Source organism: Marmota monax, unplaced genomic scaffold, assembly GCF_021218885.2.
Source record: "Marmota monax isolate L192 unplaced genomic scaffold, Marmota_monax_Labrador192_F-V1.1 WCK01_AAM20220418_F8-fsc00168, whole genome shotgun sequence".
In the NCBI taxonomy this organism is placed as follows: domain Eukaryota; kingdom Metazoa; phylum Chordata; class Mammalia; order Rodentia; family Sciuridae; genus Marmota; species Marmota monax.
Window position 1 is genome coordinate 631714 of NW_026692492.1, and position 288358 is coordinate 920071.

Here is a 288358-nt window from a genome sequence, read left to right on the forward strand (position 1 = left end):
TGTGTGTGTGTGTGTGCACATGCACATCTACCCAGTGTCTTGTGATTGTGTTTAGATGCAGGGATCTCAACTGTACTTCTTACAAGAAAGTAGCTGGTGTTTGGTTTGCATTCATTCCTTGGAAGACAAGAATGCTGAACTACCTACACCCGGGGGTTCAGCCTCAGGCTGTAGATCACAAAGGAGACCGTGCTGCTGCAAACAGATACAGGAGGAAGCAGGTTCAAGAGCAGCTTCGGAGAAGGTGTGAAGTTCTCCTGTGCGGAGGCAGCATTTGTGCACGAATGACCTTGAAAATCACTCTTGATTTGATAATGTTACCTTGGGCAGCCTGCAAAACAAACTAACATTATACAAGGAAAAAAAAAATAAGACCTAACTTAAGGTGTTGATTGGAATTCACCGCCCACCCTTCTGCACTGTGAATATGCACATGATGTTTAGGAACAGCTGAGGCTGGATTTTTTAAAATGACAACTTACACCCCCCCCCCCCCCCCCCCCCCCCGTTAGCCAAGCCCGCTCCCCAGATAAAAGCAGGACGGAATCCCCATCCCACAAATGGGTCCCCACGCGACGGTTAAGCCAGTCTTCCAGGGTTGGCAGAAGCCAACTTAGATTCACCATAGATCAAGACAGACAGTGAAACCAAAATAAATCACCAGAATTACTAGAGAAAAGAAAGAAAAATGGCCCCTTGGCAAAGAAGGAACCCATTTCACTTAAAAATTTTGAAGGGTTGAATTTTAAAGTTTGCTTCTGAATCTGGATGGAAAATGGTCTTTGTCTCCACTATGCAGATAGAGGGAGAGGAAGAGCATCAGCAACGGCTCGCATCTATATCCAATCCTGCACAGTGACATTTCAGCCAACAAGAGACCACCTCTACATCACTGAGCACCATCGTAGCCGCCGCAGTTGGTGTGAGTACATTCTGGGGTTCACACAGCCTGCAACACATCTCTCACACTGCATCCCCGTCATGAAGGGACCCGTGACGTACCACGTCAGTAACTGCAGAAGAGAAAAAAAACAGAAACAGGGATCAAAACCCTCAACTGTGTACCCCCTTCTACTCAGCGATTCCACTTTGGAAATGTATCCCAGGAAGCAACGCAGGCAGGTGTGCGAATGCAAGCTTCACATTTTGGCTAAAAATAGTGAAACTGGATGATCTTCATCTGTCAATCAAGTTGGGTCAAAAATTAAATTGCAATGAAACATAAAGGAGTTATTTAAAATGATGCTAGATAGAGGCAGACTACCTGCACTATTGATTATCGGCAGCGGTGACAGAGATGAAGGGTAATCGAGGTTTGCATTCATGCATTCACTAGCACTGATCATGATCTCTGTCCTGTGCTGGGAGGTAAACCTCTGCGTTGAATCCCAGTAACCACAGATGAGTGAAATAGTATTATTGCTAACATGTTGCAAATGTGTATGCTATAAAGATGGGAAGGAGCACCATGCTCCTCATAATGGCTAGACCAAGTATTTCAGCAAAGAGCATCATGAGCAAGGTAGCGATTCAAGTGGGCTCTTGCTTCATGGGGAAAGAAGTCCTTAACTTCTTACCTATTTGGATAGATAAGTGTTTGGAGTGACAGGTCACCTCTCATTCCTTAGGAACTCAGGAGAAGCAGAATTCTGGTTGGTCTTTGGAATCATCTGGTTAATAGGTGGATCTGAGCTCCCTGAGACAAGTCCCCTTTTATTGGGGTGGAGGGTACCAGGGACCGAACTCAGAGGCACTTGACCCCTGAGCCCCATCCCCAGCCCTATTTTGTATTTTTATTTAGGAACAGGATCTCTCTGAATTGCTTAGCACCTCGCTTTTTGCTGAGGCTGGCTTTGAATTCATGATCCTCCTGCCTCAGGCTCCCGAGCTTCTGGGATTCCAGGTGTGAACCTCTGCACCCAGCAACAAGCCCCCTTTTAAATCCTGCTTCCTTCTCCCCGCCCCCTATGACTGGTTTGCATGTCATGCGGCTCAGACGATTGCATGACATCAAACCCCAGAGATAAACCCAAGGAGCATGATTTCGGAGAAACCGTCCTCATCTCTTGTAACAACTAAAGGTGAGTTGAGGTCGAATTCATTAGATTCAAAAATAAAAGAGTGACACTCATGCAAGGTGACACAAAAATGTACCCGGGAGCAGCCTGGGTCGTTTCCCTGCAGGATGAGTTAGAAAGGCCTCACTCAATATTCTCTTTCAAGTGAGGCTCCCTTTCTTTTCCTTTTGGTGAACAGATGGAGAGAATCATGAATTTTTCCTTAGAATGTCAAATTGTGTTCCTCCAACCTTTATGCAACTTGCTGCCTGGGAGTCTTTATTAGACGATTTTGCAGTGAGACCAGGTGCATGAGATGCACAGAATGAAATAGCTCAAAGGGACTGTGAATTCAACGATCACTGCCCCCGGCAAAACCTAAGGAAGGTGGTTGAAGGCTAGGGATGTCTGAATGCTGAACTCCTCCAAGGATGCTTGGATCCCTAACTTAGGAAAAGTAGCGAAACCAGACAAAAAAACAAAAACATAACGAAACAAAACAAAAACCACGCTCATGTCAGAAAGGATAAGTTTTATTATCACAGTAAGAGTTGTCTAAAATGACCCCTACTTAATTATCTCATCAGGTGAATCAAGAGTGCATTCTTTTTCCAAATATTTTGGCCGATTCTCTGAATTCTTGTGAAAAACACCGGAACATCTAGGCTGCCCGTACCATCTGCTTCCACGCAGAGTTATTTGCCCAAGATAAACCCTTTGCTTTGATCCCACACCTGTTCATTCTACCTGAACTTATTATTGGAATTCTGAGATTTAATTAGCCATTTATGGGACTTCATAGCACTTCAATGCATCAAGAAAGAGAGGTATTTTTAAAGGGGGAGCAGGGGATCAAATTCAGGGACACTCGGACACTGAGCCACATCCCCAGCCCTATGTTGTATTCTATTTAGAGACAGGGTCTCCCTGAGTTGCTTAGGGCCTTGCTTATTTGAAGCTGGCTTTGAACTTGCAATCCTCCTGCCTCAGCCTCCCGAGCCTCTGACATGACAGGCGTGTGCCACCCCCCACCCCAGCAAGAAAAATAGTTATTATTTTTAAGATTCCAGGGGAAAAACACGTGAAAGAGAAGTAAATATCTCCGTTAAATTAGATGTGGCCAATATAACTATAAATCCTTTTACAAAATCATAGAAACATAGGATTCTACACTGAGATCACATGTGTTGTAATTTCTGCCTCTGCTTGGAAGAAATCAATATTACCAATGTTATGTGATCAATTACCTATTTATTAGAGGTTAACTGATCACCGATAAACCTAGTAGCTCAAGAATACACATTTATTGGTTTCGGTTTTCTATGGGTTAAGAATCTGGCCCTCAGTTAGCTAGCTGCTGTCTGTCAGTGCCTGTCTCTCAGCTAAAACTAAGGTGTCACCCAGGGCTGAGGTTTCATCTGAAGGCTCGACCGAGGTTAACCCACTTCCAGGGTCTAGAGGATTAACACTAGGGCCATCTTACTGTCAGCCAGCCACTTGGACATAATGGATACAAACAAAGGACTCCACTGAACACATACTTAAAGACTTGCTCATTTTTCAAAAGGCTGATACAATGAATGAATACAGATGTATAGATAGAGCCAACCATTCTACTTAAGGCACGCATGACTGGTTTTATATGATTATCCACTTTATCAGGCTGTTTATGAACCGAGGGATTATAAACCCAGATCTCTGACTAAACAAGCTCATGTGAATCCTAAGAAAAAAATGTCCCAAGAAATATTTTCCTTCTGGGAAAATATCCTTGCGGTGGTAAATCTCAGCTGTGTAGTAATGACTAAATTCGTTCCTATGTCTGTGGGCCTTACTATGTGTTCAAATCCAGAGCATAAAACTATGATTCATCAAATAACATGGTTTGCATCTAAATTGTTTTAGCTGGGGGTTCTCCAGAGCAACATCATCAACAGGAAGTATGGTATAGAAAGGGGATTTGTTAGAGTGGTTTACACCACCAGGAGCTGGACAGTCCACACTGGCTGTCTGCAGGATGGAGAGCTGGAGGAGCAGGTAGATGCACACTCCCAAAGTCTGAAGTCTCAGAATAAGAGGGACCAGCAATGCTACCCAGTCTGAGATGGAAGGTTCTGGAAACTCCCTGGAGAATCACTGGCAGCGTCCACTTTGGAAGAGTGAAGAAGCCAGTGTCTGAGGTCCTCAGAGGATCCCAGCAGCAATCAAGAACCCCTTTAAGAAGAACAGGTTCTTCCCATTTTTATTCCATCCAAGCCGCCATCCTATTGGACCGGGCTGCCCACGCTTAGGGAGGGTCTCCACTTCGGTTGGCTAATTCGCATGCCCATCATTCCTGGACACACCCTCATGGACACGCCCATGAGCCCTTTAATCCACAGCATCTCTTCATGCAATCAAGTTAACAATTCAGATTAACCTTTACATGAATGAACCTAGCATGACTTCTACAAATCCCAAAGAATCTTGGGGAAAAAAACCAAAAAACATAGTAGGTTTAGATATAAACTCCATGTTTTTAAACAGTTTCTCCCTGATATCAATTTTCAACTCTAAAAAGAAATTAAAGAATTCACTTTCATGGGAGAAAACTCAATATGTCGAATACCAGATGTCCCAGGAAATACTGCAGTAAGACTCTGTGTACCCTAGAACCTACTGGTATTGATAAGTATCCTAAGAAGTGTCTTTGTGGGGTTATTTCTCAATGAATCCAATGGTTTCATTCACCAAACTCTTCAAATTGATTCGTTTGGTGAGCGAGAGTTCCCTCTTTCAGATTCTGGTCTCCATTCCATGATGCATTATTTTGCACAATCCATCCCAGAATGAGATTCCTGATTCCCTCGTGGGGCCAATGTATTGTAGGGACGGAGAGTGACAGGGACCCGCTAGCCCTCTCTCTCTCCTACCTTGAACCTGCCTTAGACCTGCCACTGTAACACATTCCACTTTGCACCTCAGATACAGAAGCGCAACCCACTCAGCTATGGATTTGCTGAAAATATTGTGTTTACATTAAAGACAATTTCCCCCTTCGGATATTTAGTGTGAGATCAATAATTAGCCAATTCCAGTGCCGTGCACGTCGGGCCTCATAACCACACTTCCTGAACTCCAGGCAGAAATGCGAAATCTAGAAATGTACACCCTCCACCTGCAGCTGGTACCCACAGTTTGACTTTTAAAAAGTCATCTCAGCTTCTACGTCTGCATCTTCAAGCTGCATCTTCCCCACGGCAGGAACACACCGTCCTCATGGCAGAGAAGAATGACCAACCAAAGCAACCTGGGTGTGGTGGCGTGACTGGCAAGGGTCAGGGAATCCTTGACGTTCTTTTGGGGGGTCCGTTTTTTTCTTTCTTAGGTGTCTCGCAAAGGAAGAGGAAGTGGATTTGTATTCTGAGCAGGAGGAGCAAGCTGGTGGCTTTAAACCAATCCGACGGCTGCCTCCCTTCTTCATTGGAAATGAATGAGCTTTCTGGTGCAGGCTTGTGCAGGGCGGAATTTCAGCAGGGCGCGAGGTCCTCCTTGGTTAAGACGACTGCAAAGAAAAATTGGCCCTTTTTTTTATTATTCTAATGTATCTTCAGCTTACCAACATTCTCCTTTGATATTTCACAGTCATTGCGTTCTCACTAAACATCAGGAGCTCTGCAGAATGCCCACTAAACCTGAACATCCCTCTAACCTTTGCAGTATTTCCCCGGGGCTGGGGTGGGGTGGGGGGCAGCTCCTATCATGCAGCTACTTGCTCTTTCCAAGCTGGACACTTGTATCCTGGGGCGGGGCTGGAGGCAGCTTTCGGTTCTGAGTCACTCTGAAAACAGGTTGAGTGCCCCTGATGGGGAACGCTGGGGACCGGAAGGAGATCAGAATGCTTTGAATTCTGGATGAGTTGCATATTCACAACGAGAGACGTGACCCAACTGTAAATTAGAACTTATTTATGTGTCCCGGGCATCTGTTCCAGTTTGGCTCCTAGTTGTGTCTCCCAGAGGTCCCTACTGGTAAAGAAAGCCTTGATTATGGTGCTTTTGGGAGCTGGCGGAGCCATTAAGAAGTCAGACCTAATGGGAGGTCCACAAACCACTGGACGCAGGTCCTTGCAGGGACAGTAGAACCCCCACCTCTTCTTCTCTTTCTCCTTCTAACCACTCCCTCTCACTTCCCTCTGTGATGTGCTGTCTCAACTCCAGCCCCAAAGCAACACGGCCAATCCTCCGGGGACAGGAACTCCCCAAACTATGAGCTCCAAAGAAACTTTTTTTCTCTTTCTAAGGTCATCATCTGAAGTCTCTGTTACAGTAACCAAACACTGACTATCAGCAGATCACACACACATGCCCCTAAACCTTCAAGGGTCAAAAATCCCACGGCACTTGGGATTTTCTTCAGGCAGCGATTTTTAGGGGCCCGGGGTTCTGTGCAATACCGCCAGGCCCAGGCCGAAGGCACCAGGGTAAGACAAAGCGTGAGCTACTCCAGATCGCCTCCCTCATCAACTCAAGGTTTCTCCTCCACTTTGGCACAACATACACCTAGCCTAGATCTCTCTTTGCTACAGAGCTAGCTGATAACACTAGCAGCATCCCTGGGCTCTAGCCACTGGATGCCAGCCCCTGCCCACTTCCAATGTGACAATCAAAAATGGCTCCAGATAATGCCAAGAACATGCTTAGAAAATCAGTGAACTGGTGCCCGCTCCAGAATACCCCTCTGTTAGTCAGCAAAATACCCAACAAGAACAATGTAGGGAAGTAAAAACTTCTTTTGGTTCATGGTGTCCAAGGTTCATTCCATGGTGGGCCGACTCCATGGCTCTGGCCCAAGGGGAGGCAGAACAAGATGGCGGCAGGGCCTGGAGGAGGAGAGCAGCTCAGGACAGGGCACCAGGGAGCAGAGAGAGCTCTGCTCACCAGGGACAGGACAGAGACCCCCTCCTCCAGCCACACCCCACCTGCTGCAGTCACCACCCAGTGAGTCCATTCAAACCAGGGTGGACTGACCAGGTTACAGCGCTCATGATCTAATCACTTCACATTCTGCACTGACCCAGAAGCGTTTGGGGACCACCTTCCATTTCAGCCATAAGAATCCCCTTGGTAAATAACTTTGGTAAAACCTCTGAAGACTCTGGTAGTGCAAATAAAATCAGCTTTCATTTGCTAAATGCATTTAGACCTTTGCTAGAGGACACGCAAAACCATGTCACCCAGCCAGCCTTGAGCAGAAGGAAGTCACCGAACTCTACTTCCAAAAGAGCTGTTTATTGACCCTATTTTAAGAACATGAGGATAGCACCTGACCCAACGTAGACACTTATGAAAATAGAACCTGTAATCAAATGTCTATTAAAAGCCTTCTTATTATTTACTAATGAATATTAATGTCTGCCTAATAGACACATTTGTAATGGAGATTACTGCTCCAAAATTACTTCAATTACTTTGTGATTCATCATTATTAGCATATTTATTTTATACCTACCTACCTATATATATATATATATATATATATATATATTTTTTTTTTTTTTTCTGGTAACAGGAAGCATGTCCCAACAATAGCGCCTTATTTTACCCTTTGCCACGTAAGTTATATATTATTGGCTTAATGACTTATTTGCCCACACACCTTAATGCTTCTAATTCATTTGGCTCTGGATGATGTTTATATAGGTGACACACTGGATGGACCCTTGAAGTCAGCTGTCTCTCCAACACTCTTCTTTCCCTACTCAGCACAGCGGTGGTACTAGAGAAACGTCTCCAGCATCCTGAGGGAAGAAGACTAACATGGAATTCAGAAAATTTTTTTTTGCCATGCCTTTAGGAGAATATGTAAAATTTTCTTAGCACTGAGGATGCTTATTAGTCGTGGATTTATATGCAAGATACAACCCGACTGCTAACAATTAAGGAGAAAGTAGCTTCTCTGAGATTTTTTTGCAAGGATGTAGACTTTTAAATTTTGATTTTTTATTAAAGAAGGTGCTACAGTTTGGATCTTGAATGTACCCCAAAGACCCCTGTGGTAATAGCTTGGTATGGGGGAACATGATTTTTATCTTATAAGAGGTGGAACCTACTAGGAGGTGTTCAGGTCATTTGGGGATATGCCCTTGATAAAGGACTATGGGAGCCCAGTCTCTTGCTCTTTCACATTTGTTTTCTGGCTATGACATGAGGAATTTGGCTCTGTCATGTGTTTCCACTAAGATTTGCAGCCACACCACAGGGACAACAAGCTCCAAAATGGCAAATCCCAAAGAAACCTTTTTTCTTTATAACTTGACGGTCATGGGTATTCATTATAGTAACAGAAAGCTGATCAACACAGAAAGTACTTAAATGCTTATTGTCACAATGTATAAATGTCCAAAGTAATTAAGAAAATAAATGGCAGTTTATCTGTTGCTTTATTACCTGGAGATACATCATCATTTAGATCTGGAGGTGTTTCACCTTTTTTTCCCCTGTTTTTGAACACACTTATTGAAATTATTAGACAATAGAACACACTGCCTCTCCTGAGATCCATTCTGACATTATGTGCTCTCTTAGGACGTTGAATGTGCTGCTCACTGTCACATGAGTCATATGATTTTCCTGTAAAGCAGATGAAGGAGGAAAGAGAGACTGTGGGTTTTGGAATGCACCCATACCCTAACAGAGAGGAAAGCAAATTTTCCCTTCACAGAGCCACGGATGAGACATGGATGAATGGCTATGTTTGCATTCCAATGAATCTTTATTTACAATAAAAAAAAAATGAAGGGCAGGTTTCAGCCTGTGGATTGGAATTTGGACTTCCTGTCTGTCCTACTTGGTCCAATATTGCCAGACAATGGACGAGTGACAAACTCCAGACACAGATCAGCACTTGCAGCTAGGTGCTAGAGTAGTCCTAGTTCTGTTGAAAAAAGGCCGAGACGGAGGAGGAGATCAAGGGAAAAATTATTATTAAACTATCAAACATGTAAGCAAATAAACATTCATCACCACTTTTCATCAGGGAGAACAGTGTACCTCTGAATTCTTTTCAGACTTAAAATGTTGCATGGGCTTTTGGAGCAGGCTTCACGGACCAGAGCTTCTCTCTGCAGGGGCAACCTGTTCGAGGGAGTATTGATCCAGCCATAATCCCTCCGGCTCCGCTTTATCTGGCTGCTGTCCAAGTTAGAACCATTTCTGCCACTACATAAATCTCTTCAATAATTTCCCCCGAATTAAGTCCCCCTCTGTCTTCTCTGATCAACCCATTTCCCTCCCACGAACTCGAGATTCGATTAGCCACACATGGCTGACAGAATCTATTTTTAAAAGGACATTTTGTGATTAGGCAGTTTTCTGTAAGGATGATTGCTGGGAAAAGAATAACCCACCAACAATGATGCTATTCGCCTTGCAAGAAATGCATTGGAGGTGGAGATGGATTTCTGTTTTCTCCTTTCTTTTTTAAAAGTCTCCCATTTGCCACAGACTGAACCCCTACAGAGTTTATAGGTAAATGCATTTCCAGTTCCACAAACACAATGTGCCCACTGAAGCCAAATTTGGAAGAGTTTTGTCAAATTCCCAGAAAATCGTTTGTACCGTTTTCTGGGTGCCAAGCGCTCACCTCTTCAGGGCTTTCTCCCGGCACTTTATCAGGGCACCCGTTGGCGCTAGAGGACCGGAGCGTGGAGAAAGGGTAGCAGCCAGTGTTCCTATGTCACTCCGCATCTCCATCCTGTGACCGCACCAAGCCCCAAAGTGCGGCCAGTGTGCAGAGCAATGGAGAGTGAGGGTGGTGAGGATGGGGAAGGTCTCTTGCTTGCAGGGGAGGAGGAAGGGGAGATGGAGGAGGAAGAGAGTAGGAACAGGAAGAGGAGGAGATAATGAAGAAGGAAGAGAAGGAGGAGGCGGAGGAGGAGATGGAGGAAGAGGAGGAGGAGGAGATGGAGGAGGAGGAGGAAGAGGAGGAGGAGGAGGAGGAGGAGGAGGAGGAGGAGCAGGAGGAGGAGACAGAGAAGGAGAAGGAGAAAGAGGAGATGGAGGAGGAGGAAATTGCCACAGTCCGGCTGCAGCAAAATAACCAGGTGGTGACGAGCAACTTGTGTAGATTGGTACAGCAGGAGTGGGAGCCATTTATTGCAGGACAGGAGGGGTATAGAGACATAACTGAATACACAGCTTAACTTAATTAACATGAAGTAGATACAGCAGTCAACCAATAAGGAGTCAGCATCTTAATGATTACACACAGCTTGACCCAATTGACATGATCTAGACACAGCAGTCAGTCATTAAGGAATCTCTATCATCTTAATGGCTCGCTGGCGTTACTTCTCAAACCACTCCCTCTGCGAAAATGCCAGGTGCCATCTTGACTTGGTTGTGGTCCTCATCGGGAAATGGAGAAGGAGGAAGAGGAGATGGAGGGGGAGGAGGAGGAGATGGAGAAGGAGGAGGAGGAGATGGAGGAGGAGGAGATGAAGAAGGAGGAGGAGATGGAGAAGGAAGAGGAGATGGAGGAGGAAGAGGAGGAGATGGAGGAGGAGGAGGAGGAGGAGGAGATGAAGAAGGAGGAGGAGATGGAGAAGGAAGAGGAGATGGAGGAGGAAGAGGAGGAGAAGGAGGAGGAGGAGATGGAGGAGGAGGAGGAGATGGAGGAGGAGGAGGAGGAGATGGAGGAGGAGGAGGAGGAGGAGGAGATGGAGAAGGAGGAAGAGGAGATGGAGGAGGAGGAGGAGGAGGAGGAGGAAGAGGAGGAGGTGGAGGAGGTGATGAAGGAGGAGGACGAGGAGGAGATGAAGGAGGAGGAGGAGATGAAGAAGGAGGAGGAGATGGAGAAGGAAGAGGAGATGGAGGAGGAAGAGGAGGAGAAGGAGGAGGAGGAGATGGAGGAGGAGGAGGAAATGGAGGAGGAGGAGGAGATGGAGGAGGAGGAGGAGGAGATGGAGGAGGAGGAGGAGGAGGAGGAGGAGGAGATGGAGAAGGAGGAAGAGGAGATGGAGGAGGAGGAGGAGGAGGAGGAAGAGGAGGAGGTGGAGGAGGTGATGAAGGAGGAGGACGAGGAGGAGATGAAGAAGGAGGAGGAGATGGAGAAGGAAGAGGAGATGGAGGAGGAAGAGGAGGAGAAGGAGGAGGAGGAGATGGAGGAGGAGGAGGAGATGGAGGAGGAGGAGGAGGAGGAAGAGGAGGAGGTGGAGGAGGAGGAGGAGGAGATGGAGAAGGAGGAAGAGGAGATGGAGGAGGAGGAGGAGGAGGAGGAAGAGGAGGAGGTGGAGGAGGTGATGAAGGAGGAGGACGAGGAGGAGATGAAGGAGGAGGAGGAGGAGAACAGCCATGGTAACTGGGGAGAGGAGGAGAAAGAGGAGGTGGAAGAGTCCTGGAAGCCACTGTTTAACCTCCGTGTTCCCAGGGATGAGGGTAAGCGTGGGCCTGGGCAGCCCCCAGACGCCCACTCCCCCTCCGTCCTGTCGTGCTCCTTGCTGGACCCCGCCCTGGGCTGCTCAGAACCATCCTGTACAATCTGTCCCTCAGGACTGGGACCTAGGTCCCCGGCTGTGGCGGGCAGTGGGCTAGCTGCCCAGAGCTTTGTATCACCTCCAGGTTCTGCCTGTCCCTGCCGTCCCAGCGAGGACACCATGACCTCACGTGGACATCTGAGTCCATGCACCAAGCACCTATAGGTGAGAGCCGCGGGTCGTGCATGGGACAAAGTGGGTCTGTCCTTATTTATCTTCTCAGGGCTTCCAAAACGGGGTTCCGGCCATCCATGGGGCGGCCAAGGGGTTAGTCAGGGTCCAGAGACTCGGACAAGTGAGTGGAATAATTCAACATGAACCTAAGCCTAAGAATGTGCCTCCAAGTTCAAGGCAGAAGATGACGAAGTCCCTCCTTCCTCTGATCCTGTTTATTGAGGTCCTCCATGGATAGGGTGAAATCCCCCCTATAGGGAGGGCCACGCGTCTTACAGAGACTCTGCGGATCCCAGCGCCCTCTCCACCTTCACATGTGCACCCCAAAATAAGGGTGCCACCAGATTTGTGGGCATCTCCGGACCCAGCGAGTCAGACACGTGCAATCAACTACCACAGGAATCGCGGGTCTCTTACCATGCACCGTGAGGGTCGTCTGGGCTCCTAACGCAAATGTCTTTCAACCCCACGATCCTCACATCCAGGTTGGCCAGGGTATCCAGATGGCCAAAAGGGGACAGCTGCCATCGACCGACCGCTGCCATCGACCGCTGCCGTCACCTCCGGTCTCCGATCAATGCGGTCAGGACTGACCCGAAAATCCCATTTTTTAATCTATTTACCCACATTGATCCGGATCTGGAAATGGATTAAATGGATGGCGATCTGGAATAATACATGAAGCAAAAACGCCAGTTTTTTATAATAGCTACGAAAACAGAAATGGAGCTTGGGTAGGGGGGGTGCTGGCGTATGGGTCAGCTCATCTGGGCCAGGGAGCCCATGCCTGGGAAACGGCGGTCACTTCCATCTGAATTAAAGGGAAGTGGCACAGGCAGACCTCAGCTGGACCTCAGCAGAAGCAGGCTGAACCCTAAACAGCATTCAGAACCAGTCCACAGCTGCCTGCCGTGGACGGCCACTTGCAACATGGTGGGTATGGATAGCCACAGGACAGACTTGTGGAAGGCACTCCCGGTGGTGTGCACAATGTGTCACAATCAAACTGGGGCCTTTACCTGCCAAGACGTCCATTCATTTATAATTTCCCTGTGGTAGAAACATTCAAAGTCTTCTAGCTATTTTGAAACACTCAACATAATCTTTTTTTTTTTTTTTTTGGTAGGGATTGAACTCAGTGCATTCCACCCCTGAGCCCCGTCCCCAGCCCTATTTTGCATTTTATCGAGAGACAGGGTCTCCCTGAGTTGCTTAGGGCCTCGCTTTGGCTGAGGCTGCCTTTGACTTCGCGATCCTCCTGCCTCAGCCTCCCAAACAGCTGGGATTACCGCGTGCACCTCTGCACCCAGATCAACATACTCTTTTGGACATACAATTATGGAACTATGCAACAGAACACTATTTCTACCCAACTACAGCCATATTAGCAAGCAAAAATCTTGACAGGGGAAATGATAAATACCACAAAGTCATGCACAATATGACAGAATTTGTGTAAAGTTTTCAACCATGAAAATATTCAAGTGTATGCCCTCTGAGTACCTACTACATAGTGACAATTTTAAAACCCATGTTACAATTTTAAAACCCCCAAATAAATGCCAAATCCGGGGATTGCGCAAGGAGAAGATAAGATACTAGTCAGAAATCAAAGGGTAAAAAAGCATTCAAGTGGGTTGGAAATTTTCCATTATTAACGATAGGTAGAGGGATAGATAGTCACAGAGATACATAGATACAAAGTATCATTCAGTTAATTCCAATTTTCTACAACAGCTAGGCAATGGTTTGCAGAGCGTCATTATGTAAAATTCCGTGCCAGGCATTATTTATTTAGTGGAAATAATAAAGCCACTTTCTCGCAGGCAGATAGTAGGTATCTGAGACCAGCCAAGTGTGCCCTGGAGATCTGGATTAGAGCCAAAGAACCTTCCCTGGGTTCTGCTCCACTTCTGCCAAATTGGGCATGTTCTTGAGAGTCAAAAACTAATTTCAGGCCACTTTAGGCTTGTCATAGCTGATAAGTTGATTGTCTTTCTAGAGTTAAGAATAAAATACTAGCTGGGCTCAGTGGCACACACCTGCAATCCTAGTGACTCAGGAGGCTGAGGTGGGAGGATTGCAAGTTGGAGGCCAGCCTCAGCAACTTGGTGAGCCCCTAAGCAAATTAGCAAAACCCTTTCCCAAAATAAAAAAAAAAGGGGTGGGGATGTGGCTCCGTGGTTAAGCACCCCTGGGTTCAATCCCTGGTACAAAAATATATATATATTTAATTAATTAATAATACAAACAAAGAAGATACTAATGAACCCAGAGCCAACATCTTTGTCTTACTCTCTGTTAACATGGCAATCTCCTCACAAGGATCAATTCCAGAGAATGAAGGGTTTCAATTAGAATTCAACTTCTGGGAATTTATTTTCATACACTTGATTGGCGGTCTGGAGAATGTCATTGAAAGTTTGGCCAGAATTCTGTTGCATTTTTTTTTTTATTCACAAGGTCATGTTGAGGAACTAAAATCCCATCGTGCTCCTCCTGAAGGAAATCCAAACTCAAAGAATCTTCATTCAGAGAAATACGTGGAAGAGAGATTTTTTTTCAAAAGAAAGAAGCAATTAGCTTTCCTCTCTGTGCAAATTATTTCCGGGAACCGCTCTGAAAAGGTCAGTGAGCTCTCTGGATTTAGAGAAAGACAGTCCCTGTCATATTTAACTTTCATAAATCTCACAAACACTCCTAGACTTATTAATTGGGTAGTAAATATCCCAGATTTTTTTTTTTTTTGTACCGGGGATTGAACCCAGGGGCGTTCAACCCCTGAGCCCCATCCCCAGCGCTAGTTTGTGTTTTATTTAGAGACAGGGTCTCCCTGGGTTGCTTAGCACCTCGCTTTTTCTGAGGCTGCCTTTGAACTTGCCATCCTCCTGCCTCAGATTTTTAACGAAAATTATTTTTGAATGTGCCCTTGACAAATTTTTGACAAAGGAGCCTGGGATAAGGCTATACCAGGTACTGGAAGGATACACGGGCCTGGAAGAGTGTGCTCTCTGTTCTCAAAGGAGGGGGCCAAGGTGATGCCCAGGAGGCTACGCATTAGCAATAGGTTTACATAAGCACCTCATCCCAGGCCCAAGGGCAACTGGGCGGAGGGACCATGCATGGAAACCTCTGAAGCATGAGCCCCAATTAACCTTTCCTCTTTATAAGTTGACTATATAAAGAGTATTTGTTACAGTGTCGGAAAACTAACCAACACACATCTGAAATCCAAGAGTGTGTACATCTCATCTAGGCATTGAACAACCAGTTGCACGGGTACCTGCACAATGCATGTGACCTCAGAGAGTGTACCCTTCTGTGTCCGTGCCCAATGGGTAAGGGCAGTAGAAACCTGCTAAAATATTGGCTGCGTCAACACTGTTACTGTAACATAGAGCCCAAACCAGGGGGCCGTAAAGACGCTGTGGTCTTCCTCCAAGAAGGGTGCTGCTCAGTTTTTGTAAAACGCCAAACTAAAAGTAGCTCATTTTGTGTATCTCAATTTATTTTTAATGCAATTTTAAAATCGGAAGGCTCTATCGATTTTAATTTACTGCTTATGAATGGCCCTTTGTACATAATACTTTTATGGAGTCTTTTGTGCGTAACTTGAACAGCACAGGTGAGATAAAAGGATTTTTTTTTTTTTTGGTCACATCTGTTAACAAATTTAAATTCAAAAAATCTTCTGAGAAGCAAATCCCGGCAGTAATTTTTTCTTTAGCTTTGCAAGTATCCTTTTTTTTTTTTTTTTAGTTAGGTGCCCCTATTTCTTTTAATGCTCCCGTGTTAAAGACAGGAGAAAATTATAGGAGAAAAAAGAATCAATAACCGTGTGATGTTCCATTATGTAAGTGACGGATGGTGAACTTTAGAAACATGAATTAGGGAACATATAGACTTTTGAAGGCCGCAGGGCCCATCTGCAGTATTATTGTAGATTAAATGTGGTAGCAACGGCTCTTGGTAGAGACCAATTACGGGTAAAATGTAAACACTCTCTCTTCTTAAAAGCAAACCTGATCTGGTGTATATCTGAGAATCTGATTCTGGGAAGGAGCCCGGGTTCTTCCCCTCCAGCCGCCTGGCAGATCCTAAACCTCTCAGTTAAGCACCAAAGGGTTGAAGAATTTGGCCGGGACACTGGAAGTGCAGTTTGAGACCCCTATGCAAAGCCAGGATTCTCAAGTAAGGGCGACCTCAGGGCAAGCTGACCTCCTGAAAGTAGACCCCCTGCGTAGCCACGTCACCGCATCTTCACCCCATAAAGCGTGCATAAGTGTGTGAGCAAGCCGTGCAGGGTTGAAGCAAGCAAGACGTGGAGAGATCATTTAAAACACAGACACCAAGGGACTTTTGCAGATCAAGTCCCACAGAACGCCAGCACTTATTCGCTTTCCCTCTCCCTCTCTATCCAATGCACACACAAATCTTGGCACGCACAAGGGATCATGAGCGAATCCATCACTTCTGACAGCTTAAAAAAAAAAAAGGAGAAGATGGTACTGAAATTTAGACAGACTCAAAGGACCCAGCACAGCCAAGGATTCTGGAAGATAAAAATTTAAAAGGCTGCCCTTTTTACATGACCGCGTTTTGAGATGCAGTTGGGTGTGTCTCATGGAGGGTGAACAATCTAACTCTGAGAGGCTCAGGGTTCTATTTTCCTATATAATCTGGACACCGTTGGTTGATCTTCCGTCCCTCAATATGTCACTACGATAATGAAGGTGATGGAGTCGTGGCTCACAAATCGACCAGCAGAACACCCAAAGACCGTCGAGAAAAATCTCCCCCTTGACGTAGGTCCAAGCTAGCCCTGTGATCTCATCTGGGAGGAGAGGTTAGCTTTTTTTCAATAAATGGCGCGTTTAGCTTTTCCTAGGGAAAAATACCAGGCAGGGATTCACTGGGGACTTTAATAAGCAGAATGTGCATATTAAAAGAATAAATCCAGAGTTTATGATTTCCAATGGTATAGAGAGATAAGGTAACGCAAGGGGAGAATATTAAACCCAGGGCATTGTATAAATGGCTTTTCGGAGCTATATTCTTTGTTTTCTCCTGGGTATCAGTGAGGGTAAAATTCATGTTAAAACAAAACTCTAGGACATGCGGGTTAATGAACTAAATTTAATTATTAGGTGCACCAAATAACAATAGCAATTGCTAGGGTAATGAAATGGCCTGTATTTTTAAAGACAGAGCAATAAAGGAGTGTTCAATGCATGAATAGACTCACAACTTGCAGTCTCCAAGAGGGTTCTCCCAAGTTGTAATGTCACAGTGGGTTTGTTTTCAACCAGATCTGCTGCATGAGCAGGAGGTGGCTGGGGAGCACCTGGGGCTCCCCTGTTGAGTTTCAGTGTTTTAAAGGTTGCAAATATTTGCTCGCAGATGCATGAGTTAATGGTGTGGTTACTGTAGTGCCTTTCCCCGTTATTATTTCCCCAAAGCTTCTGTAGCGGATTGCAGGCGCAACTGCAGAGCAGAACCTCACCAAAGAAATATTGCCCCGACTGTGTTGTATATGATGCACAGGAAAGAACCAGGTAGAACCCCTGAAAGGGTGGATTAAAAAGAAAGTGTCCATTTACCAGCAAATGCCATGATTTCATTCTTCATGGCTGAGTAATACTCCATTGTGTATCTGTACCACATTTCCTTCATCCATCATCTATGACAGGCACCAGGGCTGGTTGCATAAAGTGGCTATTGTGAATTATGCCGCTATAAATATTGATGTGACTTGGTCACTACAGGGTGCTGATTTTAGACCTCTTGGATAAATATGGAGAAAGAGAGCTGTTTCATATGGTGGTTCCCTTCCTAGTCTTGTGAGGAATCTCCATGATGCTTTTCAAAGTGATCGCACTGATTTTCAGCCCCACCAGCAACAATGCGTCCAAAGTGCCATTTCCCCCCACATTTCAATGGATGGGACTGAGAACATCATGCTGGAGGGAAATCAGCCAGACTGGGAAAGTCAAGGGTTGAATGTCCTCTGTCCTATGCACAAGTTGGACAGCATCCCTTCCATTCCTTTACGCATGCAAAGTCTCTGGGAGTAGGTCCCCACGGTAAGGGAAAAACCTTCGGACCCAGGGCAAACATGACTGTGCCTTGCTCACCTGCTGCAGGCTGCGCAGAGCAGAGGGAGGGAGATCTGGCCACCAGAACTTCCCGTTAAAACGTGTCCAGGCATCCGCGGCAGAAGCGCAGAGAACCGCCTGGAAATGCTGTCGGGAAATTTAATTGAAAACCAAAGATCTTGTAGCACAGAAGACTTCTTCCCGCAGCAAGTGGAGGGATAAAAATAAAATAGAATAAAAGTAATTTTACGAGCGCATAAGCCTTCGTTTGGAACACCATGCTCATCTCAGGGAACCGACTGAGGACTTCCAAAGAGTGAAATCCAAGCCAAGCAGACACAGCCCATTCCGTATACGGGCTCAAGGCGGACAATAAGCAGCCCCCAAGTAAGAGAGCTGTGTGACATTATTTAGGACAGTCACCAGAGCCACCTTGTTCATAATTGAGGTGGACACGGATGTTAGATAATTCATTTTATATGAAGGAAAAAATAAATTTATCTACAAGAAGGGAGGTTTGGCAAGTGGTAGCCCCTCCAAAATCACCCACGAGAGATGCCACATCTCTTGATGTTTCTGCTTCAAAGAGATGGCCCCAGGTCCTCAGGAAGACATTCTTGGTCCTGAATCTGCTAAAAGACTTCTTTAGCTTTTGAAGGAACTTACATATAATTCAAAGGAACTTATATTTCAAAGAACAGAGAGATTTTTAATATAAATGGTTCAAGAAAAGGGATGGATGTCTCTGCTTTTCATTTTTTAACTTTTTTGGGGGGACGGGGGACATACTGGGATTGAACTCAGGGGCTCTCGACCCCTGAGCCCCGTCCCCAGCCCTATTTTGCATTTTATTTAGAGACAGGGTCTCCCTGAGTTGCTCATGGCCTCGCTTTGGCTGAGGCTGGCTTTGAACTCACGATCCTCCTGCCTCAGCCTCCCAAGCCGCTGGGATGACAGGTGTGTGCCACGGCACCCGGTTCGGTGCACGTTCACTAGCTTTTAATGATCACTTAGTAATTGCACATATTCACTGAATACGCTGTCATGTATACTCAAGTGGAAGTGCACGAGGTGCATTGACCAAAATGAGATACTTAGCTCTTCCATAATTGTCACATTTGCCATTTCTCGGTGGTGACAACTTTCAAACCCTCTGTCCTAGCTACTTTGAAATGCAGGATATAATACCGTCAACTGTCCTGCGCAATAGCACGTCAGAACTCACTCCACATGGAACTGCGACTGTGCACCTATTAATCCATTTTTCTGCTCCACCCTCCTTTTCTACCTCTCTCCCGGTCTCTTTAACACACTCATTTCCTTTCCTTTAGATAAACACCCAGCAGCGGCACAGCCGGATCTTAGAGTAGTTCTGCTTTGGATTTTTTTTTTGAAGACCCTGCATCCCATCATGCCTACCCTCAATCTCCTTCTGTTTTTAACAGGGAGAGTCAAGCATCTTATTTCTGATTTTTCTTGGCCGTTCGTTCCAGTGCCTGCTGGATTAGCACGGGCCTCAGAGGAGGCTGCTCCGGGGAGGCCCACACCGTCCAACTTTACCTGCCACGTCTGTCCTCATATTTCCCCAAACGAATCCCGTCGTGCCAGGTGCTGAGACACTCTTTGAAAACATAATTGGAGAACAGAGGAGGAGAAAAAATATATTTCTTGAGGCTTTACTAACCGAAGTGGCCATTACCGAGAAAAATGGCCTCTTCTTGGGCCCTGTTCCTGGTCACCTCGGATGAGGTGCCGCCGCAGGGCCAACTGGGGTCGAGGGTAAATGTGTATATCTGTATCCACCGTCTTCAAGGTTTGGAGGCATGACACGGTTCTCCAAACTCGGGCCCCGAGAGGATTAAAAGAAAATCAAAGAAGTGCATGTTCCTGTCCCTCGCCCTCCATTCCTCCCCGGTCACATCAAATGTGTGTCATCTTGTCACAAATATTCATCGGCTCAACCTGCACATCAGAATCATCCTCGCAGCCAAATCCCCCGCCGAGAAGGGGGGTCAGAGGCTCTCAGGTGGCCACCCGCTTACTAGAAATTCATCATAAGGGGGTGAACCACGCCGGCTCGTCGGGATCCCGCGACCACAGAGCCAGCGGAGGCCAGGGAGCCTCTTCATGCCCGTGCTGCTGACCGCTCCGAGGACTTGGCTTTGTTTTGGGGGTTCTCATTAGAGTCACAGGACGTGCAGGGCCAGATCTAGCTCCCTGGGACCTGTGTCCTGTACAAAGGAAAAAGTTCTGCTTCTACCTGACCAGGTCCTTGACCCGGGCCCCTTGACAAAAGGCAGATTAGCCAAGGAGAGCGATCAGAAGCTTATTAATGTGCAAGATTGTCCTCCCTTGGAAGTGGGGTAGGGTTCCAGGACCCCCCAAGGGTCTGAAGCCACCCCTCGTCTGAAGCCCTAGGTATGCTCCGTCATTACCTGTAAAGGAAAAGTCTGTCCACTCCTGAGTCCCCGTTAAGAGATCCACAGCAATAACCAACAATAAGAATGAACCATTGTCCGCCATGCACTATAAGGAGAGTCGTTCAAAACCTGGGAGTCGCTTTTGTTCTTGAATTTCCCACTTGGTGTTTTCAGACCAAGGCGGCTGTAGATGAGTGAAATCCTGCAGAGGGACTCCCACCCCCCCACCCCACCCCCCCGGCTGCACTTTGAAAAGACGAAGATGAAAGGTTCAAAACACGGTTTCTCGAGAAGGCGTATCACTCTGCACGGTGAGGTGCCACAAGTCAAATGTCACATGTGGGTGATGGTGTGCAGTTCCTTCATGAGGAGCAAGCGTTGACGGGGCTGGGGGTGTATGACGGGGCTGGGGGTGTAGCTCAGGTGGTAGAGCACTTGCCTGGATGTGCAGAGCCCTGGGTTCAATCCCAGGACCACCAAAATAAAACAAAATAAAATAGAGCAGCTATTGCAAATCTTTCACATGACCCTGGGTGATGCCGTATGCAGGACTTACTGTTTTCTTGCCCAATAGTGATGAAGAAGGGTGAACAAGGTGTGCATTTGGTCGCTGGCTCTGTTTTCCAGCGGCAGAGCCTCTCTGACCCTCTTGCGTGGGTACTCATAAATAACTGCTGCAAAACACATACATCTTCCATCACACGTTAGCAGATGGCGCTCAACACAGACTCATCCGGTGACCACAGATTTGTGGAAGGCATTGCTTCCCAATTACCAAGACAATCCTTTTCCCAAAAGCTCTGCTGCGCACCCACACATCTGTAATATAAGGAATCACCGAATACATTTTCGAGGGGGCAGGATACCAGGGATTGAACTCAGGGACAACCGACCCCTGAGCCCCGTCCCCAGCCCTATTTTGCATTTTATTTAGAGACAGGGTCTCCCTGAGCTGCTTGGCGCCTTGCTAAGTGCCTGAGGCTGGCTTTGAACTTGCAGCCCTCCTGTCTCAGCCTCGTGAGACGCTGGGATCACAGGTGTGCGCCCCCGGGTGCAGCCACAGAGTACATTTTTAAAGAGACCCACAAACAAGACACTTTGGCTTTTCACGGTGGAGCGCATTTCCTCCAGGCCGTGGATGTACAAGAGCGTTCTGTGGGGAAGACTTCTAAGGAAACAGCAGCAGATAACACATATTGCCACTGGAAATAGCACTTAAAAGCCAAGTTCTTCAACTACCAATGCACACTCTGGCTCCAAAGTCTAAGGTTTTGTGTATGGTGCAAAGCGATATTGCTCAAGGCTATTTGTCCTCAGTCATTCCACAAAAGCATCGGATGGACACCCTCAGGCACACACCCCGAATCAGCTTCTGAGGTGGAGACTGAAGACAGCCCAGGCAGCCAGCAGGTATGCAAAGGTCCATTAGTCACTCAGCCAGCCTCCTGAGCAGGGACAAAAAAGGTCTTGGGAGTGCAAGAGAGAGACACTCGGTTTTCATGGTGGTCAAGGAGTGAGGCTGAAGGCAGACCTCCTGAGCCCAGTCTGGGACTGGCACTTTGCACATCTTGCTGTGGGCAGAGGCTGGTGCACGGAGGTCTTTCCACCATCCACCTTAGATGTGACCCAGAAGGGGAAAAGGAGTCCTCTGCTTGAATGCTGGCCGCTGGCAAACATCAGGAAAGGGCTCACATTTGGGGGAAGAGGGTGCGGGGAGTGTACCAAGGATTGAACCCAGGGACACTCAACCCCTGAGCCATGTCCCCAGCCCTATTTTGTATTTTATTTAGAGACAGGGTCTCCCTGAGTCGCTTAGGGCCTCGTTTTTGCGGAGGCTGACTTTGAATTCACAATCCTCCAGCCTCAGCCTCCGCAGTCCCTGGAATTACAGGTGTGCGCCACCGTGCCTGGCCACGTTTTCTTTATGCATATTAAACCATTATCGCAAGGTGCCATCTGTTTGCCCAGGGTCACCTGCCGAGGCAAAAACCCAGAAACAAACCAGGATCCAGGGTTTTCTTTAACTCTCAATGTTACACTTTCAACTTAGGTCTGCTCTCTATTCAGAGCAGAGAAAGAGAAGGGTAAAATAGCTTCCTCTTCACGTCGGGGAACTAGAATTGATCGGAACCAAGAAAAGACGATGCAGTCACTTTAGATCTGCAAATATGCAACCAGCAAGATCATTTTTAATCTTACAAAAGAACATTTTACAATAACACCCATCGTCGATCCTTTTGAATAGAAAAATGTATGCAAAGAAAAAACAACAACAACAACAAAAAAACCAAGCCTGACTGAAAGACATAAACATATTTCCTCTTCACGGGGTCTCTTGAAATGAATTTTGAACAGCAAAAAAACACTTGACTCTACTTGCTCTATCAGAGACGGAGAATTCATTCTACAGATGAAGAAACGGCAAGTCTGAGGATAAGTTTACAAGACCCACACCTCATTTTCAATCCGTGTGGCCATTACCCTTAAATTAAACCCAAATATTTCATAAAAGGATTTCTTTTAAAAAATGGTATTTTTATTCCAGTCTGTGAATTCCACATTTCCAAAGGATCCAATGCAAGGCTTTTTATTTTTGCAAAGTCGTTATTCAATAAACCATAATCGGCATCACCTCTTGCTCTTCCGAGGGCTTGCTTTCTCAGCAGAGGATAGTGGAGGTCCCCAGAGATGAGTGTCCCCCCGGCCCAGGTCCTCGTAGAAGGCACAAACAGAGGTCAAGGACATTAGCCAAGGGCTTCGCTATCCAGGGAGCCTCTTGCTGCTGGTGAACAAAGCTTCTCAGTATGAAGATGAGAGACCTTCGGTTCTCATTCTCCAAAATCCATTCATCTTTTCTGAGTAGCCAAATCCAATTAGCCAAGCCTAAGATGGAACACAACCCACGTTCTCTCTTATAATTAAATCTCCTTTGAAAGTTTTTAAGTGACCCTTGAAGTAAACCTCCAAGGAGGGGCAGAAGAGCAGGCAATGATCCCAGAGCCCAAAGAGTTGTTTTAATTCATTTTATTTCCAAAGGACGTGCACTTAGGAAGTTCAGCAGGCATCTCTTCTGTGCTGGGTGCTGGGTTAGCTTTGGGAGATTTATCAGTGAAAATACAGAAAGATACACAAATCCCCGGGGTGCCAGGGGCGTGTTATGTCAACCGCATGTGCACCTGTTTACGTGAGCCAAAGCCAATGTAGACCTGATGGAGAATCAAATTCCACTTCTCTTTCAATACTCATCCCAATACCCATCTTTAAAAAAAAAAAAGAGAGAGAGAGAGAGAAAGAAAAAATTTAATATTTATTTTTCAGTTTTTGGTGGGCACAACATCTTTATTTTATTTTATGTGGTGCTGAGGATTGAACCCAGCACCCCGCGCTTGAGCCACATCCCCAGCCCCAGTGAAGGCGGATTTCAAAGGTGGAACAATGGTCTCACACTATGGTTTCAATTATGCTTATTGGCTTTTTCAAGGGCTATTTCGGCTCATCTTTCTTTTCCATTTTTTTTCCACTTTTTTACTATTTTTTATTGGCACATGTGATTATACACAACCCTGGGATTCACTGCACTTTATTCACACATGCACATACCATAATTTGATCAATTGTGCATTTTGCATATTGGTTTTTAGGCATTCTTTACATATTCAGGATGTAAGTCTCCTTTTCAAATATGTTTAGTGATGACTTTCTCCGATCCACAAACTGGCCTTTCTGTTTCTTCAGGGCACACATTGATGAAGAGAAGTCATGTGCATTTTTATTTGTAAGCGTGCTACATTTCCCTGATGAATCAACCCTCTATCAGTGACCACTAAAATGTCATTCATTGTCCTCAGAGTTTATTGAATACATCCGTGGTGCTTTTCGCCAAACGGAGTTTTCACGGATTTGAATACACAGAACATGAACCCCACACAACAGGACTGGCTTCATCATAAGAAGAGCTTAGTTGACTCCTGGCTACTATCTTTATAAATGTAAGGATTTAAGCAATACCAATATGTAAAAACACAATAACAAAACAACAACAATAACAAAAACACAGGCAGTTTACAATATTTAAAATCGTAGGATAATTGCATATCAAATGAATATTTCAATGAAGGTGTTGTTCAATAGGCAAATCCCAAACCTACCTGGATTAACCCCGTCTGACTGTCTTGTCGAGGGGCGGTCAATTTGGTTTCCTTTGGGTATCTATCCGGGATTGACTCTAGAATAATTAGTCATATGTGCTCTCTTCAAAGTCTGGATCAAGGCAACGTTTTTGCTTGATCTCTCTTCAGACAAGGTGCTTGAAAAACTAGCTGCTAGGTCACCGGACTTTTGATCACAATAGAGAATAGCGAGAAAATTAAAACGCAGCGCCAAGAAATCCAAGCCAATATCCTCTTGCGTGGAATGAGAACAGAGACTGAGAATGCTGTGTCTGCCAAAATCAAGGACAGGGTCCAAAATGCATGATAAAGAATTTGATGGGGAGCCGCCGGGGGCATTGTAGCTCACACCTGCAACCTCAGTGACTTGGGAGGCTGAGGCAAGAGGATGGCAAGTTTGAGGCCAGCCTCAGCAATTTAGCAAGACCCTATGTTGGAATAAAAATAAAAAGGGCTGGGGATGTGGCTCAGTGGCCAAGCACCTTTGGGTTCAATCCCCAGTACCAAAAAAAAAAAAAAAAAAAAAATCCCCAGGAACAGTTGTCAAAAAAAAAAAAAGTGATGTTTTAGGATTTAAAGAATCTCCCAAATTAGAGAATTGGGTTCAGAGGATAACAGGCATCATCTGCTGGAAAAAGGCAGACAGAGTCAAGGATTTGAAGAGCAGGACAGTGTGCAGGAGGCAGCTTCATAAATATCAGATGGTCCCCGATTTCTGATCTTGGAGTGGCTCCTGCAAATCAGCAGCTGGCCTGTCCTGCCGGGCGAGCCGTCGCGGAGAAGAGACCGAAATGGAAAAGACCATGATTTCGGCTACTGTCACGTTGGTCCCAGGCATGTCCCTGTGCACATTACCTTAACAGAATAGCGTCCATCAGGGACAGACCACAGGAATCACGCCTAGCGAAAAGGCTCCGGATCAACCAAGAGCAGAAATCATTGCATGCACCCGCTCCTCCGTGGTAGAGCTCTGAGGTTTATTTCATTGAGATCACCATGGAAACCTCTCAGGATGTCTCCAAAGAGAGGAAAAACACTTCCTCACCTCAGCTGGATCTCAATGCGTTGCCGAAAACTCGCTCCCTGTCCCCAATGCCAATCCGATCACGAGAACACAGTTTTGAGAAAAAGGAAAAAGAAGGCTAATTGCTTTGGTAGCAAAGGAGACTCCTATCCCCGAGGCTGGGACTCGGCCCCTCAGCGGGAACAGGGGACTCTTCAAGAGGTGACTCAAAGTCGGCGTTCTGTTGGAGTTGCCAGTCGCTTGTTACTTGGGAGACAGTCGTTTCCGAGACCTTCTGGTACCATCCCCGAAGGCTGACGACAGGCGAAATCATGGTCTTTTCAATTTCAGGGGGGAGTCATACTATGACGTCTATTAGGCAGAGAGGAAGAGAAAGAAACAGGTCCATTTTAAAAGCCAGACCAGCAAGGGCTACCTTCGAAGAGCTAAAAATGTGGACACTGTTAAAAACGGACAGAGGTATCCATGAAATGTGGGCCCACTGATCCACAATTCTGATTCGAGAGAGTTCTGGGTGTAGACTACAGAGAGGGTCTTTGCCATAAATAAAAATCCACTGAACCTCAGGGCTTCATAATAGGTCTGCAAAAGACTCAGAATGGCTCTTCAATTGTAGAGCTCTGCCCATGTCTTTGAGAAGTGGGCGATTTTTCCTTGAGTTATTCTCTGATGTCAGATTATAGGACATGCAAAGCGATTCCTTGGAACCGGCCAGGGAGAAAGCACAGGAACAAAGGTAGGTACTTAAAATAAAATTTAAAAAAAAAAATCTAAAAAAGGAGAGAAACTCACTCTCAAGTATTCAAATGCAAAGTCCAGGTAGCAACCATCAATTGTGTGCAGGTGTGTTTTGTCAACAAGGGGTGCATTTGCGTAATTGCACCTCGGTGGGTTTTAGGCTGATTTCCTTCCAATAATGGGGCTGCTGAGGCCCCACAGGCAGGGAGAGGAGTCTGCGCACTTTCCCTTGGAGTGGGATCCCGTTGGCATGATGATACATCCATCCACGCTGCAGCCTCTCGGGGGAACTCTGCTGTCTGTTTAAAGACCAATGCACAACTCACAGGTCAGGGGCACTTGACTGGTGACATTGCACGAGAGCTCTTCACCAGCTGTTGAGCCCTCCAACGACCCGAGAATGTGCCCTTCCCGTTGCAAACGTAGCCATGGCCCTCCAAACACACCGGGGACAGCAGGAGCCACTTCTGAATGTTGTGTGGCTGAGTGCGGGGTAGCTGTGGTCGACACTGGATTGGAGATTTCAAAATAGCCAGGAGGGCGGATTTTCAATCCCGACTTTGCACGCATCCTAAAAAGATATCAGAGCAGCAGGCAAGAGTTTATTAGAAAGGATCGGGGAGGAGGAGAGAGGGGTCTTCTCAGGACAGGGACAGCGTGCCCCTCCTGCATCCAGTTTTACTGGGGTCCCGGGGGAATTTCCAGAGAGCCCCGCCCAGGTCCACCTCGTGACTTCTGACGGACAGCAGGGTGACATCGGTCTTTCCAGTCCCCAGGGCCATGGCCACTCTGGGTCACCCGGACCCCTGCTGACTGGTTCTCCTTGGAACCTGTTCTTGCAGATTTTAGGGTTGAAGGAAGGATCCTCGTTCCCCTGAGTTCTGGGATCTGGTCGGTGTCAGGGTCACAGACGTCTCCCATTCTGGGTCACTTAGGTCCCTCTTAGCAGCGTTTAGGGCCTGGGTTTCTCCTGCAGAGAACAGGGAGTCTGTTGCGGAATGTAACCCAGCCTGCCGGCTTCAGGACTTTGGAACTGGGTCGCTTTGGTCTAGATGGTTAATGCTTGTAGCTTCCCAGGATGCTCACTGAAACTGCTTCCCCAAAGCCCAAACATGGTCTTTTTATGAAGATCAAGGAAGACAATGGGAACTGGGGGCTTCAAGAACTGACTGTTAAGGTGGTCCTTGAAGTACTCGGAATCCACCTTGCGTCCAAGTGAGTCAGAAGCCATCGTGTGCTCCTGTTGGTTAAGTAAAGCACTTTGAGATGACTTCTGAGCATCGTGCACCACTCAGATCCGACACAGGTCAGCTGCAGGGTCACTGTAGGCAGGTGGCTGTGGCTGCAGGAAGTAGGTCACTGGAGGCGTGACTTGGAGGACTATACCCTGTCCCTGGCCCCTCCCTGTCTCTCTCTGGATCGGCTTCCCAGTCGTCAGCATCCCGTCCGCCATGATGTTCTGCCTCACCTTGGGCCCAGAGCAAGGGCGTTGGCCAACCACGGACTGGGACCTCTGAGACTGTGAGCCAGGTGTCCTGTCAAGCCTACGCAATGGGAAGGCTGACACATCGCATCAGAGAGAAGACTCAGTGACCCCGAAGGAGCAGAGTGTTTGTGCAAGTAGACATTTGTCACCTTGTCCCCATCCTGGTACAAAGAAGAAAATTCGGTTGAACTTTCATGAAAAAAAATTTTTTTTGATTCATGTAAACAATTTTTTTTTTTTGCAAACACCATGCAAATAACTCAAGCAATTGCAACCATTATTTCTGTTCAAAGAGGCAAACAACTTCCTTTGTATAAAAATCAGATGTCTTGAAAGAGAAAGCCAGGTTCATTGTCCACGCCAAACAATTCCGACTGATCTCTCTCTCTCTCTCTTCCCCCCCCCCTTTTGTAATTACTATTATTTTACTTTTAAATTAGATGGGGACAACACAGGGCTTGGAGAATAGATCCTGTCAGTGGGTTTTACGGTCACAAATCAGGAACAGGAACAAAAGTGGATTGTGAAACCTGCAGCTTGCTTAAAAAGAGGAGACAAAAATAGTAGCAAGGCTTACGTTGCTCCTTTCTGGGTGTTTTGTGGAAAGAGGATTTTAGCCACCCCAACTCTGTAGCTCGAGCCTTTTTCTATTGTGTCTGATGTCAGATTTTTATCAACGAGGTTTCTTAAAAGTGAAAAGAGGATTTGATTGCCTTTATAATTGTACCTATAAATATATTGGTTCAAGGTTCTTTTTTTAAAAAAAAAATTTCTCCCCTTGGGGTTTAAAAATAAAGCAACTCTTGGAATATATGCACTGCAAAAAAATTCAGTTTCCTTCTAATTTCATCTGAGAACCTTGCTTCTCTCTGTCTTTTAATTTTTTTCTCCAGTGGTCAGGATTTCAGTGTTACCGAGCCGAGCCTTCGGCACACACACTCTCAAGTGACAGATGTTTAAAATTATTGGCATTTAACGTGTCAAAACAGCTTCACTCCAAAAAGATGACATTTCCGAATATTGACTTTGGATTGTCATTTCGGAGTGCCATTTAGTCTTAATTTCGAGAGTCAGGAGTGTTTGTGAACACTCAAAATGTTTCTATAGTTCCTCTTGCTCAGACCAAAAAAAAAACAAGAGCAATATGCCATTCCAAAGACCTTGACCTGTTCTTATAATTTGGATCCAAAATGTTTCCCAAAGCTTATGTGTTGAGGGCTTGGTTCCCAATGGATCGGTGATGAGACAAAAACCCACAGATCCAGATGACCATCAGCTGAAAAATAAATCTTTCTTCCTCTAAATTGTTTTTCTAAGTTTTGTCCCAGAAACGCAAACATGACTCACAGACCCATCTCTTAGGCAGAGAAGGGAAGGGTTCATCTACTTCAGAGCTCATGACGTGAAGAGGTTCGATCATCTCCCAAGAAAAGATCTTTGCATATATGATTTGTAAAGCCAGGAGACGTGCACCCATGATCCCAGATACTCAGGAGGCTGAGGATGGAGGATGGCAATTTCGAGGCCAGCCTGAGCAAATTAGCCAGAGTCTATCTCACAATAAAAAGTAAAAAGGTCTGGGGATATACAGCTCAGGGGTAGAGCTCTTGCCTAACATGCATGATCTCCAGATTTCAGTCCCCAGTACTTGGGGGGAGAAAGATTGCCAAATAGGTGGGAATTCCAAGGACCAGAGGTGTTTTGGATTCTTTTTTGAGGGTGGAATATGGCTACTTTTACCTTCTAAATATTAAGCAGGTAAGCATTGGCTCAAAATTCATGACCAACAAAAAGCATTATTGAGAATACCTGCTTTCCCCAGAAGATGACTTTTGGTCAGAATAAGCCAGTTAATCACAATTTCTAAGCACTCTGAAATCTTATTGGCTGAAAACAACACAGGTTCATTTCCCGCTTAAATCCAATGTGGTTGCACTAGACATCCTTATCCCTAAAGTACTGACATGTCTAATGCAGAATCTACCATCTTGGATGTCTACTGAGGTTTCAGGCTTTGCAGAGACATGGAAAATCACCCCTGGAGAGTCAAGCGCGGATGCTCTTTTGGTCCATGTCAAAATGCAGAAGGGATTGTTGTAGAGTACGGTTACCCGACTGGGCTCTGCAACCCAAGAGGTACCTCCTTCTCGGTGACTGGATTTCATTATCCATTATCCACCCTGTCTCTAACCCCTTGCCCTCTGGTGGGTGATCCCTACTCTCCTCTCCACTTCTGTGAGATCAGTTGTTTAGCTTCTGCCCATGAGTGACAACATGTGACATTGGTCTTTCTGTGTCTGCCTCAGTTAATTAAACATCAGTCACTCAATGACTCCACGTGACGTGCAGAGATATATTGGGTGGCACCCTGCAAAACACACAGGGTGGAATATTGATGGATGCATAGCGTTCAGCACAATAGCGTTCATGCAATGCTGTAAATGTGTCCAAAATGGGGCTCTGGGGAGATAACTGGGTCACGAGCTGTCTGACCTCATCAGTGGACTAACCCATGGGTAGCTCATTAGATGCATTATTGGCAACTGGTGGAAATTGTAGGAGGTGGGACCTACTTTGGAGGGAGACAGTCTTTGGGGGTCATGCCCTTGGGGGACTATGGCTCTTCTTTCCCTAGAATAAGGATTCTGCTCATGGGAAGGTGGGTGCAAGCCATGCTTTGGCACACCTGTAGTCCCTTTTGAAGGGACACACCAGAAGACCCTCATCCCTGATCTTCTCACCGCACAGTGGGTTTATATCTATTTGTTTCCAGGAAAAAAAAAATATGGTCCCAGGAAATGGAGGGGAAGGAGAAGCAAAGTGTGGCTGATTCTCTTACAATCTCCTTTGTTTCTTTCCAGCTCAACTCTTCTCCCTCAACGGGACTTCCACCCGTGGGAGAGCAAATTGCATCCCTCTTGTTTCACAAGGAAAAATCTGATCCCAGTAGGATGTTTTTTTTTTTTTTTTCCTGTGCAATTGGGTGGAGATTGGCTGTGGAAGTGAGGGACCCAATTATTCTCACAGGATACAGATTTGGACACCTTCCCTCCAGGCGAAAATAGATCCCAATTGGGGCACAGATTACAGGATCTGTGGGCAACAGAGAAACTGCGTCTTGACCATCAAGGTCAAGGTCACAGACTCCTCTATTGAAAGCACAGTGCCAAATATTTGCAGAGGTGTTTCAGATTACAATAACAATTACACTTTTTTTTTTCATGCACCACCTACTCTATCGTTGTTGCTAAAACAGAAAGAATTTTAAAAAAGCAAGAAATCCGAAAGGAAAAATTAGCCCAGGATGTTAAGCAAACGTCTGGTTTGACTATTCTGAATGCTAACATTCTGAGATGGAGATGTCGGCATTCAGACGCGGTCCCCGTTCCCATTCTGAGAGTTAACATTCTGAGATGAAAACGTTGGTATTCCAACAGAGTCCCCTCTGCATGGGTCAGGACATGCCGACCACACGATGCAAATTAGATGGTGCCCGCTAATCCTGCAAGCAAGTGTGCATAATCCTGCCTTCCCACATCTTCCTCCGTGGGGCTGGAAGGCTGAATGTCCAAAGTGGTGTTCTCCACGGACGGACGTGTGGCAGGTTTACATGCCGCAGCGCAAATCCCCAAAGAAGCCCAGATCCGTAAGCTCATTATGCAGGATCCTCGCCCTAAGTGAGGTGTGCAGCTGTGGTTACCAAGTAGGTAGCTGTGAGGATGTTAAGGCGAAGAAACAGCAGAAAAAATATATACATATATGGAAAGAAAAAGAACATGACTCCGGTTATTTCCATTGTCCATATCAGAAAAAAAATGTGCATGATTGTTGGATTCCATCTCGGATTCCTTACCTTCCTCTGCTTATAAAGTGAATGCTTTGCAGATGGGTGGGGATTTCAAGGTCTATTCTCATTTAATTAATTCTGTCTGTCAAAAACGACTACTACTTTTTTTTATTATTATTATCTGGAAGTGCTAGTGTTTGAACCCAGGGACACTCTACCACTGAGCTACACCCCCAGCCTTTTTTTAGACATTTTTTTTTTCTGAGACTGGTTCTCTCTAAGTGGCCCAGGTTTGCCTAGAATTTGCAATCCTGCCGCCTCAGCCTCCCCAGGACCTGGGATTACAGGTAAGTGCCCCTGTGCCCAGCTCCGGGTGTTATTTTTATCTGCAAACATTAAGCAGAGAAAACAGCCACTGACCCTAACCCTAACACAAGTCATTAACTCGGAACACTTTTCAGTGCATTTTAGACAATGCCCACATCTCCTTGGGATCTGGTTGAACAAATCCACGCCCCTTACCGACTCACACCACTGGACTGTGTTTCTACTCTTTCTCCTTTTTTTCTTTTTTTTTGCAGAGATAGAATCCATAAATATACTAGGAAAGGCAAACAGAAGACACTTTCCAACAAACTTTTTTATTTTTCTTCACTTTCACCCTTTGGTGTCAAAGAATCATCAGCTTTTGAGACATTTCTCTAACCCCCAGTCTCTTTTCGGTCAAGATGTTGAAAACTTTGGTTCATCTTTGATTTTCTTTTCCGGAATTGCATGCATTTCTGAGTACATGGGATCAATGATGCATGCGAGTCGGACATACCCTTTTCTACGTTTAAAGAGCAATCTTTCTGATTGAATAAGCCAACATAAAGGGTCTCCGTGACGCTTTCTTAGTTGGGATCAATTTTTGTTGCCTGGCCATTTTGGAAGCTTTTATTTCTCCTTGTAGTTTTTCGATAGCTGCGATGAGTGGATGGGTCCTGTCTTCGTGGCAATATGGGAGCCGGGAGAGAGAAACCTAGCTCAGGTCACCATTCTAAATAAAAGTGGCATCAACAAAACATGGTTGATCTTCTCCTCTGTTTTGATATAGACAAGTCTAAAAAAATACCCAGTTATTCTCACAATCCTTGTACCCAACATCGTGTAAAATTTGACATCTAACAGTGATACTCATTCAAGGGGGGGATGGATTATTTGATTTGAAACCTACGATTGGTAAAAGATGTTGCATAATTCCACCTAACGGATGAATCCAATTTTTCTTGGAGGAAATACACAAAACGCACAAGAACACACAAGAGCATGCACCTTAGCCCATACAGATGGTGTTTGGGTTCTGATATGCAACGACCCCCAAAGTCTTGAAGGCTTTGTCCCCATGCAACAGGGCTCAGAAGTGGGACTTTTGGAAAGCGACTAGATCATGAGGGTCTACCCGCATCAATGGATTAATCCATTGAAGGATTCATAGCTGAATGCACGGGTGGAAGGTGGTAGACAGTGTAGGACGTAAGAATCTATTTGTAGGGAGTGAATCCTTGGGGACTGGACTTTGGGGACGATATCATGTCCCTGGCTCCTTCCTATTTCTGTGCTCCCCAGCTCCCATGAACTGCATGGGTCTTCTCCGCCATGTTCTTCTGCCCTGACGATTCCCCAAGTCACGGCCAAACCAATGGATCTAGCAGACCATGGACTGAAACCAGGAGACAGAATAGCCCTGTCCACCTCTAAGTCGTTTTATTTGGGTGTTAGAGTCACCGCAACAAAAAGCTGACTAATGCAGATGCCTATCACAAAATGCAATAAATTGGGCGGCTTGTAAACAGAAATGTATCTGTCACTGTTCTCGAGTATGGAAGTCCAAGGTCACGGTATCAGCAGATTTGGGGTCTGGGGAGGTCCCCACATCCTGGCTCATACATGGCAACTCCTTGCTTGGTCCTCACATGGTGGGAAGGGCTGGGAGCACTCTGGGGTCTTGTTTATGAGGATCCTCATCCCCATTCGTGAGGTGACACTCTCATGGCCTTGGCCCCCACCTCCCAACAATATCTCCTGAGGGACAAGAACTTGGAGATGACATTTGTGATTCAGGCCACAGCAGCACATGTGTCAGGGTAAACTCGTGGAGCACAGGGTAGAAAGGTTTATGTTATTTTCTTCTGGGACTCATGGTGTCACCAGGACCCTAGGCTGGGTGACCAATAAATTCATTCTCTGTACCACAAATATTTTCGAGTGTCTACGCTGAACTTGGCACTCTTTTACCTACTGAGAACATGACCAATGTCTGGCTGTCGCCTCTCCATATTTAATCTCTGGCGAAAGAAAAATGATCGCTAAGCTGGGATTTGGAAAAGCCATTTTGTAGGACAATTAAGGAAAGCATCTGCCAGACGGGAATTTGGGAGAAATGAATTGCAGGACCAAGAAGGACCCAGCAACCCATCTCTCCGTCCACGTGGAGGGGAAAAATGAACTCAAAATCTCTGGCTGTGATTGGCATGAACTTTTGCTCATGGCTGAAAGCAGAAAGAAATCGGGAAAATCGCAACCAAAAAAAAAAAAAAGAATTTAAAAAGGCTAAGTCTTATTCCAGAGTATCGGGAGCAAAGGAATCCAGATGCACATTGTTCAATGCATCAATTTAATTGCTCGAGGACTGTTACGCAAGACCTAAAGGACGAATGAGAAATCAGCCCGACAAGTGAACGAGGCTGCCATTTAACTTCTGCATGGAAATACAGCTAAGGACCCAAGACCAGAAGCCAGCTGTCTGCCTCGATCTCACCCGGTGCCTCCTCTGCTGTCTGCATCTTTCTGCAAAGCCCACTCGGCAGAATTCTTTCTTCAAGTCCACGTTCAGATGGGTGCGTCTCTCCTTGTCAAGAAAAATAAAAATAAAAATAAAAAAGAAAGTACTCTTTTGTCTTGCTTCTCCTCTTTCCCTGGCCTCTTAACACCATCCCGCGGGGAGACGAGATGTGTCCTGTCGATGCCTGGGTATTGTCACAAGCCACCTCTGACGTAATAGCTTTGCCTTGAAATCATAGCCTCCTTCTCTCGACTCAGTCTTACGCAGTGGTGCAGATACCTCCCACGTCTTCGTCAGGAATGGTGTGTGTCAGGTGGTCATCGCCGTGCCCGAAACACAGGATAGGAGCAACTCGTCGGAGGAAAGGTCTACTCTGGGCTCACTGTCTCAGAGGCTTGGTCCATGGCCGGAGGACCCCATTGCTATGGACCTAAGGTCAGGCAGAATATCATGGTGTAATAAATGCAAAGCCCATGCCCACACCCTGATCTACTGAATCCAAATCTAACATAGCCCTCCGCTGATGTGTGAGCAAGAAATATGAAAATGCACTCCCTGTTAGGTTTGGAAAATCCCCTTCACATCTTCAGTGTTTTGCAAGGAAGTTTTGATGCCAAAAATGGACCAAACATTCCGATTGCTTAACTCTGTTTGATGGGTTTGGACATCCTATCTCCTGTGTCTATTAGATAGGAGCAGGTGTTGCTGCTACCATCTTTCTCCTATCAGTCCCTACCCAAAGTCTCACACTCTGATTTAATCAAACACAGTTGTACTAGTGAGAACAGATTTCCATCACTATAACAAAATGCCTGAAGAAATGCACTTATTAAGAGAAAAGGTTTGTTTTGGCTGGTGCTTGTGGGGGTCCTACTCCAGGACAGAGTGTCTCCATTCCTTTCTGGTGAAGCAGCACATTATGGTGGTAATAATAAGTGGTGAAGCCAATAGCTTCCATCATCAGCAAGGGAGGGACCAGGGTGTCACAGTCCCCATTCAGGACAGGTCCCCAATGACATAAACACCTCTCACCAGGCTCCGTCTCTCTGTTCCTTTTAGGAACCGCAAATATACGTGAACCAAGCCAAACAACGGATCTGTGTGTGCTGCTTCTTCCTCTGGCTTCCATGATTTATGCGGATCTTCATGAATTCACAGCAGCCACATCGTTATCCTCAGATGGATTACTAACCTGCTTTAAATAAATATTTGTTACTGCGGCTTGATATTAATTGTTCCAGGTACAATTGAATTGGATCCCTCCTTCATTTTTATAAGGCTGGGGTGAGAAAGAAGTATGATCTCACCATATATCTCCTGGTGGGTGGAATCTAACACGGATCTTACTTGTAAGTAGTTTATAGTGATGAACAATATGCCATTAAATGGTTGTCATTCCTTGTGTTCCATGTCCCTTATTTATTTTTTTAAAAATGAGATTTAATTGCAAATGCCTGGAATTATTATAGAAATCACGTTCTATCATTGTCTTTAGCTGATTAATTTTTAAGGGATTAACATTATTTTTTTTTTCTTTTCTTAGAAGCTAGCATCAATTCAGACTCTAATTTCCATGAAACGATGCATGTTCTTATAACCACTAATTAAACAGCATTTGTTAATGTAAGACATTTGAAGTACGATCCCGGTGTTAAAAATGCACGGTCGCTAATATCACTTCCAAATATAGAAAGCAACTATAACAATATAGAGTGACAAAAAAAATGAATCAATCAATAAATGCACAGATGTTATCTCGATTCTATATCTCCCAAGCAGCAAATTCTTCTCCACGATTGGGGACTCTTTTATTTCCGTCCACAGCATGCACTGCATTTGGAACTATGATACTGTCATAAAGAAAGGGATAAACAAGACCTGCAACCCATTTAAAATATTGCAGTAAAATTGCAAAGCAGACTCGGTGATTTTCATCACTATAACAAAATGCCTGAAGAAATTCACTTATTAAGAGAAAAGGTTACAAAGTAGAGTAAGTGACAAAGAGTAACTCTGGAAAAGTTACAAAGCAGAATAAGTTACAAAGAGTAACTCAGCACATGCAGGTTGGTGGTGGGGGGGACCTCACAGTAGATACAAATGGTTTATGTCTCCAAGTAGAACCAGAATTGGAATAAATGAAGGAGGAGGACATGGAGATAAAACCTGATTGACGGGTGTGTGTGTGTGTGTGTGTGTGTGTGTGTGTGTGTGTGGCTTTATAAAGAAAACACCCGGAACCCAGAATCTGTGTGAGTGGTACCCAAAGACCTGATCTTAATTCCAGATAACCAAGATGGGAGGCGGGTGAGGAGATAGGAGGTTGAAATGAGAGAACAGGCTACCTCTAATAACAACCCTTGGATCTGGTGCTTAAACTCTAGAATGCTTATAAAGCAGTGCATACCTACATAATGCAAACCAGCCATGCATACTACGTCATCCGCCGACATAAAACTAGAGCATTTCTAATTGTGCAATGAAAAGATCATTGTTCGTTGCTATGGGATATTCTCCTTGGCTCTGAATTCATTATTTTAGTATTTCGGCACTTTTTTTTTGGGGGGGGGGAAAGACATAGCAAACTCCCTTTCCAAGGTTTTCAATCGTCGCAGAAGTTTGGTGGAGAACAAAGTTTGTTTGCTCACTTTGTCTTTGGAGTTTTGCGCAAGCGGAAAACATTCTCTATAGGGGCCCTAGAGATTCCCCTGATCCACAGTGGCTCGTCGATCTCGGGTGTTCATTATCTCTCGCAACCTGGGTCTTTTCACAAATGAGTAACTGGTGCATTTTCCCATCCCTGGACCAACTGGTGCAATAGATACGACTTGGGAGACCTCGCGGAAGGCTGGGTCTGCCTGGACCAGGGGCAGGCACATGCAAAGAGAGCTGATATTTCCTTCTCTTGGACTTCTCTGGGTTGCCTTTCTCAACATCTGAGCCAGGATGATAGTTTTTGTACATTTCTGCCAGTCTCCCCAGAGGATAAACAAACACAGCTTTTGCGCAGACTTTGCTTAGCAAGCATGTACGGCTGTAAACGGAAGCACTCAGCCAGGTCCAGAGGTGCACACCTGTGAATTCTAGCAACTTGGGAGGCTGAGGCAGGAGGATCACACGTTCAAGGCCAGCCTCAGCAACTTAGCGAGACCCTGCCTCAAAATAAAAAATAAAAAGGGCTGAGGATGTGGCTCAGCGGTAAAGTGCCCCTGGGTTCAATCCCCAGCATCACACACACACACACACACAGACACAGACACACAGACACACACAGACACACAGACACACAGACTCACAAATTATGAAGAATTATGATACATGAATTTTGACCGAAGAAGATAGGATGTAAAACTAACTTACTAGAAATATATGGAAAAAAAAAATAAAACGAAGAAAAGTTGTAGGAAAAATAAATATCTTCAAACTAGAAATATACGAAAAGAGAGTGAAGAAAAAGTATAGGGAAAAAAATGAATAAATATTTACTACCTTATCCACAAAGTCGGTTTCGATTTTCTCATCTCGCCCGGCAATGAAATGTGTTAGGAAACCCATGCGCACGGAATACAAAGAGCTCTCTGTGACAGGAATTCAGAACTCAGGGGACCCCGGGGAGAGAGGAGGAGAGACCTAGAGGAGTGATATTGGTCAAATGATATTGATATTCTGTGTGCATGCACGGATACATAACAACACATCCATCATCGTGTACGCCTCTAATGCACTAATAAAAAATACAGAGGAAAGCACTCTGGTTGCACAAGGGTCTGTTTATGTAATTTAAGGCCATATCAATGTCGGTACTTTCCAGTATCTGAACTTTTATTTATCTTTTTATTTTTAATTATTATTTTGGTACCAGGAATTGAACCCAGGAGCACTCGACCCCTGAGCCCCAGCCCCAGCCCTGTCTTGTATTTTATTTCCAGACAGGGTCTTGCTAAGGGGCTTAGGGCCTCGCTAAGTTGCTGAGGCTGGCTTTGAACTTGCGATCCTCCTTCCTCAGCCTCCCGAGGTGCTGAAATTTTTTTTCTTAGACTCTTTTTGCCAGTTGACTTAAACACTGAGACCCTGGGTTCCAGCCTTAGCCCCACAAAACAAATAAAAATTAAAAATCATCCCAAGCAGCTTCCCTTGAGAGTCACACTGTACCCAACGGCTCTCAGAGCTTTTAAAATTCAAGGACAATACAGTCGCACATGGCAACATAAGGCCAAAATGATTTCCACACAGAGACCCAAACAGACATATCTCTAAAATGTGTTTTTTTTCTGTTATCGCGTGGTATTTGCAATATTTTATTCTGGACTCATATATCCTTCTCAAGCCGCTGTGCCGAACTCACTCTGTCTTTGGTGCCCATAAACAGACTTAGCAATGGCTTCTATTTCTCTGGGATGCACAGCTTCAAGGAGCCTAAAACATTTTATCTATACTTTTCCAATTTTTCTGGGACTTTATCTGTGCTCTCCCACACGGGAGACGAAAGTATCATGAAATGAACCAGAACATGGCTCTTTTTTTTCCCACCGCGTAGGTTGGACGTCTAGGAAAATGTCCGACACCCCCGTGTCCTAAGATAGTTCTCCTTGGCTCCCCGAATTTTCTCCCTGTGTCTGGGAGCCGCTCTGCCTCCCATTTCCTCTTTGAAGTCGAGGACAATTAAGCAGCCATTGCAGTTCTCTCTGTGCAATGTCACCACATAAATTAAGCCTTGTTAGTGTTGGAGAGTCACAATGTGACCCAAGCTCTCCGGAGCTGTCACTTGATCTGCAATGCAAATGTCACTTGTGCGAACAGGTCTCCTTCAGCGTCCATCTCTCATTTGAAACACGAGGAATCGGGGGGCGAGAATCTTGAAAATATATGCCTTGTTATTAAAGCGGCAGCTTAGAGGTCGTCTTTACTATGGGAACATACGTCGATACCTAAGACCCATGTTTTCTAAAGGACGCATCCGGGAAGTCTGTATTTGACATGTTAGGAGTTGAGTAGCTGGTTTCATTGCATTAATTATGAGGAGGTGCCTTATTAATAGTTTTATTTGGTGACAAAGTTTGTGCAGACAAGGACATTTTTTTGTTTGTTTGTTTCTTAAGTAGAAAAGATCGAGGTCAGAGTGATTGTAGCCAAAGGGGAGTCCAAGGGAGCCTTCTGGACATCTGCCCTCTCACCCTCTCTGTTGAACTGGCCGCCAGGCACCGTGGCTCTGCTTACCGGCAGAAAATCAGGCTGCAATAAAATATTAGTTGGTGTGACCAAGTCCCAAGGCCCAGTAGGTACAATGGTCCCATGAAAACCTTTGCAGGAGGAGGTCCAGGGTCTAGTGGGAATGGAAAAGTCCCACCTGGTGTGGGAGCACCAAAGAAGGTAGGCAACCATCTGCAGACACAGTGGGTGGATAATTAGGGAAAGTGTTTCATGAACTTTTTCACCCCTCGGACCCAAAGACCTGACAAGAGCAATTGGAGGAGGAAGAGTTTATTTGGGCTCCTGGCCGACTCCATGGCTCTGTCCCAAGGGGAGGCAGAACAAGATGGCGGCAGGGCCTGGAGGAGGAGAGCAGCTCAGGACAGGGCACCAGGGAGCAGAGAGAGCTCTGCTCACCAGGGACAGGACAGAGACCCCAAAGGCACAGCCCAGGGACCCCCTCCTCCAGCCACACCCCCACCTGCTGCAGTCACCACCCAGTGAGTCCATCCAAGTGGATTAATCCACTGATTCGGTTAAGACTGTCATAACCCAATCATTTCATTCTTGCCTTGAACATTTTGGGGGGATACCTTGCACCTTAATTATAAAAGAAAAAAGTCTTAACAAGAAGAATGACAAGTGAGAACAAACCCAGGTGCACACTTGTGTGGAAATTGGAGCTCTTCAACCTGGTGTGGGTGGACGGAGGTGAAGAGGGACACTCACAATGTCCCTAGTTGAAGGCAAGGTCACGGGCAACTCCAAGGAAATTCTGAATAAGTCCTACTTGATTTTAAGCAGACTGACAACTGGTCTTGCTTTTTGGCCATGACTCTTTGGGCCTAGAGTGAAGGGGGGGAGGTAAAACTGTAACCAACGCCTAGGACAAAATCAACCCTCACGTAGACGATTTCCAGAGTCATTATTTTTCAACACGGGTTGCCACAGACCACGCATCCCTTAACAGGCACCTGAGAGATGAGATTTCGCAGGAGGGACGTGATAAAATTCGCGACAATAACGTGCAACGGTTCTGCACCTTGAGTTTAGGTTCCAGTAACAAAAACTCCGTGGGTGATTATTTCGGGTTTCCAAACTCAGCTTCTATTGTGCCTTACATGGGCTCACAAGGTGGGACCCTCCTCCATAATATCAGAACCTCCCCTGTGCCCTAAGGACCCCTGAAAGGGCACCTGTTGTCACTGAATAGCAGGGAGGACGGGATTGCTGAGTGGCAGGTGCCACCCTGGGAAGCCAAAGAGATACCACTGCTATAGTCCTCACAGACCTTATGGGACGAGAGAGGCTTCCAACACCGAAGAATATGACTATGACTTCAAATTGTGACTGTGGCAAAGAAAAGTTTGTTTTTTTTTAAAGACAATGAGAATGGGGAGAGGGACCTTATTGGGCTTTGGGCATGAAAAAAAAATCCTAAAAATTGATTATTGAAAGCTGGGCCTTCCGATGGCTTTAAAGAGAACTGTGACATGATCTGACTTATTTTTTTTTACTCGATCTGATTAGTTCTACATGACGGTAGAATGCATTTTGGCACATCCTACATAAATGGAGTACAACTTCTCATTCTTCTAGTTGTACATGATGTGGGGTGAGATAATGTCTGACTCTACTGTCCTTCCTACGCCATGATTCCCCAATCCCTTCACTCCCCTCTGCCTAATCCAAAGTACCTCCATTCTTCCCTAGATCCCCACCTTATGGTGCGTTAACATCTGCATACCCTAGAGAGAACACTCAATTCTTGTGCTTTGGGGGATTGGCTTATTCCACTTAGCATGATAGTCTCCTGCTCCATCCATTCACCTGCAAATGCCATCATTCCATTCCTCTTTAGTGCCAAGTAATATTCCCTTGTGTGTATATGTACCACATTTTCCTTATCCATTCATCGGTTGAAGGGCACCCAGGTTAGTTCCATAGTCTGACTTAACCACTGAGCCTCATCCTCAACCCTCTCTCTCGGGCAGCCCTGGGCATGCTAGGACGTCCACCATTACCCCCAGTCTTTATCCACTAGATACCAGTTCTCACAACCAGAGTCTCTCCAGAAATTGCCAGGGGTTCCCTGACCAGTGGAAGAGGCGGTTGATATTTATTGTTCTAAAGCAATCTAAACACGCACACCACTTGCTCACGGATCATGAACATGATTTTCAGATGCAAAGGACAGTTGAAGGTCATACAGATAGGAAGACATGAAAAAAAATTCAGAAGGCATCAAAATGTTCAGGAAAAACTTTTGAAAATCAGCTCCCATAAATGAACACGTTCACCTGCCGCCATCTTGTTCTGCCTCCCCTTGGGCCAGAGCCATGGAGTCGGGCAACCATGGACCGAACCTCGGACACCATGAGCCCCAGATGAACTTCTCCTCCTCTACGTGGTTCCTGGTGGGTTTCGGGGTGACGGGGAGGAAACGCTAACTGACACAGTCATCTTCAAATTGCCGGAGATTTCTCTCTTGAAACAAGGCGCGAGGGACCCAATCTTATTCCACCACAAAAATCCATTTTCCCAACATTTTAAGTCCTATTTCGAGATCATAAATCCCTCCACTTTCTGGAAACTTCTTAAAGGTAAGCACACTTTATACTCCCAGTCTTTGCTGTAAGAAATGAAAAGTACATTTTTCTCTAGGTTATGATTGTCGTACACTGAAACCAAAAATTGATGGTAGTGTTTTCTGCCCAGGTACACAGAACTTTCTGAACTGGCTTTAGTTTGTACCAAGAGTCTCTTTCAAGACTCCTTAGTTACATGGTATTTTAAAATATTCATAACAGCACCGTGACGCATGCCTATAATCCCAGTGGCTCGGGAGGCTGAGGCAGGAGGATCGTGAGTTCAAAGCCAGCCTCCGCCAAAGTGAGGCCCTAAGCAACTCAGTGAGACCCTGTCTCTAAATAAAATACAAAATAGGGCTGGGGGGTGGGGCTCAGTGACCAAGTGCCCCTGAGTTCAATTCCCAGTAACCCCCCCCCAAAAAAAAAGTCTATTGATTGAATTATATGAGTCTTTAAATACATGCAAACATATCGAAACCCTCTTGAGCAATGTTCGTTAAACCACAGAATGCACTTTTTAAAATGGGGACAGTGGAAAAATGTAAGTAAATACTTATTACAGAACGTGCATATTTTTGCCATGGCAACCAAAAGCCAATCTTAAGGGAAAACCTGAATATTGTAAACTTAATAGAAGTGTCCGCTAACGGATGAGATAATATAAGTTATTAAGATAAGGCGGTATACGTTATTATGTTTCACTATGTGCACACAGTGGAGTTTAATTGAGATTGAGCTGATTATCCCCTCCTCCCATGCTCTGGGCTTGGGATGCTGAGGGTATATATATAGTAATTTATATAGTAACAATATTACTATATTTATATTATTTTATTTTAATCTACTATATTTTTATTTTTATATATGATATTATATAATATAATAATGGGATTCTCAACTTGATGGATATTATGATATTATATAATATATGATGTCATATAATATTATATAATATAATAACATATATATATATATATATATATATGTATATATATATATATCCTACAAAACTGAAAGTTGGTTCTTCAAAAAAAATCTAACAAAATGTACAAATCAGCAAGACCTACCAATGGGTTAGGAAGGACAGAAGAAAGATATAATCAACACCAGAAATTTAAAAAAAAAAAAAGTCCACCCAGGTCTTATCCACTAAAAAGACAATGGGGAAATCTCAAACGCAATACATCCCTGCGAAGATGTCACTTCCAAACTGAGAGAAGAAAGAGAAAAGTATCACGTCCCACCATGGACTCATTAATAAAATTGAATTTCCAGCTCAAATATTTCCGGCTTCATCAATGAGTTGTATGAAGCATTCAAGGAACAAATGATTCCAATTTCATTCAGACTCTTACGGGGAACTGAGAAAGGAACGTTCAATAAATCATTTTTTTTTTGTTACCAGCATATGATCTTCATTCTAGTAGCTGACAAGTGCACATAAGAAAGAATACTTCTGAGCCAACCCCCTCAACTGGCATAAAAGGAAGAACAGAAAAGAACAAGAGAATTTTAACAAACACATCCAACAGGATATGAAAAAAAACATGATACTACATCAGAACCATGTGGCTTTTTTCCCAGGACCACAAGTGCCGAAAATTCTGTGTACGCAGACGTCCAATGTTCTTTTTCTTTCTTTTTTTATCTCTACAAAGCACACCATTGATGCAAATGTATTTCTCTAATAACTCCCCTGGTTGGGTGGTCTTATCCTTGATCACTGCCATTGGCTATGTTGGGCTGACCAACAATTTATTCATAGATTTTAGGGAGATGTGAAATGTAGTTGCTTTAGTCAGCATTTTTTTTTCCTGCTGTGACCTGAGAAGAACAATGACAAAAGGAAAAGTTCATCTGGGGGCTCATGGTTTCTGAGGTTCAGTGCGTGGTTGGCCGACTCCATGGCTCTGGCCCAAGGGGAGGCAGAACAAGATGGCGGCAGGGCCTGGAGGAGGAGAGCAGCTCAGGACAGGGCACCAGGGAGCAGAGAGAGCTCTGCTCACCAGGGACAGGACAGAGACCCCAAAGGCACAGCCCAGGGACCCCCTCCTGCAGCCACACCCCACCTGCTGCAGTCAGCACCCAGTGAGTCCATCCAAGTGGATTAATCCACTGAGTAGGTTTCACTTGTTAAAACCCACTGTTCTTACCCCCTCCTCCAGCCACACCCCACCTGCTGCAGTCCCCACCCAGTGAGTCCCTATGCAGAGAGCAAGGCGTTGATTAGGCGGAGACTCTCATACACCAGTCATTCCACCTTTAAACTTTCTTGCATTTTCTCACACATGAGCTTTTGGGGACATCTCCTATCTGAACCATCGCAGTGGTTGAACTCTGCTCAACATGATTGGAAGACTTCTAGTTGTTTGGGGTAGGGGGACGACTTATTCTCACTACGGCCATTTTGATTTTTCACTCTGGAGTGTGGGGCGCTTGGGATTCTCAACTTGATGGAGCAAGTAGTTCTACCAGACCCTGAGGATCCTGGGCTTTACCCATGTGCTGCAGTTTTGCTTTTGTTATTGTTTGTTTTTGTTTTGCAGAGGGAGGTACCAGGGATTGAACTCAGGGTCCCTCGACCCCTGAGCCCCGTCCCCAGCCCTATTTTGCATTTTATTCAGAGACAGGGTCTCTGGTGTCTCCAAACTTCCTCCGCCCATCCATTCTTCATATCCTCAGTGGTTGCTCCACCCTCCAATGGTCCCCCTTAAAAACATTTTCTCTGGAGCTGTTTATGCAGTTCTCTGCGACTCTAAACATCATCAACAAGAAATGCAATTTCCGTGCAGCAGCCCCTTGGACTCCCTGCTCTTGAATTAGTCATGCCCTGCTTTGGCCACTGATATGGACATGACATTCCGCGTCTAAAATCCTCATTACAGTTGAGAAAACAATACAGTGGGCCTCGCCCTAGAGAGTGTCTCTCCCCTCCTTTTCTAGCTAACGGTGCTTTACCCTCCGTAACCACAAGCTGATGTTTTCTCAACTTCCCAAAGTACATTTTACCTGCCAGTTTCTGCATCCCATTCTCCCTTGGTTAGAAGAATCCGAGGGGGAAAGAAGCTGTAATTTTGCTTAGCGTCCCTCGACCTCACCCCAGGCACCTTCTCTGACATGCATCAGGGACAGACACCGCGATCATGAGAACCTGTCAAAGGTGGACACTCCTCGGCAGTCGTGTGGGGAAGAAGCGCGACGAATGGTTCATGGCTGTGAAATACCACTCACAGGCATCCTCTTTGACAGCCGCTGTCCGCGGACAGATGGTAGAAAAGAAGACTGCACAAATTCCCAAAGGACCCTGCCCTGCCTCTCCCTGGGGCCCAGGGAGTGGATCACTCATCACCCAGGGAACCCAGGGGGCGAGCTACCGTGATCTCCTGCCAAACGGAGCTGAACCTTCTTGCGGGTGAATCAGTTACCCGAGAAAAGGGAAAGAAACCTTGACTTCACCGCAGGATGGGATTCGGGACACGGTCATCTCGAAGCTCAGTCTGTGCAGGTGACCGAGAACCTGCTTCCCTTGAACCAGGTCCCATTGAGACCACCCTTCCTATATCTCCCACTTGGGTTCCCTCCCAACCTCCATTCCCCTTCCTGTCTGGGACTAAGGAGCTGGCTTGGAGTGTCCCACAGGAGTCCCAAGGTCTTTCCCATTTGAAAAAGGATTGGCGTGCCCCTGAGGATTAACACCCCCGTATGCTCTCTGCCTTTGAAAACACCTTAATTGTGGCCCATTGCCTGACCATTTCTAATGAGATCTTTTTTCTCATCAGATTCTTAAAAAATATCTTTGATTTTATTTTTTTAAATACACGACGACAGTGGAATGCATTACAATCCTTATTATTCACACAGAGCACAGTTTTTCGAATCTCCGCATATACAGTATGCCAATTTGTGCCATTGTACGTGTACTGTTTCTGCATCACAATTTTTAATACACATGTGTACCACGATTTTTCATATCCCTGTATATAAGGGATGTTGACACCCAATTCAAGTCTTCATACTTTGTGTAATGATGACCATCACATTCCACCATCCTTGCTAATCCCCTTCCCCCACCCCTCTTCCCTATCTAGAATTAATCAACCTAGATGTCCTTCAGTGAATGAATGGATAAAAAAAAAGGTGGCATTTATACACAATGGAATATTACTCAGCATTAAAAAAGAACAAAACCGTGGCATTTGCAGGTAAATGGATGGCATTGGAGAAGATAATGCTTAGTGAAGTCAGCCAATCCCCCAAAACAATGGTGACTCATAGTGGGTAGGGAGGGGGAGCATGGGAGGGTTAGATCAATTCCAGCTTCCTAACTATATATTCTTACAGCTTTTATGGGGTTAGGGGAAATTAGCCTTGTCTCCCTGAATTCTGGGATCTGGTCTTTGTCAAGGTCACAAGGTAACTCGGCTTCCTCTTATTGATGGTATCTTGGTTTTCCTGGAGATAACAGGTGGTTGTGAAAACTTGGTCTCCTTTAGATAAACTGCTGGTCCTAATTTCATGAGCGAGGGTAGACATCTGTGGAAGGCAGACGTCTACCATGCCCACCCCGCCCCAGGGATCCGCAGGTCTTGAATTCGAATCTTCTTGTGATTCCCCTCTCCTCCCATATGGCTGGAACTCCAGGACTCACCTTTACAAGAATATTGCAAAAGTCATGCATGGTACTTCCCGATTAGCTTGTAAGAAGTGCGACGTCCATCTTGCTAATGGATTCTCTCTCTTTCTCTTTCTGAATCACATCTTTATTTATTTTTGAGATTCACCCCGAGAAGGTACGTACTCAAAGAACACGAAAAAGGTAATTTTTCTCAAGAGATGGAGGTTCATTTTATCAAAGCCTTTCCGTGTCTGGACAGGCTTAAAACACTTATTGTGATAGGATTTTAATAGCATTCTACAACTGTAATAACTTGAGGCAAATAAAACTAGCCAGCGAGAGAATTGAAGAGCAGAGGTCATGTTTTATTTGTCCTCTGATCCTGGGAACTCAGCATCTCAGCATGATGCGTGTCTGAGACCTACTAGGTGCTTACCCTAACGTTTTCTGAACCACTGAATACATGAATTATAGCAAGATGGAGAAAAGCCTTCATTTTCTATTTTATTATTTAGTTTTTTTTGTCTTTTTATTCATTTATTTTTTTGGTACCAGGGATTGAAATCAGGGGCACTCAACCCCTGAGCCCCACCCCCAGCCCTATTTTATATTTTATTTAGAGACAGGGTCTCCCTGAGTTGCTTAGGGCCTCCCTTTGGTTGAGGCTGGCTTTGAACTCGCGATCCTCCTGCCTCAGCCTCTCGAGCCGCTGGGATGACAGGCGTGTGCCAGCACCGTACCCGGCTTTTTGGTCCTTTCGTACAATTTTTAAGTGGTGTGTTTTATTAATGCTTTTATTAGTGCAATATAGTCGTACATAACAGTTGGTTTCATTTTGACATAATCGTACCAAGCCAAGGCCTGAGCGGACAGGCCACCCAAGCCAACGCCTGCGCGTAGCCCGTGAAGGACTGACCCTGAGACAGCCACCCAGCAGGGGGGGACCTTCGACCTGGGAAACTGGGATGATAAATGTGCGTCGTTTTAAGCCACTGAGATATTTTCAGCTCTAGAAATCTCTACTGCAGATCCAAGGCACTTACAGGGAACTCCTGAAGATTCTCGGTCTTCTCCAACCCTTCCTACTTCCTCCTCTTGGGAGGGGGCATACGGTTATCATGATGGTGGAATGTGATGATCATTATTATCCAAAGTGCAGGTACGAAGACACGAATCGGTGTGACTATAAAACTATGTACACAACCAGAGATATGGAAAAATTGTGCTCTCTGTGTAATAAGAATTGCCATTCATTCCGCTGTCACGTATAGATAACAAAAAAGAGAATAAGATACATTCCACGCTTGTATAAATATGTCAAAAAAATCAAAGATGTCTTGATTATATAGTATATATCTATTATTTCCAAAATTTATTGACTGCTCACATAATATCCCACACTATTTATGGAAATTTTCTTTAAAACCCCAACTCATTCTAATACAAGGTGACACATGTTATGGTTGGAATATGCCCCCAAGAAGTTTAGGGGTTGGAGACTTAAACCTCAAATTCATGTGTAAATGCCGTTTGAAGGTGGGGATTTGAGGAGGTAATTAAGATTAGATGACATCATGAAGGTAGGGCCCCCGTGAAGGCATTAGTGGCTTTAGAAGAAGAGGAAGAGAGACCCCTGTTTGCACACGTGCTCTACCACGTGATAACACACCAGGAAGACCTACCACCCCCAATACCAGCACCGTGTTCCTGAACTGGGAGCCAGGTAACTTCCATTCTTCATAAATTACCTGGTCTGTGGTGTTTTGTTACAGTCACAGAAAACCAACGGAGACCCTTTGTCAGAATATATTAAAAGAAGACTCCATCTCAGGGGTTTGATGACATGGCATATCACTATGGCTGGGGGCGGGGGGGGAGAAGGAGAAAGACCCATTACAGGAACTGCAAAATGCATAAACTATGGTTCCAAGTCGTGGCGCTGGGTATCTGGGCCTGCAGACGAGAATGTTAGAACTAGTGGGCTATTGTACAAAGTAAACTCCATCGTCAGCATGTGTACGGGAGGAAAAAAAAATAGAATGCATAAAGTTGGGTGCAAACCATGGTTTCTAACAACCGTTGGGGGCTCTTGGACTATGTCTCCCTTGCATATATAATGGGGGGGCTATTTGACAGGGTGGGAGAGGAAGCAGAGAGATTAAGGAAAGTTGGTCAAAATATCAATTATTGGCAAATCCGGTTCCAGGGTTTATTGGAGTTCGACAAACTATTCGTGCAATTTTTTTTTCTGTTAATTTGAGGTTGTAGCAACATTTAAAAGTGGCCAAAGAAATCCTTCAGAAGAGCACATTAGGGACAAACTCTTCTTTACTAAATAATTCATGTGCAACGTGCTCTGCCCAGCCTCTCTGATTTCATTGATATCCCCTGTCCCCCAAACAAAGAGGGAATGGCTCAAAGTCACCAGGAACGGGTCCAGCCCCGGATTCTCACCTCCTACGGGACGGGGAACACTTTTAAACTGCTATCGAGTTTGCAAAAGCAGAAAGTATAGCCCATTTGTGAAAATCAAAAATCCTTTGGCCACGGCAAAACCCTGAGCCGTCCTAAAATTTGGATTGAGTAACAAGGATTCCATGTTCCTGTTATTCTGTGCGTTCAAGGAGAATCCACTCTCACGATCAGCATTATTGTAATTAATAGCATCTCCCCCCCCCCATCCAGGATAGTCAATTGACTATGCACATTGGCGATAATTGCATTTCTGATGTGCGGATGGTTCTGGAAATCATTAAAAGACCATTGTAGTCTGGAGTACTCTGTGTGCTGCACATTCCATCAAGGGCCTGATAGGATTGGCGTGAACTGATCATTTATATCCCTTTAGGGGGAGCAGACTCTCATCAAGCTCACGAGCCATCCATTGAATGCATTAGCAATGACTAGTTATTAATCTTATAACCTTTTCTAATTAACAGAATAAACGGCAAAATGAAGACAAATTGAACGTGTTCAAGGGCAAATCGCATCCGACCACTCGACACCAGCGTCCCCCAGAAAAACCCTCTCCCGGTGATGCACTCCAGGGGAAAGCCGCCCCGTACATATTTATAGGCAGAACACAAAGATGCAAAGTAACTGCTTCTGCCATTTATTTCTCTGTCTCCTTTCAAGACGAGGCTCTTGAAATTGCCAGAGATAAGTACTGTAAACATCGTCATTATTCTTATTTATTTTGTACCGCACCCCTCAGAAGTATCCCAGAGCCACAGAATAGATAGCAAAACACAGAGAAATAACAAACAACAATAAACAAATTTGTAGCAGCAAAACATTTACCCACAGGGGAAGAAAGCATAAAGAAGTAGGAGGCGAGAATTACAAAAAATGAATTGGAGTAAGTGCTTCAGCCATCCGCAGTGAATATTTATATCCACTGAATATCTGAAGAATAAAAAAAGGCACGTTCTTTCCCATTTCTTTTTTCTTTAAAAGCAAAGTTTGAATAATAGAGTGTAAATAAGTATAGGATTGGTACAGAATTTCTCAACTGCCATCGATATTGGCACTAAGGACATTTTGGGTCGGATGATCCGTAGCTGTGAGGGTTGTCCTGTGCATTCTAGGATGTAGAGCAGCATCTCTGGTCTCTACCCACGAGATGCCAATACCAAACTGAGTGGTAACATTGGTTCATAAGTGACCATAGAGGTTGTAGACAGACCTATCAAGGTTCAAAATACCTTTTCGGCTATCTGACCTTGAGGGTCCTGGGTCATACTTATAAAACACCAGCTTCCCTCATCTGTAAGAGGGAAATATAAAAAGAAATATTTCCTCAGCATGTTGACAAGACACCTGAACGCCCACGTGAAATGCAGCACTACTTACAACATCCAGCTATGGAATCAAAATTAATGTCTACTGACAGACGAATGGATCAAGAAGATGGGGTATATCCAACACAGTTGACCTCACAGAAATGGAGACTTGGTCAAGATGGATGGATCAAGGAGATGGGGTATATGCAACACAGTTGACCTCACAGAAATGGAGACTTGGTCAAGATGGATGGATCAAGGAGATGGGGTATATCCAACACAATTGACCTCACAGAAATGGAGACTGGGTCAAGATGGATGGATCAAGGAGATGGTGTATATCCAACACAGTTGACCTCACAGAAATGGAGACTGGGTCAAGATGGATGGATCAAGAAGATGGGGTATATCCAACACAACTGACCTCACAGAAATGGAGACTGGGTCAAGATGGATGGATCAAGGAGATGGGGTATATCCAACACAATAGACCTCACAGAAATGGAGACTGGGTCAAGATGGATGGATCAAGAAGATGGGGTATATCCAACACAACTGACCTCACAGAAATGGAGACTGGGTCAAGATGGATGGATCAAGGAGACAGTATATTCAATCCATTGGGTCCCCTGGGAAGGTTGAGGGATGGGTCAAGATGGATGGATCAAGCAGATGTGGTGTATCTAATACAGTTGACCTCACAGAATCTGATAGCATTGGTGAAGATCAAGAAGATGGGGTCTATCCAACACAGTTGACCTCACAGAAGTTGAGAGAAGAACAGTGGTTATCAGGAACAGGGGGAAATAAATAGGTTCAATGCTATTGATTAACAGGAAAAATCAGTTGGGTGATTCATGTCCCAGCAGGGTGAATAATTGACCATATTGAACTCTGTTCTCAAAATAGTTGGGCAAGAGGAATTTGAATGTACTCATAATAAACAAATGATAAAAATTAAGAAGATGGATATGGCTGATTATCCTGTTGATCATTACCCAATGTATACGGGAATTAAAACATAACATTGTGCCTCCTAAATATGTACAAATATCATGTGTACATAGACTATTTTTAAATAAAAATTTAAAACACAGTTATGTTTCATGGTGAAAGTGAACTGGTTTTGCAGGTGTAGTCGAGGTTCTCCTTATCAATTGACTTGGAGTTCATCAATATGGAGCGCAGTTTGGGTGAGCCTGACCTAATCAGGTGAGCCTTTTAAAACAGGGTTTGGAGGTCAGAATCTCCAAGCAACAGAATATCTCTCGGCAAATGAGAGTTCAACTCAGCCAACCCCACACCTGCAGGGCAGAGGACACAGCTGCTACTCCCAGAGTCCTCCCCCATGACAAATTGGGTGTTGACACACTGGTAAACATCCGGGGATTTGCGATTCAGTGTTAATATGCTGTCGGTTTGCTCTGCTTTTGCACAAACCCTCTTTTTCTCAGGAATCTGATTCTTCAAATACCACCCTGGCTGCTCTATTAAAAAGCACTAATTCATAGTCAAGCTCCGTAGCCAAAAACGGGGAAATTGAATAGCTTCATAAAGAATGGAGACTTTTCTCTGCTGTGCTAATGATAAGAGAGAAAGTATGTAAATTCCATCTCTTCTACACATTAATATAAATTATTTATTAGGCCCCCTCCACCAAGAGCCAAAGATAGTCTTACATTTATGAGTTCCTTGGCTTTTAAATTGTGCTCAGATTCTCTTTTTGTGCAAAGGGCGATCCAACCAATGCTGTGGATGTAGCTGGAGTCTTTGCTCATGCAAGATGAGAGGCTAAGCAAGCGTCTTCTGCCCACGTAGACTTTCATACGCGGTATCTTCTGCATTTAGCTCCTTCCAGTAAAATCTCTTATGATACTTGTGGTGAATTTGAAATAGAGGATCCAGTTTTTAATCTAAATGTTGCATCACGTGTTGAAATACAATTGGAGAATATCAGAGCTACAGTCCCCAAAGCATTTCTCACCACCCAGGCAGCCTCAATAAATATTGAACAGCGCACACACACACACACACACACAAATATGTACATGTCTATCAGAGGCTCCGTGCTGGGATGGATGGATGATTTTTCAAATACCTGTTTGCATTTGTCTATTCATTTTCTTCAGCCCCGGGAGATTTTTTTTCTCCTACCACCTTTACTGGATTTATTTGAATGCTCCTGACTTTGAGGTAAAGACACACATTGCCAGAAATAAACAAAGGGTCCGAGGTTTACATAGGGGCTAATTCAGAATGTCTAGAAGCAACGATAATCCGATAGGATGGACGTGAATATGGTGGTTGCCGTGGTGTTTGAAAAGCAGTGAAGTCGTGTGCAAAGATTTCCCTACAGTTGCTGGGAGAAATTAAAGAATGTCCACCCCACCCCACCCCCATTTCATTTATCTAAAAGTTTGAAGTCCTGGATTAAACAGCAAACCCAAAGTCAGGCGTTTGCTCTATCAGCAAGACCAAATTCACAAGTTACCGTTGCAAATCAGAATTAAGGGTAGCATCGGAGTATGGAGAGGAAGAGGGTGCGCATGGGTAGATGTTGATGGATGGGTTCTGGGTTACAGTAAGATAGGAGCCAGGGGCTTGGGCATTGCAGGGTGGGGAGATAACAGACACGTTCCAAAAACCTACAAGAAAAGGCTTCCAAAAGTTTACACCATGAAGAAATGATACCTGTTGAAGGAGATGAATGTTTAACCATTATAAAATAATGCATTAAAATATAATATGGTACCCTATCAATGTGCACATTTTGTTTTTAATGCAGCAGTGAAAAAGTGAATATTTTAAAAATTGTCATGTTCAAAACACGTGTGATCATGCAGGTCGTAACAAGCCTGTCAGTATGCATTTAGTATGTGCAAGAGCCCCCTCTTGACCTGCAGGGGACACATTCCAAGACCCTCAGTGGATGCCTGGTCCCCACAGATAGCAATAAATGGAATTCAGAATTCATTTCTTTAATCTAAATATTGCATCGCGTGTTGAAATACAATTGGGGAATATCAGGGCTACGGTCCCCAAAGCATTTCTCACCACCTAGGCAGCCTCAATAAATACTGAACAGCACACACAAAAAAATATGTACTCACCTATCAGATGCCTGACCCCACAGATAGCAATAAATCCTAAATATATTTTATTTCTTCTGATGTATATATACATATACATATATATACATACATATATCAGAAAATGTATACCTCCGGTGAAATTTATAATTTAGGTACAACTAAGTATCAACACCAATAACTAATAATAAAACTGAAAAACGGTAACAATGTACCTTAAAGACAGTCACGTGAATGTGACCTCTTTCTCAAAATACCTTACTGTGCTATGCTCACCCTTTTTCTTGTGATGATGTGAGATGATCCCGAGATTATGTGATGAGATGAAGGGAGATAAATGATGTGGACCTTATGGTGTAGCATTAGCCTACTAAGTAAGGGTAACTTGAACACAGCACCTCGATACCACCGTAACAGTGGATCTGAAAACCAAGGTGGTAACGAAGACGTGGGTAGTATATACAGTGTGGATACATTGGACCGAGAGATGACTCATGTCCCAGGTGAAACAGAGAGGGAAAAACAAAAGATTTTTATCATTGTCATGGATCTTGTATTTCTGTCATCTCCCATTTAGTCTTTTGGACTGTGGTTAACCTCGGGTAACTGGTGCGCTAATTAAAAACGCACGCAGGGAGATCATCAGCCATGTAGGGGTCACAGGGCTCACAGCAATGGTGCTACCTAGACCTTCTTCTTGGGAAGGGCAGGGCTCCTGGCACTTGGAATAAGGGCCATTTATCTATAGCAACCCACGTTAAGTAGACACTGGGTGACTCCTCCGTCAAGGTCTTTGCAGCCCTGAGAGTCCCCAGGACTGGGATCTTCACCCACATTAGAGGACAATCCCATGACAGGATGCAGTACCCACAGATGCCACTAGGCCGCTCCACTCCATTGACGGAGGTCACTTTTTTTTTTTTTTTTAAAGTTCTGAGTGTTTATTATCTTATATTTCTTTATTTTCGATTTACATATGATAGCTGGACACATTCATGGGGTACAGGATGACGATTCAAGACATGTGCACATGGTAAGATGGAAACCGGCATAATTAGCATTCCCATTGAACGCGAGTCATTTCTTCATATGGGAAACCTTCACCCTTGGCTCTGCTAGTTCTCTATGACATGCATCCTGAGACTCCTGTTGATCCAGTCTTTAGTGCACAACCCACATCACTTACAGGCAGATTGCACACCCACCCTAGGATTGGACATGGGCAAGGAAAATCAGGACCCAGCGTCTCTATTCCGAGATCCACCCTGCAAATCACTGTTTTTCTCTCTCCTCACCGAAAGTCATTGTAATTAGCAAAACTATACCAGCTCTTGCCCTCTGAATGACAAAGCAGATTTGCCTCTCGTGAGCTTTTCCTATTGAACAGATTAGTTCAAACATCCTATCGCTATCAAGGGACCTCTCAGCCCAAGAGCTCATCGTCCATGGGGATTTCCCTACAACTGCATAGTTCACCCCATTGGCTTGGTGGAGTCTCCCTTTTTAAGTCTTTAAATCGGATCAATAGAACTTTTGAACACATAGAAATCAGCTCAACTAGTTTCATCATGTGGATATTTGCTAAATCTATCACTCTATCTTTTTTAATCATTATTTTTCCCCCATACAGATTGCAGAAATTTTAAAGAGTGGGATAACGTGAATTTTAGCCATATCCATGCTCTCACATCAGCCAGAATGGGCAAAATTTCTGTGTGGGCTTGGAAAACAGGGATTCTGCTAGATCAAAACTCGCCCGTTCGTTCATCTCGGCTGGGCTTTAAAGTGAGTTTCAAGATAAGACTGTCTGGATTTGGGGGTTTGATTTGTGCCCCAGGATCAGGAAGTTTGAACTGCAGTCTCTCTGTGTCTCTGATTGCCTTCTATCAGAAGTCCCCGTTTCAAATCAGGGTCAGCTCCAGCGTGTGCAGGGCTGGATTAGAGCGAAGGGGAGAGAAATGCCCACCCCCTTTATGTTAAATTCGGGGGCACAGCTGGAACTCCCTCATTGCACAGAAATCCAAAGCATCTCTGATGTTTTCCACGGCCAAACAAAGAATGTAGCTGCATATGCATGATTTAAAATTAAAACAAAATAAAGTAAAACCCGAAGCATGGAACCCTCGTATCCCCAGGAATCCTTGAAGGTCATACATGAATCCTTGAAGGTCGTACACTGATGGCGGGATTTTTATCCGACTCAGAAATGTCATAATTATTGACGACGATGGAACAGAGTCATCTTTCAACACGGACACTGAAAAAAAAGACGGGACGGTAGACGCGGTTCCTTTGGCATCAGTGTCTTTTATGTTTCTGCAGAAACGATTCATGGGTTTCTGTGGGAAAAGAGGAAGGTGAAGCCGGGTGAGCCCAGGAAACACACACCAGGGCAGAGAGGCGCTCCGGGTTCGACGCCGGCTCTTTTGAAGTCTGGTCGAGATGCCTTTCCGAGGTACCACTTCTGGCAAAAGGGCGCTCCAAATTCCCAGAATGACCACCGACAAATAGGGCCCCTTTCTTGGGACCTGAAACCTGATGGATGTCCTTTTGGGCGGGGAAAGGAGTTTGACTATAGAATCTATGTCCCAGTGCAACCAGAGGCACAGAATCAAGTGTGCATTTGGCTCAAAGGGTCAGGTGACCTTGGGCATCTTAAATGTCTCCAACAGCCCTCTGCTGGGGCTCTGTCCTTGAGGGTCAGTAGAGAGCATCTAATGCCCTCAGGATTCCAAGTCTTCTTTATTGTGTGCAGTAAAAGGCATTCAAGCAAAGAAAAGAATCTCAGGAGATGAGCTCATTGTGTTAACACCCTTCTGTTGCTCAACTAATTACTGCAAACTCATGGCTTCGAACAGTGCACCTTTATTATAAAGTTCTCTTGTGCAAGTCCTAAATCCAAAGAGGGTCTCAGAGGGCTAATGTCAGGGGGTGACCGGCCTGCATTCTTTCTGGGGACTCCAGGGAACGGTCCATTAATTTCTCATTGCCACACTTCCAAGCATAGCTTCTTAGACATGCATTCATTCATTCAGCAAGTATTTATTCACATGATCCTTACCCACCAGTCTTACCCACCAGTCAGACTAGCCCTGCTGGCTCACATGATCCTTACCCGCCAATCAGACTAGCCCTGCTGGCTCACATGATCCTTACCCGCCAATCAGACTAGCCCTGCTGGCTCACATGATCCTTACCCATCAATCAGACTAGCCCTGCTGGCTCACTGATCCTCACCCACCAATCAGACTAGCCCTGCTGGCTCACATGATCCTTACCCGCCAATCAGACTAGCCCTGCTGGCTCACATGATCCTTACCCACCAATCAGAGCCCTGCTGGCTCACCTGATCCTACCCACCAATCAGACTAGCCCTGCTGGCTCACTGATCCTTACCCACCAATCAGACTAGCCCTGCTGGCTCACCTGATCCTTACCCACCAATCAAAAAGCACCCCATGCCAACTGTCAAACCACCCCAGCTCTATAAATATGCAGACCTGTTCCTCAATAAATGGGCATTTTCTCTGACGGCAAGCCTTGATCCTTCTTTCAGTCATGATTTAGATCTGGAATGTCTCCCCCAAAGCGATGGTGTTGAAATCATTGTCCGTCCGTAAGGCAGCAGGGGCCAGAGGTAGAGCTTTGAGGCAATGATTTAATCATGAGAACTCTAACCCCATTAGTGGATTAATCCACCTGATGGCTTAATGATTTGAAAAGCTATAGGTGGTAACTCTGGCGAGGTGGGTATGGCTGGAGGAAGTAGGTCATGGGGTGGATGCCCTTGAGGACTCTACCTCGTCCCTGGACTTCTCATTACTGTCCCTTTCTCTTTCACCATTGGCTGCCATGACCTGAGCATCCCCGTCCACCATGATGTCCTGGCCCAGCTAAATTACAGAACAATGGAGTCACATGATCATGGACTAGGAACTCTGAAACCATGAGCCCAAATACACTTTTCTCTTGCTAAGCTGTTCTCTTCAGGTGTCTTTGTTACAGCAAGGAAAGCTAACCAACATGGAATCATGTAGTCTGTGCAAATTGATGGGTACCTACCTCCTAACATGGGCTGGATGTGTATTAGACATCATCGTTATCATTGCAAATAATAAGGCCAAATGTTTTCTCTGATGAGTGGGTGCTGATCATAATGGGGGTGGAGGGGATCACGGGGGAATTTAGATAGGGCAAAGGAAGGGGAGGGCAGGGGCATGGGGGTAACAAAGATGGCGGAATGAGATGGACATCATCACCTTGGGTACACGTATGATCACATGAATGGTGCGACTGTACGTCGTGTAAAACCAGAGAAATGAAAAGCTGTGCTCCATTTGTGTACGATGAATTGAAATGCATCCCTGCTGTCATGTACAACTAATCAGAACAAATAAAAAAGAAAATAAGGCACTCTCTTTTTTTATTTAATTGGATTTTGATTAAAAAACTGACTCGTGATTACTCAAAATTAGAGGGGATTTCACAGAGAGTGGAAAAGGGAGAGGGAGTATGGACATAAGACAGAATTCTTAGATGCAGAATAGAACTGTAATTTTTCATCACTGAATTGCTCTTCACAGAGAGGAGACTCCCCAGCGGACACATCAAAGTAGCCTCCTTACTATCTCCGACTAAGATGAGCTAGAAACATCTAGCTCGGCTTGAGATTGCCTTTCTCCAAGATCTTATTTAATATTTAAAATCCACTCTGGCTCTGACTTCTCTGTTAGACCTCATGCTAGCTAGCTCCGTTAAGGACACCCAAGGTCAGGGGTATGCAGCGTGTCCACGTGTCCCGTGTGTGAGTTTACACTGATCAGGATGTAAACAAACAAACAAAAAATTGGTCTGTGTAGCATCCTCAGCTAGAGAATTTAGCAATTTCTTGGACGGAGAGGAATGAGAACTAAAATGGATTAAAAACAGAGGGGATTGGTCCATGTCCTTCCACTCCCCAACTGACCTTTATCAGGGCGTAATAATAGCAGGTGGATCGACAAAGTCTATCCATGGCATATTTTCCACGGACTTCAATGGAGTATGTTGAAACACAAGATGTATCTCCGACCTCCAGGAGGGGCTCACCATAGCAGCAGGACAAGAATTCAGCCATGTAAAGACTTTGCAAGAAAAAGAGACTGTAGTTTTTTTTTTTGTGTGTGTGGCTTCTGGTGGAAACCAAGACTCCTTAAGGTATGCAGAATAATGAAGAAATGCAATTTGAAAATGCTCTTCCAGGTTCACCAGTGACTCCGTGCCCGCCTGCTGGGTTGAGGAGCAAGCTTAGGAGGAGCCCAGCATAGACGGATCTATTTGTTTTCTGCTAAAGAAAAACTCTTGGACGTTGCTTTCTCATTTCTCCATCTCCTCTCCTCTCTTATCCTCCTCCCAACCTCCCTCTCTCTCCCGCTGCCCCATGCACCCATCTTTTCCTTACCCACCCATTAGAGGAAACCTCCTGAACTCCAACTCGGCTGTCCAGCTATGACTGACACATGGTTCCCTCTCCAAGTGAAAAACTCACTCCACCAGCAAAAACAGCACTTTGCTAATAGATAGGAGAAAAAAGAACACCGCTGCATTAAAGGGCGGGCGGCAGACGGAATTCTCCCCCCTGCACGTGAAAAACTCTTCAATCGTGCCACGCTGATCACCGATCCTGGGGCCCCCATCACGCCGTCTTCCCTTCATCAATTCTCCAGGCATTAAGCAGCCGCGAGTGATGAAGTCAAAAACCCTTCACTCTAATCAACCCGAGTCGTGGGAAGCAACAGGATTCTCCACTGACCTTGAAAACCATGAATATTAAGGAGACTCACATTGAAATCAGTGTCAAAAAAAAAATTAAAAAAAAGAAAGACTGTGAGGTCCAATTTTCATGTCAACCTGTGGCTCTTAGGACCTTCACTGCGAAAAGGAATTCTGAGCCCAAATGGGAATCCGAGATGGTGGGTCGAGATGCTTCTGGGAATAGGAGGTTGAGTGAGTCTTTGGAAGAAGAGGGATTTATTGAGAATGGACCGTGCCCTGGGCACTTGGCCATGCAACACTGATGCCTCCTCCCAACCTTGCCGTATAGACAGGTGGCAATAATTCAGATTTTGCCATTGAGGAAGGTGAGATTTTAACAGATGAAGTTAAGTCCATAGGATTGTACGGCGAGGGTATGACTAAATACGAGTTTGAGCGAGAGATTCTATAACTTAGTCTCCTCGACTCTACATCTGGGGCCCTTCCTGAGCCGGTGTGCACAAGACACCTGTCTCGGGGGAAAATGGCGGCACTGGGGGCCGGGAGAGGATATAAGAATGTGTGGTGTCACACCATCTACCTTCCCCCCGACAATGACCAACCATCTGATTGTTAGTTCCTATCCTTCCAGAAGATCAGAGAAGCCCAGGGAGAATATTCTAGCTAATCAGAAAGGTATGTGGTAGCAGGCAAAGTGTGAGTTTCAGGAAGCCAGGATCAGAGCAGAGTGGGAAATAAGGCTCTAAGTACAAACTGGGGTCCCCAGGGTCCAAAGGCCCAGGTGGCCATTCCTTTAATTGCTGCAGGAGATAGTGGGGAGCGCCTCATGTTCTTTTCCAAGGCTCACAAATCCTACCCTGTAAGAATAGCAACCTGAGCTGGGTGAAGACCAGAATTTAGGGTGACGGCTTTAGCCCCTTACATTCTAAAAAGACATTTTACCAACCAAGCATCGTGGTGCACACCTGTGATCCCAGGAATATGGGAGGCTGAGGCAGGAGGGTCACAAGTTCAAGGCCAGCCTCAGCAACCTAGCGAGGCTCTAAACAGGAGTGTTCAACACGGTAAGAATACCTCGGTTTCAAGATGGTTTCCCTTGATGCGTGGCTTCTCTGTCTCTCGCTCTATAGACAAAGAGTCTCCACCTGTTGGGTGAAGCAGGCTAGCCTGGGGTAAGTTAGGCATGCAGAAACCTCTCACAGATGTCTGTGTCTGCTCATCAGTTACCTCCGGTTGTATGCACATCAGTACAGAATGGGAAAGCCAAAAAGGGTCGTATCTACTCCACTCTGCCGTAGCTGCTTTGGTGACATGGTTGAGTCTAGCTCCTATTTTCCCATTAGCAGGTTGATCCTGAATCCTACGGAGCTCTTTGACCTTGCCCTATGGAAAAAACCCAGCTGTCACGAAAAGGCGCACCCAAGGACAAATGTGTAAGACCAAGGGGGAAAAAAAAGCCACCTCATTAGTATGAGAAAGAGCTCCATCATTTCATTAAAAATTAGGTTACTGAGTTTAACGGTTTGACACATATTTATTGCAATTAATTTCAATTACGAAAAACAAGTGTAAATGGCTTTGTAGACATAAAGTTAGCCGGGGAAGCTTGTCTGAGATCATTAGACACGATATCCATGCAGGAGTATTAGTCGAGCTTAGTAGACGGTGAATCAGACCTTCCCGACAATCAGTTCTGTGGGGTAGAAGTCATGGTGTGGCAGTTCTCAAATTAAATATGCCATTAAGGATTCTGATTAATTTCGACATGCAGATGGGGGTGTGTTTTTTTTCCCCCTGGGTTAAGGAAATTAATAATGCATCAGAATTACAGAAACCAAACCAAAGCGCCCGCCGCCGTCTCTCCATCTCTTTCATCAGAACTCAGTGCACCACGCAAGACAAGGTAAGCAGGCCACCACGGCGAGAGGTCTCGGCCATGAATATTCAAGGTGGATCGCAGCACATCTATCTTGCATTTGAGATCTAACTTTTCTGGTGCAAATGAAAGGTTTATGATAGGCGGGTTGGAAGGAACCACTTTCTTATTTTTTTCTTTTGAAGGTTCTAGATACACAGGCTGTAGAGGGTCGTTAAGGAATTTGGGGGTACGGAAGGTATGTTTATGGTTCTGAGCTGATGGGTCCAACCCCGATCCCCCCCCTAAAGCTCATGTATTAAGCAATGTTCAGAGGGGAAAGGATTGGATCATGAGGGCTGTAACCACATTAGTGGATTAATCCACTTCATGGATTCATACACTACTGGCAGCTGGGATCTAGGAATTAGGTCCCTAGGGGCATGTGCTAGAAGAGTTTGTCTTTCCCTTGGTCCCCTGTCACTTTCTCTGGGTACCCGAGTCACCACAAGCTGAGCAACTTCCCCCCACCACATCCTTCCGCCATGCTGTTCCTGTCTTGGAGTCATGCTGTTCCTGTCTTGGACTCAGCTGACTGTGGACTGAGACCCCTGAGACCTTGAGCCAAAATAAACATTCCCTCCTCTAAGAGGTTCTCAGCAGGGATTTTGGTTACAGCAATGAAAATCTGACTAAAAGAGACTTCTTCCCAAGGCAGAATTTGTCAAGAAGAACGAGTCGTCCCCAACCCTCATCTCAGATGGGACGAGTGCGTGACGAACAGGCATGGTAAAGGGTAAAATATGCGTCACTAGCGATCGGTGACACTTTCCTCGGAGAAGGTGGCTCCTAGGAAGTGACTTATGCCAATAATTGAATTTTTAAGAGAAACATTCTCTCAGACATCCATGAAACAGGGCAGCGGTTATAAGATAGTATAGAGTAGCCCTTAGCACAAACAACTTAGGCTTTTATGTACAAGGTACTCCACCTGTATCACGAAAGAAATAATTTGTCCAATATCACTCCCCAGTACTACCCCCTCTCCATCTCCCCCTCATCTCCCTTTGATTTTCATGAGATCCCTGACCTCCCACTTTCTTTTCCTTTTGCCTCTCAAACTTCCATATATGAGAGAAAACATACAACCCTTGACCTTCTGAGTTTGACTTATTTCACTTAACACGATGGCCTCAAGTTCCATCCATTCTCCTGCAAAAGGCATAATTTCATTCTTCTTCATGGCTGAGTAATATTCCACGGTATGTATGTATATATATATATATATATATATATATATATATATATATATATATATATATACCACATTTTCTTTATCCATTCATACACTGATGGACTCATAGGCTGGTTCCATAGTTTGGCTATTGTGGATTGTGCTGCTATAAACACGGGTGTGCATGGATCACTACAGTATTGTGACTTTAATTCTTTAGAATAAATACAAAGGAGGGGTACAGCTGCGTCATTTGGTGGTTCCATGCCTAGTCTTTTGAGGAGCCTCCATACTGATTTCCACACTAATCTACAGTCCCAACAACAGGGTACACGTGCTCCTTTTCCCTCCCCATCCTCTCTGGCATTGGTTATTATTTGTATTCTCGATGACCGCCATTTTGGCTGGGGTGAGAGGACATCTCCGTGGATTTTGGACACGCATTTCCCCAGTTGTTAATGGTGTTGGACATTTTTACTTTTTATATCCATTAGCCCTTTGCACTGATTCTTTGAGAATGGTCTGATTCATTCCTTGGCCCGTTCATGAATTGGGTCTTTGATTTTTTTGGTGTGAAATTCTTTGATTTCTTTTCATGTTCTAGACATTAATCCTCGGCCCGAAGAGGAGCAGGCAGAGAGGTTCTCCCGTTCTGCACGTTCTTTTTTCCACGCACCTAATTGTCTCCTTGGCTGTGTAGAAGCTTTTTAATTTGATGTCATATCATTTATTAACTCTTGTAGGCAACAAGCGTTTAAAATCACTGCTACATTTTAGGCTGTTTCCGTGTGCAGACCTCAGTTGTGAAGGAGCAATTAAGAGAACACTTGCTCTCAAGTTTCTCTGTTCTTCATTTAATTTTCATTTCGGCTTCTATTAATCTCTCTCTCTACAACTGTTTTTATTTGTAATTGCTTGTGTGGCCTATAGTCCGTGCTCCAATAAGCTTTTCAAGGTGTGTTTGCATAAAATCCAATTGAAAGCTTCCGTCGATGAGTTTTATTTCCCATTGGTCTCCTTGCTTTTGTGAAAACAAGGATTTTTTTTTTTTTTTTTTGCGATCTCCGCGGGGCTCTTAAGCTGAACCGTACATTTTTCTTCCCAGCTTGATGAGATCGTGCACGTTCCATTAATTTGTGTTTCACGGCGCTCTCCAAAGCGTTGGGTGTTTCAGAATGTAGTAAGCTCTAGTGGAAAGACCCGGAATCATCCTCAAGGGGTACCGGGTCTCACTGAGAGAGACAGACGTTAGAAACATAGGAGCAAACCAATCAAAGAGTTCAGGCGCAGCAATGAAGGGTAACAGCATCAACAATCCAGGTCTGAAGTCCTAGATTTGACTAATAGAGAAGGAGCCCGTTGTTAGGGTTTGGACCCAAAGACTCGGGTGCTGAAGGCTTGGGTCCCAAAGCACCAATGTCCACAGGTCGGCACTGGGGAAGCGGTTAGCTCAGGAGGGCTCTGATCTTCTGAAACCGTGAGCCATAATAAACCTGAACCTTTCCTCCTTTTCAGTTTTCTTCTCTCGGGTGTTTTGTCACAGCGTCAGAGAGCTGTCTATCACACCCGTATTGAATTTCTTTCTAAGTTGAAAAGTTTTGCTTTGTTTTTCGTGTGCACAGAAATGATTGGAGAAAAAAATGTGCAACGCTTCACATGAGGGTCCCCCGAGCCCTATGTGTTGGAAGCTTTGTCACCAACTATTGGTTTTCACTGTGGGGAGGGTGTGGAACCTCTTAGAGGTCAGGACAAAGGGCAGGCCCTTAGATCATTAGAGCTGTTACCAGGGGATTGCGGGACCCCAGTCTCTTCCTCTTCCTCCTTGCTTCCTGGCTCCCCTATTCAATCCCACCAAGCACAAAGACCATGGGGCCTCTTGATCATGGAGCGGAAATTTCAAAACTGTGAATCAGAGAAACCTTTTGTCTTCACACGCTTATTGTCTCAGGTGTTTCTTATAGTAATGGGAAGCTGACGAACACACAAGGCTTAACTGAAGAGGTAATATAAAGAGTCTAGCTGAGTTCCACGTTAAGTAGCTGTCAACTTTCGTGACTTTCTGTTAAAGGATCACATCACGTAGGCACGCGGGTTGTTATAGTACAGTGTAGCAATTTGCAGAGTACGGAACTCAGCCTCCTGGGAGATATTCCACCGGCTATTCAAGAACTCCTCTATTTTCTTCATAACGCTGAGATGTCCTTTACCTTTTTTCACTTGTTAAAAATGGTGTTGAAGGTGTAAAATCTGTGGTAGTTCAAATTCCTGGTGCAGTCACAGCAATCAAGACAGCGGCCCCAAGATACGCTAGTAAGTGTTCACTACCATGTTTGTGCAGTCAATCAATGCCAGTTCCACTTAAGAATGCTGTTTTGAGAGCTGTCGAAATTATCATTTTTCTTAAATATCTTTTAAGAACATGTCTTTGGAATATTCTTTTTTGGGGGGGGAGTTACCCAGGATTGAACTCAGGCGCACCCGACCCCTGAGCCCCATCCCCAGCCCTATTTTGTATTTTATTTAGAGACAGGGTCTCCCTGAGTTGCTGAGGGCCTCACTTTGGCTGAGGCTGGCTTTGAACTCGCGATCCTCCTGCCTCAGCCTCCCAAGGTGCTGGGTTTACAGGCATGCACCACTGCCCCCTGCCAAATATATGTTGCATTTTCATTTTATAAGTTGAGAAGTAGACAGGCAGCATTGTGAACCTCTGGGATATGCCTTGATTATTTATCTCAAGATGACTAATTTTAAACTTTCACTTATTCTCTCTCCATTTGTCAAAATGACTTCCCTCAAAACGTCAGCCTCTCCATCTAATTTGTGTGCACATGTGTGTGGGGAGGGGTGTTCCTGGGGGTGGAACCCAGGTTGTCACACATTACTAGGCAAGTGCTCCACCACTAACTACATCCCCAGTCTTTTAATCTTTTATTTTGAGACAGAGTCTCTCAGAGTTGCCCAGGCTGGCCTCAACTCTGTGGGCCTCCTGCCTCAGCCTCCTGAATAGTGTGCCGTGTTGGAATTCTGCACGTGGTACGGGAAGATGTCCTCAAAAGGGTCCAGTGATAATGTGTCTGCCAACAACCCCCTCAACTCTGTCCCCAGTCAGACTTTCGCACAAGACCCCAGCCCTGGAGATGTGGGGCCAGATTCTGCAAGGTGATCAGGGTACATTTTTCCAAGCCCGCGTAATCGATCACGGACGGTGGGTGACGTATTCGTCAATAAGCCCCTGTAATAAAATCCTGCCCAAGGTAAATGTCAGACGACATTAATAAGCACAGTGTTTCCTAATACCTTGAAGGAAGCCAGTGAGTGGGAATCACTTCACAGAGCTAGCATTTTGTATTCTGCACAATTTGGCAGACTCTCAGGGTGGGTCGGATCCCCCTAATACTGATTTTCCACACCGTCGTCAATTTTTGAACATGTGCCTGTTACACGTGCAAATGGATTTAAGGCTGTGGATCCGGATGGCGTAGACCTTATTTTGAATCATTCTGGTGGGAACTTGCAGTCTCATGAAAACCTTTAGAGCTAATAGTTTTGTCCAGCTGGTGGGGAAGGGAAAGTCTGAGATATTCAAAGCCTGTGAGGTAACGTAAGGTGTGACGTTTCACATTGTCACCTTCAAAATAATCAATTTCACAGCGGGAAAAGGAGAAAATTCATTGCGGACAACAGAATCTATTACACGGAGCCAAGGTTCCTTGCTTTAACCAAGGAGGGGAAATGGGTAGGATCTTTAGACTTTGAAAAATACGGACAGCCGAGCAACCGGGCACAGGCAAGACAAGGTCGGGCCGTGAGTGTCCGGAAAGAAACTTCTAGCATTCGTCCCACGGAGCAGTTTAGAGTCCAGAGGAAGCACAATCCATCAGAAATCACGTAGATCAGAGACGACGTGACCCTCGACCAGGAGAGGGACCTCTGGAATCAATAAAAGTTCAGGAGACATTTCTAAAGTCGAATGAGAAGAAGTCGATAAAAATCGAATGAAAAAGTTGGGAAAGAAATAGAAGGTGACTTCGATACGCCGGGGTTAAGCGAATTGGAAGTCGGGAATGCAATTAGCCCAGAGAGGGAGGGTAGGGCTGTGCACCCTTGGGGGAAGGAGGAGGTCCGTTCTTTCCGTTTCGGATGCATTGGGTTTGCAGTGTCTTCAGGGGAACCGTCACGGTGGGTGACAGCGACCCCAGGTGAAGATTTTTGTGGTTGTTGCTGTTCTTTGAAGTCACACACGACAGTAGGATGGATTTTGACCTATCCTCCATACATGGAGTACCATTCCCATTCTGGTGGTTGCTCCTGGTGTGACGTTACACTGGTTGTGGGTTCATACAGGAAGGTGATGTCCAGTTCATTCCACGGTCTCTCCTATTCCCGTCCCTCCTCCATTCCCTTTGGTCTGACCCAGTGAACTCCTATTCTTCCCTAGCAGATAGCATGTGTCAGCATCTGCATATCAGACAGAACATTTGGCCTTTGGATCTGGGGACTGGCTTATTGCACTTAACACGATCGTCTCCAGTTCCACTCATTTTCCTGCGAATGCCGTCATTTCATTCTTCTTTAAGGCTGAGTAATATTCCATTGTGCACATATGCTACGTTTCCTTTATCCACTCATCTGTTGGAGGGCACCTAGGATCACCACTTCCTATGGACACTGTTGCTCTATCCTCCAGCGTTGTCCTCTCTTTAGAAATACCCACCATCAGGCACCAGCAGAAATGCCCGGTGTGGACCCACGAGTGCTCTAAGAGAATGTCCGCACAACGGCTGAGCCAGGGGGGTTCAGGGTCCGATACAGGTGGAGTGCGCCCCATCCAAAATGTTGGGGCCCAAGAGTGTTGCAGATTTCGGATTTTGGAATCATTGCATACACACAACAATAATTGCATCTCTCCCCGGGTGTGAGCCGCACGTTATTCCCCCTCGATTCCTGATTTTCGTGGCTCCTCTCTCTGACCATCAGACATCAGCCGTCTCCCGAGGTCCACCGAGAGCCAAGAGCCAGTGACATCTCTGAGCTCTCTCTGCCTTGGCCTCACGTCCCCAGGTTCCCGGTCTCCAATTCCCAGCAAGAAATCTGCCCCCGTAGCTGCACCTCTGCCCCACCCCCGTCCCCGGGGCACCCGGGGGCTCCTCGGCCTGTGGAGGCATCTTTGTGCTCAGTCCGAAAAGCTCCTTGTGCATTTCACTGGGTGGCCTCAGGAGAGGAGGGAAGGGCGCTGCCCGGTCCAGAAGCTGGCGTCACCTCGGAGCAGGGGCTTCTGCAAGGACCCTTCTGGAGAAGACCTCTAGGTCACACGATCACCTTGAAGGACATCCACTGCCAGCTGCCCGCCCTGCAATTTACGACTCTCCCCGTCCCCGTTTATTGGGTGCTGGAGCATTTTACAAGGTGCCTCAGGGTCCAGAAGGCAGAAGGAGGAACCCCCATCTGTCCTCCAAGACATATCGGATGGCACCCGTGTCACTTCAACCGGCAGCAGCCCGTTTACTGCAACCGCTGCCCCGCGAACCCACTGGCCCTCCTCACACACCTGGAACTCGCCTCCTGACGGGTGCTGGGGGCTCCCTCCGTACAAGGGCTGGCAGGCAGTGAAGCTGCTGCCCAGGGTCACAGCGTCTCCACTCCCCGCAAGAAACAGGAAACCACTGCAGAGACGGCCGCTGTCCAACCGGCCAGGGACACCCAGGCCGCCCCTGGCCCTTCTTCATCTTGGAACCTCGGAGACGCTCGCCGAGACCAAGGGAGCATTTCTGCCTCTTGCAGAGCCTTGTGCAGACGCGACGTATTTCTTTCCCCCCTTGGAATAAACTAGAGGTGGGGATGACTTGTCTCCTGGGTGACAGGTGCACTGATTTGTGTCAGTGGTAAAGCCTTGTGCCCTGAGGGACGCAGCTGACCCCCGCAGGCTCTGGACAGTCACCAGGAGACGGCCCCGAAGTCTAATTTCTGAGAAAGGTTTTAGCCTCCTTCTTAAAACCGGGCTGTGTTTGCCTGGGCCACCATGGCGTCCAGGTCCAGCCCTCCTCGGGCACTCAGATGCACACTCACACACTCACACACACACTCACACACTCACACACATTCACACACACTCACATACTCACACACACACTCACACACACTCACACATACACACACACTCACAAGCACTCACACATTCATACACACACATTCACGCACACTCTCACACACACACTCAAACTCACCACATTCAGATGCACACTCACACACACTCACACACACACTCACATACACACACACTTAGATACACACACACACTCACACATACTCACTTGCACACACTCACATGAACTCACACATTCACACACAATCACACAAACACACACATTCACGCACACTCACACTCACACACTCACACATTCACACACACTCAAACTCACACACCCACATTCAGTCACACACTCACACACACTCACTCACACACATTCACACACACACACAATCTCAACCCTCCACACACTCACACTCACACACACTCTCACACTCTCATACCCTCCACACACTCACACTCACACACACTCTCACACTCTCCACACACTCACACACACCCTCCTCACACTCACACTCACTCACACACTCACACACACTCTCACACTCACACACACTCACACTCAGATGCACTCAGATGCACACTCACACACACATTTACACACACTCACACACATTTACACACACTCTCACACACATATTTACACACACACACTGACTCACACTGACTCACACACACTCACACTCAGATGCACACTCACACACATATTTACACACACTCACACACTGACTCACACTGACTCACACACACTCACACACTCACACTCAGATGCACACTCACACATTTACACACACTTACACACATTTACACACACTCACACACATATTTACACACACTCACACTCACACACTCACAAACACTCACACACTCACACTCACATACTGTCACACACATACACATTCACACACACTCACACACACATTCAGACACATATTCACACACACATTCAGATGCACACTCACTCACACTCACACACTCACACTCACAAACACTCACACACACTCACACTCACACACTCACACACACATACTGTCACACACATACACATTCACACACACTCACACACATTCACACACATATTCACACACATTCAGATGCACACTCACACACACTCACACTCACACAGATACTGTCACACACATACACATTCACACACACTCACACACACATTCAGACACACACTCACATACACATTCAGACGCACACTCACACACACTCTCACACACATATTTACACACACTGACACTCACACTCACACACACTTACACGTGCATTCAGGGATGTGCAATTGCACACTCTCACCCTCTCTCTGTTTTCTTGGACTCTCTCCAACCTTCTGCCCAGAATCTCTTCCTTGTCTCACCCACCTGCTGAGCACCATGTCCTCAAGTGACAGACATCTACAACTTTTTTTTTGTTTTAAATTGAGAAAACGGTGCCTCCCGCGTGGATGTGCTAGGAGAGCAGGAGGGTGTCATGTCAGCAACATGGATGACGGTGGCATGGGTGTCATTAAAGTGGGGGAGAGAGGCTGCCCACGGGGGGCCAGACCCATCCTGCGTTGCCTTCATAATTACGGAATTTATAAAATCTGAGCATGCAGCCGGCCGGCTCAAGAATCCTCTTCCCAACCTCCTTTGTGGCTGGACTGGGTCATGTGACTGCATTCCAGCCAATGAGCTTCAAGAGGCCAGCATTCCCCCCTACCAAAATGAGCCCATAGATGAGGCAAGCTCTTCCGATTCCCCCTCATTTCCCCCCATCTGCAAAGTAACACTTGGGTCCAGGATGTCTGTAAATCTCATGCACCAGAAGCACATCCTCAAGAGAGTACGACTTTTAAGAGGCAATGAAGGCTCTGACCTCAGGAGTGGATTAATCCACCAGGTGGATTAATCCATTTATAGCTGAACGGACCACTGGTGAAGGAACCAAAGTGGATTTTGAATATCCAGTGCCCTCCACCTCCTTTCTCCTGGATCCAAGTCTCTGTGAATTCCCTTCGCACCGCAGCTTCGTGGGCTGCCCCCAGAATGTTCCGGAGATCAGTGACTGAGTTCATCAAGAGTCAGCACAGACACCACAGGGGACTTGGAAAGAGTCGTCCACTTAAGAGAAACGCCGTCTTCGTCTTCTTGGAGAAGAGAGACCTTCGGTGAAGTGAGGGTCCTAGCCACGTGGACATGTAAATGAAGGGCACACCCATCCGAGCTAACTGCACGTTCAAAAGCCTAGAGACTCCGGGTTCTGGTCACCTTTCACAGTGCTGAGACCAAAAGGCCTCACAAGAACATCTTAGAGGAGGAGAAGTTCATCTGGGGGCTCCTGGTGTCCGAGGTCCAGTCCCTGGTGGCCGACTCCATGGCTCTGGCCCAAGGGGAGGCAGAACAAGATGGCGGCAGGGCCTGGAGGAGGAGAGCAGCTCAGGACAGGGCACCAGGGGGCAGAGAGAGCTCTGCTCACCAGGGACAGGACAGAGACCCCAAAGGCACAGCCCAGGGACCCCCTCCTCCAGCCACACCCCACCTGCTGCAGCCACCACCCAGTGAGTCCATCCAAGTGGATTAATCCACTCATTGGTTGAAGGCTCTCATAACCCAATCATCTCACCTCTGAATGTCCTTGCACCGTCTCAGAGGTGGGTTTTTGGTGGATGCTTCCCATCTAGACCATCAGCAGTATGCTTGCTGGGAATGTGGAGAAATGTGCTGTCCCTGGGGGGTTCTTTTATTTATTTATTTTTTTTTAAGAGCAAGCCCCAGAGGTTTGATGAGTGCCGATTTGGACAAGTGTTTCCCCCAGACAGAGCTCGTGCATTAGAGGCTTGGTCAACAGCCCATGGCGCCATTAGGACGTGGTGGACCTTTAAGAGGCGGATTCCAGTTAAGGTCCTTCAGTCCCATGGGGCTGTGCCCTTGAAGTGGCTACCGGAACTCCAATCCCTCTGCCTTCTCTCCTTGCTTCTTGGCCGCCAGGAAGTGAGCCTCTTCTTCCACCCGTGTTCTCACCGTAATGTGCATTCCCAAAGCGACAAATCGTAGACGGAATCCTCCAGCACTGTGAGATAAGTAAACCTTTTATCTTGATAAGCTGATTGTCTTAGGTATTTTGTTACAGTAGCACAACATAGATAGTCTCTCCAAGTTTTGCTGTCTCCTGCGATGGCCTCAACATCTCCAAGGACTCTAGTAGCCCAGGTGACCCCCCCCCCCCCGGAGCAACAGATTAATATTCTACCAACACAATAACCCAAGTGTCCATTCACTTATGAACCCACCAATGGATTAACCCGCTGAGCAGCTCAGAGACCCCTCGTGACCCAAGCCCTTTCCAAAGCCCCACCTCTGGACACTGCAGCATTGGGGCACAAGGCTTCATCCCATGGCTCTTTGGGGGACATTCCAAGTCCAAACCATGACACAAGAAAGATCCTTAAAGGTCATTTTGGGGGTTTGCTTGCTCCTGGATGATCTAGACAGCCCCAAAGACAAATAGAAATCTTCAACTTCTCCTGTTTCTTCTCCTGATTTCCAGACCGTGGCTGAGAGGTCAGGGCTGAGGTCCTCAGAGTAGCGTGCCCCACCAACTTGACCTCTTTTGATGGAACTTTCTGGAACGCATGTTTCTGAAATCCTCCTCCATTTTGCCAGGTGCATTTGAGTCCTTGCATTTAAAAATAAAAAATAAAAAAAAAATCTGTGCCACTCCCCAAGTCAGAACACAGTGGCTCCTTCCTCTTCTGGGCTCTCAGTTTTGCCTGAAATAGATCAGGAAAGCGGTCGAAATAACCTCGTTTCCCAGTGTGGACTTCCGGGGAAGAAACGCCAAGGGTTGACGGTGTGGGAGGAGGAGTGCTGGGGAGGAGGATGGGGTGATGATTCAGGTCACAGTTGGGTAGGGCTGACATAGAACCCTGTTCGACTGATATGTAATTCTGTCCCTGGGGGAGGCACAAATGTGGCTGGAGTGGCTGATTCTACTTCCTGGAGCCGCACTGTGTGGTTGTTAGATTAGGGCTGGCCCAAGCTGGATGGAGAGAACGGAGCATTGGGGGCTCTTCTGAGCGGGCACAGATGACCACCCGGCTTCTGGATGGCCCTTGGACGGAAGGGAGTCACCACATTCTGTGCAAACGTCAAAATGTCATTCCCTGGAGGAGTCGGATTCTTGCAAAGCACATTTCAGGCTGACCCTGAATGGATTCTGGAAGCTCTTCCTCAAAACCCGCTTAAGGACACTTTGGTTTTGCAGGAATTTATGTCAGCGTGTGCATGCGTGGGGGCACACCTTGCTGGATTTGCAGAAGCTCTCCCTTTACCATCTCCGCGGTTTTGCTATTGATTTTATGGACAAGAGGATTTTCACGGGTCTCTGCGCAGCCCCATTGATTTCCTGTTGGGAGAGCTGCTAAAATTTTAATGTGGGGGATGTAGACTGAAAAACTGAACAGGGACCCTGTCCACCCTTTCCACCCGTGTACGGTATCTGTGACAGACCCAGGCAGAAACCTGCTGGTCATTTGCATGGGGTGGGGGGGACTATCCAGTTCTGCTGAATTTGAAACCCCTTGAATTGCAACCTCCGGGGACAATCCTGGAACCATTTGCTGCAGAATGCAAAAGCCACACATTGAGAGGCCCTGCCTGTCCCTATATTCCTGACCACCCACAATAACCCACAGTCCCCAGCTGCTCACGGACCTGACACAGATGCTGCATCTGAGCTCAGCCTCCATCACAGAAATCATTCCACCGATTTCCCACAAGCCACAGTTCCACAACGTGGGTACTGTCTGAAGCCGTTGCATGTTGAGATTTTTTTTTTTTTTTTTTGACACAACACGGTAGTAATATGTATGATCGAGGTCGTTATTAAATCCACCACCGTTACGATTTACTCCTGAAAAATACTGATGCCGTAATTTATCTCTCCACGGGTGCTGGACTTCAACAAAAACAGAGATGCTCAAAAGAAGAATATTTGCACAGCGATTGACGCTGTCCACCTTGAAGCACGCATTGCAAGTCTCCATTTCTGCGCAAGAATGGGGAGGAAACAACTTGTTGAAACATTGTGGCCGAAGCTGCGGGGTAACACTGTGACCAGTTCTGCGGCTCAGGGCGGAGGTCTTGGGGGGGGGTGTGGGAGCAGGAGGGTTTCGACTGGCGACAGCCCAGATGGGCCATGGACGCACAGAGGACAGGTCCAGCTGTATACAGCGGTTCAAGGTTTGGAGATGCTTGGGCAATGCCAAGTCTCGGTGCCATTCACAGGGCAGAGCCTTGGCAGGAACGATTTAGCCGTCGCCTCCTTTTCGGGGAAGGGCACCGAGCCATCAATCTCTCAGAGGCACGGTCCCCGCCAGACCTCATCGAGAGCTAACCCAAGGGCATCGTTAAGTCCTCCGCTAGACCTCTGCATCTCCAGAAAGGATTCCTTTTATTTTTAGCCATTTTCTGCAGAGGAGAGAAGCCCGGAGACCGTATTTTTTTTTTTCTTTTTGCAGAGAAATATGTATTTTTTACGCGGCGGTAAGCGATGAGCTGACACCGGGTCCCTGCCCTCTTTTAGACACTCGAGACAGTGAGGGGTGAAGGTCTGAAATTCCGGCCCATCTTTCTGCCTGGGAGCTTAAGTAGCTGTGTGGACGGGGCATTCATCAGGCCCTTGGTGCCGGACCAGCGGAGCTGCTGCAAGACACGCGGTTACAGGGCCATCGTCACGCTGAGACCAGGGGCACGGGGCCCCTCGGGGAAACATTCCATGCCTGGTGGAATCTACACCGTGTTTTTAAAGTTGCCCTTTGAAGCCTTGTCATGGAAAATAAGACACTACACCATTGTTTTTTATTTTTTATTTTCTCTTTAGACATCAGAATTCACGAACTGTGACAGGAGTTAAAAGAAAAAGAAAGACTAATTCAGATGATAAAAGGTCAGAAGATGGTTCGTTTGCATTCAAAGTGCCTATAGCCACCTGCTGTGGAGGCACACGCTGATATTTGCAGCAACTCGGAGGCTGAGGTGGGAGGATTGCAAGTTGGAGGCCAGCCTCAGCCACTTAGTGAGGCCCTAAGCGACTTAGCAAGACCCTGTCTCTAAATGAAATATAAAAAGGGCTGGGGATGGGGCTCAGTGGTTAAACAACCCTATATCAATCCCAGCAAAATGTTAATAAGCAGAATATAAATATACATTATTGATTTTGCTATATCTTTTTTTTTTTTTTACTTTGAAAGAATCCTCAACATTTTTAACATATAATTAAACAGAATTCAACATTGTAAACACTTTAAAATGCCATTAAAATGCAGGGCTTTAAATATATGTCTATTTTGCCAGGTGTGATGGCACATGATTATAATCCCAGCAACTTGCGAGGCTGAGGCAGGAGGATTGTGAGTTCAAAGCCGGCAAATTCGAGGCCCTAAGCAACTCAGTGAGACCCTGCCTCTAAATAATACAAAACAGGGGCTGGGGACGGGGCTCAGTGGTTGAGTGCCCCTGAGTTCAATCCCCGGTACCAAAATAATTAACAAATAAATAGGCTCGGTGGTGCACACCTGTAACCCCAGCAGTTTGGGAGGCTGAGGCAGGAGGATTACAAGTTCAAAACTAAACTCAGCAACTTAGCAAGACCCTGAGCGAATTAGCGAGAGCCTGTCTTGAAATAAAACATAAAAAGGGCTGGGGATGTGGCTCGGTGGTTTAGTAGCCCTGGGCTCAATCCCTGGTACCAAAAAGAAAAGAAAAGAAAATACACACACAAATGTGGAGTTCGTTGTTGTTTTTGAAAGCAAAGGGATTGAAACTCACACAGCGGTTGCTTGGCTTCCAGGTGGCATAGACGCCATGCAGGGAACGGACATCTGCTTTCCTGGGGCGTCCTCACTGGGGGCTAGGGGACCTGGGCATTTCTGAAGCAGTGTACAACATGAACGTAGGTTTGACTTTGCTGTGCCCTGATCCAAAGCTGTCCTCATTTTCCTCCCCTCCAGCTCTCTGAATTATCTTTCCAAGTCTGATGGAATCCTAGGATATCCCTGGGGTGTCCCAGGGAACCAGAGCTGCCTGGAGAAGACTCTGCTTGCACCTGTTGAGGCAACATCACTCCCCAACTAATACTGCTATGCACAGTGATCTAGGCTGTGCACTGCATAAACGAGAAAGCAGTCTTCTCACCGCAGTCTCAGTTAAGGCTGCCCCCAGAGTTGTGCGGCAGGAAGCATGCACGGTCCTTTTTGAAGGTCATGAATCTACCCATTCATTTTTTTCTTTAAATGAGGGCACCGTGGTGCGTGCGTATAATCCCAGGGGTTCGGGGGGAGGCTGAGGAAGGAGGATCGCAAGTTGGAGCCAGCCTCAGCAACTTAGCAAGACGGAGTCTCAACATAAAAGATGATAAGGGCTGGAGTATGGCTGAGTGGTAAAGCTCCCTGGCTTCAATCCTCAGTACCAAAAAGGAAAAGAGGAAAATCACTCAGAGGACTTCAACTTATTGAATAGAACCAAAGAAATGCATCAAGTTTGAGGGTCTCTCTCTCTCTCTCTCTCTCTCTCTCTCTCTCTCTCTAGCAGGGATTGAACCCAGGGGTACTTGACCACTGAGCCACATCTCAGTCCTTTTTACATTTCATTTTGAGGCTGGGTCTCACTGAGTTTTTGAGGCTGGCCTCCAACTTGTGATCCTCCTGCCCCAGCCTCCCAAGCTGCTGGGATTACAGGAGTGTGCCACCAGGCCCGGACCCGGGGCAGATTTTGCATTGCGGTGGGGGACGGTAAAGAAAATCATCTTCCAATGACACTAGTTAAAGGTGCGTAAGGAAGACTGTCTTCAGGGCCACGGGTACAGTGGGGGAGAGAGGTGGGCTCGACTCGGAACACAGCCCCCAAAGTGGGGGATTTAGCCCGCGGTGCAGGGTGACGTAGGCGGACCCCTCAGCAGGGGATTCCAGCTGAACTGACCTAAGTCATTCCAGCTGATGACAGGCCACACTGATCAGATGTCACCCAGGGACAGTGCAGGGTGTGAGATATGGGGGTTAGTGGGTCCTTGCTAAGGTGACTTCACAGGGTTCTTGCTAACCCTGGATTCTTGCTTTCTTTCTAGGTACCAGGGATTGACCTCAGGGACACTCGACCCCTGAGCCCAGTCCCCAGCCCTATTTTGCATTTTATTGAGAGACAGGGTCTCCCTGAGTTGCTGAGGGCCTCCCTTTGGCGGAGGCTGGCTTTGAACTCACGATCCTCCTGCCTCAGCCTCCCGAGCCTCTCGAATTACAGGCGTGCGCCAGTGTGCCACTGTGCCACCGTAAGATTGGATTCTTTAAGGACGAGCACACCTGGGTTGTGGAGCCTGAGTCCAGTTTGGCCAAGCAGAGAACCGGTCAGTGCCCAGGGTGCATGTGAGAGGCACAGACATTGGATTCCAGCTATGACTTAAGAGGTGCAGGTCATTTCCAATACATGAATGCTGTTTTTTTATTTCATATTCACATTTTTTAGTCTTTGGGGATTAAAAAGAAGGTAGTAGTAAAGACTCAGCTTTTTGGCACTTGGATACTAGAGACCTCTACCCCACCAACACAGTGTGTCCCAGGCTACTTCCTGCTTCCTCTTTATGCTCCCTGGGTGCAGGCTGTGTTGAAGCGACGAGAGCGGATTTGGATTTGCCCTGTCTTTGCTTTTCCTAAAGAATCAAGGTGTGTGTGAGGGAGATTTTCCTGTCAGATTTCTACTCTGAATAGTAAAGCAAAGGGAACTGGTCTCCAGGGTAAGATCACTACCCGTCTCGGGGCCTTTTGCAAAACACACGACGTTTCAGTGTGGACACACACGGCACAACAACACGAGGCGCAGATCCCGGCAAAAATTGCTTTTGTGACTGCGTTGGACCAAACACCATCAACCCTCAGGGTTCACATTCCTTTCTTGCATTTGATTGATTGATTGACGGATGCAGATGGATGCTGTGCTGGGGATTGAACCCAGCACCTCATACACGGGCAGCCGCACCTGTACCACACAGCCACACCCCTGACCCTCAGTCTTTATAATGGAACCACCATGTGGCCCAGCCATCCCACTCCTCAGTCTATACCCAAAGGACTTAAAATCAGCACATACTACAGGGACACAGCCACATCAGTGTTTATAGTGGCACAGTTCACAACGGCTAAACCGTGGAATCAACCTAGGTGCCCTTCAGTAGATGAATGGATAAAGAAACTGTGGTATATCTACACAATGGAATATTACTCAGCCATAAAGAAGAATGAAAGGAATAGGAGACATTAGACCCCGTTCACGTAGGATCCATCACAGAGCATGAACACATCATGTACAATTAATTAAAACAAATTCAGATTTTAAAATAATAAAGTCTGTGGGGAGCCCTTCTAAAGGCTGTATTGGGACCTTGCTGCACCCTCTGATCGTTGAGACCAGGGACTGTCTTATTTCTGCCTCTTCTCGGTGGCATCTCTGGTGCTCGGAAAGGTCTTGCTGTCTAGCTGCTAAACATGACTTAACCTCATGCTTTTAATCAAACCCAGCAGACACCCCACAGGTCGCTCCCGTGGGTTCCCCCAGCAGCTGACATTCTCCAACTCCCCCCATGGACCCTGCAAACGCCATCATCTCATTTTTCTTGATTAGGGTAGCCCCTTCGGAATTGCCGGGGGGTGGTTGATTTTAGCTTTTGCGTGCGCAAGTTCTAAGCAATCTTGTGCACCCGCCACTCCACAAGTAATATCAACAAGATTCTTTGGAAGTAAGTCGTCGTCGTGCCTCGCAGCTCTGAAAAAAGACAGATAACACATCAGGAAAAACAAAAAAAGCAACGATGCCATCGACAAGTTTGGTCAGGGCTCTCCTGGAGATTAAAATGAAAAATCTTATTTCCTGTTCCACGTTCCAAGCAAAGCCTTCCGATGGCGAATGGGTTGCAATGCACGATCAATATGGTTATTGCAAATAAAGAGGATTTCGAATCGCCCTGGGCTCTAAAGGCAATCTCGGTATTGGGAGGCACTTTTAAATTCAACCCGGGTGCAGGGAGAGGGCTGCTTGGTGCTTGATGCGCTGTTTGCAGATTAAATGACTAATCCCACACCCATCGGGCGCCCGAGGAGTCTCCAAAAGCTGGCCAAGTGACGTAATCCCCCGACAGATATTGCCCCATCACCAGGGGCTTCCTGGACGCCCACCTGCACCCAAGGTCTTGACTAAACACCGTTCACCGTGCATCTGGGGGTGGCTCGGAGATGGGTGTCTCCGCCACGGGATAAAACCACACCAAGGTGTTCACACGGGCTGGGCTTTCTCCTCTGTAGCTCACACCCACAACTGAAGATAACGCCCCTTGTGTGGACACATCAACAAGTCACCAAGGGCTGGGGGCCGTGGTGCACACCTGTCATCCCAGCGGCTCAGGAGGCTGAGGCAGGAGGATCGCGAGTTCCGAGCCAGCCTCCGCCAAAGCGAGGCCCTGAGCAACTCAGGGAGACCCTGTCTCTCAATCAAATGCAAAACAACACAGACTTTCCACGCCTGGTCCTTCTGAATGCTGTTGGAAGGGATCCCCTCAACTGCAGTATCTCCCTTAGTGCCCCGGGGACCCCAAGGTCCACTGAGCAAAGGAGCCCTGGAACGTGAATGCAGTACCATCACTGACGGAATGGAAATCGGGTTCAGGGAGACTGATGTCATTGAAGGATTTGACCCCGCATTCACTGAGGACACCTGTTAGCTTTTATTGATTTTTATTTAAATAGTGGGGGGGGGCAGGCCATTGACATGTCAACCCTCCTGAGGGGAGGAATCCGTGGGGGATGTATCTATGCACATAAATATATAGGTACACCTGGGTCTCTCTGTCCGTCTCTCTATCTGGATGTACATGGTGAGTGGTGTCGATCCTGTGTTGCACGTATTCGGGGTGATCGGTACTCATTTGCCTTCCCGTTACCCCGGACTGGACGTCGCCACCGTCTGCTGGCGATGATGGTCCTCCTTATAAGCGCCGTCCCTCCCAAGGCGGCCCGTGCTGAGGTCTGAGCAGCTCTTGCTACACTTGATGGTCGTCTCCGACTTGGGTCACGGAGGGCCCACGAGGACGGACGTCCGCAGGCCCTGCAAGCCCCTAGCTGCTGCGGACGGTGACAGCGTGGCCCCGGGCCTCTCTGTGGCCAGCGGCTAGTTTCTCGTCCCCTGCTCCTGCCTCTGCTGGTCACACTGGCAGGACAGACCCGAGGAGGAGGCACAGCACACCTGCAGCCAGGGTTTCCACAGGGTGTTCCCCGGGGACAGCTGGTTGGGGACGTCCGCCGACAGGGTCTGGGTGTGGCGGTCCGCGGCCTCCTGCATGACCCTCAGGATGTCCTGGAAGCGGGGCTCCGTCTCCGGAGTGAGGGGGCTCTTCTCGCCGGGGTCCGTGGAGAGGTCGAAGAGCAGGGGTGGCTGGTGGTGGGTGACGTGACCGTCCAGGCAGAGGCACACGTGGGTGCTGAAGCAGCCGTTGGCGCCCTTGGGGTTGAACTTGGGCGTGAAGTAGAAGGCCTTCCAGACGGAGGAGCCTGCGGGGGGGAGAGGACACAGGGTCAGGACGGCGGAGAGCCACCCGCGACTGGGCACAAAGGCAGAGCCTCGCTGCAGGGGCTTTGAGAAGGTCAGGACGTGTCCCTCGGTCTCGGGTGGAACCTTGTACTTCTCGCCCACCCCCACCCCCCGGGAGCTCAAAGAGATGCAAATACAATATTCCAAAAAAACCCTGAAATTCTTCTGATCCCGAGAATTTGAGATGAGTAACAATTAATCTCTCTTCTTTTTTTTGGTTGGGGGGATACTGGCAATCAAATTCAGGGGCCCTTGGCCCCTGAGCCCCGTCCCCAGCCCTATTTTGCATTTGATTTAGAGACAGGGTCTCCCTGAGTTGCTTACGGCCTCCCTTTGGCGGAGGCTGGCTTTGAACTCACGATCCTCCTGCCTCAGCCTCCAGAGCTGCTGAGATCATGGATCACCTTCCCGAGGCCTTAAATAGGAAACCGGTTCTGACCGCTCATCACCTTTCTAAGGGGAATCCCCCTCCCACACCCACCCAGGACCTATTTAGGCTGCCAGGGTGATGTGCATTCATAATGCCACGGGCCCCGCTTGGCAACCGCAGGTTTCGTGATCAGCGGATCAGAACCCGACATAAAGGAGCAGAATCTACCTGAAGCACTGGACACGGGCGTCTGCACTGCCCCCGAGCAGCCCTGACCTCCCACGCGGGTGCATACTGGGGAAATCTGAGACTCTGGTGGTTTTATTTTTATTTTGGGAAGACGTCAGGGCCGGCGGGGTGAGCTGCCCGGCCTCAGTCCATCCGGGCTCCTGATGAGACGCCTGCTTCTGAGTCACTTAGAGGCGCCTGGCCCTTCTGCCTTCTGCAGATAAGGTCGGGTGACAGGCATCGCCCCACAGCCGCGGTCCCTTGGCTCCGAGAAGGGCGCTGGCTCTGCACGCACGGCCCAGGTTCAGAGCACCCCGAGGAGCGGTGCTGGGGTGCCTTGGCAGCCGTCTCGAGAAGCAGGGAGGGCCCCGTGCTCAGATCTCAGAGGCCCTGCTCGGATACCTGGGGTGTGCGGTGCTGGCAGCGTTAGCCCCGAGGGTCACTCCTGTCCGTCTGCCCGCGACAGCCCACACCTTTATCTACTCTGCACGGAGAGTAGCTCGTGGTCCACCTCCTCCCGCTTCCTGGGGCTGGCTGCGGGAGAACTCTCCGTGCAAAACTGTCCAGGAAGAGGACACGGCTCAGGGCTGGGGCTAAGAGCATGGGATTCAAGTCCTCTCGGGCTGCAAGAGCAATCCAAGACGGTGCTCTACAAACCCAGGGTGCAAACCCGGTGCATGACGGACACCAGACACATCACAGTTCTCCCTGCCTCGCCGCCGCTGGGTATTAACCCCCCACCCATCTCTCCGGGCCCTCCATGAGCCTGTCCCGGATGCCCAGCTCGGAAATGACCGGTTCTGACCGCTCATCTGGCCCTCGAGGTCTCCGGCTGCCTGCAGTCTCCTTATTGCCGGCTCAACGGCTCCCTCTCTGAGCGCAACCATTGCTGTCTCCCATGTCTCTCAGATGCACACTACCTCGCGTATAATAGAGGATCGATAAAAACGTGTTGGGTATCGAATGGAAAAGACGGCGGGGTCAGGGTCACATCCAAACCGTAACAGTCGGGGATGGAGCCCACGGAAGAAAGACCAGGGCCGATGACCTCCTGGGAGACCACACACAGGAGCCAAGAGGACACGGATGAGCCCCAGGGGCACACAGAGAGGCGACCAGGTGGACGGGTCATCTTCTCGATGTCCACAGAAGAGCATCACGGTCCCGGCTGAAGACCCGCCAACGCACGGGCAGACCCTGAACCCAAACCTCGTTGCCTGGGAGCCAACCACGATGGTGCTGTCAGGTGGACCAGACCCCAGGAAGACGCGTCACCCCGCAGGTGACCTGGAAGGATTCTATGTGACATGGAGGCGGAATGAGAGAGCCATCCAGGTAGAGGTCCGTGGCTACCCGGGAAGCATCTTGGTGTCGTGGGTGCCAACAGAAAAAGAGATGAAGGATCAGTAGACCTCACAGGCTCCGGCTAGAATCCTGTAGAAAACACCGGGTCAGGCAGCCCATGAGAGCAAATTCGGGTCAGGGAGGCCAAGGTCAGATCTGAAGGGCGGACATAGGACGGGTGAAGTCGGAGAAAAGAGATGCCCAAGACACAGGGGGAAATCAGCCGATGGGCAGGACCGGGCGCCGACTGAAATCAAGGTCAGGTGCGGTCAGAGGGTGGGGTCAGCATCACCCACGGGGGCTTCCGCGGTCTATTTGGATTCCCTTGCCACGGGAAAGCTGTTTTGATGTTAAAACCGCGACTCGTCTCCGAGTTTGGACAAAGAGGGGCCTTTTAGAAACACGAACACATGCCTTTCGAACGGATTCTATCATCTGATTGCTTTTTGCTTTTTTGTTCTAATCGTTTCAAAGGAAGCTTATTTTTTTTTTCTTCCCCCTTAATCACAGGAAGAAAATAACAAAAACTGGATGTAAAAAAAAAAAATGGATCCCTTTTTTATGACCCAAGGAATGCTCGGTCAGTATGAGAAGGATCCTCACCTTCTCCAAGGGGAAGGAGGTGTTGCGAACCCTTTATCCCAAAGGAGGTGTTAGTGCTGGGGGTTGAACCCAGGGCCACTTAACCTTGAGCCATATCCCGCACCTATTTTTTTTCTTTTTTTTACATTTTCCTAGCCTTTCTTACTTTTTTGAGAGAGGGCCTCACTAAGTTGCGTAGGGCCTCACTAAAGTGGCTGAGGCTGGCTTTGAACTGGCAATCCTCCTGCCTCAGCCTCCTCAGCCTCTGGGATTACAGGCGTGCCCCACAGCACTTGGCTTGAACTAATGTTTGTCGCCCACTTCCTCACGAAAGCATGGGATTTCAAATAAATAATACGACAGATAATTTATAGACAATATCGAGATACCTTACATGTTTGCAGAAGATGCTTTACCCAAGAGCCACGGGTCACGTAACCACCGGCCCCTGTTCTGAAAACCGGTTCTCCGATCCTTACGTGATCTCACGGCTGTGCGCGACCATCTTAGCGTTGACTTACATCAAGAAAGATCACATTATCACTGTGTGCCATGTCAAGCCATGGAATCCGTCACTGATAAAAATGTCCGTGTATGGCTGGGCACCCGTGATCCCAGAGGCTCAGGAGGCTGAGGCAGGAGGATCGTGAGTTCAAGGCCAGCCTCAGCAACTTAGTGAGGCCCTAAGCAACTCAGTGAGACTCTGTCTCAAAATAAAATACAAAAAAGTGCTGGGGTTTGGTACTCCTGAGTTCAATCCCCAATACCCTCCCTCCAAAAAACAGTCAGTATACGGCACGTGGCTGTATTAATTATATATTATAATGCACTGTATCCAGAATATGCCTACAGCCGTCCCATGAACTGCAGTATGAATTGCAATGTGTCCACCTAATTCTGGACGCCTACTTAAATAGAAGCACTTATTTTCACCGACTACAATCATTAGCTGTATTGATTCAGATGCCAGAATTCACAGTGACCATTTTTAATATGCATCAGACAATAAATGCTTGACTCAAAAATCTTCATTTTACCGCATGAAAATATATCCATGTTATAATAATGGTTTCACGGGTTTTTAAAAACATAGTGGGAGCCAGGTGTTCCGAAGGCGCACACCTGTAATCCCAGCGGCTTGGGAGGCTGAGGCAGGAGGATCGTGAGTTCAAAGCCGGCCTCAGCAACCTAGCGAGGCCCTAAGCAATTCAGCGAGACTCTGTCTCAAAAGAAAAAAAAAAAAAAAAAAAAAGATCTGGGGTTGTGGTTCAGTGGTTTAGCGTCCCTGAGTTGGATCTCGGGTACTGAAATAAATAAGTAAATAAAATACGTCGGGAGTAATGACACTGGCTTGTAATTCACTCACGTCACTCAACCGGGTGAGAGACTCAATAGAGAAGGTGGTGTACATAAGAAGTAAAAGGGGTTCATGTTTTAATCGGGTTGAACGTGCTAGAACATGCAATCCCAGGTGCTCTGTGGACCAAGGCAGGGGGATTGCAAACTTGAGGTCAGCCTGGGCGATGTAATGAGACCCTGTCTCAAAATTAAAAAAATAAATAAATAAATAAAAAGGCTGGGTATATAGCTCTCAGCGGTACAGTCACCCAACAAGTAAATAAATACGTAAATAAAAATAAAAGGTTGGGGATACAATCCTAGCTCTCAGTGGCTTGGGAATAGTATTTATCCAGTGTGAAGAGGTGACGTTTAGGCGTCCACCTAACAGGGCCGACTGTAAGTGGTCTTCACATTGGGAGACAGCTGTGGTTGACGGGTGTTAACAGGCGACTGGTAACGTAGCTCTTGGAAGGAGAAACAGACCTGGGTTGGCTGAGTTTGCCAATGAATGGGGTGTCAACAGTCCCCACTTGGGCCAAGTGCAAACCAAAGAGGTCTAATAACCAGCTGCCGAGACCCCTGACTAACGGGGAATCCGTCATGCATACCACTGCCCAAACCCTTGATCCTAAATTTCTTTCTTTCTGCCTTTCTTTTCTGTCTAGCGAAGCCTTGTGTCTACACCCCTGGAGAGGACTCCACGTACTGTGACGGACATTGGCCACGTCTAGGTCTGAGCATCCAAGCCGAATCCCCGGACAAGTCCTCCATCAACCTCCGTACGGAGGAAACCGACGCACCCCATTATTCCAAGCACCGGTGCAGTTTGCGGCCCAGAATGCTCTAGAATGGAATCCACTTGCAACGGAAAACGGTGTCCGTTTTGCTCCGTGACAGATGTGCAACGGAGCTGCACTCCACCACAGAGCAGCTTCTTGGTGACTGTTAGCGGCAGAGATGACTCGCACGGAACAGCAAATCAGTAAACACTAAGACACGCACGAAAACCCGGGCGGGCCAAGCGTGGTGCGTGAGTTTTGCATCTCATTGGGAAAAACAGATCCGAAGTCCTTCTCACAATCCACTGTGGATTCGTGCAACCCACTGTGGATAGGAAAAGGATCTCTTTTTGCTACGTGAGCAAGCCCAGCCTTGCAATACGGTGAATTCTCCTGTTTTTGTGTGTCTGGCTCAAGACCCAAGGGTTTAAGAAATTGCACTCAAAGGAGTTGATACCGGCGCCTGTCTCGGGAGCCAGTTTTATCCCAGGGCCAGTTGCCTACCAGAAACTGGGTCTTGCTTTTCTCACCTATCCCTGTTTCTACCCTCGGTTCTCTTTACTCCTCCACATAAGGCGTCCCTGCAGCCCCTGATCCAATATGTCCCTCCTGGGTCTCTCTACGTGGGGGCTGGCTGGCTGCATTCATTTGCCGTTTGCATAATCGTGCATTTAATTGTTCCATGGACCCAGAATCCCGAGCCCATGATCCCTGCCTTCTAGAACATGCCACCAGGAAGCCATCCAGATTTTCAAAGAAGCGTCCAACTTGGTGTGGTTTCTGCGGCAAATGGCAGGCGCGACATTTTGCACTTTAAAAATGCAGGGAAGGGGGCTGCTCCGGGTTGAGTCTTTGCAGTGGAGCCCGAGAGGACGGTACCGCAGGCAGGAAGGGAGGGAGGGAGGAAGGACAGGTGGAGGGAGATGAGGAGGGATGGGGAGGAGCCCGCAGTGGGGAAGCACCCTGAGCCTTAGTACAAGCCATCCGCTGGGGCCACCCATTACCCAGGAGCGTCCGGCCCCCGAGATGAGCTTCAGAGCACCCAGAAAATAGGCACGTTTGGTCTCCCCTTTGCAGTGGGAATGGAAAGTCCGACCTCAGCCTCTGACTCTAGAACATAGGATAAAGTGTTACCTTCCATCCGCTCCCAGGCATCTTAGGGACATGAAGTCTGTTGTCATACTAAGTTTCAAGGACACACAGACACGCACACACGTTAAACTCTGTAACCACACCGAGGGGACAAATTGAGTCTATTTGTTGCTTCAGGGTTTGTTAGAATATCTTTTGGCTTTAATTGTCAAAATCCAGCAAAGGGGCCGGGCACGGTGGCGCACGCCTGTCATCCCAGCGGCTCGGGAGGCTGAGGCTGGAGGATCGTGAGTTCAAAGCCAGCCTCAGCCAAAGGGAGGCCCTCAGCAACTCAGGGAGACCCTGTCCCTAAATAAAATGCAAAGTAGGGTTGGGGGTGAGGCTCAGGGTTGAGTGACCCCGAGTGCAATCCCTGGGACCAAAAAAAAAAAAAAAAAATAGACACATACATTAGGAAGAGAGTCGAATGAATCAGACAGAACATTCCTACGTTCATATATGAATTCACGACCAGAGAAACTCCACGTCATGTACGACCACAAGAATGGGACCCTAATCAGGATGAGATATTCCATGTCTGTGTAACTATGTCAAAGTAGACTCTACCGTCATGTATAACTAAAAACGACATTTTAATTTCATTTTTTTTTTTAAAGAAGGATCTGAAAGGTGAAGCCCTGGCCGTGCAGAGAGTGCTTCAGTGGAACAGAGTGAGAAAGAGTTCCCAGGAATTGAACTTGGCCGACGTGGCCACAGGGTCCCACCCAGAGGTGGCCACAGGGTCCCACCCAGAGGTGGCCACAGGGTCCCTAAATATAATGCAAAGTAGGGCTGGGGGTGCGGCTTCCCCCGCTGGGGAAGACAGGTTCAGGTGAGCCAGGAAGAAAGAAGGAAAAAGGGGCCCAAGTCAAGCACATTCCTGGTCCGGGGCCGGCGGCCTCCGGGAGGCAGGGAGGCCGGTACTCACTGTTGGGCGGGTGCCACCGCACGGCGTTCAGGTAGGCGTTGCAGTAATGGAAGAGGAACTCGTGCTCCGAGCGCCGGGTCTTCCCTTGGAGCAGCGGCATCAGGTCTCGGCCATCGATGACCCTGCGGGAGAAGGAGGTCTGGGGAGGTCAGGTGTGGATCACCTGGGAGCCTTGTGGGGGGAACGTCCGTCCCCGCTGAGGCGCCGGTCTGGGGGCCGTCACCAGCACCGAGGACATCAACCAACCGCAGCGGGGGCCACCTGTAGGGGAGCCCAGCGCTCATGCATTAGAGCACCCGGTGCATGGATGAGGCTGCGGTCAGTCAGTCACTCTCGTGCAGAGCCGAGGAGACGAGCCGTGACTTTGGAGCAATTCTTGCCTTGCTACGCAGGATGGCGGTGAAACACAGGCCATCTGACGTTTCGGCTTCTCCTAAACCCACCTTCCTGATGGTCCTCCCAACAAGAGGGATGCTTTATGCATCAACTATAAAGAACCGCAAGTCGGCCCCGTGGTGCACGTCGTCTGTCAAACCAGACGCTCCGGAGGCCGAGGCAGGAGGACTGCAGTTCAAAGCCAGCCTCAGCAACAGTGAGGCCCCAAGCAGCTCAGTGAGGCCCTGTCTCCAAATAAAATACAAAACCGGGCTCAGTGGTCCCGTGTCCCTCCCGATGGCAAACAAGACACACATACCATCAGCCACGAGTTTCAATAAAAGGGCCAAAGCCTCAGTTTGCTTCTGAGTTGACCGTCAACAGCCCCATTTGAAGGCCCTGAGAGCAGCCGGGGCTGCCCTCGGGGCACAGGGGCATGCAGGGCTCAGCTGGGGAGTTTCCCTGGTCTGAAGAAGACGCTGCGACCCTGCCCTGTCTTCTCAGGAGGCACTGAAGGGTCCTCTGGTCCCCTGGGGGTATTTTCTGAGGTTTATTTCGGTGCTATTCGGAACCCAGAATGCGATGACAGCCGCGTGCGCTGCTCAGCGCGCAGGCCTCCAGCCTCCCCTCCTTATTAATGCACCCAAGTCTCGGGGCTGAAAAGACCCTATTATCATAAGTTAGAAATAAGGACCGCAGACAGGCTGGGCTCCCTTCCCGGGGCCGCTGCTCGCCGCTAATCTCAGCCGAGGAGGAGAAAGAAGCGGGAGGCGAGGGCTGGCTCTGCATGACAGCCTTCCGCAGGGACCCTCGGGTGCCTCCTTTGCAAAGCCCTTTCAAGCCAGACTCTGAGCCTGCAAAGAGCTGGGGGGAAGGAACAGAAGGGAGAGGAGGTGGGCAGGGAGGAGCATGGCCCACGGGGAGTCCCCCCCATGGAGAAAAGCGACAGGTTTGCCTCATGTCTCTTGGGAAGGTGTCTCCTGACTCCCCAGAGCAAGAGGAATGGCCAGCGTTTGGACAAATCTCTTTAGTGCTCCCTCTTATTTTTTTTTTTTTTTTTTTTTGGTACCGGGGATTGAACCCAGGGGCACTTGACCCCTGAGCCCCGTCCCCAGCCCTATTTTGCATTTTATTGAGAGACAGGGTCTCCCTGAGCTGCTTAGGGCCTCCCTTTGGCGGAGGCTGGCTTGGAACTCGCGATCCTCCTGCCTCAGCCTCCGGAGCCACTGGGACGACAGGCGGACACCGCCACGCCCGGCTCAACCTTAACTTCTTGAATCTGTTATTTTTCTTTTTCGAACCCCTATATGCCAACGAAACTCTTCATGAGATTTAAGATTTGGGGAGAGGGAAGTGCTTTTATGAGATCGGCATTTGTAACTGAAATAATCGTTATCATACTACTAACAATAAATGGGATTGCATGAAAAATCGTAGGCTCCACGTCTTAAAGAGTTTTCTTCTTAACTTAAAAAGCAAAATATTTCAGTTTAAGTGAAGGAGGGGAACGCAGTCTATGCCGTAAGCTTTTCCTCCTTCCTATGCACAGATAGGCTCTTAAAAAAAAAAATAATAATGATCTCTCCGACACCTAACACGCTCCTTCCTAGAAGCAGGCTATAAATCACTCCACTCCGAAAAGCTGCCGTTTAACGGTGCCGCAGAAATACGGCCTGTCACACGGAAGCTCATTCCTGCTATGAAAAATCAAAAGTGACCCCATGGAGCTAAACTTTTAAGCGGCGTCTACGCTATCAAAACACTTGGGATTGTTTTAAGCCACTTGTGGGGTTCCTGAAATCCGGTGGCGCGTGCCTGAAATCCCAGCGGCTCAGGAGGCTGAGGCAGGAGGATCACAAGTTGGAGGCCAGCCTCAGAAACTTAACCACTGAGGTTGGGGTGGGGAGAAGGTCCTTCTTTATTCTTCAGAGGAGACTTGGACGTCTGTCCAGGACCCAGAGCTGCCTCCGTGTCTGTCTGTGGCACGTCTCACAAGACCTAACGGCCTCACTTCAATTTAAATCCTCCCCAGTCACAGGGAGAGAATAAAAATCACCTTCCCTGTCTTTATTAGCACCCACATCGACCACGATAGTATGCATTTATTTTCCTGCCCTAAAAAAATTAAAATTGTGGAATAGGAGATGCGAGTATTCCACCTCTAAAATGTGATTTTTTTTTTTGAGAATATCAGCATTTTTGAGAATATTTGCTTTCCTCCCCACAGAAGAGAATTGAGATGTTTTCCCAAAGCTTCACCAAGTGAGATTTCTTGCCCCTCGTTAATACCCCTGCGAGGAATGGACAGGCCCAGCATCGTCTGTCGGTTTGCAATGATGAAATCCACAGAAAAAATATTCCATCTTCACGAATTGAGACATTGAGATCTTATACTGTATTTTTTTTTCTTTTTTTTGCACACACAAAAAATTTTGCCTTCCACGTCTTACTAGGATCTGCTTGTGTGGAGACCCCGTATTGGATTTTTCCAAACATGCCTGTGTGTCGGTCACTAAAAGGTCCTTAGATAAGCCACGGCACAGAGCAATGTCACGTAGGCAAGCCACGGGGTCAGAGTGGGGAGCTGTTCTCTGCCGCTGGAAGATGGCACAGCAAACCCTCTGCCTTGCACCCTCAGCTCACCAACCCTTTCGCGGAAGCAGAAATCCTTGCTGCCTCTCTTTTAATTAAGTAGAAACCCTGGCTCTCAGGGTGTACCCTCTCCCGCTAGGCTTTAACGGATGGGAAAAGGCTGGCGCTAGGTCTTCTTGGCAATTACGGGGTTACATTTGAAGGCAGGATGGTGGCTGAACAGAATTTTGCTTCTTCGGACAAATCACGTGGGAACAGGAAAGCCACCTCGTTAAGAGGATGGATTTCTTCTCCTGAGAAGTGTGAACTTCATGTTGCTCTAGCAAGAAACTGACGAAGCTGGCTGAGCGTGGTGGCGCGTGCCTGAAATCGCAGCAGCTCAGGAGGCTGAGGCAGGAGGACCACAAGTTGGAGGCCAGCCTCAGAAACTTAATAAGGCTCTAAGCAACTTAGTGAGACCCTGTCTCAAAATAAAAAAAAAAAAAGTGCTGGGGATGTGGCCCAGTGGTTAAGCTCCCCTGGGTTCAATCCCCAGAAAAAGGAAAAAAGAAATCGACAAAGCCCATTTCTATCCATCTTGGCGGGAAAGAGTTAAGGCTCCTTTGTAAAAGGTATGTCTTTGAGTATCAAGTTTATAGACAGAAATATGAAGATGTAACCTAGAAGCTTTTAATGAAAACTTCTGATGGAATTTCCTATAACAACTACCTTTTCCGTAAAAGAGCGACAATAAATTTTAGAGCAGGATTTCTCAATCTCATTCTGGGTCAGACAATTCACTGTTGAGCAGCTGCCTGATGCTCTGGGAGAGGCTTAGCAGCGCCCTTGGCCTCAGCCCACAGGCTGCAGGTGGTGCCCTGTGGTGAAACTATCAAAACGCCTCCGGGGGAGGCAGGCAGCTCTCCCTTGCTGTGACATTTTAAATAAACTCCTAGGGGACAGTCACACTGGGTGGTAGCCACTGCTTTAGATGGTGATCCATGCACACCCAGGTTTATAGCAGCACCATTCACAGCAGCCAAACTATAGGACCAGCCTCGGTGTCCATCAGTGGGTGAGTGGATAAGAAAATGTGGTGTAGACACACAATGGAATATTACTCAGCCCTAAAGAAGAATGAAATGATGGCATTTGCAGGTACATGGAAGCAAAAGAAGCCACAGGAGGGAGATCAAGGGTTGTATGTTTCCTCTCATATGTGGAAGCAGTAGTTGGCAAAGGAAAAGAGAGATAGGGGACAGGTCTTGTAAAATTCAAAGGGAGATCAGGAGAGGAAAAGAGACGGGGGTGGGGGAACATATACAGAGGGACAGGGAAGTGCTAGGGAGTGATATCGGCCAAATTATATTATGTGCGTGTACAAATATGTAATAACAGATGCCATCATTATTATGTGCAAGTATTATGCACCAATAAAAAGTACATGGCACACTCCTGTAATCCCAGCTGCTGGGGAGGCTGAGGCAGGAGGATCCCGAGTTCAAGGCCAGCCTCAGCAACTTAGCGAGGCCCTAAGCAACTTAGTCTCAAAATAAAAATTAACAAAAAAGGGCTGGGGGTGGGTGTGGCTCAGGGGTTAAGCAGCCCAGAGTTCCATCCCCAGTAACCCCCCCCCCAAAAAAAAAATATATATATATGGAAAGAACAGATCAAGAAAAACCTCCGGGACAAACACCTAAGGATGTTACTGCAGCTGGGTGGTAGCGTGCTCTAGATGAGGTGTCCCCGTCACTGTAAACCACAGGTACCTGGGAGCTAGCTTCTGCTGTCATGTGCGTTGGCTCAGGATGGTGAAGGCCCTTATAGCTGGACGAGTCTGAGCCCTTAGGATCCCAGCACAGAGATAATATCCATGGTCCGACTTAGATCAGAACCAGAATCCCAGACGGGGAGCTAGCAGCCCAGGTAAGTCTTGCATATGGAGAATCCATTCGTTGGTTGATTAATCATTGGTCAATTAATTATTTTTTACTGGTGCATAATAGTTGCACGTAATAACGATGGCATGTGTTACTACATATTTGTACACAGCCCACACCTGGGTCTACCAAAGGGAAGACTGTTGCCTTCTTCAATAGTCACGAGTAGGGATCACGGAGGGACCTCCATCCACTCCAGACAGGAGGTGACAGTCACAGAATGTCCCATCATGGATTTTCCCACGGGGGGGAACCGGCCGCCTTTCTGGGTGTTGCAAACCGCCACTGAGTGGGGCGGGGGGGGAGAGGAAAGACGTGGGGTCCGATTGTGGCACATGCCCTGCTGCTCAGTGGTGAGCCAGACAAATGGCAGAGAGCATGAGCAGGCTGGATGAACTGTCTTACGTCACCTCCAAGGGGACTAAAAAATGTCCAGTGACCCTGGGTGACAGCGTCAATCAACACAGAAACCAGTGTGTGGGGTTTTCTCAAAAATATTAAAAGTGCATCTGGCGACCCCATCCTGGGTGTGTATCCACAGGAAATGAAATCCCTAGCAGCACCCGCCGCGCCCACGTTTGATCCAGCGCTATTCACCTTCGCCAAGAGATGGAAATGGCGTTGATGGAGTGGGCCCCTAACAGGGTCGAGGTCCAATTAACTCAACAAGAAGCGTCCAAAGTGTCCCAAAGCACAGATAAGAGAAATGTTTGAGGATATGGAAAGGCTGATCATCTACCTCTCGGTTTCTTTCCCCGCGGGCTAGCGGGACAGACAGAAGGCTTTTTCCCATTCGCCAACCACTAGGAAGTCCCACGGCTGGACACAGACCACAGGTCCAGCCAGATATAGCGCTCCATCATCCAGGGGACACGCAGGTCAGCGAAATCAGAGGGAGGCCACACCCCTCCCCTCGAACGGACGGACGTACCTGTCGTTGGGCAAAGGTGACCCAGCCAGCTTGGCCACCGTGGGGAAGATATCCATGTTGCTCGTGGGCTCGTCAATTTCCAAACCGGCCTCGATCACCCCCGGCCACCGAAAGATGCCTGGGACCCGAATACCTCCTTCCCAGTTGTTGGCTTTCCCTCCTAAAAAAAAAAATCCCCCCAAAAAAGAGAGGGGACAGGGATCAGCGTTTAGTCTCTTCAAAGCTCACGCACGTCCGTGTACTTTTCAGTGCTCGGTCACTCTGGGGACAAACGAGTACTCTCAGTGGGTGGGCTTCAAAGAGCACTTCAAGACTGAGACGGCGCCCACGGTGGTGGGAAGAAATAAACGACAAGGTCAACGCTATGCCCGACAGGATCAGCTCTGCAAGGTGGCCCGCGAGTCCTGGCTTTGAACCCAGAGAAGGGCACCCCCCAGCTAAAGAAGGGTGGGCAGCATTTCCCAGCCGGCGAGAAAGCAGATCCTTTCCCCAACCCACACTGGAACCCAGCTCCGTAAAGACTTCAGTGATCTTTTTTTTTTTTTTTTTAAAGCCCAGGAAGGTTGCGACTTCTGGCAGCAGAAGGTGGTAAATACAAGCTGCTTTGAGCCACCCGATTTGTGCCCACTAGTCACACTGGTGCTAGGAAATGAGGACTTTGCCCTGTGCCCTGTGGCTGCACCGTGTTTGTGTCACGTCCCCGCAGTGCGCTGGTGCTAGACAGAATGATCATGCCTCGTTCCAAGCCTAGTCACCGACGACGACAAGAAAGCAGAATAACAAAAACCTGTTGTCACTGTAGGTCATCACCAGAAGAGCTCTCCCCGTGCAGTTGGAGAAAGAAGCTTTGTGCCCAGGAAGCAATTAGAATCTAATCAAAGCTACCAGACAAGGGACCTGGGAGACACCGCGAGGCTCAGGGTGCATCCGAATATCAGCAGATGAGGTCAGGCTGGAGTCCCCAAGCCTTGCAGGTGTGTGTGTGTGGACGATGAGTCAATATATGAACTGCTTCTCTAGAGCAATACCTTAAGATGCATTCACAGTCTAACCTAGAGCTGGGTAATGCACGATCCACGTTGGCTATCAATGCCATCTAAACTGAGGAAGTTAAATCTCTACGACCGCCGGGGTGCCCAGGGATCTTGGAGCACGTCTGCCTTTCTCAAAGATGGGGTCTCACGGATGAAGACTTGGAATCTGTCACCAGCAAGATGCATTCAGCTGTTTTACGTGCACAGACATTCAGGGGAAATTCACGTGCCATTCCCACCTGCGTGTGTCATTTCTGATCCGGGGTCTGGTGACAGCCGAGGCTCTTCCCTTATCTTTCTCACATCACCTCAAGGTAATGGACTGATATGCTCTTACCCCGAGTTTCCGACCCGAGAGCCCTTGGCTTTCCAATGAGGGAGGCTCCATATCGACATGCACACAGACGCTTGATAAATAATTATTTCACAAGTCAACCAAGTGCGTTAGCATTTTTCAAGCCAGAGAAGCAGGGATGGCCCGAGGAATTAGCTCAGGGGGTTTGCGTGAGGACTGTTCCTGGGTAATCACCATGAGCCATATTAATTGCTCAGCTATTATGTGACGTGGGTAGATGCACACACCTTATCTCATTAAATCCTCACACCTGACCCATGAAGGTACAGCTAGCTGGCTCTCTGCATTGTAAGCATGCGCAATCTGAGACGGAGACAAATGTAGTGACGTGCAGAACGCGCCTTGTCTCAACGGTAGAGTTACTGATACAAATCCAGCCGAGTCCATCCCTGAAGCCCGTGAATTTGTACAGTTCCTTCATCTCACTTCATCTAACGTACACCTGGCTGCAGAGCCACGTAACAGCGTGGGTAGGAAACCTGGCTGTTTAAAAAGCAGATGGCCCCACAGGCATCCAGAGGAAAAATCCAAGGTCTGTGTATGTCACGTGTCTGGAATGCATTCCCCCTCGGGGACCTTGGTAATGTCCCCGACTTCCAGGTAACGGGAGATGAGTCTAACCAAAGTCAAAACCAAAGAAAATTCCTAGAGAAACCCGAGGACCTGAGTCCCATTTCAGAGACTCCAAATCTCCCCAGAAAATTCCAAGCCACAAACAGCCACGTGCACACAACACTCACACCTGCCTGCAAAGAAGTGGCTTATGTGTGTGCAGGTGACAGGCCCAGGGCACCCTCAGTGGTGGCCCAGGACCTCAGGGAGGCAGCTGTCTCTGCAGCCCCCAGACCCAGCCTCCTGCCGACCACCGCGTGCACGGTGGTATAGTATCAGATACGGCTTCCTCATCAACTGTCAAAGTCACAGAGGCAAATACGATTGCTCATCAGATGGCCTGGCTCCAGTCCTTCTCCTCTCGCAACGTGACGTGGAAACGAAAATGCAAAAAAATGTGCCCAACAAACAGGCTGAAGAGCCACGGCCCGCTCTTCCCCAGAGCACAACCCATTCAGCATCTGAGAAAACCTGGTCCAAGTTACACAGCAAGTGACCGAAGCTACAGAGAGAGTTTCAAGGATCTGTCCTTAGGTTGTTCTGATCTCAAAGTCACCAAAGGGGACACAAAGATATATGCATGGGGTTCGTGCCCTGCAGAAGCTCACAACCTCCAAGGATAGGGGGTTGAGAGGTTGTCACACGTCCCCACTTTCAACATCGTGACTGCCCGCCACAGAAGGCCGATGGCAGGGTCCTGGGGCCCACCAGACTGCCACAAAGTCCAGGGCTGCAAATGTTTTCTCTACATAAGATCCAGATGGCAACTATCATTAAATATATTTATGGGGGGGGCTTTCCCCATGACCCAACTCTGCAGCTGAAGCCAAAGATCAGCAATCGTCTTGTGCAGCCTCGCAGATAAGCATGACTGTGTTTCAATAAAACTTTATTTATAAAGCCCAAGCTTTGGGCCACCTCTTGCCACCTTTGCATTAGTTCATTGAATTCCGGTTTAGGGTTAGGCTCCAACCCTGTCCTTAACCCAGACCATTAAGTTCTTCAACATTGAGGGAATCATCACAGCCACTTAATGAACTATATTTTTACCTAATCAAGCTCCTTAATATCTTCTGTCTACATTATATATCTGCCTCTATATGTAAATATCTTATATATATATTATATGTGAAATATAATGCATATATCACCTATATTATATGCTATATAATCATATTATATTGCATATAATGTTATATATATATATTATGTGACACATAGTATATAATGCAGATATTATATAAAATACCTATGTTATATATATTCTGGCCTGTAATATAATCATATCATGGTTGGCTCACTCCCAGTGTTACCGTTCCCCCCTGGGAGTTCTCTTACCGGTACGTTACCCTGGCTGGGTTGCTCCACGACACGCTTTGCAAGGTCCCCTGCTCAGAAATGCATTGCAAAGGATGTCATCCTGATGCCAACTGCACAGAGCACACTTACCCCAACCTAGACATCACTGCCTGCTGCAAACCTAGGCTGGAGCGTGTGTGTCTGCAGAGCCTCATCCTCTTGGGTCATGAAGAACCAAAGGACGTGAGACTAATCAAGCAAAGAGAAAAGAATACATCCGAGAGAGATTTTGTTGATTCGCAATTAAAAAATAAAAAAAAAAAAAACACCAGAATGCTGTTTTGTAGCTAAGGGTCCTTTCCGTAAGCAGGAGTATCAGAAGAACCGGTAACACCGTTGCCGATCAGCACAAAGAGCTAGTAGATCTAACCTCCTAGAGACCACCCAGGACCCTGCGCTCTCTGGGGTCCTACCTGAGAACCGAGCCCACACCCAGCATGCTCCACGCAGCCCATCAACAAATGCACCTCGATCGAATGGAACCAAATGAATTTATTCTATAAATGAGGGGAAGGTGATCTTTCCAAATTGAAAAGGCCACTCCTAGAAGACGTGCCACCAAGAGCAGCCTCCCGATGAGCTCACCTGCCAACTTCTGCAGACAGGACCGCGGCATAACTACCATCTGATGAACCACCGGGGATCCCCATGGTATTTCTTCCCCCCCGCCCCCGGTTAAAAATCTCAATCGCTGGTGCAGCCAATTTGGAAAGCAGTATGGAGATTTCTTGGAAAGCTGGGAATGGAGCCACCATTTGACCCAGCTATTCCCCTTCTTGGTCTATTCCCTAAAGACCTAAAAAGAGCATGCTACAGGGACACTGCTACATCGATGTTCATAGCAGCTCAATTCACAATAGCAAGACTTTGGAACCAACCCAGATGCCCTTCAATAGACGAATGGATTAAAAAATTGTGGCATTTATACACAATGGAGTATTACTCTGCATTAAAAAATGACAAAATCATAGAATTTATAGGGAAATGGATGGCATTAGAGCAGATTATGCTAAGTGAAGCTAGCCAATCCCTAAAAAACAAATGCCAAATGTCTTCTTTGATATAAGGAAAGTAACTAAGAACAGAGTAGGGACGAAGAACAGGAGAAGAAGATTAACATTTAACAGGGATGAGAGGTGGGAGGGAAAGGGAGAGAGAAGGGAAATTGCATGGTAATGGAAGGAGACCCTCAGGGTTATACAGTGGAGGGGGTAGAGAGAGAGGAGGGGAGGGGAGGGGAGAGGTGGGGAGGGGGGAGGGTGGAGGATGGGAAAGGCAGCGGAGCACAACAGACACTAGTATGGCAATATGTAAATCAATGGATGTGTAACTGATGTGATTCTGCAATCTGTGTATGGGGTGAAGGTGGGAGTTCATAACCCACTTGAATCAAAGTGTGGAATATGATATGTCAAGAAATTTGTAATGTTTTGAACAACCCACAATAAAAAATTAAAAAAAAAAAAAAAAAAAAAATCTCAATCGCTCCCTGAAAGCCGTGTTGTTCGGCGAGGCAAACGGATGCCAAAATCAGTGATTTTTTTTTTTTTTAAAGCAACTCATACAATCCGTTGCTTTTGGAATTTGTGCTTCAGGGAGAAGATAGATGCGTTTCTTGCAGGTGTCGGGGGGAATTTTAAAAGCATCCTGCAGGATGCCAGAGGGTGTCTGTGGTTGAACACTTAGGAAAATATGACTCCCCCCTAGTCTGCAGAGAGAGTCCGTGCAGTTAATTTATCTATTCCACTGACATGTATCACTTGCCCATCGGCAGAGGGAACGGAGGGAGGGATGAGCCTCCTTCAGGGTGACCTTGACGAGAGAGATGGCAAAGATGTTAGAGTCCGTTTAACTGAGTTGTTTCTGAGATTCCAGGAGACCCTGCCCCGTGGAGACCACGAAAGCCACTTAAACTGCATTGCAGGTGAGCACCCCTGATCCAAAGTGCTTGGCAAGTGAAGGATTTACTTATTTAACTTCTGCAAGATTTGCATAGCAGGGTCACATCCTTGAGGGTGAGGGACCAGCTCCAAACACAAAAATATACTAGTTTTATCCTCCCCTTAGGCACAAAGGCTAGAGGTCATCTTACGCCACATTGTAAATGACTCTGGGCGTGAACAAAGTTTGGTAGATGGAATTGTCTGATTTGCACGCTGCCTCCGTGTTGGAGAAGTTGTAGAGCATTTTGGGTTTCCGAGGTTGGGATGAGAGTGTCCCACCCAGATCTATGGAAGAGCCACTCTGGGTTCCAGATTAACAGGGGACAGAGACAGAATGAAACAAAGACATCCTCACGGGAAACGTCAGATGTGCACAGAAGTTAAAAGAAGGTGTTTGGGGCAAGGACCTTCATGTTGGTGCAGAGAATTCTTGCAGAGGTGGTGTGAGGGAAAGACCAGATCCATCACCTCCCGGGACACACCCCCCCCCCTTCCCCAACCACGTCTGGCAGCTGCCACTCATTCTGCACTCTGTCCCCGCTCACCCACGGATGCACACTCAGGTGCACTGTTGCTTGGCGGTTGTGAACCGTGTGCAGGTGTCTGTCTGCACTTTGTGTGCATCTGAGCCTCTCCACGCTGTTTTCTGCACTAAGGACCGTGCTACTTTACACGGTTACTCTGTAGCAGCGTGCAAGGATTCCGTTCCCGCAACATCCTTGCCAATACTTTTCCCTCTCTCCTCTCCTCCCCTCTCTTCCGCAATACTGGGCACGGGACCCCGGGCCTCGGGCACACTCGGTACATGCTCTACCACGGACCTACGATCCCGGTCCTTTTCATTTTTATTTTGAGATATGGTCTTCCCAAGTTGCCTAAGGACCTTTGATTCCTGCCCCAGCCTCCTGAGTCGCTGGGATGAGAGGCAGGAGCCTCTGCCAGGTTCTTTCATGCACTTTAACAGCTGCTATCTCTTTGGGTTTAACATGCATCTCCTGATGATCAGAGAAGGTCACTCGATTTCAAATACTCTCAAGAGCAAACGATTAATAACCGAGGAGGCAGAATGTCCATTCACCGGATCTAATGATCTGACACTGTTTTCATAAAATATAATGTCACGATGAGCCCCATCCACACGCACAACTAAATTTTGTTGATTGGCAATTTAAAAAAAAAAATAAAAATCGATACCAAGATCAGGTGTTGGGGCTGTACCTGGGAGATATTGCTACAAAGCATCAGGGAGACCATCAAGAAACCCATTGGAGAAGGTCCTGGGAGCCACGCATGGTGGCTCATGCCTGTCATCCCAGCAATTTGGGAGGCTGAGGCAGGAGGATAGCAAGTTGGAGGCCAGCCTCAGCAATTTTAGCTGAGGGCTTAAGCATCTTAGCTACACCCTGTCTCAAAGCAAAAAATAAAAAAAAAAGGGCTGGGGATGTGGCTCAGCGGTTAAACACCCCTGGGTTCAATCCCCAGAACTAAAAAATGAACAAATAAAAACCCTTATTTAGAGGGTGAAGTTGGGGGTGGGGACACTTGTGCCTTCATTAAGAGAACGGACATTAAGTCCCTTCTGAGTTGTAGGCAGCAATTCCCACTCCTGAAGGCCAAAGCCTGAATGTGGACATTCTTCAATATTTCAATGGCCCGGATGGAATTTTTCCAGGAAATAGATACAAGGGGTCACGGATTAATGTGAATATTGTAGAATTTTTTGTTGTTTACTTATTTATTTTGCTGTGGTTAAAAATCCTAACAACTTGGTAGGAGAACATAGTTAGATTAACTAATCCCACTAACGAAGACAAGGAATCCTTGATCACTTCTCCCCACATTAGTGATCAAACCCAGGGGCTCTTTACCAATGAGCTACATCCCCAGCCCTTTTAATTCATTTTTTATTTAAAGAGAGGGTCTCGCTCAGTTGCTGAGGCTGGCCTCCAACTTGCAATCCTGCCTCAGCCTTCAGAGCCACCCGATGACATACATGTGCCACCATGCCCCGTTAATCCTTGATTCTCCAGTGGAGAGATGGGCTGTTCCTTGGTTTTGTGAGGTCAATATGATCACTGTAAACATGTAGAAAGTACAAGCCGATTTATTTTGGAGGCGAATACTTCAGAAAGTACTGCAGGAACCAGCTCCTTGATGACATTCATAAAATCCGAGCAGAATTCTACCCTCGAAACATTCCATCTCGCCTCTCCGTCCGATCTCCCTTTAAGCTCCAGCTGATTCACAGACAAAATTCACCCACATCTAGATCTTACCAGGATAATCACACTGAAAGCACATTTCCTTTAAAAGGTGCGTGTGTATGGGGGGTGGGGTGGATAATCAATGCTTTCACTACCCCTTTATCTCCTAAATATTAAATTATCATGTTTAAAGTGCAAACGGCAGCAGACATGCAGCATTGCCAGCATTCAAAGGATCGACTTGTTGCATTTTGAAGAAGGCTCAGACCCTCCTTAGCTATTGTACTCCGTGAGCTCACCCCACGGGGTCTCTGGCCATCAAAGCAAAAATGCCAAGTGCGTCTCCTGTGGCTGCTGCGTGAACTACCCGGGCTCCATGCGCCTGGGCCGCCTGCCCTGCCCTGCGGCTCCCGCGTCCTGCCTGCAACTCGGCTCGGGAACCTGCTAACCCTTCCATTACGGTGACTTATGCACGTGCCTCCTCGGCAGCCCCTAGGCTCTTCCAGGATCTAACGGGCGTCTGGCGAGAGAAGGAGAGAGGCGAGAACCCGTGTGTGCAATGGAGTCTGCAGCTCCATCCTGAAAGACGCTGTCCTCTCCCAGAGAAAAGAAAGCGACCCTGGTCCACGCAGGCCACAGCCTTGCGGAGATCCGAAGGAAGCATCGCACCTTACTACCCACCCAGACCAGTTTCCACGGCTCACTGGGCTGGAACACGATGGGAAATGGGGGGGTACCCACCAGCGGGCCCTGGACACTGACTCCGACACGCGGAACTGCACCCCTGTGTGCTAGCTGTGAGGCTCCCCAGAGCTGGCACACACGGCCACTGCCCTGGGGTCTCCAAGCCTCATGGGGCTGAGTCCAGAGGTGCCCGTCGATAGAATTATAGACTTAGCTGCGTGCCGTGGTGCACACCTGTTGTCCTAGCAGCTTGGGAGGCCGAGGCAGGAGGATCACGAGTTCAAAGCCAGCCTCCGCCATGGCGAGGCTGTTGTGTCTGCCCAGAATCTCCCCAGAGGCCCAGTGCGCCATTCTCCACGAGGGGATGGACGAAAGCGTCCCGTACACCATCCTTCCACGGCTGCGGGGGCAAGCGGATTTCCTACGGCCCTCGCAGTACGCGGAACACCCACGTGACAGAGAAATGACCGGTCAACAGCACTTCCTCGATTCATTCTAGCGAGGTTCGAAGGTCACCTGTGTCCCCACTTCCGACACATCTCCTCGGCTGGCCAGGCAGCGCCACCGTCTGGGACACGGCGCTTCTCGGCCTGGCCACGTCCACGCACCCTCTCTTAGGAGCCGAGGGGACATGTCTGCTTGTGTCTCCCACCACACCCGCTGCAGATGTGGCTGAGTGACCAGGTGTGTCCTGTTAGGATCTTATCAAAGCCTTTGTGATGGGGGACACTTGGGTTATCACCAGACGCGCTGGTACCAGCCAGCACCTGGGTGTCACCAAATATCCCCCGGGGACCAACCTGATCCTTCGTGGGAACAGCTACGGTGACCCTGCGGCAAGAACCAAGTGGCAGAGGGGACCACGGTTTCCGATAAGCCAAACAATGGCTTCCCAAAGACGTCCTGGTCCCCATCCCTAGAACCTGTCAATAATGTCCCAAACACGGCAGAAGGGACGCTGCGGACATGACCAAGAGAAGCGTCTCGAGGTGGCGAGAGAGGCCGGGGTTACGCAGCTGGCCTCACAGACTCTGTGTGACAGAAAGGTACAAAGGGACAGAGTCACGGGATCAGAGGCGACGGGGCCGGAAGTCAGAGAGAGTCAGGGAGAAGTCAGCAGATGGGGGCTCAAGGAAAAGGCGGCCACGGAGCAGGAGGGAGGACAGCGCTTGTCCACTTTGCGCCTCTCACCTTTATAGATGCCGTTACTGCCGCCATGCTTCTGCCCCTTGGCGGTCACCTCCTCCACGTGGGCTCCGTGGTCCGAGGTGAAGTAGACGAGGGTATTGTCGGCCAGTCTCAGCTCTTCTAGGACATCCAAGACCTGCCCTGGGGGGGGGAGAAGAGATGCATTTTAACGCTGTTCCAGGGAGAAAGGGACAGGTCCCCTCCTCCGCTGGTGGGTTCCTTCCTCGAGGTGGGGAGGCCACCGCGGTGTGCGTGGAATTGACCTCCGTGACACCGGCCCAGGCAGGGCTCCCGAAGGAGCACCCGAAAGGTCCAGTCATCGAGGGGAGCTCACTTAGAAGAAGCATCGTCGTTTCTACAGGTAACCAGCCTCACGGGTCAGGAGTGGTTTGGGGGAACACGTCGGAAAGGAGAGGCAAGATCAGCCCTGACCAGCTGGCCACGGCCCTGGGCCACCAACCACCAGTGTCCCTGTCCTGGGAACCGGTATGGCAAGATGAAGGATCTTTGCCTCTCTCCATGTGTCTCTATCTTTGATTTCTTTCCAAAGTACTGGGGATTGAACCCGGGCGCTACCTCCTAGTTACACTGCGTTACACCCTGAACCTTTTTAATTCTATTCTATTCTATTCTCAGACACATTTTCGCTAAGTTGCCCAGGCTGGCCTCAGACTTGCCATCCTCCTGCCTCAGCCTCCCGAGTAGCTGGGATCACAGGGGCGCACCCCTGCATCTGGTATGAACGTCATCCTGAAAAAGTGACAGCAGACACCACCCAACTCGGGAACCCACTGTCAGGACCTCAAATGTTTTCTCAGTCTCACCTTCTTCTCTCCAAACCTCACGCTGCAAACCACCTGCAAATGTGACTTTATGGATGATAACTCTGACAGTAAGGACAAAAGCCGTCCTTTCTACCATCCATGAGTCCCCTCTGCAGGCAGAGAGTCTGGTTTCATATTCTCTACTTCAGGGCACACGGGACCCTGGGTGTGCAGACAAAGGCGACGATGCTATAACAAGATCAGCAACCCATTCGAGCTTGGACATCCAGGAAGTAAGAGTCAGGTGTGAGTCTGAAACTCGGATAAGTGGGTAGACCCAGTGAGAATCACCGTGGAGCCAAAGAGACATTAAATAGACCTCAGAGCCGGGCACGCGGGTGCACATCTGTACTCCCAGTGGCTTGGGAGGCTGAGTCAGGAGGATCGCAAGTTGAAGGCCAGCCTCAGCAACTTATCGAATCCCTGAGCAACTTACCAAGACCCTAAACAAAATATAAAAAAGGATTGGGGATGTGGCTCAGCGGTTAAGCACCCCTGGGTTCAATTCCCGGTACCAAAAAAAAAAAAAGAGAGAGACTAAAAGAATAAAGATGTCTTTCTGCCGTTTGATCGCCAATGCCACAGGCCAGAGTAGGTTCGATCTTTCTCAATTTTTAACTCAAATGACAAACATTTCTGGATCCTGCACCGTATACATAAATGTCACTCAGACACCAGGAGTGAGACAGCTGGCAATCTGTCTCCCGGGGTCAATCATCGTCAGCACGACATTTATTACGGTCCGACCTGGTACAACTAAGCGAGCCACCTGTGCGCGGGAGCTCATTTGGCTCTGGGGTTATTTGGCTGCGACACAAACCTAAGCCTTCTTTCTTTGAAAGTGATAATTAGCTTAACGAGCAGAAGTAGAAGCAGCTCCACGATATCACCCCCACCCCTACTGTGAGAGGAAAATTCCCCTTTCTTCCGCACACGACTTCCAGGTAGAATCTCACAGGCAGAGGACCCAGGACGTTGCATTCTTCTACTGCAAATAATAATGGAGCACTATTCCTTCATTTCAAACCCCATTCACCTTCCATATATGTAGAAGAATCTTAGCACCAAGAAATTGCAGTAAAAAAAAAAATGCTTTGTAACATACGTGGCTTCTGCAACAACTTGTGTTCCCCAAAAACAAAACAAAACAAAACAAAAAAAACAAAGCAAAAAGACCCAAACCCACACACATATGTAGGGCAGGTTTCCCTGCAATTGCCAAAACGTTGGGATGCCCTGCAAAAGGTGAGTGGATACCTAGACTGCAGAGAACCCAGCTGATGCAAATATTGAAAAGAATTGAGGGATCCCACTGGGCAAACACATAGAGGAAACATAAATGCGTGTTTTAAGGGAAAGAAGTCAACACGCCGTGTGACGTTATTACGGAAAAAGCAAATAGTGGAGATTGTAAAAGGTTCTGTGGTTGTGAGGGGAGACGGGGAGGGGTGGGTGAACAGGTTGAGCCTGGAAGATGTTCCGGGCTTTGACCAGAGTCTGGCAGGATATTGCAGTGGTGGATGCAGTTCGATACCCCAAGTGTCAATCAAGCCTTCCGTGAATAACAACGTATCAATCCTGGGTGGTCAGTAGTAACAAGCACTACATCGTGCAATAGTAACAAAGATGACGTAGTAACTAGGTCAAGGTGCAACTTGTCCCATAGAGGGCACAGGACATATATGAAAATTCTGTCCTTTCTATTTATTGATTTGGTTCCTTAGGATTGAACTCAGGGACATCCGACCCCTGAGCCCCGTCCCCAGCCTTATTTTGCATTTTATTTAGAGACAGGGTCTCCCTGAGTTGCTCAGAGCCTCTCTTTGGCTGAGGCTGGCTTTGAACCCACGATCCTCCTGCCTCAGCCTCCCGAGCCGCTGGGATGACAGGCGTGCGCCACTCTGCCTGGCTCTACTTTCTTTTCAATTTTTTTTTTTTTAGGCAGACCTAAAATGGCTCAAGTATAATTTTAATTCAAATGCACCTTGGGCTCCTGGCCTTCGTTACTGACCGGCTCAAAGTGTGTTTGTGCAGAAGCCACCTGACCTAGGCTGTGTGCGCGGGGCTGGGGTGACATAGGGTTGCAGGGGCAGAGCTTAAATCTGGAGCTAGACTCCTAAGTCCTTTTCTTTGTTTAAGCCGGCCGCCTTGTGTGTCTAGTCACCCCCGTGGGCTACAGACCGACAGCTCCGTATTTGTGTATGTGCACGTGCATGCGTGCAGTCTCCTTCCAACCAAACCCCCTGGGTCCTTCTGCATGCTGATGCCCCTTGCCGAATATTTCCTCCAAATTCCACTCTTTTTCCAATGACCACGATGACATATCTAATGTGTCCCCAATCTTCTTCTCTGCCCGGAGCCATGACTCTGCTCTATCATTTCCATCTCCACCCGGGGCCGGGATGATTGCAAACGCAGCTGCTGAGGCCATCGCCAGGGGACCGGGGGACCCTGCAGGGTGGGCAATCGGGTTCAATCTGCTGAGAAATTGTCCGAGTCCCGATTCCCTCTCAGCCCGTGATTTTCCCCAAAGACGCACTCTCTGGACCTTGAACTCTGCAGGTTTTAAGCCAGCATCTCATCTATAGAGCCCAGAGCCCATTAACCATTTAATTTTTCATAAGATTGATCCTATCAAAGGTCTAACCTCTTTCTCGCCTCGAAATTCTGAACGGAAAGTCTCCCCTGGGAACAAATTGGGCCGCAGGATTGTCTCTTTCTATCCTTTTTTTCTCTCCCCGTCAGAGCCGTCAGCGGTCTGCAAATATTATTCTTTTTTTCCAGTAAGGTTCTTGAGATCTAATGATACCAATTTATATAGGATGATGGTTTTGAATTACCGACAGCGGGCTGCCGGGGAGCCTCTAAACGAAATGTTTTATTTCCAAAGCCTCCTCTCTCGTTGCTCCCGGAATGAAACAAATACAGAAAATAAGCCATTTCGAGAGCACTTTGGGGCTTAACTCGAGGCTCAGGGACCAGCTCACTGTTAAAGCGAGGGCTTTCTGACCCAATACCTTGTCACCCTCAAGAGGAGGGAAAAAAAAAAAAACGTGGAAATGCAGGAACGTGGCCGTTTCTCCGTCGTGAGCGGACACAGGTTGCAGAGGAAGGCTGGATGCTGGAGAGCTGTCTCGTGGCTCTGACGCTCTTGCAGAGACCGTGTGAAGCCACCGCTCAGAGGTAGCAGGAGGCTACTCCCTGCAGGTGGGATTCCAGGTGGCCTGTGAGCAAGAGGTCATCACCCAAGGTCCTTGAGTCCTCGCTTCTGATTGACGCTCCTGATGGAAACCCAGGTCCCCGGCTCAACCCTCGAGATGGGAGATGCAGCAGCTAAGAGCAGGTGGTCCTCTTGGTAGCGAAGCAGTCGTCGGAGACTTGGCCTGAGAAGTGCATAAGGCGCTCCGTGCCGAACGCTTGGTCTGGGACCAGCCCCCGAATTCCAGGGGACACAGGAAACCCTAAAAAGTCGTCTCCCTAAAACTGTGGGTGCTTCACCGGCTCGACAGGGGGACACGGGACTCCTGCATTGTCACTGAGGCTGGAGTTTTAAGATAGATGGGAGGCAGGGTAATTGCAGCCCGGGTGCTGGCTCCGAGTCTCCGTCTGCAATGATAAACGCTCGGCAGAGGCGTTGTGCATCGGAGGAGGACCTAAGAGCCATGATCGGAGGCTCTCCTGCAGCATGAGTCGAGGAGCACAGACACTCTGGCTCCAGAGAGGCCATCCTTTGTTAGCTCACGTAGGGTCAGAAGCGTCACCGACATCCCATCCGTCAGGGGACAGCTGTCGCCGCCCAGAGACTGATGGTGACCAGTGAGAAGCAATGTCCGCGTTTAACGTAGGGGAACTCGCTGTCGTATTTCCCCCTGAAATAAATGGTCAAGGATTTGCAGAACCACAGCCCTGATCTTGTCCCTTCATCGGAGGCTCAAGGGGCCGACAGATGGGCCACCTGCAAGTTGGGTCATTTATCTACGGGATAAAAATCAAGTTCCAAAGCTTCCAAAAGGCCGACTGATTCATGAAAATGCCCCATCAACTTTCACCATTAGCGGAATGCAGACAGAAACCACCCCGAGATGCCATCGCCACCTCGAGTAGAATGGTGGTTACAGACAGCAGCCGATTCTGGGGACGATGTGGGACCAAAGGACCTGTCGTCACACGCTGTTGTAGGGACTGTGAACTTGCAGAGCCACTATGGAGAAGAGAAAGGACGTTCCTCCAAAATGTTCACTGCAAAATTATTCAAAGTAAGCAAAGATGGCATCAGCCCAGGTGTCCATCAAAAACGAACACGAAGAAGATGTGCACTATTCTGTATGACACTCTAAAGTAAAGAAGGGTAAAGAATAAATCCCGCCATTTGCATCGAAACGGGAGGAACCGGAAGGCGTTATGTTAAGTGAAATAGCCAAACACCCAGAGAGACGCGATCCACATGCATTTTTTTTTTTTTTTGCACCCAGTGCAGTCCGGGGGGCTCAGTCAGGCAAATGTCCACCGGACCTCAATTCTGGGGCACGGGAACGAAACTCTTGTAGGGTGGGTTTCAGGGGCTAAGGAGGTAGAAAGAAGAAGGGGAGCCCAGTCTCGATCTCAGTCACACCCTCGCCATCCACTGACGGAGGGACCACTCCTCACTTCCGCATCCTGTCATTAACCTGAAAATCCCAAACATGTTCAGGAGCCGCGCCTCATCATGTCCCCCACAGCCGTGGACAAGTAGGCAAAGGTGACATTCGAGGACAGATTAGACGAACGTCGTCGTCTTTCAATCTGCTTGGCTCATTCCTGAATCCTCAAGACCAAGTCCTTAGAACACAGACTCCGCGGTGAATTTCTGTAATACATCAGCGTCCCTCAAATTTTAGCAGCTTATCTATCTCCTGGGGACCAGGCTAAAATGAGACCCAAGGACCCCCCTTTTGGGGCAGGTTACTGGGGGTTGAACTCAGGAGCACACGACCCCTGAGCCCCGTCCCCAGCCCTATTTCGCATTTTATTTAGAGACAGGGTCTCCCTGAGTTGCTTAGAGCCTCACTGTTGCTGAGGCTGGCCTCTAACTCACGATCCTCCTGCCTCAGCCTCCCGAGCCACGGGGATGACAGGTGTGCGCCACCACCCCTGGCCCAAGGACCGCCCTTTGACAAGGAAATATGGTGAAATATGTAACCAACGCTGACACTTTGTGGATCTCAAACACAACACCACTAACGGCAACTTCCACAAACGGATAATACACATAAAATTAATAATTAACATAATTAGGGTGACCAGGGAAACTAGGATGGAGAGGTGGCCATCCTATACAGGACCCTTTCTGCGCTGGGCTGGGATCTCTCAGTTGGGTGAGTTCCGTCCTATGCACGTGCACACTGGTTCCCTTTCTTGCAGAGAACAGCAGTGTTTTTATGCATAGATGAGCAAAGTCACGTGGAACAAGATTGTAGAATCCACTCCATGGAACGAGACTCACGTGTCTGGGAGAAATCGCAGCATGGACACGGCTGTCGGTCAGAAGTCACCCTGGACAGCTGCTTCCATAGGGTCAGCAACACCACAGCGGTGCATTTTTTCCAGGTTGGAAGGGAATATTTTGAACGGGCAAACTACAGAGCCAACATAGCCTGTCCACTCTTGATTCAGCTAGGGCGCTGCATTTGTTGGACTCTCTCTTCTTGCACAAAAGAAGGGTTGGGTGAGCCGGGCACAGCGGTGCACGCCTGTCATCCCAGCGACCCTGGAGGCTGAGGCAGGAGGATCGTGAGTTCAGAGCCAGCCTCAGCCAAAGCGAGGCCCTAAGCAATTCAGGGAGACCCTGTTTCTAAATAAAATGCAAAACAGGGCTGGGGATGTGGCTCAGGGGTCCAGTGCCCCTGAGTTCAATTCCTGATACCCCAAAACAAACAATGGATGGCCACCAGCTTATCTTATCTTATCATGGGAGGTGACCCAGGCTTTCTAAGGTTGATGAGGTTGACCAGGTAGGTAGAGGCTCAGGGGATCATGTCCAGGACCAAGGCCAATGAAGCTCAGGAAACGGATTAGATTGTATCAGTCAGCGTTCTGACGCGATAACAAGATGCCTCCTGCAGAGGTTGGGAAACAGCGCCAGGCTGGGGACCACGCCTTGAGCACGGGGGGTTTCAGAAAACAGCCAAGGTCCAAACTAGAGCGAGTCTGAACTTCTGCAGCCACAGTCAACTGGAAACGCAGCCGTCACCCTCCTCTCTGGGCCGGATTGTGGGGTAAAAACAGAAGCAGGGAGAGCAGAGAATTCCCAGGGCCCACAAACTCCGGCCGGGATGCCCAGCCCCTCGGGATTCTCCGTCTCGACAATGCCCTGCACGCCGTCCGTCCTCCCTTCTGCTCCGGGACTGGATTTTTTGCACTGGACTTGACCATATCGAAAGCCAAAGAGAGAAAATGGAAAAGGGCGCTTCTCTTTGGTGACCCCTGGGACATCAATCATAGAGCCGTCCCCCCCCCCCGTCCACTCCAATCACGACCAAATGCGTTGACTGACAGCTTGCCACTTGTCGGGGATGGCTCGAGTGATCCAGTCTACACTTCCTTTCAGACACCCTCCTCACTGAAGGCCACAAGGGCAGCTCAGGGCGTGAGCTCGGGTCCCCAGACACACCGACGCCAGCCGTGGTCTACAGGAGACCCCCCAACAGCCACATCTGTAGCTTATCAGTATGGAGGTTGAGATAAGAGCTGTCCCCCAAAAGCTCACGTGTCAGACAATGCAAGAAGGCTCAGAGGTGAAATGATCAGATGATGAGAGGTGTGACCTCATCAGTGGATTAATCCACTTGGATGGACTCACTGGGTGGTGGCTGCAGCAGGTGGGGTGTGGCTGGAGGAGGGGGTCCCTGGGCTGTGCCTTTGGGGTCTCTCTCCTGTCCCTGGTGAGTAGAGCTCTCTCTGCTCCCTGGTGCCCTGTCCTGAGCTGCTCTCCTCCTCCAGGCCCTGCCGCCATCTTGTTCTGCCTCCCCTTGGCCCAGAGCCATGGAGTCTACTAACTATAGTTCGAACCCAAGCTCCTGGCCCCCCATGTGTCTTTTGTTGAAATAGTCACCAAGCAAATTAAATGGGCTACTAAGGAAGGATTTGGTGGTTCCAGAAAAAGCATGAAGCCAAGTCTCCCAGGACCTCCCCATGTGAAATTTCTACTGTCTTCTGCCACCCTCCTAGAACTGTGGGCCTAGGTGCCCTTTTCGGGTTAATGCATTTGTAATATGCAAAGCAAACGCAAAAACCCGAGGCTGAAAGAAAACCGGTGGATGCCACCAGTTCACACCGGCTGGTTTTACAGACAACCTGCAGCAGCTAAAGAGCTGAGGCTTCACCCCCAGCCAGGTCCGCTGTCTCCATGAAGTCCAACAGCCCTCAAGTCATTTCAAGCTGCTGAAAGCAGGGCTGTGTAGGGGCTGCTGTAAAATATCTTACAGCAGCACTTTGTGGATTAAAGTAATCCATGTGGCCAGGCACAGTGTCACACGCCTGTCATCCCAGCGGCTCGGGAGGCTGAGGCAGGAGGATCGTGAGGTCAAAGCCAGCCTCAACCAAAGGGAGGCCCTAAGCACCTCAGGGAGACCCTGTCACTCAATAAAATGCAAAATAGGGCTGGGGATGGGGCTCAGTGTTCAGGTGCCCTGAGTTCAAATTCCTGGTACCCCCCAAAAAAGTGATCCATGAGAAATGTTTAAATACCTGGCTAGAACCTACCAGGGCTTTTACATTTGGGCTCTTATTTGCCAATAAATGTTTCTTGTTGTGGTTGAGCTGCTGGCTGCTTCGGCCACTGGGATCGTCAACGTAAATTCATCAGGCAACTTAATTCCTTGACGATTCATTCCTGGTACTTTGCTGATGGGAATGTTTTACCAAAGGAGCCTCGATGCTTATTTATTTTAACTCGCGATGGCCCTTTGGGGTAAAATAGCATGAGTCCCAGGCTTCAGAACAGGACATTAGGCCTTGGCTGTTGAAAATTGGTAACGCTGTTACAGAGTGGGCGAGAGGTTAATAATTGGTCAGCTGAATTAATCGAGGGGACCAGAATCAATAGGCTACACAAGGAATTTCCAACGAAGGTTTACAGCCCAAAGTTTATCTGGTTCAGCGGCCCTGCCGGCGTTGTGCCACCGTGACTTACAACCGTCTTTCTGACGCCCCAACTAGGTGCTCTTTAAATCTCTAGGTTGCAAATTCTCCTCCTCCAGGGAAGGTATTTTGGTATTTTGCCATAAATGCACATTTACTAGACGTTGCAATAGAAAATGAAGACAGAGAGACAAAAAAATTATATGTATATGTATATGCATGTATATATATTCTATATGCATGCACAAATATAAAGATATATAGTCATATATTATATATAGTCATATATCTTATATATATATTATATATATATATAATACAAAGGGTGCTGAACTGCAAGGGGGAGGCATCTGTGGCTTGTATTGCTTGCATTTTGGTGCCTGAAGATCATGCAAATCCACATGCACACGGGTGTGTTTTGTCGCATGGGTTTTATAGCACGGACATGTATCTACATCTCCACGCCGCAACATGCCTTTGTCTCCCAAAACCAAGTTAAGTCATCGATGTGCAGCCACCTAAATTCCACTAAGTTACGGGGGAGGGGGGGACGCACCTGCTGCTGGTGACCTTAAATAAATGCAATCTTGCGTGAATACGGTGAGCCCCCCGGGTAATTCCGGAAACAGCAGAGGCTCGCAATGTTTTAATTTTGTGCCTCAGTGGCGTCATGGATACTCAATGAACGAGATCCATTCTGTATTGATAGACATAGCTTTTACGGTGCTATGTGCTACTTGATAACCTGCCTCGATGTTTTCTCTACTTGTTGGCAGGAGATATAAATGACTTTATAGAATCCTGTTGTAAAGACGCTTTGCTTTCCCAAGGATGATATCCCCAAGTTAAGGGAAGAGCTTTGAAAGTCATTGTTGGGTGGCACACACCTGTCATCCCAGCGGCTCGGGAGGCTGAGGCAGGAGGATGGCGAGGTCAAAGCCAGCCTCAGCCAGAGGGAGGCCGTAAGCAACTCAGGGAGACCCTGTCTCTAAATAAAATACAAAATAGGGCTGGGATGGGGCTCAGTGGTCGAGTGCCCCTGAGTTCAATCCCTGGTACTCCCTCAAAAAAGGTCATTGGTGGTTCACACTGGGGCTCCTGCTGCCATATTGAAAGTTGCTCTCCAAGAGGGGGAGCCCAGAAATTGCCCGAGGACCCAGATTCCTGGCTCCCAGCAGACCCTGTGAGCAATCCCCCCAATTCCCACTCCAATAAGCTTGGGGAAGTGGCTCTTTTGGACCATAGGTGAAGAGTCTTGCCCCCAAACTATTTCAGACCCTACTCCATCTCATGGTTACAAAGAAGGTCCCAAGACTCAGACACGTGAAGTTGGGCTCCAAGGTACCTATAGCCGTTCGGGTCCCATTCACTCCAAAACATTAAACACACACACACACACACACACACACACACACACACACACACTTAGAGGAAGAGAAGGACAGAATCCTTGAAAGCTGGGAGGAAGTGAAAGTCCTGTGAACAATCGTAGGTGCTCAGATTCTCCCTGGCATTTCTCAACACCTTACCCAGCAAGAGACACGAGGTCACAGACTTACTTTACAGATAAGGAAATGCAGACCCAGCAAGATAAGGAACCTGGCCACATCTGTCTGGCTGGTCCCCCTGTATGTCAGCCCCATTAAACTCTACCCATCATGAAGGCATGCTGAGGCTTGACCAAGGACATTGATCATGCCCATGTGTCTATAAGTACCACGAAAAGACAAAAGAATGAGGCAGAATATTTGTGACATACAAATAAAATAGTAATGTCCTTAATATGTAAATAGCCCATACAAGTCAATAATAATAAAAAAAAACTATGATCCAATAAAAAACGCTCAATGAAGATGAATAGAGAATTCTCAGAAGAAGAAATGAAATCATGCACTAAAACATACAGCACCTCAGCTCTGTGTGCAAGAGGAAAGGAAAATTTAAACGATGAAATTGTGGCTGTCACCTGACAAATAAAATAGATTGATAATATCTAGGGTTGTGGGAGGATGGACGAATTAGCATTTATCATAGATTAGCAGTGAGTACTGTATTGTCACAGTGGGGGAAAAAGGATATCCCATTTTAGGCAAGATTGAAATATAAAATTAGAATTTTTAATATGCTTTCTGATACAGCATTTTAATTTGGCTGACTTTTCATTTCCAAATAGTTCCCACAAGTTCACTCAGCTTTACAGAATAGAATATTCACTACAGCTCTGCTGGAAATAGGAATCTGCTGATGTTCCTCATGTAGGGATGCTTAAATAAATTGTAGTCTAAGAGGGAAACTCAAAACATTGAAACGAAAAGTGCTCAAATATATCTTTGAGTGAAAAAAAACAGACGACGACGGTAAAGCATCACGCAGAGGTGATGTTAAATGTTGTTAAAAACAGATGTCAGGTCTTAATTTGGGGGGGTGGGGGTAGGTGGGTACTGGGGATTGAACTCAGGGGCACTCGCCCACTGAGCCCCGTCCCCAGCCCTATTTTGTATTTTATTTAGAGACAGGGTCTCACTAAGTTGCTTAGAGCCTCACTTTGGCAGAGGCTGGCTTGGAACTAGCCATCCTCCTTTCTCAGCCTCCCGAGCAGCTGGGACCGCAGGCGTGTGCCACTGTCCCCAGAGGATCTTAACTATTTCTACGTAGTGTTGGTAATACCTCTTCAGGCAATAACACATAACGACTCGTGTCCCGTTGCTCACTGGGTCATTCTGCAGCCCAGCAAGTAAGTGGGCTTCTATACGGGGTCTCATGAGCACATTTGGCAATTGTGGAGAGAGCGTCATGCAGAGCCGGGCAGGTACTAGCAATTGCCCTACGATATGGGGCTTCCTCCCTTCCTGGACGTCTGTCTACCTCAAATTTCAAGGCTTCGCGGTGCATCTTAAGTTCACGTCAACGGTGTTCTCTGATGGGATGATGGCACGTCCCTCCCGTCTACGCCTGCTGGCATGGAAAAACCTGCTTGTGAGACAAGAGTGGTTTAAGACCAGCCCCTCTCCAAAAGCTCCGGGAAGGGACGGTCAATACCACACTTACCTACGAAATAGGGGTTTGCAATGACGGGACTGGGGGCCATATTTCAAGGAATCCACAACTAAGCCAGTGCGCGTGCAGGGGAATTAACGCCCATTAAAGTTACTGACCTAAGGACCTTTTATAAACTTGTCTTTTGCAAGTGTGATCAAGGAGAGACTGGATAAGACTGTGTAAGAAAACAACTTGGACCACACACACACACACACTCACACACACACACTCACACACAGAGCCTTTTCGTGATCCCAAAAGGGGACTTTGTGGTACACCCGAGCACCACCGTGCCAATGAAGCCGTCCAACGTGTGGCTTGAGCTGAGGTTTAATAATCGTGTCACGGATGCCTGGGGACTCAGAAGCAAACGGTGTTGGCTGCATATTTAAAGTGCACCTCGTCGGCCGAAAGAAGGACGCGAGGTGGAAGGAACGGAAAATTCCGGAAAGGTCCGCGGGACTGACCTGTTCTGTTTCTCTTTGTCGTTTAATTAGTCTTTAAAAAAATACAAGAAAAATTTCCGATCTCTTTAGGAACCATTGTTACAGGGCATATGTGATTTAAAAAAAAAAAAATGTTGCTCTTTTTCATTTATCATTTGAGCATTTTTTTCCCCTAGAATCCACAATATGGAAAGCTAGAAAATATACTGTGAACTGATTAAAAAAAAATGGGTACGACCCATGCATCTTCAGGATACTCGGTTTTTTACCATTTGTTTTGTAGGAATTCTTTCGGAATCTTGGGGACTTTGTATTTTAGATTAATGTAACACGTATTTTTGTCTTTTTTTTTTCAACTAGATTATTACTGATCCTTTCTCCTGACGTCAAGAAATTTTCAACTTCATGTGCCTACGTCTATTGATTTTTCGCTTTGATTTATCTATTCCGTGGTTTTTATGCACAAAAAGACTAACTCAACCGTTAATCAGGTAAATACGCCCCGATATGTTTTCTGCGTTAGTCTCACCGACCAAACTCAATCGGCAGGAAAGGTTTCCTAGGATCAACGAGGAAGAGACGCAGAGCCCAGAGGACGGGCAGGGCCGGGGAGAAGCCCAGCACACCACCAGACGCTGTTTTCATGTTTGGGGTAAGGTTCATGGTCTTCTAGATGCCAGTTCACTATAAAACTAACGTCTCTGATCTTAAGCATCACGACTGTATCCCTTATCTCTCCCCTCGACCATTTTCCTCCTCATCATCTTTATTTATTGTCAATGTTTTCTTCACCACCATCATCACCGCCATCACCATCACCATCACCATCATCACCATCACCATCACCACCACCATCAGCATCAACATGACCATGACCATCATCACTACCACCATCATTGTCATCACCACCATCATCACCACCACCATATCTACCACAACCACCACCACCACCACCATCACCATCATCACCACCTCCACCATCACCATCACCATCACTATCACCACCACCACCATCACCATCACCACCACCATCAGCATCAACATGACCATCACCACCATCACCATCATTGTCATCACCACCATCATCACCACCACCATATCTACCACAACCACCACCACCATATCTACCACAACCACCACCACCACCACCATCACCATCACCATCACCATCACTATCACCACCACCATCAACATCATTATCACCACCATCACCACAACCACCACCACCATCACCATCACCACCACCACCACCACCATCACCATCATCATCACCATCACTATCACCACCACCATGACCATCATCACTACCATCATCTCCATCAACACTAGTACCACCATCATTATGAAATCATCCCCACCATCATTATCACCATCACCATCACCACCACCACCATCACCACCACCACTACCACCACCATCACCATCACCACCACCATCACCATAACCATCACCACCACCACCATCATCACCATCACCATCACTACCATCACCACCACCACCATTACCACCACCATCTCACCACCACCACCATCACCATCACCATCACCATCACCACCACCATCACCATCAATACCACCATGACCATTATCACTACCATCATCTCCATCAATACTAGCACCACCATCATCATGAAACCATCAAAATCACCATGATCATCATCACTACCATCACCACCACCAAAACCATCCATACCACCATGACCATCATCACTACCATCATCTCCATCAACACTAGTGCCACCATCATTATGAACAACATCCCCACCATCACCATCACCATCACCATCACCACCACCATCAAAATCACCATGGTCATCATCACTACCACCATCATCTCCATCAACACCATTATCATCATCATCATTATCAACACCAGCACCATCATCATCGTCAACACCATCCCCATCATCCCCACCACCATCAACAGCAGCACCATCATCTCTGTCATCACTATCACCACCACCATCATCCTCACCACCATCTTTAAGTGCACGGAAACCGTTAGCACAGTGCCAGACATGGCAGGCTTATTCCCCTCCAGCAAAAGCTTATTCAATATGTCATCTATTCTTGGCTGTCTGCCTTGAAACGTCACCTTCACATTTCCACCATATTCTCCTCTGGGCTTCCCGCTCTATCATCAGTCTACCCTGCAGCTGATGGCGTGTGGATTTATGGATCGATTTTTACCGGAATGACGCAAAGCCCACGTTTAAATGAAATGAAAATTGGCAGCACATTTAAGAATTCACTCCGCATCGTGCCCACTACCGCGGAAGAGGCTCTGTGGATGAACACGGGGTGCATGATGTGCCTATCTCCCTCGCTATCATGGTCACCATCGCGCCTGCCCTCTCCCCGCCCAGCCGTCAATCTTGCCCTGAAAGTGACTGCATTTACTCAGTCCTAACAACCCCAGCACGGCCGGGCACGGCTGAGCTGGGGGTTCACTGTCAAGTGGAGGCTCCCTGTGAATCTTCCATCTCCTCGAGACAAAGAACTTGCCTCCCCCCCATCATCCGACAGATCCAGGGAACCAGGACCGCCCCTTGCAAGGTCTTTTGGAGTCTCTCTTCCATGGCCAGCCAAGGCACCGGCTCCCATCGGCCCTCTTTCCCTCCCACCCTCTCCATGTTGCTGAGGCTGGCCTCCAACCTGTGGTCCCTCCAGCCTCAGCCTCCTGAGCTGCTGGGATGACAGGCGTGTGCCTAGCAAACCTTCATCCTTTATAAATCAGTCTGTGGCTTTCATTCATAGCAACAGAAAACAGATTCAGGCACATTGCTGATACTGACACCGAAATCCTCATCTGCAAGCAAAGCCTGACGTCAGACACAGCCTGATAGGTTACGCCTTCTTGCAAATTCACCCGTTTGTCTTCAATCGGCCACGGCTTCCCCAATATCATGCACAACCCTTCTAAAATCGATACAGGCTGCATTCAATCTGTCCCTTTATTTACCCCTTTCTGATGCATCTCGAGTAGATCCTCCCTCCTTGAACTTCTCTGCCCCCCCGAATTCCATCTGTCTCCACTTTTCTGTAACTTTACTCAAGACGGAAAGGTCACACACTGAATTGCAAGTTACTTATTGAGACACACAGCCCTGAGGTCCGGGCCACCTTCCGAGCTGAACAGAAGGTTGACCAAGAGAACGCGGGCTTTGTGGAGGCCTCGCGGTTTGCAAGAAGGCGAAAGAAGAAGGTTGACGTCCCAGCTTTTATCCTAGATCTAGATGGAGACAAACTGTGGGTGATGGGGTGCTCAGTGGCCTTCAACATTTTGGCAGGGTGTCTTATCTAAGCCCGTGGTCGGGCCGTCATCTACGTAGACGGGGGAAAGACACCCAGCCTCATTGAGGACCATGCTCTTAGCAATCTCTGGACGGGGCTTTGCAAGCATCAGGCACCTGTCCTCTAGAATTTCACCTTAATTTTTGGTACTAGAGATCGAACTCAGGGGCACTTTGTCACTGAGCCCCATCCCCAGCCCTTTTTATTTTTGAATTTAGAGACAGGGTCTCGGTGAGTTGCTTAGGGCCTTGCTAAGTGGCTGAGGCTGGCTTTGAACTTGTGATCCTCCTGCCTCAGCCTCCTGAGCCGCTTGGGATGACAGGCATATGCCACCACGCCCAGCGGGATCTCACTTTTAAAAGTTACTTATGGAGTACCTAGTATGCACCTGGTGTATAAAATTCTAAAAAGCGCTTTTCCCCATGCAACCTAACCCAGGGCAATTTTGCACCCATAAATGCACCTATAAACTGGGGGGGGGGTGGTTATTTGCTGCACCCTGCACCCTAAGTTCCCATAACTATTTTATTCCAATCCTCCTAGAAGGGCCGCATTTGAAAATGGGCAAACCAGCAGCACCCCGTCCAGTGGCCAAACTCTGGATAAAATCATTCCGTATATCGGAGGGACTCAGACCATAGCTCTGCTTTCCATAAACAGAGATTTCTTATAATTCCCGGACTCCATCCTGCGCTCTTATGAAGGAGAACGTCTGATTTACTCTGCACCCCTGCAGAGGGGTGGACGCATGGCCATGTCTGCTGTGCATGTGTGACTACGCGTCAGGGGCAGTCCAGAGGCACTGAGAGCGAGCCCCGTCTCCCCAGAGCATCGTCATGGATGCACCCCTTCTTTTCTTCTGTGCCGAGCCTCTGCACGTAGCACTGCCCAGCCCTCAGCAGAGCAGAGAGGATGTTGCAATCAAAGGAAAGCAACCCTGAGACATGACCACCAACAGGGGCCAAGCCACAGGTTCCACGGCTGCAGGGGGTGGCCAGCTGCACCCATCTCCTGTGCCTGCCAGCCCTGCTGGAGGCCCTGGGGCCATGCTTGGGCCATTCCTGTCTTTGCACCCTGAGTTCTCATTGCGCCACGTCCCGGAGGGTTCTTCAATCTCTGTGGGGGGCCAACGGCTTCTCGTCGCTGTGGTCCCCTCCTGCACACAACGCCCAGGCACCCAGGTGGCAGCGCGTAATCGTGATTAATGAAGGAAGGAGTCCTTTCCTTGAGACTCTGTGCTGACCGTGCCCAGCCACGACCCGGTCTTTATTATGATGTGGACAGAAGGGGCAGAGGGGGGTGTGGGCTTCTGGCTCAGGAGGGGACACCGGCCTGTGAACATGGAGGATGCATCAGGAATTCTGTCACCTGAGGCTGTGCACCTCACCTTTTGCAAGTCCCCCCTGCCTTACCCGAGGAACCCGAGTAATGAGAACGTGACATGGGGCCCCAGCAGCCCAAAGGGAAGGACATGTGTGCAGAATCCAGGGCCAGGCGCAGGGCAGGCTGTCCCCAGGCAGTCACCGTGACTCCACACACAGCTGTGGAGCACCCCTGGAATGTGCACAGAGGTACCTGCCACCCGGGAGGCTGGTCTCCCCTGTAGGGTCCTACCACGAGGCCCCTTTCCAAACCCCTGGGCTCTATCCGTGCGGCCAGCCTTTCTCCGGATACGACAACCACACACGCAGCTAAGAACACAGCAACCAAGTCCAGGTCCCAGGGAGGAACTGACCCCGGGGACAATGACATAATGAGACTTCTTGGTTATGCACGCGCCTTCCAGGTCCGCGAGACCCCGGGGGGAGAAGGTCGCCGCTGCAGCACCCTCACATTTTTTGCAATAAAACCTGATGGACTTTCACCTCCAGGTAAACGGATGGAACTGGAAACTAACTAACACGCAAAGTGACCTAAACCAGTCCCCAAAACATCAAAGGCTGACACTGTGTTCTCTGATCTGCGGACGCTAATTCCCAATAACGGGGAGGGTCTAGGGAAGAACTGAGGTGCTTCGGATCAGGCAGAGGGGAGTGAAGGGAGGGAGGGTATGGGGTAGGCAGGACAGGGGAATGAATGGGACATTATGACCCTGTGTGCATGTGTGACCACAGGACCAGGGTGATGCTACACCATGTCCAACCAGAAGGAGGAGAAGTGACACTCCATCTATGTAGGACGTGTCCAAGTGCAGTCCACTGTCCTGTGTCCCTAATTAGAACAAATAAAAAAAAAAGACGATTGTCTAAACCTTCCTTTTTAGCATGTTTCAATAAGACACGTAGGTAGGATGATTTCAAAAACAACACAAATCCCCGCGAGCTGCTCCCCTGGGTCCTCGGTAGCTCACCGATCCTGCGTCAGCTTTCCTCTGCCCAGAAAAAAAATATTTCTTTTTAAGAAACCGCCTTCCCCGTGCTTTATGGCAGAATATCTCAGAATCTGCAGGAGTCTCGTGAGTGAGGAAGAAAGGCCCTTCTGACAAACCTAAACGTGCTCTCAAAACACCCAGATGAACGGGACACACAGAGAAATTTATCTTTTGTTCAAACAAGAGAAAACCCAATTACCTCTTCCATCAGAGCCTGCAACAGATCTCAGAGGGAAAAACACTCTCCAAATCATCCGGAGAAGAAGAAGAAAAAAATGAAACCTAGTAGTAGAGCAACCCTGTGAGTAAGACAAAAGCTCCACGGAGATAATGTCCTCATTTCCTATTTTTTTTTCCCCAACTTACCATTGGTGCCACTCCTGTTCTTTTGTGGAGTCATCCTGTTCTTTATGCACAACCATCTTTTCCCAGCTGAGCATGTATCATTGCTGCTCGCCCCTGTTCTTTTGCTGAATCATCTGTTCTCTCGGCTGGAGGAGAAAGCTACCACCTGCCTACTCCGAATTCTTCAGAGTGGACAAACAGAAGACTCGGGGATTTTAGACATCGCCCAAGTTCATCAAGGGAGGCAGGAAAAATAGAGGACACTGGAGCGTGGGTGTGGTTGCCAGAGACGACTGGGATGCAAGACAGAATCCCGCGCCCCGTGATCGCGTATTCCTCTGCAAAATCCACATACCGTGGCCTTCCCTAATCCCAATGGAACAAATCAAGATTGCTCAGGTGAGCAAGATGACGACGGTACAGTTAGGATCCTTTATGGGCCTGGAGGACATACGTTATTTTGGGTACTGGGTGTTGAGTCCAGGGGTGCTTACCCACGGAGCCACATCCCCGGCCCTTTTCATGTTTTATTTAGAGACAGAGCCTCACTGAAGTTTTCAGGGCCTCGTTAAGTTGCTGAGGCTGGCTTTGAACTCACGATCCTCCTGCCTCGGCCTCCCGAGCTGCTGGGATTCCAGGTGTGCGCCACTGAACCCAGTTTGAGGCATGCATTTTTAATCTAAGTCTCAACGAGACAGTCTTCCTGGCTTCTTTTTTTGAAAAGAAGTACAAATGCCTGGTCACCCATGGCGTCCGGGTGACAGGGAGAAATTGACAAAGGAGAAGAGGGAGGCGGCCGCGGAGGCGCACGTACCCACGCTCCAGTCCATCTCCTCCACGCCATCCCCGTAAGGGCCGTGCCGACTCTTTCTGGCGAACTCTCTGGAGGAGAAGTGGGCCGTGTGCACGTGGACGAAGGACAAGAAGAGCAGGAATGGCGTCTCGGCGTGCCTGCGAGAGCAAGAGAGCGAGAGAGAGAGAGAGAGAGAGAGAGAGAGAGAAAGAGAGTCAGGGACCATAGAGGACATCCCCCTCCATTCTGATTAGGACCAGCTTAGCATTCAGGGACGCCATTTGGAAACGCACAGACGTCCACAGTGTCATTGCCTGATGTTGGGCCCTTCCATCGGAGGACAGGCCACTCTCTGCAGGGTCCCCGGGAAGCAGCCCACTGTGACCCTCCACGGCAACAAGAAGGATGACGTCGTTGAGACCTGAGCCCTGTTCTGGTTTGCATCGGCAGGGTCCCCCCCAAATCTCGGCTCCGCAGCACTGTTCAGAGGTGGTACAATTGGATCACCAGGGCTATGACGTCATCAGTGGATTAATCCACTTGGTGGATTAATAACATGAATGGACTACTACTGGGCCTTGGGGCATGCCGGAGACAGGGGAGGCCTTGGGGACCGTGTGTGTCCCTGACTCCCTCTTGCCTCTCTCTCTGTCTCTCTGCTCCCTGGTGCCCTGTCCTGAGCTGCTCTCCTCCTCCAGGCCCTGCCGCCATCTTGTTCTGCCTCCCCTTGGACCTAGAGCAACGAAACCAGCCAACAATGGATCAATTTCTCTGAAATGGTGAGGCAAAGGACATCTTTCCTCCTGTAAGTTGTTCTTCCAGGCATTTTGGTGGCATGACATGTGGACATAGAGGTGCTGCAGGTACGGTGTGATCAGGGAGAGATGCAGTTTGGGTTGATTTATTTTACTCTTCCTTCTCTATATGGCAATTAACATGAACTCGGACATCGCGGAAAAAGCATTCACTTTGAAATACTCATCTTGCGGGCCATCTTCACTTTGGAGAGGGTAATATATATATTAAATATGTGTGTGTGTTTATCTCTACTCACATACGTATCTTGACGTATTTATATGCATATTTACTTACGTGTCTACCTGTCGATCTATCCATGCTCACACTCATTGTACGCACGTGCGTGCACACACACACTCTCACACACCTTGGTACCCAGTGAAGACAGCACCTTGAGTTACCCACTGCGTCTGGCCACACCCTCCCAGCACCCACCCAGCTCCGGGGGGCACCGTCTTGCCCCTCTTATGCTCCAGAACGTATGTCCCAGAAATAAACCGCTAACCATCGATATTGAGATCAGACAGAACATTCCTTGAGTGGATCCCGACCTTTCCTTTCGTCTGGGGACCTGAACGACTTTGCAAAAGTGTCCCTTCGTTAGCAGCTAAACTGACTTCCTTTGAATGGGCGACAACGCCTTCGAGCCTCGCCCGCTGACCGCTGGCCTTTGCTGCCATGACCCCGAGCAAAGGTTACCGGGCGGAGGTCGGGGGCTTGGCAACTGGGTTGGCTGAAAGGGACAAATGAGCCTCGGGGCTTCTTGACGTGGACTCGCCTCTTGTTGACATTGAGCTGACCTCTGAGAAGAGCGCTGGCCGTGCCTTGGCGGCCTCCAGCTGCACCTCTCTCTGCAAAATGATCGGCGGGTCCCTTCTTGCCAACGGGGAAGGAGCGTCCTTTGTGAAGGCCCACGACCTTGAGCACTGGACACCCGTCTGTGAGCAGGTGGGAGGGAGACCCTCGACAACGGCTGAACTGAGTTTTGATTAACTGAGCCACTTCAGTAAACGACGGTGGGGGAAATTTACGGCGGCTGTCTTGCTCGCTGGGCGGGAAAGATAGAGCTTGGGGCGGCTCCACGCCTGCCCTCCTTCGGCGGGGGGACCATTTCCATCTCAGAATGGGAAGATTTACGTCCTGGGGGAGGCAGGACTTGAGAGTCCGGGCAGGAGGAAGGCTGACGCATGGAGGACTTCTTGGTTTTGTTGTGATTTCCCTCTGACACTAAGGATGCTTCTTGCAGATTCGAGGACATTCCTCCTCTGAAGGCTGTGCCTTTGTCTTTCTACCCGCTGTTCCAACCCGCGACAGTGCACAGCACCAAGCCAATGCACACAGGGTCACCTGGGGTTCCTTCTGCACACCCCACAGCTGCTGACCACAGTCGGGTAGGAACCAGGAAACCGAGGGCACCAAAGGCCACTCTCTGGAGTCACGAGGCCACTCCTGCAAAGGGTAGCGGTTCTCGCTTATGCCACGGTAAGCGAGGAATTCCATGCACCTCCATGATCCAATATGGCGCACGGAGACCATCCTTCCATAAGTGTCCACTGGAGGCCTGCTGTATCCGGGGGCTCTGCACCCACAGATTCAACCAACCTCGGGCCAGATGCATGCCTTCGGGGAGAAGAAGAAGAGTATCTGTGCGGAGCATGTACAGATCTTGTTCTTTGTCATTAATCCCTCAATAACACTAACAAGTGTGCGTTGGCGTGGCCCTAGGTGTCATAAGCCATGGGGAGACGGTTGAGATACATAAGAAGACGAGCGTCGCTTACACACCAGCACCAGGCCATTTGAGGTCAGGCACCTGGGCGTCCGTGGACTTTGGATCTGGGACAGATCCTGCAATGAACCCCCCCCCCACTGGACCCTAAGGGGACACTGTCTTCAGTTCAGCTGGGGATGGGGCTCAGGGGTTGAGTGTCCCTGAGTTCAATCCCTAGTAACAAAAAAATAAAAAAATAGGCGAGGAGGAGGAACTTCTCTCCTTCTAGGGGAATACTCTAGGGGGATGCAGACGGGAAGCACATCTGTTAAAAACGTCATTTGCAAGTTTGGGATTTGCTAAAGGACCCATTTAGGAAGCACCAGAGTTAGCCTTGATTGAGCTCAACTGAGAAGAATCAGCATCTACCTGACTCTTTAATAACGGCCTCTCAAAGTGTGCACATCTATGTTTAATAAGTCGTTAGGACTTATGTCAACAGGGCCTGGAGGAGAGACTATGCAAAGCAAACGTCCCATGAATCTGTGAACCTGACAGTTGGGTCCCCCTAAGCCACACCGATGACGCGGGTGGTACAAAGCCAGCCCTGTTCTTGGGGGCTCATCCTTCACGGTGAGCATGCATGTATTTTTTTTAGGAATGGGTCAGAGTAATTTCTGAAATGTTCATGATTATCCTCAGCAAGAAGGCCCCCCTTTTAGGTGAATTTAGAGGGCAAAGCTGGCTTTTCACAAAGCAGAGTAACCGAGGTTTGTCTCCCTTGGGGCGAGAGGACTTAAAACGTGATTCTTGTTCCACCCACACACATGATGACACCTTTTAGAAATTCAACCTTCACTTGAACTAAAGAAGACACTGCTTTGTGAATACAATCATCAAGTTAAGCCAGGTGCGGTGGCACACGCCTGATATCCCAGCTATTCGGGAGGCTCAGGCCGGAGGATCACAAGTTGGAGGCCAGCCTCAGTAACTTAGCAAGACCTTGTCTCAAAATAAAAAAAAATTTAAAATGGCAAGGGGTGTAGGTCATAGTAGAGTGCCTCTGGGTTCAATCCCCAGCATCGCAAAAACAACGACAACGACAAAGATCTACCTAAATTCACCCATTATCACTCCTTTCTCATTGTGTGGTCATAAAGGCTACGGGTGCCTAGGTGGTTTCTCAGGGACGCCGCGGGGTTTGCTCCATCTCAAACCAGATGCAATCATCAGCTCTTCAGCTGGACCTGCGCTGGGGTCCAATAGCTGCTTTTTGGGACATCAGGGGACTGAAAGCTACACTCCACCAATCTTAAAAAAAAAATCTGGGTTCCCAAATGCTAATGGTCAAAGCAGGTCAGATAAGGGCTATTTAACTGTGCCGGTTTCCGTGTGCGGGTTGGCATTTCCCTTGGTCATGCAGGAGTCTCTGGCTCTTCTAAAGGTTATCCTGTGGCAGGGTGATGGTGAATTTAGCAAGATGATTTTGCTTTCCCTTTTGCAGTCCTGGGGGTTGGACCCAGGGTGCTACCTGTACCATGTGTTGAGCATGCCGTCCGTGAACAACCATGAAGTCTGATCACGCACCCCCGGATACTCCATTCCCTTATCTCCCACACTTTTCCCCAAACCTGTTTCTTCACCCCATAAATATTCCTAACACCTGTCCCTCGGGGAGGCCAACTTGGAACTCGGTCTCCCATCTCATCACTTGGCTGCCTTACGAACAGATCTTTTGCCGGGCTCCGTGGCGCACGCCCGTCATCCCAGCTGATGGGGAGGCTGAGGCAGGAGGATCATGAATTCAAAGCCAGCCTCAGCCAAAGGGAGGCCCTAAGCAACTCAGGGAGACCCTGTCTCTAAATAAAACACAAAATAGGGCTGGGGATGGGGCTCCATGATTGAGTGCCCCTGAGTTCAATCCCTGGTCACACACACAAAAAAAAATTAGATCATTTCTCTTTTGCAAGATAGACCCTCATAGTGATGGGTACTTTGAGAAAAGGGCACCGAGGCCTACTTGGTGACACAGTTACAAGACACAGCTACCGTCTCTTCCCTTGGTTACTCAGGCATTGGGTGCAGACCTTTGTGCTTGGAGCCAAGGCCCTGGGCCCCGTGCAACGCCTCAGTTCCCTGCCCGTTAACGCTGACTGTGCCTGTCAGTAAACCTGCCCGAGAGAGAGCAGAGGACATGGGTGTGCAGGACACACACAAGGACAATGTGAACGTCCTCGGTGCCTCATTGCACACCTGGCAGCCACCCCCCAGGGGCTGGTCCCTGCACGTCTGGTCATGCACCTGAGTGGGATTCGCGGCGCACGGCACCCAGACCAGAGCTTTGAGACAGGACTCGGGACGCACGAGGAGGGCTGGGTCCCTTCTCTAACCCTGCGGCTCCCTCCTCTCTGCAGCGGTGACGTGGACCTCCTGCTAACTAGAGGGCACGGAGGAGGAGCCGGCTCCGGGGTCACCCCTCATCTAATTGTGCAGCCCTCTGAGAACAGAAGCCCCCTCCACCCCGATTCATCCCTCAGGGAGAAAAGGAGGGAAGGGGACAGCTCCTAGGCCAAACCATCACTTTCCTGCCTCGGAAATAGGTGCCTTGGATCCCGGGGCATGTTCCGGCTTTGACACGGCCGACCTCATTTACGGGCATGACACAGCCCTGAAGCGTCTTGGCCCCGAGGGCTGTCACTCCTGCTCCCCGATCTGCAGCTCGCCGTGCACAGAAATCCCTCCAGCAACACGGCATGCACGGTGACGTTTATAAATAAGAGCTTCTTACGACATCTCTGATGTATGATGCGCTGGGAGCCAGGCGCACACACACACACACACACACACACACACACACACAAATGTTTTTAAAACTTTGAACACATCTAAATAAGGTTCCTGCTTCAATTGGGTGATTTTTTTGTTTTTGTTTTTGTTTTGGTACCAGGGACTGAACTCAGGGGCACTCGCCCACTGAGCCCCGTCCCCAGCCCTATTTTGCATTTTATTTAGAGACAGGGTCTCCCTGAGTTGCTTAGGGCCTCACTTTGGCGGAGGCTGGCTTTGAACTCACGATCCTCCTGCCCCGGCCTCCGGAGCCGCTGGATGACAGGTGTGTGCCACTGCGCCGGGCTTCAGTTGGGCAATTTTGAATTCAAAGGCACCTGTGTCTCACATCTTTGGGGGAAAAGATGCCGTGTCAACACTGCGCCGAGCCACTTTTGCTGTGACGCTTTGGCACTATCTGGAGGTAAATCTCTCGGGACTCTTGCTTGACATCTCTGTTGAATCAGGTAACTGGTAAAACACAAGAGGGCCATTTCATCCAAGTGTGATTTCTACCTCGTTGCTTTCAGTCTTTGCATGTTCAGACCATGCAAGTCAGAAGCATCTTTTTGTCAACAACATCACGGCCTAAAAATGCTAGTTTTTTCCCTAATACCAGCCGTGTGAATCAGAGTCATGTACACGAGAACCATTTATTTCCAAGAGACAGAGAAAAAAAATCCCTTTCATTATAACTCAGTAACCGTAACCTCCAAGCACGGTGTTGTTGAAACTTCTCAAACCTCTGGTTCTGGGAGAAAATTGCAGAAAATCTCAATAGAATCCCAATAATCGGGTCAGGCTTCAGAATCGTTATGATAATTGAAAACATTTTTGATTCTCTTCCAAACTCTTGCACTGAGAGACCACGACAATGTCTTGCTATGATGCCCCAGATTCACACGATCAAGCGATTAAGTCACTTCTGTAAAGACAACTTGGTCTCATAAAGGATTGGCCACAGAATCCAAGGGCCACTTAGGGACCGTCCTTGCACGAGAGATGGATATTTCTGAGACACTGCTGGGAAATGCAGACTCATAGAAAGATGCCCAGCTATTTGCAGCCGACCAATCCCTTCCGGGAGTGATGTCCCCCTTGAAATAATGACCTCCTGGTAGGCCCCGCCTCTTAAAGGGCCAACCACCTCTACTCTGCCAGACCAAGGACTGAGCCTCCACCGGCTGGATCTCCAGAGCCCACAAACCCCGCTCTGACCACAGAAGACCACCAAGTCACGAGCACATCTCTCTCAGAGCTGCGTTAAAGGATGCAGCCACATCCATGTTTATAGCAGCTCAATTCACAACAGCTAAGCTGTGGAGCCGACCTAGGTGCCCTTCAACAGGTGAATGGACAAAGAAAATGTGGGGGCTGGGGATGTGGCTCAAGCGGTAGCGTGCTCGCCTGGCATGCGTGCAGCCCGGGTTCGATCCTCTTCACCACATACAAACAAAGATGTTGTGTCCGCCGAAAACTAAAAAATAAAATATTAAAATTCTCTCTCCTCTCTCTCTCTCTCTTTTTAAAAAAAGAAAAGAAAATGTGGTACATATACACAATGGAATATTACTCAGCCTTGAAGAAGAATGAAATCATGGCATTTGCTGGTGAATGGATGGGGCTGGAGAATATCATGCTACGTCAAATAAGCCAGTTCCCCAAAAAACAAAAGCCAACTGTTTTCTCTGATATGTGGATGTTAATTCACAATGGGGGCTGCACTAGGGAAGAATTAAGATATTCTGGATTAGGCAGAGGGGAGCGAAAGTGAGGGAAGGGGTATGGGGTAGGAAGGACAGTAGATGAATCCAACATTATTATCTCATGTGCATATATACGACTCCATGACCAGTGTGATTCTACGTCATGTACAACCAGAAGAAGGAGAAGTCATGCTCCATTATATGGGATGTATCAAAGTTCGTTCTACTGTCTTATATAATTACAACAAATTTAGAAGAATTTTTTAAAAGTGTGTTTCACAATTAAGTCCCAAATATCCAAGACCACGGACCAAATGGGATCCCCCAGGCCCCAAACCATTGCACACGTCACGCAGTTAATTCACGGAGATTCTTGGCTCGAGGATCAGCCTAAGATATTCTGGACCTTTCCATCTGTTTAGACCCCAAGGTCATCGTCTGTCATTGTGCACATCTCAGTGGACCCCGAGGTGACTCCCGGGGCCTTTGGTCACCTGCTCGAGGGGGTCCTCCCGAGGGGAGTCCCCTTAATGCACAGCCTGTGGGTCCTGCGTCCCCCCCTGCAGAGACCCGGCCAGAGAAGCCCATTGGGTGTGGACGGGACATGGGTCTAGAGAACCTTCCTCCGTTTTTGGATCAAGCCAAGGGCTTCCTCTCCCCGGGGATCCCCAGGCGCACAGGGGACACCCACCGTCGTATGAAGCTGGTGGCCTCCGCCGTGAGCCTCTGGGTGAGGTTGTCGAAGGACAGCGGCTGCTGCGTGACATCGTAGTTCCTCATCAGGAAGCAGTTGAGCGGCCGGAAGAAGTGCAGGCAGCAGAGGAACAGGAGGAGCACGAGGGCCACCAGGAGCAGGAGGCCGAGGAAGACGCCCGGGGGCACCCGCAGCAGCCCCAGGCAGCGCAGCGCCCCCAGGGTCAGCACGGCCAGCCCGATGACCTGCAGCGGGACGAACACCAGCCAGCGGTGGGCCGAGGCGAAGACCGTGCCCTCCCCCGGCTTGCAGTCCCTGAGGTTGGTCGTGGGGATCCCAAAGAACTCGTCGAAGCCGTGACGCAAGGGGTGGTGGCAGAAGTCGGTCTTGTTGTGACAGTTCATGCCGAGGTGCCACTTCCCTGAGAAGACAAGTGGCGGGGACAACTTGAGTCCCGGGCGTGTCGGATCCACGCATCCCCCCCCAGAGGAGAAGGGACCTGGAGATTCAAACCAGCGAACGACCCACAAGCAGAGAAACCAAAGAGCAGCCACAGAACCTTCCGGGGTCCTCCCCAGACCTGGGGGCAAACCGTGCCTTAAAAACAAATCTGAGGACCCAGAAATCGAGTTCTTTGGGTATTAAATGGGGAAATGAACCCTGACTCTAAAGCTACCCCCAGGGGCACGAGGAAGTCACACCCAGTGGCTCAGCAATCATTTCAAAACGTTTTTATAAAGTATTAATCGTGTCACCAAATGAGGTGTGGGGCAGGCAGAAAGATAATAGGGATTTTTTTTTTCTGGTACCAGGAGCACTTAACCACTGAGCCCCATCCCCAGCCTTTTTTATATTTTATTTAGAGACAGAGTCGTGCTGAGCGGCTTAGGGCCTCGCTAAGTTGCTGAGGCTGGCTTTGAACTTGCGATCCTCCTGCCTCAGCCTCCTGAGCCACTGGGATCACAGCTGTGCCCTACTGCGCCTGGCTACACCATCTGGGATTCATCAGGTGAGCAGCTTAAAACTGATCAGTAAGCACAAGGGGACATCACTCAGGTGGATGGGACCGTCCCCCAGAACTGAAAATATGATAGGACGGTGCGTACGTGTAGGTTTGTAAGCGTCCTCTGTGCATGTCCAGCTGTTTGTCTATCATCTGCCATGACTCTCTCGGCCGCCATATTATCCATCATCTACCTACTGATCACTGGCCCATTCACGTTTCACCCCTCTATCCATTCTTCCTTCCGTCTGCCCGGCCATCCATTTATCAGTATCTACCCACCCGCCAGTCTACTTCTCCCATTCACTCTATCCGTCCGTCATCCGTCTATCCACTCTGTCCACCCACTGTAGGTGTGCATTACCTTTCTGTACGTCCACCCATCCGCACATTTTCTATCTCCTCTTCCATCCACTCTATCTATTTTCTAACTACTCAATCCTATGTAACCCATCCCTACCTATCTATCAATCATCTATGCACTATTGTATCTGTCCATCCAACCACCCACCCATCCATCCACCCATGCACTCATCCATCTACCCATCCACCCATCCATCCACCCACCCATCCATCCACCCACCCATCCACCCACCCATCCATCCACCCACCCATCCATCCACCCACCCATCCACCCATCCATCCACCCACCCATCCATCCATCCACCCATCCATGCATCCATCCACCCATCCACCCATTCATCTACCCATCCATCCATCCATCCATCCATCCATCCATCCATCCATCCATCCATCCATCCATCTGTCCATCCATCCATCCATCCATCCGTCCATCCATCCACCCATTCATCCACCCATCCATCCTGTCTACTCTACCCTATCTATCTAATCCATCCATCTCATCTATCTGTCTATCTTTTATCCATGCACTATTTATATGTATGTGTCTGTTTGTCCATACATCCATCCATCCTCTATCTATTCTATGCATCCACCATACCTGTCTATCTTTCCATCCTCCCAGCAATTCTCTATCTCTCTATCGATCCACTCTATCTATCCATCCATCTACAACGTATCCCCTCTGTCCATCCACTAGATATATGTGTCTATCCATCGTTCATTCTATATTTCTCTATCCACTTTACCCATGTACTCTGTCCATCCATCCCTTTATTCATCAATCCATTTTCTACCTGCTCTATGCACACTATATCTATCCATGCATCCATTCTCTATCTACTCTGTGTGTCCACCGTATCTATCCATCCATCCATCTATGCATCTATTATCCATCTATCCATCTATCATCCATCCATCTATCCATCCATCTATCTATCCATCCATCCACCCATCCATCCATCCATCCATCTATTCATCCATCCATCCACCCATCCATCCATCCATCCATCCATCCATCTATTCATCCATCCATCCATCCATCCATCCATCCATCCATCCATCCATCCATCCATCCTTCCATCCATCCATCCATCCATCCATCCATCCACCCTTCCATCTATCCATCTATTCATCCATCTATTCATCCATCTATCCATCCATCTATCCATCCATCCACCCATCCATCTATCCATCCATCCATCCATCCATCCATCCATCTATCCATCCATCCATCCATCCATCCATCTATCCATCCATCTATCCATCCTTCCATCTATTCATCCATCTATCCATCCATCCATATACACCAACTCATATAAAGATACACACACACACACTCACACACAATTAGCCTGACATGCTCATCATGGTTTCGCCCTGAGCCGAGTGCCTTCACCCCCATGTAAAATGTGCTCTGTCTGGGTGACACCGTCCCCGAGGCTCCCTATGTAACGATGTGCCCTGTGCGGGTGACGTCGCCCTGAGCTTGCCCGAGCCTGTCCTGCTCTCTGGCTAGCCCTGCCCACGCCCCCCTGCACCCTCCTGAGGACTCCATACCTATCAGCGCCGTCGAGTAGCCCTGGCTCTTCAGGAGTTTGGCGAAGGTGACCTCACTGGGGGGCAGCCCTCCAGAGGAAGCCGTGAAGATGTACACGCCAATTCTGTTCCACGACGCCATTCCTGAGGGGCCAACGGAAGACGCCCTTAAGAACCAGAGTGACCCTGGAGCTGGCCGTCCCCCGGGATGATGGTCACCTACCCGATCGCACCGAGTACCGGCCCGTCATGAAGGACGCCCTGCTCGGGGTGCACAGGGGCGACGCCGCCAGGTGCTGGGTCAGCTTGGCCCCCCCGCTGGCCAGCCGGTCAATGTTCGGTGTCCTGGGGTGAAAGAACCACGCCATTGGTGAGGACCGTGCCAGCCAAGCTGACCTGGTCCCTCTGGGACACGGGGAACCCTCTCAGGGACGTAGGGGAGGGGAGCAAGTGGGGGCACGGAACTCAAGATGGGAACCAAACCATGATCCACGTGGGTCCACTCATGTCCTCCAAGGGCACCGGGCTCCTGGTCCCTCTGGCCTTGGGGGACGGGAAGAGTGGACTCGTGGGACAGAAGGGGGGCAAGGCTTGAATGCCAAGCAGACTGTTGGGATCCTCCTGAATCAGCCTGGGGAGCCCCTGGGGTTATAGGCGGGCGCCTCGGCACCCAGTTTGCAGGACTCTTTCAAAAACAACAAGTTCAATGCCGTCACTTGTGGTGTGAAGTTTAGCAAGTTGCTTGATTTCCTGTCCCTCGCTTTCTTTATCCGTCAACCACGAATAAACACAATAACCCGACAAGCTGAACAGCTAAAAAATAAGTGAATAAATGCCTAAAAGTTAAGAAGATTCAGGCGTAACGTGAGGTACCCTTGGCGATGTCTTATGAGCAAGTTGTTCTTATTATTTTTCGAAGAATCATCCAGTTTTAGAGCTGGGTGCCCTCTCTTTTAATTTAGGTTATACTGGTCTTCTGCACAGGGAGCAGGGTTTATTCACTGTTCACGAGAGAAAAGGAATCTGGAACTCCCATCGCCTATCACACAGCGACCACAGGGCCCTTGCATGACATCCCGAGTGATGGCAGTTCTAGGCACAGGGCTTCCCAACCCTATGTCCTCCTCCAGGAGGTGCTGGTTAATACCCGTGAGCTGGGTGCCCCGAATCTGCCCCACCTTGTGTTCTCCCCACTGTTGGAGTTATCCCTGGTTTTTAAAAAGCTGTACCACCGTAAAATGTGACATTGCTCCTCGTGGGTTTTTGGCCAGGGCTAGGGTCTGAATGCAATTGATGCCCTGAATCTCCTGTGTGGAAGCCTAAGCCCAAGGTGATGGTATTAGGAGGTAGGATCTGTGAGGGGAGATTCTCATGAATAGGGTTGGTGCCTCAGAGAGCCCCCTGCCCGTCCACCACGGAGGACCCAGGAGAAGGCACCCTCTGGGAGCAGGAAGCAAGCAGCCTCAGCTGACCCCGGTCGGCCCCGCCTGGACCTCGGGCTGCAGCCTCAAGGGCTGAGAGCAGGACATGTTTTGCTGATAAGCCCCCCCGGGCTGGGGTGTCCTGTTCCTGCAGCCCACGTGGCCCAGGAGAGTGCAGGTGGGTTGGAGATGGACAGAGAGCCGGGTGGTGGGTCTTGAAGTGACAATAAAGGTCCCTAAGCTCCGATGAGCTGGCACAGGCTCGGGACCACCTGGAACCCAGCCGGATGCCCAAGAAAAGACACGGAACGGGACGAAAGGGGGGACAGGGAGACGTCGGCAGAGCAAGAGAACATCTGGAGGGGGGCACGCTCACTCCTGTGGTGGCTTTGAGGTCTTCCAGGTCAAGCCCAAACTCAGGGACGATCCACGCTCCCCGTTTCTCCCTGTGTGCACATAAAGCCACGCCCGGGGGTGCCCCACTTGAAGGGACTTCCACATTGTCCTGCGGTCTGAGCTCTGTCCCTCCGCGTCCACCTCTACGGGAGCCCGTTGCCGGTGAACAGCGCCACGTGCCCACCCAGGAGCTGGGCGTGCAAACCTGAGAGTCTTGTTCCCGTAGCACCCAGGGTCTCCGATGCCAAGGTCGTCCGCCATCAACAGGACGATGTTCGGCCTTGACGTTGTGTGGCTCTGGGTTCCCCCCAGAAATACCAGCAGGAGGAAAAGGACCCTCATCTTCCTGCAAAAGAGAATTGGAAGACGCTGGTAGCATGGGGTGGGGTGGGGGTGGGGGTCCCCTCTTCCTTCTCTGTGACCCTCCGTCCTCCTTCTGCAGATTTATAAGAGGCCACACGTACGTCCCAGCCACCCCAGACGCCATAGGCTCCAAAGACACTTAGGTCTAGGAAATTGCTACTCAACAACTTCATTCTTGGTCTGGGAACAGAGGTCAGTTGGTAGGGTGCATGCCTCGCATGCACAAGGCCCTGGGGGGGAAGGAGGAGGAGGAGGAGGAGGAGGAGGAGGAGGAGAAAGAATAAACTTCATTCTCTTTCTAGTGTGTTTATTTGCAAAACACGCAGTTCCTTCCAAGCGGCCGGCCAAGATCTTTCCTTCCTAACCTGGACCCAAACTGGACTTTGTGCTCAGAAAACTATCCCCGAGGCCCGCAGATCTCCCCAACCCAACACCAACGGAGCCTCCGACCACGCCCCATCATCTCTGTTGGAGGAGTTCGGAGTTTGCTCATTGAGTCCAGGACAAGTCTGCAATGTTGCTCCTTTTCTAAAACCAACTGCAGATTCCGGTTTAGGTCACTGTTTTAGAAGAGGAGAACCCGCAGACATCTTTCGGCGCTCCGAGTGCGAGGGTCAGCAGTGTGCAGAGAGAACGTCTCTCCATCCCTCTGAGTCTGTCCGCCCAGGACATGTCCCCTGGGGCGTTGGATTCCTTGCAGGAATAAACGATCGGCAGGGTTTCGGGAAGCAGTGGGGGCCCAGGCGCACGTGCACCCCTTCTCTGGGGCCCACAGACAGGTGTCGCCGACCCCGTGTTCACCAGGGGAGGGACCTGCAAGCCCCTGAGCGGCTGGAGACGGCGGCGTGAGCTTGAGGAACAAGAGGAACCTGGAGGCTGCACCTTCCCAACTCTCCCTCTCTCCCTCGGAGAAGTAGGAGGGAGCAGGAGACGCCTTAGCAAACCAGGGGGGAACAGGGCCGACTTCAGGACGGGACGGGGCTGCGAGGGGGCACCCAGCAGAGCCACGGCGAGGTGCGCGGGTGACCTGCTGAGCAGGATGGGATACCCTCAGGCCTCCTCAGTCCTCCCCCCGTCAACACTTCAGTTCCCTTGGCTACTCGGCGGGGCCTGACCTTGTCCATCCGGCTTTGCACTTTTTAAGTGGATTTCCCCCCGCCCCCCGACCATGTTTGCTCTGCCTTCCCGTTGAGTATTCACGACCCTCCAGAGTGAGGCCGCCAGCAAATTTCCTTGGCAGGTCTCCTGTGAGTCAATGAAGATTGACTCGATTGTTTTACCGAGACTCAGCAAAAAAGCACTCACAATACCAAGTGGACGGCAAGGTAATGAGCTACCGTCGTCCTGCAGGCTGCGGGAGGGGACAGGCAGGGTCTCTTCTCCTCTGCAGGATGGGCGTCTGGGGATGGATGAGCCAGGGTTGGAGGGAGCATGTTCTATTAGGATGCTTAGATGGGCGAGGGTGTGGGTCCAGGATCTTGTGTCCCCCAGGTGAGAATTATCATCCCCTGTGACATTGTTATGGTTTAGACATGAAAAAGCTCATGTGTGAGGCCATGCAAGAATGTTCAGAGGTGCAATAATAAGACTATGGGAGCTGTAAACTAAAAAGTGGATTAATCCACTTGGATGGACTCACTGGGTGGTGACTGCAGGCAGGTGGGGTGTGGCTGGAGGAGGGGGTCCCTGGGCTGTGCCTTTGGGGTCTCTGTCCTGTCCCTGGTGAGCAGAGCTCTCTCTGCTCCCTGGTGCCCTGTCCTGAGCTGCTCTCCTCCTCCAGGCCCTGCCGCCATCTTGTTCTGCTCCCCTTGGGCCAGAGCCATGGAGTCGGCCAACCGTGGTCTGAACCTCTGGAACCGTGAGCCCCAAATAAACATTTCCTCCTCTAAATAGTCCTTCTCAGGTCTTTTGGTCACATTAATGAAGAAGCCAACTCAAACATCCATCTTTAATGTAAAATCTTTTGCTGCCTGAGCTGGGGGGCTATGAGTACTGAGCTTGGAGTTGAAAGTCCCAACAGAATCGTAGCTCCTTCCTCACACACCTGTTGACAAAGAGCGAGGAGAGGTCCACCTTGTGAACGGGTTTGTAAGGGACTGGTCTCAACAGATGATGAGTCCACCAAAAGGTTCTTCCATGGAAGACACCATCCCACCCCTAGAATTACCCTTGAGAGACCATTTTCCATTGCAATCCATTATTTAACTTATGCTGCCTCTGGTAAACCCAGACTTCATCCCCATATCCATGAGGGGAGAAAAAAAAAGAATTCCAAGTACGTTCAGCAACATCCATACAAACAGAGCAAGCTTCCGTCTAAACAGCCGCCTGGGTGTGATTTAACCCCAGCAACTCAGGAGGCTGAGGCAGGAGGATCACCAAGATGGAGGCCAGCCTCAGCAGCTTAGTAAGACCCTGTCTCAAAATAGCAAAATGAAAAGGCTGGGGACGTAGCTCAGTGTCAAAGTGCCCCTGGATTATGTCCCCAGCACCAAAACAAAACAACACCTCTCCTAACGTCAGCACCACGGCAAGCAAGAGGTTATAACAGAGGACATCATCCTGTACCTGAACCAGCGATCCAAAGACTTCTCCATTTCAGTCCTCTGATTCCAGGGAATTCATTCTTTATCTGGTAAATCCATGGGGCCAAATCTCCATCATCTGGGCACCACAGGAAGAGTACCAGCGTCTCGCTCCACCATGGCTCTGTCTGAACCCAAATCCGAGAATCCCTACTGCCACCCATGGGTACCGCGGAGCCAGGCTTTACTAATGCTCTCCATCTTCTTATGACCCTTTGGTCCCCTCTCCCTTTGAAATATCTTCCACTTCCATAAAAAAAATGCAAACTCAATTTCCCTCGATTCCCTTCCTTGAAAGATAAGCAAGCAAGGAAATAAGTCATGCATGCAGTTTTGTTAGTTTTTCCATGATTACTTATTTTATGTTTTTGATTGGCACCTCCTGTTTGTGAATATTTATGAGATACAACACGCTCTTCTGATGCACGTATGTATTGGGTGATGATCAACCCCAGGACCCTGAGCATATCCATGCCCCCGAACATTGATCACTCCTTTATTATGAGTAGATTCAAAACCCTCTCTTGTAATTATCTCGAGATACACAGTGCATTATTGGAAGTCGTAGCCAGAGCGATTCAAGAAAAAGAATCAAAGGAAAGAATCCAACTCCCCCTGTTTACAGGCGGTGTGGTCTTGTATACAGAAAACCCTCAAGACTTCACCAGAAAACAGTTGGCACTAATAAACAGACTCGGGAAACTTGTAGGATCCAAAGCCCAGTTGCACTCCTCTCTGCTAACAGTGGGCTGAGAAAGGAAGCAAGAATTCTTTTTGCACTAGCTGCAAAAATAAAATGAAACACTCAGTTTGTTCTTGTTAGCTATTTGCTCTTTCCTCTCTCTCTCCTTAATTTGGCAGCTTCTGTTTTTTCGGGAGCTAGTAAAATGAGCCCAGAATTGAAAGTCGGGTACGGATTCACCTGGGGTCACCAGCTAGCGGGTTTTATCCATGAGCTCCGACCCCCTTCTGAATCCCTCTCCTCCCCATCATCCTGAGATGCCACCTTGACCACAGGGCACTCGGTTAGGATAACGCAAATAAAAGGTTGCCAGGATGATAAAGTGGTAGACAGAGGTCACTTGCTGGTTGACCTAATCTATTTTCTGCCACCCAAAGCAATTCACCAGCAGATCCACCAGATCCACTTCCATTCCATAAATGCATATGGCGACCATCCCGGGAAGAAGATGGTGGGGCAGTCTTGGGGTTGAGTGGGACACAGAACCATCCAACAGCGCTCTGATCATCCAGTCAGGGATTCGCAGGCAGAGAACAGTTCTGAGAACCCCCAGCTCAATTGGGGGTCATTCGTCCAGCACTAGATTTGTGCGCTGGGTTTTTTATCCTGCCACTTGACTGAACTGGTTTGTTAGTCCAACAGTCTTCTGGAGGGCGTCCTATATAAAGAAGCTCTCTCTTACAAACAAGGATCCGTTAACTTCCTGCTTTCCAATGGACATACCCATTTTCTTCTTTTTCTTGTCTAATTGCTCTGGCCAGGACTTCTACTAATGCATGATGGATCTAAAAATAACCAGGAGAGGGAATTTGGTGTTTGTGACCTTGCTTTTGGTGTTTCTCCCTGCTCTCCTGGGGGAACACCTGGCTCCCTGCAGGCTGGGGCTGGTCTTTCCAATGGAAGGTGTAAATTCAATATGGCGCCCCTGGAGGAACAGGTGCCAAGATTTTTATGTACAGATTCTGGGCAGAGTCAGGATCAGGAAATAAAAGCCATTGGTCAGGTGAGCCACTTGAGCACAATACGGAAACAGAAATGGCGGGAAAAGTCACCCAAGGCTCCTTGCACAAGACATTTAAGCCTGTATTCAAAACAGACGTGGGGGCGACATAAAATCCTTAGAATTCATTACATCACAAAGGCCTACTCCCACGAGCCGTGGCCTGAGAAACTGTCCTATGTGCAGAGACGGTTCAATGCATGCTCCTGTGCTTGCTAGCCTTGGAACCACAAGCCTAGGAAGCCAGGCACAGTGACGCCCACCTGTAATCCCAGTGGCTCAGGAGGTTGAGGCAGGAGGATCACAAATCGGAGGCCAGCCTCTACAACTTAGCAAGGCCCTACGCAACTTAATGAAAACCTGTCTCTAAATAAAATCCAAAAAACAAGGGGACATCGACCCTTGTTGGTATAATCCCACCAGGAGCTTGGTACCACTGGAGGCAGGCAAGAGAGGGACAGGTTCAATCGGTAGACTTGAGGTACAACCAAATGCATGGGATATACAGAGGGAGCCCAGGATGATGACCTTGACCTTGCTCCTGAGCAGATTTTTTTTTACTGAAATTGAACCCCCAAAGGATAAAAGCACATTAATAATATTAACGTCTGCACTCATCTCTGAACCCCAGAATGGTCTTGCTCAGGTCCGTGGCACAGCAGAGCACTAAGGACACTTCCCAACCGTGCCTGGCGTGGCTATTATTAGGGCTAGGACGTGAGTTATCACCTAGCCCACGTGAAGAAGGTGTGGGAATTTAAGTTTGTTAAGAGCCACTTAGAATCTCGCTGCATATAAATTAGCACCACCTAAAGTCACCAGATGACCTTTTTCTATTTTAAATTAATTTTTCCCTACAAGCAAGCCTTAGAAAAAAAGGTGTTTATAAAGAGGTTTCAAACGAACAGAGTCAGTTGATGCAAAAGTACTTAGAAATTAAATGGAAGCATACCATTCCAACATATGAGGAGCACAGCACATTCACAGAAAACCTGCATGATTTCCCCCTTTAAAAATTAAATTATTTTTTTCTGAACACCCTTAATTTGGCATAAGAGCCAAGAAAAAAAAATCATTTTTTTTGGAGAAATCAGCTATTCCTAAAACACAATTATTATGAAAAGGGAGACAAAGGAACATTTTCATAACTAGAGATGCAATTCTATTCAATTTGTTCATTAAGAGAAAAATGAACGTTGCGCTTACATAACGGGAAACTTCGCCTTGGCGGGGAAAATGTTCCCGATCGGTTTTCTTATTGGGGAACGAGGCTGACGGGGGGTGGGGAACATCCACGAGAAGCCACACATTTTTGGAAAAGAAAATGCAAGACTCGTTCAGCCTGAGCCCTGCGGAATGCATGGGTTTTGGCTTGCAAGGTGTGATCCTCTAAGAGAGGTCCTTTTTAAATCGATAAAGAAAGGTAGCCTCGTGCAAAATTGGCACAAACCCATCTGTAGCCGGCATCGCTACCGACTTCAATGCCTCATCAAATCACTTGTGATTTTTGTAAGATAAGCGTTCGGATGTCTCTGCTTCCGTAAACCTCTTTTAATAGGCTATTCAAGCCCGAGCGGATACCTGGCTCTTTGTATTTTAAAATATGCTCAGTGACACCTAACTAGATTCTGCAAGAAGAAGACTCTCCTGTGGACTGCACCTTGCTTTTCTGCCTCCTCTCGGTTGGTCCACCTCACACAGCCTCGGGACAAAGTGGAGGCTCAGAGACCAAAGGGTCCAGACACAGTGCCTACTGTTCAGGTAGCCGGTCACATTTGCACACGTCACTCCATCCTGATTTCTGCCATCCAACAACAAAAGGGCCCCTTCCCAGTCTACAGCCCCGTGATGTTTGCGATTCTATCATCTGATGGCTTTTCTCGAGTCTAACTGGAACGGACTCCATTACTTTCTAACAAGGAAGGACGGGGGTGAACTCGGTGAGTATCTATCAGCACACAGTGAGAAATTCAACAGGCAGCGTGAAAAGCAGGGACAAAGGAGTATGTGACATCCCTTGTGTTCAGCTGCTGACATAAACGTGCTCCCTGATTTTCAGGGTACAGCTCTGCCTGTCTCGACGGGCTCTCGTTACCAGAGATGCACTTTGAGACTGCATCTCTGGAAGACAGGTACCCAAAAGAGGGCTCTGGTTGATGGGTAGCACAGACGTGTCTGAATCTGTCATGAGGGCAGATACCTTTCAGCCCAGTGCAGAAGTTGGGGAATTTCTCAAATTAATGGTTCTGTCGCCTCCTAATGACCCAGCCAAATTCAACCTCAGTAGCAAAAGCGGTGGTGGGAAGCAAAGGATTCAGACAGGCAGCATGACAATAATATCAAAGGCAACAATATCAGCAACACAGAGCCTTCAGAGAGTAGTGAACCGCCAGCCGAGAGCTACCCATTCTAGACACACTTCCAATAACCAATATGGCGGACGTGGTTTCCACCCCCATTTAACAGATGATAGAACTGAGGCTGAGAGGTGAAATCAAATGCTCAGGATTACAATGGCAAGTGACAGATGAAATGCAACTCCTAGCCCAGCTCTGCCTGACTCTGAACCAGCTCCCAGAAAAATGGAGGGCGCTATGCACCCCCAAATTGGAAAAGATTGGGACATCGTCCGGCTGGAGGGAGTCTTCTAATGTACTGTGCATGTGGCTGGGTGGTGTGAATAATGAGCAGCAAATATAGAATTCATCATATTCATCATGAAGAGTACTGACTGTAGAAATTTGTATCAGCTGTGCAATTGTAAAGGGGAATTGTAGAAAATGAGAAGCCAGATGCTTAGCTGCTATTAATATCAATCTTGGGGACTCCTGACCACGGTTAGAGCATTCTTTATCTTGGCTATTTGCAAGATTAAAATTTACAAGCATACAGACACTTTCAAAGAAGCTGTATAACAGGTTTGGTAACTCTACGTGGTATTTTGCTTCCTTTGCTCCTGTTTATGAAATATAACAGATGAAAACTTTTATTCATCACACAATTTATCACTGAATTCTAAATAAGTGAAGACATGCAATTTTGGCACACTATGGATATAAATTATAAATTGTGTGTGTGTTACCACATGTGTGTGCATATATATAGAGAACAGCATATGCCAATCCATACAACTTCCTTTGTTTATGTATAGATAGGCACAGATAGATAAATAGAGCATAGATCTAGATATAAGCATAGATTATACACATGTACACATATGACATCTTGTTTCAGTCAGCTTTTTTTATTGCTGTGACCAAAAGACCTGACAAGTATAATTTTTGAGGAAAAAAACTTTATTTGGGGGCTCCTGGTATCAGAGATTCAGTCCATGGCTGGCTGACTCCATGGCTCTGGCCCAAGGGGAGGCAGAACAAGATGGCGACAGGGCCTGGAGGAGGAGAGCAGCTCAGGACAGGGCACCAGGGAGCAGAGAGAGCTCTGCTCACCAGGGACAGGAAAGAGACCCCAAAGGCACAGCCCAGGGACCCCCTCCTCCAGCCACACCCCACCCTGCAGTCACCACCCAGTGAGTCCATCCAAGTGGATTAATCCACTGATTAGGTCAAGACTCTCATGACTTGATCATTTCATCTCTGAACATTCTTGTATGAGCTCACATTTGAGCTTTATTGGATGCTTCATATCTAAACCATAACACACCTGAAAGAATTATTTTAAAGGGCAATGTATATCAATGCTTCATAAAAGTTAGCATTCCAATGTTTTCACAAATATCACCAAACAATGAACTCCTGATGGTTTTTTTTTTTAATTTTCCTACTAAATAGCTGAATCTATAACACAGAGTTTTGTGTTTATATTTCATGGCCTCCTTGGAAGGCAAAAGATGATTAGCAGTTCACCCACTCTGTGCAAAACAGTTCATAATTATAGTATGCAAATATTTAGTCACAGTATCATACTCCCTAGAAGATATGCAATGTCATGAAGTCTTGATAAAGCATCTGATTGTTAAAACTATATTTGTGAAATGAGTGGGTTGCCTTTTAATGCAAGTAGTTATCTTAATGATAAACTGCACATTTCTTTTTCTCCCTTCTGCAAACCCAAGAGCAAAGTGCATTGTTTCAATGGAATGGCACCCTCCAAAGAAGCAGGCACATGTGTAAATGTGAATAACAAACATTGGTTATGCCCATAAGCAATTCCACTGCCTTTAGTGTTCTTGTGCTTTGGGAGACTGAATCCTTTTCAAATATTTTCTTTTTTTCTGAAGTCTTTTCTAGTCTCTGAGCGTGAGTGATGCCTCTCAAGCTCAGTGGACTGGGGCTGATTATAGTAAGTGACCACAGTGTGCATTCCTCCTCCAAACACACTTGACGTACACTTGAAGGAGCTCAATGCTGGCAACCAATGCTGCATCCTCTTGATGCAATTTTGGTCTTAACTACTAAGCATAATAAATAGAGTGTGCCTTTCTCAAGGCGAAGATGTGGATGGTGATTGACACAAAGCCACTGAATTTCATGGAGAGGAGTTTCTTCCACAAAGTGGTCCTCAACAGCCAGGAGCATGAACATCTTAACATATTCCCTCAGGGATGGGAGGAGACCACTACATTTGGAACGCTGTTGGTCTTGGAGAAGAGTGGACAGATGGGTCATTGGGATAGGATATGGAGGAAAGGGTGAGAAGGTGAGGTTTGATGACCTCCTTATTTGGTAAGAGCCAACTATCGAAGGATTTTGTGAGAAAGACGCATGTAAGGACGTACTGAAACTTTGACGTTGACCACCGGGTGAGCTTGCAACTGCTCCCTTCTCTCTGCCTTTTCCTATGACAGACTCAAGTTTAAAGACAAAAAAAAAAAAAAAAAAAATTCCCTATGAAGGCCACATCCCCATAGGACCTAAGGGATGCTCAGGTTTGAAGTCATTGGTTAGGGGACGGAATCCCGAGGGGAGGCGTACAGAGAAGATAAGGATCTTGAAGACTGCCTTAAGAGCGATAATGAGCTAAGGGCCACGGGGCCGCCACCGACTTCAGGGTCAATTCTCCTTCCTTGGTCACCATCTCCTCCTCCCTTGTAGCCTCTTCCCTACCCTCTATAACTATCCATTCTCCTTTTATTTGTTCTGTCCTCTTAGTTCCTTTCCTGTTGAACAAAAAGATGTGTCTTTCCTTGCATATCTACAGTGGCTTCCAACATTACACCTGGCCTTAGGAAACAATAGCAAGATGCATTCAGGAAACAAGTTCTGGTGCGACTTTCATCTCCTTTGCTAGAGGTATCGGAGGATCAGAGCTAGAAATAATAGCACAATGTTACTCCACCTCCGGAGACCGTTTCGGCAAATAGGGGATCTCACGGGGAGGAACAGAGCTTCGGTCGAGACAGAATTGGAAGAGTGGAGTCTTCCAGAACGCACTGGCCAAAACACCACAGAAGACCTTCATCTCGTCTGTTGTGGTTAAAATATGGTTTGTCCCCTCCAAAGGTACTCCCCATCACTAACCATCAGGGAAAGGCAAATCAAAAGCATAGCAAGAGATTACGTCACACCTGTCAAAATGGCTGTTATCCCACAGAGAGAGAGAAAGAAATCACAAAGAGAGAGTATTGGAGAGGATTGGGGGGGGGGGGGAGTCACCTGCTCACTGCTGCTGGGGACGTACAAATGCCCAGCCCCTTTGAAACCAGAGGGGCGGGCGGTCCCTTAATAAATTAAAAACAGAATTACCATATGGGCCCCCTCCTCCAGCCTCACCCCACCTGCTACAGTCACCATTCCCGCTATTCAGTTCGAAAGCCTGGAACTCGGGTCTGCAGGGATCCCTGCCCGCCAGGGTATTCACGTGTGGCTGGCACAGGAAGTGAAGAAGACGCCCCACAGCAGGTGACACCCACTTACAAATGCCACACACATTCAGTGCGCTGCAGTCACCCGCGGGATTCTAGGCTTCAACTCATTCATTCAAATCTAGGTGTAGTGGAAACAGACAGTGAGTGCTCGTAGCTCTGTAGGCTGGGTCCTCCTTGGTGGAAGGGCAGGGGGCTCTCTGGGTCTCTTTTATGAGGACCCTCGTCCCATTCATAGGCTGCACCTTGTGAGCTCAGCTCCGTGCAAGGCAACACCTCCTAATACCATCAATTAGGTTTCCCAACAGAAAACATTTTGGGATCAGATCCATTCAGTTTACAGGAATTGGACGGGGGGGTGGGGGGAGTCAGAGAGTCAGAATTACAGCACCACAGCAGCCCCTATGCAAAGGAAAGCAACAAGTGCCCACTAAGCCACAGAATAGCAGTGTCCTTTGTCCCATTGACACATTCCAGGGGCACACAGTGAGGTTACCCTATCACTCGAAGGAGACCACAGAAGACATAAAAGACCAGAGACCCGTTAGCCGGACATTGACCTGCCTGGAGATTCCCAAGTCGTCATTTCTATGGATGGTTTGTGTGCATCGGGGTCCCAACTGGGGACAGGCAGGACACATGCTGAACTCTCCAGGACCTGGGGGGGGGTGGCCTCCAGCGCTGGACAGCATGCTCCCTCCTTTGGGTCTCAAAATCCTTTGCAATGAAACGCTGTGCAATCAACACCCCTTTGGAGTATTTCTTTATCCAGGTACAACTTGTAGGTGTGATTGCGTGAGATTTCTCTTAGCATCACGTCCTACAGATTCATCAATATAGTCACAAATGGCAGCCTTTTTGAAGGCTGAATACTATTCTATTATTGGTCACAATGTTTCATCCATTCATCCATTTTTTTGACAGGCACTTAAGTTGTTTCTTCCTGCATCTTGGCTTTTATGAATAATACTGCATTGAACATCGGGGCACGGGTGTGTCCATGAGGTGACGATTTCATTTCCTTTGGGTATGTACCCAGGGGAGAGGTGGCGGGGCCCTCGGGTAGGGTAGCTTCTTTCTAGATTCTTTAGCATCCTCCATATTGTATCCATTAATAGGAAGATATTTTTAAGACAAGAAAGGTAACTCAGAAAGGACTGAGTTGAACGTTTTCCTGTAGTGCTTCTTAACGGGGTTAGTAATTGGCATGCCAAGGGTAGATTAATCAGGATGCTGTTCCTGAAAGAACTTTGTTGCATTCAGAAGATGTTTGACAGGTGCTATCGCCTGGAATTAGCCACTTTTCACTGGGGGCAGGAAACAGTGATAGAGGTGTCTTTAAATTTGAGTTTTGTTTTCTTTTTGCAAATTCAAATGTGTGTCTGCAGAAGAGAGGATTCCCCTGTCGGCTCAGAGACGGAGCACGGGCCTCGTAGAAAGCAATGAGCAGGATCTTATAAGAGCTGCCCAACTGTGCACATCCTTATCCTCCCAGGTGGGGGACATAGCAAGAAGAATTACAGAATCATTCCTTTGCAACCAGACGATTCCATCCATCCATAAGCAACATGGTCATCTAAGATACACAGAAGCCGAAATGAAACAGAAAGGGGGACAGGCAACCCCAAAGAAAGAACCATCTTCCTCCTCCTCCTTTGCAAACGGCTTGGCGTGAAGCCCCTTGCTCTGCCCCGTGGACCAGAGTGAGAGCTCCTCACGGAGCGCTCTCGACAGGAAGATGATAATGAACCCACAATCTGGCAACATGGTTTAATTATGGGTCATTGAGATGTTTGGAAACAGCCACAAAAGCGCTTTGCATCTTCCTGATTAGCCCCATTTATAACCCCTCCTGAACCTTTCCTCGCCAAGTGTCGCAGAAAATCATTATAATCAATGGAAATCACCCAGCGACGGCAGATTTAAGAAACCAGTACCACCCAACACGGGTCGGGAGAAGGCGTGAGGCCAGCGGCCAGCTCTCTTGGACTTCCCAACTTGGGTTATTTTGAGCACAATGTGACAGTCCTGGTTTCCTGTCTGTGGGATCTCTTCTTCTCAAAATCACTCCTACCATGGGGACCCCACCTGCCTGGGGCCTTGGGCTGAGCAAGTGGAAGTGGGCGCCATCTTGAATATGCAGGAGAATGAGCTAGCTAGACCCTTTTCTTCAGGTAGATAGACACGTAGAGATTGACATCATGACAGGTATCTATTTCTATCATCTCTCACTATCTATCCACCAATCATCTATATTTCTATCATTGATTTATCTATTTCTCTCCATCCACCCATCCATCCATTCATCCACCTTCTATCATTATTTCTTTCTTTGCCATCTATATCTATCAGTCTATTATTCTCTCACATATCTATCCAACCACCCATCAGCCATCCATCTATCCATTATCTCTCTCTGTTACCCATCATTATCTGTCTCCCTATTTATGTATCATCCACATCGATTTGCCTATCATCTACGTTTTTGTGATTATCTATCTATGCATCGTTATCTATCCATCTTACCTATCGTCTCTCTCATTGATCTATATATATTTATCTACCATATGCCTAGCTGTCATTGATTTGTTAATACTTCCATCCATCTATCCATTCTTCTTTCCATCTCTCTGCTTTGCATCATCTACATCTATCAATCATGCATATACATCTACTTGATTTATCAGTTATCTGTCTAGTTATCTATTACAGTCTATTTTTTTGAACGATTTTCATTCTATTATCTATCACCTGTCCATTCATCCACTCTGATTATCTCTCTGTGCATCCACTGTACCCATCTACTGTCTATCTATCTATCCATCCATCTATCCATCTATCCATCTATCTATCCATCCATCTATCTATCTATCAATCAATCATATCTCCATCTGGTCTATTTATCTGTCATTGATCTAGTTATCCAGGGCTGGCTTCATATCTTTCCATCCATCCAATCTACCTACCTGTCTTCTGTCTATCTTCATCTCTCTCTTTCCATTTCTCTACACATGCACTCAGTAGGGTCAGTTACCAGATGTCTCTTTCAGAAAGGAAATTCAAACCACTGTGGCAAGAGCAAGCTCTGATTTAAGGCTGATGAAATCTGCCTTTGTACCGAGATGGCCTCACTTTCTGGAAACCCCCTCCATCCAGGTTGGAAATCCCCAACGCCAGGGCTCTGTCATCTTGCTAAGTGACAGACAGCCGGGGCCCTGCCCCATGGTCACATTGGCCTTATGGCCACACGGTCCTTGTTAAGAGGCATGACCCCAGCCTAGTCCCTTGGTGGGCACAGCCAACACCTTCTGCCTTCACTCTCAGCCTGAACCACCTCTGTGCAGAATCCAGTTTGAACAAGAACCTCCCCCCTCCATGTCTGATCACCCCTTTCTCTAAAAGATGGTCGAGGCTCAAGCGTGCAACCCTCCCTGATAAATCTCCAAAAAGCAAGAGGAGGGTGGATACGTCCATATCGCTCTCCAGTGTGTTGGCTTGACTTGTCCAGACACAACCAGCGCCCAAGCACAAGATGGCGCCCACTGATCATCTTCCAGGGTGGACAATGGTGCAAGAATGAAGAGTGGCCCAGTGGGCTAGGGGGACAAGGAAAAGAAATTACAATGGAAGCCTGGCACAGATGCTCCTACACCTAGGATGGGCCACATCCCCAAAAACCCACCACAGAAAGACAACGTCATCCGCCAAGAATTCACTGAGTACAACTCAGCTACTGCACTACTGGCTCAGCAACCCAACACTCTGTAAAGTCCACTGATTGCCCTTGTGAGTCTCGAATTCCAGGAAAAATCCAAATTTGAAGTTTAAAGTATGGTTTCCACTGCGTGCACACCACCCTCACCCCATCAGGAAGGTGGAAACTCGTGACCCAAATGGTTACACACCAAAGATGACCTGCACCTTGTGGTCGCCACTCCTGATGGATGTGTAAGTTCTTTTCACTCTATGAGCCAAGAGAAGACACAAAAGCTGACAAGGAGAAGGACTGGCCTGGCCCAGGTGGGTTTCCATTCAAGTCCAAGATGGCAGGTCTGTGTTAGAGAATGGGCGTCCATGAGGGTCTACTGGGGTCACCTAGTGCAGGAAGGCAGTGCAGGGCTGGCCGAATGGAAGAGAGTCAGAAAGGAAGAGGACAAAGTGCCTCAGTTGTTGGTTTGCTCTGGGTGCCACCCCACAATGACTCAAAAAAGAGTGTGGTTTGTCAAAGGAACAGTGGAAATTCTGAGGTGGGAATATAGATGGATGGGTGGATGGATGGATGGATGGATGGATGGATGGGTGGATGGATGGATGGATGGATGGGTGGGTGGGTGGATGGATGGATGGGTGGATGGATGGGTGGATGGATGGATGGATGGATGGATGGATGGATGGGTGGATGGATGGGTGGGTGGGTGGATGGATGGATGTATGGGTGGATGGGTGGATGGATGGGTGGATGGATGGGTGGATGGATGGATGGATGGGTGGATGGATGGATGGATGGGTGGATGGATGGATGGATGGATGGGTGGATGGATGGATGGATGGATGGGTGGATGGATGTGTGGGTGGATGGGTGGATGGGTGGATGGATGGATGGATGGGTGGATGGATGGATGGATGGATGGGTGGATGGATGGATGGATGGATGGGTGGATGGATGGATGGGTGGATGGATGGATGGATGGATGGATGGATGGATGGGTGGATGGATGGGTGGGTGGGTGGATGGATGGATGTATGGGTGGATGGATGGGTGGATGGATGGATGGATGGGTGGATGGGTGGATGGGTGGTTGGATGGGTGGATGGAGATACTTGGAGACTTGCACCCACAGTAGGTACAGCTACACCTTAGAATGTCACAGACACCATGAAGAGCTTATGACAAACACAGACCACCAAAGGGCAAACTGGCCCCTCGTGCATCCTACACAGTGCCCCAGTCTGCAAGACAAAGGCCCCGAACTTCGGCACCTTATGATGAAAGCCAAATCTCAACCCTTACTTCTGATAATGAAAAAGGCACAGCTCAAAGAGATACAGTGACTTGTCCAGGGTCACACAGCCAGGAGGTTCAGAAGCCCTTTTTCAGAACCAGGTTGTCGGCCCTCAGGTGGGTGCAATGGCTCCGCCCACTTCTCAGAGAGTAAGATCAGAGGGTGTTTCATTTCCATGACAAAATGAGGAGGCAGCGTGAGCCAGACTGGGTCTGATCCAGGGCTGGCTTCGTAGATGTGTGTGGGCTTGTCTCCCAGTGCGTCCCACACCTATAATCCCAGCAGCTTGGGAGGCTGAGGCAGGAGGATTGCAAGTTGGAGGCCAACCTCAGCATCTTAGGGAAGCCCTGAGCAACTTGGCGAGAACCTGCCTCAACTTAAAGAAAGTAACTAATTAATTGAAAGGTCTGGGGATGTGGCTCAGTGGTTAAGCACCCTTGGGTTCAATCCCTGGTACCAAAACAAACAAAGACAAAAAAAAAAACAACAAATAAACATGAAAAACAAAGAAAGTAACAGGTGGTGCATTGGGAAGCTGAGGTCAGCCTCAGGAATTTAGCAAGAACTTTATCTTAAAAAATAAAATTAAATTAAAAAGGCTGGGGATGTAGCTGAGTCACTAGGCACACCTGTTTTCCAGGAAAGTAGAATGTTGTTCAAAACTCCTTGAGATGGCATCATTGGGCATCATTTCCAAAAACAACCCCACGTGCCAATATTTCCCCATCAGGCATTAAGTGTTCTGCTGATTACAATTAAATCATGCAAATTCCCTCAAGCACCACCCTTGTTAGAAAGAAATCAGTTTGCTTAAAACTAATTCCTCGCCATTTACATCAAAAGAAAAATGAGGAGAGCATATACGGATGTAAATAAGTCAGTATTCCAAATAAATCAGAAGCAGTATGGCTGGATGGGTGGGTGAGGGATCTATTTAAAACAGCAAACTCTTAGGGCAGGAATGCAAGGAGAACATTCCACACTTGACCTCTATGTAGTCTCATAATTGAAATGCAGATAGCTATACTGAAAACATTGTATAAAATTAACCGGGCACATGGCCCACGCCTGTCATCCCCGACATTTCAGAGGCTGAGGCAGGAGGATCGCGAGTTCAAAGCCAGCCTCCGCCAAAGTGAGGCCCTAAGCAACTCAGGGAGACCCTGTCTCTAAATAAAATGCAAAATAGGGCTGGGGATGGGGCTCAGGGGTCGAGTGCCTCTGAGTTCAATCCTCAGTACCCCCACCCCCAAAATGCATAAAACATGTACAAATATGAAAGCAAATGCTTTTCTCTCTAAAGCGAGAGAATTCCTGGGCTAGAGATACTTGGTTTATAAGTGCATCTCCACCTTGTACCTACATATATATTTTTTAAATTTTTGAACTCATATTTTCAAATGTCAAAAAGATACGGTGCACAGAGAAGAATTATGAATTACTATAATATGCAAAATTTCTAATTTCTTTAGGGATCAAAAATCAAGTTAAAAAGCACAAGGGAAATGGTATTTTTAACTCAACTTGGCAAATGATGAGCAGAGACCTTTGCTGGATGGTAGTAAAAATGCAAATTTAGGCAGAGTTTTCATGAACATTTTAGACAGTGGGTATCCTGTCCCTCAAAATCTGCACATTCTTTTTCTCTGTGTTTCTATATGGAGATTTATTCTATATAGAGAGAGACACACAATGAAGCTTTATGCCTTTTATCAGTATACTCTTACCTATGTTAGAAAATTTATTTCTCCAAGACTTGGGGAATGTTTAGATAAATTACACAATAGAACACTAGGTAGCCTCTAAAGTTCTCGATTTCAGAAGGATATTTTATCCTGCAGAAAAACTTCACGGTATGCATTTAGAGTGGAAGAGTTAGAACCCATCATTATATAAAGGTCAATGATCACAAATTTTTAAAACGTTATGTGGAGCCGAGACTGGTGGTGCGCACCTGTGAGTCTAGCGGCTTGGGAGGCTGAGGCAGGAGGATCTCAAGTTCAAAGCCAGCCTCTACAAAAGCGAGGCCCTAAGCCACTCAGGGAGACCCTGTCTCTAAATAAAATACAAAATAGGGCTGGGGACGGGGCTCAGGGGTCGAGTGCCCCTGAGTTAAATCCCCGGTACCAAAAAAAAAAATTATGTGCACATGTGTACCAGGTGTGTGTACATATGCATCTGAAGCAAGATGACAACCTTTATTTGTAATTCATTTGGGGACAGCTGGACTAATGACGGTTATTTGGAGATTTTTGTTTTCTGACACATGCGTGCACTTACCAGATTTTCTACTTATTTAAAATGAGGGGGAAAAGACTGCAAAGCAGAATTTAGTTCCATTGTCTTCCTGCTGATGAGGCGGTGCTCCACTTCAGTGTCCCAAACTCCTCCAACTTGATTAATTTGTGCTAATGGGAAGGAAAAGAAAAGGAGGCCGGGTTTCAAGTTGCCTTGAAGAGACCCTGATGCAGACAACTTCAATCTGATGAGCTCACTCGTGACTGCAGCTGGCCCTGGTGAGATAATTATGGAAAGAAAAAAAAAAAAAGAATACGGTTCCCTTTTAGAGAGATTTGTTGCGCCCTTATTCTTTTTGCAGACACCCGGCAAAACGCCGAACAACCACCTGTTGCAGAGAACTGAATGAACACAGAGGTTTTCTGTGGTGGGAAAAGGCCCTGATTATAACAGGACGGTAGCCAACACACCTTAGGTCTCAACTCCTGCATCTGGCCCATTTTGGGGACCCTTCATCAATAACCATCAAACTGGATCTCTTTAACTGCAACCAGAAGAACGTGACCCTAAGCATCCAGTTGAAACAAGGAGATACATACAAGGTCCAGGGAGGGAGTCTCTCTCTTTCTTTTTTTGGTACCAGGGATTGAAATTAGAAGCACTCCACCACTGAGCCCCATCCCCAGCCCTATTTTGCATTTTATTTAGAGACAGGGTCTCACTGAGTTGCTCAGGGCCTCACTTTGGCGGAGGCTGGCTTTGAACTCGTGATCCTCCTGCCTCAGCCTCCCGAGCCGCTGGGATTATAGGCATGCGCCACCACCCCCAGCTCAGTGATGGATTCTAATTAAGAGCACTGTGAGCCGCAGAGGAGGGATTTAACCAGGGAGACAGTGGGCAGGACTGTGGGGGTCATTTGCACGAGGGACCCTGCCAAGTCCTTACCCCGAGGAGGCGCAGGATCTCCAAAGTCTTGCCTGTTCCTCCATAACGTCACAGAAATTCCTGTGTCCCTGAAACTCAGGGACAGAGCAGGGGGCAGGAAGCCCCCAAGAGTGTGTTCAAAGAGCCCTGCAGTCCTTGAACTCAGAGCAGCCTCCTGCAAAAATCCAGAAGGTACCTACAGCTCCCTGCTGGATTGGCATGCATTTCAGGAGGAGAGGGTAAAGGACCGTCCTTCCCCAGCACAGACAGGAAGCCAAGAGGGGCCCAGGCAGATCCTTGTCCATCAGCAATCAGCCTGCGGACTTTGCTCCGTGGTCAGTGAGGATTCCCAGAGTGACAACTCTGTCATGAGAGCCAAGCCAAGGGGCCCACGTGCCTGAGAGGCAGCACTAAGAGCCTGGGATGCAGGACTGGTGTGGGCTTCTACGTAGAGACCATTCTCCAAGGGGTCCTTGTTGGCTCAGGTAACTCAATCACAATAGGGTCCCTGCCGTGTCAGCATGGACACCACAGGGCAGGGGGGCAGAAACAATCTGTTTAGGTACCTTGTCTCTACTGTGTACCTACTACATCTATCTACCACGTCTATCTACCACCTACATGTCCATCTGGAATCTATCTACCTACCTACCTACCAGCTACTACATCTATCTAGCCACCTACATGTCTACCTATAATCTATCATCTACCTCCCCACCATTTACTACATCTATCTAGCCACCTAGATTTATAATCTATCATCTACCTATCTACCTACCATCTACTACGTCTAACTAGCCACGTAGACGTCCATCTATAATCTGTCATCTACCTATCTACCTACCTACCAGCTACTACATCTATCTAACGTCCATCTATAATCTGTCATCTACCTACCTACCCACCATTTACTACATCTATCTAACCACCTAGATTTATAATCTATCATCTACCTACCTACCTACCTACCATCTACTATGTCTATCTAGTCACCCAGACGTCCATTTATAATCTGTCACCTACCTACCCACCATCTACTTACATCTTTCTAATCACCTAGATGTACATCTATAATCTACCATCTACCTATCATCAATATACTACCTCCCTATCATCTACTTACATCTATACACCTAGTCATTTATCTATTATCTATCTATTAATCAGCTAAGCTATCTATCTATTTATCCTTATATTCTATCTGTTTCTACCCTGGTCCACTCAACCATCCCCTCCCTCCTTCCCTGCCTTGTACCTACCGACCTACCCATTCTTTCTATCTATCTATCTATCTATCCATCCATCCATCCATCTATCCATCTTATCTATCTATCTATCTATCTATCTATCTATCTATCTATCTATCTATCTATCTATCTATCTATCTATCCACCTATCCATCCATCCCTCCATCTGTCCGTTCATGCATCTATCCATCTTATCTATCTATCCATCCATCCATCTGTCCATCCATCCATCTTTATCTATCTATCTATCTATCCATCCCTCCATCTGTCCATCCATGCATCCATCCATCTTATCTATCTACCTACCTACCTACCTATCTATCCATCCATCCATCCATCCATCCATCCATCCATCTATCTGTCCATCCATCCATCCATTCATCCATCCATCCATCCATCTATCTGTCCATCCATCCATCCATTCATCCATCTGTCCATCCATCCATCCATCCATCCATCCATCCATCTTATCTATCTATCTATCTATCTATCTATCTATCTATCTATCTATCCATCTGTCCATCCATCCATCCATCCATCCATCCATCCATCCATCCATCCATCCATCTGTCCATCCAGTCTATCTATCTATCTATCTATCTATCTATCCATCCATCCCTCCCTCCCTCCCTCCCTCCATCTGTCCACCCATCCATCCATCCATCTTATCTATCCATCTATTCTATCTTATGTTTCTGTATGTCTGTCCATCCACCCATCCACCCACCTAAGTCTCTATTTATTCAATGTATCTATGTATGCACCTATTTACCTATTTACATACCTACTTACCTATTTACCCATCTAGTCCACTGTCTGTCCACTGGTACATACCTATCCATTTATTTCATCTATGTATCCATGTATTGTCCGTCTGTCTGTCTGTCTATCTATCTATCTATCTACCTAATCTTCTATTTATCTACTTAACAAACTAAGTACATACCTACCCATTTATTTGATGGATCTATCCACCTACCTACCACCCACCTACCAATTCGTCCACCTATTCATTCTGTAGATCTGTCTGCCCATTCACCCACTCCCCTACCTACTTACTTACTACTTACTTACTGATTTATTTGATGGATCTGTCCATGTAGCTGTGAACCTATCTGTCAACTCATCAATCATCTTTCCCGTGACCTAACATGATTGTTTCCATCACTAGTCTATGGTTTTCGTAAGGCTCGGTTCAGTGCTAAGCACATGTGGATTGGCAGCTAGTGTCTTGGAACCGGGGTGATAGGGACATGCATGGCTTTGGGGGCCATGGAGGAAAAGAGACACAATGGCTGAACAGACAATGAGTGTCCAAGAGAAGCTGTGGTGTCGGGAAGTGAGTCTGACGGGGCTACAGCATACTCTGGAGCCAGGGTTCCCCAAAGACCCTCACCCACCCCAAGATTCTGAGCTAAGGAAACGTGTTGGCCAAGGCACCAGGGTTTCCATATTGGTTCTTGGAGACTCATCCCCGTCACTCAACAAACAGCTCAAGCCGATCTTGGTTCTTCCCACTCCCTAGCACTGATTTGCACTTATTTCCATGTTTGTGCCAACCAGCACCCCATTGTGCCCCTTGAGGTGACAACGGGAGGTGGTTCAAGCCATCGCCAAGGTGGAGTAAGCTCAAGTGGATTTTCACATCACAGATTCTGCCAGACGCTCGGAGATTTGAGAGTCCAGAGTTACCATACAGAATCCGAATTTTCTGCCAAGGCTGGTGAACGTTTTGTCTTAAGGGAAATTATATCAATTATATCAAGGGAAATTATTGAGTCTTTTCTGGCATTATCAAAGAGCCACAGCGACAAGAATGTGAGTTAAATAATAGTTTCAAGAGACCAAGAAGAAAACGGGGGATTGGAAACTCATTCTGGATATTCTTAAAAAGTGGAACCTACAATAACCTTTAAAATAAGGGATAGAACACTATTATAAAAAAAATTAAAGTTCACAAAAGTTCTCTAATACTACAAAAGTATGGTTTCTGAATACAGAATCCAAATGACTTTGAGTTATCATTATGATATTCAGTGTTATTAAATGTGCTTAACTCACTTATCTTTTGCATTGGTATGATAATGTCCTCAAAAGCTAAGGATATTATTAGGCAATTTCCTATTTCTAGCAAAGAGAAATGACCTTTAAAGATACATTTATTCTACAATCCAAGTCTCTGTTCTCAGAATAACTAGTTTAACGCTCGTTTAAATTATTTATTATTTATTATTTTAATTTTTTTGAACTGGAGATTGATCCCAGGGGAACTCTACCCATGAGCTACATTCCCAGCCATCTTTAGATTTACTTTGAGATAAGGTCTTGCTAAGTTGCTCAGGATGGCCTCGAATTTGTGATCCTCTTGCCTAAGCCTCCGCAAGTCTTTGAGATGACAGGTGTGTACCACCACACCCAGCTGAACTCAAGTAACTAAGCAAGGAATCAATGTCTGATGAGTTATTTTAAATGTGAATTAACTATGGGCTCATTAACCCCCACCCAAATTATTAGAAACTCAAAAACTTAAACTAGGGGCTGGGGTTGTGGCTCAGTGGTAGAGCGCTCGCCTAGCACGCTTGAGGCACTGGGTTCGATCCTCAGCACCACATAAATGTAAAATAAAAGACTATGTCCACCTAAAACTAAAAAATAAATATTAAAAAAACTAAATAAAATCTTAAACTAAATTGAGTTTCCATTCACCTCATATGAAATGATATACAATTAAATATGCATGGAAAATCCCCTCAGCCTGTACAGATAAACAGGGAAATATCTAAGGACTCCTGAATTCTAAAAACAGTTATTAAACTATAAAAGCGGGGGGAAACCCTAGGTTTTAATCCATAAAATGCAAGAATTTTAACAATGTTATACTAAATGGTGAATTTCCATTGTGCCATCAAATTCAGAGTTTAATAAAAATAGAGATACAAAGTAGTAGAGGTTTAAAAAAATTACTATATCAGCCGTACCAACAGGCGATTATTTTAAACCTAGAAGCCTCTGCTCCTGAATTACAAAATCAATCTAATATAGGACATTTTATTACTGCCTCCTACCTAGTATTTTATTCTAATATATGCTGAGTAATTTGAAGTTGTAGTGGGTCACTTCCTAATTAACTTCATATGATATTACATTTTATATTTGTGTTGTAGATGGACTCCCCAAATGGCGGATTTCCACGGAATCTTCCAGAGTGTACTCCTAAAATACAGGGGTTTCCACAGAACTTTCCAGAATGCACTCCTGAAATGGAGGGTTTCATCAGAACTTTCCAGAGAGCACTGCTAAAATGGAGAATTTCCAGAGAGCTTTCTAGAAAGCCCTCCTAAATATGAAGGATTTCCACAGAACATTCCAGAAGGCACTATTAAAATGGGGGCAATTCCACTGCGCTCACGCCCTAAAAAAAAGAGAGATTTCCACAGGACTTTCCATTGCGGGCACGCGACAGTGGAAGACTTCATATAAATAGGAGTGGACACCGTCAGGGGAGAGGGGTCCCCGAGGAAGAAGGCACGGACGTGCACCTGCGTTATGTACCTCTCCCTTCTTTTCCTCCTGACTTCCCATTCCCGGACTTCCCATATCCTTGTTTGTTGGCTTCGGAAGATGGTGTCCTGTGATCCCGAACACAACCTTTTGGAGATTGACTGAGGCTCCCCTGGGGATCTCCTGGGTACACGGGATGCATACAGGCCAACGCACCTTGTTTTTCTCATTATTAATCCTTCTTCTTGCAATGCTCTGTCCTAGTAGAACCCAGGAAGTGGGGAGGAAAACCATTTCTTCTCTGCCTCCGGCTCTTCCTTCCTGTCAGTTTACAGATGTTTTTCATGTGGACACACATGTTATGATTGAGATGCGAGGTGTCCCCCAAAAGCTCATGTGTGACACGCTGCAAGAAAGTTCAGCCGTGAAATAATTGGGTTATGAGAGGTGTAACCTAGAAGTGGATTAATCCACTTGAGTGGACTCACTGGGTGGTGACTGCAGCAGGTGGGGTGTGGCTGGAGGAGGGGGTCCCTGGGCTGTGCCTTTGGGGTCTCTGTCCTGTCCCTGGTGAGCAGAGCTCTCTCTGCTCCCTGGTGCCCTGTCCTGAGCTGCTCTCCTCCTCCAGGCCCTGCCGCCATCTTGTTCTGCTCCCCTTGGGCCAGAGCCATGGAGTCGGCCACCAGGGACTGAACCTCAGAAACCGTGAGCCCCAAATCAACTTTTCCTCCTCTAAAATTGTTTTTCTCAGGTCTTTTATTCACTGCACCAAAAAAGCTGACTGAAACTATACATCTGCGTAGATAGAGATAAATCACACATGCACATGCTACATTTTTTCTACATCACTACAATATAAAATGATAAGAAATAAAATATTTGCATTCACGCATCATTGATTTTTTTGTGTGTGTGTGGTGTAGGATGGAATGTAAGATGGAACGCACTCGGCCCCTGTGATGATCTATACCAAGATGCGTGGATTACAACATTCCCCTCCCAATTCTTCCGCACAAGACTCCCCAAGTAAGGGCCCTTCCCTTTGAAACCACGTCTCCACCATCAGCGATGCAAGATGAACACGGATTTAAGCAACTCAACTCGCAGAGAGACCCCCAAAGAATGGTCCCATCGCCCCCCGCCCTCCACCCGACATCCAGGATCCACAGATGAGACATGACTGTCCAGTTCTCCACTCTCTTAAAATCTGGCACCGTCGGGTAGCCATGCTCCGTAGAAAGCGCCAACAACACTGACTTCTTTGGAAGACCCTGGGTCTCTGCCTTAAAACCGTGTGCTGTATTAGACATGCCTCTGAGGTGTCCCTGAGATGAGATTCAGGCTGCAGGGTCCTGGTAGGGTCACCTCACAGGTGACCCTGAGTCCTTCTAATGAGTCCACGGCCAAAGGAAGATGGTGCCCGATGCCCACCACCTGGGCATCCCCTGGGTAAGGTCCTGGGCGCTCATTTCCCACTTAGCCATTACCTTCCATTTGATTTTTCTCCTTTATCTTCTCCTGAGACAACACCGTAATCAGCCTTCACTTCTGTAGCTGGAATTAACAGATTGACTCTAAAATATGCTTCCTTTTATGTGCACTGGACGCCCTCAAATATTCTCACCAGGGATCCACGGTCTACACGAAAAAGACCTCTCAGTACCACCGAAAAATTCTCATTTTCTCTTGCTTTGTCTGAAAACTCTATTTTAATAACATCCAACATTTTTTTTTAAAAAAAAGAGGGGGACAAATTAGAAAATCTGAGGACAAGATAAAAGCATTTTCCTGATGATCTCTTAAGTCTTCATCCACTTCAGCGGAGGGAAGAGATTTAATATGCGGTGTCAGGGAACGCCGAGTTCTGAATTCTGAAGCGCGTTAAAATAGCCCAGGAGAACGGGCTCGGGTTGGGGAGACATAATGGGTATTGTTAGTAGGTTTCTAGGAGGCGCCGTTCAACTCGGCTACACTGAAAGACTCCCACTTTTCATCCCCACGACGTTAAGAAAGGATAATGGATGCTGTATTCGTTTATCATGAATTAATCATGAACCTTTTCAGCCACATATTTTTAATTAGCTACAGACTCTGTCAATTTTTTTCAGGGCACTCTGCAGCTGGGTCTAAAGAATGTCAATCTCCTTTGGAAGCTAAAATCACTCTATGTGTATATATATATATATATATATATATATATATATATATATGCGCATTTGTCTGCAAAATTTATAGCTGTTTTCCAAATGGATAAAAAAAAACAACTAAAATAAAATTACTTTGCAAGTGCTGAAGGCTTCCAAAGGCTAGATTAGAAGTCGAGGCAGGATCTTGTAAGATCAATGACCTTTAGAAAATAAATGACCCTTGAAGAGAGCCGGAAAGTTTTTGGTTTCCAAAACAGAGAAAAGGAACCCGGAGATCCTTTTGAAGAACAAATTGCAGCCATGACAGGAGCCCATGCATCTGTTAAGCTGCTCAGCGTTAGGAAGGAATAGAAGCCCAGAGGATGCACCTTTTTAGCCACAGAGGATGGACCTTCTAGAAGGAGAATCCTCAGCTGTCGGTTTAAATTTAACAGGGGAAAAATATGTGCTAGGAGGTCACTGTCTTTTGGGGTAGTTATGAAGAATACAAGCAATAATAAGTGTGGTGAGGATGTGGGGGGAAAGGCTCACTCATACGTTGCTGGTGGGATTGCAAATTGGGGCGACCACTCTGCAGAGCAGGATGGAGATTCCTCCAAAAACTTGGAATGGAACCACCATGTGACCCAGCTATCCCACTCCTCAGTCTATACCCAAAGGACTTAAAATCACCATACTAGAGGGACACGGCCATGTCAATGTTTATAGCAGCTCAACTCACAGTAGCCAAGCTGTGGAACCAACCCAGGTGCCTATCAACTGATGAGTGGATAAAGAAACTGTGCTATCTATACACAGTGGAATATTACTCAGCAATAAAAAAGAATAAAATCATGGCATTTGCAGGTAAATGGATGGAGTTGGAGAATATCAAGCTAAGTGAAGTTAGTCAATCCCCAAAAAACCAAATGCTGATTGTTCTCTCTGATAAGTGGATGCTGATCCATAATGGGCGGGGAGGGGGGCTGGAGGAATTTGATTGGTCAAAGGGGAGGGTGGGGAGGGAAGGAGGCATGGGGGCAGGAAAGACGGTGGAATGAGATGGACACCCTCACCCCAGGTACATGTACAACTGCACATGTGCTGCGACTCTGCATCGTGTACAACCAGAGAAGTGAAAAGCTGTGCTCCGTTTGGGTACCATGAATCAAAATGCATTCTGCTCTCATGGATAACTGATTAGAACAAGTAAAAAAAAAAAATTCTTATTCTAAATCAGATCCCTGAAAATAGAAGTACCCCAAAGATCCAGGAAGGAGGAGGCGAAGCCGCAGCCTCCTGCCCCCCCAGAACAGGTACCCCCAGGTGGAGCACCAAGGACCTACCTCACAGGGTGCGTAGGGAGGTGCCCCACGCATTCACCCGTGGCTCAGCAGCACCCTGGCCCGCCCAGGACATGCCACTGAGACTTGGCCCCAACTCTGACAACCCCAAGCATCTCCAGGTGGTCTCCACCCTGGTGGGGAAGAGCCACCTACCACCAGTGACCACAAACCCCACGCTGCCTCTGGATTTTTAAAACCACCCACTTTCCATCCCCCAAGGTTCATCCAAAACTTTTCCGCTTTCTAGAACCATCCTAGGACACCACCTTGTCTCTTCATCCTCATTTTGATTCAGAACCAAGGGGAGACACCAGAGACACAGTGACTTGGTGGGCTGCGACCCCACGCCAGGGCTCTCCGAGGGCAAGCACGGTTCTGTCTTTGGGGACCTTTCCATACAGACTTGAACCTGTCCCCTCTGAAGCCATCTGTCTGCTCCGTTTCTCTGAGCCTGCTGCTACAGGAGGGTGACCACAGGGTCCCCGCCAAGGTGGCTCACCTCGATGACATCGTGACATAGAGCTGCCGATTATTTAACAAAAGGTCTAAAGATTTTGTTTTGATCTATTTATTGTTGCGGAACCGGGAATTGGACCCCGGGCACTTTACCACCGAGCCGCACCCCAGCCCTGGTTTTGTTCCTGACGTCTGCACACATTTGGGAGCCCTGGGGGTGGACCCAGAGCCCCACACAGGCTAAGCACAGGCTACAGCCCAGCTGCCCACCTGGAGACCTTGCAAACCCTGCGCATCTCCTCCCACCTGACCCTGCACACATTCACTGCCACCAGAGGAGTCCCTCTGCCTACAGCCGTGAGCCTGCCCTGAGCCTAGTGGGTGAACGGCAGCGCATGCACCAAGAGCCTTCCCTCTGCACCCTGCGTCTGCCACCTTTGCCGATTTCACCGGTCTTTCAAAGATCCCAGACGTACACCGTGTCACATGCACCTGGGGCGAGCCAGGCACCTAGCAAGCCCCGGGTGCTTCTCCGGGACGGGCGACCCACACAGGCAATGCGCTCACTCACCTGGGGCTGGATTTCCGACAGTCTCCAGCACTCGTCCTCCAAAGATCGTGAGGAAAGGAGATCACATGTGCTGGGCTGCGCTCAGCTGTCAGTGGCGATCGGCCAGCGGCACCAGGCTCACCCTGCAAATTTGTCCAAAAGAAGAAAAATTCATGAACTTCAAAAACGTGTGCGAGATACTCACATGAGGTGAGCTCCCTCTTGCGTAGAAGTTTCCTCGGCCTCAACTACTCTCTCTACTCTGTTTAAGTCTCCTCCATCCTCGGGCCTTACCTTCCAGCCACTGCCTCCAAGAAGTGCCCCCCACAGTGAATCCACGGAAAAACAGAGTCCCCCATGGTTGACCTTCAGACGACCTCTTTTCCCCTTGAGAGCAGATGTGTGTCGTTAGGAACGGGATGATCAGTTTACTGGGCACTGTTTTTAAACTAACGTGTACCACCATGCCATCTTTGATTGGCTCTGTGTACTGCATGTTTGTGCATAAGAGAGAGACAAAGATACATCTCTCCATATATACATATGCCATCTAGGGAGAGAGAGAGATAGATAGATGCATTGATAGATGGATGGAGGTGGGGATGGATGGATGGATAGATAGATGGATACATGGTTGCATGGATGGATGGATGGATGGATGGATGGATGCATGGATGGATGATAGAAATATAGATGGATGGATAGATGGATAGGTAGATGGATGGATGGATGGATTAATGGATGAATGGATAGATGATAGAAAGACACATGAATGGATGATGGATGACTGAATAGATGGATGACTGAATAGATGGATGGATGGGTGGATGGATGGATGGATGGAAAGATGCATGGATAGATAGATGGATAGATGGATGGATGGATGGATGGACAGAAGGATGGATGGATGGATGGATGGATAGATGGATGGATGGAAGGATGGATGGATAGATGGATGGATGGAAGGGTGGATAGATGGATGGATGGTTGGATGGATGGATGGATGGATGGATAGATGGATGGACGGAAGGATGGATGGATAGATGGATGGATGGAAGGATGGATAGATGGATAGACGGAAGGATGGATGGATGGATGGATGGAAGGATGGATGGATTGAAGGATAGATGAACAGATGGATGGATAGATGGATGGACGAACAAATGGATGGATAGATGCATAGATGGATGGATGGATCGATGGATACATGGATGGCTGAATGGACAGACAGATGGATGGATAGATGCATGGAGGAATGAATGGATAGACACATAGATATCTCAGCATTATCTACATTGAGCATTAGCCTCTTGCTACAGGAATGACAAAGTAACTAGCCAGGCGCCTGTCTTCTGCCCACCCACCATGACATCATTTGGTAAGAATGGAATGGCATACAGGCAGAGACAAACAGTAGGATGAATCATGTCAATATATAAATATATGCATAAGAACTATGGATATATATTATGCTTTTCCATCATTCTTTTTTTTTTGTATGTGTGTGTGTGTGCTACTGGGGATGGACCCCAGAGCCTCGCACATGCTAGTGAAGTGCTCTACCATGCAACTGCACCCTGGCCTGACTTCCAATAACTTGGGGGTCATACGGGACATCGGCCCCAGGTCCCTGATTTCTCATTGAATTCTTCTGAATAAACATAGGGTCACAAATGATGGCCCATGGGACAAATCCATCCCACGACCAGACTCTGCAGCGAGTTCACCACGTTTCATGTTCCAGTGGTCAAAAAAATAACATCTGTGAGATGTGCAGAGTGTAAATCAAACCCTTATCTGGGCGTCCACAAATGAAAGGTCTTGGGACATAGTGACGTGCTATTCATTGACATGTCATCCACGGGTGCCTTTGGGCTCCGGTGTCCACGCTGGGTACTTGTGAGGGAGATTGCTCGGCCCGAAAGGGTGGAGATACTTACAATCTGCCCTTTGCAGAGAAGGCTTTCCGACCTCTGACGCGGATCCCTACCCACCAATCCAAAAGAGAGTTCCAAAGACGGCCCAGAAGGTGGCTTTGAACTTGAGGAAGAACTTTTTAATTTAAAGACCCTCCATGCGTAAGAGCTGACATTTCGACCAACACAAGCCCGTGTCCCCCACAGTGTGTGAACCCATCCGACCTATCGCTGATGCTTGATGAAATATCGTCCCGCTCTGCGGAACCTACCCACAGGAGAACATCTCGTTAGGGAAAAATCGCGACAGCATAGATCTGGGTAAATGTGGATCTTGTTTAAGATCCCAGCCACAATTTCTTAGCTTCCATCGGCATCCCAGAAACATGTCCCCCCCACGTGCAGAGGTGACATTTGAAGCGGCAATCCATCTTCCAAGAGTGCCTTTTCACATTAGATTCTTGCACAAATGGAATGGGGTGCTGTCGAAGCTGATCTTTGGCTTCTCGCTGCGGGGATGACGAGAATGTCTTTCTGCCCACCCACCACGACATCAGTTGATAAGACCGGGATTCAGCGGCCGTGGATCTGAACAATAGGGTGACCCTCTCTCGTGACCCATGGAAGATCCAAATATCATTTTCCGTTTGTTTGGCCCACACCTTTCGGTCTCAGAAAGGAGTTTTTTAGAGAGATCAGGGTGTGAGCTGTACTCACTTCTCGGTGCTTACCAGCCCCTGGTGCTGGACAAAGAAGAAGAATCACATCGAAATCGATGAAGTCACAGTCCCTGGCACAGTGGGGGGGTCAACGTGGGACCACACTGTGGCCATCCCAAGAATGTACCCACAAACCAACCCCCCCCCGCACCCCGGCAGTCATCACCCCACAATCTTTTTTCCTGGACTCAACCTAAGAATCATTGTGAAATAAAACACTTTGTCCTGATCACGCACACCACCGTGCTGAGGAAACAGCATCTTCGGGCCACTCGGCTATAATCCCTGAGAGATCCTAACAAAGGTCGAGGGGGCCCAAGTCCTCAAGGTCACGTTGAGAGTCTAAGGGCCTCTCCATGCTTCAGGAAAAATGCAAGATGGGTCAGAGATTGGAAAACGCCAACGCGCATGATCCTGAAAATATGATTTCCATATGCTCACTGCTCACTGTGCAAAGGAGAAGAATTCCTTGACCAGTATTTGGAGTCGTCCAAAGACTGACATATCAATACCAGGCACCCTGGGCTCAAAGAACAGCATTAAATAATAATGATAATAATAACAATAATAATAATAATAATAATTTTATTATTATATTTATAATTAATAATAAAAATAAATTTATCATTATTTTTTAAAAAATCATTATTATTTCCGGTCTTGTTTCCTTACCCTACGCTTTTTGGAAATGTAATATTTGCTCATCTTTTCCCCAATGCAAAATCCATAATCTAGTCTTCTGGCCAAAGCATTCAGAATTCCATGAAGCATCCCATGATACACATTTCCAGCCACTTCATATTTGCAATGCAGTGATTATGCATCACGATAACAGTCACGGTGTCTATCATGGAGCGGTGAACCCGTCCCACAGAGCAGGGGTCACCAGTGAGGGCCACCGTCTGCTTTTGTCGATAAAGTTTTATTAGAACACATTGTGGCCGCCTTTGGCTCCTGGATGTAGCCGTCCCGTCTGCCTGTAGAAATGTGGCTGCGTCTCTGTCTTGTGTTCCCGTCGGCCCGTGTGACTCCCTCTCTGGGTCTCATTTCCTGGTGTCGTGAGGACAGCAGTCACCCCGAGTCAGAGACAACCCCCACACCAGGCTGAGCTCATCGTGAATTTCCTGATTGCGTCTGTTAACCAATCGACTCTTCTTTGCCCCCCGCAAAACACGTGTTGAAATTTCAAGCTCACCATGAGACATTAGGAGGTGGGACCAGGTGGAAGCTCTGAACGGCCTTTGGGCTCTGCCCTCAAGGACCCTGCCGGCCAGAACATAGCCGCAGAAGCTTGCCATCAACCCTGGACTTCCGGAACCCAAATAAACCTTTTTGCTCAGTAACTAGTCCAGTCTTTGGTATCATGCGATCAGCAGCAGAAAACACAGCAGGAAGGCGCCCCGCCTGAGTCTGTGGAGAGACCTGCGTGGGACCGGAACCCACTGCTTCCCTCCCCGGCTCTGAGTGTCCACAGATGTTCTCAGCATCCGTCATCGGACCCCAGGGAGCCTCCGCGACCTGCACGCATTTAGTGCGTGTGCACCACACACGGGCGTCCAACCTCCCTCCCACCCGTGTCCGCAGAGCTGGGCTGTATTTGCTTCCCCCGTTACGGGTGACAGGTCCCCAGGGCTTAAGGGTCACAGCATAGTGCTGCAGTGTCTTGCCTCTTCTGAGCCACACAGTGGCCTCAAAGCTGTACCCCAGGTCTGGTCAGAGGCCCACTGCAGGGTAGAATCTCGCCAGGTAAGGCGCATCCATCAGCAATGGCCGGATACAGTGTCAATATGGAGCCATCATCCAAGGCACCACGTGTGCAAAAGCCCCACATCTTTTCCCTTCCACACAACACAGAGGTATTTAGCCCCCAATGTCCTCAGTGTCCACGGGAAATTCGGTCCAGGACCCCATGAGGATACCAAAACAGGGTGGGTGCGGTGGCTCACGCCTGTCATCCCACCTGCTCCGGAGGCCGAGGCAGGAGGATCGTGAGTTCAAAGCCAGCCTCCGCCAAAGCGAGGCCCTGAGCAACTCTGTGAGACCCTGTCTCTGAATAAAATGCAAAATAGGGCTGGGGGTGAGGGTCCGTGGTTGAGCACCCCTGGGTTCCATCCGTGGTACCCAATTCACATGTGGAAGACGTCTTCCCGGCATCAATGCACAGGACCAGTGGGTCTTATCTCAGCCTCTCAGATGACCTGCGGCTGATGCTCAAGGTCACAGGTAACTTGACAAATGCCCCAAACCCCACGGCTTATCCCCGATGCTGGCCTGAGCTCCTGACGTGCCAGGTGTGTGGTGGGGGAGCCCAGATCAGGGACTGGCCCCTCAGTCAAGGCCAAGGAGACGCTGGACAGTTAGCCGCGGAGACCTGGATCAACCCACCGGCTCACACCGTGCCCCTCACCCCAGTGCATTCACTTAGTTAAACTAACACGCAGTTGGGCTGTAAGCAACCTCCGGACGGACGCTGGATCTTTTTAATACTTTCCCCAAGAGCACACAAGCACATAGGGGTTCAGGCTCTAGCTACCAGGAAAAAAAATAAGATAATAACAAAACAAATCACAAAAACCCTGTGCAGGAATCATAATCCAGAGGCGTCATTGTATACCAAAGACCCAGTGCCTCACGCCAATGTCACATAGGAACGCAGGTCCAAAAATCATGGCCGGATCTCAGCTTCCCCAAATCCCCCCAATAAACTGTTACCTGGCCCCAGAAAGCAGATGAAAGGAGGAGATAATTTCTACTCTTATTTTTTTTTTCAAATCATGATTTAATTTCAAACTCTGATTTTATTTGAATATTATTTTATTTTCAAATTGTCATTCATGCACAGCCGAGAAATGACAGTTGCATAAATCGAAGATATGCATGACATTTGGACATAGGTGAACATTTAGAAATGGGTACATCAAGCTTACAAATATACCCATCACGTCAAACACTTCTTTTTTTGGGGGGGCGTGCTATCAGGGACTAATTCCAGGGGCACTCAACCACTGAGCCCTGTCCCCAGCCCTATTCTGTATTTTATTCAGAGACAGGGTCTCCCTGAGTTGCTTAGGGCCTCCCTTTGGCTGAGGCTGGCTTTGAACTCACGATCCTCCTGCCTCAGCCTCCCAATGGAGGCCCCCGGTTTGTGACCACCTGGCCTGACGCTCTTTCGGCTGTTCAAAGGGACCCGAGGGAGCCCAGCGCGTCAGGCCACTCGGCCATATGCAAGCAGAGCGTGGGGACAGAGATTCCCGCCCTGGGCACGGGGGGTGGGGTCTCACGGGGGTGAACAGCGAGCGCTGTGCGCAAACCGACTGGCCCAGATGATCAGGCGGCTCGGCGATTCAATAAAAGCCTCTGAATTGTAAAAGTGGGCGAATGAAATCAAATGGAAAAAAAAGGACTCAGAAAAGTTGTCAACAGGATTTCCAGCAAAATCACTAAAAGAAACACCCTGAAACAGCAGCTGCGTGAGAAATCTTTTTTTGTTTGTTTGTTTTTGGTGGGTGGGGGGTTGCAGTGGAGGAATCTCCCCACAAAACCCCCATTTTTATGATCAAGGTAAACTGCCTTCATCTTCAGAGCCAGGACCACACCAATAGGTTCATCCATTTGGTACCGATGATCCAAGTGGATCAGCGACGTCATGAGTCTAGGCAGGTGGGGGGTGGCTGGAGGAGGGGGTCCCTGGGCTGTGCCTTTGGGGTCTCTGTCCTGTCCCTGGTGAGCAGAGCTCTCTCTGCTCCCCGGTGCCCTGTCCTGAGCTGCTCTCCTCCTCCAGGCCCTGCCGCCATCTTGTTCTGCTCCCCTTGGGCCAGAGCCATGGAGTCGGCCACCAGGGACTGGACCTCAGGTCCATCATCCAGTGTCTGATGGGTGACACAGGGAGGTGCTAGGCCCCCTCCAAGGTGGGTGGGGACACTTCCCGGCCACCAAACTGAACATGGGACGGTAACTCCCCCACATCTTTCCGTGCACAAAGTGGCCCTAGAGAAATGCCCTTCTGAGTCTTGGTTGACGACAGCTCCTACAAAGTCCAGCGCAGAAATGGCCATGCTCTGCCCGAAGGTCCAGTGAGCCTGTTCTGCCTTCCAGAACCATCCAGCACGGACAAGCCACATGATGGCGGAGGCAATGATTCAGGCACTGGTCTTAGCACAAAGGCCAGACGAGCAGCGGGGACCCGGGAGAGCTAAGTTCACCTTGCAGGAGAAGGGGGGGGGCGGGAGGTGACCCCAGCCAGGGCTCCAGGTCACGTCTGGGGACCGGTGCTGCTCGCTGCAGGACAGAGAGGCACTTGAGACTGTGAGGGTGGTGACGGGCACTGGACCCAGGAGGACGGGGGGGCTCCGTGGAGGTCCAGGGGACACAGACAGGGGTGTGTGTTGACTCGGTTTGCAAAATAAGTCGCCGAGGCTCTTTGGTTCACGCAATGCACACAGCCAAGATTTTTTTGGTAAAATACAGAGCGACATCCTCAGGGTCATTTGTACACAGGGTTCACAGGGCCACGCAATAAAGCAAACATCGTCCTAAATGCAAAAGTGAAGGGATCCTTCAAGATGGTGAGGAGGGAGCCTACAGAACGGGAGAATCTCTACCCCCTGCCCCTCTGACAGAGCACGCGTCTCCAGGATCTATAAGGACTCAAGAAAGCCAACACCAAAAAAAAAAAACCACACAAATAACCCAATCGATACATGGGCAAAGGAACCAAAGAGACACTTCACAGAAGAAGAAATTCCATCCATCAACAAATACATGAAAAAACGTTCAACGTCTCTAGAAATTAGAGAAATGCGAATTGAAACTACACAGAGATTTCATCTCACTGCAGTCACAATGGCAATCATCAAGACTAAAATCAGCAATAAACGTTAGTGAGGATGTGGGGAACAGGCACACCCGTACGTTGCTGGTGGGACTGCAAAATGGCGCAACCACTCTGGAGAGCAGGATGGAGATTCCTCAGAAAACTTGGAAGGGAACCACCATGTGACCCAGCTATCCCACTCCTCGGTCTATACCCAAAGGACTTAAATCAGCACATACTACAGGGACACAGCCCCATCCATGTTTATAGCAGCACAATTCACAATAGCTAGACTGTGGAACCAACCCAGGTGCCCTTCAACAGATGGATGGATAAAGAAAATGTGGTGTATGTACACAACGGAATATTACTCAGCCATAAAGAAGAATGAAATGATGGGATTTGCTGGTTAATGGATGGAACTAGAGACTATCATGCTAAGTGGAATAAGCCAATCCCGAAAAACCAAAGGCTGAGTGTTCTCTCTGATATGTGGAAGTTTATCCAACGTAAGGGGTGGGGTGGGGGATTAAAAAGAAGAAGACAGTAGAAAGATGAGTGGCGTAGATAAAGAGGCATGAACAGAAGGGAAGAGGGACGGGGTAGGGAAAGACAGAGGGATAATCTGACCTAAGTTTTCCATTTACATATACGTCTATACAAATGTACGTCAGGTGCATCCACAAGTCACTAAGTGCAAAAATACATCTAGGAGCTGGTGTGATGGCACATGCCTGTCACCCAGTGGCTCAGGAGGCTGAGGCAGGAGGATGGTGAGTTCAAAGCCAGCCTCAGCCAAAGTGAGGCCCAGAGCAACTCAGTGAGACCCTGTCTCTAATAAAACCTAAAAAACGCCCGGAACATAACACGCAGCCTCTTTTTTTATCAATATTCCCTAAACACCACAGCACGACCACGGTGTCCCCAGCATCTGCGTTGTATCAGGTTTTGTAAGTCGTCTAGAGAGGATTTGCAGTGTCCAGAACACACATTGTTTCTAGGTAAATACTATTCCATTATTTCTAAAGAGCATCTGGATTTTGGTATCTGCAGCGGGGTTCCCACAACCCACCTCCTGTGGACGCCGAGGGGTGCTTTTCCGATAAACCCAATGAAATGACCTTGACATTCACAGACCCTTGGACCCATCCTCTGGCCGTTCTGTCTCTAGAGATTGAAGTCACGTGGTCCTGCAGATCAGGGGACTGACGTCTCTGGACTCTTGGACCAAACTAGAGAGCCCTCCCTAAGATATGGACTTTGAGGTCACCCTCACCCATGTGTCTGTCAAGAGAGGGACAGACAGGCAGAAGATATTTCATCGACACCGCGGAATAGTATTCAGCTGTGGAAAAGGATGCAGGTTCAAAAAGAGAGAACAGATGGGAAGTCACTGTCTAGGCGAACTGGTTCTGGCAATGGATTACGGTTAGAGTATTGAATCTTCAAGGCAATCAATGCTCACCCACGGTTCATCTTTCTATTCTGTGAGCTTCTTTACTTTTGCAACTGAAAAAAAAAAAATCCCTTCTGGGGGTTGAGCAAGAATGCCCTGGCTCTCTGCCGGGGCAGCTCAAAACTCATGAGTCACGCGACCTGTGGGATCTAGGCGCCCAGGACTTAGAAATGCAACATTCATGAGCTCCCCTGTCACCTGGACTCGTCTGCAATTGGAACTTCCTGGCACCGTTTCCAAATTGCTGACGGTGCTGACTCGGCCTTGGAATATGCAGATCACCTGATGTGACCCAGTCTGCCACCAAGGGCCAATCAATGACTTTGCAAAACCTCGGACGCTACCTCAAGATGCCCAGGGGCTGCTTTTCCCACCTGTATAATGGGACTGAGGACTCCCAGCCCTGCCAGGGTTCAACTGGGAAAAATCCTCATACTGAAAAGGTTAATAGTGCAGAAAAACAATACAGTTTTTCCGTACTACAGGGGCAGAGAGACATGTCACACAATCTTTGTTTGATGTTCAAAGCCCCAACGGAGACAGGCACGGCGGTGCACACCTGTAATCCCAGCGGCTCGGGAGGCTGAGGCAGGAGGATGGCCTCCTGTTCAAAGCCAGCCTCGGCCAAATGGAGGCCCTAAGCAACTCAGTGAGAGTCTGTCTCTAAATAAAATGCAAAATAGGGCTGGGGACGGGGCTCAGGGGTTAAGGGCCCCTGGGTTGAATCCGTGGTATCAAAAAAATCCCAAACCCAAACAAAACACCAGACATCCATGTGTATATATATATATATATATATATATATATGTACATATACACAATGGCACACCAGGGGTCCCCGGTGGGTGGGCTGCAGGGACACTTTGTGCACAGAGAGCCATGGGCTGCAATGCACCACCTCAGCATCCAGAAACCCTGCAGGCGACCAATTCTCTGCCAAAGAGCCTCCTGTGGTCTATCTGCAAATCAGCGACCTGCGACCCGGGGTCTGCACATTTCCAGGCACACTCCAAGGTCCAGGGAACAGCAGCTCCTAAGGATCCGGCAGCAAGCCTCTGCCTCCGTCTACTTCCGTCTCCTGGTCAGCGTCGGATTATTATTGACATTGGCACTTGACGTATGTGCACTGAGCATTGTTGTTCCCGCAGACAGCACCGGAGGTGAGCTGGCCCCTGTTATGACACCGTGCATCCTGTCACTTATAACCCCAGGGCCCACGGGAAGCTCCCCTGACTCAGAGCCCAGGGTGTCCAAGGGCTGATTCCAAACACGCTGTGCAGAGCACTGGTTTTCGCTCCCTCTGTCTTTCTTTCTCCCCACTCCCCCCACCCCCCACCCCCGCCGCCCAAGGAATTAAAGCCAAGGTCTCCCCCAGGCTGATCCCCTGCCCAGCCATGGAGCCCTGACTTCAACCCTGCAAATTCTGCCTTTGTTTTTCCGTGCAATCTGGAAGAAGCTGCCCATGTAGCAAAACGCTTACGTTATTTTTTTAATCATGCTTTTTACTACTGCATTATCATGATACATAATAATAAGAGAAAAAATGTGGCTGCTCAGCAAACTTATGATGATTTTCTCTTTGGTACTGGGGACTGAGCCGCCCAGGGGTGCTTAACCACGGAGCCACATCCCCAGCCCTTTTTACACTTTATTTTGAGACAGGGTGTCTTAAATTGCCAAGGCTGGCCTCCAACTTGTGATTCTCCTGCCTCAGCCTCCCAAAGTGCTGGGATTAGGGGCATATGCACCACTGTGCCTAGCGTCCCTGCCAACTTTTAAATCCTTGCTGTATTTCAGTTTTAAAGAGATGCCTGACATTTACCATTCTGGTTTTTGGGGAAAATAGAACTCATATCTAGAGATCTCTGCACCCAGATGTCACCAGCGATTACGTCATAATCACGTTGTAAATGAATATCGGCTAATTTTCCCATGGGGACATTCTGGCTAATGTCAATACGGACACCAGCTCTTGGGGATCATCTATCAAGGATCAAGCATTTGCCAAAACAAAGAGAGAGCATGCAGAACAGGGCTACGGGAGGGGCAATCTTTCTATAAAATAATTTCTGCATTTTAATAACATTGTTTTCAATGAAATTGTCTCTAACACCCTTCGAATTCCATCTGGTAAGGCATGACACAGAGGACGTAATTGGTAAGTGCACGGAATCTCTTAACACCCAGATATGATGTCACATGGGCACAAAGTGGACATCGAAATTCACTGTGGACTCCTATAAAGCTCAGCCTCTTATCTGGGGGGGTCTACTTTACAAGGGATCACGTACATCAAATGTCTCAGCGTCTCTCTTTGGAGAAAAATATCATATATCCGGTTGGTTCCTAATTCACGTTCAGCATGCGTTGCCAACATCAGCTTAACGTTCCCTTAACGGAATTCGTACAAATTTTCAGAAAACGGACAAATTTCTAAGCCTCATACTCATTCCTCAGCAAACTGAGTCCTTTAATAGAGATGATCGAAAGAACAGGGAAACGCAGACCTACACAATGCGCTGACGATCAGAAACAGAGACCACATTCTACAAGGAATGCAGCACAGCGTGATCACAAACACGTGTCTCCGTGGTCCTGGGCTTACACCCAGCAATTTCTGTGCACGCCTCTTAATCAAGGACAAAGGTCTGTTCTTTTTCATGTTTCTTTAGGATACAGGTTCATGGTGTCCACAATAAGTTTGGAATCTGCATCTTTAAATTTTTTTGGTACTGGGGATTGAACCCAGGGACGCTCAACCCCTGAGCCCCATCCCCAGCCCTTTTTGGTATTTTCTTTTTTTAGAGACAGGGTCTCCCTGAGTTGCTTAGGGCCTCTCTGTTGTTGAGGCTGGCTTTGACCTCTCCATCCTCCTGCCTCAGCCTCCCGAGCCAATGAGATAACAGGCGTGTACCACCGCGCCCAGCTGACATCTTTAACATTTAAGAAAAACTTACAAAGTGGAAAGAACAAATAAAAAGAAGCAGAAGTACTATTAATTCCCATTCACGATCCTTTTGTTTCCCTACCAAAATAGCAACCAATGACAATCTCAGAGTAACATCAGTCTTGCATGACACACATTTATACACGTTGTATCCCGTTTGGAGGCTGCGGTCCTAACGCTGGATACATCAGGTTCATCAGCTTGTTTTTTCTTTATATAAGCTATAATGCAAATATAGGAGCCAAAGAAATCAAAGCCCGGAGGCTCCTTTGGAGGCAGTACAGGGAGGTAAGCAGCCCAGACGCCCTGATCTTTTTTTCTCTCTGTCCTATCTCAATATCTCCCTGGCACAGAGGCCGACGACGGCGACAGCGTGACAGCCGTCCAACTCACCCGCGGACGCCTGGCTTCACACGGGGCTGCTCCCCGAGTTCTGGACCTGCGCTCTCAGGATCCTCGGGGGCAGATTGTCACATTATCGCCCGGGGACAGCGCCCGGCCAGGAGCTCCCGACGTGTGAAGATCCACCCGACAGCCCTGGCCGTTTTATCAGGCCATCCCTGGTGCAGAAGTCATCGCCGGGTCACGGACCCATCCATCATGGAGAAGTTATGTGGCTGCCTGCGTGTCCCTGCCTGGCCTCACGCCCCACGTGCCTCAGATGGCAGTCAGAGATCAGGTGCGCTTCCTGACCCGCGGTCCCCTGGGTGGGGGGGGGGGGCTTTGCTGTCACCTCTGAGTCCTTCCCTGCCATCCGAATTCACCCACGGACTCTGGGGACCTTCGGGGAAGTGGGGACGCACACGAGGTCCCCGAGAGCGTCTCCTGAACACGCTGCACTTTGCATTTCTTGCAAGAAAACACTGAGTGTGCACCAGAGGTGTGACGAGAGGCGGGCACCGGGTCCCCGCTTGTCCTCTGTGCAGAAGCATCGCGGTGGCTGCTCCCGATGATCTGTTCAGAGTCTGGGAGGCACCTAAGAGAGTTCCCCGGGACCCAGTCCAAAGAGCCCCGAGGAATTCATTCTCTTGTGGACACACCCAGGTGAGGCAATGGGCCCGGGAGGTCAGGAAGCTTCCTTCGTGGGTGCAGAGCAGGGAGGTGCCCTGGCGACGGTGACGAAATCCCCAGGGAGCCTCCAAACCCACACCTCACACGGTAACCTGCAGGGCTTCTCTTTCATGTCATTGCCCACTCCCCCCATTTAGGAAATGAAGAAGAAAACGAGGGGCACGCTCAGCCTGTTTTCCTAAATCTGCTTCCAGCAACCAAACAGGGCTCACTGCGAATGACTCTGTGTGACGTAACGCGGCTGGCGTTGACCTATTTTCCATTCTTTTAAATTTTTTTTTTGTACCAGGGATTAAACTCAGGGTCCCTCGACCCCTGAGCCCCGTCCCCAGCCCTATTTTGCATTTTATTGAGAGACAGGGTCTCCCTGAGTGGCTCAGGGCCTCGCTTTGGCGGAGGCTGGCTTTGAACTCTCCATCCTCCTGCCTCAGCCTCCAGAGCCGCCAGCATGGTCCAGGATTCTCATCTCTCTCTTCTCCTTCTCTGTTGGAGGCCACCCTGCTTCCTCCTCCCAAGGACGCTTTTATTATTACTATTTTTGTTTTCTTTTTGGAACAGGCATTGAAGCCGTGGCCTCATTAAGCAAGCACCAAGCCAACCCCTACCTCTTGTTTTTAATTTACTTGGAGACAACGGTCTCCCTAGGTTATCCAGGCTGGCCTCAAACTTGGGATCCTCCTGCCTCAGCCTCTACGGTTGCTGGGATCACAGGTGGGGGCTGCCATAGTCCACCTCCCAAGAGTTTCTGTGAAACAAAGGTCTATCCTAAGGCAAACCTTCCTCCGCACCGGTTCCCAGCGGCTCTGGGAGGTCCTCTGATCATGCCCTTGTTGGATGGGTGCTGGAAATGCACTCTATGCTGGCTCATTCCGACCTTCACCGGTACCAAGTCAGACAGCAGAGAGGCTCTGTTCGCTTGGTGCCCCTAGAAACGCACGATCAAAGCTCCGAAACCGGGAGCCCAAATGGACCTTTTCTCTTTATAAGTTGATTACTGTGGGCATTTGTTATAGTAACAGAAAGCTAACACGGCTTCTCAGTGTCCTGTCCGTGGCCTGAGGACCCTCCTTAGCTACTGAAATGAAGGTGAGAAGGTCGCACGGGGAGGGGGGAAACCCCTCCCAAGGGAAACCCCCTCCCTCCCAGAATCCGGCTTCCACCATTACTAGTGACATGGGAGAGGGCCCACCAGATAAGCAAGACGGAGAATTGTGAGCCCTCTCGGTGGTTTGGGGTTACTGTGAGTTTTAATTATCGTTCCATTCCTGGGCTTCTACATGGGCCTGATCATGGTTCTCCCCCTGATGTATTGCCTTCTGCCGTTGGAAGTTATAGCTTTATTATTAAAGCAAAAAAACTAAGTCCTCGTAAATTACCTTTCTTTAAATAGCCTTCCAGTCGGACTCCGGGAGGAAGGAGCCCGGGAAATTGATGGCCTCTACGGTTTTCCAGAGTCGTTTCAATAGCCCCAGGAAATGGAGCTGAAATATAGGCTTCTTAAACGCTATTCTTTATACATGAATACCACGGCCCTCAACAACCAGAGCCGATGAAATGTGCCCACCAAACGGCAAGAAGGCACACATTGTACCTGTGTGAGCCTTCTACTTCTTTCGCCTGTTATACAACTTTACCTATTATACAACCCATGCAATCAATATTAACTTAAATATAGAGAGGCACACACGTACCTTAGTACCTTAGATGCAAGGTTTTAAGTCTCTTATGTAACCACCCACCTGTGTCTCTATCCAAGGGGACCCTGACTTGGGATGGTTGGATTGTCTTCTTATTTTATTTTAATTTATTTTTTTACTCTACAATGATGTGAACTTGATAGACATTCAGTAGAACTGTACCCCAAAAACTGGATTGGATCTTATTCCTGGGCTAGTGATATGTTGTGCGAGATTCTGACAGCTCGGGAGGCTGAGGCAGGAGGATCGTAAGTTGGAGGCCAGCCTCAGCAACTAGCAAGGCCCTAAGCAACTTAGTGAGACCCTGTCTCAAAATTAAAAATAAAAAGATATGAGCCAGGCAGGGTGGTGCACACCTGTAATCCCAGTGGCTTGGGAGGCTGAGGCACGAGGATCGTAAATTCAAAGCTACTGTGAGGCCCTAAGCAACTCAGGGAGACCCTGTCTCTAAATAAAATCCAAAATAGGGCTGGGGATGGGGCTCAATGGTCCAGTGCTCCTGGGTTCAATCCCTGGTTACCACCCCCCCACCCTGCAAAAAGAGGTCTGGCAATATGGCTCAGGGGTTAAGCACCCCTGGGTTCAATCCCTGATACCCCCTCAAAAATAGGCTGGGATCATCTGGTGGGATAAATGAAGTAAATGTATTTCCAACTAAAGACATATTCAATTGACTAAAGATATAATCCCATTATAGTTAAGGAACATATGAATCTGGTATGTGGTGCATATATTTAAATACATGATATATATTAAATGTATATATAAATATATACAAAATATATATGCCACATAAATGAGCATTAATATATAACATATATTTATATACTTATACATATCTATTTAATATCTATGTGTATTTAGCATATGACATATAATGTATATATAACTAACACATATAGTATCTATAAATACGCACCATATATAAATTAAATACGTTTAATCTGCATACAATATTTTTCTTAATTTTCTTAAAAGCAGACACATTACTTTTTATATATTATATAACAAATTTCATATAACACGTAACATGGTATTTGCACGTGATTAAACATATCTAAATTACCCTTCAGGTCTCTCAACGTCCTCACATCAGTCGATTACAAACTTCTAAAATAAATGTGCATGTGACTGTGTCTACACATACTCACGTATACACGCCCACATCCCATTACCCTTAATATTCTCAAAATTTCAACTATCTGAGGGCCTCCAAAAGATTGAGAATCTGTGAATTTTACTCTGTGAATTTACTCTGTGATTTCCGTGTGTTTGATGTTCCTGTTCCTTGCCCACATCCCAAGTTCTTAGAAATTGATTGCTTCAAGATATCTGGTGGGGGGGAGACGGGATTTGAAAATCAAAAGGAAGCCTAAGTGTTAGTTGCTTAGGGCCTCCACTAAGTTGCTGAGACTGGCCTCCAACTTCCAATCCTCCTGCCTCAGCCTCCAGAGTCCCTGGGATCACAGGTGTGTGTCACTGCATCCCGCTCATCTGGCATTTCTAAAAGGGTGTTTGAGGGATCCAAAATCAGTGGGACATTAATAGCTAGAGATGGTGCATGAAGGTCTCTGTTGGGAAGTCTGGGAAATCTGAAGACAGTCTCTGGCCACAGGAATGGGAGTTGTGTAATGAGCGTGCGGCTTGTGGATTGCAGAGGGACGGAGCCTTATCCAAGGCTGCCCAGGCTGACGTGAGCAAGCTGGGGACAAGGACGTCCAACCAGAACGTCTCTGAAGCTCCTTGTCCTTATTTCTAGAAGAAATGTTGCATCGCCTACTTTGCAGGATGGTTGACGGAACAAGAGATGAATGACACGTGGTTACTCCTAGTCTACGCAATTTCTGAAATAAGGAGACCATTTTTCCCTGGAGCAACGGATGGTTCTTTAATCTTGGACTCTCAGCGCAGGCCGTTTAGAATATTTCTTTTTATAAAAAAAAAAAAAAAAAATTCACGAATGCTTCATAATTATACGTAATAGTGGAGTTCGTTGTGACACATTCGTACGTGCCACAACAAAATAATTCGGAAAATTCCGTTCCCTTGGAATACTTACTACATAACTCTAGATGCAAACACAGACTGCAAGGCAGGTTTAATCGGAAGCAAGTTTGCAAGGCACTTGTTGCAAGTGGCACCCACACGGGGGAGAGGAAATAGGGGAGCCAGGGCCTAAAGGGGAGGCGGAGAGGACCTCCCCAGCCCCGGGGTGATCTGAGCTCCTCCTGAGCCCTTCAGAAGCAAAGTCCTCCCAGTCCCACTCCCAGGGAGACGCAGGGATTGGAATGCAGCGTCTCTCGGGTTGCAGTATTCAGACTCCCTCTGCACCGGCCTTTACAACAGCCGCCTCTCCTGTGCACTAAGGTTTTGGAGGTTGGAAAGCATGGATCTCTCCCCATTATTATTAGGCTGATATCCGAAGTTCAGTTTTCTTGTTAGGAACGTGTTAGGAATGCGCATTTGCATATTACGTATTTCCTATGCTTCACACTGAAGTCACTCTGAAGAGGTTCTCCCAGGCCTGCTCCCCCTCATGAAGAATCCCCGTGTGCCCCTGGAGGGCGGTCCACGCCACAGACCCCCTGGTGTAGCGGGAGGGCGGGCGTTGAGTGGGGTGGGGTGTGTGTGCTGGGATGCTGTATTTCTAGGCAGCTCTGGAGGATGTCAGTTTGGGGAGCACTTTCGATGTCCCCCAGTGCAGGGGGGCAGACCTCACCTGTTTCCTGAATGCAGATTGTACTCACGTGGTGACACCAGCCAAGGAGGACGACCTCTGACGGGCTGCGGAAAAGTCTATTTCTACAAGACAGATCCCCAGCCGATACTGACCCCCCTACCCACCCCGGTGGACCGTGGCCTTTGACCCTTGCCCATTGCAGATGTGTCCTGGAGGGAGAAAAGCAAACAGTAGACTTCTAGGAAACAGTGGGTCCCAGAGATAAGCACTGAACACCCACCCAGTTCTGAGTTTTTCACAGTGACAACAAGTTTCAAAGTTTTTCCAACGGCTTTCCTGAGCTAAGATCCACCTGGCTCAACCCGACCGTCCCAACGGCATGTCCACAGCAGTCTCCAGTGACTGATTCACCCTCCTCGTAAACCGTAAAGCCCAAACTCCTTCTGTCACCCGGGGGGGGGGGGGGCCATCTTCCTACCCAGAAAAGGAGCCCTCCCGTGCCGGATGGATCAGCTTCTCTGCAGAGTAAAGGGGAGCTTGCAGGTCCGAGGTCTGGCGCCTGCATCCTTCCTGGGCCGGGAGCTCACGACCTCCCTCTCCAAGGCGCCAGGCAGATGCAGACCTTTCCCAACTTGCACTTGGATCCCGTCCCCATAAACCCGTTCATGAGGTGAAACTCTTTGTAAGGCCAAGTGTACTGAATGCGTCCAACCTCCCAAACAGCCCATCTTCTCCACCCAGCACCCTGGAGAGGGTCTTGTGTTCCCCCTGGTGATCCTGTGGCTGATGGGGACCTGGGGCTCCCCACTGGAAGTGTCCAGCACCCTGGGAGAGGAGCTTCCTCCTGCATCACACGGGCTCCTCCCAGGTGAACTTAAGGCCAGGACGGCATCCAAGGATCACTTAGCAGCAAGCCCCCGTGTCCCATGAGGAAAACACGATTTTGCCAACATAAACTGTAATTCACAGAAGGAAACGATTCCTACCTCTGCATAGGCGCCGTCCATGTTTGGCTGTTAGGAGGGTCATAAAGGAGCTAAAGTATTGTGTACAAGACCTATCACCCCAATCTAGCTTGTGATAGAGAAGCATTCATCATCATACTGGATTATTTTAATTTTTTTTGTCGCGGGGGGGGGTACTGGGGATGGAACCCAGGGGCACTAAACCACTGAGTTACATCCTCAGCCCTTTTTATATGATATTTAGACACAGGCTCTTATTGAGTTGCTCAGGGCCTTGCCAAGTTGCGGAGGCTAGCCTCCAAGTTGTCATTCTCCTGCCTCAGCCTCCAGAGCAGCTGGGATTGCAGGCATAAACCACTGCACCCTGCGGTTGATTCCATTTTCAAGAGCTTGTCTTCCGTCTTATGCATGCAAGGGATGTTTCAGAAGAATGTGGAAAATGAGCCTTTAAAACAACAGTGTGCTAGCTTCTGAGAGTACAAAGATGAATAGAAAGATATACTCCTAAAAAACACAATGACATGCACCACGTCTTCACGTCTGGGGAACAATAAAGATGAAGGCCACGCATTTCTCTGATGTTCTCCTCTGCAGTTCACAAGAGGCTCTGCCGTGGCAACTGCGGTTCACAGAAATCGCCTCCCGCGATTCCTGCCCCGAGCTGCTGTACACGAAATCGAGCAAGCGTGACCCTCCCAAGTATCTCAAGTCCTTGGAAGTCTGACACCCTCGACCTCTTCTAAACGTTGGCTTATTTTTGTAGCACATCTCTAGGAGGCTTCAAAAGACAGGCAAACCCCTCAGCTCACTGCTAGGAGTGAACTACCCCTGACCTAGGGATCAATTATGACACGTAAGCTAGCCTTCTGATTTTTGTTTTAAGTTTTTAAAACAAACTTAAAAAAAAAAAAAGACCTAACAAACAAGAATGTCATGATGTGACCAAAACGAAGAAAAACAACTTTCTCATCTGAATATCCATTTTTTTTTCCATTCCAGAGAATGGAAGGAAATTGAGGAGAACTCTAAAGACTCCAGCTATTGAGTATTGGTAGTAAACCCAGCATTTTTTATTTTATTTTGGTACCAGGGATTGAACTCAGGGGCACCTGACCACCAAGCCCTATCCCCAGCCCTACTTTGCATTTTATTTAGGGACAGGGTCTCACTGAGTTGCTTAGTGCCTTGCTTTTGCTGAGGCTGGCTTTGAATATGCAATCCTCCTGCCTCAGCCTCCCAAGCCAGTGGGATTACAGGCATGCACCACCGCGCCCGGCATCCCACAGATATTTCTGCAGTGAGTTTGCTGTGGATTGAGCTGTATCTCCCCCAAAGATATGTTGGATTCCTCACCCTCAATACATGAAAAAGTGGCCTTATTTGAAAGCAGAGTCTTTACAGAGATAACCGTGTTGCAATGTGATCATTTGGGTAGACTTTAACCCAATATGACAGGTGTTCTTAGAAAAGGAGAAAATTTGGACACAGAGACTCACAGAGGGAATAGGATACTACAAGATACAGGAAACAACAACCACACATAAGCCAAGGAGAGAGACCTGGAATAGACCCTTTGCCAACAGCACTTAGAAGGAAATAACCCTGAAATCACCTTGAGTTAGGACTCCGGGCTTTCATAAGACTAACAACACATTTCTGTTGTTCAGATCCCCTAATTTGTAGGACTTTGTGATAATAGCCATAGTAAATTCATGCAGAATCCACGAATGACTGCATTTGGGTTACAATCCCTTGTCTTCCCAGCATCCTCAGAGGGAAATTGTGACTGCATTACATGGTGGAAAGCGGCTATAGACTGTAAAATGTAATTTTGTCGACCACTTACTATTCCTTAGTACCAAGGGATTCCCTTGCCTCTGCTCATTTGGCACCCTCATTTTACACATGAGGGAGCTAAGGCCTAAATGCCCCCCCCCATCTCTATCATATATAAGCTGAACTCTGGGGTTTCTGTGTCCACTGACTATGCCCTTAAGTAGAAACACACCCTCACGTTTTAAAGTGAAACTTTATCGTTTCTGCTTCTTGTAAGGTCCCATCCGCAATGGATGAGAAGAAGATGTAAAAATGGTGACCAGAAAGTAATTTCTGAAGTTGGGGGGGGGGGAGACAAGCTTTCCAGGTTGCACCCTGAAACATTGGAAAAGGGGGCGAAAAGGCAGGCAAAAAGCCCTAAGACAGGAACAGCTGCAGCACATTTTTTTTTTAATCATTTCCTATCATTCCAGGATCCTCCTTTCCTCTCTGGATTCTGCCCAGCTGCCCCCTGGACAATGCACACTGCTCTGAGGATTGGCACATGCATTTCTTTTTTTTTTTTTTTTTTGGTGGGGGGGAACCAGGGATTGAACTCAGGGGCACCTGACCCCAAGCCCCATCCCCAGTCCTACTTTGCACCTTTTATTTAGAGACAGGGTCTCGCTGAGTTGCTTAGTGCAGCTCAGAGAGGCGGATGCTCCACTGCGCATGCGCCGCGGGCCCTGCTCCGGGCCCTGCAGGGAAGCCGGCGGGCAAAGCCGAAAGGGAGCCTGGCCCAGTGACCCGGAGTCGGCTCCAGGGGGCTCGGACCGACCCGCTACGGGTGGCGGTGGGCAAGGCCATTTGTGTGCAATCGGTGGCGGGCGGCGGTGGCACTCGGAGCACCTTTGCCGGCCCCTTGCCCGATCCCCTGACCCCTGCCTGCCCCCTCCCTGACTCCCTTTCCAAGTCCTCCTTGACTCGCCTCTGCGCGGCCTGAGGCTGCGAGGCTCGGCCAGTTTCTGGAAACCGGTGAACACCTGCCCCTCTCCCGCGCCGCTTTTGTGCTGGGCGACGGCGGCGGCGGCCGCCGAAGCTGCAGAGGCCCGGGCACGCAGCGCGCGTGCTCGGAGCCGCGCGAGTCCGCCCGAGAGCGCGCGTGCGCGGGGGGGCGCCAGAGGCCCGCGGCCGACGGGCGGCAGGCAGGCAGTGCGCATGCGCAGCGAGGCTGCGGCGCGTGCGCGGGGACCCCGGGCGCGCGCCGCTCTTCCCCGCCCCCTCCCCGGCAGAGATGGCAGCGCCCGCGCCCGCGTCCCCGCCGCGGCCCGTCACCCACCTCATCTTTGACATGGACGGCCTGCTTCTGGGTGGGTAGCGTCCGGCGAGGGCCGCCGGCCGAGTCGGGGCGGGACGGGGAGTTTCAGGGCTGGGGACCCGCGGCGCGGCGGCGGCGGCGGCGGCGTCCGGGCCGGGACCCTCGGGCTTCCGCGCGCTCCGCCCCGGGCCGTCCCCGAAGTCGGGCGGCGGCCGGAGCCCGCGGTCCCACGACCAGGCTGCCGGGTGCGCGTCGCGGCCGCGTCGTCCGCGGCCCCAGCGCCCGCTTCCGGCGGGGCCCGAGCACGTGGGGCGCCGCCCCTGGGGACCCCCGGCCGGTGTGCCACCCGCCCCGCGCCCAGCCTCAGTGTCCCCAACTGCAAAGGGGCGCGGAGGGTACCTGCCCCCGGGCCGCCGGCCGAGGTGAGCGCACCTTGATTGTCGCGCCCCGCAAGGTGTGGCTTCTCACCCCGGTGGCCTCGTCCCCCTGGGGACCTGGTCACAATCGGAGGCATTTTTGAATGTCACAGCTGGAGCACGGAGGTGGGGTTACCTGCACCTAGTGGACTCCAGCCCATTGCACAAGACAGCTCAGAAGCAAGCCATGACAAGGACTTATCCGTCCCCAGGTGTCCCGGTTGGTGCAGAGGTGGGGAAGCCCTGCCAAGTGGCCTGGCCGCCCAGCCTGGCCAGCCAGCAGCCAGGGCATTACCTGGGAAGTGCAGAGGCTGGTGCCCCAGCCCACACCTGCCCCGTTGGACTCTGCGTTTGAACCCAAGCGCCTGCAAGGGTGAGCAGTGCCGCTCTGCGGATCTGAGGCCCAACAGATCCTGGATGGTGTACCCCGGGTCAGTGCAGGTCGTGGACAGTTCGCTAGCCTGGAGGAAGCCAGGGAGAGTTCAAAGACAACACCAGGTAGATAACTGCAGACAGGAACTCGACCCCCCAACCTCAGCAGAACCAACAGAGTGAGCCACGCTCAGTGTCCCACGCTCACATCCACACCAGACCTGCAGATGAGTCAACATCCCACACACTGCCCTTCCACGGCCGACCTCTGCGTGTGCATAGCTGATTGCTGATCTCAGAACACGGCTAGGTAGGAGGAAGTATTTGCCTTTGACTAACTAAAAACAAAAACAAAGTCTGAGGCTCAGAGAGCTGTGAAGTCAGCTCTCTGTCCCTGTGATAAAGCAACCGAGAAAAACAACCTGCAAGGAGGAGAGATGTGTTCTGGCTCACGGTTTCAGTCGGTGGTGGGCTGTGTCCCCCGCCCCGGGGCCTGTGGTGAGGAGGAACACCATGATGGAGCCGACCTGTTCACCTTGTGGCCACTGGAAAGCAGACAGAGGAAGTGATGGGGAGAAACATATAGTCCCCAAGGGCACACCCTGAAGGACCCACACCCTTCAACCAGGTCCCACCCCCTACAGTTTCCACCACCTCCCCAAAATGTCATTAAATTACAAATCAGAGCCCTCAGGATCCCGTGGCTTCCAAAAGCCCCACCTCTGGACATTGGTGCAATTGGGGACCAATAGGGAACATTCAATTTCCAAATTATAAGACACCTAAAAGTACTTGCCCAAGGTCTCACAGCCAGTACAGAAGTTAGCAGAGAAGGATTCTGAATTGATTTGCTTCTAAATATGTGTGATAATTAGCTCATCTTCATGTTTGAATGTGACCTTGGTCTCTGTTCATACTGCTGAGTATTCAGTGGTAATGAGACTGATTTTTTTTTTTTTTTTTTTAACACACACCAACTAGTCTCTTCATTTTATGGACACAGATGTAAATTGCTGAATTTCAAAAGGGTTGAAGAAATCCCCACAGAGGTCCCTAATTGGAACAAGCAGTGTCTTGTAGGTGCTCAATTTGAAATGACTCCATTTCAGAAAGCGTTTGGGATTCCTAAGTGTAGTTCCTAGATGTGAATTTTCTTACTCAAGTGGTCAAGAAGTTTAATTGTCAAATACGTTCCTTATCCCCCTAGTGAAGGGTCGGTCCAGGTGACCTGTCCTAAGAGGCTCATGAATTCTAATGCAAACCGAGATCTCTCATTAAAGTCAACTTGTAAAATTAGCTTGATGCCTGATTTTGATCCTAGATTCACGTAGAGCCATATGGATGTGACTTGGGTGGCATTGCTCGTGGGGGGGTGGTTATGGAGTTATGGACCAGGGTCTCTTGACAGCTGAGCTGGACGGGTTCTCAGAGGCCGATCAGCACCCTTACCCTGGTGATCCTCTCTTCTGATCAGAGAGTTGCATTCCTGTTGTTTGGAAAGAGAGACCTAACCCTGTTACCCTCCCCCATTTTCTGCCCTCTTATCTTCCCCAAGTCTCCTTTTAGCTTTCCCAAGGACCAAATCGTACCTCCTCTAATTCTGACTGCAGTATATCTTGTTTGCATAACAATGGATCCCGGATTTCTAAGGGCTCCTTTCTCCGTGGGTCTGTTTGTCTTTGGAGTTTTGAATGCACTTCCCCAGGAGGCCGGCTTTGTCCCGCGTAGCCCCAATAGTGCAGTTCACAGGGAAGTGAAATCCAAAACAGTTTCTAGGGGAATGCTGTGTTCCTGGGAACTTGTGCAATGCAAGAATGAGGAAGTCAGCAGGACTTCAGCGAGATTCTCAAGGACGCCCGCCCGGGCACTTTACAGTGAGTGTTATTGTGCTGTTGATTGTCCTTTTAAACAGAAAGCACACTTCTCCTTCTCGATCTTTTTTTTTTTTTTTGGTGGTGGTTGTTGACACAGGTAGCGATGAATCGGCTGTGACTCACATAATAGCCAATGCCATCAGAGAAAGAGAAGAGGGACATGATGTTGAGGGAAGAGGCCAAGTGTCTGGGCCCCTCAGCAGCAGGGTAGGGACGAGAGCCAAAGATCCCGGTTTCTTCAGAAGTGGAGGGATCTTGCTTTCCGGAGTGGCTGGGTCTCAGGAATGCAGTGAAGCCACGGTGTTTTCTGAGCAGCTTCAAACAAGCAGAAGGATTTAGACAACTCTGATTTGGATGATGTGTTTGTACAACTCAATGTTCCCCCAAATATTGTTCACACATAGTATAAGAAACTTGGAGTTTTGTCACACTTGTTTTTAATACTAAGTCCTCAAAATCTGTGTATTTTACACTCGACACATCTCAGAGTGATGTGTTTTGTTTTTTTTTTTTCTTTTTTGGTGGGGAGGGTACTGCAGATTGAATTCAGGGGCCCTCGACCCCTGAGCCCCATCCCCAGCCCTACTTTGTGTTTTATTTAGAGACAGGGTCTCACTGAGTTGCTTAGCGCTTTGCTTTTGCTGAGGCTGGCTTTGACCTCGCGATCCTCCTGCCTCAGCCTCCTGAGCTGCTGGGGAGCTAGCCTCATTTTGAGGGGTCACTGGCCACTTACTGGCTGGAGAGCACAGACCCAGATTATGGGACAGCAGCCCCTCTGGATGAAGGCTGAGGTGGGAGGGCCAGGCGGAGGTGGATGTAACAAGGCACAGAAAGAGCCATTTTGGTGTGCACAAACGTGAAAGGTGTTTTTAGGAGTCTCCTACAGTCGTTATGTAAACCTCCTAGAGAGTCACCAAGGAAATAAATGTGTTTTTGAATTCTTGAAGAATGGGCAGAAAGGTCTGGGTGTAGCCCAGTGGTGGAACATCTGCCCCGTACAAGGTGCTGAGTCTCATCCCCAGCATCACACTGTGTGTGTGTGTGTGTGTGTGTGTGCGCGCGCGCGCGCGTGCACACGCGTGTAGCTCCAGAAAACACCAAGATGATAAATCTGAGAGGGGAAGTAAAAATATGTGTGTTCTGGTTTTGGTGTTCACACCCCCAGATGTACCAGATGGCAGGATTTGATGGGTGACAGGAGGATTTGTGGTTGACCGTCGTGTGCCGGGACAAGGCCTGTCCTCTACCCCTCGCCCTCCCACAGCTTCCTCTTTCTAGGGAATGGCACCGCCTCTGATGGGTCCCAGGTGACGCCCTCAGGTCCTGGGGGCAGGGTCCCTGGAGTGCTCAGGGAGCCGTGTGCCCAGGCAGTCACTGGTGTGCTGAGCGGTGGGCAGTGGGTCCCGCACCCACAGACAGGAGGTCAGCGGGCTCAGGGTCCCGTGTCCTGTTAACTTGGCCCAGACTCCTGCCTTAAACCCCAGGACAGACGTCCTCAGACCTGAAGACAAAAATAGACTCCCCTTACGCAACCTCAGCACGTGCACGTGCCCTGGGTTATTTTTTGGAAGAATGTGCCCCTGTTTTCCTTGAACCCGGATCCCTCTGAGGCTTGAGAGGGGAGGTCAGGAGCTCTGGCTGTCAGAGGGTCCCTGTCACCTCACGTCATGCAGTCATCCAGTCCCTGGGGTTTCTGTGCGTTGGGCACATCTCTCAGGGCGCGCAGGCCTTTGTGTGTGGTTCTCCTCTGTCCTGGAAACCTGCCGAGATGCTGGCCGGAGGGAAGCAGTGACCTCCTGGGCCTGCAGCCCCCGCGCCGTGCTGGGGGGTGGCTTTGGAATCAGGGCGACCGCGTGCTTGGCCTGCGCTCTGGGTTTGCCCTGGTTTCCTGAGAGCTAAGTGTGCCTGGGTTTTACTTCACCTTGGAGGTGAAACGTGGGGCCACACTGAGGCCAGCTGCCTCCAAGGGGCCTCCTCATCAGGGTGTCCTGGGTGAGCCAGGGTCCGGTTTCTGGAGAGCTCTGTGCCTCTTGAGGACAGGAGCGCCTTGGAGGCGGGGGCCTGCTGCGTGGAGGAGGCCCATGAGCACCTGAGGCCTCAGCCCCAGGCGTCCTGTCTCCTCGCAGACCTGGACCGGGCAGCCCAGTCTGTCACTGTGTCCGTGTTGAGTGTCCAGCCCAGCTGCCCTTGTCTGAGTGACGGAGCCGGTTGCGGTTTCAGTTGCAGGTTCCGCAGGCCGATGGGCCTCGTGTCCAGCTGGCGGTGGACAGCGTCTTGCCGCGCTGCAGGTGGGAGGGGGCTTCCTCACCACGCCCCTCCCTTCCTCCTCCTCCCTGGGGTGGGATCTGGGCAGAGTGGAGGCACCCTGCTCCTGGCCTTTGTTTGCTGTTTGGGGACAGGTGTCACTTTGCCGTTTCTCCTGGAGAAGCTGCGTGTAGGTAGGGGACTGTCGGTTCCTTGTGTCTTTCTGACCGTCTGCTCTCGACCCCGATTCGCTCTTTTCAGCTTCTGTACTTCGAGTCTCAGTTCCTGTCTGTCATTAGTCAGGGGTAGATGGAGATCCGTGGCCATCAGGAGCCAGCCCCTGAGAGATGTCTGCTGAAGGCAGTCTTTTCTAGGTTCCCAGGTGACCTCTCCGACTCTTCACCTGTGGCCTGAGTCACTGCTGCCTTGGAACCTGTCCCCAGTGCAGCAGCATGAAAGGGGTGGGGGGCTAGGCCACCAGGGCTCCAGCCTCTGCAGTGGGCCTCTTGGCCTCTTGGAGAGGCCCTGGAGCTGATTGGCCCCAGCTGCCCGCCCTAGGAGCCCACATCAAGGAGGTGCCGTCTGCAAAGCAGAGAGCAGGCCTCTCCAGCACCAGGTCTGCCGACACCTGGGCTTGGACCCCGTCTCCAGAACCAGGGGCACTCCCCGTTCCCCTCCAAGCCCGGCCCAGCGCCAGGCATTGTGCTGCAGCAGCTGGGACAGCAGCCTGGCGTCCGGCCAGAGGGAAGCACAGCTTAAGGGGCGTCTCCCACGTCAGGTGTCGGTGATCAGCTGTGCCTGACGCGTGGCACCTGTCCACCACGAGCTTCGTCCCCCTGGGTCCCAGGGCGGGGGCAGGGATTTGGGTCCACGTTCTTGTGGTTTAAAATTGTCACCTTGGTTCCTACCAAGAATCTTCTTGGACAGTGTTAGGGTGTGGGTGTGAGTGACCCCCAGAAGCTCATGTGCGAGGAAATGGAAAAAGGTTCAGAGGAGGAGTGGGTTGTGAGAGCCTTCACCCACCTGTGAGTCAGTCCCGCGATGGGGATTAGCTGGGTGTAACTGGAGGCAGGTGGGACGGCGGCAGGGGCAGGGGGTGGGCATGGGGGGCGGGGCTCTGGGGCATATATTTTGTGACTGGCAGCAGAGCCTCTCTGCTCCGTGACCCTCATGTGAGCTGCTTCCCTCAGCCACCTCTTCTGCCATGGGTCCTGCCTCTCCTGGGCCCCGAGGAGTGGAGCCCCCTGAACCGTGAGCCCCCAGGTCCAGCTCTCCTTCTCTACAGTTGTTCTGGTCGGGTCTTTCAGTCACAGCAGTGAAGTCGCTGACTAAAACAGACTGTCCCTGTCCTCTCCCCTGCGTCTCTGCCATAGACCACCCCCAGGGCAGCGTGACCTCCCCTGGGCTTTACAGGGGTGCTCCAGCCAGGTTTGGGCGCAGGACGCCTCGGCCTCCCGTCCCGTGGTCCTTCCCTGTGAGTTACCAGGTGTCCGGCGTTGCTGTTGCTGTCCTCGCCGAGGTGGGCCCCCGCACCCCTAGACTCTCTGCCCCTACTTCTGGGAGCTGGACTCGGTGGGTGACGTGCTCTCGTGCAATCAGTGATCTGTTTAAAATCTGCCGCAGGTGACAGCCATCCAGATAGGTAAGAGAGCAAACCAAGTTCGCCTGACCCCCACCCGTGGCTGCTGGGTTCACGTGACACCCCCACTCTCCCCGTGGCTGCCTGGTTCCTGTGACTCTCCTCCCCACCCCCCGTGGCTGCCTGGTGTACCTAACCCCCTCCCGTGGCTGTCGGGTTTGCGTGACCCCCCCCAAGGACTGCCTGGGTCGCATGACCCCCCCAAACCCCCCCCAGCACTGCCGGGTTTGTATGACATTCTCCCCCCAGCACTGCCGGGTTCGCGTGCCACTCCCCCCCAGCACTGCCGGGTTCGTGTGACCCCACCCCCACTCCAGCACTGCCAGGCTTCTGTGACCCCCAGCACTGCCGGGTTCGCGTGACCCCCCCCCCAGCACTGCCGGGTTCGCGTGACCCCCCCCAGCACTGCCGGGTTCGCGTGACCCCCCCCCCGGCACTGCCAGGTACGTGTGACCCCCCCCCCCCGACACTGCCGGGTTCGCCCATACAGCGAGAGCAGATTGGCACAGGTGATGGCCCTCAGCTGATCTGGGGCCGGGAGCCCGAGGCCAACATGAGCAGCAGGCAGGAGGAGGTGTTGTCGATGAGAACCCCGCACCCACCTGCCCTGCAGACTGGCACTGCCCAGCTGGCGGGGGCCGAGGTGGGAATGCCCTGGTCTGCGCTGCCCCAGGCACAGCCCCGCTGGCAGGTGGGCCCTGTGGACGGCCTCCCCGAGGAGCTGGGCTTGTGAGCGGCTCCCTGCGGGTGCTCTGCCAGCCTTGACCAGCGCTCTGCCCTGTGCCCCGATTCAGCCACCCGTGCCAGCTCACGCGGCATCGCCAGGTGCTGGAGGGCCTCGGAGTGAGTCTGCTGGGGTTCCCAGACCCCATTAGGACCTCGGTGACATGGCGGTGGCTGTGGGAGACGGGACAGAGAAGTGTCTGGAGCTGTGTGCTGGGGAGGGTGTGGGAGCAGAGGGAAGGGACATTGCAGCCCCCGGAGGAGGAAGGGCTGAGCAGGAAGCTCTGTGTGAAGCCGGGAGGGGGGGAGGGAGGGTCACCTAGCGCGGCCTCTGCAGGACCTTTTGCCATGAGACCCTGGACACCTGTGGCCCTGGCCTTGTCCTTGGAAAGCGTAGGTTCTGAGAAGCAATCCTGGTGCTGGTACTTGGTGTCTTGTGGAAGGCCGGCTTGGTGCCCCCCGCCCCCCCCCCCCCCAGGTGCGCGTTTGGCCCCGAGGCTGGAGGCTCGCGTTCAGCATGGCGGCCGAGGCCCGCTCATGGCACTGAGGAGCAGTGAGCACTGGGTTTGTAGACCTGTCGCCCAGTGGAAGGAAACGGGACCCAGAAAAGCGCCGGGGCCCTGTCCAGGGCCAGCAGCAACAAGGTGAGCGCAGCTCACCCTGGGGAACGTCCAAAGTCCCCCTGGCAGAGAGCAAGAGGAGTGACAGAATGGATTCTGTCTTCCACAGAACATACTAGAACGAGTTTGTGTGGTAGAAAGTGCGGACAGAGTGACATTCTACGTGGGGGAAAGAGGTTTGCGTGCCGTGATGGTTGGCGGAGGGAGGCTCCCTTAGGAAAAACGCAACGTGATACGGGGAGAATGGTGCAGGTGGGTGGTCCCCACTTTGAAGTCCCCACCTTAAGCGCTGGGCACAGCCGTCACCCAGGGAAGCCGAGAACACGGGGTTGAAGGCAGGAGGGGCTGTGGCCAGGAGGGTGTGCAGCGGGCTGCTCTGGGGCACCCATGGGCCCCTGGGTCTGGGTTGGCTCTGAGGGCAGGGCGTGGCGTTGTTTCCTGAGGGCTGCGAGCCCATCAGTCCTGCACGGAAACCTGCAAACTGTGAGTGGAAACAAACCTCTTCTCTTTAGGAGTCAGTTCTCTCAGGTGTGTGACAGTGACCATAGCTGACCAAGACGAATACTCTAAAGGGACCTAACTTCCCTCCCGGGGGTCTGGAAAGGACCAGGTGGTGACGAGTATACAGCTGTGGCCGGATACAGTGCCCACGCTGACCCCTCTCGGGGTTCCAAGCTGACACTGCCGGTGATTTGACCTCCTGGTGCTGTACAGAGAGGCGCCAGCCACGGCCCAAGCCCCCGCCAGCTCCCGGGAGACGGCAGCCCCATTCCTAAGCCTGGCCCCGTGCCGACTTGGGGAAGTCCCCATCCTGAGCGTCCCAGAGCCCTTGTGCAGTCTCCACGTTGTCCTGTGTGTGGCACATCCCAGGCAATGGGTGACATCTCCCGGGGTGTGGGGGCTTATAACAGAGGAACCAGGTGGAAGCCCATGTTAACTGTGCGAGCGCAGCTCACCCTGGGGAACGTCCAAAGTCCCCCTGGCAGAGAGCAAGATGGCCTCCACCCTCGCTGGGTGGAGGCTGCTACCTGTGAAGTAGCTGACAGGGAGCGTCCTCGCGTCACCCTGGCTCTGGCGCCGAGCAACGCCTGCACGCACCTGGCCTGTGTTTGGCCCACGGAGGTGTCTCCCAGCTGGGCTGCCGCGAGGTGGGCGTCCCTGCCAGGGCGACTTTGAAACTGGCTTATCTCCCTCCCTGCCTCCACTCCCGGCCGGGCTCCCTGGGTGGGCCCCTTCCTGCTCCTTTCCCCTCTCAGGTGGGCTTCTCGGCCTGCTGTGCTGCGCCGTGGCCTCTCTCCAGCCCTGAGGCTTCTCGGTCTCTGGAGAGCCCCCTGGGGCCCACAGCTGAGCCGGGAGTCTCCCATCCTGCGTTCTGTGCCCCCGCAGCGGCGCAGTCACCCCAGGACCTGCCTGTTGCAGTGTTTCCAAGCCCCTCTGGTGTCCTTCCAGATGCCCATCGGGTCTGGGGCTCTCAGGCCCCCTCTGGGGGATGGCCGCTTTGCACCCATGGTTCTGTGTGTGTGTTGCTTGCAGGGGGCAGGGTGGCGGCTGCGTGTTGGTGTCCACAGGTGACCCTGCGAGTCCTGGGGGTGGGTTAGGTAGAGGGTGGGATTCCCGGGGCGTCCTCTTCTCCCCACTGCCCCCCAGGGAATCTGGTCCTGAGCTGCCCCAGGTGCTTCCTGGGTGGGGGCTGCTGCTGCGATGGTTCAGCCCGAGTGTGGTCTGCGGGTGTGTGTGCGTGCGTCTCTGCCCGAGGCCTTGCCGTGCTCTGCTCTGCTCTGATGCCAACAGGCGAGCTGTCCGGCTGCGGCCCAGAAGCTCTGCCCTCTGCGGCTGTGCCGTGTCTCACCACCTCTTGTTCGGCCACCTGTGCTGGCCTGTGCTGGGAGCGTTGAGAGCCACCCCTGGGTCCTCTGAGCAGTGCAGGTGGTCAGTCCCCAGGCGGGCAAATGGAGTGCCTGCATCCAGAGGCCACGTGGCTGTGTGCTGGGTGGAAGGCTCGGGGCAGGCACGTCCCCTCCTCAGGGCTGTGAAGGCACCTGGGGACCAGGGCCTCTGCAGCTTCCGTAGCCCCCAATTGGCCAGATCCCTGCCTCGTGGGGACTGCGTCACTCACAGTGCAGGAGCCTGTAGGGAGCTGGACACCTTCCATCCTGAGAGGTCGCCATTAGTCATCTGGCAGAGGTGACTCAGTTTCCTTGGGTGGCCTCCGGGAGATGCATCCTGAGCTCCGGGCAGAGCTGTGGGTGTCAGGTGGAGGAGGAGGAAGGGCCCGGGGTGATGTGGGACAGGGCGCTCCTGTGCATAGGTGGGCGCAGGCGGCGGGGTGCGTGCGGCGGGAGGTGACTGCCAAGGCAGCATCAGAGGTTCTGGGAAGGCCATTGGGGACAGGTGCGGACTCTGGATCCTGTCTTGGGGCCTCCTGTGGCCTTGCTAGCCGGGGCTCGGTGCAAGGCTTTCCTCACAGTGGACAGTGCTGGCGGTTGGTGCTTGGGCACGGGAGGCTGGCTGGTGGCCGCCTCCCCGTTCAGGTGACGGAGGTCTGCAGGAGTTTCCTGGGGCTGCCGTGACACTGAGCCACACCCGGGGGCTTACAGCTGCAGATGCTGTTCTCTGACAGTGTGCAGGCCGGGTCCCTCAAACTAGGGAGCCAGCAGGGCTGAGTCCCCTCCAGGGACCCCCTCCTCCTGCCGCCTGCCTCACGAGCTCTTGTCTCCTGTCCTCGTCAGGACAGCTGACGCTGGACTCGGGCCTCACTCGGGGAACGCAGAGGCTGCCTTGTGGGGTCCTCATCAGTCTGCGGAGAGCCGTTTTCCAGGTCAGGGACTGGGGGTGGACGGCTGTCTTGGGGAGCAGTCTTGGCCCACGTGGAGGGCCTGTAGGTTGGAGTGGGCGGGACAGGGAAGGCCTGCTCATGGGGCTGCTGCGCTGACCCTAGGTGTAGGGGGACAGGGGACGGTCCTCGGCACACGGCGAGGATTCCCGAAGGCTTGGGAGAGCGCCGCCGGAGCAGGGCAAGGGAGGCAGGAAGTGGCCACACGGAGAGGGTGGCCTGGGCTCCGGGCAGGCTGAGTGCCGGCGACCCAAGGTCCAGTGTCTCTCAGGTCAGCACCGGGATGGAAACCTCATGAGCTTCACTTTGAAGGACAGACCCCAGGTGGGGCGCGGGGCTGGCGGCTGGCCCTGCAGCAGCCCCCGAGGCCCCCAGCTCCAGGGCACCTTCCTGGCCCACAGGTGGCCGGGTGCTGCCGGGAAGGGTCCAGCAGGTCGGCTGTTGACAGGGCCCTCAGTGGTGGCTGCTGTGCTCCCGCTGCCCCTCCGCTTCCTGTCACTCTTCCTCCCCTCCCCTCCCTCCCCCTCCCTCTCGCCCCCCACCCCCCATCGACGTGGAGGACAGGCCTCCAGAGCCAGGAGGAAGGTGTGCTGCCCTGATGCAGGGCCGCTGGCCCTCCCTCCTGTGCCCACCCTGCCATGGCAGGCCCCTCTGGTCACACCGGCCCTGAGGGACTTCACAGTGGCCTGGGCTTCCACCCCCTTCCTTCTGCTCTTGTGCTGGTGCCGCCCGCCGTGGCTTGGTCTCCAGACACGGGGGAAGGCGGTGCCGGGCGCCGGATGGAGTGCGGGGAGCCTGGACGGCGGTCACCCGGGGGCTCTGCTGGACAGAGCACTGCTGCGTTGTGCCCACATTGGCTCCACTTGCCAGCTGATGCCAGTCACACCCAGGGGCACGAGGCCCCTCCCGAGAGGATGGTTTCCAGGGGTGGCCCAGGTTCGGAGGCTTCCTTTCCCTTCCGCGGAGTCGCCGCGCCCAGGCGCACAGGGTGCTGTAAGAGCAGGGTGCTGAGTGAGTGGGGAGCAGGCTGTGCTCCAAGGACGGGTCCAGCGGCTGCAGTGCGCCCAGAGGGCGGTGCTGAGGTCCCGTCTCTGCCTGCAGTCCTTCGGGAACACGGGTGGGCGGGCAGCAGGTTGGCACTAGTCTCGAGGCACAGAGCGGTGCTTCCCTCTGCGGGACCCCGAGCAGAGCTCCCATAGACCCCGGCTCCTGAACCCCGGCTCCCTGCAGGGCTTTGGTCTAGAGTGTTCCCATGGCTCTTGGAGCACCTGGTCCAAGAGTGGACACACGTGGGGACCCTCTTCCTTCACACTTCCCCTCCACACAGCGCAGGCCATGCGAGAACACAAACCAGGAAGAGGGAAGGTGGCCCTGAGTGGCCTGTGATCTTGGGGTGTCATTAAGACTGGTTAATGACGTGCTGGGGCGTCGTTAATTATATTCTGGCACCTGCTTCCCATGTCCGCTCTCTAATTATGCCCCAGCCACGGCTGGCACAACTGCCCAAGGCCAGGGCCCTCTGTCCTTCTCCCCTGGGAGGTCTGCGTTGTGACTTGTAACCCCGTCGGGGCTCACGGGCACTAGCACTTGGGTCCCATCACTTAACGAGCAGCTACGATCACCCCGTCCTGGGGGTGCACTCGTGGGCATGGCCACGTGAACTTGGACAGGGATGTGAGGTCTGCGTGGTGCATGTGGTGGCCTCTCGGGCCTGCCTGAAGTTGGTCCCCAGCACCCGTCGTCAGCCCCCCTACCAGAGCGTAAACGAAGGGCCGCAAACAACTCTTTGGGTCAAGTGCTGGGACGGCTAACTGCCTCTGGGTGGCGGAGAGGCCGCACATAGAGGTCAATGCCCCCGACCCTGCCCCGTTCAGAGAACCCCCTGCCTCTGCACGGCTGTCTCTGGGCGGCCACCTTTCAGGTCTCGTGGGAGCCTCCCTCTGGTGCCAGCTCTGAAGGGCAGGAGCATAGCCCTGCTCTCGCATGGCTTCTGTCCCAGTGGGCCCTTGGGATGCAGCTGTCCCTCACTCTCTGTCCCTCTAGAAAGCCCCCACATCGAGGGTGAGGAGTTATGGGCGGGTAGTGATCCCTGCTGGGACGTCCTGTGATCCCTGCTGGGACGTCCTGTGTCCTCAGTTTGGTCCCCTGCACTTGGACTTTGGAAATGCATCAGCCACCCAAGTCGGCCACTAGGACCCTTTCCCCGTCCTCAGACTTTCCGTTTCTGCTTGTGGTCTTTGTCAATCGAGGACGTTCACAGGTCGCCGCGGAGAGGTCTTGCCGTGTTTGACTTGTGGGCCCATGCGTTATAAACCCGACCCTCGGCACTAGGTCGCCACGTTTATAGAACACACACAGCTTGTCTCCTAGCGGAGCAACATGGTGCTCAACATTGTGTCACTGGCAAAACGCCCGCGACAGTCGGCCTGTGAAGAGAAGAGGTGACAGGTAGCGGCACCCGCCTGTACTGCCAGCTGGCAGGGTGCTGGTGTGAGCTGGCCACGGCAGGTGGAGACCTGTCTCAAAATGGATAACGATGAAAAGGGCCAGGGAGGTGGCTCAGAGCCCCTCTGGGCTCCGTCCCAGGGGGCAGAAGAAAAGGGAGAGGGCTTCATCTTGGCTCAGTTTGGGAGGTGGACGCTGCTGCCTGGGCCTGTGGTAGCACATCGCGCATCGCCGGGGAATGTGTGGTGCATCAGACCATCCACCTCGAAAGAACAGGGTCGCTGTTGCCCCGGGCCACACCCCCGTGATCAGCCCGTCTCAGAGGGTGCGCTGCGTCCAGCGGCACCACCCAAATTCACATCTTGAGGTCTAAGCCTCTAGTGCTTCAAAATTCTCTGTACGTAGCGACGGGTCTTTGCAGACGGGATGGGGTGCAGTGAGGCCCCAGGGTGGCCCTGACCCAGCAGGACTGGGGTCCTGGTAGAGGAGGCGATGAGGACAGACGCACACAGAGGGACGGCCCCGGGAGGACACGGGGAGAAGACGGCGTCTGCGAGCCCAGGGGAGAGGCCTCGGGAGGAGCCGGCCCTGCCCAGCCTGGACCTCGGGTCTAGCTTGCAGGACGGGGGAGACTAGGCTCCGCGGCCTCAGCCCAGCCTGGGATGGCTTTCCGTCCGTCCGTCCGTCCGTCCGTCTCCCTGCACTGCAGTGGGTCGCGCCCCCAGGACTTCAGGAGTCGCGTTCTGGAAGGACAGACGGCGCATTCTGGGCAGCACCTGGCCGAGGTGGGGCTCGCCTCTCCAGGGAGCAGGCGGTGAGGCCGAGGCGGAACCCTTCTTGCCCTGGCCTCTGGGTTCCCGGGGCTCCTCCAGCCTTAACCCCGTCTCCTCGACACGAGTCCTCTGACGTTCCGCCCTCCCCCGACTCAGACACGAAACGTCCGTGAGCAGAACACGTGATCGCCAGGAGCCGGCCCTGACCAGACCCGGCCCTTCACCTGTGGGTCGCCGTCTGCCCTCGGCCCGTCTCCTAGGTTCCGTGAGGCCCGGCCTGGAGGGAGGCCTTCTGCATGGGCTGGTCACCCTCCCCGTGGTGCTTACGTTCCTGGTGACGGCTCTCTCAGGAGCGCAGCCGAGGGTGGAGGACAGAAGTGGAAGGGTGGCAAGAGGTGGCCCTGCCAGGGGCCCTTAGGAAGGATGGCAGGATGGAGTGGCCTTTAAAGGGCACGCTTTACCGTGAGGTCAGCCCGTGGTTCCCTGCCTTCAGAGGCCCGAGGCAGCTGGGTGCAGCAGGAGCCCACACAGGGCCTGCCGGGACCCTGGCTCGGAAGCAGAGCGTTTGGGCCAAGGGACGTCCCCTCGGAGCCTGGGACCCTATGCTCATCTGCAGTGACTGAAAATTCAAGTCGTGCAGGTCGGCTCAGTGACGCACCCTGAGGCCACCCACCCACCCGGTGACGGCAGGAACGGGCAAGATGACGCGTGCACAGTTGTCCCGCAGCACTGACCGAGGCCGGCACAGGGTTCTCGGACTGGGCTCCCCCAGGACGCGGCCACACGCATCTGTAGCCCCCGTGCTCCTTTGTGTGTGAGGAAGCACTAGGAAGACCCTGTTGTGGGACTGTGATTGTGATGGTCTGAGGGTCGTCCTATAGAGGCCTGATCAGGGGAAATGAAGGTCGCTGACGCTCATTTGTTTCTATCACTCTCCAACAGGTGGCCTTGATGGGGGGGGACCTGAGGTTGCAGGCTCTGGAGGTCCCGTGGCAGCCTCCAGGTGCCCACTCGGGCGCAGGCGAGACCTCCTGCCCTGGACAACCCTGGAGGAGGCTCTGGGGACAATCCTGGCCTGGCCCTCAGAGGCCACCAGGTTTCTGGGCTCGCAGCTCCCACCTCTGAGCTCCTGGCCGTGGTATGTTAATGCAGCGTCTGGCGCAGACTCCTCTCCACGCCTGGCTCTCCCTGATCCCCTCAGTTGTGACACTTCCTCAGGGCACATTGTGATTTCTCCTGTGAGGTTAGAGCCAGGAGTGTTCAGGAGGGCGGGCCGTGTGCAGTCTGCGCGTGTGCACAGGTTCCCCAGTAGTCTCCTGTCCCTCATTTCTAGTTGTGTTCCGTCCATGGGGACTAGGAACATTCTTTGTGGATCTTAGTTCTCCTGTGTTTGAGGCTCTGTTATGGCCACTCCTGGAGAATTTTCCAGATGCGCCTGGGAGTAAGTTGAGCTACCTCCCTAGTGTGGTGGTTCTGCAGATTACGCTGGACGTCCTAATGGACGGTCACCTAGTTTGTGTTAATCACAGCTGACTTTAAGTGGGACGCCAACCTTCTCTCCCAGGTAGCTTCGTCCTCAGATCCCCTTTGTGCTGGTGACAGGCAAATCATACCTTAACACTTTGGGTGCCATCAGGAGAGATTTATAAGCTTTAATTCTTGTCGTTTTATTTTAAGTCAGCTACGAAGAATAACGAGACTTATAACTGGGCACAGAGGCACACACTTGAAATCCCAGCGACTCGCGGGGCCGAGTCCGGAGGTCGCAGGATCAAGACCAGCCCCAGCAACTTAGAGACCCTGTCTCAAAATAAAAGGGCTGGGGAGGTAGCTCAGTGGTACAGCATGGCTGTGTGCAATCCCCAGCACCACAAAAAGGGAAAAAAAAGATTCATAAACAAAGAAAACGATTACATTATCCCTGATTATGAAAATATATCTGTACTTATATGTCTGTGTGTAGGAGTGTCGCTGCTCTTGTCTCATTTCAAGCAGATTGGCCAGTTGTTGTCTGATAACGAACCTCTCAAAAGTCCGTGTATGAAAGGGTTACATTTTAAGTGTTTTTACACCTGGTTAGATGATATTTCCCAAAACAGTGAAGTAAAATTCGGTTTAAAATTTTTTTTCAGTTTTGTTTGTTCGTTTGTCTTTGGTCCTGGTCATACCACTCGGGCCTTGGGCATGCCAGCCTTGGTGGGCTCTACCACTGTGCTCCACCCCCAGCCCCCCAAAATCAGCCACAAATCTGAGTCAGCACCTTTTTTGTTTGCAAACCTCTATTCAGATAGTGGAAGCGGCGTTGAAGGGGAACAGATTCAAACGCTCGACTGTAGTAGTCTCCCGTGAGTCTGGCCTGGGAGGAAAGTCTTCTCCCAGAGGATGTGGAGCATAAGTGGTCCAGAGACTCTGTGCCCGAGCATGCCCTGTGTACATGGTCTTTTTTGGGGGGTTATTGGAGACTGAGCCCAGAGGTGCTTAACCACTGAGTCACATTCCCAGCCCCTCCCTTTTTAAAGTGTACATATTTAGTTGTCAGTGAACCTCTTTAATTCGACTACTTCTGTGTGGTGCTGAGAATCGAACTCGGTCCCTCTCACATGCTAGGCAAGTGCTCCACCACTGAGCCACCACCCAGTCCCTTCCCAGCTCTTTTTATATTTAGAGACGGGGTCTCGCCGAGTTGCTTGGCGCCTCGCTGTTGCTGAGGCTGGCTTTGAACTCGCGATCCTCCTGCCTCAGCCTCCCGAGCCTCTGGGATCAGTGTGCTCCACTGTGGCCGGCACAGGGTTTTTTTGAACATCCTGCCCCTGAGTGCCCCTTGCCGATGGAGCCCAGGTTCAAAAAGAGGGTGCAGGGCCCACTCTGTGCGTTTAGGGAGCACCTGCTGTCTCCCTAAGGGAAACCAAGGCTTTCTTGTCTCAGAACCTGCACCTTCTGAGAGGGACAGGAGGACACGCGGTCAGCTGTGTCCAGGAGAGGTGAGCAGCCTTTCTTTGCCCTGCACTGCCCTGAGATGAGCGGGGAGCAATGGTGGCCTCGTGTCCTGACCCTGTGCCTGGCCACCTCTGGGTCCCGCTGTGCAGCCCGCCAGAGGCCCACCAGCGCGCCTCTGAGCTGCCCCGGGACCCTCGCCGCGCCTACCTCCCCGCCGGCCGCCTACCTGTGGGTGTCTTCCTGGAGCAGCCTCCCTCCTGTGCTCCTGAGCGCCGTCTGCACCCCGGGAGCCTGCACCCTGGAGCCGGCACCTCACTGGCCCTCCTCCTCACTCCCCCTGCCCCATAATTAGGCGGCGCTGTCACCGAGCGGAGCCTGCTGTTAGCCCGGCCGCGTGGGCGGGAGCTGGGCCTCCAGTCACCCTGAAGGTGCCTCTGCTCCCCTGTGCCTTGGGAAGGACAGGAATGGGGACGAGACCCCAGAAATCCCAGGCTCCACAGAGGTCCCTGGAGGGATTGTGTGACCCGGTTCTCACTTGGTGGCGCCTGCTTCTGTTGGAGCGTGGTGATGTCCCAGTGGCAGGACCTTTAAGATGGGAGCCTCCCGCCAGGGAAGCAGGTCGCTGGGAGCGTGTCCTCCACATTGATGTCCTCCGTCTCCGTGGCTCGGAGGCTCCTCGTGACCTTGCAGGAGACTGGTTGTGTGTGCAAGCCTGGTCCCCCGAATCCCCGTCGGCACTCCCCACCTTTGAGGCGTCATCCCCACGGGGCCTCCGGGGCTGAGCTGGTGTGGGCACCGCGCTCTTGAACCTCCAGAATGGGAGCTCGGCGACCCTCTGGTTTCACACCGCACCCCGCCTCAGGGATTCTGTCCCAGCAGCGTGTCCTCCGTTTCCATTGCGTGTATGTCTGGGGACCGCCACCAGTCGCGTGCATCCTTTTTGGTTGCGGAGTACCATCCCATTGGGTGGAGGCTCCGCAGTTTGAATGGGTCATTTCCAGCTTTCTGTTGCACATGAAGCTGCTGCAGTGGCCTCGTGCTCAAGTCTTCACATTAGCTATGGCTTGGTTGTCCTTGGATCTGCAGAGCACCCCAGTGACCTGGGTGGCAGTCTCGGTGCCCAGCTCGGCACTGTCGGGAGCTGGGGAACCTTCAGGAGGGGGCCTTGTGGGAGGTTCTGGTCAATGGAGGCTTGTCCTCAGGGTGCTGGGGCCCCCAGTCGTCTTGGGCCCTCTCGATTCCCAGGTGGGGGGCGGGGGGAACAGGCCTCCTTGGCAGCCACCCCCCCATGGGGGCTGTGCCCCCAGGTCCACAGCAGCAGGGCCGGTCGCTCAGGGACCGAGACGCCGAGGCTCAGCCCACACAGACTTCCCCCGTTCAGGTGGTCACCACGGGGACGGCCACTGCTGGACCTGGAATGAGGCCGTCCTCCTGGTGAGCGCCTCAGTGTCTAACAGGGCAGGAGTCGCTCTCCTCCTGGGCGGTGCGCGTCTTGTGACTGCTGTAAGAGATCGTCTCACCACCCTGGTGGCTTGGAGCCCCACAGTCTGTTGCCACCCCACACTGCGGGAGGCCGAGTCGAGGGGGGGCTGTGGGTGGGTCCAGGAGCCAGGGGCCTTCACCGCCCGAGGCACCTGGAGGAGCTGGGTCCTGGCCCTCTGGCCCGCGAGCGAGCCTGCCTCTGTCACCGTGGCCCCTTGCTGTCCTCCCTGGGACTCCACGAGTCCCACAGCTCTGGTTCCTACTGGGTTCATGATCCTGCGAGTCGCGTTCACTTTCCCCCTGCAGACGTGTCCCCGTAGGAGTGACCCAGCCACCTCGCTGCGCCAGTTCGCACATTAATGGCGTCTTCCTTAACCATGGGCTGTGGGAAGGCTCCTGGCTCCAGAGCCCTGCCCGTGCCCTGGGGTGCAGTGTGCTGTGCCAGGCGCTGAGCACAGCCGCCGCTCCTTGGCAAAGGGCCGCTCCTTGGTCGTCCCTGGTGACGTGTCTGTCTGGTCTCAGTCTAGCAGGGAGGCTGACGGCCGGGTGATGACCCAGCACTCTCCCCCGGCCCAGCGGCTCCGTCCAGGCAGGGGTCAGGGTGCTCGGTTTCCTGCGGGTCCATGGCTCGTGTGGGGCCTGGGCTCCCTGAACCTGCTCACTCACCAGGGAGGGTCAGACGGCGGGGGCCCAGGACTGGGGTCCCTCTCCCTGATCACAGTGCAGCAGGGACACGTGGCCAGGACGGCCACACTCGTGATCCCCGCTGTCGACCTGTGGCAGGGCAGGGCCTGGTATGGACACTGTCACTGAGCTTGGCCGAAGGGGACGCGTCAGGTGACGCTCAGCTGAGGACACGCAGCCATTCCGTCCACCACTGTGTGGGGGAGCCTCTCACCTCGCAGGTGTTCCTTTGTCCCTTGCTGCTTGAGTAACGTAGACGGTGTCTTCCTTCTGTGCGTGGATGGATCTCACCTTGGCCTCGGAGCCCTGTTCCTCTCAGGCCTAGCACAGCCTGGCGCTCGGCCCGGGCCTGTGTGACGCACCCATCGCCTCCCGGGCCAGCGCCTGCGCCTGCGCCGTCTTCCCGAGATGGGCACCTGGCTTCCCTCCTGGCTCACCTGGGACCCGTGGCGCTGTCTCCAACTTGGAAACGCTGGTCCAGGAGGAGCTCTCTGCTGGGTGAGCCTCGCACTGAACGGGGATCTAGGTGGGAGCCGGGTGCTCTTAGTTCACATTCACTTGGTGCCATTTCAGAGAGAGAGAGAGGGAGACGCGTAGATGAGCAACGAGGGAGGACCCGGGGCTCACGGTAGCTCTTGTCCCAGTTGGTGAATGTCGGATTGAGGGGCATCTTGGATGCAGGTCTGCAGAGCCAGCTTCAGGAGAGGAGCGAGCCTGTGTTGGTGTCTTGGACGACACCGTCCCCCTGCCCTCTGCCCTGGGCCTGCTGCTCTGCCTGGAGCTCATACTGGCCGCCCTCCTCTGCTCTGGGGTGATCCCCACGGCCAGGCCACTGCAGCACTGCATCTCCTTCCCTCCTCCTCCCGCCCTCCTCCAGACGGGTGGTGCCTCCCCAGGACGCCTCTGTGACCTGTGCCTCGTGCTCAGGCAGGGCGCTCAGATAGGCGCTTCCTGTCCATGGGCGGTGACGGCGGGCTGGCCGAGTCCACCACCGTGCTGCTGCTGCTGCTGCTGCTGGGTGGCCGCCTGCGCCCCCTCCCAGCCCCCGCCCTGCTGTGCCCCCTCCCAGCCCCCGCCCTGCTGTGCCCCCTCCCAGCCCGTGCCCTGCTGCGCCTCCAGGAGGAGAGCCAGGCCTTATGGAGCAGGCTGCCGAGGAGAATGAGCTGCCTGGGCTCCCCTCTGAGGACAGACCTCCCCCTTCAGAGGGGCTGGCAGCGCGCGGAAGCCCGAGCTTGCGGTTTGATGACTTTGCTGCTGACCAAACGGCGGTTTTTGGAAGTGGACTCTCATTTTCCAATAACAGCCGTCATAGAGCTGGGGATGCTTTTGCTGGAGGAAAGGGCCCATGCGTGACCATACACATAGAGCAAGTCCTGAGGCTTCCGCGTAGTCTCCCGGCAAGGCAGGAGTCGCGGGGTCTCCTACATGATGAACCAGCCTCTAGAAAAAGGGGGTGTTTTCTTTTGTTTGGTTGATTTCCACTTAAGACAGGTGCGCCCAATAACCAGTTCCTTAAACACGCCGTGTCCACTGAGGTGCCGATGCTTTTGTTCTAGATACATATTTCTCGGGGAGAAGCCAGCTTATTGGGGTGTCCTTTCAGAAGAGCCGGGGCACCCGGGCCTTGTTTGAGAAGGCGGTGTGTTGATTTTCCCGGCTCTCCCCTCTCAGTGATGGGGTGCCACGTGGTTTCTGCACCTTGGTTGCCTGAGAGCTCCCACTGATTGGGATCATTTGCTGGGGTGACCTTTGGGAATCGTGGGGCTTATTAAGATTTGTTAGTTATGAAGTGTGCTTTCCCATCACGTGTGGGCGTGAGTCAGATGGGGGCAAGGGGGCCCTCCCCTGGAGGGCTGGTGGCACCCATCACCGGACCGACCCCCGTCTCCCATTCTGTGGCTCACTGGTGCGGCCCGGGGCTCTGCTCTGGACACAGCTTCTCACGGCCGCTGTCCGCTGGCCCAGGGACCTCACGTGGAGGGACGGGGCGCGGGGTAAAGAAGGCAGGTGGTGGACTCTCGAGCTGAGCGGATTCCTGGAGGTACGTTTGAACCTACTCAGCAGTGCCCCTTGCCGACTGTGTGTGCTTGTGAAAAGTGACCTAGAGAAGGGGCACGGCTCTGTGACTGCAGTGTCATACCGTGGCTGGGTTTGGTAGCAGTGCAACGTCGGCCGGCTCTTGGGTTGGTTCCCCGTAAGTCTCCCTTGGCATCCGTGGACGCCCAGTGACAGCACAGCCCAGGGCTGCTCACACGGTGCCCGTGCATGCCAGTGAGCGGCGTCTGCCTGGAACCCACAGCCCTGCGCCCTGACCCTCAGTCGCCTCCGCGCGGGGGTGACGGCGAGAGAGCCGTCTGTCTGTGCTGCGCAGGGCGCGGGGCTGCTGGGACCACAGATGGTCGGAGCCGCGTGCCGAGGCAGCCTCACTGAACAGTCCTGCGGCCGCAGACCCTGGGCCTGCACCAGGCACTGGGGGGCCACGGGCTCCGCCTCCCCCAGGGGCCAGGGCTCCTCCTCCCCCAGGGGCCAGGGCTCCTCCTCCCCCAGGGGCCAGGGCTCCTCCTCCCCCAGGGGCCAGGGCTCCTCCTGCAGCCCTGTTGTGAATGTGGACAGGATGCTGTGTCCTCCCACCTGGGAGCTTGCCTGCGCTGGCTGGGGTTCACGCTGCCAGCCTCTGTGGCTCCGTCTCCTACCTGCCCCTTCCTTGCCTGCTTGCTCCATTCAATACCTGCCGCGCCGCCGCCTGGAGCTCCTCTGGGTGGGGTCCGGTGTCGCCTAAGGCAGCTCCTGGGTCCCTGGTTGCCACGCGTTGAAAACCCAGTTGGGTTTCCTGGTGGAGATGGCGGGAGGGTGACGCTCCTCCGTGGGCTGGGGAACGCGCGGGGTCCCTGGCACAGCGTGCTTGGTGCTTGTACCTTGACCCCTGGGTTCTTCGAAAGCGCTGTACCTTTAATTTTCAGGATGCTGTCATCAGCTTGTCGGATCATTTGATCTGAGGAATTTAATTACTTGTTTAGATCCGTCCCTATTCTGCCGAGGATTTAGGGTGATTTTATCTAAATTGTGGGGAAAGTGGCTGTCTGCGCAGTCCCCGACAGATTGATAGTCCTCCAGCTCTGTGTGTTTTAAATTAAAAGCTCTCTGACGTTCCCGGCTCTGAGTAAACACTGTCTGAACCGTCTTGAGAGGAGACAGAGTTTTCTGGCTTTGGAGTCGCGTTTCCTCGCGCTCCCCCTCCTGCCCCGAGCTCACCCTGGCTGGGCTAGGGCTGTGCCTGGGCCTCCCCGGGCTCTCCTCTCCGTCCCTGTCACTCTCGCTGCCTGCCCGCCACAGAGAAGGTGCAGCAGCCCTGGGAAAGCCCGACGGCCATCTCCTGGCCCAGGAGCCCTCGCCCCAGCCCCGTGCTCACGCAGCGTGGAGGAGCAGAGGAGCCCATGGTGCGCCACCTTCCTTTGACAAGTCCCTTCCTGCCTGGCCCCAGGACAGCGGCCGCCCCCTCTGATCCGGCCTGTGGAGAGCTGAAGCAGCCCGTCCAGGCGTCTCCGGCCACTCCCCTTCTTGTCCAAGGACGGCTTCCTGAGCAGCCACCGAGCCACCCGGAGGACTCCTCTTAGAATCCTGTTATCTTTTGTACCCAGAAAAGGGCCTCCACTCGGCCCTGGGACCCAGCCTCGGCGGTTTCAAACACCCCGGGGCAGAGGCGCGAGGGTTCTCTCCGCGTTTGGAGAGTCTGATGGAAGACGGCCGCAGCAGAGGAGCCGGCCGGAGCCATCCCTCTGCGGACACCACACCCCATGTCACCCACCTGTGGGCGGCCTTGCCACCGAGCAGAGAAGGAACAGACGGGAGCTCTTCTTGTCCTGCTGCCTGCCCAGGGTCCCAGGAGCAGGACGGCTGCCACACAGGGCTGCAGGGGGTGGGCAGGGGGCGGGCAGGGCCGTGGCCCACCCTGAAGCCCAGGCAGGAGCTGAGCCCCCACCAGCCACCTGTGCTGCTCCACGCAGGAGCGGGGGCTACCATCGCCCCGTCAGTAGGGTACAGCGTTCCCAGAGGGAGGGCCGCCAGCCCTGGGCCAGGAGGGCGGCCTGCGGTGACCCTGAGGCCGACCACGAGCACCCAGCACCGTGCAGAGCAGACCCCAGGGCAGCCGGCACAGGCACAGGTAGGGCCCCAGGAACAGCGAGCCCTGAGCAGCTGGGGAGACCCCGTCTGCAAATAAGATGCAAAAGAGGGCTGGGAGGGGGCTTGGGGTCCAGGGCCCCGAGTTCAACCCCCGGTAACCCCCCCCCCCCCCAAAAAAAAAAAATCCCTGCTGGTGGAGGGCGTAGCCCATGCAGGAGAGCTGCTCCCTGCCTTGGGTGCATTGGGGTGTCACAGGGGGTGAGGGTCACAGTGCTGGGACCCATGCTCTCACAGGTGTCCCTCCCCTCGTGAGGTAGGTGCCAGGGGAAGTGCAGTAGCTGGCACCGCGGTGGCCACCCTCGGGAGACGAGGCCCACCCGGCACCCTGCCCACCAGTGCAGCTGGCGGCCTGGGCGTCTGGGAGGAGGATGTTGGGGTTCAGAGCTGCAGAGACTCTCAATTATTAGCATCTCGCACTCGGACAACTTCCAGAGCCGACTCGGGCAGTTCCAGGGGAGCACAGACACAAGAGCCGACGTGTTTCTAGTGGTTCCTAGGCATCTGCATCCGTGTCCCTGGACAAGTGGACATTCGCGAGGCCCCCTCCTTAGAGCTGGGTTCAGTGCTCAGCCAGCTTGTCCCCATGCCAGGACACACCCTGTGTGTGTTCCCTTCTCACCTGGAAGGCTGTGGCAGTGTCCATGGCCAGGTGCCTCGTGACTAGGAGTCCATCCAGGGGACAGTGTGACAAGTCTCTGACGGTGGGGACCTCACGCCTGACCGTGCGTGGTGCCATCCCGGCATACTTGGGGAAAGCCAGGTAGTGCCGTGGGATGGAGTGCAGGTCCCCAAGGCCACACTGGGACCTTGCCCAGGGGGTACACAGCACTGCAAGGCCGGCTGCGTCCGGCACCCTCGATGGCAGTGACTTTCAGCCATTTCCACCATCTGCCTGGGTCTCCCCGGGAGCCTCTTGCACAGAGCGAGGCCTGCGTGGTGTCGGCCTCCCACTTCCTGTCGGTGTGTGTCTGTGCACTAGAACTCCCCGTCTGTCCGTCTCTGCAGATACGGAGCGGCTGTATTCCGTGGTGTTCCAGGAAATCTGTGGTCGCTACGAGAAGGAGTACAGCTGGGACGTCAAGTCGCTGGTCATGGGCAAGACGGCCCTGGAAGCGGCTCAGATCATCATCGACGTCCTGCAGCTGCCCATGTCCAAGGAGGAGCTGGTGGAGGAGAGCCAGGCCAAGCTGCAGGCGCTGTTCCCCGCAGCCCAGCTCATGCCAGGTACCTGTCTGCCGGCCCCGGGGCCACGGTGGGAACCCCGCCCCCGACCTGCGGAGGCGCTCGAGGTCCACGCGCTCGGCTTACCTTTCTGTGTCCCCTACAGTCTCGGGACCCCAGAGAGTTGGGTGGACGCCGTGGGGTGTGGTGACGCTGTGCTCTCTCGGGGGCTGCTAAAACCACATGCGTCAGTTTCACTCATGTCTGGGTCCAAACACACCTGGGTTTTGTTTTTTTATCAATATCCTGCCTTTTATTTTTTTTTCTTCCCTCCCTGCAGGGCTGGGAGTCCAGCCCAGGGCCTTGCTCATGCGAGGCAGGCGCTCTACCCCGAGTCGCCCCCGGCTCTTTGTCAGCCGTCTCTAACGGCTGTGTTGCTCTTGGAATTACTCCAGAGTCGAGCTCCAGCAGTGGCTTTGCCTTGGTCTTTGCAAAATCAGATATAGGATGAATACTTCAGCAACTATTCAAACTTTTAACGGTGCGATAAGCAGCTAAATCTCTCCAAAGAGCCTTGATTTTCAAAAAGTTAAAGCCCTGATTCATTTTTATTTATCGTGTTTGTATGCCTGTCAGGTAGCCCTTAAATTCTTAATAGTTTCTGGAGGGGTGCTGGGGATGGACCCACGGCCTGCCTTGTGCCGGGGAAGTGCTCCCCTGAGCTGCCCTCCTCCCCGCCCCAGCTCAGGCTGCTGCTTGGCCCGAGTCCAGTCCCTTGGGCCTGTTAACTGAGGTCCGGTCGGCCCTGGATCGCCTGCTAAAGACAGAAGGGCAGGGGTTCCTGAGTACAGGCCAGGAATTGGGCTCTCTGACCCCTCTAGGTGAAGAGGGAGTGCTCTCTAAGATTCCTGGGGCCAGAGGAGAGGATCTGCAGCCACCAGGTCACCGTGGACCTGCAGCTGTGTCAGGGGAATCGCGCAGTCGCGGAGGCGCGCTCTTACTTGTATGATCCTGTTTCTCTGCATCTTGGCCTTCCTGTACCATTTGTGCATGAAGTAGCCCTGGCGAGTCTTGAGGGAACCCATCTGGAGAGTTAACACTTGTGTTTTACATTGGGGTTCACACGGCACGGCCTCCTCGGGCGCCTCACCACTGCTGCGGGTGAGTGGTTGACCTGTACTCTGTTGCCACCTCGCGGGTCCGCAGGGCCTTCACCTCGCAGATCTGACACCACCCCCTCGGCCTCTGCAGCCAGCCCCCTGCCACTGCTTCTGGGAGCTTGGCCCCTGTGGGCTCCTGTGCTCGGTGGAATCCTGCAGGGTGGGTCCTCTGGATGGGCCAGTCCCACTGAGCACCATGTCCTGGGAGCACCATGTCCTGGGAGCACCATGTCCTGGGAGCACCACGTCCTGGGAGCACCACGTTGGAGCACGTGACGCGTCTCCTCCCTGAGGCGGAGTAGCGTTCCCTCGTGTGCGGGCCGCACCTCCTTTCCTCGCCGCCGTCTTGGGGGCTCGGGGTGTGCTCCTGCTTCCCGGCCTCTGAAGAATGCTGCTCTGAGCCTGGGCTGGGCCGTCCCTGAGGGCCAGCGTTCAGTTTTTCAGGGGTGTGCCCAGAAGTGAAGGTGCTGCAGCAGGTGGCAATCCCTGCAGAACTGCCACGGAGGCCGCACATCCCCTTTCTCTTCTTGCTGGTCCCGGGGGTTGAATCCAGGGTGCTCGACCGCTGAGCTCTAGGGTCTCACCAGACTGCTGAGTCTCAGTTGCTGAGGCCCGCGTCTAACTGGGTTCTCCCGCCTCAGCCCTCCGCGTGCCTAGTTCACAGTGGGTGACACGTGTCCTACAGTGGTGTGGTGACGTCTCACTGTGGCTGTGAACTGGCGTTTCCTGGGGATGTAGAGCATCTGAACGAGCTCTGCCCATCTCTAGCGGTGGAGAAATCCTCCTCGCGCCCTTTGTCCTTCCGTGATGTGGTCTTTTGTTCTTGCTGTGCCATCTCTCCAGTGCGCTCCTCGTCTCCTCCCACGAGTTGATCACTGCACGTCTTGGGTCCCATCTTGGGTCCACTTTGATGAATTCTGAACGTGGCCCTGGTTACAGGTCCGACTGTGTTCTCTCCCGTGGGAATGTCCCTTTGTCCCCTGCCGTGTGTTCCAGTCTTCTCTTTCCTGTGGCCAGGGCTCTGGCTGTCTTGTCACAGAGTGTCCGTCCCCACGTGGGAGGCCTCATTTCTGGGCATGTGGACTCCATGGGCCACACTGTTGTGGTGACCACAGGTTTGTGACACCTGTTGAGAGCAGGAAGTGACGGTTTCCCACTCTGGCCTGTTTGTCCAGATGGCTCCTGGCTGCTCTGGGTCTCTAAAAATTCCAGGCAGGTTTCGGGGTGGGTTTCTCTGTTCCTGAAAAGACCCCACTGGGATTTGGGTGGGATGGTTTGAACTCACAGGCTGCTGTCCTGGCTGTGAGCACGTCGGCTGCCGTGGCGTTTGCGTGGTCTGTGGGCGTCCCCCTTGATATCTCTCTGCCGTTCTGGGGGCTGGGTGCCCAGGCCGATCACCGCCGTGGGTCGTCCCCGAGTGCTGTGTTCTTTAGGCCATCTGAACGCCCTGGATTCAGTGACTGCCTCGGGAACTGTTGGTTGTATGTGCACAGATGTGGCCGATTTTGTTGGCTTTGTGTCCTACAACTCCTCTGAGTGGGTCTGTTTGCTTTAGCAGTTTGGTGTGCACAGGTGTGTCCCCCTGCAAGTTTCTCCGTGTGCACCGCCATCTTACCTGTGAACAGGGCTCTGACCTCTGTTCCAGGGTGGGTTCCTGTGTCCCTCCCTCTCCCTGTTGCTCTAGCTAGACCTGCCGTGCGTGCTGGGGAGGCCTCCTGTCCTGCCCAGGCCTGGGGGGAAGGCTCCGGCCCCTTGCTGGACTGTGACCGTCTGTTCTGGGAAGCCGCTGGCTCTTCTCCGTGCTCGGCCTCTCCAGTGCTTTGCCTGCCCCAGGGGGGTGACCGTGGGCGCTGTCCTCTGCTCTCCCTGTGTTGAGCGAGCCCCTCTTGTGCTGGCATCTGACTCTCTTGATTTGCTCTTGAACCTGAGCTCTGCCTCGCCTCATCAGGGGTGTGACCTGCGGTTGTACCCTGGTCCGTGGGGTTCCCCGTGGAGCCCTGGCCCAGGCGGCTGGGACTGGAGGTCGCTGTGAGTCTCCTCACTGTCACGGGCATGCTCAGTTGTCCTCTCACGACTCGGGCGTTGCAGGCCGAGCTTCTGGGACGTGCCCTTCCTGTAGGGCGTGCGCTTCCTGGGCTCACCCCGCAGACGGCCCCCTCTCTAGCTCTCCCTTGCTGTGGGGCTGCAGTGCCCCCTCTTTTCCTGTGTCCAGGTCTTCTTTTCCTGTAGATGGCTAAGGGCCTGTGGAGACCGTTTCCCGTGGCCTTCCTTCTCTTGGGGTTGAGGAAGCAGCTACTGCGCGCAGCGGGAGCGCCGGGTCTTGCCCGCGCAGCCCCTGCCCTGCCTGCCCTTCCTGTGCTCTGCTTTGGTTCTGCGCGCAGCCCTCGTCCTGCTGGCCTGGACGCCTGGCTGGGACGCCGAGGGTCTGTGGGTGGAGGCCGCTGGAGTGCCCTCAGCTGCTGACCTCGTGGGTCTCCTGAGGCCAGGTGTCCGGTGACGAGGGGCCGGTCACGGAGGGCCTGGCAGATGAACGCCACCAGGAGCCCGTCCTTCAAAGCCAGCCTGGCCCCTGGCACTCGCCTGAGGGCGCTCTTGTTATTCCCTTCCTGTGAGAGGGCGGGGGTACTGAGAGAGCGCCCTTAGTCGGTCACTGTGTCCCTTAACTGGAGATTGTGTGCTTGACCTCCCAGGGACACGGAGGAGCCCTGCTCGGCCACGGCACAGGTGTCCCCGCAGCCCGCGGCCCTAGCCACGCCCCAGGCAGCCCCCGGGCTCTGCTCACTCTGCTCGGCAGGACCCTGAGCAGAGGGCAGAGGACCTGGTGCAGGGCGGTGCAGGGTGGCCCTGCGGAGCAGAGACCGAGTCACGTCAGAGCAGGCGTCACAGGCCACAGCGATGGGGAGTGGCCTGAGGGGAGGCCGAGGAGGGGGAGGGTGGCCTGAGGGGCAGAGCAGGGGAAGGGAGAGGAGGACGACAAGAGGGCATAGGGACAGGATGGGCGCGCAGGGCGGGGACGAGAGCGCAGGGATGGCGGAGCGCAGCCTCCTGCTCCTCGCCCCTCTCCTGGTGGGGTGTGCGCCTCTTCTGCATCCACCCGTCTCCTCTTTGCCCTCAGCCAACCCCAGTCCCACCCTGGGGGACACTTGTGTCATTGTTCAGTGACGAGGTGCACAGAAGGGCCCTGTCCCCTTCCCAGGTCTGGAGAGGTGCTTTGGCGCACCTGCCACTTTGTCCCCTCCTGCGCTGGGAGGGGTGCTTCTCCCTGGAAGCGTCCTGTGGGAGGACAGTGTGGGACCTGGATGTCACCAGGAGCTCATCAGGAAGGAGGGGCCTGCAGAGAAGGGTGACCTCGTGTCACATTGTTCCTCCTCCTGCTCTCTGGGCCACCCTGGGGCCAGGGAGGTCTCGGCAAGTGAGCTGGGGGAGCGGGCGGCCCTGGTGTCCTGTGGGCCTGTCTGCTCGATTGGGGTCAGGGCTCCGTGTGTGTCCTTGCAGTGGTGTCCCTGGCTGTGACGCCGTGGGTGGCCCTCCCTGTCGCCCTCAGGAGGGTGTCTCCAGGCTGGGCTGGGCCTGAGCCTGCCAGCAGGGCCCTGGGTGGGGTGGAGGGAGGCCCGGGAGGAGGGCGCCCGGCACCTCAGGGCTCCATCGCCGAGTGCCCTGGGCCCCTGGAAGGGTGGTGAGGAGGGGCCCTCTGCCCGAGGGCGGGGCAGACCTCCCGCCTAGGCCGGACTCGCGGCTGTGGGCAGCAGCGAGGGTTGCAGAGCTGCTCAGGTGAGGGGCCTTGAGCAGGAGAGCATGTGGCTCACGTCCTGGGAGCTGTCTGAGTTTCTGAAACAGTCACTGTCACTCGACCCGAGTCGCGTGTCGCGTGGCCTTAGAACATCTCCACCTGGGATGTCAAGCAGTGTGTCCACCCTGTGGCTACCTCCTCGTGTTTGCAGCCCCTCTTCCTGGGAGGGGGTCCTCTGGGATGGATGAAGCTGCGTTTGGTGTCCCTGAACGTTGAGATTCACACTGGGAGGCCACTGACCAGAAAGCCAGGGCCTCACCGTGTCCAGGGCCCTGGCCCTCTCCTCTCCCATGTTGTCACAGAGAGTGGCGTCTGGGCCTGGGGAGGAGTGGGACAGGCGCCGAGGTCCTGGGCGCCCTCCCCGGGCCGCAGAGCTCTGGTCCCTCCTGGGCAGGCTGGGCGCTGTGCCACGCAGGGCCTCCTGGGGCTGGGGACCGCGCCTGCGGCTGCAGCAACCCTGAGCTCGGCGCTCTCACGTCCGCTGCCCACAGCCGCCCTCTGCAGAGCACAGAGCTGAGGGGGGAGCAGACAGTGGGGACTGGTCAGTGGGGCTTAGTCCTCTTCATGTCCTGCTTGGCCCTCGGTCACCGCAGGAGGCGGGAGCACTGACATCCCTACTGTGCAGTGCCCTGGTCTGACTGTGCCCCAGACCTGGTGCATGTGAAGGCACAGCGTGGGGTTAAGAGGTGGGACCCTTAGGGGAAGGCCAGGTCCCCAGGGGGCAGCCCCCGTGGGTGGGATCTGGGCTGGCTTCACAGAGGGCCCACAGAGCGGCTCCGGCCCTTCTCTCTCTCCGCTGCCCTGTGAGCACGCAGCGTGCTGCCCCTGGGTGGGGAGGGAGCTCGTGAAGGAGGCAAGGAGGCGCCAGGCCGTGTGGGGCCAGGGAGCCTCTCTGGGGACAGAGCCAGCTCCTCCTCTCTTGGACTTCAGGCTGCTTACAGCTTCAGAACTGAAAGAAGTGGGTCTGTCCTCTTCACAAACCGCCTGGCCTCAGGTGTGTGGTTACGCACACCCCTGGCCCCGCCCTGGTCCCACCCCGAGACTCCCTGGGGGTGCTGGGAGCACTGGCTGGCTCTTGAGGGGCTGGTCTCCCCCAGGGAAGGCTCAGCCCTCCTGTGAAGCCCGCCCTGCTTGTGGCCTCCCTCCCTCTGCACAGTGCCCAGGAGAGCACCAGCCAGGACGGAAGCCCAGCTGCAGCCTGCTGGTACCCCAGGCCCTCTCCTTGCTGGGCGGACTTGCTGGGTGGGGGGTGGGGGGTGGGACCCGCCACAGCCCCCGCCCTCTGCCTTTTGTACCCTGCCCTTTGTGGGACCCGCCCTCTGCCTTTTGTGGGACCCGCCCTCTGCCTTTTGTGGAAGGATCATTTCCTTCTTGGCTCACTCCTTCCCTTCTGGTCCCAGAGCTGTCTGCAGCTGCCTCTGCCCTGGCCTCTGCCCCTGCCCTGGCCTCTGCCCCTGCCCTGGCCTCTGCCCCTGCCTCCCACCCCCACCCTGGGAGGGCGTTCCTGCTCCTGGGCTGCGGCGCCCCTCCCTCCTCGACCTGGGCATCCAGAGCCAGGTGCTGGGAGCCCCTGGAGGGTCTCTGTCCTCAGGGGCTGTGCTTTAAGCAGGGCAGTGGGCCCCCCCTGGCAGCTTCCTGTCAGAAGGACTCAGGGAGGGGTCCCTGGAGGGGTGGGGGAGGAGAAGCTGGTTGCTGTGGGGGGAGGGGACAGCTCCCTGAGTGGGGCTGGGGGTCTGAGCTGGGGCCAGGGGAGCGCCCTGGGTGGGGGGGTGGGGGAGCAGCACACTGCAGTCTGCAGGGCCAGGAAGGGGACGCTTCTGTCCTCCCGGAAGCCAGCCGCCTCCTCCCTGTGGCGGCTCCAGGAACAGGCCAGGACCTCTCTGTCCTCCAAGTCCCGGCCCCTGCTGACCTCTGACCTGCTGGCCGCTCCCCGGGGAGGAGAGGGGCTGGGGCCTTTGAAGGGAGCATTGTTTTGCCAGATTCCTGGGCCCCACAGACCTCCAGGAGCCCATGCCATCACATCACATCACATCTTCATCAGAAGCTCCAGCTGGACACACAGCCGTTTCCCCCGCAGCCGTCCCAGGGAGTGAGTCCTGCCCTTAGTTGAGTGAGGATTTATAGGTCTAGGGGACCCTCTGTGCGCCACAACGCCACACAGCAGGTCATTCCACACCAGGGAAAGGTCAGACAAGAACTCTTAGCACTGAGCAGCACGCTCACTGGAGGAACAAGTGGGTCAGGGTGACTGGTGAGTTCAAGAGGTGGACACATTTGAACCGATGGGTCTAGACCCTGAGGGGTTGCCTGGCCGGATCACGTTATCCATCCCCTAAACTACTGGGAGGGTCACCTGCATTCCAGATACTGTCCCTGTCTCTCACTGGTTGGTTCTTGCTGTGCTCTGAGGTAGGCCTCAAGCCTTCTTTTGGTCTTACATTTGCTGAGTCGAGGACCTTGGTAGGACACATGACTCGGCAGGGTAGCTGTGTGCCCCGGAACAGGTTTTCCCAGGACAAGGCTCATTCCCATCCCCTGTGGCCAAGACACAGAACTGGCCTGTGGGGGTGGGTCAGAAGGTCTGAGTGGACCCGAGCCCTGGGGTGGCAGGGTGCGTGTTGCTGGCCACAACTAGACCCACCTGCGGCCCTGGCAGCAAGGGCCTCTGAGCTGAGGAGCTGGGCCCTCCCAGAGCCACCAGGGCCTGGGTCCGCTCCCAGGAGAGGAGGCAGACTCTCAGGCACATGCTCCTGTGCCTCAGGAAGTCTGCCGCCACGCAGGACGGGAGGGTCGGGCGTGGGGACAGTGTCCCCTCATGGCCACAGGCCACGTCAGGGCCCACTCCTCTTGGCTCGCGTCTGCGTTTCTGCACTTGCCTGGCACGGCACGAGGGTGGGCGTCCCCTGAGCCCTGCCGGCCTCCCCAAGTGGCTTGCTGCTCTGTGCAGGGCTCGGCCAGCCCTGTCCCCCAGCCTCTGCGACCTGCCCAGGGCCAGCTGCTGCTCTGCCCCGGGGCTGGGGGGCTGGGCGGCAGGGACTGGTCCTGCAGACACTGCGGGTCATGTGTGACTACCTGTGACAGTCCTGCTTCCCTCAGGTTGAAGTGTGGGCGCTGGAGAAGCACCCAGGCCAGCACCCAGAGCGGGGCCCACTTAAGAAGGGCAACACAGACTTCTCCCCGTGGAGCACCCAGGACACCCTTACAGCTCCCTGTGGGAGGGGCAGGTCCTGGGACAGGTCACCTTGGCAACAGGTTGGAGCAGGGCAGGTTCTTGATAAGACCCCCGGGGGGGGGGGACAGTCTCCAACTTCCCAGACTCGCTCAAGATGGGCCTCCCTGACCAACCTGACTCCACTTACCTACGGACACTGCCTGATTCTGCCTTCACTGCCGGGGACCGGTGGCAGCCTGCTCATGCACCTGGGGGCTGGGAGGCACGGACTCCAGCCTGGGGCAGTGGCCAGCCGTGATTTATGCTGCCCTGCACTTAGGGCCTGACGCCCTGGGACAGAGCAGCGGTCACACCAGAGTCCTGACCGTCCCCTCCTGTGCAGGCCTGCTCTCCAGGTTGGCACGCAGCCTCCCAACTGGGGGCCATACCTGGTGGGGTCGGGACTAAGCCGAGACCTTTAGGACCCACATGGCACCAAGGTCGGCTTCCGGGCAGTGGGGGGCCCAGGGGAGGAATCCCAGCCCTCAGTTATGGGTCCCTCTGGCTGTCCACTGCTTTCCTGTGTGGGGGCAGCGGCAGGTGGGGGGACATGACCTCTAGGAGGCAGGAACTCTGGCAGAGAGAAGGCATCTGTCCAGGTCCCGTTGCAGGGGCAGCTCCCCCGGCTCCCTCCCCCGGCTCCCTCCCCAGTCTCCCTCCCCCGGCTCCCTCCCCAGTCTCCCTCCCTCGTCTCCGTACCCGGCTGTGGGCTGTGCCCATCAGCCCCACAGGGGTTAGGGGCTGCAGTCTCACTAGCACAGCCATGGACCCCAGAAGAGTGACCTTTGCCACGTCTAGGAAGCTGGCCTGAGTGGTGTTAGGTCCCTTGCCACCAGAGCATCACAGTGTCCTGCTAGTTGGGGTCACAGGTTTGGGTGTGGCCTCAGCCTCCTGCCCGCCCCACCATGGAAGTGGTTGCCCTTGGCATTCCTGACATACAGGGGGGCGTGGGGGCCGCGGGGCTGCGTGACCACCCGAGCCCCTGCAGGCCCCTTTACGGAGGTGGAGATGCAGAGGTGCTCTGAGCCAGGTACCCTGGGCCATGGCTTGGCTTGGGGATCACCCTCTGGTCGCAGAAGCCCCTGCACTTGGGCCCTGCCTCCGGAGGCTCTGCTGGTGGCCATCTGTCTTTGGGGTTGTTCAGCTGACTCTTGATCACGCTGGGCCTCTGTAGTTCTTAACGGGCAGCTGTGCCAACTTGGCAAGAAGCACGCAGGTGACCGGCCACGCGCCAACATTCCTGCGTATTTCACCAGACTGTGCCTGGGTCTAGGGACATCTGTGCCCAGAGCAGAGAAGGAGCCCTGCAGACATCTGTGTCCCTGGAGAAGGGGACACGCCCTGAGCCTCCACCTCCTGTCCCCTGGGGAGTCCAGCTCTGGGGTGATGTGGGCGGGAGTCCTTCTGCTAAGAAGCTGCTAACTACCGCACGCATCCTGGACTAAGGAATGACCTTCGGGTCTTTGCCCCCAGTGACCCGAGATGTGGCGTGACTGGGCATGTGGACATCTGCACTGCGTTTCTGTTTGTAAACACGTGGCGGCAGGCACTCCCATGGATTTGGAAGCGTAAGGGCAGGGGTTACGTTAGGGGGGACCGGCTCAATGTCCCCACAGACACGGTACAGCACGCGCTAGGGCCACGGCGTTGACGTCTCTGCAGGGTGCTGTCCGGGAAGAATAGTGAAAGGAAACAGTCTTGGTTTCCTGTACAAGCCCGAGGCTGGGTCAGTGATGTCCAGCTTGGTTTGAGGTCACCATGGGGAGACGCAGGACCGTGCCCGTCTTGCTGAGCATGCTCAAGGCAGGTGAGTCCGTTCTGCATGGGAGGCTTGCTGAGCAGTTGGCTTGCATGGGACTGACCTGAGAGGCTCTCGCCTCTCGCCTCTCCTCCAGTGCCTCGCTGCACGGGAGTTGAACTGGGGGGTCTTCCCGCGTCTTCACTCATCTCCAGTTTTCTGTTCATTCTGTGCACTGGGCAGGGCAGGTCCACTTCACGCCTTAGAGGTTGCCTCAGGATGCAGAGAAGTGGAGGAGGGTGGCACGCTGACCTCTGGGCTTGGAGGCCGTTGCAGGGCCACCTTGAGAGAATCGAGTGGGGTCTTCTGTGTGATGAATCCAGCGTCGTCTTCAGATCTGTGCCATGAAGCTCTGTCCTTTTCTGACAAGTGAGTTTGGATGGTCTTGCCGTATGGAATTGCAACAGAGAATGGAGAGGATTCAATAAGCCGTCGACACCTTCTGACTTACATTGTTCTCTTGCTGATAACAGCGTGCTGTTTAAGTAGATGTTTTGTACTTTGGTTTGAAGCGACAAATCCTTGGAGCAGCAACCTTAGAGCTGGGCAGGCGCTGATCAGGAGGCCTCTGACTCTGTCGATGGAGGAGTCATTTGTAGCTGTGATTGGCAGCTGCGATGGGGAGCCTGAGTGCTGGAGCAGGCCTCTGGGCGCGTCCTGGAGGGCTGTGTCTTCTCTCTGGCCAGCGCCCGCCGGCCCTCCCTCCCTCCCTCCCTCCTTCCTATGAGCCGTGATGAATCTCTCCTGAGTTGTTCCTGCCAGGTGCTGTGGTCCCAGGCTCAGAAAGCCAACTGCTCAGCCTGCTCCATCAGATTCCTCTCGGCCTCCGTGGGCAGTGCACCTTCCTCCTGGGTACAGGCAGGGCCTTCTGGAAAGAGGGCCTTCCAGGGAGAAGGGAGGGTGCTACTAATTTACGGCTTGCTTTGGGGCAAAAGAGCTGCTGTTTTTCTGACCTGCCCAGGGAACGGGACTTAGGGTTCCTCTGACTCATGCTGGGGGCGGTAGAGGTACCAGGGACAGAGGACAGGACAGAGGTTAGTCCCGTGGCCCTGACTTCAGAACAGGCTGCGTGGCAGCCCACCGTGTTGGGGGCACCTCTCTGAGCCCACCCAGCTGGCGCGTCCCGGCATAGAGCCCTGCTCTGCTCAGGCAGCCCCTGAGGGAAGCCTGGTGTGGCCTTCCCTGCAAGGGCACGGGTGGGAGAAGGGTCAGGCAGCCTGGTGCAGTCAGGGGACACGTGCTGAGGAGGTGTCGCAGAGGCAGCCCTGGGACTCGGGGAGCTGACGGAGTGTTAGCAGGAGTCCAGTGGCCTCAGGCTGACTTGGGGGACTCTGCAAAGGCCCTGTGGCCGGCCGGATCCGTCCAGATGCTGCCTGGATCTGAGCATCAGGGCAGGACAGTTGGGCTAGTGGGTCCCTCCCTGGGACACCGCGCCTGAGGTTAGACGTGTAGGGAGCGGAGGTGAGTGACGCCGGGTTTCAGAGGCTCCAGTGCGTGGCCTGGTCTCTGCGGGCCTTTGAGCCCAGGGCAGCCCAGTCGCAGTGGTGGGGGCTGCACGGAGGCAGACCTGCTCCCTTCAGGGTAGCGGGGAGCAAAGAGCCGGGAGGCGCAGGGCTCAGGGCCGCCTCCCCCCCACCTCCTCTCCAAGGCGCAGGGCCCTGGGACCCCCTCCAAGGCGCAGGGTCTCTCCCCCTCCCACCCCCTCCCAGGTGCATGGCCCCCTCCCCCCAACCTCCTCCCAAACGCAGGGTCCCACCCCCTCCCACCCCCTCCCAGGTGCAAGGCCCCCTCCCCCTCCCAGGCGCAAGGCCCCCCCACTCCCTCTGAGGCGCAGGGGTCCTCCTGGGACCTCCCGATACCTCCCCCAACAGGCCTCCCCAGATTCCACCAACCACCTCCCAGGATCCCCCAGGCTGGGGACCACACCTGTGACCCAGGATCCTTGGGGACATCCAGAGCAGGCTGCAGCTGGGCTCTTCACCAGGGGTCCCCCGCATCCCCCCACAAGCCCAGCCTGCAATGGCCCTGGTGCGGATTCCCACTCTGCCCTGAGCTGGGCCCCTGCTGCGGATTCCCACTCTGCCCTGAGCTGGGCCCCTGCTGCAGAAGGTCCAGAGCCCCTTCCGTCCTGCAGGAGTCTTTCTCCTCTTGTGCACCCAGCCCTCTTCCTCCCTCTGGCCCCACCCCGCCCACCCCCTGCCCACCCCCTGCCCACCCCCTGCCTCCCGTGCTACGGGGCCAGGTCCCCGAGTTCCACAGCTGTTCACGCTCTGCAGAGGCCCCTGGGAATGAGTGCTGCAGGTCTGGGCACGGTCACGGTGCCCTGTCGCAGCCCATGCCTTCCCCGCAGTGCAGAAGTCCTTGGGACCGCCTGGGGAAGGAGGGGGCCCTGCCAACACCAGCCACGGCCTAGGTGGACGCGCGGTCCCAGGAGCTGGCATCCAGGCCCGTGGGGTCGGCAGCCTTGAATGAGGACTCTGAGAGGCCCACACACAGCTGTGTGGCCACCCCACCTTCCTGCAAGGGGCCACAAGCAGACGGCGTGTTGTGCAGGACATTTCCCTAGGCATGGGCACAGGTGCAAGATTTAAACAGAAAAGGCCTGTGTTTCAGCCACTTACAAATCTGTGTGATGTTTGTCATTACCATTCTAAACACTGCGTGGGTGTGGTGCTGTGTGTGTGTCCTGGGGGGCGCTCGGGCTGAAACTGGATCCCCAGGCCACAGCCTCGGGAGCCTTGGGTCAGAGCTGAGGCCAGGGCCCGCTGTGGGAGGAACCGGTGTCAGAGCAAGTGCTGTCTTCCGCCTACACGGGGGACGCCTTAGGACCCCGCCGCACATGCCAGTGTTTCTTACGAAGGCCCGCGGAGAGGACGGGCCAGCCCTGGACAGACTCCCTGCCCCTGCACAGGTAACTGAACGGCAGTTCTGAATTCACGTTTAACCTGCGGAGCCCCGAGGTTGCTGCTCGGCAGATGTCGACTACTGTGACACAGGTGTGTGATCACTGGTTGCTGAGTGTAAGGTCCCACAGGGGGCTCCCATCTGGGAGGTTAGGACAGCGTGGGGCCATCCACAGGTGGGAAGCGCGTACCTCTCGTACAGAGTTGCCAGTGGCTGCGTCCTAGGCTTGACGTCACGTGCTGCTGCTGTCTTCTGTGCTGAGAACCCTGCGCAGCACTCTCCTGTGAGTTTCCCGCTGATGGACCTAGGGCAGCCTGCCCGGCTCTCCCGAGAGCCACCCCATCCCATGCCTCCTGACGCAGAGTGCAGGACCCGAGGGCACAGACGCCCGGCCGAGCCCTGGCCTCCCGGCCCCCACTCGGCCTGCTTCCTCTCCGCTTGCCTTGGGACAGACCCAGGACAGAAGGGAGACGGTGCCTGTCACGACTGCTCCCCTGAAGTCACTGCCCTTCTGTTGGCTGAGGCGCACACCTGGTACGGGGGGAGGGGAGCCCAGCACCTGGTACAGGGGGAGGGGCGGAGCCGCCCAGGACACCTTGTGCTGGCTCTCTCCCGCTTCAAGGATGGGTGTGACCTTGGAGAGTGGGCTGAGGCCCCCAGGGGACCTTGGCAGAGCAGGAAACTGCCCCCCTGAGGGTCCCCCAGGGGAGGGGGGAGGGCTCAGGAGAGGCTGTCCTGGGTGTCCAGAGGGTCTTCATAGCCAGGAAGTGGAAGTGGCCTCAGGAGCCCCCGCCAGGACCTGCCTGGGTTGTGTGAGCGTGGTCCCTTGTTTGGAGTCTACGTGGCTCCTAGATCTCCAACCAGCAAGGACACAAGCCGTAGGGGGACACTTGTCACTGCGCTTTCCTGCCCATCTCTCCACTGCTGGCTTCCTGAAGAGCTGGGGTTCACATGACCAAGTTATGAACGAGGCTCTCTGTGGGCGCGTGGTTTGGGGGGTCCAGTCCATGGGCACATGGCCCCTTGGCTCCAGGCTCAAGAGCATGGCTGGCAGGGACCTTGTGGTGAAGCAGCCCTCCCCCTCACAGTGAGCCAGCAAGTGGAAGGGGAGGAAGAGACTGGGGTCCCAGTGCCCCCTTCCACGGCTCAGCCCCCAAGCATGAAGACCTTCCCCTGGGCCTCACTCCTGAAAGTCTGGCCACCTTCCGTTGGCACCAGCCTGGGGACCGAGGCTTCAGTGCCCAGGCCTCGGGAGATACTGCCGATCCAGACGGCGGCCGGTGGTTCTTGGTGCTGATCTTCAAGGGCTCTCTCTGTCCCGAGGCTGCCTCCTCTGTAGCCTCTGCTCTTGTTCTAGGGACCCCCTGACTCGCGTCTCCCTCAGCCCTGATTGCACGTGGCTGTTCCTGTTAGCAGCAGGACCCTCTTTTGCCTGGGTCTTCACATGGGACACTTTACACACGCCTGGCCCTGCGTGCGTGCTGCTCCGTCACAGTCAAGACGGACCTGTGCCTTGGTTCCCGAGGCCGCCGTGACGAAGCTCCAGAATCGGGGACTTGTACCAGCAGCTGAGCCAGCTGACTGCAGCCCTGAGGGCACACTTCCGAGACCTGGGCTGCTCCTCCGGGGCCCCAGGGAGGCTCCCTCCTGCCTTCCAGCTCCTGGGCTCCTCCTCTGGGTGTGGGTCCCCTCTCTGTGTCTTGGGAGGACACTGCCATTGCATGAGGCCCACCCTGACCCAGGATGAGTCCTCCACTTAAAGACCCTGGGTCCAGACAAGGTCAGGTAGAGGAGTGCCGTATGCACCCCCTCTACTCAGCCCATAACCTCTACTGTGGCGTGTGTGCTGTGGGTCCCCTGCCCCTAGGGGACTGGCAGAGGAGCCTGGGGCGGGTGCGGGGGTCCCCACTCCTCAGGATGCAGCAGGAGGGTGGACGGACAGCGCGAGCTAGGCGGCAGGACAGGCCCCTGCGCAGCACTGTGATGTGGTTTCCAGGGGGCTGGGCGGCTCTGGCCCACCAGCCACGTGTCCCTCCACAGGGCTCCCTCCCACGCTCCTGGCCATGAGCTCTTCAGACGTGAGTCTCTGCACCCAGGGCGTCCGCGGTGGGCCCGGCTCTGCGGGTGGTCAGCCGTGCGGGTGGTCAGCCGTGCGGGTGGGCTCCCCTCCTAGCCCAGGTCCTCCCCCCTCGCTTTCAGGCCAGGGCCGGTGGAGCTAGCTGGCCGGTTTCCATGGACACGTCACTCACGGGGGCTTGGCGGGCAGCCCTGAAGCCTGTGGCGCTGTCAGTCTCGCTGCACTTTCCCTTGAGAGTGTTCTCCCCGCCCTGGGCCCCGAGGAGGATCCAGCCTGTGCCTTGCCCTGCAGAGCAGCCTGGGGAAGCTGACCCCGGCCATGGACAGCTGCCCTTCCCCGCAGCCAGCCCTGGGAGCTGTGGGGGTTCCCTTACTTGCCAACTAAGCAGCTTCTCCCCAGGACTGGCCCGTGTACCCCCTACAGCCCTGTCCTTCTCAGAGTGCACCGGCCGTGCTGGTGGCCAGCATGTCCTGGACGTGAGCTTCTGGAGGGACAGTGACACGTTCCTTGTTACCGAGCGTTAATGCAGGGCTGCGCGGCCGGCTCGCGTGGACTGGGCTTCCCTGGGTGCGGGGTGAGGCTCGCCGTGTCCTTGGGCTCGCGCTGCCCTGCACTCGCATCACCCACAGCAGCTGAGGGGTCCCTCTGTGCTGCTGGTCGCTGGCAGAAGTGGAGGCCCAGGGCGAGAGTCCCGAGCCTGAGACCTGCCTTCAGACGGTTGTCATGGGCCCCTTTCCCTCTGCTCCCAAAGGCTTTGCAGAACCTTGGCCCGTGAGCTTGCTTGGGACCAGTCGTGGATGGCAGGTAGGGGACAGTGCTGTGGAGCAGTGCTCAGGGCCCTCCCCAGACTGCAGAAAACTACCCGAAGCCCCTTTGGGCTCCTGGGCGGGTGTGCCCTGCAGTTGGAGACGTGCTTTAGTGCGCCCTGACTGTGCCCCTGCTGCTGCTGCTACGTTAGTACCTTGAAAATAATCACAGGAAGAACAGTGTGGCAGGATCAGCTTCAACAAAACACAACGGTGACATTAAAAATTCATAGCACCAAAGAACCTGAACCATTTTTTTTCTTTTTACAGCATGCTTCAGAGATGAGCACGCACTCCCTTGACTTTTTGAACTTGGTTAAGATGCCATGTGCGCATCTTTTTAGTTGGGGTGCTTGGGGGACTCTGCTGTGATCCCTGAGTATCCAGAAGGAGGTGCATCATTGCCCTGCTCTTGTAATTGCCTTTTGCCCGCCGTCCAGTTGTCCCCGGGTCTCTGGGATGCGGCTCCTGCCTGCAGTCAGGTGTGATGCGGGTCTGCAGGTGCTGCCGGCCACCTCAGGGTGTGGCTACTCATGGGCAGCAGCTCCCAGATGCGCGCCTTTGCTCGGGGACCTCTGTGCAGGCGCCGGCGTGTGTGTGGACGGGGGCTGAGGCGGCTGCAGCTCTCTTCCTCTGGCTTGTGTGCGGCTTTGGCGTCCGGGAAGTGCGGTGGCCTGAGGACTGGGGAGCGCTCCTCCACTTGCCGGGAACGGGTTGCGAGTTTCCTGCCCGCGGCCCAGGCCTGCGGCCTGTTCAGGGACAGGCCCCTGGAGCCTGGAGAGGGAAGGCCTTGCCTGCACCCTGTTTCCTCCGTCCCTGTCTCCCAGGAGCTGGGTGTCTGTCCCAGGCTGGGCTCCGGAGCCAGGCTCCCAGCTGCTGGCGTGAAGGGGCTCCAGCTTCCATCCGCTCTCTGGCCCCGGCCGGCTCGCTCGCTGGCTGAGCTCCCTCTTCCTGTCTCCCTGGGCCGCCCAGCTGTGGCCCGCCTGCCGCCTGCCGCCTGCCGCCTGATGACCTCTTCCAGGAACCAGCTGTGGTCCTGCGGCTTCTCACCGGCTCCTCCTCTTCCTCCTCCTGCCGCCTTCCCCCTTCCACTCCTCTAGGTGTGCCCAGGGACCCGGCCGTGGCTTCTTCTCGACACTCTTGTCAGAGTCCCCGGGAGGTCACCTTGACCTAGGAGCGTGTTGTTCACATGCAGACACCTGTGGTTTCCCGACTCCTTCCACTGTTGATATCGCACTTAGCTCTGTCTTGCTCAGGGAGCAGATTCTGCCTGATCTCAATACCTGGAAAACTTTGAGAACGATGTCACCGTGGGTCATAGTACCTCTGTCTTCCTGAATGTCCCATGTGACTGCAAAGTGACCAGGATTCTGCTGTGAATTTGTGTTCATATTACAGACCCTAAGTCACACCTTGGACGTCCGCCCTCCCTCGCCCACTTGCTGTCTGCTTGTCCTGCCGTTGCCCAGACGGGATGGGGGGGGGAGACTGCGGTCTACCCTCGTGCGTCTCTCCATTCACTGACCCTTACTGTGTTTGCCTTATGTAGCCTGAAGCCGTGTTACGTGGTAGGCACACATTCAGAGCTGTCTGCTTTGATGAGTCGTGTGTGATCACAACAAAGTGTCCCTCTGTGTCCCTGGTAATGGCCCTTCGCTGTTCTGAGATCCTTCTGCCTGTGCTTGGTCTGGCGGTGTCCGGGGGAGCCGCGTTATCTGTGGCGCTCTCCCTTGGTGCTTTTAACCTGCTCTGTGTCTGCCTCTGAGTTGGTCTCTGTGGACCGCAGGCCCTGGGCTGCCCCTTTGGGTCCCCACCTCTGCTTGGGCGCACTGGTGACCAGTGTGAAGCTGCTGCCGGGCCGGTTCTGCCGCCGACCTCATCTGCGTCTGCTCCTGTTGGCTGCTCTTGCCTCGGGGTGAGTCGTGTTCGTCTGTTGCAGGACTGGCAGTGTCGCTGTGTGGGGACGCTGTGTCCTTACCCCAGCGGGCGCAGGACGCCTTGACCTGCCTGTCATGGGGTGGGGCCGCCGGGCCTGCTGGCACCGTTTCTCCAGGTCATCCCCTGCCATGGCTCTGTCCCCCCGCAGGAGATTGTAGGTGTGCCAGTTTCTGTGACAGGTAGAGGTCCTGCCCCTTGTCGCTGTCAAACAGTGACACGGCAGTTGTTTGGAATACTTTCAGCTAAGCCCTGGGGTTCGGCTGGTCCAGGTGTCCTTCCCAGCAGTCTCAGGGCAGGTGGCAGTTGTGGCTCCTGTGACCCAGGTGCCAGCCTGTGTCCCTGTCTGATGGGCAGCTGTGTCCCTATGTCCTGCGGTTAGTGCTCCTCGCCATGGCCGCGTGGGGTGCTCTTGCCGGTGCTGCTCCTGGGCTGTGAAGGACGCGGCTGCTTCTCCCTGGTGCCGGGGCGGGTGCCGAGCTGACCCTGTGTCCTGCTTCTCCTCCCCTCTGCGGGGCCGCTGGGCCCCCCTCACCCCAGCAGTGGGGTGGCCACCCACCGTGTGCGCAGTACAGATGGTTCTCAGAAAGGCCCAGAGCGCGGTCCTGCGTGGTCGCTGCCTCAGATCAGAGACACGGTGGGGTCGGCAGCTCCACCGGGCCCTGGCCTTCTCCTGCGCCCTGCGTGCCCCAGGGGTCCCCGCCTCCCCCAGCTGCCGTGTGCCCGCCACGCCTCTTTCCAGGAAATCGTCTCCTGCTCCCCGGGCAGGGCAGCGCCACAGCTACGTCCTGCGCTGATGTCCTGCTTTCTGTTTCCACCTCTGTGTAGGGCTGTTTCTGAGCTGGGGACCCCTCCTAGACGGCCCCTCAGCCATCAGACAGTCCCCTGGAAGAGGAGGCTGGAGCCTGCTGTTGCTCACTGTGACAGGCACCAGGTGAGCCGCCTTCACGGAAGCTCAAAACTTCAGAGGTTTCAGTCTGTGGCCACTGGGGCCGGTCACTTTGGGTCTGTGGCAAGGACAGCATCTGGTGGGTGTTGAGAGCCAGGCCGGTGCCTGGCATTTGCAGAGGGAGTGTTTGAAGGGTGAGGCCAGGGAACCACTGAGCTGATGATCTGAGTTGAGCTGTATGTGATGGCTGAGATGCCGGACCGACTGTGTACTTGACCTTTACTGTCGGGCAATGGGGCCGCTCTTTGCAGTTCTGTGGGGATTCCCAAAGAGTTCCCATTGGTTGGGGCAGGGCCAGTGGAGGGATTTCCGGTTGGTGTGTGGTGTGTCCCGGGAGAAGGCCGCGTAGGTGGCGCTCGCAGGAGTTCGGAGGTAAGGTTTGTTCCTGCTTCAGAGGCTCGAGACTTGTGCCCAGCCAGACTGCGGCAGGTGGGGGCATGTGGCTGGGGAGGGCTGTCGCCTCCTGGCAGCGAGGAAGCAGAGACGGGCAAGAGCAGGTGCCCAGGGTCTCCGTCCACGCCAGGCCCCTGGCTCCTGGGCCCCACTACAGGACCACTCCTGCTCCTGGCACCCGGCCTGGGGACCCAGCCTCCAGCCCACGGCCTTTGGGGGCTGCTCCAAGCCCCCCCTGCAGCCCCCCCCCCAGGCGAGCCGTCCCCCACTCTGGGGTCTCTGTCCTGCTCACAGGGGCCGAGAAGCTGATCCACCACCTGCGGAAGCACAGCATACCCTTCGCCTTGGCCACCAGCTCGGGGACCACGTCCTTCGAGATGAAGACCGGCAGACACAAGGCCTTCTTCGGCCTGTTTGACCACATCGTGCTGGGGGACGACCCCGAGGTGAAGGGCGGCAAGCCCCACCCTGACATCTTCCTCACCTGCGCCCGGAGGTTCTCCCCTGCGCCGCCCCTGGAGCAGGTAGGCTGGGTGCGGGCTGCGAGGGTCGCCGCTGTGGCTGCACCGAGCAGAGCCACGTGGCGCCTGCTGAACACCAGGGCTTGGTGCCTGTCCCTGGCCGGCAGCCGGTGAGGTCAGAGCTGCGCCCCAGTCCCCAGTGACACTGGGCCAGGCCCACAGTGGACACCCCACTGCCCGAAGGGGACAGCGTGGGGGGGGGGCTCCCTGACGTGGGCAGAGGGCATCCCTGCCCCAACCAGGGCTGTCACCCTCCCTCAGTCAGGGCCACTCCCCGCAGCACTGCTCTACCCAGGGAGTCCCCCGGCCACCCCAGCCTGTCCCCCGGCCCCCCCAGCCTGTCCCCCGAGTTCCGAGGAGCTCAGCAGGACCCTGCTGCCCCAGCTACTTGAGAAGCCACTTTGTACTGTGCAGAGGGCTTTGCTCCTCGGGCAGATCCGTCCATCCTGAGGTTGGACTTGAGATGTTCCCCGGGGGGGAGCGGCCCTTCAGGGCCCTGGGCCCCTCCGTAGAGCCATGAAGTCCTCAGGGAGCCACACACTCTGCCGGCCTCCTGGTCCCATCTTCTGGGAACTCCTCCTCCATGACACTTGGGAACAAAGCCTCTGCCTTCTCTTGGTAGAAGAATCTTACAGTCCCCAGTCCCCAGCCTGCACGGCGGAGGGAGGGAACGCTCTTCCTCCCCGACAGAGAGACTGGGTGAAGCATGCGACCCCAAGGCAGGACAGTGAGGCGAACCAACCCTGGGAAACAGGGAGGGTCTGCCTGGGCGCGGCTGGAGGAAACCAGGTGCTGGCTTGGCTCAGCAGGCTGAGGGCACGAGGAGGAGGTCAGTGGTGACAGGGCGGCAGGCTGGGGCACAGCGAGACCCTCACCCTGCAGTCAATCACCAGAGGACGGCCCGGACTCCTGTGGCCCCCAGGAGCACTCTGAGCTGGAGTGGGGGACGCCCAGTTTCTGGGACACTCCAGTCCTCCTCGGCCACCAGCGCACCCCAGTCCTGAGGGGACCCAGTCCTGACAGACGGATGAACATCACATTCGTCCAGGCAGGGAGCAGGCGGGAAGTTTAAAGAGGCCACCTCTCTCCTTCCCCGAGGGCAGGGGAACTTGCAGGGGCGCTTCAGACTCGTACAAACCAGCTGAAAAGTGACCCTAACCCTCCAGGGCTCAGCCTCGTGGCTGCTGGTCCATGCAGGGCCTAGTGGGAATGGCCCTGTGACTTCCTGCCGCGGCCCTCCAGGGTCCTTCCCGGGGACCCCGCAGGGTGTTCAGGGACGTGTTGGGGGCAGCTTGGTCCAGGTTGTGTGGGCGCTGTGTGAGGGCGGAGGGACGCGGCCTGCCCCGGGTCCAGGTGCAGAATCCCGTATGGTGGCCAGGCCAGGGCCACAGGGGCGCGCACACCAGTGTGTCCAGGAGACTGGGGCTGGGGAGGCCCTGGGACTGCACCGTCGTCGCTGTCCTGTCCGTGATGGCACGTGACTGGTCAGAGGAGAGGAGCCCTTCGTGTGGAAAGGGCAGGCCAGCTCCCAGGCTCTCACCCCGGGGCACCGTGTGGGCGCTGGGCACCTCTGTCCTGCAGCTGTCACCCCTGCCCTGCGGGGGCTCTGGGGCCCTCCCGCTGTGGTGTGGTGTGCTAGAGTTGGCGGGCTCCTGCTCCGGGGGCCACCCCCGCAGGGCGTTGGGCAGTGTGTGGGGGCGCGGCCGTGGGGCAGGAGGATCAGGGCCGCTCCTGGCCTTGTCCTGCAGCCTCCCCTCGGACAAGGAGAGTCGGGTTCAGAACTCCGGGTGCCTGGGAATCGCTTTTTGCCCCCACCCCCACCCCGCCCCATTCCCCGTCTCCCTGGAACTTGGGCCCAAGTGGCACAGCATTGTCTGCAGGTGTCCATCCTGGCCCTTCTGCCTCCATGCGCGTGCCGTCTTGGTCCTCCCGCCCCGTGCGCATGCCCGCCCCGGCCCCACCTGTGCCCCGGCCCCACCTGTGCCCCGGCCCCACCTGTGCCCGGCCCCACCTGTGCCCCGGCCCCACCTGTGCCCCGGCCCCACCTGTGCCCCGGCCCCACCTCTGCCCCGGCCCCACCTCTGCCCTGCCCTTGGGGTGTGCTCACCTCCTGTGCGCTCCTGTGCCAACTCCAGGCCTTCGCTCCTGGGAGGGCCTAAGGAAATCCCAGGGAAGCTCAGGGGACCCGTGGAGCAGGCGGGGGGCGCCGGACGCTCCCAGCTCAGCCCGCTCTGGAGGCTGGGGTCCCAGGGCCCACCCACCCGGAGCCCTCTGCGCCTGGCGACTCCGCCGCCCAGACAGGCCCAGCGCCTCCGCCCCCAGCCGGTCCTCCTGGCCGCGGCTCTCGCCTCTTACCGCAGGGTTTCCTCTCCTCCGTCACTTCTGCTTGCGACCTTTTTGATCCGTGTCTTTTGGGGTCCGCCCCCTTGGTAGGCTTTCTCCTGTCCCTCGTCTGGGTCTCCCCAGCTGTCCTCCTGGCAGCAGCTGTCCAGGGGCCTTCCCGCGCCACCTGGCCCTGTCAGCCCTCCGCCTGTGAGCCAGGTCAGCTCTCCCCCGGGCACTCTGAAAACCCTGTCGTGTGGGAGCACTCCTGTCCCCTGTCCACCCGGGACCTCCCAGTGTGACTGGTCCCTTTGTGGTCGCCTGCCTGGCCCCAGCCCCACGGCCACATGCAGTGTCAGTCGGCAGCTGCTTGACAGGTTGCGTCTCTAGAAACTGAATCAGCTACGGACGGGGACAGGCCTCTCCGTGGACAGAGCACTGTGGGACCCTCGCCCTGCGGCCTCTTGCCTCCTTGAGCATGCGCCCGCCCTCCAGCTCCCGCGGAGCCCTCGCCCTGGGGCTCTCTCCCGGGGCACCCCCTGGAGCCCTCGGTGGGCAGTTGAGCAGTTTCTGGGTTTGCTGCGGCCCCCCTTCAGCCCTTCTAACAGCACAGAGCCCCTGTCCAGCCCCGGCCCATCTCCTTTTCCCTTCCCTCTCTCCCTGTGGCTGTGCCCTCAGGCTGTTGTCCAGCAGCCCCCCGGTGGGGACCTGCCCTAGGCCCCCGCCTCATCCCTGCCGGGCTCCAGCTCGCCCCCAGCCACTCCGACCCTCACGGGGACTTGTCCTCTGTGGAGCTGTGGTGTCTGGCTCCCTGCCTACTGCCACCTCTGTGAGGGTCCTTCAGCCTGGCGCAGGCCGTGCCGTGCTCAGCCCCTGTGGCCTCCTGCCGTGTGCCTGCGGGCACTGTAGGCCCAGCTGTCGCCTGCAGACCTGCTGTCCCAGGCTGCGCCCGCGGATCCTACCCCAGTACAGCTCTTCAGCTCACCAGGCCTGGGCCGTCCTGGGGAGAGGAGCCTCTGGGAGGCGCAGAGCAGAAGCCCTCCCCACGCCCAGGGCCCCAGAGGGTGTGGCTGCTCAGTGCGCCTCGACTCTGGCTTCCCCCAGCCACACCAGGCCTGAGCACCTCGGCCTGAACCTGTCCTGGCACGGACTCTGTCCTGGGCCGTCTGTGCCGAGCCCTTGCTCAGTCTTGGCATCTCGTTGAGTGTCAGCCTGGGGCCCCTGCCTAGCACCTGCTCAGAGGGCGGTGCATGTCACCTGGAGACACTGGGCCCATGGGTGACACCACCACGTGTCGCATCTCTGAGTCTCCCCCAGGACGCATCTCCTCCACTGGCTCGACTTGATGGTGCCCTTTTCCAACAGTGGTTCCACTGGCTTGCAGCAAAGCCCATGGGTCCTTCCACCCTCGACAACCTGTACCTTCCTCAGGTCACTCAACAGGAAGGCCTCTGTCCACTTGGAGGGATCGACTGACCTGGCTCAGGGGTCGAGCTCTGGCCCAGCGGGCGCCAGGCCCTCGGCGGAATCCCAGCATCTCACAAAGAAACAGGGAAAAAAGGTTCAGCTGACCCCAGCTCACGAAGGCAGCCGGAGTGACCAGTGACCTGCCACTGGGGCCGGGGACTTATAGGGTGCGCGGGGGCATCTGAGATTGCTCTGCGGCTGGCGAGTCACAGAGGGAGTAGTCCCACCAGGGCTGCCCTGCCACCAAGAGGGGCGTGAACTCTGGCCTGACACTGAGTGACCTCACATCTGACCCCGTGATACAGGTCACCTGGACTGACACTCCCTACGAAGACAAGGAGCAAGGGGAGGCCAAAGATGGAGCGCGCCCCTTGAAGGGGCCTGGTACCGAGCACGGGCCGGCCGGGACCCCAGCAAGGAAAGCCAAGCGCTAAGGCCAGCCACCGCGGCCACTTCCCTCCAGGGTCCCACACAGGAGTGGCTGACGGTGAGAAGCCCTTGAGAGAGGGCGTTGCAGGAGAAAGGATGCACCCAGGACCTGCCACCAAGCAGGGAGGGTGGCTCTGCTGAGCTGAGCCGAGCCCAGGCCTTGGCTGTGACACCTCAGCAGGCTGGGAGTAGGGGTGCATAGGAGGACTGTGGTCCCCAGACCACCATGGCAGCAGGGAGCAGACTGCCACAGAGATCATGGGGAGACAGGTAGACGACACGCGGGGGTACAGGTCAGCAAGTGACAGGTGACAGTACAGAGACGACTGTGGGCAGACGGCAGGTACGTAGGCCTGAATAGATGGATACGTAGGTATAGACAGACAGAAGATGGTGGGTAGACAGACACACACTAACTAGATGGGTCCTGTGTGCACACACAGATGATAAAAAGGCCCATGATGGTGGAGAGTATGGCTGGGTGGGTAGATGCACGACAGAGGACACGGTGGACGTGAACAGGTGGATGACAGCAGATAGGCAGATGCTGTTAGACCACGGGCAGATGACAAACAGGTCATGATGGTAGGTGGGCAGACAGCTGGAGGACAGGTAGACAGACAGATGATGGAGAAGAAGGCTGGTGGACAGGTGGATGACAGAGAGATGATGGACAGGTGACAGATGGATACAGGTACAGATAGATGGAAGATGACAGGTAGGTACTAACTAGACCATAGATACACTGAGAGCTGATGGACAGGGGGTGGGTACACAGGTGGGAGGGAGGGTGGGTGGGCAGGTGGTGGACAACACGATGGGTGGATGGGTGGGTAACAGGAGAAAGATCCATCACAGGTGGCAGAAACGGTGGGTGAGAGGTGGTCGATGAGATGGCAGAGAGGACGGATGGGGAACATGCATAAAAGCCAGGAACAGACACGGGGTCCTAGACCATGCTGTCGTGTCAGGCGCAGGGTGAGGTGGCCTGCTCTGTACGGCACAGAAAGCGACCCAGGCTGAGCTGTGCAGCAGTCGCAGCTCGGGACGGACACCCGTGGGTCTCCTGTCCAGCCAAACAGCCGCGAGGCAGAAGAGGACAGGGAAGAGCCTCCCAAGATGGAGAGTGCTGGCCATCGGGTAGGTAGCCTCTGCTCTGTCCACTTCCTCTTCCAGGCAGTTGGGAGAGGGACCCTCGTTTCCGCCAGCAGGACGCTGTCTGCACCTCTGCCCCAGGATGGCTGGGCCTGCGGGAACTGGCCGCGACCCTGCCCCTCTGCTGTCCTCGGTGGTGAAGCCAATCTCGGGGTCATGGCCCTCCATGGGGGCCATTTCCGTACAAGCACCCAGGACATGTCCTGTAAAGAAGAGTTTAAAATCGGCCATGAGGCTGTTGGGTCATCTCCGACAAGTGCACACAACTGCAGAGAGCGTCAGTTTCCCACGCTGTGCGCACACCTGAGAGTGTAGGTGCTTCTGTGTGTGCACACGTGTGCACAGGATTTTACAGGAAGGCTGCGGTTTTTGAGCACGTCGTGCTGGGATCGAGCCCAGGGATTCGGGAATGCTAGGCCCGCACTCCACCGCTGAGCTACACTCCGCAGCCCTGTTTAAACTTTATTCTAAAAACAGGGTCTCCCTAAATTGCCCAGGCTGGCCGCCACCTTGTGCTCCTCCTGCCTCGGCCTCCGGATAGCTGATATTGCAGTGTGCACCACCACGCCTGGCAGGAAGTCAATCTTCTGGCAATAACAATGATTTAGAAAGCACTGTGTGATGATTTAAAATTGTGAGGTTGCTGCTAAGCTAGAGTTTTTATTCAAGGGGGTCAGGGCACCTCATTTCCATACCGTTTAGAAGAACAGCCATTTTCAGACATTCTTAGGATTTCTTTCTAAAACATTATCCATAAGACTTGGCTGATGTGGGTTATGCTGCTTCTTGTTTACTGGGTTAAAAGTCAAACTGACGTTTTAAAAATACTCATTTTTAAAAAAGTATCATAAACTGATTACATGGTAATATAAGCACCATATTTGAAAATAGCTTTTTTCCAAATTTTTACATGTGTCGAATATCTTCAGTGCTTTCTTAATGGAAGGTACCTCTTTCATCTTGTTTCTGTGTGCAGTCCATTTGGGCCCCTTGTATTGGTTGAAGTTCATATTGAAAGTCTGGCCTTGTGCAGAGTATCAGTTGGAAAAGAGATTTTGATAATCTTTTCAGATGATTGATTTAAGCGATTTTTCTCTGATGTTTCATTAAGATTCAACAAGGTGTGGGTTCCCAGGTGCTGCAACGTAGAAGGGGAAGCCTTCTCGGTGACCTGACCCTTCCCTTTGGTATTGAAATCTGTCTCTCCGTCTCCGTCTTGTCTCCCCGCATGGTTTTATAGCCTCATTTTGGAGATCCTGGTTAACCAACAAATCAGGTCTGCAGAATGTGCCCGCATTTCATTGTAACAACATCAAACACTCACATCTGTGGGTCACCAGAAAAGCCCAGATCCTGGCGAGTGATGAGCCTCGTGGCGGGAGAGGCCCGTTTTCTAAATTCTGATTTTCACTTGGAAACTCGTGTTGTTCTTGGCAACAGGCCCTCTTCCCTCTTGGTTCTGTTTCTCGGGGTGACTGGCGGCCACGCGGTGAATTTGGAAGGAAGTCCTGCCCGATGCCTAACTCTTACCGCGGTGGTGCTTGCCTGAAATGCTGGTGGGGGAGGAGGTCCGGGAGGTCCGGGAGGTCCGCCGCCTGCAGCCGCCATAGGCCCGGTGTTGTCTGGGTGGCAGCCCCATGTCCCTGCGTGAGCAGGTCCCAGCAGTGTTCATGTCCCACAGCCTCTGAGAAGCTGTCACCTGGGGACCTGGACTGGGTGGCTTCCTGGTGAGGGCACAGGCAGGAGGAAAGGCCTGTCACCTGCAGCTTGTGTGTCACCACAGCTAGAAAGGGATCACTGGCACCATTCCCAGAGCAGGGTGTCGGCCAGCACAGGGCCAGGGCTGTGCGGAGTGACCTCCTGGCCGGCCCCAGTGTGGCACCACCACAGGCCGGACGCTCAGTGCGGGTCCAGGCCCGTGGGCAGGCCGTGCTGGAGGGACCTGGGGCTGGAGAAGGCACTCCTGTCACGGCAGAGTGCACTCTGGGTGCCCTGCAGGGACACGGGGCCCCTGGGCCACCTGGGCTGTCTCCGCGGAAGTTTCTCTGCGGGGGGGCTTTATCCAGGCGAGAGCACCTGGAGGGGAGCTGGCCTTGCTGAGGGCCAGGGCGCTCTCCCAGGAGCCCAGGTGATGGCCCTGAAGGCCCGCCCAGCCCTCCCAGGTGAGGGTCCTGAAAGGGTGCGTGCTCGTCCCCCACCCACACACCCAGTGCCGCCCTGTGGCCACGGTGCTGCGCAGGTGGCCCAGCAGCTGTGCACCCGGCCGGCCTGCACACTCGCCACCACCGCGTGAAAGCCACCGCGGGCAGGAGCGTGGCCGGGGGCCAGGAGCTGACCGCGGGCCAGGACCCGGGCATGTATCTGGGACCCCCATGCCGGGCGGGTGGGCAGGGTACACACAGTCGGAGGACAGCAGCAGAGGGGAGGGCTTCCTAGGGCTGGCACGAGTGCCCAGATCCTCAGGGCGCCAGGCCCTCCTCCCCTCCTGGAGACCGCCGCTCGCTGCCGCCTGGACAGAGGAGGCTGGGAGCCGCTCCCTCTGACCTCGAGGTGTCCTTCGCACAGCTGCCCTTGCTGTCCCCGTGTTCAGCTCTGAGGCAGGCGCAGCTGGCCACGCCGCTGTGCAGCTTGGTGCCCCACGTTGGTGGGCAGGCGGCTCCCAGCGCCCTCCGACCTGAGCCGGTGCCCCGCTCGCCCTGGTGCAGGACCGGGCAGGGCTGGTCCCCACAGAGCTGCGTTCGCAGAGGGACGCGGGCCTCGCCCCTGAGGTCTTCTGAGCCGGAGGAGGGTGCAGTCACTCACTGGTCTCTTCCTCAGAGTTCCAAGTGGCAGGACAACCCTGCGCTGCTGAAGGAGGAGGAGGAAGAAGACGTGGCCTGTGTGTGACACCCGAGCCAGCACGACGTGGCTCCTGAGCGAGTCCGTTTCTCGCCTGATGAACCTAAAGGCCCTGCTCTTTCCCCTGGGTGTTCTGAGAGCAGCTGAGGGAGATCTTCGCCTGTCAGAAGACGGCCGTTTTCCGTGGCCCAACCGGACACTGTAGCTCGGGCTACATTCCTGTGACTTAAGGGATCAGAAATGGGATAGCGCAGGGGGTTCCGGAGGCCAGGGAGCCCAAGACTCCCCCAGGATCTCTGCGCATTCTGCAAACACAGCCCTGCACGGAAGGAATGTTCCAGAATGATTTCTGGGCCATCCAGGGCCATCACAGGACCTTCTGGGCGTCTCTCAGGGGCACAGCCTTGGGGTGCAGCCAGTCACAGAAGGAGGTCTCCCCTTGCGCAGCCCTGAGGGGGAGCAAGCGGGCCAGACGCTGGCCTCCCACCACCTGGCCGCCCTCTTCTCCAGTTCCACGTCCTGGGTACGGAAAGCATCTCCGCCAAGGCCCCCAGGCTCCTCGCTGACCCCACGTGAAGCACCCCACGCAGCCTCAGCCTCTCTCCCGTCTCCCTCCAGGCAGGCCGCCAGGGTGTCCCTCACACCGGGGCCTCCACGCCACGGGCAGTCTGCAGCTCCGCGAGGCTCCCCTGCCCGGGGTTCCTGCCTCTGCCTCGGCTCACCAGGCACCGTGTCCATGCGACGACTGTCCCCGTATCCCGTGACCTGCCTGGTGGCAGCCTCCCCCACCACCTCCTGCAGCTGCACCTCCCAGATCCTGGGGATGGACTCGGGGTCCCCTCTGTATGCCCTCCCGTGTGCGCCCATGTGGCTGTCCCCACGGCAGGCTGGGATGGCAGGTCCCCAGGAGCACGAGGGCCACTATCCTCCTCCACGTCATCGTCTCCCCGGGCGGCACGTCCTGTGGGCACTGCTGTCCCAGAACCTCGGCAGCTGGCCCAAATGGCCGACAGCTCTGGATACAGCCTGGCTCGGCACGGGAACGGGCCTCCTCCTCCTCTTTTTTTAAACATTTTTAGTTGTGGTGGGTCTCTTATTTATTGATATGTGGGGCAAGGACTGAACCCAGGGCCTCCCACGGGCCAGGCAAGCGCCCTACCACTCACCATGACCCCAGCCCAGAGAGGGCGGGTGGGCGGGCGTTCCTCACCAGCTCACAGAGGCCGCCCGCTCACTTGCAGCTGTTAACGCCCTGCTGTTGGTGGCGAGGCTCAGTGCGGAGGCCAGGGTACGAGGAGCAGGTCCTGCTCCCTCCCCAACCTGTGTAATCCGAACCCCCCATGAAGTTTTAGCACAGGCACAGCGGATCTCAGTCTTTGACACAGCGGCTAACGGGGATGGACTGCCTGCCCGCCGCCAGGCTCCAGGTTGGACTGACTCCACGCTGTAGAGGCTGGAGGGAAGAGGCTGGAGGGAAGAGGCTGGAGGGAAGGTGTCGTAAACACGGCTGCTCCGGAGTCTGCTGTGTCCTGGATCCGTGTGTGCTCCACTCTCTCAGAGAAGCCAGTTCTTCCAGAAAACCAGGAAGCAACCCTCACAGCAGACCCTGAATCTGCCTGCGTGGGCCCTGCACTTCTAGCACCAGAGCTGCTGGCCCCCAGCTGGCTCTGCCTAGTGCACCCCAGCTGTGGGTTTTGTTACGGCAGCCACCTGGACGAAGACAGCTCGCCACCGTCAGATGAGATGCCTCACAGGGCTTCCTGGTTGTAAGACATAACTTCTTGCTTATGTAGCTCATTTTGTTGGGGGGGGGGGGGCGGTCCTGAACATGGAACCCCGGGGGCTCTACCTCTGTCCTACGTCGCAGCCCTTTTTGGTTTTTTTTTTTTGAGACAAGGTCTTGCTGAGTTCCTGAGGCTGGCCTTGAACTTGTGATCCTCTTGCCCCTGCCTCCCGGGTGCTGGGATGGCAGGCGTGCACCCTGCACCCAGCTGGGATGTGTAGCTCTATAAAACGAAGGCACAAGAGCCTCTTCAGTCCCGTGCACCTGGTGAGCAGACCAGGGAGGGAGCGTGACCCCGAGGCCACCCAGACCTCGGGCGTCTTCAGAGAAGCCAGTTGAGAGCTCCCGGTGACCCACGTGCCTCCCTCCCTTCCACTGGGAGACGTCCTCCTACCGAATCAAATCCCTCCAGCTACAGCTTAATTAAGCTCTGCGCCTCTCCTGCAGCTGGGGCCCGGGTAGGTCTCGCCGTCAGCAGGGTGGGGAGAGAACGTGGATGCCCTTCAGAGTCCCCTCCTCTAGGTGACTGTGACCCAGCGCTCACCTTTCATCTCGCCTGGGCTCTGCTCCGTCCCCTGTCAGCCCCCCGCCCTGCAGCCTGTCAGCCTGGTGCTGGCTCTGAGCAGGTGCAGAGGAAGCTGTCCTCGGGTCGTGCAGCCGTGTCCAAGGCTGTCCAGTGGGGGCTGCCCAAACCAGTGCGTGGCCCGAGCGGAGCCAGGTGCAGCCCGCAGGCCCACGCACATCCGGGTGCCTCTCCAAGGGGCCGTGACGTGCGGAGCCAAGGGGGCGGCTTCCTGGGGAAGAGGGTCTCGGGGAGCCGGCGGCCCAGCCCCGCCCCTGCACCCAGCGCCTGTCCTCTGGCTCACGGATGTGCCGGCCTGTAGGGCCCAGGAAGGTGGCAGGTGCTCCCGCCTCCCCTGCCCAGGCCACCTCCACGGAGACATCCCCCAGATCCCTGGAGAGGAATGCCATCTCGTCCCCCAGGTCCACCCCCTGCCGGGAGTGGCCGCAGTCCCTTTGCTTACAGGGAGCAGTTTCTTCCCCCAGGTGCCAGAAGGACAGGTGCCCAGTTCACAGAAGGAGCGCATCTAAGGTCAGGGTCGCGCGCAGGAAGAACAGGCTGGTCCCCGTGGGTGGCCCGTGCGGGGTTCGGCCAGGGTCCCGCTCGTCCCCAGGCCTGGGTGGGCCTGGGTCTGGGCACAGGGCGTCCTCCGCCCGCCTTCGTTTGTGTGAGCACCGTCTGTCGGACGAGCTTCGTCTCCAGTGGCTGCTGGGTTTTGCTCCTGGTTTGCTTTCCTTTGTGACCTTGAAGCCCTGGGACTGACGGGCACGGTCCTTCTGCGTAACCAGGGCATTTGTGCTTTGGTGGCAGGCCGTGCCGGACAGCGCGGACACTCCCCGTGTTCAGCTCCCCCTGCTCTTCTCCCAGAGGGGTCTCGGCTGGAAGCGCCCGTCTTGGTAGCGCTCAGGCACCGTGGACGGCCGCGGATCCTGGGGCCCGTGTGGCCAGCACCTGGCAGCAGCCGGGTCCTCTTCACCCTCTAACGCTTCTGAGAAGAAAAGGAACCCGAGGCTTCAGATGCCGCGGCCTCCCCGACTCCTTCCTGCGGCGGGCTGCGTGCCGTGGCCACGTGGGCCCCCAGCAGGAGCGCCTCGGCCGGCTGACTGTCTGCTGCCCGTGTCCTCCCTGCGTGGCCGTCTGTGCAAATCTGGGGGAACCAAGCCTGGTCCCAGAGGCCCGGCGTCTTCCTGGGAACTGTCCCTGCTGCCCCCGCCTGTCCTGATCCCTTGGACCACTGTTCCGTGCTCGGCCACCTGCAGTGCACCGTCCCTCTGTGTCCACCTCCACGTCTGTCTGGGCGTCTCCGCCCTCAGAAGGAGCTCTTGTGGGCGACAGGAAGTGCAAGAGTCCAGCCCGGGTCAGGGGAGAGCCCTGGGGGAACTGCGGGCCTCCGAGTGCCGGGAAGAGCGGGGCTGTGGGGGCCCCGCTGCGGTGGCTGCCTGCTCTGGGACGTGACCCCGTCCTGTATCTGCACCACAGCCACTGGCCCTGGAGAGGGGGCCGCTGCCCCTGGCCTCAGCTGGGAGGTGCCCTCCAGCTGGCCTGCCCGCTGGTTCCCGCGGTGTCCCTGGGCCCTTGGGGACTCAGTGTGCACAGGGCGGGGTTTCAGTGGCCCTTAGTCCTGTGGGCGCTCCTGTCACCTTCCTATTCTGACTCGGACGTGCCTGCCGGCGGCTCCACCCCGTCTCTCAGGACTCCTTCCCTTCTCCACCTCTCTGGGCAGTCCCGCAGGACACGGGTGGACAGCCCTTATCTGGCGACGTGCGGGGGACACAGGTGGCTCTACTTTCTCATTTTGGAATATTTGCCCACACCTGATGGGTGCCTTGGGGTGAGGCTCCGTCTGAACACAGGGCTCAGGGGACTCACTCGTGCCCCTTACGCGCCTGGTCCACGTGACCTCGGCCGTTCTGAGCCAGGCTTCCAGTGAGTTCCGTGGCTGGGTTTCCCTCTGGTAGCCGTGGGGGCGCCAGGACTGTGAGATCTCGGAGCATCGTGGATTTTCGGGTTGGAGATGCTGCGTGGGTATTTCAGCTGCCAGTGCCTTGTTTAGATGATTCTAGAATCTGGAGGGACAAGTGATGAGCTGAGCACAGGAAACCACTGTCGGGTGACAGCCACGAGGAAGAGGAGAAGTCTCTGAGGGGAGTCCACCGGGAATGGGCCCCTCCTCCCTCTGACTTCACGTGCAGCTGTGCGGGGAGCTGTAAGCTGGGAAGGGCCCGCAGTCTTGGCCCCTCACTCCAGACCCGGGCTGCATGCGGGTGGACCCGCTGCCCGGTGGCCGGCACAGCCTCCCTTCCTCAGCCAGCGTCTAGTGCTGAGCCACCCGTTTGCAGCTGGTCCCCCGCCATGCTCCAGAGAGCAGCCACACGCAGGCACACGGGAAGGCTGCCCTCGTGACCCGAGCCAAGCGCTGTCACCCTGGGGCATGGGCGAAGTGTTCCTGCGCCCCACCCCTCATCCTGTGGGCCGACTGCACACCCTCCCAGGTCCCCGGGGGACAGGGTGTCTGTCCCGCCCCGTCATGGGACACGTCTGTGCCTGTGTGCTCTGGGTGAGTGCAGTTAGAATACACCACCCGTGACTTTAAAAAGGCTGGGACAGGAACAGGCAGAGGGAATCAGTGAACCGCACAGCACACCTGGCTGGTCCCAGGTGACTCATTTCCTGGCCCTCGCCCAGCACCTTCCAGGTGTGGGCAGCAACTGTCTCCCCACGCACCCACCCACCCAGGCTCCAGGACCCTGGCAGACTGCACCCCCCCCCCCCCCCCCCGGAGGCCTCAGTGCTCTTCGGGAGGGGCTCCTCATTTCCTGTAGGCAGTGAGTTGGCTAATGGGCTGGGGAAGGGAGTGGTGGGCCACGAGTCCATGTCCCGCGACGGCTGCAGATCATGGCGGGGCTCAGAGGGGGGTGCAGAAAGAGGGACCCACCTCCACAGCCCCGGGGGCCGGCTCTGGGGGGAAGGGGAGATGCATGAGAGCGCCCTGAGCACCCCGGAGCCCCGGGAGCGGCTCTCCCCTGCAGGGAGGGGCGGTGGCAGCAGGACACCATCTTCCCCTGAGGTGGCGTGCGGGGGTCTGCAGCCTGCTCTGCCGACCACCCCAGCCCCAGGGGGCAGAGGCCGGGTGCTGCAGGGGTGGGGGGCTGCAGGGTGTGTAGGAGGGCTGCAAGGGTATGGGGGGTGCTGCAGAGGTGTCTGGGGGCTCCAGGAGGGTGGGGGTGTTGGGGGGCACTGTGGGGGGGGGGCTGGGCACCGACACGTGGACACCCAGTGCCAGTACAGGCCACCGGGTGAGGGGGGCCAGGAGGCAGTGTGCCCTCGTGTCACCATCCCCCGTGGCACGGTGATTGTCACCATCCCCCGTGGCACGGTGATTGTCACCATCCCCCGGGACGCGCCACGCCTTGGTGTTCCTGAGGTTTGTGTGTCACGTAAGCTGTGCGCCCAGGGACACGGGTTTGCACGATAGCACCCCATCCCTGCCCTTTCCCACCACAGTCCGTGAGACCCGACCCGTGCCGCTGTGACACGGGGCAAGACGTGGTCTTGCCTTGTCCCTTCCTCGCTCCCTGCGAGCCCCTCCCCCGCTCCCCGCGTGTCCAGGCCTTGGCCCAACCGATCCTTAGGACGCGGGTGAGGCTGAAGGCCGTGAGCCGGGCAAGGCTTCTCTGCGTGTCCACGATGCTCTGTGGCGATGGACACCTCTCCCCACCGCTGTCCCTGTGGGGGTCCACCGCAGCCGCTCTGCGACCTTCTGACCCAGGAGTCACGCAGCACCCTCGTCCCCGTGCGCACGTGGCGGAGCCCGTGCCCAGGACAGCGCTCAGCCCCCTGGGTGTGTGGGCGTGCACGGCATCTCGCTCTCTTGTCCCCACAGTGCCTGGTCTTCGAAGACGCGCCCAACGGGGTGGAGGCGGCCCTGGCGGCCGGGATGCAGGTGGTGATGGTCCCCGATGAGCGCCTGAGCCGCGACCTGACGAGCAAGGCCACCCTGGTGCTGCGTTCCCTGCAGGACCTGCAGCCCCAGGTCTTCGGCTTGCCCGCCTACGACTGAGGGCCACCGCGACCGACTGCTCCACGCCGCCCGCCGTGGGCCTCCTGGGCCCCGCCCACGTTCAGGGTCCACCTGCTGAGGGGAGGGTGGAGGGAGTCGGCAGCCGCAGGTGCACCCACGCCAGGTGCACCCGCGTCACCTCTGTCCCTACTGGGGAGGGGCCTGTGCCCTGAGCTGGCGTGGCCCAGTTTTGCTCCAGGGTTGATGGCCGTGCACTGGACACTTGAGGGAGGACAGAGACCGTGCAGAGCAAGGTCCAGCGTGCAGCCCGTGCCACCGGCACACGCGTGTCGTGTGTGGTCTGCGTGCGTGCCCCCTGCTCTCCAGGCAGAGATCACACGTGGCCCTTCCCTTATTCTAGTTCTCTCAACATTGGCAGCTACGCCATGTCAGCCCCGTGTGCATGCGTGTATGCGTTCATGTGTGTGTGTGTGTGTGTGTGTGCAGGCGTGTCCGCACTCCCTCTGCTGAGCTGCTTCACACCCCTGGGCCTGCACCCACTCCCTCTGCTCAGCAGCTTGAGAGGAGGGCCGGCCTCGAGCCTGAGGACCTCCCCCTCCCTCTGCTCCTCACAGTACCTCCCTGCACAGCCGCACCCCGACTCCCAGGAGCCGCCCCAGCAGGGTCCCTCTGGCCTGCACGTGTCCACAGCACCCGTCTCCATGTTGAGGAGAGTTTTCCACCTCACAAGCCCACTCCTGTCCCTCGGGGACGCTGGCCTTCCGGTGCTTGGTGGAAACGGTGAGGTTAGGGTAGGACCCGGGAGGCCTGAGCGCCACGGAACTCTTGGGGTGCTGTCGGCCTCCCCACTCTGGCGGGCTCGCTCTGCCTGGCGAGGGCTGTCTCCTGTCAGAGAAACGGTTTGATCTGCACGCCTGTCTGTCCGGGTGGCTCTGTGCTCCACTCTTGTTGAGCTGACTGTCACCTCCGTGCCTGGTGGAGAGAAGGCAGAGGGGCGGGTGTTTGGGGGGGACGGTCCTTCTCCGGGCACCCCGCCTGGCTCTCAGGGCACGCCTGCCCCCAGAAGCCTCCTGAGCCACGGCAGCGCCTTCCAGTGTCCTCGCAGGCTGATGGGGTGTAATAAAGTCCTTGTACCCGTCCACGTGGTGCTCGTGAGTCCTGATTTCACCCTTTACACCATGTCCTCCAAAACCCGGCCCCGGGCCCCGAGTCCCTCCGCCTTCTGTCCTCTAGCCACAGTGGGCTCAGCTGGCCAAGGGCACCGACGGGGGAAGTGCGCCACGTGCCCCCGACACGGCACACAGGCTCTCCATGTGAGTGCCACTGTTGACGCTGTGCCCTTGGGGATGTTTCTAATCATTGGGCCGTCGTCCCCGGGAAAGAGCAGGGTCTCAACCCGCGAGTCCCAAGTCCTCACTCCACGACGGTCTTCACCAGATGACGGGCACATTACAGCAGGTACCAGACAACTTAGCGCTCCCGTGTGATGCGTGTGTTGGACGCACAGTCATCACATCCTCATCGCACAGCACACACCTGCGTACACACCTGCATGACTCGGTGGCAGTGCCCGGGAGGTGGCATCGTCAGCCTCCTCCATCCCACCTCACGGAGCACGCCCAGCCCCGCTCAGAACTGCTGATCGCCCCTGGTCACAGGCTTCTCCCACTCAACAGCCTCCGGCACAGGTGGAGGGATTCTTCTAGAAGGAGGGAGCGGGAAGGTCCCTCTCCACAGCAGAGGAGCTCGTGTCCCGGGGGCAGGCGTGGTGGTGGCCAGCCGACCTCTGCGCCACGGTGCACGTTGAGCTCCAGTGGATCCCGTCTCTTGGAGTGTGGTGAGTCGGTCTCGCGTGGGAAGCTACCTGTGGCTCGCGCTGCGCGTTTCAAAACCTGAGAGCAAAGGTGCTGGTTCCGATGAGCTAACCCCGTAAAAGCGGTCTACACTGCACGGAGCGGCTCACGGGGCGCCCCCCAAAGCTCCGTGCTTCTCCCTGCAGCCTTCCAGAAGACAGTGCACCACCTTTAAAGACCTTACTGCTGTCCGTCCTTAGGGTCCTGTTACCAAGGGGCCGAGATGGACACCTTACTGGACACGCTGCATCAGGTTCACGCACGGGCCGGGCAGCAGGCTCCACCCTGGGCTCCGTCCTCTCCACGGCTGCAGGCTTCTGCACCCCACCTCCTGTGGGTGAGGAGGCCTAGCGGGGCTCTGGGATGTCCCACACAGGCCTGGTGTCAAAGGTTGGTCCCCAGAGCTGCGCTGTGGGCAGGTGTCAAACTGCAAGAGGCTCCGTGTCCGCGGAAGCTGTCTTTGGTAATGTGTCCCCAAAGGGACTACTGCACCAGTCCTCCCCTCCCCCTCCCCCTCCCCTTTCCCCCTCCCCTTCCTCCTCCCCTCCCCCTCCCCCTTCCCCCTCCTCCTCCCACTTCCTCCTCCCCTCCTACTTCTTCCTCCTCCTCCTCATCCTTCACCCCCTCATCCTTCCTCCTCCCCCCCTCATCCCTCCTCCTTCCCCTCCCCCCTCCTCCCCCTCCCTCCTTCCCCTCCCCCTCCCCCTCCCCCTCTCTCTGCCTTCCTGGCTGCCAGGAGGTGAGCACCTTGCTGGGCCTCAGGTTCCCACCCTGGGGTGCTGCCCCACCACAGGCCAAACAGGCCAGGCGGCTGGAGTGGGGCCCCCAACCACAAGACAGGATGAGCCCTTCCTCCCTGGGTGTCTGTCCTTCCTCCCTGGGTGTCTGTCCTTCCTCCCTGGGTGTCTGTCGTTAAGGTCGCCCTTGGCAGCGCAGACCTGGCTTCCACAGAGGGGGACGGGCTGCGTTAGTTCACCCCACGGAGGGTCCCGAGGTGTGGGTTGAAGGTTCTCAGGTTACAGGATTCTTGTGAGGACTTTGTCGATGGAGGGGCTCACGCGTCCTAAAGCAGGTCTTCAGGACACCTCGGGGGGCATCCCATGAGTCTCTGGAGTGGACAACGTTCTCTTGTCCACCTGAGCACAGAATCTTCACCTCCTTCATTACCCACGGGGGGTTCACGAGTTGCACCTGTTACCGAAATTGAATTCCATCAGGAAACACTGCTGGCCTGTGTGGGCAGGCCACTCGGACACACGGACGAGTCGCACACCTTAGGGGACTTGTCTTGTCCAGCCAGGTGCAGAGTGCCCGGGTTGGCACTCGGGTTTGAAGGGGAGCCCCCACGTGCATTTGAGCCTGGTCCCCACTGGGGTGGCATTAGGGGGTGGCTTTGGGGAAGTGACCCGGGGGTGAGGCCCCGTTCCCAGGAAGCTGAGGGAACTAGTGTGGGTGTCCCCCTGTCCTTTCTGATGCGAGGTCCTAGGATTCAGATCAGGGCCCTCGGCAAACACACCCCCGCCTGAGCCTCCGCCTGAGCCTCCGCCTGAGCGCCCCGCCTCAGACCCTGGATGAACCCCTGCTGTTGGCCTGGGTGGGGGCTGGGGGAGAGCCCCGGGCTGGGCCGGGTTCTGTCCTGACTCAGCACCTCGGTGGTGGGTCCCCCGCTTTCCATGGCTGTGACCAACGCGACTTCCAGGAGGAGAAGTTCACAGCGGCTCACGGTTCCCAGGGTGGATTCCGTGGTGGCTCGGCCCTTCTCCCCACTGTCCACGCAGCTTCCGTGGATACTCCACCAAATGGATTAATCCACCAAATGGATCAACCCCCTGGTGATGTCAGCACCCTCACGGTCCGATCATGGCCTAAAAGCTCCCCCCTGAACCTTGCTGCGTGGGGACCCACCATCAACACAGGAGCCTCTGGGGACATTTCAGGTCCCTGCTGTGAGATCGCCATCATGGTGACAGGTGCCTGTCACCAGGTCATCTGAAACCAGGAAGCTCCGTGGCACTGAGCCTCAGAGCCTGGCTTTTGGGGAACTGCGAATGGCACGATTCCCAAGGTCCACTGGGATTTCTGCAGCACTGTTTATGAGATAGTCACCTTTTCATTAAACGTTTCCAGATATTTACCACGAGGTTGATGCTGTATTTCTCTCGGGAACAGAACTTTTAGAAAAAGAGTTGAATGTCCAGCAGGTTCTAATGTTCTCCAGTCCCTTCCACCAAGATTCAAAGCTTGGTGCTCTTCTCCCCTCCCTTTTTATGCTGCAGGATTAGAACCCAAGGCCTCCCGCCCACTAGGCAAGCACTCTGCCCACGGACCTCTGTCCCGAGCAGCATAGAGCCTCTGCAAACACACAGACTAGACGTTCGCTTCCTACTTGACAGCTTTGCCATGGAGCTCTGAGTTCATGTGTCATGCAGAGAATCACTTAGCCAAGTCCACTCGAGGAAGACAGGATCTATTTCATATTCGTGTCTTAGTAAATTCAGACCTAAGCAAACACATACATATTTAACTAACGTGACGATGATAGACATTTCTTCACGAACCAACAGTAAGTACAGAACTTGATGGTAAAATACACATTTCATTTAAAACTCAGAAGCAAACTGGGCTCGGTACTGCACATCTGTGATTTTGGTTACTTGGGAGGCTGAGGCAGGAGGATCATGAGTTTGAGGCCAGCCTGGGCGACTTAGCAAGACCCTGTCTCAAAAAAATAATTGTTTTGAAAAAGTTGGAAACAGGCCAGGCACGGAGATATTTGCCTGTCATCCCAGGGTCTCAGGAGGCCGAGGCAGGAGGATCGCGAGTTCAAAGCCAGCCTCAGCAACAGCGAGGCCCTAAGCAACTCAGGGAGACCCTGTCTCTAAATAAAATACAAAATAGGGCTGGGGCTCAGTGGTCGAGTGCCCCCGAGTTCAGTCCCTGGTACCAAAAGAACAAAAGCTGGAAACAGCGTGTACTAGTCTGCTCTGACTGTCACGGCACGATCCCACGGTCTGGGGGCTTAAACAACAGACGTGGATTGTCCCCCAGTCCTGGAGGCCGCGAGCCCAAGGTCCAGGCTGGGCAGGGCCGGCTCCTCCCGAGGCCTCTCCCCTGGGCTTGCAGACGCCGTCTTCTCCCCGTGTCCTCCCGGGGCCGTCCCTCTGTGTGCGTCTGTGTCCTCATCTCCTCCTCTACAAGGACCCCAGTCCTGCTGGGTCAGGGCCACCCTGGGGCCTCACTGCGCCCCCATCCCCTCTGCAAAGGTCCTGGGTCCACAGAATCCCGTGGCGGCTTAGGGCCTTCAGGTATGTGGAACGCTGAGCCCATACCGCCAACGGAAGGGGTGCCACCATCAGGCCCTGGATCCTTCCTGAGCTCCGGTGGGTGACGGCCGCCGTCTCACGGGTACGGGTCTCGTGCCGACAGACGGGCCGTGCTCTGCTTGAAAATGTCTTCATTCCACTGCTCTTTAAAAATACCTTTTTTCTGGAAACCGGGTTCTCGCTTGAAAGCAGCCTTCTCCCACCTTCTGAGGATTCCGCTTCCCTGTCTGACCCTCGAGGGGGAGGGGGTTTCTGTTGGAATCGAGCCCTGGTCCCGCCCTCCCACCTTGGAGGACAGTGGCTCTGCCCACCGCTCGGAGCTGAGACTTTCCGACGGCCCTTGGCTCCGCCGAGGCCTGGCCGGCTTTACTAGCCTCGCTCTGACTTTGTAGGTCTTCATGAGCCTGAGGTTGGTGGTATGAGTGACCAAACCCGTCAGCATTGATTATCTGTCCCCATGCTCCCAGCCAGGCCCACCCCTAAGGTCAATCCCATGCAACGAAACACAACAGAAAAGTGAGTTCTGTGTCGTGAAGTCCCCCAGGCTGGGACCTTTTGTTATAGCTGCCAAGAAAACTGATACCTCTGGGTTGTGCATCAGGAGTGCTTTTTGATGGATGATCTTGACATTCAGACTCCATCTCTGATACAAAGTGTCTTCCTGAAGTATCTATCATCTCTTGTCCGTCTTTGACTACGGGGACAAGGGACGTGGGATGACGATTCTTGTTGTGTGAAATTTAGATTTGTCTGACTCAGTGTACGGTCCCACTGGGTGCCGCGCAGGACTCCTCGTGTGGAGAGGAGATAGGGGACACGGGTGGTGACTTCCACCCTCCGGGGCCGAGAGAGAACAAGTACGTGTGGTTCAAGCCACTCAGTCTGGGGAGCTCCATCATGAGGCCCTGCACACCAATCTGAGGGCTTTCTGACAACATGCATGAAACTGCATTTGGAAATCCGTATCCAGTGGGGAGTTTACAAACAAACAGGGTGGCCGGGCTTGGAGGCGCACGCCTGTCATCCCAGCGGCTCGGGAGGCTGAGGCAGGAGGATCCCGAGCCCAAAGCCAGCCTCAGCCAAAGGGAGGCCCTGAGCAGCTCAGGGAGACCCTGTCTCTAAATGAATTGCAAAATAGGGCTGGGGAGGGGGCTCAGGGGTCGAGGGCCCCCGAGTTCAATCCCTGGTACCAACAAACCAACAAACAGGGTAGACTCTCAGCAGCCAGGGGAAGCTGTGTCTAAAAGAGTCACCACAGACTCGAAGGATGCCTGAGTCTACACCTGTGAAGTGGCAACACAAAGAAACGTCACCCACCGTGGCAGTCGTAGAGGAGGGTGTGACCCGTTCAGAGAATAAAACGCACAGGTGCAGCTGAGGGTGAGGTGAGCCCCGGGAGGGCCCTCCGCAGTTCCATGTCCAAGCTACAGTTGGGTCAGCGCCTGCCCAGGCCGACCGCAGGGCAGCACCCCGACTCACCCCGTAGAAAGGGCCGCAGGATGGTCAGGCAGGCCGGGAGCGCTGCGTTCTGGAGGCACGCGTGTGTACCTCAAAGTAAGAACACTAAGGCATCTTACTCATCTTCAAGCCCATCTTTACCCCGTAGAAAGTTCTAGGAGATTCCCCCCAAAGCACTAGTATGGAACCCGCCTGTGACCCGGCCCTCCGCCTCCTCGGGGTTCATCCAGGAGAAGTAAAATCAGCGCAGCTCAGCGTCGGGGTACAGCGGCCTCTGTAGTGTCACAGGACCCACTCACAGCAGCCCAGTGTGGACCCCGGCAGCTGCCCACCAGTGGGCGGCCACAAAGGAGGTTCACGGCCCAGAGAAGGGTGGGTCGTGCCGGGCAGTGGTCCGCGGTGGAGCTGGACACCGTGCTGCCGGAGAGAGGAGCCAGAGCCGGGCAGTCAGGGCAGACGGTCCTCTCAGGTTGGGGGCTGGGCGTGGGGGAGAAGGTGCAGGGGCCTCTCGAAGGAGGGAAGAAGACCCGCAGGTAGAGGGAGGAGTTGGGGGGGCCGAGGAGGGGCGGCGAGGAAGTCTACCAGGGTCAGCACGGCCATCCACACCCCCCCCCAGGGTCCCACGGACATGGACACGGAGAGAGTGCTCCCTAAAAGTGGCCACGACAGGAGGGAGGTCAGTGGGGTCTACATACTCCACCGCGGAGTGTCTTGGTCACGTTCCTGGTGTCCACTTGCTCCAGGACGAGAGGGAACACGGCAGTAGCCCCCCGTGTGTGGGTGAAGACGGCGACCGCGGTCCAGATACGCAGTGTCCCCAAACCTCGTTTGTTGAGGGCTTGGTCCCCAGTGCAGCAGAGTTCAGAGGTGGGACTTTAGGCAGCTTCGGGATCACGAGGCCTCTACCCACATCGGGGGATTCAATCAATCCACTTGATGGATTGGTCCATTGGAAGCTGAATGAACTGAGGGGAGGCGCGACCTCTTTGGAGGGAGTGGGTCACTGGGGGCAGGGCACAGAAGGCCCATCGTCCCCCCGCCCCGTCTTCCTCTGCGCTCCCTGGTGCCATGAGCCGGGCAGGTCTCCTCCTCCGGGCCCCTCCACCATGATGTCTGCCTGCCCTTGGGGCCAGAGCAGGGCTGGTCGCGGACTGAAGCTCTGAGGCCGTGAGCCAAAAGGAACCTTCTCAGGTTGTGGTCAGGCCTGTCGGCCAGCCATGATAAGGTGACCGCGCCGTGCGGTGCACACCAGGTCGTGCGCACAGGAGTGTGAGTCTGTGTCAAAGTCCCCCCATTTGCATTCTGCGCTTCCGTCCTCCTCAGGGAGGGGATGGAGAATCGGGGTCAGGCGGCCCACCCACGCGCACACACACACACACCCCGAGATAAATCTTCCGAGTATTCACTGAAGATCGGCTTCGGAGAGCTTTAGATCAAAAAAGAAAGAATAAATGTGGACCTTTCTGAGATTCTTAAAGGCCTCGGATTCATCTCTGTTGAAATGGCGTCTTCAGAAGCCCGCCCCTGGCCCGCGCCCGCCCCGCAGCCCGTGTGCCCTGGGTAGATTGAAAGAGATGAAATTGCCAATTAGGAACCTAAATGAAGGGTATCGATCCACTCCGAGGCCGTGAATAGGCTGTCCCCAGAAGGTGGCCGCTGGGATGCTGCATCGAATTCCACCCGTAAATAGGGGCCTTTCTCTGCGGCGGGGCACGCCCTCCCGGGTGACGGTCCCCAGGGATCTTTTCTGTCACAACAGACTAAATGAAAATCTATCACGGGGGTGAAATAGGGGTGGAGGTGTGAGCATCCATCACCTGTGACCTTGTGCTGGGTGAGTGTCCTCCATAGGTCCTCACCGCCTGGTGCTGCGCCCGGGCCACCGGCCCCTGACACGTGGTCTGCTCCATTCGTCATTGTTTACGTGTCTCCTTTACTAAAAAAACCAGGTCTGCTGGTAGGAGGTGACCGTGTGTCCCCTACATGCCACTGCACAGCCCTGACCCCAGGACCCCAGGACCCCAGGACCTTGGGACGTGACCGTGTGTGGAGACGGGTCTTTGCAGAGGTGACGGGGTGGAGTGGACTTGGGTCCTTGTAGAGGAGGACATGAGGACAGACGCACACGGAGGGACGGCCCAGGGAGGTCACAGGGAGAAGATGGCGTCTGCAAGCCCAGGGGAGAAGCCTCGGCACGAGGAGCCTGCCTCCTGGCTGATGCCCGTCGGCAGACGCGTACTCGCCCAGTGGACGCAGGGAGGCCAGCGTTTGACCTGGCCAAGTGAGGTGCTGGCCCAGGCAGGCTCGGGAGGGAGACCTGGGGGGGGACACGTCACACAGGGCAGGCCTGGGGAGGCAGCTGGAGCCCCTCCCGGGGACAGCTCCGGCATGACCTGCCACCCCCTGTGACAACGCGGCGCCCGATCCAGCTGCGAGCGCTGGCGGGAGGCCACTCGGGAGGGTTCAGGTCCACGTGCCCGTGGTCCGTACAGAGGTGGCCGCAGCCCAGGCCTGGAGGGAGGGGACGCGGGGTTCCCGGTCAGGAGCCAGCACTGCAGCTGCCCACATGAGGGACCTGCGGGTCGGAACATGGAGGCCACAGCCAGGAGGCCACCTGAGTCCTCACGTGTCCCCAGGGCCTTCGCCTCTCTGCACAGGGGACGGCTGCCCCCTTCCAAACCCCTGCCGGGGGTGTCTGGGTCCTGTGCCACGGTGCCCCGTGTCCTGGCTGAACCGTGGCGGGTCCTGTGTCACTGAGGAGCAGAACTCTGCAGAGACGCCGCTCAGAACTGACTGTGAGACAGAAGGGCAGTCAGACAGCGGACGTCTCAGTGGACGGCATTGGGCCACGCACGGGGGCCACTGAGGAAGACGGTGTCTCACGGGGGCTGGCGAGTGAGCGGACCCCAAGTGTCCCCCAAACAACGGTGAGCAGGGCTGGGAGGGGGAGGAGGGGGAGGGGGAGGAGGAGGGGAGGGGGAGGAGGAGGAGGAGGAGATGGAGGAGGAGGAGGAGATGGAGGAGGAGGAGGAGGAGGAGGAGGGGAGGGGGAGGAGATGGAGGAGGAGGAGGAGGGAGGGGGAGGAGGAGGAGATGGAGGAGGAGAAGGAGGAGGACGAGGAGGAGATGGAGGAGGAGGAGATGGAGGAGGAGGAGGGAGGGGGAGGAGGAGATGGAGGAGGAGGAGGAGATGGAGGAGGAGGAGGAGGGGGAGGAGATGGAGGAGGAGGAGGAGGAGGAGGAGGAGGAGATGGAGGAGGAGGAGATGGAGGAGGAGGAGGAGGACATGGAGGAGGAGGGGAGGAGGAGGGGAGGGGGAGGAGATGGAGGAGGAGGAGGGAGCGGGAGGAGGGGGAGGGGGAGGAGATGGAGGAGGAGGAGGAGGGAGGGGGAGGAGGAGGGGAGGACCAGAAGGGGGAGGAGGGGAGGAGGAGGAGGAGGGGAGGGGGAGGAGATGGAGGAGGAGGAGGGGAGGGGGAGGGGAGGGGGAGGGGGAGGAGGAGCAGAATGGAGTAGTGGAAAGGATGCCGTCCTCCTCAGAGGAGACGGTGACATCATCCTAGGGACCCGGACCCCAGGACGGCACTGAGGTAACCGTGTGGAGTCACCTTAGGGAGCCCTTCCTGCCCGAGCAGGTCTGTCCACCTCTGAGGCCCAGACGCAGGTCCCGGGGCCAGTCTGGTGGAAGCCACTGTCCTGCCGTCACCGTCACCAGGTCCTCTAGAGAGGGGACTTTGTGATTCACTTAAAAATTCCCGCGCAGCCCCCCGACCCGGCAGGGTGGCTCTGCCAACCACGTGCGTTCAGAGCATGGAAACCTGATCCGCGTCAACCTCAGTGCTGTCCCCTCCACGAGGACAGGACATGGGGTCGTCTCAATGGGTGCTGAAGAAGCATTTTAAAATCCAAGATCCGGCCCTGACTAAGAGCCCGCAGCCCAGCAGGGTACAAAGGAGCGTCTCCAAGGTGACGCCGGCTTCCTCTCAATCCTGCCGCCCGGCCGTCCTTAGTGGTGGCCGGCGGCTGCCCCTGTACATCAGGAATCAGTGGAGAGCCACACGCCCTCCTCTCAGCCTTGTCCTGCAGACGCTGACCGGTGCAATCAGGGAAATAAGAGCAGACGTGAAGAGGAGAAGCGGAAGCGTCTTCACGCAGACACAGCCTGGTCCAGAGGGCGACTCTGCAAAGCTGAGCTCAGAGAGTTGAGGACCAAGTCCAATAGGTAGAACCAAGTGATGTTCCCCTGCTGTTTACTCGACCAAGGGACGATCAGAAACCGATCTCGTTTTGAAACACCCAGGGCTGAGTTGGGGAAATACGTACAGGACTCCTGCCCTTGAAACCACAAAACACTGGGAAGAGAAAGAGAAGAAGAAGATCCAGAAACGGACACTGTCCATGGCTCCGAAGGCTCCCCAATGTCCCGTTGGTCGTCCCCACACTGATCTGTGATTGTAGCACAGTCTTGAGCAAAACCCCGACAGGAGTCTTCCTACAGCCCAGCGGGCTCATTCTGCCTGCACTGGCCATCGACAAAGACCCGGAGAGCCACGACCACTTGGAGAGACCAGGACCTCAAGGAAAGACTGGCCCTGACCGACTTTGAGCTGTGTTCTACAGTCGAAGTCATCGAGAGGAGGTGCCGACGCACCAGGAGCTTCACGGGGCAGAGTAGCCCCACGCGTGCGTGGACAGCGGATTTTTGGAAAAGGCAGGAGGGCGTTTCAAAGAAGGAAGGTCAGCCTTACGAGCAGGGCACCTGGAGAGCCATACGCAACAACCAACAGAGACCTCGGCCCGTGCCTTCAGACAGGGCCTACGACTGAGCGCACACGGCGACAGTCCCCTCCCACCCTCCGAGTCCCCTCCCTCCCCCTCTCTGGGCCTCACAGCCGCCCTGAGCTGGGCAGCTTCCCCGTCCACCCCGTCCACCATGAAGCTTCTGTAATGGAGTCGGCCAACCGTGGACGGGGCCCTCCGAGACCATGAACCAAAGTCAATCCCTCCTCCTCCAACTGGTTCTTCTCCCCTAGTTTGGCCCCAGCAAGGACAAGGCCACGGACCCACGGAGACCGCGGAACACAGCTGATCCCAGGGAGGACTTGCGGATCACGGGGGACTCACGTCCAGGGCAATGGCCAGGGTCAGAGCGTCCAGGAGCCGCCCAGGGGCAGCTGATCTCAGTCAATGCGTCACAGTCCCGTCACAGGCACCCGAGAAACGCTGTGGACGACCTCCTGCGGGCTGTGTGTCCAGGTGGGTGCACGGCAGCATGCGTGACAGTCACGCTCAGTCTCAGGCCCCAGCACCAAGCCCTCACTGTGTCTAGGCACGCACCCCCAAAGGCAGAGCCCACCCCAGTACAGAGGACGGCTCCTCCCGAGCACGTCACCCAAGGGAGACCCACTGTGTGTGTGTCTAGAAGGACAGCTGGGACAGCCAAAGGTCTCATGATCACCCAGTGGGTCACCATGCACCGGTCAGTCGATCTAGGACTGCACACTAATACCTGTGGCACCCGTTCTGTAGGCTTCTGGGGAGACGGCAGAGTGTGAAGTGGACCTCATTAAATAAACCAGGTCCCTCAGATGGACGCTTAGTGAGTCACAGACACTGATAATACACATAGCTCGGCGATACGTATAGCTCTATAATATATATATATACACCATGATATAACAGCACAGATAGATATATATTATATGGCACTACATCATATAATGTGACACTATGACACATCACTATATGATATACAGCACCATAATATGTGTAGCTCTATAACAGAGCAGCATATAATGTAGCACCGTGTAATATATACAGCACTGTGACATCTATGGCACTATATAATACAGTACCTTATAAGATATATAGCACTGTGATATATAAGGTAGCACTGTGACATCTATGGCACTATAATATAGCACTATATAATACAGGACCTTATAATATATATAGCACTATGTTATATAATGAAGCACTGTGATATCCATGATATATGTAGCACCGTAATATATATATATAGCACCATACTATAACAGCATGGATGTATCATATGGCCCTAAGTTATACAATGTGGCACTATGACACAGCACTATATAATATATAGCACTGTAATATATAGCACTGTATTATATAATGTAGCACTGTGATATCTATGCTATATGTAGCACTGTGATATAGCACTATATATTGTAGTGCCTTGTAATATATATAGCAGTATGTTATATGATGTAGCACTCTAATACATATAGCACTATAATACGGCACTCTATAATATATAGCACTGTATCATATGGCGCTAGGTGATATATAGTACCATAATATATGCAGTATTATATGATATATAGAGCATGATATAGTATACATCATATATAAGTATTACAGTGCTATATATTATAGCGCTATATATCATGTAAAATATACTTCAACATTACTTTTTTATTAATATATATTAATTGATTTTTAATAATTAATAATTTTTATTAATATATATCCATTGCTGTATTATTAATATATATTACTCTTACTTCTATATTACATATATTACTATACATAGTAATATATGCTATATATATCGCTGCAGCATCATATATAGTATATAATAGTACTATATAGTACAATGTATGATCGTACTATACATAGAGATACTATATAATTAGTGCAATATGATATCATTATACCACTTATATTATTATGCTAATATATATTATATATAATATATCACACACATGTATACATTTCACATATAATTTCATATTATGATTTTACCTTATACTAAATATACTACTAATTATGCTATTACACTAATGTTATCATACTAATAATAGCAGCGATAACATAGGGCTATATGCTGTATATTACTACATAGGGGACTATAAATAACATAGATACTATATTATGATGGATATTCAATTCCTATATACACCAATTCTATAGGAGACATATAAGACAGGGTGATTATTTTTTTAAACCTTTTTCAGATATTGATGGATGTTCATTTTATTCATTTATTTAGATGCGGTGCTGAGAATCGAACCCAGGGAGTCACACATGTCAGGCAACGCTCTACCGCTAAGTCGCAACGCCAGCCCCAAGACAGGGGGGATTTAAGTCATCTTTACTCTTAAAATGGCCATTTGTGAACTGGGGTGTGACTCGGTGGTGGAGCATTTGCCTACGATGCTCACGGTCCTGGGTGTGATCCTCAGTATGGAAATTAATTAATCAATTAATCAAAAGCACTTTGAGCTGAGCACGTGGCACCCGCCTGTCATCCCAGCAGCTTGGGAGGCTGAGGCAGGAGGATCGGGAGTTCCAAGCCAGCCTCAGCCAAAGTGAGGCCCTCAGCAGCTCAGGGAGACCCTGTCTCTAAATAAAATGCAAAACAGGGCTGGGGAGGGGGCTCAGGGGTCGAGGGCCCCCGAGTCCGATCCCTGGTACAAAATAAAGGGGAAAAAACCCACTGTGAGCCAAATGCAGACTCCCGCACCTGTAATCCCGTTGACTGAGGAGGCTGAGGCCAGTGGATCCCAAGGTCAGGTTCAAGGCCAGCCTCGGCAACTTAGGGAGACCCTGTCGCAAAATGAGAAGTAACAAGACCTGGGCATGTGGCTCTGTGCTCGAGCATCTTTGGGTTCAGTCCTCTGTGTCACACACATGTGCGCGCACACACACACACACACACACGCACACACACATGGAAACTCTTTTGGCTCTTAGAACTGGGTTCCTTGGCTGTGATTCGTTGCTTCGTGCTCCTGCTTTTCAATAGACGGAAGCGTGACGTTTAAATCACCCTATTGAGCCCACCTAGTTTTTTGGGGTGTCTTGAGTGCGCTGTGCACGGTGCTGGCGCATAACCTGAGATGTCAGTTTCTGCCCTCCAGATGCGCTCCGGCCACCTAAGAGAGGGGTGTGCAGACCGTGATGTTGGGGCGTCCATGACAGCGTCAGTCGATTCTCTTTATAAAGAGCCTGGGACCAACGAGACGTGGTGCGAAAAGGCGGATCACCACTGATTCCACCCTGTGGACGTCAGTGCTATTAACACTGTGGGCATCTTCGAGAGGGCCCCCGTCGCTCTTGCCGTGATTTCCAGTTCTCTGCCTCCCCCCCCCCACCCCCCGTTTCCTCCGGGTGGTGGATGGAGAGATCTCCCTGTGGACATCGGCTCTCCATTGCTGTGACACAATGCCTGAGGGAGCTTAGTTATAAAAACCGTAAAGTTCCTTTTGGCTCATGGTTTTGGATGTTCCACTCGGTGATCTACTGGCCCTGTTGCTCTGTGCCCGTGGGGAGGCAGCTCGGCAGGTGGGGAGCACACAGTAGGGCAACACCAATCGGCTCATCATTCAGGAAGCAAAAGATAAAGTCAGTCCCCTTCGAAGACGCCCCCCAACAACCTAAATTCCTCCCATCTGGGCTCCTCCCCATAATGGCACCCTAGAGAGGTCAAGGCTTCAACACAATGACCTTGGGGGGACACGTACCCTAAACCACAGCACCGCCATATGCAGTCTCCTCTTGACGGCCACCGCTTCTTATTGGGCAGCTAGAAGCAGCCAACCTGGCTGGCGCTCGTGACTCCCACGTCCCCCAGAGACTGTGCACATTTTCTGCAGTGACCACCGCTGAGTGACAGTGTCGTCACTGGAACTGTGATCCCTCCAACTCCGACTCCTCATGGGCCACCTGTTTGGATAAAGCCCTGGACTCCGTAAAGGTGGTCGGCCAATGGGGCCATCCCTCTGTCTCTCTCCCCGGTGCGGACCGACCTTTATAGGGGTCTAGATGTCCTATATAGCCCCAAGCCTTATAAGTGGTACGATTTCTATATCTATCATCTGGGTCTTCGTTAAAGGGATGGTTTCCATCGTAAAGATCTTAAGTTGGAACACGCCGTAGTCAAAATCCCTAAATGCCCTCGACTTTACATCGTTTCTCCTCCTATAAGTGGAAGGACACGTCCCCCTGTGGACCGCGGACGGCTGGGATTGATCCTTAAGGCTGCTGTCCAAGACTCTCGGACGGTTTTCACTTGACCCTCTTGACAGGGAGTGAGGGACACCGTCAGTATCCGAGTGAGAACCTCGAGTCCCCGGAGGGCTCACGACTCCACCGCAAGTCCATGTCCACTCTCTCTGGTGGCTCCATTTAGTCTACGAAACGGAGGTGAATCCCAGGATTTTCAATCTTCCTGGCTCTACCCATCATCGGTCACCCTCTGTCCCCAGGTGGGTGCCAGAACCCAGTCTGGGGTCCAGTTTAATTTCCTTAGAATCAGACTCCCTCCTGCATCTCTTCCAACTGCAAGGAGTGTTTCAGAGCACCACGAGAGTCCCCTGAAGCCACTCTCCAGTCGTGGAAGCATGAGTGACCCATCCTCCCCTCCAAGGTGTCAAGTCGCTCACGGCAGGGCACGAATTTCTCCCCAGAAAGCTCCTCGGCGACCTCAGAAAGGACCTAGCTTTTATATGACAATCCTGAAGCAGGTCTTGGAGTTCTCCTGTAAGTCATCAGCATGACCCACGAAGACCCGCCATATGCAATTTCCCCCACGGTCACCTGGGGAGCCGACCTGGGCTGTCTCTGGACAGGTTTCCATTTTTCTCCCAATGGGTTGGACACTGAGATCTCATTTTGCTTAGAACTCGCGTGATTTTGTATTTCCTCTTCTGTAAGATCCCAGTTCTCTCATTTTCCTGATTTTTTTCCCGTTGACGGACAATTTATCTCTTTTGTATCAATCGTTAGGACTCATTTCTGGATTCCTAAAAATTCTCTGCCTTCCTATTCAAGATATTACTTGATAACTCGCCATTTCCTTTTTCCTTCTCTATTATATTTAGTATATTCCTATAATTTCTCAATGAATTTTTTTTTTTACCAATTTGACTTTATTGATCATTGATCATTTATATTTTGTGGCTGAGGTGAAAGATCTCTTCTCAGAATGTCGGTCCTGATTGTTGTCGGTACATAAGTGACTGAATATTTATGTTGTATCCAGCAACCTTGATCCCTCTCCTTAGTACTTATCTAAATAACTAATTATTAGTTATTAGATAACTAATAATGTATCTTAATATTATTTGAGGGTTTTTTCCCCCAGACAATGAATAAACTGTGAGTGATAACCGCTTTTCCTAATTATTATCACATTCCCCCCGGCTTTTAGTATTTCCTATTCAAACGGAGACGCGGCAGTAACGGCATTTTCATACCTCATTTTAAATAAGAATACTTTTGCTTTTCCACCACTAAATATCATGTTTCAAATAAATTTTTAAAACTATTTATCAGGGTACAAAATTACTTTCTCATTCCTAATTGGCTAGGGATCTTTAAAAAGTATAAGGCATCGTTAATGAGCTCATTCAATTTTTAATCTGTTATAATGGACCACATGAGTATTTTTTCCTGGTTTATTACAATTCATATTTGCTTTTCCCAAAAAACTTAAATTTTTCATGAGGTAGTTATTTTGCTTTCGGCGTTGATGGATTTTTTTGACCTTTTCTGTTTAAGATATTTGTTCCTCCATTTAATAACATTTCATTTTCTTGGGAGATTTGGTTTCTAAGTCAGCGAGTCTCCTACAAGGATCATGTTTCTTGCTTTTGTGGGATTAAGTTTCTTATTTCCTTTTCGTCCTGAGGTGCTGTTCCTCTGTCTTCCTGGCAAGGTGGGCACCATCCCCTTCCCTCCTCACTGAGGGCTGCAAGCTGAAGCTCCTTCCTGGGTCACTTCTCCTGGATCAAGCCAGATCTGCAGCCTGCCTCTTCCTGGGTCACTTCTCCTGGATCAAGCCAGACCTGCAGCCTGCATCTCCCACAGGGGCTCCGCCTGGGGGGCTCCTGCGTCACCCTTCTTCATTGTTTCCCGTTCTCTTCTCAGGAGACAGGAGACGTCTGAACTCAGCCGATGAGTAGGGAATGTTTTCCTGTAGATTTACTCCTAACGGAGTCGACAGACCATGACACAAACACTCACGCGATACACATCAGATACGCTGCATCCAGGCTATTCCGTCTCCTGTCCTTTTCTTGGTACCAGGGATTGACCTCAGGGGCCCTCGACCCCTGAGCCCCGTCCCCAGCCCTATTTTGCATTTTATTGAGAGACAGGGTCTCCCTGAGTGGCTTAGGGCCTCGCTTTGGTTGAGGCTGGCTCTGAACTCGCCATCCTCCTGCCTCAGCCTCCCGAGCCGCTGGACTCCAATTCCCTTGCTTTACGGGGTGCAGAATGAGGCCAAGACCCTGAGTGGGAGACTCCTTGTCACTCCCGGGGACAGCGGAACTCATTACCCTGTGATAAAGCTCATTTGGACAGACATTGCCCACGCTCCAAGCCCAGCTTTCTTTGGAACCTGGATGCCGGCCGAGCCGACAAGCACATAAAAGTCACCCGCGATCATGTCCTTGGAAATTGGCCATGTCACCCCCCAGCTCCACGGCTTGTTGTTGGTGGCAACCCAAGTGTCCATTTTCCTGCCAAGTAAAAATAAAACGTGACGCACGTCGTTAGCAGAAACAAGGCCTTTAGGTTAACCCCGGGGCCGGTGGTGACCACCTCGGGCTCCTGCCTGGCCAGTTCTCCTTCCTCCTCTCCTGTGGTTTCTGCAGTCAAATCTGTCCCTCCTCAGAAGAGGGCCTAGGGTGACCATTTTCATCCTGTCACTGCTGTGGTTGGGGACTGTGGGAAACCTAATCTCTAATGCAGCCCCGTGAAGAAGTGCACCTTTGGGCACCGACGAGGGTGCCAGGGCTCCTGCCCTCGTGACTAGATTCACTGCATTGCACAGAGCTTTGAGGCTGCAGGTCTGGCCTGTGTCCCCGTCTGTCCCTCTGCCCGACACGTGCACCCCCGTCCTGCCATGCTTCCATCCTCCACCACAGGACGCTGCCACAAGAAAGCCCCACTCAGGGCCGGCCCCTTGACCTCCAGCTCTCAGCCTCTAGAGCTGTAAGGCACAAACCTTTCTTCTTTATAAGCTGCTCCCTCTCAGGCATTCTATCACAGTAGCACAGAACAAAAACATCTGCTCCGCCGTGCCAGAGGCTCTGGGCTCCTTAGTGACGCTGGCGTCCCTTGGATGTCTCTGGTGGAAGCTCTCTCCCCCTGGGCTTGGTGTTTTGTCCCCAGGCTGTTGGAATCCCTGTGTCCTGGGTCTTCTTGCTCCTGCCCTCTCTGAACCTATCGACTCTCGCGACCTGCCTGCTGCCCCCACGTGTGACTTCTCATCCTTGAGGATCTGCATTTCTCCAAATTGCCCATCTTAGAGGTGGTCTTCATGACAGAGACCCAGTTCCCCAAACACTGCCCTTTTGACTCTAGGTCACAAATGCCACTTTCCTATCTGCAGGGCAACTGTGTTTTGAGCCAAGCTCCGTCTTCTCAGGTGGCTCCAGCCAGCTCCGCCATCTCGTTGGGATCTTGAACTTGGTGGCAGCTCTTGGCCCCTCCGTCCGATGGGTGGACACCCAGCTTGCTTTGCTGGTCACGGACCCCAGAGTCACCCTCGATGACAAGAGGGTGTATGACTGTGAAGCCCTTCGCAGGTCCCCGTGAGGTGCCACGAGGTCACAGAAGACAAAGTGATCATCGTGTTGCTAACGGTGTCCCTGCCCCAAACACATCTCCAGAGTGGCCAAACAGGGGGGTCGGTGGCACTTTCCTGGCCAGTTGTGTCCCGTGGACTCTGTTGGCCCCGGGGATGGTGGTTAGTGGGATGTGCTTACAGGACTTCCTCCCATCCGGACCTACTTGGGAAGATTCGCACTCGGTGCTTAGGACGTACCACTGGACCCCATGGCTCTGGGGCAGGGGGTGCCGGCCGGGGGACGGACAATGGCCACTGGTGTGGACCTCAGCAAGGCAGGTGAGATCCGGGGTCTTAGTAGGTCCTGGGAACGGGTCAGCACCCCTGACCAGCGCTGACGTGTGGGCAGGCATTGGTGACGTGGGGGACAGTCAGCTGGACTTACGGAGAGGGAGAGGGAGAGTGTCCACACCACTAACCCTGCAGGGCAGACCCGGCCTCCAGTCCAGCCAGCCTCCCCAGCCTGAGGAGCTGAGTGGCACCAGGCCTCCTTCCTGGGACTCCTCACCTCCCGGCCTCTGAGCCGAGGCCCCTGGGCCACAGGGGTCCCAGGCAGCCCACAGGGCACCTTCCTGAGGCCAGCGTCCCCTGTCCTGTTGGGCGCTGGGCTGCCTGTCACCAAGCCTTGGAGGCGGGGTGAAATCTTCTTCCCGGTCCAAGCCACAGCTGCCTGATTTCCCCTGAGGTCAGCTGCATGCTCCACGTGATGGACAGACGGTGACCAGGACTCCCCCGATGGCATCGGCTCCACCCGTGCAGGTCACAGGGCTGTGAAAAGAGGTGACATAGAAATCGCTCAGTGACGTCGGTGATGCGGGTGTGCGAACATACCCGCCTCAGGTGGTTCCCAATTTGACACATTCACATGTCTGGGGGGAAGGTCTCAAACTTCCCCTCCTCCTCCTCCTCCTCACGACCCCTTTCTTGAGTGGCTCTGCTGAGCTCCCCAAAGTGGGGGGTCGGGTCTTTGCAGAACGGGCGGGTGGCCTTCCACCTGGGCCCCCCACTCGGCTCCCTTGACGCGGGGGCCCTTGTGCAGACACCAAGCGCTCCTAGGGCAGACACGAACCGGGGGTCAGACTGTGTTCGTCAGCCTCCGACGCTGTAACAAAATACCTGAGATGATGCACTCAGAGAGAGAAAAAGGTTTTCTTTGTCTCACGGTGTCGTACATTCCGGTCCATGACGTCCAGGCAGCACATCACGGCGGGGCCGGGCCGGACAAAACCCCTCACCTCAGGGCCATGAAGCAAAGATGGGAAAAGGAAGAGACGGGGGCCCCCCGTGGCCCCACTGATGGCCCACGCCCAGGGACATAGGGACCTCCCACCGGGGCCCACGTGTCAGAGGTTCCCCAAGTCCCCATAGTACCCAGCTGGGGACCAAGCCTTTACCACGTGGCTTTTGGGGGGTCATTTGAGGTTCCGAAGGGTCCTGTGGCATTGGGGGAGGGGCACAGATTCGATGGCAAAAGCAAGATCTCATAGAACATTCCAGCCCCCACCCGACCTGGCTCCCTACCGCTCGCTCAGGCCGGAAACAGGAGCCATCGATGCCTGAATCCACCGCGGGAGAAACCCCCGGTAGCCTAAGTGCTTGGGTCTCCTTTTCCCACCAAATGAATTCTTTTTGGAACCAGACGACCCAAGGACATCGTGCAGGGCCTTTTATCTGACTTAAAAACAAATCTCTCGGGGGCAGACGCTGCCAGATCAAGACGCTCACCCCACTCTGCGGACCCAGGGGCCCTGTTAGCTCCTGTTTCCGATGCGGCGTCCACTCCTCAGCGGGCAGAGCCCTGGGTCCAAGCGCTGGACTTCCCCCGAGGACCACGGTCGAGAGACTGACCCAGAGGCCCAGGGTCGCACAGCACCGGGCTCCGCGGTTGGTCTCTGTGCTTGGTTCCCCATTGATAAAATGAGGAGTGACAATCCCCTTATTAGAGGGGTCAGCAGGATGTTTCTGGACTCTGCAAACCACGGATCACAGTCATTTTCAGGGCCAATATCTGCTTTGGGCCTGGGTGGCTCATTTATTCAGTCCCACGGGGAACTCGGGTGGCCTTCGCAGGGGACAGGGGACCCTGGCACTCGGGGGGGGGGGTCTCCACTGGATGGCGTCGGGGCGTTGGGGAAAGACCCCTGGGTGAGGGGACTCCTTGTTCCCTATTAGATGAGCAAGAAGGCGGGAGGCTGTCCTCGAGGCCAGAGTTCATGACTCACAGAGAAACCACCGAGCGCCATCCTCCTGCCGCAGCCTCCCGAGCCCCTGGGAGGACAGGTGCGCAGTACCGTGCCCGGCTCCTTACAGACTTTTGCAAGACCGTAGCTGCAGATGAAAGTCTTCCTGCTCTAGAGGAAAAGGAAGCGTGCTCCGTCCACTTCCACAAGGGGAAAGATTTCCCCAGGTCTCTTCAAACGAGGGGTGTCCGCTTAGACGTGAAAAGCCACCGTTCAGGTCCATCACCAGAAGCCAAGAATCGAGAACGGGTTTGTAGAAAGGTGACTTTCAGCATCCGTCTTCACCAGAGTTCTTGTCCATTCATTCTCTGCTTCTTTCTTAGTTAGGACTTAGGTCTTCCGGGACATCACGGATCCTGGTGCTGACGGATTTGCAAGTCAAATGTGACTTTTGCATCCAGGTTTCTTGCTCACCTTTGTGCCTCTTGGACTCAGCAGGGTTGCAAAGAGAGAAAGAAGGAAACGCAACAGACAGAGGAGTCCTCTCCTGAACGCGGCTCACTACTGTCCTAATCCACGGGAGGGTCTTCCTATCCTGGGCGTCTCTCTTCCAGGTCCCTTGCCCTGGGCGCAGCCTGGGTCCTGTCCCCGGGTCCGGGCAGACGTGAGTCCTGCTGCGACGGGGCTTCTTCAGGTCTCAAGATTCCCCCGGGGCGAGCCACCTCCCTTAAATATTCTGATTTACAGCGACTGGCTTGGAAGCCATTAGGAACAGAAGCAGAAATAGCAAGGGCAATTATTTTATTGAAAACATCTCTGCTGTCCCATGGCGTACGACAAACCCGCCTAATGATTCCCGTTGTATGAGGCAGCTTTGCTTTTAAATATAGCACCAGCCAAAGGTGCCGGTCCTCCTCCTTCTCCCCCCATCAGCTGCAAGCCCTCAAGATGTCAGCCCATGACTGTAAGGCTTTGTCCTTGCCTCCTTCTCACTACCAGGGATCGAACCCAGAGGCACTGAACCACTGAGCCCCATCCCCACCCCTTTTTAATGTTTTATTTAGAGACAGGGTCTCTCCGAGTTGCTTAAGGCCTCAATAAGTTGTTGAGGCTGGCCTCCAACTTGTGATCCTCCTGCCTCAGCCTCCCGCGGCACTGGGATTACAGGTGGGCGTCCCCAGGCGGTGATGGCTCTCTGACCTCCACGGGGCGCAGGGATCCTGACAAATGCTCCACAGCTCAGGACTGTCCCGGCTCCTCTGCAGGCTGCTCGTCCTGCGCTCAGCTTGACGGGCTGCAGATGAGCAGGTCTTGCTCGGGCTCCTTCCTTCCTGAGATGTCAGAATTCCACAGCTTCAGGGAGAAAGCACCACTAAGTGCCAGGCGCTTCACCTGATCCTCACAGTCCACTACAGACCCCGGGGGCTGAAATGCTAAACCCCAGATAAGGGCATCAGGAGGTGTAGCCTTGCAGAGAGAGGAGGTCAGGAGGGAGGGGCCTCAGGCACAGGAGGTGTGGCCTTGCAGAGAGAGGAGGTCAGGAGGGAGGGGCCTCAGGCACAGGAGGTGTGGCCTTGCAGATCATGGAGGTCAGGAGGGAGGGGCGTCAGGCACAGGAGGTGTGGCCTTGCAGATCATGGAGGTCAGGAGGGAGGGGCCTCAGGCACAGGAGGTGTGGCCTTGCAGAGAGAGGAGGTCAGGAGGGAGGGGCCTCAGGCACAGGAGGTGTGGCCTTGCAGAGAGAGGAGGTCAGGAGGGAGGTTCCTCAGGCACAGGAGGTGTGGCCTTGCAGAGAGAGGAGGTCAGGAGGGAGGGACCTCAGGCACAGGAGGTGTGGCCTTGCAGAGAGATGAGGTCAGGAGGGAGGGGCCTCAGGCACAGGAGGTGTGGCCTTGCAGAGAGGTGAGGTCAGGAGGGAGGGACCTCAGGTACAGGAGGTGTGGCCTTGCAGAGAGATGAGGTCAGGAGGGAGGGACCTCAGGTACAGGAGGTGTGGCCTTGCAGAGAGAGGAGGTCAGGAGGGAGGGACCTCAGGCACAGGAGGTGTGGCCTTGCAGAGAGAGGAGGTCAGGAGGGAGGTTCCTCAGGCACAGGAGGTGTGGCCTTGCAGAGAGATGAGGTCAGGAGGGAGGGACCTCAGGTACAGGAGGTGTGGCCTTGCAGAGAGAGAAGGTCAGGAGGGAGGTTCCTCAGGCACAGGAGGTGTGGCCTTGCAGAGAGAGGAGGTCAGGAGGGAGGGACCTCAGGCACAGGAGGTGTGGCCTTGCAGAGAGAGGAGGTCAGGAGGGATGGGCCTCAGGTACAGAAGGTGTGGCCTTGCAGAGAGGTGAGGTCAGGAGGGAGGGGCCTCAGGCACAGGAGGTGTGGCCTTGCAGAGAGATGAGGTCAGGAGGGAGGGACCTCAGGTACAGGAGGTGTGGCCTTGCAGAGAGAGGAGGTCAGGAGGGAGGGGCCTCAGGCACAGGAGGTGTGGCCTTGCAGAGAGAGGAGGTCAGGAGGGAGGGGCCTCAGGCACAGGAGGTGTGGCCTTGCAGAGAAAGGAGGTCAGGAGGGAGGGGCCTCAGGCACAGGAGGTGTGGCCTTGCAGAGAGAGGAGGTCAGGAGGGAGGGGCCTCAGGTACAGGAGGTGTGGCCTTGCAGAGAGGTGAGGTCAGGAGGGAGGGGCCTCAGGCACAGGAGGTGTGGCCTTGCAGAGAGAGGAGGTCAGGAGGGAGGGACCTCAGGCACAGGAGGTGTGGCCTTGCAGAGAGAGGAGGTCAGGAGGGAGGGACCTCAGGTACAGGAGGTGTGGCCTTGCAGATCATGGAGGTCAGGAGGGAGGGGCCTCAGGCACAGGAGGTGTGGCCTTGCAGAGAGATGAGGTCAGGAGGGAGGGACCTCAGGCACAGGAGGTGTGGCCTTGCAGAGAGATGAGGTCAGGAGGGAGGGGCCTCGATAAGGAGGTGTGGCCTTGCAGATCATGAAGGTCAGGATTCAGGGGCCTCAGGCACAGGAGGTGTGGCCTTGCAGAGAGATGAGGTCAGGAGGGAGGGGCCTCGATAAGGAGGTGTGGCCTTGCAGATCATGGAGGTCAGGAGGGAGGGGCCTCAGGCACAGGAGGTGTGGCCTTGCAGAGAGATGAGGTCAGGAGGGAGGGACCTCAGGCACAGGAAGTGTGGCCTTGCAGAGAGATGAGGTCAGGAGGGAGGGGCCTCGATAAGGAGGTGTGGCCTTGCAGATCATGGAGGTCAGGAGGGAGGGGCCTCAGGCACAGGAGGTGTGGCCTTGCAGAGAGATGAGGTCAGGAGGGAGGGACCTCAGGCACAGGAGGTGTGGCCTTGCAGAGAGGTGAGGTCAGGAGGGAGGGACCTCAGGCACAGGAAGTGTGGCCTTGCAGAGAGAGGAGGTCAGGAGGGAGGGGCCTCAGGCACAGGAGGTGTGGCCTTGCAGAGAGATGAGGTCAGGAGGGAGGGACCTCAGGCACAGGAGGTGTGGCCTTGCAGAGAGGTGAGGTCAGGAGGGAGGGACCTCAGGCACAGGAAGTGTGGCCTTGCAGAGAGAGGAGGTCAGGAGGGAGGGACCTCAGGCACAGGAAGTGTGGCCTTGCAGAGAGATGAGGTCAGGAGGGAGGGGCCTCGATAAGGAGGTGTGGCCTTGCAGAGAGATGAGGTCAGGAGGGAGGGGCCTCAGGCACAGGAGGTGTGGCCTTGCAGAGAGATGAGGTCAGGAGGGAGGGGCCTCGATAAGGAGGTGTGGCCTTGCAGATCATGGAGGTCAGGATTCAGGGGCCTCAGGCACAGGAGGTGTGGCCTTGAACAGTGGAGATAAATACCTAAATGTAGCTGGGGGGGGGGTGCCACCCTGTTATCCCAGTGATTTGGGAGGCTGAGGCAGGAGGATCAGGAATTCAAGTGCAGCCTGAACAACTTGGCGAGGCCCTAAGCAACTGAGACTCTGTACATAAAATACAATAAAGGGCTGGGCCGTGGCTGGGTGTGTAGACGCCCCTGGGCTCATTCCCTGGTACCAAGAGCAGAAAGCACCGTCAGCCAGCACGGGAGGAGGACCTACGTAGCTCCTGGGCCTTTTCAGAGGCTGTTTGCAGAGGAGCGAGCAGGATGACATTAATTAAACTGCGTGAAATGCGACCTGCCTTCTGTCACCTTCCATTTTCGTGGAATCACAATAAAGAGACCTAAGAAAAGTGAACGGAGGGCAGTGGCTTCCCAGAAAAGATGGGTTTTGGGGCCCTTCAATGCAGGTCTGCGTTCCCCAGGGGGGCCCCCCCTCGCCCTTGGCTGCCTGGGGCTATGCACGGTGTTTATCTGGTTGCATATTTAGGCTTTCGACCCGAGGTGCCCTCAGGAATGTTTCCAGAAGGCGGACAGGGACCCTCAAGCACAGAACCTATTTGAAGAATCTGCCTGGGCAGCTCTCTAAAGACCCAGTGTCGGAGGCTTGGTCTCCAGGATGAGGCTGTCAGGAGGCAGTGGGCCCTTTAAAAGGTGGAGCCTCGTGGGAGGAAGTTAAGTCAGTGAGGGTGTGGCCTTGAAAGGACCACTGGGATCCCAGGCTCTTTCTCTTCCAGAATTTGATTTGCATTTGAAAGTCGCCTTTTTGCCCCGTTCTTTTTTACTGTGGTCCTGGGAATGGAGCCAGGGGGCAAGCTACCACTGAACCACACCCCGGGGGGCCCTCTCTGATTTATTTTGAGACAGGGTTTTGCTGAGTCGCTGAGGCTGGCCTCAAATTTGGTCCTCCTCTCTCAGCCTCCCAACTCACTGGGATTACAGGCGGTGCACCACTGTGGCCCATTGAAAATTGTCATCTTCTGATTCTCTGTAGCAGAACTAAGGAAGGCAGAGAGACAAACCAATCAGGGCCAACACAACCAAGTTCATTAGGAGCTTCATTTTAGATTTTCTGATTCTGAATAATGAAGGTCTCCTGGTGTGAAGATTTTCTGGTTTTATTGTGCACTGGGCGGAATACTTCACCCCGCTCAAGCCTCCAGATGGAAACCCTCACCCCAGGAGCTGGTGTTGGAGGTGGGGCTGAGCTCATCAGGTGCAGCCCATGAAGGGGACGAGGGTCCTTATAGGAGACCCGAGAGCCCCCTGCCCTTCCACCATGGGGGACCTAGGAGCAGGCACCCTCTGGGAGCAGGAAGCCGCCTCAGCTGACCCCGGTCAGCCCCGCCTGGACCTGGGGCTGCAGCCGCAGAGCGTGAGCGGCACCTGTTTTGCTCGTAAGCCATCCGATCTGGGGTGTTTTGTTACAGCAGCTGCACGGGCTTTGGTGGTAAAAGTCTGGGCAGGAAGGAGGTTTTTTTAAAGGTCCTGAGGACATCCATCACGGGAGTGTTGGCATCTCCAAGAAAAGCTCGAGATATAAAGTGATCTGGATCCCTGGGCTGCGCTGGGCACCAGTGGGGACGGAGTGACCGTCCCCTGAACCGGAGGGGACTGCGTGCCATGTCTGTGAGGCTGGCTCACCAACGCCGAGGTCACCTGAGATCTGTGACTATGGGAAACCACGGGATCACAGGATTTCCCATTTTTGGTTTTGGGAGTTGAAATCCGCTCATCCTGGGGGCACTTGTTGGCTGACATTGCAGAGCCTAAGGGCAGTCCCCAGGGCTCTTTAAGGGGAAGGTCATTAAGTCTATTCTGTGGCAATTTGTGGCAATGACAAAGGTCGAAGTGACCTCATGGTCACAGGATGGCTGTTGTGGTCCCGGGCATCACATCCACATTGCCTAAAAAGAAGACAAAGTCTTCTGTCTGATTTGGTGGACTCCGTAAGGTAGATAACGAGAGCCTGTTGATATTTATCGATTTCCTTTGATGGTGACATGTTCCTTCTAATGTCCACTGCCTGTTGGAATGGATTCTGGGAATGGTGAGAGATGACCGGGAAGAAAGCCAAAGCCGGTCTGAAAGGTTTGGGGTGGCCCCCGGTCTGTAGCCTGGACAGGTGTGGTGCCACCTCTATCAGGTGGTGACAGCCCCGGGCGGGGTGACCTTGGCTGAGCCACTTTAAATGCTTTACAGAAAAGGACGTCGGTTTAAATGAGCTAATACTGACCGGGTGGTGCCGCTGTGCTTTGAGGCAGGTTCGCAAAAGGATGGGAGGCTGCTGTCCATGGTCCTGAAGCTCCCTCCAGGCAAGACTGGCGCTGGGACAGGAGCCGGCCAGGGCACCGTGGGGGCCGAAGCCAGGGCTGGACGGAGGGCAGTCCCTCCATCTGCAGACCTCGTGCCCTGAGCGACCCAGAAGCAGCTCGGTGGGCAGCGTGGACCAGCCTCCGTGGTGACGGTCACCCTAGAGACGGTTTAAAGTCCCCAGGAGGCCACGGCAGGTGAGATGCAAGGAACATGCACTTCACTCCCGGGACTCGGGCATCTGTGGACCGTGGTTGGGGGACCTCCTGGAGGCAGGGCCCTGGACACAGAGGGGTGGCCGAGTCTGGGCTTCCTGATGGCCGTCACTTCTTCCCTTCTTCACTCCCTTCGCGGCCTCCTTTTCTCTTTTTCTCAACGGTCAGACCAGAAACACTGAAGGGCCCTTCACGGGGTGTCCAGGTGGGGAGAGAGGACGGGCATCCACAGGGTCATAAACCCATTCAAAGATCAAGGAGGGTCTCATGGCTGAGGCTAAATGGCTGAGGCTGGCTTCCATCCTCCTGCCTCAGCCTCCCGAGCCGCTGGGATGACAGGCGTGCGCCACCGCACCCGGCTTGGATCTCTGCCTTCTTCCAGGTTAAAGAGAGATTGTCACCAAGGTAGGGAAGGGACGGTTGCGGGGGACCGTGAACGAGTGTCGTCCCCTGGAAGCTTTTCCGAGCAGGCTCCGCATGGAGGCAGGGTCCTGTTTACAGGAGCCTACGGGGCCAGGGAAGGCCATCTGAATACACTGGGTCATGCACCCTGGTCCATTTCTGTAGTGCACTAAAAATAAAAGGCCCGGGGTGCTCCCGAGGTTCCAGAGACACCGGGCAGAGTCACCGTGCACGGCCGAGCTCCTGGCCGAGTGCACACAGCTAGTGCATTAAATTGCTGCAAATATCTCCAAGCGCTTGCTCACAGTCTGCAACGGAGCTCATTGCCCACCGGGAGCCGGGCCCCGGGGGATGCAGCTCAGCTGCACAAAGCTCATCTCACATGCACGAGGCGGCAGGGCCTGGGGGAGGAGAGCAGCTCAGGACAGGGCCCCAGGGAGCAGAGAGGGCTCCTCGAGGTTGGCACCGACTGCAGAGGATGCCATCGCCCCTCGAGCGAATGCTAGTACAGGACACCCTGCTCTATCTGAGTTTTACATGATCGACAAAATCATCTTTTTTTAGGTTAGGTCCATCTCATGCAATACTCGAGGTAAGTGAATTCCTTATGAGAAGCTTTGGTCACTTACGTAAAATTGGAATGGGACTCAGCCCCGTGTGTTGTGTCTGGAGGACTGGGCTGTGCCGTGTCCTGCTCGGATGGAGACAGGGGCAGAGGGTCACCGGTGACTTGCCCAGTGCCTGAGCAGGAAGTCCAACAGGCACAAAGAGGTTGCCACTTCTCCGGCAACGAAGCGCGTGCCCAGGCGGTCTGCGGACGTTGCCCAGGAGGTGGACTCGTTGCTTTATCTTGGTCTGAGGAGCTCGGAGCGTAAGCACAGAGCGGGCCACTGTGGGAGGTGCAGGGCTCCATCCGTAGCTGGACTTTGCAGGTCCAGTCCCATCTCCTGGGCACAAGGAAGGGTGACGGGTTCCTAAGGCAATGGGCCGTGTGCCACGGGGACGTGATGACCAGATGCGGAGGAGTTGGGAAGCATTGGGGGCGTGGGGGGCAGCTGGTTCCTGTCGTGTGCAGTCACCGTGCTCTACACAGTCACGGTCAACACTGCCGTAGCAAATACTGAACATTGCCGCCAGGAGAGATGCAGGTCGGGTTCCCGTGAGCCTCCCTTCACGGCCCTGCCACCCTGAGAGGGCTGTGTGTGTTGCCTGGGGCTCACGAGTCGATTTCAGGGGCTGCAAATAGCCCCACCTCGGGTCTCACTTGACGGGTGGCGCATCCTGGCTCTGGGCTGGCCTCCGGGGCTGGGGCTGGTACGTCAGAGCTAACGGGACGGGGACGGGTCGAGATGGTCTTGCCTTTCCTCAAATGACCCCAGGAGGCTGCTTTCCAGAAACGACCCACAAAAGGCTCTGAAATCCACACTGCGGGAGCGAAAAGCGCATTCGGCAAATAAAAGTCATCGGGAGTAGCCTCTTCTTGGACCGCTCCATGTCATTTTGGAGAGGACACCAAGATCCCACGCCTGACCCAGACGTGAAGCCGAAAACGTGTATTTTCAAAGTCTACGACAGTCACTGAGCTCACTTTTCTGCCACGCCAGGCTCTGCCATGAGACACATTTTTAAAATTTTTTATTGTATTTGTGCTTTTCAGTTATTCACGGAAGTAGAGTGTATTTGGGGATTTTGTACATACCCGGGGTACGACTTCCCGTCCTGGGGTTGTACGTGATGTGGAGTTTCACGGGTCGTGTGTTCAGATATGCACACGGGACAGTTAGGGCCAGTTCATTCCAGTGTCCTTCCAGTTCCCCCTCCCCCTCCCCAATGTCTAATCCAATGGACTTTCTATTGTGTGTGAGCATCCACGTATCAGATAGAACACTGAGCGTGTTTGGTTTGCGGGGTTGCCTTATTTGATTTACCAGGGTCGTCCCCAGTTCCATCCATTTCTCCGAAAATGGCATCCTTTCATCTTCTTCATGACTGAGTAATAGTCCATAGTGCATTTTGCTTAACCCTCCATCTATTGAAGGGCACCTCGGTGGGTTCCACAGTTTAGCTGTTGTGAATTGAGCTGCTATAAACATGGATGTGGCTGTGTCCCTGTAGTATGGGCTGATTTTAGGTCCTTTGGGTAGACACAGAGGAGTGGGATAGCTCATTTCCACTACAGGTCACCTGCTCAACAATCACCGAGATGCTGTCCCTTGCAGTCCTCCTCCTCCTCCTCTTCCTCCTGCCTCAGGCTGCAAGTCACAGTCACAGTGATCCCAAGTGCTCACCAGAGATGGAAAAATCATTAAATGTGTGTGTGCGCGCGTGTGCGCGTAGGAAGAAAGACACTGTGTGTAGGACTTGGCGCTCGCTGAGGTTTCAGGCATCCCCCGGGGGGTCTTCTAACCTATGCCCCTCAGAAATAATGGATTTGAGCCACCTTGAGCTTCTTCAGAAAGGGAAGTCACACCGCGCTCTGCCCACTCAGCAAGGGACACCTTTGCAAACACAGCGTGAGTGAGCCTGGTGCGTCCTTTCCGTGAATTGTGCTCGCTCTCTCAGGTTATCCCAGAAAACTTTTGGCCTTTGGGTTTTTAGGGGATTGGCTTTTTTTTGCTTAGCACAGTAATCTCCAGATCCATCCATTTACCAGCAAATGCCATCATTTCCTTCTTCTTTAGGGCTGAGTAATATTCCACTGTGTATATGGACCACATTTTCATGATCCATTCATCTGTGGAAGGGCACCTGGGTGGGTGGCACAGGTCACCGATTGTGAGATGATGAGCTGCTATAAGCGTCCCCCAAGGCTCCCGATGGCTTTGTCCCCAATGCAGCAAACTCAGAGTCAGGGCGTGGGAAGGGATTGGATCTCGGAGGACTCTGACCTCCTCGCTGGGTGCATCCACTGAAGGATCCGGAGCCGACGGCGTCATCGAGAGCTACCGGACCCTCCAGAAAGTGGCACCCGGTCCGACAGAGTGGGTCCTCGAAGGAGATGTCCCCCCCCCCGATACTCGTTACAAAAAGCGGTTTCGTGAAGCCGCCGCACTCTGCACGGACAGGAGAATCGACTCCCTTGTCTATACGCGGCCGGCTCCGGCCACACTGCAAGCGGATCCGCATCGCCCTGCGTGGGGGCCGAGACCAACTCCATCCACGAAATCGTCGCCAAGACCTGGGGATCCCAGCCACGGAGAGATGGCCAAGCCGACCTCCGCGGAGAGGACAGCAGCTGACCGTCACCCGTCACCGCTGACACCTGGATCCTGGGGGTTGCGTCCTACAGGGGCGTGGGGGGACTTGCAGGCGGTCACCTACACAGCGCCAGGGCCAAACCTGGAAATCTGGGCACGGAAGCCACCTCCAGCCCTGCTGTGGGGGCTTCCGATCCGTCCTCAGCTCTTGGGTCTCTATCTCCCTGAACTTGCTGTCCCTGCAGGACTCCACGTGTGACCTCGTCCCAAGTCCCCCCGGAGACCACTCCCAGCACAAAATAGCAGGACAGGAGCTCGTCGTCTGCAGCTGACCCCCACGGACCCAGTCCCTCAAACCCAGGGACTCAGGAAGGGGCTCCCGTGTGGCCCAAGAGCTGCAAGAGGGGACAAAGCATTTTCTTGCGGCCGTTAAATGTTTTTTTTAAGGGCATTTGATGGTGCCATCGTCGGACACTCTCCTGAGTGAACGTTCATTGCCCCCAACCCCAAGAAAAGCCCCGGAGACTTCTCAGACTGCCTCTTCCTGCACGGCTCTGAGCTCTTGCAGGTCGGAAAAAATGAGATACTCTTAGGTTCGATCATTTTTTTTGGTGGTGAGGGGGGACCAGGGATTGAACCCACTCGCCCCCTGAGCCCCGTCCCCAGCCCCATTTTGCATTTTATTTAGAGACAGGGTCTCCCTGAGTTGCTCAGGGCCTCGCTTTGGCTGAGGCTGGCTTTGACCTCGCCATCCTCCTGCCTCAGCCTCCCGAGCCGCTGGGATGACGGGCGTGGGCCACCGCGTCTGGCAAAATTCACGTTTTAACATCCAATCAAGGGCCATGTTGCAGGATATCACAGGGTCTTATTGCTCTGGAAGGAGCCGAATCATTTCATCCCAAGGGAAGGGACCCCACAGGCAATCTGGCCTCCTATAAAGACGGAACGTAGTAGTTTCTCATTAAATTCAGGACATTTGATGGACACCCAGCTGGGTCCACCCTGAGGGTCACACTCTGCGCTTCACTGGACGTGTGCCCACGCGGCCTGGGGTCTCCCAGTTTGAGTCCACTCCTGGGCCCCCGAAGGCTGCCCCCCCACAGTCGGCTGACGGACGTCTACCCCCATAACAGGGCCGTCTGCAGAAACCTGCTCCCCCCAGGGAGCACCGGGTCGCCCTCGCGAGGGGTGTTTCAACCTTCATTTTTCTGGCCACTGTTTTCCTTAGTGGGAAAATCCGTCTGCACCTTCCTAGGCCATGTGTGGCGGGATCCTGCCCTTTGATGTCATGGCCACGCGCAGGACAAGTGGGTCTGTCCGTCCATCGGCATGACAGCTCCTTCCTGCCGAGCCAGGAAACAATCCCTGGGATTTCTGGATCCAAGAGGGAATTTGGGGGGTTCCTGGAGTTCGATTATCCTCCTCTTCCCCTCAAGACGAGTCCAAATCCCCGATGCCCCGGTGTTTTGGGACTAGGGTCTTCAAAGAAGTCACCAAGCTCCAAAGAGGTCTTGAAGGAAGGCCTTTATCCCACACGGTGACAGTCTTCACGGAAGGAGAAATTTGGACGTCAACATTTGCACGAGAACCGGGCGCGGTGGTGCACGCCTGTGATCCCGGCGGCTCGGGAGGCTGAGGCAGGAGGATCGCGAGGCCAAAGCCAGCCTCCGCCAAAGGGAGACCGTCAGCAACTCAGGGAGACCCTGTCTCTAAATAAAATGCAAAACAGGGCTGGGGACGGGGCTCAGGGGTCGAGTGACCCCTGAGTTCGATCCCTGGTACCCCTCACCCCCCAAAAAACGTGATGCAAAGACTCAGAAGACGGCCATCCCCAAGCCAAGCACTGGTCCGAGAGGGAATCTCCGGGTCGTGACGCTGCCCACGGCAAGTCCCAGCCAAGGTCCCCTGGCCATCGCCAAACTGTTCCACCCCACGTCCCTGTGCTGCTCACGATCTGCCTCCCAGGAAGTGACAGGTGTGGGGGACACCTGGGAGAGGAGGTGTCCGGGGTCCAAGTGGCCCAGAGAGGCTCCGTCTGATTGCAGGAGCCACTGAGCTACACAGACCCATGTCACCTGAGACGAGGGGCTGCCCCCCGGGGCCACCGTGCAGTCTTCAAATGCCCCAGCACCTCTGGGACAGTCTTCCTGCCCAGACAGCGTCCCTGTAGATTGGCAGGAGCAGCGTATTTCCCCCGAGAGAGACAGCACAGAGGAAATGTGACACAATGTGACATTCAGAAGGAATCATGCCATCTTTGTCTTCTAACCATGGCCTTATCTTCCCTGGCCATAACACCCTTAAAGTCCAACCAGGTTGTAACAGGGGGTCAGAATCTCCCTCTTGTTCAGGGCCGAATAATATTCCACTATCCAGCTAGACCACACTGTGTCTACCGACTCTGCCGATGGCGGACACCCGGGCTGCTTCTACCTTCGGAGCATTAGGAATCATGCTGCTAAGAATGTAGGGTTGCGAATATCCGGTCTCTCGCATTCAATTCCCCGGGGAAGTGTGCCCAGAAGCAGAATCGCTACGTCCGAGGGTGATTCTCATCTTTGCTCTTTGGGAAGAACTTCCACCCGGTGTCCCAGGGAGGCTGGACCGTCTCACGTTTCCCCCGGGTGCAGATGGTGTCCAATGGGGTGGCCCTCACTCTTGTTTTTAGACAAGTCCTAAAAGTCATTCACGGAGTCTTCGGTGCACAGCGTGAGACGTTCAGGAGGCCGGAGGAAGTTCCGCCATGCTGTGAGGAAGCTCAATAGCAGGCAGGGTCACCGACACCCCGACCTGGGCTCAGCCTCCATGTGACAGGCCCCGGGTAACTGGTCACGGCGCCCTTAGAGAACCCTGCACAGGGCACCACCGACTGTCTCTGCTATGGAGCGTCCTGAGTGATCCATCCTCCTCTCTGCGTTAGGAATTCACATTTTTCCTGGGAAATCAACAGCCTCCAGAGTTGGAAGCATTTTGTCATATTTTTTTTTTTTTTCCGGGACGAGGCTTTCAGTCCTTCACTTAAAGACAAACAAAGACAGCGAAATCAGGAGTTGGGAAATTGCCAAGAAGAAAAAAGAAAACACTCTCTTGTGTGGACAAAAGATTTCGCAGAGAGGTGCCGGAGAGCCGCCAAGCGCGTTTAAAAATAAGTGGCTTCTGCTGATCAGACTCTTTCCCCCCTCTCTGCAGTTTGCGTGGCCTGTTGGAAAGATCATCACGAGAAATCCTTCAATATCTGTAGAGCAGCAAAAAAAATTACGCGAGAGGCAGCCCGTGCATGTCTCTGTTTGCTGGTCTTGAACCTGGGCACCTGTCCAGTGCAGTCTTAGCCAAGAACACTGGGGTGAAGGACCCTGTGTCAGACCACTCAGGTCTGAGATCTTGGCTTAAATGTCAAAGCATCTGAAAGGTATTTCTGGTCATCGGTGGTTGATTAGGATCGTCACCTTGACTGAACTAAGAGACACTGAGAAAATGCTTGGGACAGAGCCTCTGCGTGACATTATGTACTTAGTGTGTTCGGGAGTGTATAGTTTTCCTTGTGCATGAATCAGCCCAAACAGTGCTCCTGTCTTGAGACCTGGCAGGTCCTCCTGGTCCCAAACCTGTATCTGTGGGTTCAATTAATTCTCCAACATTTCCAACTGCTTTTCTCTGTGGCCAGGATATACTCATGATAACATTGAATTTTTTACAAAAGCCTTTACAATTGGGTAGGAACTTTATTTTCTCTTTATTAAATTTTTTTTTTTTTTTAAAAACCTGGCGACCGCATATTATCTCCCATTCTGTGACATGGCATCACAAGAAAAAAAAAAGTGGACATTTTTCATTTAATAATTCAGAAACAGAGACCTTTTTTATCGGAGAAGTTTCTGAGAGTTTGCTTTGTGTTCGACATGCCCACCAGGACAGGGCTATCTTAGGGGGATGAGCACATGGCAATTGATTCTTTTGCCGGGAAAAGCAGCGGACACTCGTATTTAAAATTCAGTGGCTTGTCTGCGTGATTTAAAAAGGGAATGTTCTGCTCTGGAGGCGGACTCCCTGGAGAAGAGGCTGCTAATGGTAAGAACATCTAGTGTCGAGGATGTACCGCTGCTCCCCGGACGGACACATTGACCAAGCGACTAAAAGCGTTCTCCTATTTCTGGGCTTCACTTTCCATATGTCTTACGGGAGGAAAAAAAAATCACCCTGGGCTCCGCGGCGGCTTGTGCGGATCTGTGAACGAGAGAGAATTTGGAGAGACGTGCCACAAAGTATTTTTAACGGGAAGGTTCAAGATGGGAGAGTGCAAACCAGTGACGGACTCAGGCAGAAAGTCCGCTGCTTCTACAAAGGCTGCTGTTTAGACACAGAAAGATCCCTGTAGTTTAGGACCGTCGCCGTGAAAGTACGAGAAGGAGAAAAATAAGTATTAAGCGATGATCACCAATAGATTCCAGGGCAGTCATGCTTTGGAAGAAAGCGCGTCCAGTTTTCAGGCAGGAATCCGTCTCAGAAGGCACGGTTCCAAAAAATGATGGAACTAGCCACTAAGGGTTGGTAGCCTGAGGAAGGCAAAATAAGAACCTTCTTTAAAATGTTTTTTCTTAATCTCCTGAGCCTGTGGGTATGTTAGGAGACATGGTAGGTTAGTCAGGGTTCTCCAAAGAGACAGAAGAAGAAGATTAGAGAGATGCATAGATAGATGCATAGATAGAGAGATGCATAGATAGATAGATAGATGCATAGATAGATGCATAGATAGATAGATGCATAGATAGATGGATAGATGCATAGATAGATAGATAGATAGATGCATAGATAGATAGATAGATAGATAGATGCATAGATGCATAGATAGATAGATAGATGCATAGATAGATAGATGCATAGATAGATAGATAGATAGATGCATAGATGCATAGATAGATAGATGCATAGATAGATGGATAGATGCATAGATAGATAGATAGATAGATGCATAGATAGATAGATAGATAGATAGATGCATAGATGCATAGATAGATAGATAGATGCATAGATAGATAGATGCATAGATAGATAGATAGATAGATGCATAGATGCATAGATAGATAGATGCATAGATAGATGGATAGATGCATAGATAGATAGATAGATAGATGCATAGATAGATAGATGCATAGATGCATAGATAGATAGATGCATAGATAGATAGATGCATAGATGCATAGATAGATAGATGCATAGATAGATGGATAGATGCATAGATAGATAGATAGATGCATAGATAGATGCATAGGTAGATAGATGCATAGATAGATAGATGCATAGATAGATAGATAGATAGATAGATAGATAGATAGATAGATGCATAGATGCATAGATAGATAGATGCATAGGTAGATAGATGCATAGATAGATAGATGCATAGATAGATGCATAGATAGATAGATAGATAGATGCATAGATGCATAGATAGATAGATAGATGCATAGATAGATAGATGCATAGGTAGATAGATGCATAGATAGATAGATGCATAGATAGATAGATAGATAGATAGATAGATGATAGATAGATAGATGCATAGATAGATAGATAGATAGATAGATAGATGCATGGATAGATAGATAGATAGATGCATAGATAGAGAGATGCATAGATAGATAGATGCATAGATAGAGAGATGCATGGATAGATAGATGCATGGATAGATAGATGCATAGATAGAGAGATGCATGGATAGATAGATGCATAGATACACACACACCTACATACATACGGACATACATAGATCCATCTATCTCTGGCATCCTGGCCAGAGAACTTGCAGGTCCAGTGTCCTAGGACGGACAGGAAGAGTGTCCCAGCGGAGGCCACAGGACGCGCATCTCTCCTTGTCTCCAGCCCCCGTGGTTGCCTTGCCCTTCCATGCCGAGGGCAGCTCTTCCCCTTGCTCCACGCAGGACGCACAACCTGATCTCCTCTGCACACACCCTCACAGACACCCCCAGACGTCAGGCTGTGCCAGGAGCCGGGGCGGCCCCTCACCCGGTCCAGCCGTCTCCCAAACTCTCCGTCCCACCAGGTAAATGAGGACGGGAGGCGGCAGATGAGACCCAGACACTCGTTGGTGACTTGGACCAGGGCATCCCAGAGCCCGGGGACACTCCTCAGCCCAGTGCCCTGCGCCCCGACTTCCAAAGTCGGGGGCGGGGGGTGCATTGGGAGTTGGTCATCTCCAGGCTCATGCACAGCCTTGGGGACTTCAATCCCTGTGTCTCCTGGGGACAGATCCAAGACAGGGCTCCTCTTCCTACACTGCAGCCCACAAGGACAAAGGGTCTCCGAGGCCAGCCACCCGGGGTGAGCCCCCAGGCTGCCAGCACCTTGTACCCACTGGCTGCAAATCCAGGGGATCCCGCGAGTCCTTCCCGCGCTGTCAGTCACTGGGGACAGTTCTCTGAATTCTTGGAAAGGACAGGTCACCAGCTAGAAGCGCCATTGAGCATCCGTGTTCTTACGGAGGTTTCCCGTGGTCGGCAGCTGGAGGGTCCCTGGTCGTGAGTTTCAGATGCAACAAAGACCCGCAAAGCATTTCCCGCCTGCTGTTGGGGCAGCATCTCGGATCAAGCCCAGACGGGGGGGGGGGGTGGGGGCGAGCGTTGGAGACAGAGAACGAGACAGAGGGTCAAGCAATGCCCCGGGGGCCTGGCGCTGAAGTCCCCCTGGGCTTAAAGCATGTTCAGGTGCGTGTATGTTTCCATATTTGCACTCCTCTCTGCACTCGGAGGGAGTTTCTACAATCATGGCTCCTCATCAGAGACCAGCTCATCGGGGGGACACGGTCTGCTTCCCTCAGTCAAACTGACCAAGCGCCAGTCTCGTGCAGAAACACAGTCAGACGTCCTGGGACAACGTTTGATCCAATGTCCAGCCACCCCGGGGTCCAGCTGGTGGGGTGGCCGCAGAGGGGCTTTCTTGTCTCTTTTTCTATGGAACCACTCAGACCTCGGTCACTCTGACAGTGTGGACGCCCACGGACGTGGCATTACAAAGCACGACTCACTTTGCCTTCAGTTACTGCAACCTCAGAACCATCACTCCTCTTTGACTAATCCAAGCTGTCTCTATCCTCCTCTGTCCCCCGTTGTTGGTAGCATCCACACATCAGAGAGAACTTTCGAATTTGGTTCTTTGGGATGGGCTTATTTTGCTTAGCACGAGAGTCTCCAGCTCCACCCATTTAGCAGCCAATGCCATCGTTTCATTCTTCTTCATGGGCGAGTAATATTCCATTGTGTAGATGTACCACAGTTTCTTTATCCATTCATCTGTTGAAGGGCACCTAGGTGGGTCCCACCGTTTAGCTCTTGTGAATTGGAGCTGCTATGACCATGGATGTGGCTGTGTCCCTGTCGTATGGGCTGATTTTAAGTCCTTTGGGTATAGACCGAGGAGTGGGATAGCTGGGTCACATGGTGGTTCCACTCCCAGTTTTCTGAAGAATCTCCATCCTGCTTTGCAATGTGGTTGCACCCATTTGCAGCCCCACCAGCAACGTAGGACTGCGCCTTGTCCCCACGTCCCGGCCAACACGTCTTGTGGCTTGCATTCTTCACAACTGCCCTCGGACTGGAGGGACGTGGACTCCCAGGGTGGACTTAATTTGCATTTCCCAGGGCCACGTTTTGCCTGGTCTGCCCTGAGAATCCCTCAGACCCACCTCACCCTGGAGACTCAGCACGTGGAGGGGAGGACACCTGAAGTCCCAGACGTTGGGGACAGTCCCTGGGGACGCTGTGCTCAGAATCGACCAAGGTGAACCCGGGGTTGTGAGCAGGGGCAGGCGGTTCCCCTCCGCGTCCCTACCTGCACGTTTGAGTTTGCTGTTCCCGACGGTGGAACCTACTCAGCACCAGTGGCACTTTGTCACAGTGGCCCCCTCTGTGGTCACATCTTGCAAAGTATATTGTAAACCCTATCAGTGGGCGCCACCTGTTACCATGTGCTAAGGTGCTGCATAATCATAGCTGACCAGGAAATTCCATTTCAAACCAATGCAACTGGGCAGCTGGACACACGCCTGTCATCCCAGCAGCTCGGGAGGCTGAGGCAGGAGGATGGCCAGCCTCCGCCAAAGGGAGGCCCTAAGCAACTCAGGGAGACCCTGTCTCTAAATAAAATGCAAAATAGGGCTGGGGACGGGGCTCAGGGCTCGAGCGCCCCTGAGTTCAATGCTCAGTACCAAAAAGAAAAAAATGAAAAAAATAATTCATGCAACTGCTGAGATTGATGACGGATGCACAGCATCTTCTCCCTTCCTCCGCCCCCCCAAGGAAAATCGTGGCACATCTCTGTCCTAGTCGGCTACATTTTTCAACGGTGACAAACTGCCACCTGCAACATGCGCATCAACGCCGACGTGTCTTCCGCCTCTGGTTAGGAGACGCTGAGCCGAGGAATGGGAGGATGGTGGCATCTGATTGCCCTGCCTTCTCTGGAGATCCTCGGAGACATCTCAACATCTGGCTTCGTGTCATTTCTCGAGACCTGATTGGGTTTTCCGAGCGCCGCCGCCCTTTGCCTGATTTTTGCAAATCCTCCTCCTCTTCAGAGATGCTCGAGATCCAACAAAAAGAAAATGATGCTCTTTTCATGGGGATGCGATTGGAAAAAAAAATAAATAATTTTTTTTTTTCTGTTTCCTTCAAGACTGGTGATTTTCCAGAGAAGAAGAATTCTATACATTCCCCAGGACGCACACACGTAGACCCTCGGGTATGAATATACACACGATTTCATGCACATGCACAGATGCATGTACTTGCATGAGGGTGCATGTGTGCACACATATATATCTGCAAAATGTCCCTTTGCAAAGCACACAGGAAGGTGACGGCTGGATTGCAGATGGCTTTTTCAAAGTGTTTGATAGCTTTTTCCCGTAAGAGACTCTACGAAGGCTGTCAGGTGGATCATCATACACCACTATATTTCATTTTTCCATATATTATATCATGTGTGCATTGGGTTGTGCAGTTAACCTCAGATTATTGTCATTTAGATTAATTAAATACTCCCGTGGATTTCTGTAGGTTCCGTGACAAATGGGTGTCGGCCAGAATTTCCACTTTTCCGCTTAGACACACTGATTCTTGGCCTCCGGACACGGTCTGCAACACCCGTTTCAGCCTTTCGTGTTATCAATCCTGTCTTTCGGAATGATTGTCGCCGTAGCCGTTGTTCTTGGCCAAATGCATATTAGGTTCTTCAACCAAGTATTGGTTCCATTTTCCTGTCAGGAGACTCAGGGCTCAGTTTGAGGACCAGAGCCCATAATGAAAGAGTTGGTGGAAACATAGACACTCATGAAAAATCAAAGTCACGTTGTTGATGATTCTGGGTTCTTGAAATAGCTTTTTCTTTTAGGATTCCAAGTTTCCTGCATTTTTTTCGTACACATTTGCATAGAACCAATGCACATTCTCCCAGACTCTGCATCCTTTATAACATGAAAGACAATGTAAATGTTCTGCAAAAAGTTGTTACATTGTATCATCTAGAGAATTGGGAGGAGGAACACGTTTTGCACAAGTTCACTACAGACCCAGTGTCTCCCAACTGTTGTAATTTGCAGCTTAATCTACCTTAATCCCAATCTGGAATCTTTGGATGTGGGGCGGTCACATAGGGGGCCAGAGAGATGTCATCAGAGAGGCGAATCGAGGCCACCCAGAGCCCCGCACAGGCTTCCACTTGGATTCACGAGGTTAGAACGAGTGGGATGTTGGGAAGGGAAGTGGTCACGGCGTCCACGTCGGAGACTCTGTCACGTAGGCTCTGAGCTCATAGAACCCAATGCACATTCTGTGTATTTCTAAGCTCCATTGCTTTTACCCAGATCACTCAAGAGATGGGGCACTTCCTTGCAAAGAAACTAGAATCTAAAAAAATGACACAGTAGTTCCCTCTTATGGGTACAGGGATCCTTGGTGTTTTCCTGGAACTGCAGAGTCCCCAAACCTAAATAACCTACAATTTTTCCTGATTCATGTATGAGCGATAAAATATATGTATGTATGTCTACGTAGATAACTTAATTTTTGTAGGTATGATAGAGTTTGATATATGAAACAGGAACAGAAAGTAATGAATCAGGCACAGTAAGAGACAGTCCACCGATACTGACCGACAAATAGCGCAATTATGACCATGTATTGCAACGAGTCATACAAAACCTATGGATGGTCCATTTCTGGAATCTGACACTTGATGTTCAGTCCCTGGTGGCCGACTCCATGGCTCTGGCCCAAGGGCAGGCAGAACAAAATGGTGGCAGGGCCTGGAGGAGGAGAGCAGCTCTTTCTCTGGAAGAGCCACGGATTCATTTTAATTCCCCGGGGGAAATGCGTGTGACTCCTTGTTGCAAATCAAGTGTGTCAGGGCAGGAAAAAAAATGTGCACTGAATTCAGGGCCCATGTTCAGATGGTGGGGACTCAAGTGCTCAGACTCTCCCCCGGGGCGTGGACTTGTGACTGGCTTTGGCCAACGTGTCCTAAGCAGACGTATGAAAAAACACTTTCCCCTCCTGTATTCTTGCTTATGCTGCAATCCAGGTCACAAGCACGAGCCCAGGGTAGCCCCTGGCAAGACCCCAGCAGCCTAGTAGCTTGGTAGCCCGCCCCCAGCCCCAAATGCTGGGTCAGTCCCCCTCAGGATCAAACCCACTCACTCTAAACTCACCATGATGCTCCCAGATGCCTGGTATGCGGGGAGTACTAAGTAGCCGTTGTTTTAACCCATAAACGTTTTTGGCCTCTTTTGTTATGCGGCAACAGCTAACTGATACACATATTCATTTCCCCCATTCACAAAAATGAAAGGTATCTATTGCATATGGAATATTGTGAAGGTAAATAACATGATATATTTTTTTAGTTTTGCCACTTTGCAAGATTCAAGATGATTCCAATGGTGACTGAGTTTTCGGACGGTGATATGTATAGATGGGTATCTTTTTTGTGGCGCATGAAATAAAGATGATGATTAAAGCAGAACACATTTTTAATTGGAGACGAGAATACTTCCCTTCTCCTTGGCCCCACATACCACGTCTGAATTTTAGATTTTATGGTAATTCTTCTAAAAGAATCGGAACGTACGCAAAACTGGGGGGTGGGTGGAGCAGGAAGATGCTATGGAGAATAGCCGAGGTTTGCTAATTCAATTGTGCTTTTTATTAGTGCACAGACCTTAAGGGATGCAGATTTCATTTTTTTACTTTAGTTACTTGCAAATAAAGAAATTCCATGAGTAAGACACAGAATCCTTTTCTGCGATCTGGTTCGAGCTTTGGACGATGCCAACGGAGGCGATGAATGGGGCAATGCAAACTGCCGCGATACGGCGAGAACCATGAACAGCGTCAGCGACCGAGATGCCCTGAATTCTGTGTGGCATAAAGGTTTTCGGGGTGGAAATAGTTTGAATGAATGGCGGAGACGGACCGTGAGGCATTGACGCTCAGACACAAATGCATATCGGGTGCATATATCAAGGTTTCTGTAATATTCCTTCGTACCTTTGGAAAGGACTTCTTTCCCCCCAAATAAAACTAGACGTGCTAAGAAAGCCATTCCCCGGCTCCGTCTCAACTCACCTTTGCCTTGCAGGGTTCTGAGCATTCGGGGACACTCCCCTGTCTTTCACTCTGCCTTTAAGGTTCTGCCACAGAGGAACCTGCAGACGGCGCAGTTGAGCATGCTCAGGACACACACCATCTCCCTCTGATTTTCCATGAGATCCCTGCCCCATCTACCTCCCTCACTCCATTCCCTCCCTATTTTCCACATTTGACAGAAGCATAGGGCCTTTGACCTTCTGAGTTTGGCTGATTTCACTTCACATAATGGTCCTAAGTTCCATCCATTTGCCTGCAAATACCATGATTTCCTTCTTCATGGCTGAGTAATATTCCATTGTGCATTTACACCATATTTTCTTTATCCCTTCATGCACCGATGGACACCTGCCCTGGCTCCACAGTTTACCTACTGTGAATTGTTTTGCCGTAAACGTGGGGATTCATATATCCCTGTAGTAAGATGACTTCAGTTCTTCAGGGTAAAGACCAAAGGGTCACATGGTGGCTTCATGCCTATTGATTTGAGGAACATTCATCAGTGTGGAGGTTGCTCAGTTCTTTTCAGTGGTGAGTAATACTCCATTGTCCAAATGTACCACCCTCTGTTTGTCCATTCACCTCCTGAAGGACACCTGGGTCGATTTCACGAGTCGGCGCTTTTGAAGGAAGCGGCTACACACATCCACCTGCAGGTTTTTCTGGGGGCCTGAGTTCTAATCCCCCCGGGGTTGAGTTCCAAGGAGTGTGATCCTGCGGCCAGAGCGGCCGAGGCTGGGAGAGAGAACCTGTGGCCCGTCGGACTCACCGAGGGGACGCTGGTCTCCTCCGTGTCCCTCCTGAGCTCGGCTGCGGAAGCTCAGGACGTGATGGGGCAGGATTTGATGGCTCCTCGCACTTCAAGGTGCTCAGGGATTTGAGGCTGAGTCCTCCGCAGGCTACTTTAATTCCGAGAGACAGATGGAGGGACAGGCGCCCAGGGCCACGTGTCTGGTCTGGGCCTCCCGCCCGGGGGGAGCTTGCAGGAGCCGACGGGTTCATGCCCCCGGGTTTCCAAAGCTCGCTCGGAAAACGAGGAGAAAAATCCTTCCTTGACGGCGTTCAGTCTGATTTTCTTTCCAAATAATTAAAAGCTTCTGGAAAGAACTTCGTAGCTGAAGCCCCTCCCTGACATGGGGACCAGGAGGGGACTTAGCCAGTCACTTCCTTCCAAGCCATCTCTGATCGATGGGCTTCGCTGGCCACTACCCCGTGGGTAAAAGGGATGATTTTGTCTTTATTTTCATACAAAAGGCGCGATGCTCTGAAAACCCGGACAAGCCCCATACATTCTGGTGATACGGTCGACCTTCTCCTGGGCTGTGATGATGGTGACATACTGTGGTCCCAGAGTTGTGCGTTTTCTTGTTGTACAAGTAGGTATTAGGTGCCGTCTGCTGCTTCGAGAAGTAGGATTCATCTCCTGGGGTGGTGGGTCCCTGAGCAGGAGAAGTTAACCCAGGCAACTGCGCCCTCAAGAATTACCAGAGGACTCTGAGCGTGTGACACACTAATCACATCCTCAAGGGCTTGGTGGCTGCCTTGCGTGGACCTTAGGGCTTGGGAATATGTTGTCTTATCTAGAAAAGGAAACGTGCCGTTGGGACTGAATTAGGAACCCCGGGGTGCGGGCATGGTACTGGATCATCCAAGTGGGTCCAAAGTAATCACATGAGTTTTTAAAGTCGGAGAATCTTTATCAACGGGCCAAATGACTATAGAAAAAGGGTCTGAGCAGGGCACGGTGGCACACGCCTGTCAACCCAGAAGCTTGGGAGGCTGGGGCAGGAGGATGGAGAGTTCAAAGCCAGCCTCAGCCACAGGAGGCCCTAAGCAACTCAGGGAGACCCTGTCTCTGAATAAAATGCAAAATAGGGCTGGGGACGGGGCTCAGGGGTCGAGGGCCCCTGGGTTCAACCTCCCGTATCCCCCTTGCCCCCAACAAAAGAAAGAAAGGAAGATAAAGCATCTAAAAAATGCACTGGTGCTGACTTTGAAGGTAGAGGTGACCCCAAGCCAACAAACGGAGGCGTCGCTCACTCCAGACACTAAAGCAGACACGGAAACAAAACCTTGGCTAGTGCTTCAGAAGCGGACCAACCATGCGGATCTTAATCGGACCCAGTGACACCCGTGTCCCAATCCAGATTTGCCCGACAACAGCATCCTACGTGGGTGCTGTATTCAGCCACCAAGTTTCTGTCAAGTTCTTCAGCAGAGAGAGAGAGAACTGGACCAGTCAGTAGGTGGGGAGCGCCAGGGACGCGGTTGAAAGTGAGATCTCAGATGCACAAGGGAACACTTACAGGGTATCGGGCACTGAACATACTGAATGAGCGTGCACACCCCAAAATGCAAAAATTGAAGGCTGTGTTATTTGGATGCACAACTTGCACGTAGCGCCCTATTGTGAGGCCAGTCTTGATTCACCATGTTCCTACGGAGACCAGTTAACAACGAGTTAGTGGGGTGCAGACTGTCTACGCAGCAGATTCAGAGTTTGGTAGCAGCCGAGGAGCCCGACTCCGGCTCCCAGGGTGGGGAAGACAAGACGTGAGCTCAGAGCCGACATGGGGTCCGTGGGTGCTGAGTTGCCACCAGCTCTGGCTTTGGTGGGGACAGGCGGTGGCTCTCTGCTGGGTCCTACTGGTGCACATCTGTGTCTCTGGCTTCACTACGTTGGCCTTTTGCACGATTGTCTTTTGCTTCAAGATACGGGAACCACCAACCTCCTCATTGTCCTTTGCTCCCAAATGGGAAGGTCCGAGACTGCGGAATTGATAAGGTAGATGAGGGCCACACGGCCTTGGAGTCCCATTCACAGGGGGAGAGGGACTCCCAACGGCTGGGAGCCCGCCCTGGACACGGCGGGTCGACTTGTTCACAGCCTTTCATGAAATCCGAGGCAGTTTTGGAAAACACTCCTGGGCTTCTCCTTCTCAGTTCTGAAAGAACAGCGTCAAGCGTCTGTGGTGGACGATGTGCATGCAAAACGCTAAGGACCGGCTGTCACCAGCGTGTCCAATAGATATGATCCGGTGTCACTTCCTGGGCGCCCGACTTGTGCCATGTCCTGAATGACATGGTCGCTTTTCAGCTGCCGCTATAGTCACCGAGGCCGATGCATCTGTTATTAACTTGTTTCTTTCCGGGTCTCTGCAAACAGAATGGGATCTTAAACCTAAATCGTATTTTTGTTCCGTTTTATTACAATGATCAGATTTTTCAACAATGTTTGCCACTTCAATTTGGTGACCATATTTGAAACCTTCTTTGCTGTGACAAATGCATGCTCTTGGCTGTCATAGTAACTTGGGGGCTGCACATTTCATAATCCCATAATACATATGGCACCTGGATCTCGCCATTCTTGAACTCCACCTTCCCGTGAGCACAGACAGATTTTATGTTCGAGAAGGGACTTTGGTTATAAAAAAAATAAATCCTTGAATATTTGAGAACCGCTCTTCTTCTTTTTTGCTTTGACTTATGACAGACCTCTTGGTTGGATATAAAATTCTTTGGATGCCAACTTTGTCCTTCAGATTTAAAAAAAAAAAAATCGTGTTTCGAACGCCATCTTCTGAGTGAGATGTCTGAGCGCCACACGGTTTGGCTGCAGGCGGAGCAACGTGTTTTTAATCCAATCTGAGAAGGCTTGTCCTCTGTCATTCCAAGAATATGACATTTTTTGGAAAAGGCAAAAGATGTCCAGATGGTGACATGATGCGTCCCTCTCCAGGGGCACGTGGAGGGATGGGTGGGCAGGACAGAGTCACGACCGTGGACACAGACTGCCCTGTGTGCAGACCATGATCACGGACACACGTCACTCGACACTGGCCCAAACCCAGCGCGTGTCCCCAAGGGCATTAGGATCCAGTGTGAACTCAGCATGCTG

General features: G+C 52.0%; 2 protein-coding genes across 9 annotated transcripts; one reads left to right on the forward strand and one right to left on the reverse strand.

Moving 5' to 3' along the window:
- Positions 1–79231: 79231 nt before the first annotated feature.
- Sts (steroid sulfatase) lies at positions 79232–200048 on the reverse strand. 7 transcript variants are annotated; one of them, XM_046443348.2, is made up of 12 exons: positions 182947–183095; positions 161610–161731; positions 151481–151608; positions 133889–134029; positions 132090–132211; positions 131888–132010; positions 128962–129385; positions 121251–121387; positions 102004–102141; positions 92622–92781; positions 86805–86926; positions 79232–80061 (listed from the first exon to the last, which is right to left on the reverse strand). In XM_046443348.2, exons 4-12 carry the CDS (start codon positions 134023–134025, stop codon positions 79682–79684), a joined length of 1743 nt encoding a protein of 580 aa, XP_046299304.1. In that variant the 5' UTR covers positions 134026–134029; positions 151481–151608; positions 161610–161731; positions 182947–183095; the 3' UTR covers positions 79232–79681. The 7 variants fall into 7 exon arrangements, with proteins under 7 accessions (XP_046299304.1, XP_058435011.1, XP_046299300.1 ...); XM_058579028.1 differs by lacking the exons at positions 151481–151608; positions 182947–183095 and adding an exon at positions 200028–200048; XM_046443344.2 differs by lacking the exons at positions 151481–151608; positions 182947–183095 and adding an exon at positions 184136–184280.
- Pudp (pseudouridine 5'-phosphatase) lies at positions 182860–242570 on the forward strand. 2 transcript variants are annotated; one of them, XM_046443350.2, is made up of 4 exons: positions 182860–182977; positions 207155–207373; positions 226628–226857; positions 241294–242570. In XM_046443350.2, the coding sequence occupies exons 1-4, from the start codon at positions 182902–182904 to the stop codon at positions 241468–241470; spliced, it is 702 nt and encodes a 233-aa protein (XP_046299306.1). In that variant the 5' UTR covers positions 182860–182901; the 3' UTR covers positions 241471–242570. The 2 variants fall into 2 exon arrangements, with proteins under 2 accessions (XP_046299306.1, XP_058435012.1); XM_058579029.1 differs by lacking the exon at positions 182860–182977 and adding an exon at positions 185479–185587.
- The last annotated feature ends 45788 nt before the right edge of the window (positions 242571–288358 follow it).

Excerpts from the sequence above, each read along its gene's own strand:
- Sts (XM_058579028.1), bottom strand. The coding sequence starts at position 134,025 with ATGAGGGTCCTTTTCCTCCTGCTGGTATTTCTGGGGGGAACCCAGAGC. Across the intron at positions 102,142-121,250 it reads GGAGATGGACTGGAGCGTGG|GGCAGGTCTTGGATGTCCTA; the intron begins GTACGTGCGCCT and ends TCCCCCCCCCAG. Across the intron at positions 80,062-86,804 it reads GCGGTGGCACCCGCCCAACA|GCTCCTCCGTCTGGAAGGCC; the intron begins GTGAGTACCGGC and ends TCCCCCCCGCAG.
- Pudp (XM_058579029.1), top strand. The coding sequence starts at position 185,494 with ATGCTGTGTTCCTGGGAACTTGTGCAATGCAAGAATGAGGAAGTCAGC. Across the intron at positions 185,588-207,154 it reads GCCCGCCCGGGCACTTTACA|ATACGGAGCGGCTGTATTCC; the intron begins GTGAGTGTTATT and ends CCGTCTCTGCAG. Across the intron at positions 226,858-241,293 it reads CTGCGCCGCCCCTGGAGCAG|TGCCTGGTCTTCGAAGACGC; the intron begins GTAGGCTGGGTG and ends TTGTCCCCACAG.